Source organism: Pristiophorus japonicus, chromosome 14 (genome assembly GCF_044704955.1).
Source record: "Pristiophorus japonicus isolate sPriJap1 chromosome 14, sPriJap1.hap1, whole genome shotgun sequence".
Taxonomy (NCBI): domain Eukaryota; kingdom Metazoa; phylum Chordata; class Chondrichthyes; family Pristiophoridae; genus Pristiophorus; species Pristiophorus japonicus.
Window position 1 is genome coordinate 56,657,730 of NC_091990.1, and position 288,358 is coordinate 56,946,087.

General features: G+C 47.3%; 2 protein-coding genes across 10 annotated transcripts in view; both read right to left on the reverse strand.

Moving 5' to 3' along the window:
* Positions 1–26,774: 26,774 nt before the first annotated feature.
* sh3d21 (SH3 domain containing 21) lies at positions 26,775–157,891 on the reverse strand. The gene is made up of 17 exons (XM_070898718.1): positions 157,888–157,891; positions 153,331–153,491; positions 145,153–145,213; positions 98,389–98,504; positions 94,159–94,276; positions 83,563–83,606; positions 76,531–76,591; positions 75,100–75,194; positions 72,380–72,475; positions 68,755–68,800; positions 60,366–60,434; positions 52,470–52,590; positions 44,428–44,498; positions 39,490–39,605; positions 36,713–36,948; positions 35,978–36,041; positions 26,775–27,161 (listed from the first exon to the last, which is right to left on the reverse strand). Exons 1-17 carry the CDS (start codon positions 157,889–157,891, stop codon positions 27,120–27,122), a joined length of 1,521 nt encoding a protein of 506 aa, XP_070754819.1. The 3' UTR covers positions 26,775–27,119.
* A 25,125-nt stretch (positions 157,892–183,016) lies between these two features.
* The window catches only part of LOC139279915 (thyroid hormone receptor-associated protein 3-like), a 142,180-nt gene continuing 36,838 nt past the window's right edge, over positions 183,017–288,358 (reverse strand). For 3 of the 9 annotated variants that reach the window (XM_070899230.1, XM_070899231.1, XM_070899232.1), the window contains 11 exons: positions 250,393–250,464; positions 224,026–224,208; positions 205,143–206,120; positions 202,591–203,259; positions 200,689–200,861; positions 197,210–197,318; positions 195,488–195,572; positions 190,312–190,508; positions 189,012–189,216; positions 187,929–188,078; positions 183,017–185,937 (listed from right to left, as the gene is read on the reverse strand). In XM_070899230.1, coding sequence (XP_070755331.1) covers positions 185,695–185,937; positions 187,929–188,078; positions 189,012–189,216; positions 190,312–190,508; positions 195,488–195,572; positions 197,210–197,318; positions 200,689–200,861; positions 202,591–203,259; positions 205,143–206,120; positions 224,026–224,162 — 2,946 coding nt within the window. In that variant the 5' untranslated portion in view covers positions 224,163–224,208; positions 250,393–250,464 and the 3' untranslated portion in view covers positions 183,017–185,694. Of the gene's footprint in view, positions 185,938–187,928; positions 188,079–189,011; positions 189,217–190,311; positions 190,509–195,487; positions 195,573–197,209; positions 197,319–200,688; positions 200,862–202,590; positions 203,260–205,142; positions 206,121–218,850; positions 218,936–224,025; positions 224,209–250,392; positions 250,465–288,358 lie in introns of those variants that run through there. The other 6 variants (XM_070899234.1, XM_070899233.1, XM_070899238.1 and 3 more) reach the window with 6 other exon arrangements.

Genomic DNA, 288,358 nt, shown 5'->3' on the forward strand with positions numbered 1-288,358 from the left:
TTAAATTTTTTTTATTAGCCAGTTTCGCCCTCTCTTTCCCCCCTCCCCCCCCCAAAAAAAATGCCTTGCCCTTACTGAAGTCCAGTTCCAGCACTTCACTCTAGACCGTCACTGTTGGCAGATTTCTCACATGCAGGGACCAGCCCAGCGCCATTCTATCCTCACCCGATGTCTGCACTCACCAGCCCGAATCACTGGGTAGTGATCATTTCACTCTTTATTACAAGGTTGTGGGTTCACATTCCATTCCAGAAAATTGAGCACAAAATCCAGACTGACATTCCAGTGCATGCTGAGGGAGAGCTGCACTGTCCGAGGTGCCATCTTTTGGATGAGACATTAAACTGAGACCCTGTCTGCCCTCTCAGGTGAACATAAGCGATACTATCTCCGGTGACCTGGCCAATATTTATCCCTCAACCAACATCACTGACAACAGATTATCGGGTCATCTTAGGCAATCCCTCGGAATCGAGGAAGACTTGCTTCCACTCTTAACATGAGTTCTTAGGTGGCTGAACAGTCCAATATGAGAACCACAGTCTCTGTCACAGGTGGGACAGACAGTGGTTGAGGGAAAGGGTGGGTGGGGAATCTGGTTTTCCGCACGGTCCTTCCGCTGCCTGCGCTTGATTTCTGTACACTCTCGGCGATGAGACTCGAGGAGCTCAGCGCCCTCCCAGATGCACCTCCTCCACTTAGGGCGGTCTCTGGCCAGGGACTCCCAGGTGTCGGTGAGGATGTTGCACTTTATCAGGGGGGCTTTGAGGGTGTCCTTGTAACATTTTCTCTGCCCACCTTTGGCTTGTTTATCGTGAAGGAGTTCCGAGAAGATTATCATGTTGAGGTCATTATCACTTTCTGTTTGTGGGGCCTTGCTGCATGCAAATTCGCTACCGTGTTTCCGACACCACTATACTTCAAAAGTATTTCAGTCCTGAGGTCATGAAAGGCTCTGTATGAATCCACGTTCTTGGGCTTTTCTATCTTTCCAGCAGGAATCACTGAATAGCGATTGTCTCCCTTGTCTGTATCAAGGGTGCTGAGGCCAACCGTTGATAGTCCAACTGCTGTCCCCCATTCCCTGCCCTCTCCTGGGATAGGCTCAGTGCTGGGAATGACCCTGGGAGGTGTTGTGCTCTATGGTTCTCCCTGGTATCACTTTTCCCCACTCAGCATCAGAGGAAACCAAAACCTTGATATTTCTAATAATAGAATGGGCAGCTTTTTATTTCACTCTTTCTCGGGATGTGGGCATCGCTGGCAAGGCCGATCTGTCCCAAGTTGCCTGGAGAATATGGTGATACAACTGTGTGGCTAGCCAGGGCAGGTAAGAGCAAAGCTTACTGTTGTGGGACTGAAGTCACATAGAGGCCCAGCAGGTGAAAGGACATTAGTGAACCAGTTGGGTTAGTACGACTGGTTCAGTAATGACTGACAGATTCATGGTCACTCTTACTGCAATTGGCTTTTCATAGAATCGTAGAATCTTACAGCACAGAAGGAGGCCATTTGGCCCATCGTGCCTGTGTTGGCTCTTTGAAAGAGCTATCCAATTAGTCCCACTCCCACACTCATTTCCCATAGCCCTGCAAATTTTTCCAATTGAAGTATATATCCAGTTCCCTTTTTATTTCAAGATTTTTTTTAACTGAATTCAAATCCTTTAGTTGCCATGGTTGGATTCGAACTCACAATCTCTGGATTACTAGACCCATAACGTGACGATTACTCTACCTTTAGAAAGTTCTGATGTTGTGGAGATCAGTGACCCAAACAGCAGGTAAGTGACAGTCTACACCCTGAGTCAGGAGTGTTGCGATCACTCAGCATCACTGAAGTTGCCTTCTCACAATGATGTGCCTGATAGTGGGCCAACTGGGCCTCAATAACAACAGGCCATCTGGGCTGCTTTACCTCACAAACTCCCCCCAAAAACCTCCCACATCAACACCAAATCTCCATTGGCCCTCACCTTGGCCTGATTGGGAGCGTCTTCCCTCTGGGCCAGGTAGCTATGTCTACAGTACCCATCTCAGCACTTCAAGTTAATTCAAATAATGACAGGAATAGATCAGTCGGTCTATTGAGCCTTCTGTGGCCACCACCTAACCCCACCTCACTCCTGCCATAGCCACGCCATCTGCAGGACTAGCCTGAAACAAACAGAAACAAAGCCTCTGGACAATTTACAAACATACGAAAATGGCGGTCAGGAAAAGACCAACTGGTCCTTCGAGCCTGACCCACACTCATGATGCCTGGAGCATCGAGACTAGATGCTTTCTACCCCCTCCCCACAGCCATGTAATCTTTTGGTATCTCCAGAGATACAAGTGCCAGAATAGAGTCATACAGCACAGAAGGAAACCATTCAGCCCATCATGCCTCTACTGGCTCTTTAGAAGAGCTATAACAATTAGTCCCACTTTTCCCTGCTCTTTCCTCATCATCATAGGCGGTCCCTCGAACGAGGATGATTTGCTTCCACATGAGTTCACAGATGTTTAAATGAAGGACCCGGTGTTCCAGTCCTAAACTCCAATTGAGGGGGGTGGAAGATGCCTGTGCGTGGATTTTTTAACGTGGTGACCGTTGCACACCAGCCACCACACGGGCTTGACAGAGCTAGGCCTTTATCCAGTGGCAAGGGTTAACCAGGACGACTGGAGACCTGCTCTGCTGCACGGACCCCCTCCAAATGTTTCCTTTTCCAAATGCCCTGGAAAGTTACTATTGAATCTGCATCCAGTACCCTTTCAGGCAGTGCATTCCATATCGTAACAATATGCTGCAAGTTTCTTGTTCAATTTGTGATTCTCTCAGTAAGAATTCCCGAGGCTGAACTTTGATCAGCATTCCCCAGAAACTATGTTTGGGACAGGCCGACCTCAGAACCAGTGCTCACATTCCAGTGTGGTTGATCATAATCTCGCCACCTACCATTTAAAGAGCTGGTGTTACTTCATCGGAAGAGCCTCCTTGCAGGATCAGTTCCTGAAATACATCACTCCAAAGGCCCAGGTCCAACAGTGCCTCCATATTCCTGTGGTCTGGTTGAGGTTAAGCAGGAAGCGTTAACAGTGACAGTAAGAGTGTCTGTGGCAGGGAGTTTATGTACTGCATTGTGTAACGATGTATATCATACAGCTGCATTTACCGAGCTGCTAGCCTGGATTTTCCAATCAGCCATAAGCCCACGCAGTTTGTTATATATGAAAACTTGTATTTGCTCTGTACAGCCACAGAGGGCTCATTCCCCTAGAGTCCCAAGCGATCCCATAATCCCTTGGGAGCACAAGTATTTAAGGAGGCCTCACAGGTTGGAGAGGCACTCTGGAAACCTGCAATAAAAGACTAAGGTAACACTTTACTTTGAGCTCACAGTGTTCAGTCTGACTCTTTCTCCATACATAACAACTGGCGACGAGATACAGATAGCGAACCCAAAGATGCAGAGAACAGTGGGCATCTTGGAGAAATTCTCGGGGGGAGATGATTGGAAAACTTTTGTGGAGCGACTCAACCAATACTTCGTGGCCAATGAGCTAGATGGGGAAGAGAATGCTGCCAAACGAAGGGCGACCCTCCTCACCGTCTGTGGGGCACCAACTTATGGCCTCATGAAGAATCTGCTCACTCCAATGAAAGCCATGGAGAAATCATACGATAATTTGTGCACACTGGTCCAAGAGCATTTGAACCCGAAGGAAAGCGTTCTGATGGCGAGGTACCAGTTCTACACCTACAAAAGCGTTCTGAAGGCGAGTTATGTCGCCGAGCTAAGACCCCTTGCAGGACATTGCAAATTTGAAGGACATAGAAACATAGAAAATAGGTGCAGGAGTAGGCCATTCGGCCCTACGAGCCTGCACCACCATTCAATAAGATCGTGGCTGATCATTCACCTCAGTACCCCTTTCCTGATTTCTCTCCATATCCCTTGATCCCTTTCGTCGCAAGGGCCATATCTAACTCCCCCTTGAACTGGCATCAACAATTCTCTGCGGCAGGAAATTCCACAGGTTATCAACTCTCTGAGTGAAGAAGTTTCTCCTCATCTCAACCCTTATCCTGAGACTATGTCCCCCTGGTTCTGGACTTCCCCAACATCGGGAACATTCTTCCTGCAACTAGCCTGTCCAGTCCCGACAGAATTTTATATGTTTCTATGAGATCCTCTCTCATCCTTCTAAACTCCAGTGAATACAGGCCCAGTCGATCCAGTCTCTCCTCATATGTTAGTCCTGTCATGCCGGGAATCAGTCTGGTGAACCTTCGCTGCACTCCCTCAATAGCAAGAACGTCCTTCCTCAGATTAGCAGACCAAAACTGAACACAATATTCCAGGTGAGGCCTCACCAAGGCCCTGTACAACCTCCCTGCTACGACCTCCCTGCTCCTATACTCAAATCCCCTAGCTATGAAGGCCAACATACCATTTGCCTTCTTCACTGCCTGCTGAACCTGCATGCCAACTTTCAATGTCTGATGTATCATGACACCCAGGTCTCGTTGCACCTCCCCTTTTCCTAATCTGCCGCCATTCAGATAATATTCTGCCTTTGTGTTTTTACCACCAAAGTGGATAACCTCACATTATCCACATTATACCGCATCTGCCACGCATTTGCCCACTCACCTAACCTGTCCAAATCACCCTGCAGCCTTTTAGCATCCTCCTCACAGCTCACACTGCCACTCAACTTAGTGTCATCTGCAAACTTGGAGATATTACACTCACTTCCCTCATCCAAATCATTAATGTGTATTGTAAATAGCTGGGGTCCCAGCACTGAGCCCTGCAGTACCCCACTAGTCACTGTCTGCCATTCTGAAAAGGACCCGTTTATTCGACTCTCTGCTTCCTGTCTGCCAACTAGTTCTCTATCCACGTCAGTACATTACCCCCAATACCATGTGCTTTAATTTTGCACACCAATCTCTTGTGTGGGACCTTGTCAAAAGCCTTTTGAAAGTCCAAATACACCACATCCACTGGTTCTACCTTGTCCACTCTACCAATTACATGCTCAAAAAGTTCTAGAAGGTTTGTCAAGCAGCATTTCCCTTTCATAAATCCATGCTGACTTGGGCCGATCCCGTCACTGCTTTCCAAATGTGCTACTATTTCATCTTTAATAATTGATTCCAACATTTTTCCCACTACTGATGTCTGGCTAACCGGTCTATAATTACCCACTTTCTCTCTCCCTCCTTTCTTAAAAAGTGGTGTTACATTACCTATCCTCCAGTCCATAGGAACCGATCCAGAATTAATAGACTGTTGGAAAATGATCACCAATGCATCCACTATTTCTAGGGCTACTTCCTTAAGTACTCTGGGATGCAGACTAACAGGCCCTGGTGATTTATCGGCCTTCAATCCCATCAATTTCCCTAACACAATTTCCCGCCTAATAAGGATTTCCTTCAGTTCCTCCTTCTCACTAGACCCTCGGTCACTTAGTATTTCCGGAAGGTTATTTGTGTCGTCCTTTGTGAAGACAGAACCAAAGTATTTGTTTAACTGGTCCGCCATTTCTTTGTTCCCCCTTATAAATTCACCTGAATCCGACTGCAAGGGACCTACGTTTGTCTTCACAAATCTTTTTCTTTTCACATATCTGTAGAAGCTTTTGCAGTCAGTTTTTATGTTCCCAGCAAGCTTCCTCTCGTACTCTATTTCCCCCCTCCTAATTAAACCCTTTGTCCATCTCTGCTGTATTACAAAATTCTCCCAGTCCTCAGGTTTGCTGCTTTTTCTGGCCAATTTATCTTCCTTGGATTATCTTCCTTGGATTTAACACTATCCTTAATTTCCCTTGTTAGCCACAGTTGAGCCACCTTCCCCATTTTATTTTTACTCCAGCCAAGGATGTACAATTGTTGAAGTTCATCCATGTGATCTTTAAATGTTTGCCATTGCCTCTTCACCGTCAACCCTTTAATATCACTCGCCAGTCTATTCTAGCCAATTTACGTCTCATACCATCGAAGTTACCTTTCCTTAAGTTCAGGACCCTGAATTAATTGTGTCACTCTCCATCTTAATAAAGAATTTTACCATATTATGGTCACTCTTCCCCCAAGGGGCCTCGCACATCAAGATTGCTAATTAGTCCTTTCTCATTACACTTCACCCAGTCTAGGATGGCCAGCCCTCTAGTTGGTTCCTCGACATATTCGTCTAGAAAATCATCCCTAATACACTCCAGGAAATCCTCCTCCACCATATTGCTACCAGTTTGGTTAACCCAATCAATATGTAGATTAAAGTCGCCCATGATAACTGCTGTACCTTTTATTGCACGCATCCCTAATTTCTTGTTTGATGCTGTCCCCAACCTCACTACTACTGTTTGGTGGTCTGTACACAACTCCCACGAGCGTTTTCTGCCCTTTCGTATTCCGTAGCTCCACCCATACCGATTCCACATCATCCAGGCTAATGTCCTTTCTTACTATTGCATTAATTTCCTCTTTAACTAGTAATGCCACCCCACCTCCTTTTCCTTTCTGTCTATCCTTCCTAAATGTTGAATACCCCTGGACATTTGGAGCACATGCTCAGAGATTTTTTCGTACTTGGCATTGGCCACAAAACCATACTTCGCAAAATTTTGACTGTAGAGACCCCAACCTTGAGCAAGGCCATAGCGATAGCCCAGGCGTACATTGCCACCAGTGACAATACAAAGCAAATCTCTCAGCACACAAGTGCTGCTACAAGTAATGTGAACAAAGTGATGTTGTTTTCGAATCGTAGCGTACACGGCAGGTCACACATACCTGCAGCAGCACATCCGCAAATATCTCAGAGTCTACCATCAAGGGTGATGAATGCAAGGCCACTAACATCTTGTTGGCGCTCATCGTTTCCATTCATGCCGCTTCAAAAGGTACGTTTGCAAGGGCTGTGGAATAATGGGATACCTCCAACGAATGTACAGGCGAGCTGAGAACCCTGTTAAACCTGAAAACCACCATGTTGCAGAGGAGGACAGATCCTCAGAGGATCACGACAAACCAGAGCCTCCATCCGAGGAGGCAGAGGTACATGGGGTGCACACATTCACCACGAATTGTCCCCCGATAATGCTGAATGTTGAACTAACTGGACTCCCGGTGTCAATGGAGCTGGACACGGGCGCAAGCCAGTCCATCATGGGCAAAAAGACTTTCGAAAGATTGTGGTGCAACAAGACCTCAAATCCAGACTTAACTCCAGTTCGCACGAAACTAAGAACTTACACAAAAGAACTGATTCCTGTGATCGGCAGTGCTACCATAAAGGTCTCCTACGATAGAGCGGTGCACAAGCTACCACTCTAGGTGGTACTGGCCGATGGTCCCACGCTGCTCGGCAGGAGCTGGCTGGGAAAGATATGCTGGAACTGGGAAGACGTCCGAGCGCTATCGCCTGCTGATGACATTTCGTATGGCCAGGTCTTAAACAAATTTCCTTCGCTGTTCAAACCAGGCATCAGGAAATTCCAAGGAGCAAAAGTGCAGATCCACCTAATTCTGGGGGCATGACCCATCCTTGACAAGACGAGAGCAATACCGTACATGATGATAGAAAGGGTAGAGATGGAGCTAGACTGGCTGCAACGAGAGGGCATCATTTCACCGATTGAGTTCAATGAGTGGGCCAGTCCTTTCGTCCCAAGGGAGACAGCACCACCAGAATCTGTGGCGATTACAAAGTAACTATCAATCCTTTCTCCCTGCAGGACTAATACCCACTACCAAAGGCCGACGATCTCTTTGCAACGCTGGCGGGAGGAAAAACGTTCACGAAGCTGGATCTGACTTCAGTCTACATGATACAGGAACTGGAGGAATCATCGAAGGCCCTCACCTGCATCAACATGCACAAAGGTCTTTTTGTTTATAACAGATACCTGTTTGGAATCCGATCAGTGGTGACGATATTCCAGCAAACATGGAAAGCTTACTTATGTTGGTTCCCCACACTGTCTTCCAGGACGACATCTTGGTCACAGGTCAGAACACAGTCGAGCATCTGCAGAACTTGGAGGAGGCTCTTAGTCAACTCAAATTCGTGGAGCTCAGGTTAAAACGCTTGAAGTGCATTTTCCTGGTGCTTGAAGTGGAGTTCCTGGGAAGGAGGATTGCAGCGGACGGCATCAGGCCTACCAACCCGAAGACAGAGGAAATTGAGAATGCACCAAGGCCACAGAACATGACGGAGCTGCGGTTGTTTCTGGGACTCCTGAACTACTTTGGTAACTTTTTATCGGGTCTCAGCACACTGTTAGAACTACTGCATGTCTTACTACGAAAAGGGGACAAATGGGTTTGGGGCAAAAGCCAAGAAAATGCCTTTGTAAAAGCGAGAAAATTGTTATGCTCAAACAAATTGCTTGTGTTGTATGATCCATGTAAGCGTTTGATACTAGCATGTGATGCGTCATCATATATGGCGTCGGGTGTGTATTGCAACAAGCTAATGATTTTGGGAAACTGCAACCGGTTGCTTATGCATCCATGAGTCTGTCTAAGGCTGAGAGAGCCTACAGCATGATTGAGAAAGAAGCATTAGCATGTGTCTATGGGGTAAAGAAAATGCATCAATACCTGTTTGGGCTAAAATTCGAATTGGAAACTGACCATAAACCATTTATATACCTGATTTCTGAGAGTAAAGAGATAAATACCAACGTATCGGCCCGCATCCAGAGATGGGCGCATACAACTACGCCATCCGCCACAGACCAGGCACAGAAAACTGCAACGATGCTCTCAGTAGGCTGCCATTGCCCACCACAGGGGTGGAAATGGCGCAGCCCGCAGATCTAGGCATGGTTATGGAAGCATTTGAGAGTGAGCAATCACCCGTCACTGCCCGGCAGATCAAAACCTGGAAAAACCAGGACCCCTTATTATCTCTAGTCAAAAGCTGTGTGCTTCACGGGAGCTGGTCCAGTGTCCCAGTGGAAATGCAGGAAGAGATAAAGCGGCGCAAAGGTAAAATGTCTATACAAGCAGACTGTCTTCTGTGGGGCAATCGAGTAGTGGTCCCCAAGAAGGGCAGAGACACCTTCATCAGTGACCTCCACAATACCCACCCAGGCATCGTAATGATGAAAGCGAAAGCCAGATACCACGTGTGGTGGCCCGGTATCAATGCGGACTTAGAGTCCTGCGTTCACAGATGTAATACATGCTCGCAGTTAAGCAATGTACCCAGGGAGGCGCCGCTAAGTTTATGGTCTTGGCCCTCCAAACTGTGGTCTAGGGTACACGTCGACTATGCAGGCCCATTCTTGGGTAAAATGTTCCTTGTGGTTGTCGACGCGTATTCCAAGTGGATTGAATGTGAGATAATGTCAGCTAGCACGTCCGCTGCCACTACTGAAAGCCTGTGGGCCATGTTTGCCACTCACGGCTTACCCGATGTCCTGGTGAGTGACAATAGACCATGTTTTATCAGTGCTGAGTTCAAAGAATTCATGACCCGTAACGGGATCAAACATGTCACATCTGCCCCGTTTAAACCAGCGTTCAATGGTCAGGCAGAGAGAGCAGTGCAAACTATCAAGCAAGGCTTGAAGAGGATAACTGAAGGCTCACTGCAGACTCGCCCGAGTCCTGCTTAGCTACTGCACAAGACCCCATTCGCTCACTGGAATCCCACCTGCTGAACTGCTGAGGAAAAGAGCACTTAAGACAAGGCTCTCGTTAGTTCACCCTGATTTACATGAACAGGTAGAGAGCAGGCGGCTTCAACAAAGTGCACACCATGATAATGCAAATGTGTCACGTGAGCTTGAAATCAATGATCCTGTATTTGCATTGAATTATGGACAAGGTCCCAAGTGGCTTCCCAGCACCGTTGTGGCCAAAGAGGGGAGCAGGATGTTTCGGGTCAATCTTTCAAATGGACTCATTCACCGGAAACACTTGGACCAAATCAAACTCAGATTCAAGGGCTATCCTGAGCAATCCACCTTGGACCCTACCTTTTTTGATCCCCCAACATACACACCAGTGGCAACTGGCACCACGGTTGACCACGAAGCAGAACCCATCATCCACAGCAGCCCTGCAGGGCCCAACACACCAGGCAGCCCAGCAAGACCAGCTGCACAACAGCCCAGCGAGGGCCCAACAAATGATTCAACAACACCAGCTTTCACACCGAGACGATCAACCAGGGCAAGAAGGGCCCCCAGATCGACTCACATTGTAAATAGTTACACTACTGACTTTGAGGGGAGTGTTGTTATATATGTAAACTTTTATTTATTCTGTACAGCCACCAGAGGGCTCATCCCCTGGAATCCCAAGGAATCCCATAATCCCTTGGGAGCACAGGTATTTAAGATGGCTTCACAGGTTGGAGAGGTACTCTGGAGACCTGCAATAAAAGACTAAGGTCACACTTTACTTTGAGCTCAGTGTTCAGTGTGACTCTTTCTCCATTCATTACACAGATGTTGGCCAATGCATTTTCATTTCCACCCAACCGTGCTCGAATTACTGGGACCATCCTGCATTTAATATGGTGGTTGATATAGGCTGAACCTCCAGTGCAGTGCTGAGGGAGCGCTGCACTGTCAGAGGTGCCGTCTTTCGGGTGAGATATTAAACTGAGGCCTCGCCTACCCTCTCAGATGGATGTAAAAGATCCCACGGCACTATTTCGAAGAAGATTTCTCCTCGGTTTTCTGGATATTATTTATCCCTCAACCAACATCACTGATTGGCAATTCATTACTTTAAAGGCGTAAGTTCTAAATTATAATTTTAAAAATAGCACCAATCTTGGAGAAATTGATTCCTTTTTTAAAATGCCCATTCTTGGGGTGTGAGTGTCACTGGCAAGGCTGGCATATATTGTCCATCCCCTGTTGCCCCGAATAGGGGCGATAACGGAGTGGCTTTCTAGGCCACTTCAGAGTCAACCACGTTGGTGTAGGACTGGAGTCACGTATAGGTCAGACTGGGTAAGAACCGCAATTGATGGTTTTACCACAATCCAACAGTTTCATGCTCAGTTTTACTGATACCAGCTTTTCATTTCCAGATTTTTTTTAAACATGATTCAAATTTTCAATCTGGTACAGTGAGATTTGAACGTCAGCGCTCTGGGTTATTAGTCCAGTAACATAACCACTACATGCCCGAATCCACAACCCCGAGCTGGGGGTAGACCCTCAAACACCTCACGCAAGCGGCCGCTCTGCAGGAATGAGCCTCGGCAATGAGTGTTGGTAGGCTCTTCAACCGTGCGTCTGATTCTGTCCTGATCCAACGTCCACAGGCACGCACTGTCTCGCACGAGTGATTGGACAGCGATCCAGAGCGGGAACCAATGTTCCCCTTGATCTATTTTTGGGTGGGTAAGGGGCTGCACAGCCCATTCAAAATACACATTTTTCCCTATTTAAGAGCTGGTGAGCCAGCTGCACGGGAACTGTGGTGGGGTTAAGGGGAGATTTAATAGAGGTGTTCAAACCTTGATGGGTTTTGGTAGAATAAATGAAAAACTATTTCCCCTTTGGGTAGTCAACCCTCCAGGATTGCCCTGGAGTGTCCTGGAACTGAGGATTAATCTCCTGGACACTGCTGTGAGCAGCCCCGGAGAAAGATTGCGGGGCTGAAATTGTCCCTTCCCTTAAGGCCTGTCACTTTCCGACGGCCACACTGTGGAATGCAATGGCCGCCGACATTTCGTGTAATGGCTGCCATTATCAAACTTCCGCTCCTGCGGTATCCCGCCGGTGACCCACTGCCCCCTCCACCAACCCCCCCCCCACAGCTCCGCTGCTGCCGATCCGTGCTAAGTGCGTCATCAAAGTGCACACCGCCCGTGTTTTCCCCCCCCCAACGGCAAAATTTCGCCGAAAAAAAATCTTTCTCCCGCCGGGTGGTGCCAAAACCTGCTTTTTCCCGATGGTGCCGTGATCTTGGAGTCCTTCTGCACTGGCAGTGTGGCTCCCATTAAAGGGGAGGGCGCACTGCTGCTGCCGCCATGTTTTTCTTTGTTGGTCGACTGCCATGTCGAGCCGAAAGCTATGCCCCCCGGGTTCGGCCGGGCCGCTAACGGGTAGCCTCACATCCCCTCTTGGCTGCCAGGCCGCTGGCCCGGCCGAAACCCTCCCTGGTGGCCCAGTGGGCTGAAGTTTAAAAAGCGCGGAGGCTCTCCTCTTTAAGTGAAGAGGAGAGCCGTGGTGATGCGGTGCGGTGCCATGATGACGTCATCAGCGCTTCGCTGATGACTGGAAGTGGCAGACATGACACCCGCCCCCAACTTCCGCCCCTCTCGTGTGCTCACTGCCGAATATCCACCCCCATTATGAGCGACTTCCGGTCCCCTTGAAAAAAAAAGAGCGTAATTTCACTCAAGAGGCCACCTCTACCATTGCGGCGGTAAAACGAGGTGCGTGTGTGCACCCCATTTCTGGCAGGGGGACAATTTCGGCCCAATGTGTTTTCCTCATTTTCTTTGAACACTTCTGTTTATTACTTATAAAAATATTGGACTTTGGGAAAAAAGTCTGTTTGACGGGCGTGCCGAGCGACCAATCGCGAGAGTGTGGAGGCGGGGCAGTTGGAGGCAGGAGGTCACGTGATGAAACCTCGAGATTACATTTGGCTACCCAATTTCCAGTGGCAGGAGGGCCAGGAGAGCACATAGATTGAGGATCATTGGTAAAAGAACCAGAGGGAACGCAAAGAGAAATGTTTTTACACATCAACATAATTACGTGGGGAGATTAGGAGAGATTGGATAAATCCTTGAAAAGGAAAGGTTTGCAGAGCTATGGGGAAAGAGTGGGGGAGTGGGACTAATTGGATCGCTCTTTCAAAGTGCCGGCACGGGCACGATGGGCTGAATGACCTCCTTCCGTCCTGTGTGATTCTATGAATGAACACTCTGAGGTTGTGTGATTCAGTTACTCTCTCAAAGCTGAGCCATTACAGTGGGCCAGTACGTGTAAAAATCTGGCTATATTTAAGTAAACCCTACACACCAAGGGTGTAGGGCTTATCAATAGCATTAGCTTCTGCACAGTGACAGAGATAGAGCCAGGTAGGAGTCAGACATCAAACAAGAAAATTAATAGTAGGTACCAGGAAGTGAGAACTATCCACTGACAGACTTTCAACGTGAGTAGAGGGAAGCGGTTTGGGACGGGCCAGGTGTCATTCACACGGTTCACCACCTCAGCTTGTTTTGTTTCTGCCGTCGTGGTGACCTGCTCTTTGGGCCTGGGTGCTTTCACTTCTCAATAATAAAGAGATGTGGCATGATCCTGAGCCACAGGCAAACCTGGCCCAGCCCCGGCAACGGTGCGAGTGCCACGATCGGCTTCGGTGTCAGCAGCTTATGGAAGGAAGAAATAAATCAGTTCCCGTTCCTGATCGTTATCCAGCAGCCCCCGATGGATGGAGCCTCCCTGATAAAGTGCAACATCCCCACCGACTCCTGGGAGTCCCTGGCCAAAGACCGCCCGAGGTGGAGGAGATGCATCCGGGAGGGCGCTGAGCACCTCGAGTCGTGTTGCCGAGAGCATGCAGAAATCAAGCACAGGCAGCGGAAGGAGCGCGCGGCAAACCAGTCCCACCCACCCCTTCCTTCAACGACTGTCTGCCCCACCTGTGACAGGGACTGTGGTTCTCGTATTGGACTGTTCAGCCACCTAAGGACTTATCTTTAGAGTGGAAGCAAGTCTTCCTCGATTCCGAGGGACTGCCTATGCTGATGGTGGGATGGATGGTGATGCCCCCATGTTTGAACAGCCGGCCCACACCCACTGTCTAGGATCATGTATGACGAATGGTGACCTGAGTGAGATCCCCGAGCCGGAGTCGGGCAACTTTAGGAGAGTTGAAGAGAGGAAATTGAGGGGGCGTGGGGGGGTAAGGAAATGTTAGAAGGTTCTTAGTTTACTTGTGTTACATTCTGTGTTTCTGCTCAGATATTTACCTCATGCTCAAAGACCACCTCTGTTAGCACGCCCGTGGAGTGTACATCAAAATCCCTCAAATCTGATAACGTAGCAAGTCCAGGGTCCTTGAACACCTCGTACCCTTTAAAGGTTGATCAGGAACAAAGGAAATTCAAAATGAGCCTCTCAACACCAAATAAAGTTGCCAAACCAACCTGTACTTAAGGGCATAGAGGATGTCTACATAGTCGATCTAATAGGCATCAGACCAAGATCATTTGCTGCTAGACTGAAAGATCCTTTAGTCTTCATGGACCAGTGTATAAGAGAGCAAGCTGTTGATCAAATGGTTCTCAGGTGTCAGGTACTAGGTTGCACGGCTCAGTGGTTGCACCCCCTCCTCTGAGTCAGAAGGTTGTCCAGAGAGTTAGGCACAAAATCCAGACAAAGACTCCCAGGGCAGTACTGAGGGAATTCTGCACCCTCATTGGAGCTGCCTCTCCGATGAGAAGTTAAACCGAGCCTATCCTCTCGGGTGAACCTAAGAGCATAAGAAATAGGAGGAGGAGTAGGCCATTCGCCCTCTCGAGCCTGCTCCGCCATTCAGTAAGATCACGGCTGATCTTCAACCTCAACTCCACTTTCCTGCACTATCCCCATATCCCTTGATTCCCTTAATATCCAAGGGTGGAAGTAAAAGAGATCACAGCACCGTTCTGAAGAGGAGCAGAAGAGTTCATCTAATGCTCTAGCCAAACAACACCACCAAAAAGAACAATTAATTGTCCATTCATCACACGTGTTATTTGCGGCAGGTCGGGGCCATAAAAGGAGTGGCAAGCGGTGGCCATGGGCAGCGTGGCGGCGTACCACAGCAAGGTACAGCGCGAGCTGGTGCAGGAGGGCAACGGCAGCGAAGAGTGACGTCATCAAGGTCCAGGTCGGTGATTGGAGCGTGGGCAGATACAGCAGGAGCGGCGAGGTCGGGGCGAAGGAGCGGCGAGAGATTGTCGAGGGATGTGATCGGGGCCCAGGGGAGGCGTGAGTTCAGGGCCAGCGCCCAGGGCAGCACGGGCCAGCCCGCACTACGATATGTGCGCGCACTAGTCCCATGCAGCAGAGCTGGTCTCCAGTCGTCCTGGGTAATCCTTGTCACTGGACCAAGACCTAGCTCTGTCAAGCCCGTGTGGTGGCTGGTGTGCAATGGCCACCACACATTAAAAAAATCCACGCACAGGCATCTTGAGGATGTAGTTCCAGGTCCTTCTTTCGAAACACCTGTGAACTCATCCTTTTTTGGCGTGGAAGCAAGTCATCCTCGTTTCGAGGGACCGCCTATGATGACGATGATATTTGCTGTGAGCGAATTGACTGCTGCACTTGCCTACACAACGAGAATGACTACACAGCTTCCAGCGTTTTCCCTTCCCGTTTTAGATTTCCGGCATCCGCAGTATTTTGCTTTTTGTACTGTTGTACTGCACACGTGCGCAGACAGGAATTTTGGGATTCCCCAAAAGAGCACCTTACAGAGGGGGGTGCAGGTGTGAAAATAAAATCCCGGGGATCAGTGCTAGCACGTCAGGTCAGCCGAAACCTGCCCTTACTGGAACACCGACAAAATGCTGTGCTGGGTTCGAATACAGCTGGGACCGTTTGCCTTCAGTGATTCTTACTCAGTCCCAACTAGTTTGATCCCAATTTTTCAGCGTCAGCCAGAAATTCTGTACATGACATGTTTTTGAGACAACACAAGACAGAATATTTATTCTATTTATTGGGAGGAGGGAGGGAGGGAGCGTGGGGAATTTCTTGTTTGTGTAAAGCTATTTGATTTTTTTTTAAAAGCTGCGGTCAACTATTCTTGGAATGAAAAATTCCCAGCTTCCTCGTTCCTATAATTGGAAGCAGCCGAGTGGGAATCGGGTCTGCTCCCAGCCATATTCCGAGCATGTCGTTGCCCCTGACGACCCCGAGGTGGCTGCCCTCCAGCCTCGGTTCACGTCAGCAGCTCTGCCAGGATCCTCAGCGAAGAAACCTCTGAACCCCACATCCTATTTCACAGGGGCCCTGCTTCCTCCAGCTGTTTCAAACGTGGTTTTAAAATCCATCCACCACAATTACCTTCTTACAAGGGCTGTATATTGTGGCTTAGGCCTTTTTTTTTAAACTGTAGGAATTGCCAAAATGTTGCTGCTCAGGATTTTTTTAGTATTAGGGCTCTTCTCCCAACCAGTTTTCTCACAAGGGTAGAGATTTGCAGGTCTGTGGGGAAAGAGCAGGAGAATGGGAATAATTGGATCGATCTTTGAAAGAGGCGTGATGGGCTGAATGGACTCTTTCTGTCTGTTAAATTCTATAATTTATGAATCTATATTTAACAAAAATATATTTTACGACAGTGTTCATTATCATATACTAAATTGCTTGGGGTCCTCATTTTAAAGTAACAGGCCTGACAATGTTTGGGAGGCAAAAGGCTAATAATTTGTTTTTTATTATTTCAAATGCTTTGCACACGTCAGGACCTAGACATCATTCAATTAATTTTCAACAAATTAAAAGTTATGTCACATTCAGGGGAGATGTCCCATCTCCCTTGAGCTGCTTCTTGGTCATGTGATGCTCCAGCTCCCAGCCGCATCACCATGCTCTCAGTAGTGCCATCTCTTACATGCGCACCCTTTCAGCTCAGACCCCTGCTGGGGCCATGGAATTACCTCTTGTACATTAGAAAATCGTAAAGCTTTGATTTTTGTTACACATGGCGCAGAGAGGCAATATTTTTCCCAGGGTTCCTTTAAAAAGTAGTCATTTTTAGCTCTTCCTCCGTGGCTGATTAAAAACTGATGGTTGGGTGAAGTGCAGGAGAGCTGCTGACACTGGAGGAACCAGAGACCTTCCTGTTCTGACACCTCACCCAAGGGCCCATGCTTCAAGACAAAGGGGCTAAGCAATTAAACCAGCTGATAGAGTGTTGGGATAGAAGATTGGAACAGTCTGTGCAAGAAAGGAAGACTTGCATTTGTATAGCGCCTTTCTCAACCTCAGGCCATCCCATAGTGCTGGAATCACTCATAGATCTCAGAAATAACCCTGGTAGTTTGGATCTCTGACTAAGAGATGAAGTTTGACATGGAATAAACTCGCTTGGTGTCCTTCATTAATCTAGACATCCAGAAATCGGCACGGTCCCGGCCTGCAAGGCCATCAGCAGGCCAGGGCCATTAGATGAAGCAGCGTGTAGTGGCATGCCACTTCAAGGAGCAGCGTGTGCTGCTGCAGGAGGGCGACAGCTTATTTGCAGTGCAGGCAGGTACAGCAGGAGCTGCAAGGGTTCATAGAGGGATGCGATCGAGGCCCAGGAGAGGCGTACAGTCGGGGCCAGGGGCCCAGGGGCAGCACGGGCCAGCCCACACTGCGATATGTGTGCGCACTAGGTCCGTGCAGCAGAGCTGGTCTCCAGTCGTCCTGGTTAACCCTTGCCACTGGACCAAGATCTGGCTCTGTCAAGCCCGTGTGGTGGCTGGTGTGCAACGGCCACCACACGTTAAAAAAATCCACGCACAGGCATCTTCCACCCTTCAGGATGTAGTTCGGGATCTGGAATATCATTGAAACACCTGTGAACTCATCCATTTTAGGCGTGGAAGCAAGTCATCCTCGTTTCGAGGGACCGCCTATGATGATGATGACCTTTGAACTGTAGTCACTGCTCTAATGTAGGGAATGCGGCAGCCAATTTTCGCACAGCAAGCTCCCACAAACAGCAATGAGGTAATCACCAGATAATCAGTTTTAGTGCCACGTCCGACTCTGGGGGCTTGAGCGCGTATCCAGGACAGGGAAAATGGTGGCTGGGGAGGCACAAACCTTTTTATGGGCACCTGGCAACTAAAAGAACACACCTGTTGGGGCCTCTTCTGGCCCATTATAGTCCTCCTCCTGGGAGGAAAGTCACAACAGCTTCCCCGTTCAGGCCACACTTAAAATTGACGTTATCGGTCCTCGATCTGCAGATTTAAAGAAGGGCCCCGCCATCTTCAGGTGGGTGTTTTTGCCCCCAGCTCAATATAGACTGCTTGGCTATGGCATGCATCATAACTGAGCACAAGCCTGGCCTCGCCCAGCAATTGCAGCCAGGGCCATTGGACAGCAATCAGAAGCAGGAATCCCGCATCATTTTCCGCATCCGGAACCGAGGGTTGCTGAAGCCAATTGCAGCAGCCCAATTACTGCCACAACCAGGATCAACTACTCCAGCTAGACTAGGATCAAACCTGGGGCCTTCCTGGTCCTGACATGCGACCTCTTCCAACAGTGGGGCCTACCCAGAAACCAAGGAAAGTTGCCGTCACCCATCTCAATGAGAGTCCGGCAGGGGAATTAATCACTGATCAGTCTGCAATGAGTATCAATGTATCTATGGGCGGGGGGGGGGGGGGGGGGGGGGGGGGGGGGAAATTGCCCTTCATAAACAGGCCTGTTAGCGCCTCTGAAAGGCAGTAATGGGGCAGTAAGGCCTTTCCGACTGGGGCCAGCCTGTCCACAATTGCCCCTGCGCCGGGGGGGACGGAAAGGGGTTTCCGCCGTGCCCCGTGTTTCTGCCCCGCCCGTCGCTCCGATTCGTTGTTGGCCACATGCTGACCCCTTATCCGCCCCGCGGGGGAAATTGTCCTGTTGGAGCGGGGCTGGCGCCAGTCTCTGCCCCCGACAGGTTCGCCAGGCGGGAAGCTGCCAATGGCTGGGCGGTGCTGCTGCCCATAAAGGGGAGGGCGTTCCACTGCGGCCGCTCCACGTGGCCTCCACGGAGGCCTCGCTGCGTCTCTCCCCTTTAAATGAAAGGGAGGGACGTTGCGAGGCTTCAGCGTCCCATTCCCGACGCGACCCCTCCCCGATCCTGCCTCCAACAACGCCCCAAATTGCTGGGAGGCGGTGTCAGAGTTAAAGAGCCGAACTTTCCGACTCTTCCCTCCGACTCCCACCGGATATTAAATTTCCAGCCAATTCAAAGTTCCTTCCCCAATTTCTTGCTGAGGGCAATTTCAGCCCCACGGTCTCTAAATTGTCAGACTGCTTGTCCCACATTCAGTACTGGATGAGCAGAAACTTTCTCCAATTGAATATTGGGAAGACTGAAGCCATTGTTTTCGGTCCCCGCCACAAACTCCGTTCCCTAGCCACTGACTCCAGCCCTCTCCCCAACCTCTGTCTGAGGCTGAACCACACTGTTCTCATCCTTGGTGACGTATTTGACCCTGAAATGAGCTTTCGACCACATATCCGCAGCATAACTAAGACCGCTTATTTCCACCTCCGTAACATCGCCTGTGTCCGACCTTGCCTCAGCTCATCCGCTGCTGAAGCCCTCATCCGTGCCTTTGTTACCTGTAGACTTGATTACTCCAACTAACTCCTGGCCGGCCTCCCACATTCTACCTGTAAAGTCCTTACACAATACCACAAATCCACACGAGGCACATTCTATGCACAAGGCCACTCCATGACCTGAACCTTTATTCACAGGACCAAGAAGTGATGACCCTGCGTGGGACCTCCCTTTATATACCTGGATGACCAGGTGAGGAGTGTCTCCCACAAGTACACCTCCTGTGGTCACGGTGTGCATTTCTTACATATATACAGTATTGCAGTGTTGTTACATAAAGGTTACATACATGACACTACCCTACGTAAACTAGAGGTGATTCAAAACTGCCCATGTCCTAACTCGCACCAAATCCCGCTCACCTATCACTCCCTGTGCTCGCTGACCTACATTGACACTTGGTTAAGTAATGCCTCGATTTCAAAATTCTCATCCTTGTTTTCAAATCCCTCCATGACCTCGCCCCTCCCTATCTCTGTAATCTCCTCCAGCCCCACAAGCCCCGAGACGTCTGCGCTCCTCTAATTCTGCCCTCTTGAGCATTCCTGATTATAATCGCTCAACCATCGGTGGCCGTACCTTCTGCTGCCTGGGCCCCAAGCTCTGGAACTCCCTCCCTAAACCTCTCCAACTCTCGACCTCTCTTTCCTCCTTCAAGACGCTCCTTAAAACATACCTCTTTGACCAAGCTGCGCTTATTTCTACTTATGTGGCTCGGTGTCAAATTTTTTATCTCATAATACTCCTGCCACGCGCCTTGGGACGTTTCACTTCGTTAAAGGCACTATATAAATATAAGTTGTTGTTGTTTTGTGTATAATCTCAGTCTCTCTTCTGGTTTTCTTGCAAGAATGATTTATTGCAAGTTTTTTGTGTGTCCTTCTGAGCTCCCAATCTCGGCGGCAAATGCGATCCTCGCCAAAGTGCCACCGAGGACTGAGTTGGGCCCAGGGAGGGGGGAGCACTAAAAAAATTCAAATCTTCACAAAAAAGCCCACCGGAACACCTTCAGGGAATGCCATACAGGTAAAATGCTGAAAGAAAAACAATTAAAATATGTTCACTAATCTTTTTTGCAGGTCTTCATACTTACTGTCAGGGTTAGACCTGCTTCCACACAGCGGTCCTTCCCCTTGCTGCCGCCGACTCCCGCCAGCACCAAGTTGGCAGCTCGGCGGGCGGGAGGCCACTTATGTGACTTGGCTGCCAGTGGCCCTCAGCGGGCAGCTCCCAGCGGTCCTCTCCTCCCGCCGGCATCAGACCAAGAGAAGTCTGTCACCAAGGGGAGAGCGTCAGTCAGCGGCAGTGGGCGGTAAGGCCACCAATTTCAGGGCCTTAGACTTTTGCCTAAAATATCGCTGTGATTATCTACATGAACATTTTCACGGCCTTCTGTCGGAGAGAAAACATCGGAGGTAATGGGAGAGAGAGAGATTGGGGGGAGAGAGTGACTGGTGGGAGAGAGAGAGAGAGACTGGGGAGAGAGAGAGACTGGGGGGAGAGAGAGACTGGGGGGAGAGAGAGAGAGAGAGAGATTGGGGAGGAGAGAGGGAGAGAGACTGGGGGGGAGGGAGAGAGAGACTGGGGGGAGAGAGAGAGACTGGGGAGAGAGGGAGAGAGACTGGGGAGAGAGGGAGAGAGAGACTGGGGAGAGAGAGAGAGACTGGAGATAGAGGGAGAGAGAGACTGGGGAGAGAGAGAGAGACTGGAGAGAGAGGGAGAGAGAGACTGGGGAGAGAGAGAGAGAGACTGGGGAGAGAGAGAGAGAGAGACTGGGGAGAGAGAGAGAGACTGGGGAGAGAGAGAGACTGGAAATAGAGGGGAGAATGGTGGAGGTGGGGGGCGGAGAAACCCAGGGCGGGGGACAGGAGGGGCCACATTGCAGCGGAGGTGGGGAGGGGGCGAAGTGTGTTGGAGGGGCGGGCCTGGGGGCTCTGTGCCTCGGTGCGGGGCGTGTTCGGAGTGGGGTGGACGGGTTGACTGCGCAGATAGCGGTTGGTGGATATGGTGTGGTTGGCATCGCGGGAGCGTGGCTCCGGGGTGGCCGGGGCTGGGGCTTGACACCGGGGGTGTTCGGCATTTGCAAAGGATTCTGACGGGACGGGGCGGGTTGGGTGCGGGGGGAGTGTTTCCGGTGTTGGGTGGGGTCCGGAGCCGGGGGGGGGGGGGCACGGTCTTGGGATGGGGGGGTGGGCTGTTTGGGGCTGGAATTGGGAGAGACTTCTTCACTCGGGGAGTTGTTGGCCTGTGGGGTTCCCTGCCGCGGAGAGTTGTTGATGTCAGTTCATTGGATGTGTTTGGGAGGGAGTTGGGTGTGGTCCTTGCGGCTGGGGGGGTCGGGGGGTGTGGAGGAGGCGTGGGGGGGGGAGGTGCTGGGGTGGGTGATCAGCCATGATCTTGTTGAATGGCGGTGCAGGCTCGAAGGGCCGAATGGCCTACTCCTGCACCTATTTTCTATGTTTCTATGAGAGAGAGACTGGAGAGAGAGAGATACTGGGGGGAGAGAGAGAGAGAGACTTGGAGGAGAGAGAGAGAGATTGGGTGAGAGAGAGAGATTGGGGGAGAGAGAGAGAGAGACTGGGGGGAGAGAGAGAGATTGGGGTAGAGAGAGAGAGAGAGACTCGGGAGGGAGAATGAGAGACCGGGGAGGGAGAGTGAGAGAGACTGGGAAAGGAGAGTGAGACACTGGGGAGGGAGGGAGGGAGACTAGGGAGGGGGAAAGAAAGAGACGGGGGGAAAGAGAGAGGCCGGAGAGTGAGGGAGAGTCTGGGGAGGGCGAGAGAGCGATGAGGGAGAGAGAGAGAAAGAGAGAGAGAGACTGGGGAGGGAGAGAGAGAGAGATGGGGGAGAAAGAGGGGTTGGTGGAGAGAGAGAGAGGGAGACTGGGGAGGGTGAGGGGATCGGATGGAAGAGAGAGGGAAATCAGGGAAGACGGATCACATTCTTCCAACCCCACCCGCCTTACACCCACACCCGATTTCTCGGAAAGCTCGGTGCATGTATGACAAGGGACATCATTGGAGTGGATGAAATCTGGACGTCACAACACTGTTACTATTCACTTCATACCCAATAAACTTGTTAAGAATTCGTGACCCCACACAATGCCCCATCTATGGTGCGGTGGGAAGGGGGCAAGGTCAGGAACTTGGGCTGGGATGATGAAGGAACTTGGGCTAGGATAGGGCAGGAACTTGGGTGGGGGGGCGATGTCTTAACCTGTGAGAGTGAGCTCTCTCCTGTCTGGAGTCAGCAGTCATATTAGCTTGAATTACACTTTGTAAAGTCACTGATTACGTAGGCAGGGCGGTTCTAATTACACATTCCAGAGAAACTGCTGGGTGTGTCTTATCCTCCAAGGGGACAAATCAGCAATCAGGATCAACGGGGATCCAATCAGAGCATTTTTCTGTTGCAACTAAACGTGTCCTTTTCTTGCTCTGTCTCTGTCTTAGTGTCCCACTGTCTCTATTATTCTCTATCTCTCGTCCAATCTTTCTTTCTCTCTGTGTTTCTTTTCTTTGTCTCAAAATCTCTTTGATCCCTCTCTGTCTGCCATGGATACAGGTGTGTATATCTCTCACAGTTTCCCTGAGTATGTGTGTGTGTATCTCTCACTGTTTCACTCTCTCTATAGGAAATGTTAACCCCCCACGACAGGCGGGGGAGAGTCGGTGGGTGGTGAGTTGATTAAAACTTTAAATATCTCAAACCCGAACCCAATGCACCTTGGACACGGCCACTTCTGGTTTTAACGGAGGCGGGTTGCAGGGGTGGGGCGCGGAGGGGGGTGCGCGTGGGTGGTGTGGCGCGGCGACTAACCTGCTCTTGAGAGGCAGGTCTGTTATTTAAATATGCTAATAATGCTGCTACCACAAATTCTGCCTGATGTTTACAGATAAGGCCTCCAGCATCGGTTTTCTGGGGCTCGGGAAACCTGGCAGCTAAAAGGAAGGAAGCACGGCTGGATCCAGCAGGAGTGCACCACCCACCGGCCCCCAAACACACCTGCCTCCCTCCCCCTCCCGATCCAATCACCCCACCTGACCTCCACCGCCTCCCCCGAACCATGATAACCCTCCTGACCCATGACCTCCCCCGACCCACGCTCCTTAAACATACCTCTTTGGCCAAGCTTTTGGTCACCTGCGCTAATTTCTATTTCTGCGGTTCAGTGTCAAATTTTTATCTCATAATATTCCTGTGCAGTGCCTTAGGACCTTTCACTACGTTAAAGGCGCTATATAAATATAAGTTGTTGTTGTTGTATCCCTCTGTCTCTGTGTCTGTGTGTCTGTGTGTGTGTATCTTTCACTGTTTCCCTCTCTGTCTGTCTGTGGTATTTCTCACATAGAAACATAGAAAATAGGAGCAGTAGTAGGCCATTCGGCCCTTTGAGTCTGCACCGCCATTCAATATGATCATGGGCTGATCCTCTATCTCAACACCATATTCCCGTTTTTTCCCCATACCCCTTGATGCCTTTTGTGTCTAGAAATCTATCTCCCTCTTAAATATATTCAGTGACTTAGCAATTCTTAAATATATTCAGTGACACAGCCTTCTGTGGTAGAGAATTCCACAGGTTCACCACCCTCTGAGTGAAAACATTTCTCCTCAGCTCGGTCCTAAATTTCCTACCCTGTATCCTGAGACTGTGACCCCTTGTTCTAGACTTCCCAACCCGGGGGAAACATCCTCCCAGCATCCAGTCTGTCCAACCCCGTCAGAATTTTATACGTTTCAATGAGATCCCCTCTCATTCTTCTAAACTCTAGTGAATACAGGCCTAGTCGACCCAATCTCTCCTCATATGACAGTCCTGCCATCCCAGGAATCAGTCTGGTGAACCTTCGCTGCACTCCCTCTATGGCAAGTGTCATGTATTTCACCATCTTGCAATGACTATAAATAAGTATGTAACTGTAACTCATGCATACTGTACTTGTAGCCTTGTAATGCACACCCTGACCACAGGGAGTGAGCTCCTCACCTGGGTTTCCAGGTAGAAAAGGGGAGGTCCCACTCAGGATCAGCACTCTTTAGTCCGAGGAATAAAGTGAAGGTCACAGAGTGACCGTGTCTGATATATCCATGCCTCGTGTGAGTTTGTAACAAGATGCAGAGACACTACAGCAAATATATCCTTTCTTAGGTATGGAGACCAAAACTGCACATACCATTCCAGGTGCGGTCTCACCAAGACCCTGTATAACTATAGTAAGACATCCTTGCTCCTGTATTCAAATCCTCTTGCAAAGAAGGCCAACATACCATTTGCCTTCCTAACTGCTTGCTGCACTTGCATGTTTGCTTTCAATCACGCTTTGTGTAATGAGATTTCAAACGATCTATTAACTACCATCGTTGATAGTGAGCACAGCATTCATTAATTTGTACATGAAATAAAAGGAAAAATGAATCAAGTTAGTAGCCCACACAACATAACCATACACACAGAGCAGAAACCCAGCACTTCAGTTGCAGGATTAAATAAAGCTGGTGTACATTTAAAAGGACCTAAATCATCAACTGGTTGCTGGAAACCTGGCACTAGTCCGCACTCGACAAATGTCTGTCCCAAATGTAACAGGGTCTGTGGCTCTCGTGTCGGACTGTTCAGCCATCAAAGAACTCACTTTGGGAGTGGAAGCAAGTCTTCCTCGATTCCGAGGGACTGCCTATGATGAGTTTGAAGGATGGGCATGGTAGGTCGGTATGAGCTCTGCCTCCTGGAGCATCCCAACCATTGCCATGACAGTGGTTGGGAATGCTTGGAGTTGCTCCCGCACTAATAACAGAACGCAAGCGATTAAAACACTTACTGAAAGACGGAAGAAATTACACAGCCAGTTAGTGGCAGACCCAGACACTCACCTGATCCAGACTCTCACCCGATCCAGACTCTCACCCGACCCAGACACTCACCCGACCCAGACACTCACCCGACCCAGACACTCACCCGACCCAGACACTCACCCGATCCAGACACTCACCCGACCCAGACACTCACCCGACCCAGACTCTCACCCGATCCAGACACTCACCCGACCCAGACACTCACCCGACCCAGACACTCACCCGACCCAGACACTCACCCGACCCAGACACTCACCCGACCCAGACACTCACCCGACCCAGACTCTCACCCGACCCAGACACTCACCCGACCCAGACTCTCACCCGACCCAGACTCTCACCCGACCCAGACACTCACCCGACCCAGACACTCACCCGACCCAGACACTCACCCGACCCAGACACTCACCCGACCCAGACACTCACCCGACCCAGACACTCACCCGACCCAGACTCTCACCCGATCCAGACTCTCACCCGAACCAGACACTCACCCGAACCAGACTCTCACCCGACCCAGACTCTCACCCGACCCAGACTCTCACCCGACCCAGACTCTCACCCGACCCAGACACTCACCCGACCCAGACACTCACCCGACCCAGACACTCACCCGACCCAGACACTCACCCGAACCAGACTCTCACCCGACCCAGACTCTCACCCGACCCAGACACTCACCCGACCCAGACACTCACCCGACCCACACCCGACCCAGACACTCACCCGACCCAGACACTCACCCGACCGAGACACTCACCCGACCCAGACACTCACCCGACCCAGACACTCACCCGACCCAGACACTCACCCGATCCAGACACTCACCCGACCCAGACTCTCACCCGAACCAGACACTCACCCGAACCAGACACTCACCTGACCCAGACACTCACCCGACCCAGACACTCACCTGACCCAGACACTCACCTGACCCAGACACTCACCCGACCCAGACTCTCACCTGACCCAGACACTCACCCCCAGACACTCACCCGACCCAGTCAGAACCTCACCTGTTGCAGATTATCCCACCCACATTGGTCCACTCCTCAAACCAAGAGACCAAGTGGGCCACGGCCAGCTTGGAACATGTCGGTATTTTTCAACCAACTGTGAGTTGGCCCACCAATGTTCCCTTTAATCTTTCTTGGGTGTGGGGCCCCTTTAAGGGGCTGAGCGGCCCATTCGAAATCCCGCGTGCGTGAGGGTTCCCAATTGGAAAGCCGCTGAACCGGCTGCGTGGGAGTTGCAGAGCGCTGGGCGGCCACGCAGCTTAAAGGGAAACGTTAAGGCTCAGCTGTACCCACCCAGCACAGCTCACCACCTGCTTTTTCCAAGTTTAATTGTGTGGAGATGCCAAGGCACCTTCTCCAACCAGGCCTCAGTGCCCCAGGGCACCGACCCACGTTGCCCCGTGTGGTGGTCGATCCTGGCGGATGACTGGAATTCGAGGAATTTTGAGCGCTAACAGAGAGTGTTGTGATTGGCCGCCTGGGGGCCAAGGTGGTGTCTACCACCCTCACCGTGGATGGACCCCAGCTGCCCTCTTGGATTTACATCACAACAGTGACTACACTTCAAAAAGTACTTTATTGGCTGTAAAGCGCTGTGGGACGTCCCGAGGTTGTGAGAGGCGTTACAGAAATGCAAGTCTTTTCAAGTCCTTCTTGTTTCAAAGCTGAAGGATCCCTGGATCCGTGTCTCGACCTCTGACCCAGGATCCCCATGGATTCTTAGACCTCCACCGTCAACCTGTCCGACACACACTGAACAAAACCCCGTAACAACCCCGCCTCCTCAGCTTTCAGTTCTTCAAATTCCCAAACACTAAAACTGCTCGAGACCAAGACATTGTCTGTTTGAATTTTCTCTTCACAGAGGATGGGCCTCAGGCTGTGGCCAGGAGCTAGAGGGTAGGGGGAGAAGATTCAAGCCCACTGCTTTCATGGCGACGATACGAATTTTCTCAGTTTTTCAACCTCCGCCTGCAACAGAAATAATATATTGTCAAATTATATATTTTTAAAAACTTTTAATGTAATTTTTTTTGTTGGAATTTGCTGATCCCTGTTACTCACAGGCTCTGCTCCCCACAGTAGCCTATCAAAAGGCACCAGCCTTCAGTGAGTGACTCCTTCCCCATCCACATTCGCCCTCCCCCCCCATTAGTGACAATGAACTTCCTCTTTAACAGGCACCTCACACACTCCCACAAAGAGGCTGCTGATGGTCTTGTCCAGTCTGCAGCAGACTCTGCTCAGCAGTGCCACCAGCAGGCTCTCCAATGACACTGCAGGGGTTACCAGAACCAGATGGGGCGTTAATCTGTTTTAAATGAGTTAGCAGAGAACCAGCACCTCAACACTTTAACTGTTCAGGTCTGGCTCAGTTGATAGCACTAAATCTGAACATTTTGAGTTATTTTTTTACTCATTCTCAGGATGTGGACATCGCTGACAAGGCCAGAATTTATTGCCCAGTGGTTTGATAGAACGGAGTTTGCTTGGCCTCTTCAGAGGGCTGTTAAGCATCAGCCATGTTGGTGTGGGACTGGATTCACATATAGATTAGACCGGGTAAGGACGGGGAGTCCCTTCCCTAGAGGACATTAGTGAACCAGTTGGGTTTTTAACAAATATCTGACAGCTTCATGTACATGTCAGCTGTGGCTCAGTGGGCAGCACTGTCTCTGTGGGAGGGGCTAGGAGTGAGCAGGTGCTGCTGATTACTGCAGGAGTTGGAGTGAGTTTGTAAAAAGTTGGTGGTGGGTTTTTGGGTTTTATTTCAAATTTTAGGGCAATTTTGGCCCATAAACATCAGTCAGATGGCTGCTGAGGGGCCTGGAGTGCCGGGCCCCTCAGAGGACAATGCTCCCAGTGTGAATTTAACCAGGGGAGAGAATGTCTTGAGAAGGGAGAATAAAAGGCCCAAAGATTTGGGCCGGGACCCCAGGAGGTTTGGGAAAGAAAACACGGTGGTGGTTCACTGCCAGGATAAGGAGATACGAGCTTGGGATATCATTCAGGCGGTACATGAGGACTGCGGTGAGGGAAGTTGCTTTGCTTGCTGACCAAAGCCGAATGTTGGATTTGAAGTGAGGGTCAGTGGCCGAGAGGAGGTGGAAAGACCTTTACTGAGCCTGAACGTTGGTGAGAAGTACTTGGATGTATCTTTGCTGTATTCTGAAGAGGTGATGGTCTCATTCTTAAACCTGCCAGTTTATGTTGAGGACAATGTGCTGATAAAAAAGTTGGAGTCGTGGACATTAAACTTTGCTCTGTAATAAAGAGGAGATACTATCCTGGAATGCGGGTAGCCGATGGAACCTTTTATGTAAAAGTGCGGTTCCCAGAGGGGGTGAAGTCATTACCCTACAGCATGAACTTTGAGACAATGGAAGGAGTGCAGTACTTTCAGGTTCTGCATGATAACCAGGTGAAGGTTTGCTATTACTGTCTTGGACATGATTATTTAGTAAGAAGCTGTCCAGATCTGTACTGTTATAACTGTGGCAAGTCTGGACACATCGATCGCAACTGCAAGGCAGACAGCTGTGCGGTTTGTTGCAAAGGCCACACCCGCTGTGAGTGTGAGGCAGAAGGAAGCTCCTTGAGCGACGAGGAGATGGGAGAAGGAGCAGGAGGTGTGAGTGGAGTGGCCAGAAGAGCGGAGCAGGCGGAGGACACAGCCGCCAAACGGAATGAGGAAAGAGCGCAAGAAGAGGCCGAAAATTGAGGAGCAGAAAACAGGATGGAGATGGTGGAAAGCACACCAAGTATGGTGGAAAAGGACAAAGTCAGCAGAGGACATCAAGGATCAGGGTCAGAGTTGAACCATAATATGGCTCATCTTCAGGTGCCTGTGGGGGGATCAGAGGCGGGTGCGGGGTAAGTGTAAGTACTTCAAAGAGAGACGGGGAGTTGTACATCTTGGGGAGCAGGAGGGAGCAAGACAAGGAGAGGGTGCAAGAGGCAGGAGCCTTAAAGGGCCAGCAGACAAAGACGCCAAAAGGGAGCAAGGTGGGTGGAGGTGCGCCATTGTCCCAGAGAGAGAAGAAACAGGGAGCAAGGGTCAGCGGTGGAGGTGAGACCAAAGGGAGTGGCACTGGTGGAGAAACCATGTTAGCAGGAGGACTCGCTAAGGGAGATTCTGTATCTGACGGGAACAGGGACAGGCTCGAGAGTGAGGAGTCAGAGGGGGATGGAGACGTGGAAGTGGGGAGTGGGGGGGGGGCATCATGGGGAAAGGGAAAGGTTAGTGAGGGGCAGAAGAAAGGAGAAGGGCCTAAATTTAATGTGAGGAAGAGGCTGAAACTGTATGGGAAGTTCAAACAGGAGGTGAACAAGAGCCGGAGGCTGCAGGAGAAAGCAACAGCTGCCCAAAAGGTTGGGAAGGAGCATGAGAGGAGGGCAGGGCCAGAGATTAAATGATGATGGGGGGATTATCAGGCACACTTCTTTTATTAGGAGCAATGATTACATTGGTCTCAGTTAATGTGAACGGACTGAGGGGGGAGAAGAAATTGCAGCAGTTGTTGCAGTGTTTTAAAGGCACGGACCTGTTGTGTCTGCAAGAAACCTTTTGGGATGAGGATATCCTAGAAAGAGTTCGGAAGGTTTGGAAGGGAGAAGTGTTTGCAAGTTGTGCAAATAATGACCATAGAGCGGTGGCTATTTTAGTGAATTCGTCCATAAAAGGGGTTATGAGGAGAGGGCAGGGAAGTGGACCTGAGTCCATGATCAGATCAGCCAAGATCGTATTAAATGGCGGAGCAGGCTCGAAGGGCCGTATGGCCTACTCCTGCTCCTATTTCTTATGTTCGTAAGACAACGTTGCATTGGTGGACAAGGTCACTGAGGGGAGTTTTTACAGGTGAAGGTACAAATGGATGAATTGAATTGTGATCTCTTTAATATCTATGCGCCGAATGACCATTGCAAGCGGCGTGAGTTTTTTCGGTGGTTATTCACAGAAGTGGCAGAGGTGGAAAACCCTTGTATAGTGAGGGATTTTCATGTATTTTTAGCTCGGATGGACATTTCAGCCTCGATAACCTTTAAGGATGATAACTCCAGAGAGATGATTGTGAAAATGATGGCAAATTTAAATTTGAGAGACTTATGGAGGGATTGGAACCCCATAAAAAGGGAGTTCTCCAGAAGAGGGTGTGTGAGTGATGTTTTAAAACAGAGCCGAATAGATTTTGTGTTAATGTGGGAAGGGTTAAGTTCTGAGGTGATGGAGATTTATCATAAAAAAGTCTTTTTTAGTGACCACTCGACTTTGGTTCTTAAAATTAGGAACAGCAGAGTTAAGACCGATCCAGGGGTATGGATTTTAAACAATCAGTACCTGAAAGAAATTGCTTTTAAAGAAGGGATTTAAAATATAATAAAGAATGATCGGAAGGAAAAAAGAGTTTGGGTGAGACAATTTCAAATATGAGGTAAAAGTTTTTTCGGTACGTTATGGGAAAGAAAGAGCAACAGCTAACCGGCATCAAGAAGAGAATATAAACAGAAGGTTTACAGAGATCTGTAAAGCAGTTGACGGAGGGGATAAGGGAGCAGAGACTAAGGCCCCAAGTTTCCACACGCGCTGAAAAAGGCGCACCTCAGAGCTGGGCGCCTGTTTTTCGCGCCGAAAATGGCGCCGGAAAAAAAACGCGGTATTCTCGAGCTCCTTTGAGCTCGATGTCTGCTTGGTGTGGCGCACAGGGGGCGGAGCCTACCACTCGCGCCGATTTTGTAAGTAGGAGGGGCGGGTACAATTTAAATGAGGCTTTTTGGTGCCGGCAACCCTGCGCGTGCACGTTGGAGCGTTCGCGCACGCGCAGTCTGAAGTAAACATTGGCACGCGGGCATTTTTAAAAGTGCTGCAGAAAAAGTGAAGATTTGTTTCTTGGACCCCTGCAAAGGCTTGTATTTTAATTTTCTTGATATTTCTGTGTGTGAGGGAGTGCTTTTAGCAGCACTGCTGAATAAATCACCTGCTGAAATCAGTGAGTTCAGCTTTTCACTGCTAAACTTGCAGAACCGGTGCCTGCAAATTAAGGACTGTGTGTTTGGAGAAATAAAAGTGCCAATTCAACTTTGCAATGGATCAACGTCCACCAAGAACAAAGAATTTCCTGCATGAGGAAGCAAACCATTGCATAATATGTGGTGCACCCATTCTGCAAATTTAAATATAAAGATGTCGATGTGGCTGCCTCTCCCTGTCCAAATCCCTCAGTCAGTCCCCCTCACAGCTCGAAGGCTGCTGCTGCTCCCGGCCAGCCACTGACGCCGCTACAATCCCATGGCCGAATGGCCTCAAGTCTGTCCGGGTGCTGCATCTTCGCGGGGAATGAAGGCCTGCCTCAAGCACCGCAGCTCAGCTCGAAGGCTGCCTGCCCCTGCCGCCAAGACACTGACGCCACACCGCTGCCTGAAAGCACTTACACACAGGTAGGAACATGGTTTATTTAATCTTTTCTTTGCTTATAAATTTTTATTCAGGTTGGATTTATTTGTATAATATTTGTATAAGTATAACTAAGGATTGATTGTAGAATTTAATGACTTCCCTTCCCCCACCTCGTTCCCGACACCTAATTTGTAACCTGTGCCTGATTTTTTACAGTGTAGACAAGGTTTTTCAAGCGTACAAAAATCTTCACTTGCTCCATTCTAAGTTAGTTTGGAGTACGTTTTCACTGTGGAAACTTTCAAATCAGGCGTCAGTGGCCGGACACGCCCCCTTTTGGAAAAAAAATTCAGTTCCAAAGTGAAACTGTTCTACCTGACTAGAACTGCAGAAAACTAAATGTGGAGAATTCCGATTTCTAAGATACTCCGTTCTACACCAGTTGCTCCTAAAAATCAGGAGCAAATCATGTGGAAACTTGGGGCCAATGAGTGGGAATTAAAGGAAGAGTGGGAATTATTGCAAGCTGATAAATGCAAGGGGGCCATTCTCCATGCAAAGGCTAAAGATGCACTCGATATTTTCCAGAGCAATGGAAGTTGCAACAAAGGTTATCATTAATTGGAGAGTTGAAGGTTGGGAAAAGATCATTAATGAAATTGGGGAGATTATGGAGGCAGCTAGTAGCTTTTATCAAGAGTTATATACAAAAGAAGACATTTCCAAATTGGCGATGGAGAAGATTAGTGCTTTTATTGAAGAGGTTTAAAGGAGGACGAGAGAAGTATGAGTGACAAAGAAGTAGGATTAGCGGAAATAAAAGTAGCAATAAGTGGAATGAAGGGGTGGGGCGGGGGAGGGGGGCGGGGAGCCCAAGGTCCAATGGCTTAAGCGCAGAATTTTATAAAGAATTTTTAGAGATTTTATGTCCATTGGTCTTAGAGGTTTTTAAGGAGATTAACACTGAGGGAAGCCTGGCCCCATCTATGAAGAGCGGTATCATAAGCTTAGCATAAATGGTCTCAATCCGAGATGCAATAGAACTCATAGAAGAGAGTGGGAGGGAAGCTTATGTGCTAAAGATGGATCAAGAGAAAGCCTTTGATAGAGTCTCTCATGAGTTTTTATTGCTGGTTTTGGAAGCATTTGGTTTTGGGAAAAATGTCATTGAGTGGATAAAGATTTTTTATTCAAACACATTTAGCTTTGTTAAATGTAATGGTTGTTTATCCAAGTATTTTCCAATACAGAGATCAGTGAGACAGGGTTGTTCCCTGTCACCATTGTTGTACTCATTGGTAGCAGAACCATTAGGTTACATGATGCGAAAGGAACAAGGTATAGTCGGGATTGCAGTTCCCAGTTCTGGGCAGGTGTCGGTGATAAACCAATATACAGATGACATGACCTTAACGTTGAGAGATGGGGAGTCAGTGAAGAAAGCTGTGGGAGTAGTGGAGGAGTATTGTAGAGCTTCAGGAGCCAGAGTAAATTATAGTAAGTCCCAATGCCTGGGTGTGGGAAGGAGGTGGAGGGAGGGGTTGGAGGAAAGCCCTTTTAAGGGGATTCAGGGCTTACATTTCTTCACCATCTGGAGCGGGGTTCCCCGCGTGGCTACGCGTCCGTCGATTCTCTAGGAACGCCCGAAGTGAGTGCCTCGCCGTACCGCCTGAGAGTAACTCTCTAGGCCTCATCGTATGTCTCTGTTAGGCACGCTTTTGTCTTTAGATTGAGACCATTTATGCTAAGCTTATGATACCTCTCTTTATTGTCCTTTGTCTTTGGACCCGGGGCAGCGTGAATCAACGACAAAGGCTGGTAATTATATCCAGCATACACCTCTGGAAATCCCCAAGACCGCCAGCGTGTTTAGCTGCTGAGGAACTGCAATGTCCAAGATGCAGGCTAAGACATGTGTGTGTGAGGAGGCTTCCAAGTGTGGGTTCTGACCAAACCGGGAGAGGGGTTTAGTTAGAAGGGTTTCCATTATCTCGGCTTCAATTCTGGGAAGGGGATTGGTTCGGCGTAACCGACAGGGTGGGTATTTAGTCTAAGGTTTTAAATTAGTGTCCACAGTAACTGAGTCTTTAAGCTGTAAGCGAGGGGAGTAGGGGTTGTCGTTTTGTGAGTGTAATAAAAGGAATCGATCTTTTACCAACCTGAACTGTTTCGTTTTGTCTGAGTCAATTATAATCTATCCACAGTAACTCCTTGTGTCCGAACTTGGGGGTTGTGGGGCTTGTAGTTCGCGGTATAATTCGGAAGACCAACCGGGTGGCATCCGCTCACGGACGGGTTACACAGTAATCCCGCTGGGTACACTGCGCATCGGGCATAGGAGAAGACCTATCTGACCCTGGTGTCTCTGTGTGGGATTACCCTCTAATCGACGGGTTAGGCAGGAACTATTAGCAAAAGCTCCTGCCGTCTAAAGGGAAACAACCCGAACCGGGGAGTTTTAAAGCACGGGTCAACTCAAGTGAGAATCATAGAGACACGGGGCACACAAAACACCTGACAGTGCTGAGGAATTTTTAGAACAGCCCTTATTTTTGAACAGGTGGATCAACATTGAAGGAGAGGTATTATTTAATCAAGCTTTTATAAAAGCTGGTATATATGTGAAAGATGTATTATACGAGGTAATTCCAGGTTGGTTGCTAGAAGCGGTGGTAAGGGACATAGTTTGGGAGGAGGATCAGAAGCTAGAGGAAAAAGTAATTAAGATCATGTATGATAAGATTGTGAGGACAATGCCACAGGATTGGATGGAAGATATAAATACACAAATCTCCAAAGGAGGTATAATCCGTCCCGCTTTTCCAAGCTTTCTGCTGGAGAAAGGGGAAGAGTTGGTCCAAGTTGACAACTGTAATACTCGCGATTTCAATGGGGTATTTAGAGAATGGAGATTTAATACACCTGCTGATCAGGAGTTTTGGCAAAATATATACCTACAGCTGGATTTCAACAGGATTTGGAAGGGAGTGTAAGTGAACGTTAAATGTCCAGAGTGGATTGAACTGGATTTCAAATTGGCTCATAACCATGGGACTCAATTTTAAGATGGGGATTGCAGGAGAGTCTGCCCGAGTCTAGCGCAGCGGCAATTCATTTAACGTTCAGTTTGGCTAGATTTGTGATTGTGCAAAGAAGGAATGCTCTGTTTTTTAAGGGGAGAAGAATAAACCTAAAGGAGTATTTTAAATATAAACTAAAAGATCATTATAAAGCTTTGTGAATGTTTTATTCAGAAAATAATTTAAAGATAGTATTTTAGGATCAATTTGTAAAATACAATAGATTATTATATAATACAGGAGACAAATTAAACTTCAGGTTTTGATGTTAATATGTGTTGGAGGAATGGCTGTGCAGAGGGGCGGAATAGATTTGTATGATACAATGGAATGATCACGATGTTGTCAATGTTCTTCATGTTCAATAAATATTAATATATTTTTTTTTTAAGTGGGTAGCACTCTTGCCTCTGAGTCAGAAGGTTGTGAGTTCAAGTCCCAGTCCAGGGACTTGAGCACATAAATCTAGGCTGACAGTGCAGCACTCCCTCAGCACTGCACTTGACTGTCAGAGGTGCCGTCTTTTGGATGAGACGTTAAACCGAGGTCCCATCTGCCCTCTCAAGTGGACATAAAAGATCTCATGGCACTTTTTTGAAGAAGAGCAAGGGAGTTATCCCCGGTATCCTGTCCAATATTTATCTCTCAATCAACATAACAAAAAGCAGATTATCTGGTCATTATCACATTGCTGTTTGTGGGAGCTTGCTGTGCACAAAGTGGCTGCCACGTTTCCTACATTACAACAGTGACTACACTCCAAACGTATTTCATTGGAGATGTCCAGTGGTCATGAAAGGTGCTATATGAATCCAGAGTAATTATTTGCACTATTTTATTTGAGCGTCCTTCTGCGTCTGCATTCCTGGGACTCCGCTCCCGACACCTGCGCATGCACAGACCCCTCCATCCCAACACCAGACGTTGTGCCTGTATTGTGAGGAGCTGTGCTGCACGGAGCTGCTTCTAGCTTTTGGATTATCTTCAGGACTTTTGCTCCATATCCCTTAATCCCCTTACCGAACAAAAATTTATCAATTTCAATTTTGAAATTTTCAATTGACCCCCGGCCTCAACAACGTTTTGGGAATCACTGGTTCCAGATGTACACTACCCTTTGGGTGAAGAAGTGCTTCCTAACATCAGCCCTGATCGACCTAGCTCTAATTTTAAGGTTATTGCCCCTTGTTCTGGACTCCCCCCCCCCCACCCCCCAGAAGAAATAGTTTCTCTCGATCTACCCCAGCAAATCCTACTAATAATGACAAGCGTGTCCGGTCCCATGGAGAGACTGACACTTGCAAGGGGTTTACCTGCAGTATGTTCCGTTTGGTACGCTCCTCTGCAATCTCTCCCTTTAAATCGGCTACATCTGTCCTGTTAATAATGAAGAGAACATCACTCGATTAGCTGAAGTTAAGTGTGTCTCACCTTACACAGGAGCTGCAATAAACGTTCAACTTAAAACCACAGATGGTGCCTTCAGTCACATTATCTCATTCCTTTAATTGTGTGAATATTGTCTGTTTCCTACCCTCAAGGTGTTGCTGTGCTGGGCTCGGCCCCAGAGTCACAGGCATCCATCCAGTACTATCCCACACACCATTCTACAGGGGCCCATTGACCTTGGGTGGTATCAGAGCTGAACCCAACCCTGATGTTGTTCAACGCCCACAATCACCAGCAGGGAGCACCGGACAGCAATTGAGAGCAGGAACCCTGGCTGGTCCTTCCTCTCAGGAAACTGAGGCCAAACGCAGCTGTCGTAACTCGGATGAGAAAAGGCAACAGAGCAGGGACTGAGCCCGAGACAGCTGGTCGGTACAATTGAGGCACTGGGGCTCACTCTGCTCTCTGTTTTGTCATCAATTTTCCCTCATTTCCTTTGGCTACATGTCTCCATGCCCCGTCCTATCTCAGTTAGATGGTGCTGGTCTGTCCTGTCCCCAGTTACATGCTGCTGGTCTGTGCTGTCCCCAGTTCGATGATCTGTCCACTGTTAGATGAAATAAAGACTGGGAAAAGTTCCTGAATTGAACGTTACTTACATATGCAGATTCTTCAGCAGATCCAAGCCGAGCTGTAGACTCCGCACTTCCGCCCTCAGCGCTGCAATGGACGTGGCGTTGTCCTCGCTCTGCGCCTCTCTCTGCAGTTTGTTTAGTGAACCTGGTTTTACAGCAGTTGAGCGGTGCATTTGGTACGGTGGGGGCTCGGGCAGTTGGATGGTTGGAACAATGACCTTGGCCGACGCTGCCGGTGATGTTGGCATCTTGGCATCCTGCTATTGACAGTTTGAGTAAAAGAGAGAATCAAACCTGCTCCAGGCACCATGTACCCACACACAGAATTATAGCACAATTAAAGATTGCCTTGGAGACGGTGGAGAGATTTACTAGAATGGTACCAGGGATGAGCGACTTCCATTATGTGGAGAGAGGCTGGGATTGTTCTCCTTCGAGCAGAGAAGATTAAGGGAAGATTTATTAGAGATGCTCAATGTTGTGAGGGTTTGGATAGAGTGGATGGGGAGGAACTGTTTCCACTGGCAGGAGGGTTGGTAACAAGAGGATGTAGGTTTAAAATAATTGACTAAAGAAGCGGGGGTGGGGGGCAGGGAGTGAGGAATTGTTTTATGCAGCGAGTTGTTCTGATCTGGAATGTGCTGCCTAAAAGGGGGGTGGAAGCAGATTCAGTAATAATTTCCAAAAGGGAATTGGATATACTTAAAAAGTAAAGAATTGCGAGGCTGTGGGGAAAGAGCAGGGCGAGTGGACTAATTGGATAGCTCTGTCAGAGCTGGCACGGGTACAATGGGCCGAATGGCCTCCTTCTGTGCTGTAAGATGCTGTTAATTGCCTCGGGGACTGTAGCTGGTGCCACATACTGTTCGGTCACCCTGAGGGAAGTCCCTTGGGTAGCTGACCCCACGGCCTCTGCCAGCGCAGTTCTGTAGCAGCGAGGTTTGCTCCCAGGTGAAAGTTTGAATGCGTTTCTGCGTCTCTGTCGAGAGAGGATTTGCACGAATGCAGATGTCAGCCACAAACTCCCATTCCCCCTGTTATGTATGTAAACACTACCAAAGTGTGACACTTGACACCAGGGGGCGCACCCATGGGAGACCCAAGGGTCACCTGCACACCCTGGGCAAGCAGGTATAAAAGGCAGTCTACCATGCTGCCTCTACACTCTGGAGTTACAATAAAGAGACCAAGGCCACAACAGTTTGAGTTTAAGATGTGCAGTCTTGTGGAGTTATTCTAAACCTAACACCCCCATCCGGTGATGTGTCTCTGGGACACCAGCAAACTCCACCAGCTCCTCCAGACAGGAACATTTAAGGGGGGAAAAAAACACCTTCTAGGGAAGGAGAAAGTGAACAAATAAGCAAATTTAAAAACCTCCTTTTCCCTCAAGTTACTCAGAATCCTACCCAGCAGCCTCCCGCTCACCTTTGACCCTCAACAGACCTGCTGCTCTCAGTCTCTCTGAGCCTCCGTCCAAAGCCCATCAGCTGTGGGCTGTTGCTGAAGAGAGAAATAGGTGGATACATATTGGGATTGTAACTCTTCAAGGAGACGTGTCATGGTCTGAGGGAATTAAGTCATTTTTTGGGCGGGGGACGAGCCCTACAATACGATATATTGGGGGGAGAATTGCGGTCGGAGGCTTCCTGCGGGTGAACACTTCCGACCGGAAAGATTTTTACGAAAATACCTGGTGGTCCCGGAAGAACGTAGGATTGCGGTCGGAGGCCTAGTTTCACAGTCCAGCATACGGGAACATGTCTTCCAGGTATTTGTATCCTGGGATCACGTGGGCCTGGACCACCAATCACTATGTAGTATTCTCATTCATAGTAATGGAAACTCTGTTTATACAAGCTGCCATTACTATCAATGAGAATAACCCCAAAAAACAAGAAACACAACATAATAAATTTTTTTAAAAACAACTCACATATTTAAAATTAAATGAAATGAATGTAATTAAAAGTTTTAGAAAAAAAATTATTATTTTGAATTTTTTTAAATGTGTTTTAATAGGGTTAAAAATAAATTTACCTTACTGGACAGGGTTTTTAATATAAAAATTATTGATACAATTTTATTTTTCTATCTTTTAAAACTCATGCTGGTAAAAGTAAGGTATATGCCTGCTTTTATGAGGCGTAAGAGTTTGAAGGACATTCGCTGGGCAAGTGTTGGGCAAATAGCCCAAATCTCCGCCCGCGAAGCCCCTTCTCCCGGGATGCGTTGGAATTGTCAAAAGACATTTAGGCAGATCGCGAGTGCCGGATTTCGGTGCACGCGCTTTGCATGCCTAATCCCGGAACTAGCGGGGCCTCTATGGGCGCAGGCATACATCGCCGTACCCAGAGAAGCCGCAATTTCAGGGCCATTGTATTATATTGTTAATCGATCTATGCACATACACGCTACCAGTTCGCAAGCTTCACTTCCGGTTGTCACGGTATTTGGGTCACGCCTTTGCTGTCAACATTTAGCATTATTAGTCATAATGGAAATCCCTTATGTAGACGGAGGCTGGGCAGAGCTGTAGTTGTAGTCTATGACCACCAGCTCCACCGCATCTTATGCTACTTCATGCTCTTCATCGCGAGCAATGGCACGGGAGATCGACCAGCACTGGACGGAAACAGAAGGAGGACAACGTTCCTGGCGGGGGGCCTGATACTTGATGCTCCCTTTCAGACACTGTGCATTCCCAGTTGCTTTAAAAAATAAAAAAAAAATAGGTTTTGACATTTGGAGTCTTCCCTCTCCGCAAGCGCTCAGAACCAAGGGGCGAACAGGGGACTCACGGCGGGGGAAGCAGCAAACTGAATGGGTGGCCTGCGCCCTTGGGGTTTGGGCCTGTCTGTCGTCGGGTGTGTCAGCTTCTCAGCGGAGACAGCCAGCGTGTCAAAGGTCACCGAATCTGAGAGGGGGGGAAAACAAAAATCACGTCTTAGAAATATTTTTAAACCGCAGTTTTCTGCGGTTGGACAATTGGTTCTCATTCATCCCAGCTCCACGGTCAATTGGCCGTCACCTGATGGGAATTTTTGATCACCACCCCTTTAAGAAATACATGATTGCAATGGTCTTGTGATGTCAATGTCAGCTGCTGCATGAAGGACTGTTGTCTACTCAAACGCATGCTTCAGATATACTGACATTAACTGCAACTGCCGTCTATAGAAATGCATTCTTTGCACCTTAAAAAGTCTAGGCTGTCACTCCTCGGTGCCAGTACTGAAGGGAATGCTGCACTGTCGAAGGTGTGTTCTATCATATGAAGCGTAAGCCGAGGCCCCATTTGCGCTCTCAAGTGGATGTAAAAGATCCCATGCCCACTATTTCAAAGACGAGCAGGGGTGTTCTCCCCGGTGTCCTAGGAAATATTTATCCCCCAACCAATATCACAAAAACAGATTATCTGGTTATTATCACATTGCTGTTTGTGGGACCTTGCTTGTGCGCAAATTGGCTGCCGCGTTTCCTACGTTCTAACAGTGACTGCACTTCAATAATACTTCATTAGCTAGAAAGTGTTTTGGGCCGTCCTGTGGTTGTGAAAGTTTTTTTCTCCGTTCCGCTGATCATCAACAACATGTATTTATACAGCGCTTCACCGGAGTGTTATCAGACAGAATTTGAAGGTGGGTCACATAAGGAGATATTGGGACAGATAATCAAAAGCTTAGTCAGAGAGGTAGGTTTTAAGGAGTAATTTAAAGGAGGTGAGAGATAGAGAGGCGGCGAGATACAGGGAAGGAATTCCAGAGCTTAGGGCCCAGGCAGCTGAAGGCACGGCCGCCGATGGTGGGGCGAAGTTAATCAGGGATACGCAACAGGCCACAATGGGAGGAGCGCAGAGATCTCGGAAGGTTTTAGGGCTGGAGGAGCTTGCAGAGGTAGGGAGGGGTGAAAAATGTGTTCTAGAATTTAGGGCCTAGAAATTGGCCTCATTAGCGCCTCCAGTTATTGCCTCCAGGGGGGCGATAACACGGCGATAACCGGGTTGTGACCAATGGTGGCGATAACAACGATTCCCGCCATATTCGGCAGGAGGTTTGAAGCGGCGGCATGGCGTTGCGCCCCGATCTCCTTCGCCCGGATCTCATGACATCATCGGCGTGCGTAGCGCCCCGGACCCGAACTTGAGTTCCGTTCCCTGCAGCATCGCCGGGCGAAAACACCGACAGCTGCAGGAGATGTCCATCGGGAGGCCGGGCACTTCGGGGGTGGTGCTTAAAGGCGAGGTGGCCGTGGGTCTTTGCCCGTGATCCATCAGCCTGGTACTCTGCTTGATCGGGGCTGCCGTCAGGGTGGAGAAAGTAAATTGCTTTTCCTTTACAGATCCTTTAAGGGAGGGAAGGAGCCTTTCAACACAGCAGCACACTGCACGATCCACAACTACTGCCCCGCGGGCTGCCCAGTGCACTCCTGGAGGGAAGTAGAAGGCCTAGTTCAGCTTTCCATGTCCTCCCTGGAGCACAACCGCTGAATTTTTCAAAAGGTTTGAAAACTTTAGCGCCTGCTGCTAACTTTTCAAACTTTTAAAAGTTAACGCCCCAACCGACGCGCTCCCCAATTTCTCCCCCTCGGTTTTTAAATGTGTAACGTGTACAAACTACTATTAGCATTTATCACCACCCCTGCAACTGGGTCCAACTCAGCCCAGGTCAAGAGGCGGACATGTCTCGTCCGCTTGCTGACTGCCGGGGTCTGACAGCCAGTGGGCATCTAGTGGGCATTTTTTCACATAAAATGTTATATCTACATAAATCCTTTCTCTATTTTTGAAACTGGCATTGGGCTGTAGAATTCGCAAGGGGGTTAGAGTATGAGTTTTCCATAGAATGCGGATCTCAGAGCCTGAATGGATGTATTCTGCACAATTCTGGCTCCCTATCTGCCAATAGATTTCTACATGGGTGGTGAGTAAGAAAGAGAGAACTTTCATTTATATAGCACCTTTGACATCCACAGGATGTCCAAAAGTGCTTCACAACCGGTGAGGAACTTTGGAAGTGTCATCGCTGTTGTAATGTAGGAAACACAAGATGCACTGCAGCAACTCGCCAAGGCTTCTTCGACAGCACCTCTCAAACCCGTGACCTCTACCATCTAGAAGGACAAGGGCAGTAGGTGCATGGGACACCACTTATAAGTTCCCCTCCAAGTCACACACCATCCTGACTTGGAAATATATCGCCGTTCCTACATCGTCACTGGGTCAAAATACTAGAACTCCCTCCTAACAGCACTGTGGGAGCACCTTCACCACAGGGACTGCAACGGTTCAAGAAGGCGGCTCACTACCACCTTCTCAAGGGGCAGTTAGAGATGGGCAATAAATGCTGGCCTTGCCAGCGATGCCCACATCCCAGGAATGAATAAAAAAAACACAACAGCCAATTTGCGCACAGCAGGCTCACACAAATAGCAAACGAGATAAATGACCAGTTAGTCTGTTTTTGATGGTGTTGGTTGATGGAGGGTGTTGGCCACAAGTCCTCCCATGTTCTTCTTCGAATAGACAGGACCTCGGTTTAAGGTCTCAACCAAAAGGCTCCCTCAGTCCCACATTGAAGTGGCAGCCTAGATTTTATGCTCGCATCTCTGGAGTAAGCCATAAAGTGGCCACCTGTTGACTCAGTGAGAGTGTCACCACTGAGCCATATCTCGCTCGTGATGCTGATGCTCAACTTTCAGCGCTGCAGAGAAGCAATGTTAGACTGAGCCTGGAGCAGAGAAATGTCGAGTACCAATGCTGCTGTGCCACTACTGCTCTTGCTACCATCGAATAACCCTAAGCACCAAGCCAAGAGCACTGATTGCTGCAAACAACAGTCTATACCAATGTTCCTTCCAATGCTGTTTGGGTGCACGGTATCTTTGCCAGCGGTCTTGTGTGGGACCTCCCACCTGTTGCAGGGTCACACACCTCCGAGGGAGCATTGTTCCACACTTCACATTCCAACTTACAAGACAAAAGAAAAACTTGAATTACTATTGCGCCTTTCATAACCTCAGGATGTCCCAAAGCGCTTCACAGCCAATGAAATACCTTTGAAGTGTAGTCAATGTTGTATTGTAAGAAATGCAACTGTCAATTTGCGCCGAGCCAGGTCCCATAAACAGCAAAGTGATAATCTGTTTTAGTGATGTTATTTCATATTGGCCAGGACACCAGGGATAACTCCCCTGCTCCTCTTCGATACAGTACCATGGGATCTTTTATGTCCACCTGAGAGACGAGACGGGGCCTCAGTTTAACATCTCATCCGACAGACGGCACCTCCGACATTGCAGCGCTCCCTCAGTACTGCACTTGAAGTTTCAGCCTAGATTATGTGCGCAAATTTCATTGAGTGGGACTTGAACCTTCTGAATTAAAGGTAAGCGTGCTGCCCACTAAGCCATAGCTGATACCTCAAGCCTCAGAATAAATATTTGGCAACTCAAAAAGAAAATGTACAACTGAAAAACAGCTCTGAATAAATTGTCTATGACCAAGGCAACTGAATACGTTAAATACTATTTTTATCACATTGGATGTTGTTTGGGATCACATTCCACATTTAAATTAGTTTTTCTGTGAAATCTGAAACCCAACAGCCTCATGCATGACATGCGAAAAGAAGTAATTACAATGGGAGTGCAGTGGGACATGGATTGGCCTCCATAGGCAGCAGTCAAGGCCAGCAGTGTTAGTAGTGTGTAAAGGCAACTTGTCCAATGGACTGAAGTCAAACCACAATACAAATGGCCTCTTCATATTGCAGGTACCAGCTCCGCACTGGTGTCTGTATGCAAGGCAGCAGCACCTAGTGAGACTACATAACACAACACAGCAGGTCAGATACAGCACGGGTTAGATACAGAGTAAAGCTCCCTCTACACTGCCCCATCAAACACTCCCAGGGCTGTGATTGGAGCATTTTATTGGACAGTGTAGAGGAAGCTTTACTCTGTATCTAACCCGTGCTGTACCTGCCCTGGGAGTGTTTGATAGGACAGTGTAGAGGGAGCTTTACTCTGTATTTAAACCGTGCTGTACCTGCCCTGGAAGTATTTGATGGGGCAGTGTAGAGGGAGCTTTGCTCCATATCTAACCCGTGCTGTACCTGCCCTGGGAGTGTTTGATGGGACAGTGTAGAGCGAGCTTTACTCTGTATCTAACAAGTGCTGTACCTGCCCTGGGAGTGTTTGATGGAACAGTGTAGGGAGCTTTGCTCCGTATCTAACCCGTGCTGTACCTGCCCTGGGAGTGTTTGATGGGACAGTGTAGAGGGAGCTTTACTCTGTCTCTAACCCATGCTGTACCTGCTCTGGGAGTGTTAGCTGGGACAATGTGATCGAGTGTAGGAGTTTTACACTGCTCAATGCTGACATTGTATATAACGTGTCGTGTATATTTTATTGCTGACTACACTAATCTCTCAGCAATGAATGCACAAATGCACCAAACAGTATCAAAGAAACAGCTACTCAGTCTTACGGGGGCTTGATATTACGTACAAAGTGTCACTGTTCAGGGCTGAGTTAGACTCATCGTATGAAGACCTGCAAAGTGGTGAATGTATAAGTGCTGAACATGCAGGTAAATCAGACCCTGATTCTTAGGGGACTGATGCATACAATACACAAATGCTCCCCTCCCGCGCTCCCTCGGTTGGACACGGCTGTGCACCCTCTCCGTGCCATAGTTTCGGTTATTTGTAACAGCATAATGCCACTCTCACCCTTACCTGAGTCACTGGTCCTGTCTCCAGCCGGTTTGCTGTGTTCCTGCGGAGGGAGAGCCTGTTCTCCATTAATTCTGGAAAGGAAACATTTGTAATCATCGGCCCAGAAATTCCTCTGAGGGTCTTCCCGCGGGCAATTGCCTCCTCTCTGGAGATTTTGTACGCATTTACCTGGTGGTCTAGGAGGCGCCCTGATTTCCGATAGGGAGGCCTTCTCCTCCCGCGCTGCGAAGCGCGCTCCCATGCAGAGGGTCCCGACGCAGAAGATACAGTCATGTGTGACTGCTCAGCCAATCAGGTAAGTATTTCACAGGTTCCCGTTAATAGCACTGAGACTCGCGTATCTACCAGTTCTCAGTGCTATTAATGGGAACAAAAGCAATCACACAAAATAATAAAAAATAAAAAACAGACCACGCATATTTAAAATTAATTGAAATTAAAGTTATTATGTTTTATAAAGATAAAATATTTTCCTGATTTTTAAAAAAAGTTTTTTAATTATGGTTAAAAATAAACTTACCATAGTGGGGAGGGTTTTTAACAATAAACTATGTGTTTTACTTTTATTTTACAATTCTTTATGTGTTTTAAAACACTTGCGCCTGTAACAGTAAGCTATGCGCCAGCTTTTACAGGCGCAAGAATTTTGAGGACATTTGCTGGGCAAGATATAGATGAATAGCCCAATCTTGCCCGTACAAATGTCCTCGCTCCCGATCTGGCTACAATCTGTTAAGCTCCAGTTTGACAGATCGGAAAAGTCGGTTTTCAGCGCATGTGCATTGAGTGCTGAAAACCGGCTTTTCCGATGCCTTCCCGGGTCCGTATACACTTCGTACGGGCCCGGGACGTCGCAATTTCTGCCCCATGGTCTCTTCAACGTCTCACTGCCTGTACTTTAAAAAAAATAAGCAAAGCACAAGTATGCAAATCTGTTCCTTGTTTTTGACATCCCCCACTGTCTGACTTCCTCTCTCATGTCCTTACGTTGCTGTGACACTATGTGAGACCCCTGCTAGTATTAGAGCCCGACAGAGGGATCGTTAGCCGTTGGCTGCATGTCGGAGGGAGACCAATTTATCACCAGGTCTTACTGCAGGGTGGTCTTGACTTTATTGAGATGAGGAGGAATTTCTTCTCTTGGAGGGTTGTAAATCTATGGAATTCTTTGCCCCAGAGAGCTGTGGAGGTCGGGTCATTGAATATATTTAAGGGGGAAAAAGACAGATTTTTGAGTGATAAGGTTTATGGGGAGTGGGCAGGGAAGTGGAGCTGAGTCCTTGATCAGGACATCCATGATCTTATTGAATGGCGGAGCAGGCTCGAGGGGCCAAATGGCCTACTCCTGCTCCTATTTCTTATGTTCTTATGGTCTTATGTGTGTCCCCTGGTATCCGGCACCCTGCGACACCTTGGTCAAGACCCTTCCCCTCCACCATAATCGAATGCTTTACTGACACCTGTTGTGAACCTTGGCAACAGGGGTCAATGGAGCATTGGACCTTGGTGGGGGGACGAGACGAGGAATAGAGTCAAACTCGCACAAGGGCATGTTCCAGCAGGTGTCGTGGGATAGTAATCAAGAATGGGAAGTCTGGGAATTCTCTCAGTTAGCACGTCGCAATCAGGTAAAATACTTTGAGTAAATGGTTGCAGTTTACATTCAACCTGGGCCTCACAGTCTTGTAACAGACTTCTATAAGCCTATTTTATAAACTGATCCATATAACCACAGGGAATGACTTGTGACTTCATAATCAGCGGAGGAATGAGCCTGACACAATCTGGTGCTGGTTTAGCCAGGGTTGGAGAGGGTCAGGAACCTGTCAATGGTCACCGTATCTACTGTATGACTGGCCAAGAGGAGGCTCTTTAACCTAACCTGAAGCAGGGTAAAACCACCTGTGAAAAGATTTATTTATCCAACCTCTGTCTCAATTCTTTTTGTGATTATTTTTAATTGGTATCCTCTCATCACCATCTCACCAACCAGTGGAGACAATCAATTGCCAAGTGTCCTAACCCTTCATGACCTTGATGACCTCTATTAGTTCACCCCTCAGCTTTCTCAGCACCAGTGAAAAAGCTCTCCAGTCCTTTATAACTGCAATCACTCATCCCTGGTAACATACCAGTGAACCTACACTGCAAGTTTTCCACTGAGTTAAGAACATAAGGAATTGGAGCTGGAGTAGACCATTTGGCCCTTCGAGGCTGCTCCACCATTCAACAAGATCATGGCTGATCATACTCTTCCTGTAATAGGAGGCGCTAAACTACAATACTCCAAATGCAACCAAACTGAGGTTTTGTAGAAGTTCAATATTGCATCCTTGCTTTTATATTCAGTATTTTGTTTGTTTACCACCCTTAATGACCTATATGTTAACACATCAAAGTCCCTTTCACCCCTACTCCATTTCACAACTTGCCATTTAAGTTGTATTTCCTTTCCTTACTTTTATTTGAAAAAAGTACTTTTCACATTATTTTACATCGAACTGCATCTGCCACATATCTGCCCAACCTGCTAGCCCATCTACAAAAACAACAACAACTTGCATTTATATAGCGGCCTTAATGTAGTAAAACGTTCCAAGGCACTTCAAAGGAACGTTATTAGACAATATTTGACACTAAGCCACATAAGGCGATATTAGGACAGGTGACCAAAAGCTTGGTCAAAGAGGTAAGATTTAAGGAGCATCTTAAAGGAGGCGAGAGAGATAGAGTGGCAGTTAGGTTTAAGGAGGGAATTCCAGAGCTTGGGGCCTAGATAGATGAAGACATGGCCACCAACAGTGGGGCAAATTAAGTCAGAATGAGGCCAGAATTTGAGGGCTGAAGGTTTCTCCTAGGGTTGTAGGGCTGGAGAAGTTTACAGAGCTGGGGCCATAGAGGGATTTGAAAACAAGAATGAGAATTTTAACTTCGAGGCGTTGCTGGACCGGGAGCCAATGTAGGTCAGCAAGTGGTGGGTGAACAGGACTTGGTGCGAGTTAGGCCAAGGGCAGCAGAGTTTCGGATGAGCTCAGGTTAATGCAGGGTGACATTTTTTATAGTTTCTTCAGCACATCCCTGACCTTGCAGGTTTGGGATGCAGAAACCTGACTTTGGCTGCACACCCTTTACTTAGCGGGGTCTAGGTAGAGTTTAGTTTCAGCGACAGCTATCACAGTGAGGTAATCACGTGTTCTTGTCAGACAGGAATTTTTTAGGCAAAATGGGGCAGTGGAATTGCCCTTTGCGTCCATCAGACGAGGCAGAGTGCTGTCTCAGACGTTCCACCTCGTTGGCGGGGCGCTCCTGAGGCATCATCACAGCGCTAAGTCGAGTGCAGTGCTGAAGAGGTCAGTATTAAGCGGAATCCCTACGTGGCGCTGATGTGCCACAACATCCCGTGATGCCAGCCCGGTCGAGATGAGGGCTCCCATTGTTGGGACGACGGAAGAGTCGGCCAACAAAAGAAAAATGGCATCCCGGGGCGCACATGGCTCCCCCTTTAGGGGTGCCCCGGGCTGATGTCAGTCAGCCTCGCGTCTCGCAGGGCAACTTCCCCCCCATGGGGCGCAAAGGGGTCGGTGTGCACTCCGATGACGTAATCGCGGGTGTGCGTCTGCCTGGGACGAAAATCGCGGGGCATGGCACTAATATCAAATCGCCCCCAAATCTCGGGGGCAATTTCAGCCCAGGCGCAACTGCCTCCCACCCCCGGGCAAAAAGGCCATTGCGCCCCATTAGTGCCCCACAGCAGCACTAACACAACACAAAAAAGGGACAATTTCGGCCCCTTGGTCACTAAATATAACAAATCTATCAGGAATAAGTTACTAGGGAAGGTCATTGGGGCTAATACCATAAATGGGTTCAAGAGACAATTAGCTACATATCTTGAAAAGGAAGTTTCAGTGATACAGAGGGTTCTAGATAGAGTAGGTAGAGAGAAACTGTTCCCAGTGAAGGAAGGGTTGAGAACCAGAGGACACAGATGTAAGGTGATTGGCAGAAGAACCAAAGGCGACATGAGGATAAACTTTTTTACGCAGCGAGTGGTTAGGATCTGGAATGCACGGCCTGAAAGGGTGCTGGAGGCAGATTCAATCGCGGCTTTCAAAAGGGAGTTGGATAAGTACCTGAAGGAAAAAAATTTGCAGGCTACGGGGAAAGGGCAGGTGAGTGGGACGAGCTGAGGTGCTCTTCCAGAGAGCCGGCACGGACTCAACGGGCCTCCTTCTGTACTGTAACCATTCTATGATTCTACGTGGTGTTGAGTTTCTCAAACAAGTTTTTGACATTAAGATCTTTACCGAGTTCCCTTCCTCAGGTGGAACTCATTGACTAATCATCATCACCCAGTTCTCTAACCAGGGACAACACCTCATAGGCCGGACTATCAGTAACCAGTCTCACCACAAACCGTTGATCCTTCCACAGACACACCTCCGGGGCCAGACCAGTAGCAATGGGTCAGTTTACACCGAGATACGCATTTTCTGAAGACACTTCATTTTGATTGCACTTGGTTTGCAAGAAAGTGCGTACCATGTCGGCCGGACTGGGACTGACTAGGACCACCACAAACCACTTATCTTACCAACATTAGCAGCTGATGGCCCAGAGCAGAGTTTTGAGTGATCAGCTAGCTGAAGAGCAGCAATAAAGACAAAGATAAATAAATAAATGACTTAAAATTAGTTCCCTCTTATCCTTCTGCAGCAAGACTTGGACACCTAACATGTGTTTTACACTGAGAAATATTAAGAAGCATCACCCCTACTTTAGAACCTTTTTGGCTAGAAAATGAGACGCCTCTAGACTGCAATTTCCAGTAGTACATATTCAGAGACATGTTTGTGAAGCCACTGTATAGAAAATAGGAGCAGTAGTAGGCCATTCGGCCCTTCGAGTCTGCACCGCCATTCAATATGATCATGGCTGATCCTCCATCTCAACACCATATTCCTGCTTTTCCCCCATACCCCTTGTTACCTTTTGTGTCTAGAAATCTATCTATCTCCCTCTTAAATATATTCAGTGACTTGGCCTCCACAGCCTTCTGTGGTAGAGAATTCCACAGGTTCACCACCCTCTGAGTGAAAACATTTCTCCTCATCTCAGTCCTAAATTTCCTACCCCATATCTTGAGACTGTGACCCCTTGTTCTAGACTTCCCAGTCAGGGGAAACATCCTCCCCGCATCCAGTCTGTCCAACCCCTTCAGAATTTTATACGTTTCAATGAAATCCCCTCTCATTCTTCTAAACTCTAGTGAATGCAGGCCTAGTCGACCCAATCTCTCCTCATACGACATCCTTGCCATCAGTCTGGTGAACCTTCGCTGCATTCCTTCTATGGCGAGTTTATCCTTTGTTAGGTAAGGAGACCAAAACTGCACACAATACTCCTGGTGTCCCCTGGTCCTTGTACATTGGTACACGGAGCCATGTGTGGTTAAGGGTTAGAGCAATCTACAAAGGGTGGCAACAAGTGACCTACCAAACTAGAGGTCCTTCTTTTTTTTCATTCATTCATGGGATGCGGGCGTCTTATTGCCCGTCCCTAATTGCCCTTGAGAAGGTGATAGCTTTCTAGAACCACTGCAGTCCGTGTGGTGAAGGTGCTCCCACAGTGCTATTAGGGAGGGAGTTCCAGCATTTTGACCCAGCGACGATGAAGGAACGGCAATATATTTCCAAGTCAGGATGGTGTGTGACTTGGAGGGGACCTTGCAGGTGATGGTGTTCCCATGCGCCCGCTGCCCCTGTCCTTCTGGGTGATAGAGGTCCCGGGTTTGGGAGGTGCTGCCGAAGAACAGTTGCTGCAGTGCATCCTGCAGAAGGTACACACTGCAGCCACAGTGTGCTGGTGGCGGAGGGAGTGAATGTTGAAGGTGGTGAATGCTTGTTTGGAGTCATTGTCCTTGTCTGTCTATGATGGGTGACCTTTGCTGGTTAGCTGCCCCTCCTCTGCTGGTATGCCTTCTCATCTTCGAGGGGTGCTGTGGGTGTTGATGGAGGCTTGTCTGAAATGACCCCAGTTACCTGATGGATTCTTGACCAATGTCCTTAAGCCCTCTGGTCACTATGAGCCCTAGACTCTATTTCAGACTCAACACCATCAAATTGGATCTCAAGCACAAGGCAACAAGCCAGTGTGCCAACAGAATTATGAGATGTGAGGTCAATTGGAGATGGCAAATTCCTGACCAGGACCACACTGGCAAAGAGAGATGGGAGAGGGAGTGCTGGCCAAGTAAGCTGTGTAATGAGGAAAATAGCCACTGTTGATGAGAGGACTGAACCATGAAACCAAAGATAATGGGTGGGAAAAGTTTAAAAATCTATTATTAATGCCCCATCTCCAACCTCCCTTTCCTCTCCAAAGTCCTTGAACCTATTGTCACCTCCCAAATCTGTTCCCATCTTTCTCGCAACTCCATGTTTGAATCTCTCCAATCCTGTTTCCACACATCCTTTGTGACTGTAAACTATCCCTCCTCGTCCTACTTGTCCTGTCCACAGTCTTTGACAGGGTTGACCACTCTATCCTTCTCCAACGCCTCTCCACTGTCATCCAGCTGGGTGGGACTGCACTCGCCTGGTTCCATTCTTATCTATCTAATCGCAGCCAGAGAATCACCTGCAACAGCTTCTCTTCCCGCCCCCCGCATCGTTACCTCTGGTGATCCCCAAGGATCTATCCTTGGCCCCCTCCTATTTCTCATCTACATGTTGCCACTTGGCGACCTCATCTGAAAACACAGCCTCAGTTTCCATGTGTACGTTGACGACACCCAGCTCTACCTCACCACCACTTCTCTCGACCCCTCCATGGTCTCTCAATTGTTAGACTGCTTGTCTGACATCCAGTTCTGGATGAGCAGAAATTTTCTCCAAGACCGAAGCCATTTTTTTCTGTCCCTGCCACAAACTCTGTTCCCTAGCCACTGACTCCATCCCTCTCCCCAACTTCTGTCTGAGGCTGAACCAGACTGTTCGTAATCTTGGTGTCATATTTGACCCTGAAATTAGCTTTCGACCACATATCCACTGCATAACTAAGACAGAAGACCGCCTATTTCCACCTCCGTAACATCGCCCAACATCACCCTTGCCTCAGCTCATCCGCTGCTGAAGCCCTCATCCATGCCTTTGTTACCTCTAGACTTGACTATTCCAACGCACTCCTGGCTGGCCTCTCTGATTCTACCCTATGTAAACTAGAGGTCATCCAAAACTCGGTAGTCCATGTCCGAACTCGCACCAAGTCCCGCTCACCCATCACCCCTGTGCTCGCTGAGCTACATTGGCTTCCGGTTAAGCAACGCCTCGATTTCAAAATTCTCATCCTTATTTTCAAATGCCCCCCATTACCTCGACCCTCCCTATCTCTGTAACCCCCTCCAGCCCCACAACCCCCCAAAATGTCTGCGCTCCTCTAAACTTGCACTCTTGAGCACGCTGATTATAATCGCTCAACCATCGGTGTCCGTGCCTTCTGTTGCCTAGACCCCAAGCTCTGGAACTCCCTGTCTAAACCTCTCCGCCTCTCTACCTCTCTTTCCTCCTTCAAGACACTCCTTAAAACCTACCTCTTTGATCAAGCTTTTGGTCACCTGTGCTAATTTCTACTTATTCGGCTTGGTGTCAAATTTTTTTAATTCTCATAATACTCCAGTGAAGCGCCTTGGGACGTTTCACTATGTTAAAGGCGCTATATAAATGCAAGTTGTTGTTGTTGTCTAAAAAGCTGGCTGGGCTAATCCCAGATATAAAGGCTTATTTTGTCCGAGACCCCCGATTATGATGCCCTGTTGTACCACCTGTTAGAATGAGAATGGATGCTTCTGATATTTCCCAGGTTCTAACTAACAATGCCCAACTAGCCGTTACATTTTTTTTTTAAACTTTCTTCGAAATGCTTTATCCATGAGACAGAAGTGATGCTGAGTCAGCACGGCGCGAGGACACACATTACTGCAGGAGTTGGAGACGGTGCAGACAGCGCTACCCCGAGTGCACACACCACATGCTTTCACTTACTTAGTCGGCAGACTCACTAACACCGGCTTCACTTTTACAGGTGGGGGCATCTTTCTGGGAGGCATCGGGTTGGGTTTGGCTGCAGGTTCTGACCATTCGCTCCTGGATTCTTTCTTCTCATCTGCAAGAGAGACCGAGGCAGTGAGAGAGCCGGAAACAGAAAGGCACGGGCACAGAATGATGGGGGAGAGAGAACATCAAACGGGCAGATGCAGATGCAAAGTGAGATAGATAGATAGAGAGAGAGAGAGAGAGAGTGAGAACTAGTGGCAGACGAGAGTGACAGGAAGAGATTAAAACACACAATTGCAGAGATAAAGGAAGTAAGACTTAGACTTATATGACACTTTTCACGTCGTTCCAAAGCGCTTTGCGGCCAAAGAAATGCTTTTGAATTTTAGTCACTTTTATAAATATAGGAAACAGGCAGCCATTTGCTCATGGCAAGCTCCTGCACACAACAATGAAATATATTACCAGGTCATCTGCTTCTTTAGGTATTGGTGGGGGATAAATATTGGCCAGGACACTGGGAGAACTCCACTGCTCTTCTTCAAAATAGTGCCATGCGATTTTTTTTACGTCCTCCTGAGAGGGCAGACATGGTTTCGGGTTAACGTCTTACTTGCAAGACGGCACCTCCGGTAGTGCAGCACTCCACGGGGAGTGTCAGTTTAGATTATGTGCTCAGGACTCTGGAGTGGGACTTGAACCCACAACCTTCTGACTCCGAGGTGAGAGTGCTGCCCACTGAGTCGCAGCTGACACTGTAGATATAAAGGGACCTTCACAGAAATTGAAGGAGAAACTCGGAAATGAATGACGGTGATATTAGGGATGAACGCTGAACACGTTCACATGACACTCATCTGTCCTCAGTTGTAATGCACGCGGTAACAAGTTAATCTCAATGGATTAACACCGCCATTAAAATAGCACATGAAAGAATTTCCTAGGAATGTGTTAAGCATTTGTCCTCTGATGTAGTTACAGTTTTCTAGGAAAGAAAGATTCATGCAGAGCCCGAGAGAGGAAGAGGCTGAGAATGAGATGGGAGAGACAGCAAGTGAGAGAGACACTCAAATAGAGCGGGATGATGGTAGAAACCAACCAACAGAAAGAGGTCAAAGAGGCAGAGGCATGCTGAGTCCGAGAAAGGGAGAGACAGACAGTGAATCGTACAGAGCGAGGGTGAGGGGGAGGGTCAGAGGTTCCATCACATGACCTCCCGCCTCCACCAATTGGTCACCCAAAAGGTCCATCTTTGTGGTGCACTGCTGTCCCCTGCCAAACAAAGAGTGAATAGGCTCCTCGTTACCCCACTGGATGAATCTTTACTGTCAGTCAAACAGCCTCTTCCCCATTTCCAATACTTTTATAATAGATAGAAAGTGCTCCAGGAAAATGAAAAAACACGCAATCTTTCTAATGTCCCTGTGGGTTTCTGGGAGATTAATCTTCAATCCCTGGCGACTCCAGGGCAATCTTGGAGGATTGGAAACCTTGGTGAGGACACAAGACAGGCAGACCATGAGAGAGAGAGTGAGAGAGCAAAGGCGAAAGACATAAAGACCCTTCCGTGCAACAGTTAATTTTAAAACTCAGGTCGGCAGTGGATGAGAGAATGTTGGTATCACAGAGCGGGAGCAGTTACTGGCGCTGTCGATGGGGGTTAGTGGGGACTTTTGACACACATTACTGGTTCACATATACACTAACAGGATGCGTTTGCCGACACATCAAGCAGTGTTTCTCTGGTTTCAGGTATTTGTGCTGCTGGTTTGAGAATTTCTACTTCATTCCGTCGGCTTCTGTCGCAAGCTTATATCTGCTGGTCGGCCAAAGAGAATTAAATTTTAGAATAACCGCTACTAATGAAGTCTCAGCAGATGGAGCTACTGCTACCCTCTACCCTCTACCCTCTGCCCTCTGCCATATCCCCTCTGCCCTATTCCCTCTGCCCTCTGCTCTCTGCCCTATCCCCTCTGCCCTCTGCTCTCTGCCCGCTGCCCTCTGCCCGCTGCCCACTGCCCCCTGCTTGTTACCCTCAGCCATGTGTCATTCACACAATCCACTCACTAATCTTTTCATACATTGTTGAAACACACAGCAATGAGACTGTCATGTATTCAACCAGCATTGTAACCCATATATAATCTGACCTAAATTGTACACTGTGAGAACACTGACCACTAGGTGGTGAACTTGTGGGAGACACTCCTAACCTAGACCTTCAGATATAAAAGGGGAAGCTCCACCCACTTCCAGCACTTGAATGCTATGAAATAAAGGACAGGTCACAGACTGACCTTCTCTCAAGCATGGGCCTCGTGTGCATTTATACTGTGTAGTAAGGACGTATCAATGGCGACAAGAAACTGGGAATTAAACCACGCGAGCATGGCTACTAGCAGAACAGACGAGAGGTACTGTGTTAAGGAATGGTTGGGACAGAGATTCAACATTGTTAAAGCAACACACAGTTCTCCAGGCAGACAAGGGCAGTCGGGCATGCCCCAACATGTAGTCGAACCCAGAGGGGGAGTTCGACAGAGACAATGGCAAGCTGAACGGCGATTCACGCCATTGCAAGGGACAATGCGGCCAGTAATGGGGCCATCAACACCTGTTAATGGCGCACTCAAGGACAGTCACAGGGGCATTCAGGGATGATCGACTGGCAAGGGACCTTTTGTTTCAAACAGCAGCTCATGCTGGGGGCGTGGAGGCACACACTCAGCCGGAGTTTGCAGAGGTGAGCAAAATATCTGCAGAAATTGCACAAATGAACGCTGGGGGAATCGCTGGAAGCTGAAGTTCAGCGAGTTCATGTGGAGCACGTGTACAGTTCATACACCAGGACGCCACCAATAATGATGAAAGTGCTCCTCAATGGCATCCCAGTATCAATGGAGCTAGACACGGGGGCCAGCCAGTCCCTGATGGGTATCAAACAGTTCGAAAAGTTGTGGGCGTCCAAGGCCAGGAGGCCAAAATTATCGGCGATTGACGCACAGCTACGGACTTACACAAACGAGATCATTCCGGTGCTAGACAGCACCACGGTAGTCATGACCCACAAAGCTTCGGAGAACAGACTGCCACTCTGGATTGTCCCAGGGGATGTCCCGCACTACTGGGGAGGAGTTGGCTTGCTGTCATGAACTGGAAATGGAGCGATGTCAATGCAATTTCCTCTGTGGAGCGAGTATCATGCTCACAGATCCCTGGACAAATTTGACTCATTATTTCAACCCGGCATTGGCACTTTCATGGGGGCCAAGGTAGTGATTCACATAAACCCGGACGCCAGGCTAGTACACCACAAGGCCAGAGTGGTGCCATACGTGATGCGGGAAAAGATAGAAGGTGAATTGGACTGCCTGCTGAGGGAAGGCATCATCTCGCCAGTCGAATTCAGTGACTGGGTGAGCCCGATTGTGCCGGTGCTCAAGGCGGATGGGTCGGTCAGGATATGTGCCGATTACAAGGCCACCATCAATCGGGTGTCACTCCAAGACCAGTACCCACTACTGAGAGCGGAGGACCTCTTTGCGATGCTATCCAGTGGCAAACTTTTTTCAAAATGGACCTGACCTCAGCTTACATGACCCAAGAGCTGGCGAGTGAGTCAAAGAAGCTGACCACCATCAGGCACACAAGGGGTTATTTGAGTACAACAGATGTCCATTCGGGATTCGCTCGGCCGCCGCGATCTTCCAACGAAATATGGAAAGCCTCCTCAAGTCGATTCCAGGGACGGTGGTTTTTCAGGATGATATCCTCATTACGGGTTACGATACTGAAGAACACCTCCACAACCTGGAGGAGGTGCTATGCAGACTGGACCGGGTAGGGCTGCGACTGAAAAAGGCGAAGTGCGTCTTCCTAGCTCCAGGGGTAAAATTCCTGGGGATGAGGGTAGCAGCAGACGGGATCAGCCCTACTGTGTCCAAGACGGAAGCGATCCAGAGAGCACCCAGACCCCGTAACACGACGGAGCTGCGTTCATTCCTGGGGCTCCTGAACTATTTTGGTAACTTTCTTCCCAAATTGAGCATGCTGCTAGAGCCGCTACACGTGCTCCTACGCAAAGGTCGTGAATGGGTCTGGGGGGACAGCCAGGAAAGGGCTTTTAATAGAGCATGCAATTTGTTATGTTCCAACAATCTGTTAACGCTATATGACCCATGTAAGAAACTTGTGTTAACGTGCGATGCGTCATCCTATGGTGTCGGATGTGTGTTGCAGCATGTCAATGCCAAGGGTCAGTTACAGCCGGTAGCTTATGCCGCCAGAAGTCTGTCCCAGGCAGAAAGGGGCTACGGGATGGTAGAAAAGGAGGCGCTCGCATGTGTATATGCGGTAAAGAAAATGCACCTGTAACTGTTTGGCAGGAAATTTGAGCTGGAGACAGATCACAAACCCCTAACGTCCCTTTTGGCTGACAACAAGGCCATAAATGCAAATGCATCGGCCCGCATACAGAGGTGGGCACTCACGTTAGCCGCCTATGACTACACAATTCGGCACAGACCGGGCACCGAAAACTGCGCCGATGCACTCAGCAGGCTCCCACTAGCCACCACTGAGGGGACTACCGAGCATGCTGCTGAGATGGTCATGGCTGTTGAAGCTTTCGGAAGCGAAGGCTCACCCGTGACAGCCCGTCAGATTAAAGTCTGGACAAATAGAGACCCGCTATTGTCTCTAGTCAAGAAATGTGTCCTGAATGGGGACTGGGTAAGGATGAACTCTCGATTCAGGCCGATTGCCTACTGTGGGGAAACCGCGTAGTCATGCCCCAGATGGACAGAGAGGTGTTCATCAAAGAACTCCACAATGGGCACCCGGGCATTGTCACGATGAAGGCAATTGCCAGGTCACACATTTGGTGGCCAGGGATAGACACAGATCTGGAACTTTGTGTTCGCAGGTGCAACACGTGTGCCCAGCTGGGCAATGCGCCCAGGGAAGCCCCTCTTGGCCCCTGGCCATGGCATTCATGTGGACTACGCAGGTCCTTTCATGGGGAAAATATTTTTGGTTGTGGTAGACGCCTACTCCAAATGGATCAAGTGTGACATTTTAAATTCAAGCACATTCTCTGCCACGGTAGAAAGTCTACGGGCAATGTTCGCTGCCCACGATCTACCGGACATCTTGGTCAGCGACAATGGCCCGTGCTTCACAAGCACTGAATTCCAGGACTTCATGGCAGGCAATGGAATTAACCATGTTAGAACGGCACCATTCAAGCCGGCCTCAAACGGCCAGGCAGAACGAGCAGTGCAGATAATCAAACAGGGGATGCTCAGAATCCAAGGGGGTTCCCTACAATGCCGCTTATCACGCCTCCTGTTGGCCTACAGATCCCGACCACACTCGCTCACAGGGGTTCCACCCGCAGAGCTGCTAATGAAAAGGACGCTCAAAACCCGGTTATCCCTTATACACCCCACCATGAAAGAAATTGTCGAAAGCAGGCGCCAGTCACAGTATCACTACCATGACAGGAATGTGAGGGCGCGATGTATTGATGTAAATGACCCTGTTTTTGTCCTCAACTACGCTGCAGGGCCCAAATGGCTCGCAGGCACCGTGGTTGCCAAAGAGGGAAATAGGATTCTGGTAGTTAAACTTACCAATGGACAAATCTGCCGCAAACATGTGGATCAAACAAAAAGGAGTTTCAGCAACCCCATAGAAGAAGCAGGGGAAGAACACGATGTCGAGTTCACTCCACCACAGGTGACTGAACACAGGAACCAAAGGGAGGAGAGCAGTCTGGACAGGCCTGAGGCACCACAAACAGCAGACACTCAGGCCAGCGCCCAACAACCGGAGCCCCAACTCAGGCGCTCTACAAGAGAGCGTAAACCACCAGAGAGACTCAACCTGTGATCCCAATAAGACTTTGGAGGGGGGGAGGTGATGTCATGTATTCAGCCAGCATTGTAACCCATGTATAATCTGACCTAAGTTGTACACCGTGAGAACACTGAACACTAGGTGGGAGACACTCCTAACCTGGACCTTCAGGTATAAAAGGGGAAGCTCCGCCCACTTCCATCACTGTGTGCTATGAAATAAAGGACAGGTCACAGACTGACCTTCTCTCAAGCATGGGCCTCGTGTGCATTTATACTGTGTAGTAAGGACGTATCAGAGATCACAGCAGGAAGTGCTTGCGGCTTACACTCGGCGCTACGGTATAATAATTGTTTATAGAAATTTCACACGTTGAATTCATTGTTGCTTTTAATTGTGTTGCAACCATAATCAGGGGATGTAACTGTCAACAAGCAACTAAGTGTAATTGTAGGATCCAACACTCCGCTCTTAGCACTACTAATCCGCAGTGCACACTGTGCCCAGTGCAGTCAGTGCGGGCTCTGTGGGTACACACTGTGCCCAGTTCAGTCAGTGCGGGCTCTGTGGGTACACACTGTGCCCAGTGCAGTCAGTGCACACTCTGTGGGTACACACTATACCCAGTGCAGTCAGTGCACACTCTGTGGGTACACACTGTGCCCAGTGCAGTCAGTGCGCGCGCTCTGTGGGTACACACTGTGCCCAGTGCAGTCAGTGCACACTCTGTGTGTACACACTGTGCCCAGTGCAGTCAGTGCGCGCGCTCTGTGGGTACACACTGTGCCCAGTGCAGTCAATACGGGCTCTGTGGATACACACTGTGCCCAGTGCAGTCAGTACGGGCTCTGTCGGTACACATGTGCCCAGTGCAGTCAATGCACGCACTCTGTGGGTACACACTGTGCCCAGTACAGTGAAAACAAACTCGGCAACAAAAACTTACATTTCTATAGCATTCATGACAAGCAATGATTCACTCCCGTCTGGTACTTTACGGCCCGTGTGTGTCTCAGTGTCGGCTCCTGTACATGTACAGCACACAGCGGGTAAAAGGGAATGATTCACTCCCATCTGGGCTCGTGTAGGTCTCAGTACCAGTTCCTTTACACTGTAACTGGATGAGCTGTGACCTAACCATAGCACAGGAGCCTGTGTTGAAGAACAGGACTGGCAGTGTTGATCGCAAATGGGCCAGGATCCATCCATCCTTGATGGGCCCAGAAACTCTGTGAACAACAGCGCTCTCGCGCACAGCGCCGAGTGTCCCTGGAGGAAGGCTCACACCGTCCACATTTGACACAGGCCACTATTGAGTGTCAAACAATAAACATTAGCCGTGCAAATATTAGTGTACAAGCAGCTGATGGGGTAGGCCTTGACTTTGTGCGATAGTGTGAAACTGGTCAAAGTTATTGTGCAGCCCGCTTTACATCGCTACCTGTTTTTAGTTCCGTTGTCTTCAATGATTAACAGCGGCCGACTCGCTGTCACCTGGTTTACACTATCACACTCCGTCACCATCTGCCCCAGTGAGTGATTCCTTCGCCTGCTGTTTTAAAATAAACTGGTTGGGGCTTCCGTTAAAATAGCTGCCAGAGCAATCTATAGAAAGCAGACCTCGATAGATTTTTGTATATTAAGGGAATCAAGGGATTATGGGGACAGTGCAGGCAAGTAGAGTTGAGGTAGAAGATCAGCCGTGATCTCATTGAATGGCGGAGCAGGCTCGAGGGGCCGAATGGCCTACTCCCGCTCTTCATTCTTATGCTCTTGTGTAAAGCCACCAGCGCCCATGCGCTAATACTCACTCAGCAGCATTGCAAGACCTCCGCCTCTTATGCTCTGAGGCGAGTGCCGTTTATAAAGCGATCCGCGTGGAGATCTTCCAACTCACGACTTTCTTATAACCAGGTCTGCACTTTCAGAGCATCGAGTGACACTAACCAAACCTAGCGAGTGAGGTTCTTGGGCTGCCCGCTCTCCTCAGTCACATTTCAGGTGGGTGGGATTTTTTCCGCTTACCTTTGTGGTCGACTTTCCAAACGGACGACTCCGGGGTCTTTGCTGTTGCCATGGCCACGGGTTTAGAAGCTGGAATAAAATAGAAACTCAAAGAGACGTCCGACTTAACAAGAAACAGTCATTGTTCATGTGCAGATGAGAGAAAGTTGTGAAAGTGCATCCTAATCAGAAGCTGACTTGAACGAGGTACAAACTGCCCTCCACAGATGGTCTGTGACTGCCATAGCTACACATATCTTATGTTAAGTCGTATTCGTGTTCTCTGTGCTTTGGAGCTGGCAGATTGGAACTTTCCTAGCTTCGTAATGCTTCAAAAACATGTACAGAAGGGGAAAATACACATGATCCTTGGATCCCACAAGTTCCGGTTTCAGAACCAGGTTCTCTCCACACTGGTTCCACCTCTGCCCCTATGCGCACATACACACACTCAATGCAAACTCGGACGTAAGGTATTATTTGAAAAAAATCCCCGTGAGCATCTCATTGCAAAGTGCCTTGCACGCTTGCAAACTGCAGCCCAGCACAGTCTGGCTGGCAGCCCACAGATTCAGTCACATGTTGTGTGGTTAAATGCAGCTTCCTGAGCACAGTGAGAACAGGCCGCGTAACCAACAGGTTCCCTACGGAAACCCCGCGATGTAAAATAAAACGGCAGGCTCGTGTTCACACGCGCTGTACCCCCGTCCCTCAGGAACAACTCGAATCGCTTCACGCGCTTCACGTGCTAAGCTGAACCACTCCAATGTTTTGGGCGTCGGGGTCCCATGCTATCGTGCCCGAGGCCCACTCATCATCCAAAGCGTTCTGCGCCCCGTCCTACCCACCGACTATGCAGTCTTCGCATCGAGCTAACTGGGCATCCTGTCTCAACATGTCATTAGGGCCAAAGCCCCATCATGTGGGATCAGGAGAGGCCTATCCAAATTGTTTCCATTCTGCCCATTTTGCGCTGGTTTAAAAAACATCACGCAAGAAGCTGGTCCCACCCACAAAATGGCCACGCCCCAGATAACGCCCCAGTTAATCACCATGACGAGCTTCGCGAAGGGCGCTCATTTACAGGCCTTCCAGAAGGCTCTAAAAAATGAAGCTGGTTCTTTTGGGCATAAGGACACTAATAGGCACATTTTAACAAGCTTTCGAACATCATTTTTTTTCAATTTACTAAGCAACTAACTACCGTACCCCAATATAACTAGGAATTGGTTCTGTTTAGTTTCTTTAAAGTCATTTTCAGTTATTTAAAATCGGGTTACTCACAGATGTTGGAACTGCCACACTGATTAAAACGCTGATTTATTTGTGGTAAACCCATTTCCAGCTGTATCCATCAAACCGGTGCCCAGTTACCATTCTGACATAAATCAATGAACGTTGAAAGCAAATGGCATGTTGGCCTTCATAGCGAGGGGATTTGAGTACAGGGGCAGGGAGGTGTTGCTACAGTTGTACAGGGCCTTGGTGAGGCCACACCTGGAGTATTGTGTACAGTTTTGGTCTCCTAACCTGAGGAAGAACATTCTTGCTATTGAGGGAGTGCAGCGAAGGTTCACCAGACTGATTCCCGGGATGGCGGGACTAACCTATCAAGAAAGACTGGATCAACTGGGCTTGTATTCACTGGAGTTCAGAAGAATGAGAGGGGACCTCATAGAAACGTTTAAAATTCTGATGGGTTTAGACAGGTTGGATGCAGGAAGAATGTTCCCAATGTTGGGGAAGTCCAGAACCAGGGGTCACAGTCTAAGGATAAGGGGTAAGCCTTTAGGACCGAGATGAGGAGAAACTTCTTCACCCAGAGAGTGGTGAACCTGTGGAATTCTCTACCACAGAAAGTTGTTGAGGCCAATTCACTAAATATATTCAAAAAGGAGTTAGATGAAGTCCTTACTACTAGGGGGATCAAGGGGTATGGCGAGAAAGCAGGAATGGGGTACTGAAGTTGCATGTTCAGCCATGAACTCATTGAATGGCGGTGCAGGCTAGAGGGGCCGAATGGCCTACTCCTGCACCTATTTTCTATGTTTCTATGTTTCTATTGTTGTTTTAAATTGCTTGTTAAAACGTTGTCCCGATTGTGCTGGTTCATGGCAGATTTAGCATTCGATGATATTCAAATGAGTTTGAGCGGAAACTTGAGAAGATCTAGCACAACTTTGGGCACCGATTGCACCCAAAGCAGAAACTCTACCCATGGCGTTTTGAATTTGGTCTCCAACAGCCACATTCTGAATGAGGACGAGTCTCCCGATGGAGAAGACACACAGCACTGTAACAGCCCTTCACTGGCTGCAGGAGCCTGATATCCCGACCTCCCCCGACCCCACCGAACCCGCCCCCCCCCCCCGTCCTGCTGTCGCTCCCAGCATGCCATGTGCCACACATCAAAGTATCCCAAAAATATTGAAATGAGCTGGCCTACCATTCGCTTGGACCGTCAGCTCAGCTGCCACACAATTTGCTACAATCCCATTGACAATATCACAGCCAATTAAGTACTTTTTGAAGTCTAGTCACTGTTGCAGCGTAGGATATGCGGCAGCCAATTTGCGCACAGCAAGCTCCCACAAACAGCAACGTGATAATGCCCAGATAATCTGTTAATGTGATGTTTAGTGAGGGATAAATATTGGTCAGGGCAACGAGGAGAACTCCCTTGTCGTCTTTGAAATAGTGCCCTGGGATCTATAAATCCACCTGAGAGAGCAGACGGGGTCTTGGTTTAACCTCTCATCTGACAAACAGCACCTCCAACAGTGCAGCATTCGCTCAGTACTGTGCTTAAGTGTCAGCCGAGGTTACGTGCTCCAAGTCTGTGGCGTGGGGCTTGAACCCACAACCTTCTGACCCAGAGACAAGCGTGCTACCGCCTGGGCCAGGGCCGACGCCATTCCCTGTCTGAGACAAGGTGGCACAAGAGTGCCACCCTCACCCACAGACACAGCTCGGTGCTTTCTCTGCATGAAGTGAGGCTGGGGGATATCTACAGTGAAGTACACCCTCCGCCCAGTCTCACCAACTCCGAGAAGGGCATTGGTCAGGTCTGGAGTCCGATTGACCACACACACCAAATGTTGGTCCATTGGCCAGAGATAGCAGACAACAAAAAGAGAGGAAACCTTTCCCTCATGTGTTGAAACAAAATGGGGACTAGAGAAGAATTTTCAGTTTGATGAAGGATCTCCACCTGACAAGTTAAACTTTGCTCTTTTCAGATGCTGACAAACCTGGTGTGTGATTCTATCACTTCATAGAATCACAGAATGACACAGCACAGAAGGAGGCCATTCGGCCCATCGTGCCCGCGTCGGCTCTTTGAAAGAGCTGTCCAATCAGACCCACTCCCCTGCTCTTTCCCTGCAGCCCCGCAAATGTTTTCCCTTCAAGTATTTATCTAATTCTCATTTGACAGTTACCATTGAATCTGCTCCCACCGCCCTTTCAGGCAGTGCGTTCCAGATCACAGCAACTCACTGCGTAAAGAACTGTTTCCTCATGTCGCCTCTGGTTCTTTTGCCAATCACCTTAAATCTGTGCCCTCTGGTTAGCGACCCTTCCGCCACTGGAAACCGATTCTCCTTATTTACTCCAACAAAACCCCTCATGATTTTGAACACCTCTACCAAATCTCCTCTTAACCGTCTTAGCTCTAAGGAGAACAGCCCCAGTTTCTCCGAGTCTTCCCACATAACTGAAGTCCCTCATACCTTGTACTATTCTAGTAAATCGCTTCTGCACCCTCTCTAAGACCTTGACATCCCTACTAAAGTGTGGTACCCTGAATTGGAAATAATGGCCTGGATGTTAAGTAGGCGGGGTGGGGGCGAAGGTTTGGATGGGAAACGTCTGGGTTTCCCCGCGTGCTGTCGAGTTTTGACTCCACACTCTGCGTCTTTTGTCCTTGACGGGTTTCTCGCCCAGAAGTCAGCCTGTTTAACAGGCTTGGATCTATTTGGGCGGGGAGGGCACCCAGATAGGTTCCATCCTCGACCCCAGGGGTCTCTGTAAAACATGAAAAGCTGGTTAAATCAGAGGCTGCTCACCTCATTAACATATTAAAATTGCCTACCCACTTCCTGGCAGCGGGTTGGCTGCCCGCCCCTTGTCCCGCCTCCATTCCACCCTGTAAGTGGGCAGGTTGGGGTCGAGTTTCAGGTTGAACATGTTTTTACCATCTGACCTGACCCCAACCCAGGCGTTTTTGGGTGTTAAAATTTACCCTGATATTCCAGCTGAGGCCTAACTAGTGTTTTATAAAGTTTTAGTATCACTCCCTTGCTTTGGTACTCAATTCCTCTATTAATAAAACCAACAGCCTTCTCAAATTCTCCTGCCACTCTCAGATTTGTGTACAGACACCCCCAGGTCTCTCTGTTCCTGCACCCTCTTTAAAATGGTACCATTTTCTATCTGCATTGAAGGTCTTGCATCTGTCAGGCCCCTGTTGGAACTAGTTTCTCTCTTGGTCCTACATGTGGTTTGTGGGATGTGTGTTCCACTGTATGTCAGCACCCTTTGAGCAGTTTCAGAGTGACTGCTGTACAGGTTACCAGGGTGCCCTGCTCCTACTGTGGGGTGCTGATCTGACTGACATCATCCAGCGGGAGACAGGGAGGGGAAGTGGCTGAGTGCATGCGCCAACCTTTCCCAGCACAACACAGACAAGCAGTGGCCTGCGGGTAGAATTAGCGGAACGGAAAATGGGTCGGCAAGCGTAACAGTGAGAGATTCTATTCCACAGGCTGCCCAGTGGTACTGTGTCCGTAACCATGCGCACGACTCCTTGCCCCATGGGTTATGCCAGTCGGAGGCACACTGGCTGAGGGGAAGTGGATGGCAGCCAGTGGCTGTGAGGTAACGGCAGGAGGCAAATTGTAACAAGAAGCAACTGTGCACCAGGGGGTTGTCCATGTACATGCCTCTGGATTACAGAAAGGTGCCTGTGGGCGCTCGGTGTCGCCAATCAGAAGTCACAGGGTACAGGGGTCCAGACGCAGGGTATAGGGATTTAGATGCAGGGTACGGTGATGGAGACACAGAGTATGGGGATCTAGACGCAGGGTACGGGGGTCCAGATGTAGGGTACGGGGGTCCAGATGTAGGGTACGGTGGTACTTATGTAACTAGACTAATAATCCAGAAAACGTCAATTCAAATCTTACCGTGGCAGTTGTTGCAAAGACTTGGTTTGTATTCTCTTGAGTACAGGAGATGGGGGCGGGGCACGATCTGATCGAGGGGTTTAAAATGTTTAAAAGGGTTTGATAAGGTCGATATGGAGAAACTCATTCCCCTTGTGGGGGAGGAAGAACAAGGGAATGTAATCTTAACAGTAGAGCTGGGCCATTCAGGCACAAAATCAGGAGGCACTTTGTCACACAAAGGGTGGTAGACATTGGAATTCTCTCCCCCTAAAGGCTGTGGATGTTGGGAGTCATTCGGAGCTTTCAAGACAAAGATCGCTAGTTTTTTGTTCGTTAATGGTATCAATGGATGTGAAGGCAGGGAAATGGAGTTGAGGTACAGACCAGCCAGGATCTAATTGAATGGTGGAGCAGGCCCAGGGAGCTGAATGGCCGACACTTGTTCCTCTTGTTGTTATGTAACAGAGGCTTGATTTCATATCCATCACACTGCACTTTTAACCTAAAACAAAATGAATTTCAATCGGTGGGGCTGTTTAACAGATGTCTGGTGGGACTACAATCCGAATGGTCCCCCAATGTGACTGGGTGGGCCAGGCCATTATCTGAGCTGGTTTCCCAGGCCACTCATCCTACATGGACAGACATGATGATGGGCTCGGAAGCCCCCTGACCTGGGCAGGAGTGGGGGAAAGAAGCGTGTTGTATGAATTGGGAGGGTACAAGGAGGCAAAGTTCTCTGTGAAAGGGGAGGGAGTTAATTGTGATACAGTAGCTGCATAGGGGGAAGGATACCTCTGGGAACTGGGATGCTGGCCATGGGACATATCTTTTGAGTAACTGATGGTCTGGTTGGTCTGGTGGAAATCCAAATGCCACTTTACTTTTCTCCACCCTTGCTGCTGCTAAAACCTCATCCATGCCTTTGTTACCTCTAGACTTGACTATTCCAACGCACTCCTGACTGGCCTCCCACATTTCTACCCGATGTAAACTAGAGGTGATCCAAAACTCGGCTGCCCGTGTCCTAACTCGCACCAAGTTCCCCTCACCCATCACTCCTGTGCTCGCTGACCTACATTGGCTTCCGCTTAAGCAACGCTTCAATTTCAAAATTCTCATCTGCTCCAGCCCCACCGCCCCCACCCCCCCAAGATGAATGCACTCCTCTAATTCTGCCCTCTTGAGCAGCCCTGATTATAATTGCTCAACCATCGGTGGCCGTGCCTTCTGTTGCCTAGGCCCCAAGCTCTGGAACTCCCTGCCTAAACCTCTCCGCCTCTCTACTTCTCTTTGCTCCTTCAAGACGCTCCTTAAAACCTACCTCTTTGACCAAACTTTTGGTCATCTGCACTAATTTCTTCTTATGCGGCTCGGTGTCAATTTTTGATCACATAATACTCCTGTGAAGCACCTTGGGATGTTTCACTACGTTAAATGCACTATATAAATACAAGTTGTTATTATTGTATTAAAAATCTGTTCATTGTGGAGAATAACATTCTGAACATTAACCAGAATGTATTGTTTGTAAGGAACAAGTTATAAAATTTCCAAGAGCAGAATGTTCTCTTGGCCCCACGCCCCCCCCCCCCCGACCCCAGAAACACACCAACAGTTCTGTGCCGTTGACGGTTGTATTCCCTCTTCAGTCTTTCATGCAATTAATGGTTCTTCCCTCTCATACCGATCGACTGATAGCTTAAGTTGCAAACCTCCCGGTAACTGTCATAGGCTTATAATCAGGGCCATCTTCCATCGCCAACTTTTCAGAGGCTGTTTCAGATTTCATGAAGCTGTTGCCAGTTTTCTATATATTAATACCTGCCCTGGGAGTGTTTGGTGAGACAGTGTAGAGGGAGCTTTACTCTGTATCTAACCCGTGCTGTACCTGCCCTGGGAGTGTTTGGTGGGACAGTGTAGATGGAGCTTTGCTCTATATCTAACATGTGCTGTACCTGCCCTGGGAGTGTTTGATGGGACAGTGTAGAGGGAGCTTTACTCTGTATCTAACCCGTGCTGTACCTGCCCTGGGAGTGTTTGGTGGGACAGTGTAGATGGAGCTTTGCTCTATATCTAACACGTGCTGTACCTGCCCTGGGAGTGTTTGATGGGACAGTGTAGAGGGAGCTTTACTCTGTATCTAACACGTGCTGTACCTGCCCTGGGAGTGTTTGGTGGGACAGTGTAGATGGAGCTTTGCTCTGTATCTAATACGTGCTGTACCTGCCCTGGGAGTGTTTGATGAGACAGTGTAGAGGGAGCTTTACTCTGTATCTAATACGTGCTGTACCTGCCCTGGGAGTGTTTGATGGGACAGTGTAGAGGGAGCTTTACTCTGTATCTAACATGTGCTGTACCTGCCCTGGGAATGTTTGATGGGACAGTGTAAAGGGAGCTTTACTCTGTATCTAACCCGTGCTGTATCTGATCAGACAATGATTCTGTTGATTTTGTATACAAACGGGTGGAAAATATTGCAGTCCCTTCTCTGGCCCCTCTGGCAAATTAATGAACACTAAATTCCTCCAAAGTATTAAACTTGGGTTTTTCCTGGTTATTTAGCTCCAATGCAGTGTGTATAATGCGTCATGGTTTTCCTTGTTTTAATCAAAGAATCATAGAATGGTTACAGCACAGAAGGAGGCCATTTGGCCTGTCGAGCCCGTGCCGGCTCTCTGCAAGAACACCTCAGCCAGTCCCACTGCCCCGCCCTGTCCCCATAATCCTGTACATTTTTTTCCTTCAGGTACTTATCCAATTCCCTTTTGAAAGCCACGATTGAATCTGCCTCCAGCCCCTCTTTCACGCCATGCATTCCAGCTCCTAACCACTCATTGCGTAAAAAAGTTTATCCTCATGTCGCCTTTGGTTCTTCTGCCAATCACCTTAAATCTGTGCCCTCTGCTTCTCGACCCTTCGCCCAATGGGAACAGTTTCTTTCTATCTACTCTGTCCAGACTCTTGAACTCGTTCATTTCCCAGCTCTGAGGAAAATGAGGATGATACTGAGTGGACAGGTCAGGCTGGTTAAACCTTCGCACACCGAGTGCTTTGATTGGCGGTGTTTTGGTTGCGGTGGTTGAACGTGAACACAGCCCGTGCCTTCTTTCCCACGCCACTGACACAGGTCAGCATTGCTCACATTCGCCCTTTCAATGTGCTCCCGGGGCACTTAGTTCTGATGCATCTACCTTGCCTGAGTTTTAAAAGATGTTTGGTAATAAGATGGCTTTACTTACAGGTATCCACACCTGTTCGGACTCTTGGAGGAAGCTCCTCTTTCACCTGCAATATAAGGCAGAGATAGAACAAAGAATCTGAGGGATAGGAACATGGCATTAGGTTCTATCAAGCCCACTCCTCCCTCCCCCACAGACCTCTCAGGGACTCCACTCACACACTTAATCCCCTGTGGGAAGTATCTGGATCCATATCTTGCAAGAGTTATCTAGCCTCACATGTCCACCATTTGACCCCGGCTTGCTGCCCTCCAGAGAACACCTGGCCCCTCCCTCAACGCACACACAGTGCAAAATGTGTCAACAACCGAGTATTTTTGCTTGTTCTAGTTTCGGCTTGGCGGCTGTCCCTTTCAATCTACCCACCTCCCACTCAAATTAGATACGTGTGTTGCAGGCTTGGTTCGAACTGGTTTATCAAAGTTGTAGGCTTGAGGGAGGAGCTAAGCTACTCTGAACAAGTGCAGACTGCGAGAGTTGTTCAGTTAAATATAATAATTATTTTTGAATCCAAGGGTTAGTTTTGAAAATCCAAAGCAGCCACGGAAGCCAGTGCAAGTGCAAGTGCAAGTGGCTGGATCTGTGCATTAAGCTGAGTTTAGAGAAAATAACCAAACTAATTGAAATCTGCATGGGATAAGGTGAGGCAGACGAGCTAGCTCCTGTAAATCACTAACGATTACAAGAAAGGAAAGGACTATCTAAAATTAACCATAAAATAGCTTAGCATTTTATTTTCCACTCAAGGAGTTTGATAACTGTCTTTCTACTGTAACTATATAATTGTATTATACAGTCCCCACCGGTTATAGTGAGCAAATTTGTTTGAACGTGATTGGCCCACTGTACGCGATGGCCAGTATAACATGGTAGCGCTATTACAGTGTTCTACAATATAACAAGAATGTTGTATATCACAAGTAAACTCAGCAACTGCATGCAATCCATGGAATGCAAGAGTAAGGAAATCTTACTGCAATTGTACAGGGCCTTGGTGAGACCCCACCAGGAGTACTGTGCACAATTCTGTTCTCCTTATCTGAGGAAGGATATACTTGCCCCAGAGGCGGTGCAACAAAGGTTCACTTGATTTATTTCTTGGGATGAGAGGGCTGTGCTATGAGGAAAAATTGAGTAGATTGGGCCTATACTCTCTGGAGTTTAGCAGAATGAGAGGTGATCTCATTGAAACATATTGGATTCTGAGGGGGATTGACAAGGTTGATGCTGAGAGGTTGTTTCCCCGGGCTGGTGAGTCTTGAACTAGGGGACATAGTCTCAGCATAAGGGGTAGGCCATTTAGGACTGAGATGAGGAGAAACATCTTCACTCAGAAGGTTAGAATTCTCTACCCAAAAGGGTTGTGGATGCTGAAACATTGAGTATATTCAAGACTGAGATTGATAGATTTTTGGATTCTCGGAGAATCAAGGGATATGGAGATCGGACGGGAAAGTGGAGTTGAGGTTGAAGATCAGTCATGATCTTATTGAATAGTGGCACAGGCTCGAGGGGCCGTAGGGCGCACTCCTGCTCCTAATTCTTATGTTGTTGCATTCAGTAAACTTTAATGAGGTGCGAACTAGGCTCGACAAGGTGAGGGCTAGTCAAGGTGGATGCAGAGAGGATATTTCCACTCATCGGGGAAACTAAAACTAGGGGACAGTTTCAGAATAAGGGGCCGCCCATTTAAAACTGAGATGAGGAAGAAGTTCTTCTCTCAGAGGGTTGTAAATCTATTGAATTCTCTGCCCCAGGGAGCTGTGGAGGCTGGGTCATTGAATATATTTAAAGCGGAGATGGACAGATTTTTGAGTGATAAGGGAATAAAGGGTTATGGGGAGAGGGCAGGGAAGTGGAGCTGAGTCCATGATCAGATCAGCCATGATCTTATTGAATGGCGGAGCAGGCTCGAGGGGCCAAATGGCCTACTCCTGCTCCTATTTCTTATGTTCATGCATTCAGTAAACTTTAATGAGATGCGAACTGATGCATAAGCACAGCTGTTTCTTCCTGAAATAAATGGAGACCTTAAGATGCTATAACCGGCAGCTTCGAAATTGACGTTAATGCAAATGGATAACGTTTAAGCGATTGTCTGCTTTAAATCTGCACGCTTTAAGTGGTGGGGACCGTGTCACCACCCTAGTCATTGGCTCATTGTTTGCTTTTTAAATTTTCTTAATGCTTTAATTTTTAAATAAAGTGCGAGGTAATGCTGTCAGAGACGGGAGGTAGGCCAAATAGAGGCACAGGATACATTTCATAGGCTTAATAATAATTACCTGACCAGGGTTGTTTTTTGTTATTCTGGGCAGATTACTGATCGTTTGCTTGGATGTTACGGCTAGAATAGGCATTCTGAAAGGTCTGGGGCCTTGGGGCTTGCCCATGAGAGTGATCTAAGACTCGAGTGCCAACATAATCTGGTGGGCGAAGGGTAGAAGAGACCTAAAAATGTAACACCGCCATTACAGAAACTTGATATTTGATTATTTCAGTCTGTACCAATCCAGTTTAGTGTGACTAACTTTTAAATTCTCACTTCCAAGGGCAAGCCAGTCGGTTGTACAACGGCAACTTGGGACGGGCAATCAGCGCCAGCCTTGCCAGCGACACGCACAGCCTGAGAATGAATAAAGTAAAACTCCACACCCATCCCCAACCGTAGAAGCTGCCATATTGTTGCAAACACCCAACTGGTTCACTATTGTCCTTCAGTGAAAGAGAAATGACCATTCCTATCTGGTCTGGCCTATATGTGACTCCAGTCCATCCCTAGCCTGGCTAGAGATTCCCCTCCCCACCTCCCCCCCCCTCCCCCTCTCACCGCACTCCTTCACACACCCGAGGCAGGTCAATCTTCAATCCCACTTCGACAGGAAGACCGCCCCATACTCTCTGCAGCTCACCCGCCTCCTGAAAATGAGGCCTGAGGCCCTAAATCGGTGGGGCTTTTGGCCTCTCCATTCAGGTGCAGGGATTGTACTTCGTGCTTCCCCCACCATACCCAAAAATGGGCAGGTCTAAATACTGTGTGCCTCAGTATTCTATCCGCCAGGGATTCCATCCAGTAAGCCATCTGGAGAGCGCAGCCAGCCCCATGTTTGATCCAGTGTCAACTGTGGCTCAGTGGGTAGCACACTCGCCTCTGAGGCAGAAGGTTGTGGGTTCCCAAGACCCACTCCAGGGACTTGAGCACATAAATCTAGGCTGACACTCCAGTGCAGTGCAGAGGGAGTGCTGCACTGTCAGAGGTGCCGTCTTTCAGATGAGACGTTAAACCGAGGTCCCATCTGCTCTCACAAGTGGACGTAAACGATCCCATGGCACTATTTCAAAGAAGAGCAGAGGAGCTATCCCCGGTGTCCTGGCCTGTATTTATCCTTCAAACATAACAAAAACAGATTATCTGGTCATTATCACATTGCTGTTTGTGGGAGTTTGCTGTGCATAACTTGGCTGCCGCGTTTCCCACATTACAACAGTGACTACACTCCAAAAATACTTCATTGGTTGTAAAGCGGTTTGAGACATCCGGTGGTCGTGAAAGGCACTATATAAATGCAAGTCTTTCTTTCTTTGTCACGAGAATCCCATAATGAGCAGTCAGAAAGGCACTCACCTCTGCAGCTTCGAGGTAAGGGACCACATAGTTGTCTGGGAATAGGCCTTGGTATCCGCTCACATATCCTTCCCACCAGCCCTCGTCTTCTGTCTCCTGTTAACAAATACCAATCAGAAACTGCTCCTTAAATGTTCATGGGATGGGGACGGACAATTCAACAGTCGCCAAACCATTCACTGCAGTAGGCTCCCATGGTGAGCACGTATCTACCCGATACTGTGAACCAGTTCCCATCATTATGCTTGTAGCCTGAATTCAAAGTGTAAGATATTTTAATCTATACTATGAGGATAAGTTTATACCTCTGTTTATAGATAATTTAAAAATATAATTGTAAATTTAAAACCAACCTCTTTGACCAAGCTTCTAGTCCCCTGTCGCAATATCTCCTTCTTTGACTTGGTGTCAATTTGTATCTGATCAAACTTTCTTGAAGCTCCTTGAGATGTTTTACTGTATTAAAGGTGCTATATAAATGCAAACTGTTGTTGAATCAGGTTGGAATGTGAGACTGCAGTGAATTGTCACATCACCCCGACTGGACATCATCAAGCCCTGGGTGAAAGAATTGGACACCAGGTAGACTGACACTTGACCAGCAGCAATGCAGCTTTCAGTTCTCCTGCCTTTCAACATGGGACACCCTCCATCCCAAATATCCGGGCGATACAGGAGAGACCCTTCAAAACCATGGCGATATTTGGCCATGTCTTCATTGCCTCCAAGCTCAGTTGCTCCTCGCCCTTCTTTTCCGTTCTGTCCTTAACAAATTCAACTCGTCCAAAACTCTGCCACTCACGTCCTATCGCACTCTCACTGGAGAGATACCACCAATGATGTCTCCGCAAGATCCTACAAATCCCCTGGGAGGACAGACACACCAACATCAGCGTCCTCGACCAGGCCAACATCTCCAGCATTGAAGCACTGACCACACTTGATCAGCTCCGCTGGGCAGGCCACATTGTTCACATGCCCGACACGAGACTCCCAAAACAAGCGCTCTACTCGGAACTCCTTCACAGCAAACGAGCCAAAGGCGGGCAGAGGAAACGTTACAAGGACACCCTCAAAGCCTCCCTGATAAAGTGCGACATCCCCACTGACTCCTGGGAGTCCCTGGCCAAAGACCGCCCTAAGTGGAGGAAGTGCATCCGGGAGGGCGCTGAGCACCTCGAGTCTCATCGCTGAGCGCATGCAGAAATCAAACACAGGCAGCGGAAAGAGCGCGCAGCAAACCAGTCCCACGCACCCTTCCCTCAACGACTATCTGTCCCACTTGTGACAGAGTCTGTGGCTCTCGTATTGGACTGTTCAGCCAACTAAGAACTCATGCCAAGAGTGGAAGCAAGTCTTCCTCGATTCCGAGAGACTGCCTATGATAATATGACTATACCTCTATTATCCCTTTGCTTGCCAACTTTCTTTTCTTCCTTCTCCCCCATCGATTTCAAAACCCTTGTCTTCATCTACAAAGCTCTCTATGGCCTCGTCCCTCCCTACATCTGCAACCTCCTCCAAGCTCTCTGTTTTTGTATGCACTCCTTGGTTTTCTGGCCTTCTTCATAACCCTTCGCCCCTTTTCTTTACCCCACTTTTGACCATAAAGCCATCGTCCAATTTGCTCCCACACTCTGGAACTCCCTCCCTTTTCTATATAAACTTGAGGTCATCCAAAACTCGGCAGCCCGTGTCCTAACTCGCACCAAGTCCCGCTCACCCAACACCCCTGTGCTCGCCAACCTACATTTGCTTCCGGTTAAGCAACGTCTCAATTTCAAAATTCTCATCCTTGTTTACAAATCCTCCATCTCGCCCCTTCCTATCTCTGTAATCTCCTTCAGCCCCATAACCCTCCACCCCCCCCCCTCCCCGCCGAGATGTCTGCACTCCTCTAATTCTGCCCTCTTGAGCATCCCTGATTATAATCACTCAACCATTGGTGGCTGTGCCTTCAGCTGCTTGGGTCCCAAGCTCTGGAACTCTCTCCCTAAACCTCTCCGCCTCTCTGCCTCTCTTTCCTCCTTTAAGACGCTCCTTAAAACCTACCTCTTTGACCAAGCTTTTGGTCATCTGCCCTAATTTCTTCTTTTGTGGCTTGGTGTCAAATTTATTTGTTTTGTCTTAAAACACTCCTGTGAAGCGACCTGGGACGTTAACGGCGCTATATAAATACAAGTTGTTGTTGAAGCTACACTCCTTCAAAAACCTCCTCAAAGCCCACATCTTTGATTCTGCTTTTGGTCACCACCCCTAGCCACTGCTCGGTTTGCGATTACATTTTCATCTCCGCCAAGTGCATAGGGACATTTTATTTTTTATTCTCCGTTAGTGCGAGTTGTTGTTTCAAGCTTGCCGGGACCTGGCAAGTTCGTCCCTCAGCAAATTCAAGTGCAAGTGGTGGTTGGGGATGGTGCCAGACAGGCAACACGCTCACTCACCTACCTCTTCATTAGCCCTGACAATCTTCATTTGACAAGGGAATACCTCCCTCCATCCCCAACTTGAAACATGCTGCTTGCTGGGCTAGGAGAACCCCTCCTGCCAAAACCTGCCACCAGGTAAACCAGGGAAGGGCTTTGAGGAGAATCTTTAAATCCAATAAATTCTGATCGCGAGTATGCAGTGCTTGCCTTTTATTTCGGGATTGTATGTGATCTATTTTATCGAAGTTGATGTACAGATGTACAGACATAAACAGAAAGAACAATGATCACCTTATCTAAGACTAGGATAACATCTCCTTTGTGCAGATTGAGTTCATCCTCTGAACTTGCAACATAGTCAAACATCGCCTTATAGTATTCCGTTCCTGAAAAGAAAGATGACCCCATTAAAATATAGTAACCCATAAAATAATGTGTCTGGGTGGGAGACAGGCCACCCATGGGTGGGTGGGTGACAGGCCACCCATGGTGGCACTGAGCCAAAGGGACCAGGAGGGTCTCAGGTTATGGTCTGTACTGAGGTGGGTGACCTTGGCCAGGGAGGTAGCAGGGGCACTACCATTGGCCTCAGCGCAAAGGGTCGGGAGTGGAGGAAATCGGCCAAGCTTACCCATCTGATCATCAGCCACTGACCTTATTGGAAGGTGCGGATGTTGGGTGAGGGCAGGACTGGGCTCAGGAGTGTGGTTGCCCTCAATCAGATAGCCCTGCAATACTCAGTTGTCTGGGTTCAGCACCTGAAGGGTGGTCACATGGGTGAGGAACTAATTATATGTGACCTCCTCTTACAGCGCCACCCAGAGGCTCCAGTGTAGACGGGCAGTTTGTGGCGCAATGTTAGGAGGTAGAATGTATGACTGGAATGTTAGTTTGTTTGAACTCAGTAGCACTGACTTATCATGATCTCTCTCCAGCCTCTGATCCACACTATATATCCTCCCTCTCCCCAACTTGCCTTCAATCTCTTTATCCTCCCCTGCATAGACTTTGGAAGCAAAATTATATTGATCGGTCAGATTTTTCTGAGAGGTGATTTTTGGCACATCTGTTGTCCCACTTTTTACACAACACGAGTCACCGAGGAGCAGACATATACCTCTTTAAATCTGTGGGGCCCGCCGTCATTCAGACAACAAACCCTCCTCCCCCAGCCAGGCCCCTTTCCACTGCTTTGACCGACCTTTCTATACCCTCCTCACACTTCTGGTTAGCAAAGATCCAAAGCGATTCATTTAATGCTGACTTAATAAGGCGTCATCAGAGTGAAGGTTCCATTAGCTTGCCCTAGCAGTGAGAAGCCTTCAGTTTATCCTCAGTATTAAGAGCTAGATGTTACCCTGAGCATCCCCATGATCCCCAGGTGCCCAGGTGAGCAATCTCTAGGTCTCCCCTGGTCCTGGTCACCTGCCCCTGGACCTACCCTAGTGCAATTCTGAAGTCAACGCCACAGTGGCCCCTGGATGACTCTCCCTCACTCTGGAAGAAGGGGCTTGAGTTCCACTCACTCTCCGCACATTTCCACAACTAAGATCTGGGACTCTGTGTCTGGGAGATGGTAAACACAAAACCCAGTGTCCCACCATTCTATGTCACAATGCATTAGGGATTCAACATACTGCGCCCACCAATGTTCAAAGAGTGGCACTTAAAGCGGTGTGTGAGCATTGTCTGTGCACAAGATTGAACGCACTGGATACAAACCCATCTCTTGTCTAGTGGTTCCAATGTCTGCTTTGGGATGTGCTGATCTGAAAGTTGTGTCCTACAAAAAAAAAATAAACATTTTGACTTCAACAGCAAGCATTCTGACACTTTTCATAGAAAAGCACTTTTATTAATTACAGCTTTCCTGTGTCAGCCGTGGCTCAGTGGGTAGCACTCTTGTCTCTACTTTGGTTGGTTGTCGGTTCAAGTCCCACTCCAGAGACTTGAGCACAACAACCAGACTGACACTTCAATGCAGTACCGAGGGAGTGCTGCACTGTCAGAGGTGCAGTGTTTCAGATGAGACGTTAAACTGAGGCCCAGTCTATCCTCTCCGATAAATCTAAAAGATCCCATGGCACTATAACGAAGAGGAGCAGGGGAGTTCTCCTCGGTGTCCTGTTCAATATTTATCTCTCAATCAACATCTAAAACAGATTATCTGGTCATTGCTGTTTGTGGGAGCTTGCTGTGCATTACATTTCCTACATTACAACAGTGACTTCACTTCATTGGCCGCAAAGCGCTTTGGGATGTCCTGAGGCCGTAAAAGGCACTGTACAAATGCAAGTTATTTATTAGAGGACAAATTCAGTGCTCCCGTGCTCCAATGGGATTCTTGCCTGAAGGGAGTATGGGTCGGAGATAAAGTTACAACACTATGGAGACCATCCTCCAATGATGCTCCTCTCTAAGAGAGATGTGGGAGCATGGGATTGGTGAATTTGTTTCGATATAATATCACTGTATGTTTCCTGTTGCAAAATGACAGCCATCAATGCAGAACAGTGCACTGTACCTGTTGCCACGCGGTCAGTCTCGAGCATTCCTCGGTCAGGTATAGCAGGGGCTGGATGCAATGCGTTGCCTTTGACATCTGATGCAGAGAAAACCTTGGCTTTGTTGGGCTATGCGGCTATCTCGTTAACTGTCGGGTGTGGATATTGAGACTTCTCAATGACTCAGGTAAAATCCCTGGATCAATGGAAATATTCAGCCTGGTTTGCTTCATAATTTCATCATCATAGACAGTCCCTTGGAATCGAGGAAGACTTGCTTCCACTCTCAAAATGAGTTCTAAGGTGACTGAACAGTCCAATCCAAGAACCACAGTCCCTTTCACAGGTGGGCCAGACAGTCATTGAGGGAAGAGATGGGTGGGACTGGTTTGCCGCACGCTCTTTCCGCTGCCTGCGCTTGGTTTCTGCATGCTCTCGGCGATGAGACTCGAGGTGCTCGGCACCCTCCCGGATGCACTTCCTCTACTTAGGGTGGTCTTTGACCAGGGACTCTCAGGTGTCGGTGGGGATGTTGCATTTTATCACGGAGGCTTTGAGGGTGTCCTTGTAACGTTTCCTCTGCCCACCTTTGACTCATTTGCCGTGAAGAAGTTCCGAGTAGAACGCTTGCTTTGGGAGTCTCGTGTCAGGCATGCGAACAATGTGGCCTCTTATCAACAACGGTTTCATAATTTGGACCATAGTTGACACCCAAGCTATGGGTTCATTCCAGCACTCTCTCCATAGGCTGCTTCAATACAACAGGCTCACGCTTGGGGCTGCTTCTGTAAAGTCCTTACTCTACAGCATGAAATCACACGAGGCACATTCTGGGGACAAGGTCACTCTGTGACCTCAACTCTTTATTCCAGCACTCCACAAGTGATGACCCTGCGTGGGACCTCTCTTTATATACCTGGGAGATCAGGTAAGGAGTGTCTCCCACAAGTTCACCCCTTGTGGTCAAGGTGTGCGTCTAGATTGTGTGTATACAGTAATACAGTGGTGTTACATACATGACAACACCTTCCCCCCCCCCCCCCCCCAAAAGTCTTGTTGGGATCATAGGTTTAGTCTTTCAGGTGGTCTACGCTCCCTCGTGGAGCGCAGCAGTTGGGGCTCTGGTTGTTGGACACTGATGTGAATATCTGTCACCTGTGGTGATTCCGGCCTGTCCGGGCTGACCGCAGGGACTGTGCATTCTTCTGATTGCTCTTGTTGCTCATTCACTGGTGGTGTTGTGAGCTCCATCGCATGGTCTTCTTCAGGTTCCTCCGTGACCCTGCTGAACCTTTTTTTACTTGGTCCAGATGCTTACGGCATATCTGGCCATTGTTGAGTTTTACCACGATGACCCTATTCCCCTCTTTGTCAATTACAGTACCCTCAAGCCATTTGGGCCCCATGGCGTAATTGAGGATGAATACAGGATCATTTATTTCTATACATCACCCCCTCGAATTGCGGTCATGGTACTCGTTTTGTGACTTGCGCTTGCCCTCAAATATGTCGGTTAGGACTGGGTGAATGAGGGACAACCGAGTTTTGAGTGTCCGTTTCATTAGTAGCTCTGCGGGCGGGACTCCCGTGAGCGAGTGCGGTCGGGATCTATAGGCCAGCAGGAGGCGCGATAGGCGATTTGTAGGGAGGGTCCTTGAATCCTGAGCATACCTTGCTTAATGATTTGGACCACACGTTCCGCCTGGCCATTAGAGGCCGGCTTGAACGGCGCAGTCCTGACGTGGTTGATGCCATTGCCCAACATAAACTCCCAGAATTCGTAGCTTGTGAAGCATGGGCCATTGTCACTAACCAGGATGTCCGGCAAGCCATGGGTTGCAAAGATCGCACGTAGGCTTTCCACGGTGGTGGATGACGTGCATGAATTCAGGCTGATGCACTCAATCTATTTCGAGTACGCATCTACCACAATAAGGAACATCTTTCCCATGAACGGGCCCGCGTAGTCAACATGAATGCGTGACCATGGCCTGGTGGGCCAGGGCCACGGGCTGAGTGAGGCCTCCCTGGGGGCATTACCCAGCTGGGCACACGTCGTGCACCTGCGAACACAGTGTTCCATGTCTGAATCGATTCCAGGCCACCAAATGTGTGACCGGGCAATGGCCTTCATCAACACAATGTCTGGGTGCTCGCTGTGGAGTTCCCTGATGAATGCCTCCCTGCCCTTCTGGGGAATGACTACCCGGCTGCCCCATAGTAGACAGTCAGCTTGCATGGAGAGCTCATCCATCCGTCTGTGGAACGGTCTGACCTCCTCAGGGCATGCTCCGTGTGCGGGCGCCCAATCCCCAGTCATGACACATTTCTTAATCAGGGATAGGAGGGGATCTCTGTTTGTCCAGATTTTGATCTGGCGGGCTGTGATGGGGGAGCCTGCGCTGTCAAAGGCTTCGACAGCCATGACCATCTCAGCGCTTTGCTCCGCTGCCCCCTCAGTGGTGGCCAGTGGAAGCATGCTGAGCGCGTCAGCGCAATTTTCAGTGCCAGGCCGGTGCCGGATAGAGTAGTCATAAGCAGCCAGTGTGAGAGCCCATCGCTGTATGCGGGCTGATGCGTTGGCATTGATGGCCTTGCTGTCTGACAACAGGGATGTTAATGGCTTATGATCCGTCTCTAATTCGAACTTCCTACCAAAGACACCATTTTTTTTACACCATAGACACATGCGAGCGCTTCTTTCTCGACCATCTCATATCCCAGTTCTGCTTGAGAGAGCGACCTATGGCATAAGCCACAGGTTGTAGTTAACCCTCAGCATTGCTCTGCTGCAACACGCACCCAACCCCATAGGGCGATGCATCACATATCAGAACCAATTTTTTTACAGTGATCGTACAGGGTCAACAACTTGTTTGAACAAAGCAGGTTTCGCGCCCGATCAAAAGCCCGTTCCTGACAGTCCCCCCAAAACCAATCGCAACCCTTACGCAGGAGCACGTGTAGCAGCTCCAACAACATGCTCAAGTTCGGCAGAAAGTTCCCAAAATAGTTCAACAGTCCCAGAAATGAATGCAACTCTGATGTATTGCAGGGCCTGGGTGCTCATCGAATCGCCTCTGTTTTGGATTTGGTGGGCCAAATCCCATCTGTGGCAACCGGAGCCACACACAGAGAGACAACAAGAGGCGAGAGAGAGAGAGAGAGAGAGAGAGAGAGAGAGAGGCCCGGGCCTGGGTCACAGGGAGAGGCCGGGGACTGAGACACAGGCACAGGCCCAGGCCCAGGGGGCAGGCCATGGGCCGCAGGGGCAGGTAACTGGGCTGGGGCAAATAATGGAGGCAGATTGGGACAAATATTGGGGGGAGATTGGGGCAAATGTTGGGCACAGATTGGGGCAAGTGTTGGGGGGAGATTGGGGCAAATGTTGGGCACAGATTGGGGCAAATGTTGGGGGGAGGGGAATTAAGGGTTACGGGGAGTGGGCGGGTAAGTGGAGCTGAGTCCACGGCCAGATCAGCCATGATCTTATTGAATGGCGGAGCAGGCTCGAGGGGCTAGATGGCCTACTCCTGTTCCTAATTCTTATGTTCTTATGTTCTTATATAACCCTCCTGCCAAAAACTCAATCTCGTGAGGTAAAAACACACATTTAGACTTCTTGAGTCGCAGGCCTACTCGGTCCAGTCGGCGTAGCACCTCCTCCAGGTTGTGGAGGTGTTCCTCGGTGTCTCGACCCGTGATGAGGATGTTGTCCTGGAATACGATCGTTCCAGGAATGGATTTAAGCTGGCTTTCCACGTTTCTTTGAAAGATCACGGCCGCTGATCGAATGCCAAATGGGCACCTGTTATAAACGAACAGTCCCTTGTGCGTGGTGATGGTGGTCAGTAGTTTAGATTCGTCGGCCAGTTCCTGGGTCATGTAGGCTGAAGTGAGGTCCAACTTGGTGAAAAGGTCCTCAGCTCTCGGGAATGGGTATTTATCTTGTAGGGACACCTGATTGATGGTGGCCTTGTAGTCGCCACAGATCCTGACAGAGCCATCTGCTTTTAGAACGGGAACGATGGGGTTCGCCCAGTCGCTGAATTCAACAGGCGAGATGATGCCCTCTCTCAATAGCCGGTCCAATTCGCTCTCGATCTTTTCCCGCATCACATACGGCACTGCTCTGGCTTTGTGGTGCACTGGCCTGGCGTCCGGGGTGATGTGTATTACTACTTTGGTGCCTTTTAAAGTCCCGACGCCAGGTTGGAATAGTGAATCGAATTGTTGCAGGACTTGTGAGCATGAACTTCGCTCCACAGATGACATTGCGTGAACATCCCCCATTTCCAGTTCATCTCGGCTAACCAGCTCCTCCCCAACAGTGCGAGACCATTACCCGGGACAATCCAGAGCGGCAGCCGATTCACGAATCCGTTGTGTGTGACAGCCAACATTGCACTGCCTAGTACCGGAATGATTTCTTTAGTGTAAGTCCGTAATTGTGTCTCAATACGTTCTAATTTGGGTCTACTGGCTTTAAGTGGCCATAGCTTCTCAAATTGCTGAACGCCCATGAGTGACTGGCTGGCCCCAGTGTCCAGCTCCATGCGTACTAGGATGCCGTTTAATAAAACCCTCATCATCATTGGTGGCGTTTTGGTGTATGAACTGTGAATACTCGCCACATGGACCCGCTGAACCTCGGCGTCCATCGATTTGCCCCAAAAGTCATCCTGCCTCAAAGGACCCTCTTCTGGTCCCCCAGCCTCATATATCAATCTGGTTGCAGGCTTCCTGCACATTCGAGCTAAGTGGCCACTGAGATTGCAGTTTCAGTTGAAATCTGCAAGATCTGGCTGAGTATTTTCCCCCACATCTCCAGCATGAGTTAAAGTTTCCATTGTTGGGGATAAAGGGACTATGGCCATGCATTCCGCGCTGACTGACCCTTTGACTGCTCTTGAGTACCCTATTAGTGGGTGTCAATGGCTCCATCCCGAACCACATTGTTTGCTGTGATGGTGTGAATGTCCGTTCAGCCTGCCATTGTCTCTGTTGGAGTCTTACTCTGGGGTCTATTGCTGCCTGGGGAATGTCGGACTGCCCCTGCCTGCCTGCGGGGCTCTGAGTCGCATTGATGATGTTGACTCCCTGACCCATCGCCGCGTTGGAGGCAGAATTGCGCACGTATATTATTTGTTTCTTCCTCCCCCGCCATGAAAGTTTGAACTAACAACACCGCCGCCACCAAGGTCAAATCCTTGATCTTAATTCATTTGCAGAAAATTCCCGCATGACCGATGCCCTCGATAAAGAAGTCCCTTAGCATCTCCCCCCTGCAGGCATCTGTGAACTTACAGAGGCTGGCCAAACGCCGGAGGTCCGCTACAAAATCCGGTATGTTCTGTCCTTCTCGGGTGTAGAATCTGTGTCGGGCCATATGTATGCTACTCGCCAGTTTGAGGTGCTCTCCGATCAGTTTGGTGAGTTCTTCAAAGGTTTTGTCCGCTGGCTTTTCGGGTGCCAGTAAGTCCTTCATGAACGCGTAAATCTTTGGTCCGCAGCTGGTCAGAAGATGAGCCCTTCGCTTGTCGGCCGCTGCATCCCCAGCATTCTTTCGTAACGAAGCTTTGCTGAAGCCTCTCGACAAAATCGTCCCAGTCTTCCCCAACACTTGCTCTGCACTATCGGTGGCCATTTTCATGGGTCGTGAGTTCCCATTTCTCGTCACCAATGTAAAGTCCTTACTCTACAGCATGGAACCACACGAGGCACATTCTGGGGACACGGTCACTCTGTGACTTCAACTTTTTATTCCAGAACTCCACAAGTGATGACGCTGCGTGGGACCTCCCTTTATATACCTGGGAGATCAGGTAAGGAGTGTCTCCCACAAATTCACCCCTTGTGGTCAAGGTGTGCATCTAGGTTGTGTGTATACAGTAATACAGTGGTGTTACATTGTGGTTACATACTTGACAGCTTCAATGTGACTTGCAGCAGTCCAAGCACATCACAAGGACCATTTATCATTTTCTTGGCTCCTGATTGTTTTGTCGTAAGTAAATAATGACTTTAGCATCTCTAGAAAACTTCAGACCAGATTTGTCTGGTGGATATACCGCAGACCCATTGCGCAATTCTACCTCAGCATGACTGCTTTGGGGGTCCCTCTATCTGTCGTGACTTTGGGCGAGAGCAGACTGTGCATAGCTCCACAATCTGGCTGAATCCTAGCACCCAGATTATCATCACCTCTCATTGTCATGAAGACCACTTCTGGGTTTGTTGGATGCTTTACCTGGAGGACTGAGCTCGGTCCATCTCGATTCTTGGCACTGGGACCTAATGAGGAACAGATGAAGGTGAGAAATGACATGTCACTGGATGATGATCTTGCTGAATTCAATGCTCCTAGCAGAATTTGAATGAGTCCCAGTAATTGTTACACATGCCCGCCCATCCTAAGTCCGAGCAATAAAATGTCCTCATTGAACCCTAACATTCAGAATCCTGAATCAATACTATGCTTACGTTGTTTCATACCCTTCTTTTCATCTGGTCAGTGGTCCTCTGAGTTCTCTTCCTACTCAGCTTCAAACATATCATCCCACATTCTCTGCCTCCTCCCTGCCCTCTGAACACTGTTGAAATCGAACTTCATGGCATCATTGCATCAGTTTGCCTCAGTGGGTCATACTCTCACCCCAGTGTCAGCAACATGTCTACACCTTCATAGAAACATAGAAAATAGGTGCAGGAGTAGGCCATTCGGCCCTTCGAGCCTGCACCGCCATTCAATGAGTTCATGGCTGAACATGCAATTTCAGTACCCAATTCCGGCTTTCTCGCCATACCCCTTGATCCCCCTAGTAGTAAGGACTACATCTAACTCCTTTTTGAATATATTTAGTGAATTGGCCTCAACAACTTTCTGTGGTAGAGAATTCCACAGGTTCACCACTCTCTGGGTGAAGAAGTTTCTCCTCATCTCGGTCCTAAATGGCTTACCCCTTATCCTTAGACTGTGACCCCTGGTTCTGGACTTCCCCAACATTGGGAACATTCTTCCTGCATCTAACCTGTCTAAACCCATCAGAATTTTAAACGTTTCTATGAGACCCCCTCTCATTCTTCTGAACTCCAGTGAATACAAGCCCAGTTGATCCAGTCTTTCTTGATATGTCAGTCCCGCCATCCCGGAAATCAGTCTGGTGAATCTTCGCTGCACTCCCTCAATAGCAAGAATGTCCTTCCTCAATTTAGGAGACTAAAACTGTACACAATACTCCAGGTGTGGCCTCACCAAGGCCCTGTACAACTGTAGTAACACCTCCTTGCCCCTGTACTCAAATCCCCTCGCTATGAAGGCCAACATGCCATTTGCTTTCTTAACCGCCTGCTGTACCTGCATGCCAACCTTCAATGACTGATGTACCATGACACCCAGCTCTCGTTGCACCTCCACTTTTCCTAATCTGTCACCATTCAGATAATAGTCTGTCTCTCTGTTTTTACCACCAAAGTGGATAACCTCACATTATACTTCATCTGCCATACATTTGCCCACTCACCTAACCTATCCAAGTCACTCTGCAGTCTCATAGCATCCTCCTCACAGCTCACACTGCCACCCAACTTAGTGTCATCCGCAAATTTGGAGATACTACATTTAATCCCCTCGTCTAAATCATTAATGTACAATGTAAACAGCTGGGGCCCCAGCACAGAACCTTGCGGTATCCCACTAGTCACTGCCTGCCATTCTGAAAAGTACCCATTTACTCCTACTCTTTGCTTCCTGTCTGCCAACCAGTTCTCAATCCACGTCAGCACACTACCCCCAATTCCATGTGCTTTAACTTTGCACATTAATCTCTTGTGTGGGACCTTGTCGAAAGCCTTCTGAAAGTCCAAATACACCACATCAACTGGTTCTCCCTTGTCCACTTTACTGGAAACATCCTCAAAAAATTCCAGAAGATTTGTCAAGCATGATTTCCCTTTCACAAATCCATGCTGACTTGGACCTATCATGTCACCTCTTTCCAAATGCACTGCTATGACATCCTGAATAATAGATTCCATCGTTTTACCCACTGCCGATGTCAGGCTGACCGGTCTATAATACCCTGTTTTCTCTCTTCCTCCTTTTTTAAAAAGTGGGGTTACATTGGCTACCCTCCACTCCATAGGAACTGATCCAGAGTCTATGGAATGTTGGAAAATGACTGTCAATGCATCCGCTATTTCCAAAGCCACCTCCTTAAGTACTCTGGGATGCAGTCCATCAGGCCCTGGGGATTTATCGGCCTTCAATCCCATCAATTTTCCCAACACAATTTCCCAACTAATAAGGATTTCCCTCAGTTCCTCCTTCTTACTAGACCCTCTGACCCCTTTCATATCCGGAAAGTTGTTTGTGTCCTCCTCAGTGAACACAGAACCAAAGTACTCGTTCACTTGGTCTACCATTTCTTTGTTCCCGTTATGACTTCCCCTGATTCTGACTGCAGGGGACCTACATTTGTCTTTACTAACCTTTTTCTCTTTACATATCCATGGAAGCTTTTGCAGTCCGTTTTAATGTTTCCTGCAAGCTTCCTCTCGTACTCTATTTTCTCTGCCCTAATCAAACCCTTTGTCCTCCTCTGCTGAGTTCTAAATTTCTCCCAGTCCCCAGGTTCGCTGCTATTTCTGGCCAATTTGTATGCCACTTCCTTGGCTTTAATACTATCCCTGATTTCCCTTAATAGCCACGGTTGAGCCACCTTCCCTTTTTTATTTTTACGCCAGACAGGGATGTACAATTGTTGTAGTTCATCCATGCGGCCTCTAAATGTCTGCCATTGCCTATCCACTGTCAACCCCTTAAGTATCATTCGCCTATTTATCCTAGCCAATTCACGCCTCATACCTTCAAAGTTACCCTTCTTTAAGTTCTGGACCATGGTCTCAGAATTAACTGTTTCATTCTCCATCCTAATGTAGAATTCAACCATATTATGGTCACTCTTCCCCAAGGGGCCTCGCACAACGAGATTGCTAATTAATCCTCGTAATCGAGGCTGATCACCCAGTGCGCTACTACAGTGCTGGATATGAAGTCAAATCGGGTTTTGTGGGTGCCTGATGCTTTCCATGCAATGTTAACTGCTATAATTAACGTCAATCCTGGATATTACTTCAAATAAAGCCAGTGAATCATAGAAGTTTACAGCACGGAAAGAGGCCATTTCGGCCCATCATGTCCGCGCTATCCAGCCTAATCCCACTTTCCAGCTCTTGGTCCGTAGCCCTGCAGGTTACGTCACTTTTAGTGCACATCCAATTACTTTTTAAATGTGGTGAGGGTTTCTGCCTTTACCACCCTTTCAGGCAGTGAGTTCCAGACTACCAATACCCTTTGGGTGAAGAAATTTCCCCTCAAATCCCCTTTAAACCTCCCCCCAATTACTTTAAATCTATGCCCCCTGGTTGTTGACCCCTCTACCAAGGGAAATAGGTCCTTCCTATCCACTCTATCTCAGCCCCTCATAATTTTATACAACTCAATAACATCTCCTTAGCCTCCTCTGTTCCAAAGAAAACAAACCCAGGCTAAAATAGTGCCAGAGGATTTAAATGAATGAAATGCAAGTTTAAAGCTAATAGCAGGAAGAACCTCAGACCGATCTGGGGAAGAGTTGAACTTCCATCAGCCCAGTGCTGAACATCAGCCCTGCCTGAAATCCCAGGCTCGGAATCATTCCAATACTTCGGGTCAGGAACACTGAACACGATTATAGCTCCTTTACTGCCCCCTTGTCTGAGATCAGATCACGCCCCATAGACCAAGGTGTAAGGTTACTAATCTTCAGAAAAACGCAGACCATGAACTAAAAAATTGATTGATCCAAGCTTTTTGAATTAAGCTGGGCAATTAAGAACATTCTGCCGATGACATAAAACTGACTTCATACATAACAACAATGGAGGTGTTACGTGAGGCCCTGAACTTGATTGACCAGGGTGGGGAGAACAGACGCTGGAGATATCGAGTCTATAATAAGAGCAGACAACAAAGGACCCCCACAGAATGCAAATTTTTGGATAACAGCATTCAGCATAAGGAAATATCTTTTGCATTGTCGACTCCGTGTGCAAATTAGTAGCCATTCAAATTCATCACCAACCAGTTAAACAGATCGATAATCAAATTTCGTCCCACCGGGAAACTTATTCAAATCCTGGATATAAATATGCAGACACAGACACACCAGCAGGTTAAGCAGAAGCAGGACAGTTACACAGGGAGAAACAGCAAGGCAGGCACGTAAGGAAAGGAACAGAAGTTGCAGAGAACGGCCAGAAGAAGAACCAACAGTTCACAGAATCAACGACCATGAACCTACAATAGCTACAGCCAGGGCTGGTGATTGTGGCCCCGAGTTTTGTGCCGCAGCGAAAACGGCGCACCTCCGAGCTGGGCGCCAGTTTTTCGCGCCGAAAATTCTCAAGCTCCTTGGAGCTCGATGTCTGCTTGGCGCGGCGCACTCTTCGCAGCAGGGGGCGGAGCCTAACACTCGCGCCGATTTTCTAAGTAGCAGGGGGCGGGTACAATTTAAATTAGCCTTCGTGGTGCCGGCAACCCTGCGCGTGCGCGTTGGAGCGTGCGCGCACACGCAGTCTCACACAAACATTGGCATTCGGCCATTTTTAAAAATACTGCAGAAAAAGTGAAGATTTGTTTCTTGGACCCCTGCAAAGGCTTGTGATTTAATTTTTTTTGATATTTCTATGTGTGAGGGAGTGCTTTTAGCAGCACTGCTGAATAAATCACCTGCTGAAATCAGTGAGTTCAGCTTTTCACTGCTAAACTTGCAGAACCGGTGCTGCATTGGTGCATGCAAATTAAGGACTGTGTGTTTGGAGAAATAAGAGTGCCAATTCAACTTTGCAATAATACGTGGTGTTGACAATGCAGCACCCATTCTGCAAATTTAAATATAAAACTGTCGATGTGGCTGCCTCTCCCTGTCCAAATGGCCTCAGTCCCCCTCACAGCTCAAAGGCTGCTGCTGTATCTTCGGTGCCGGCCAGCCACTGACGCCGCTGATATTCTATGGCCGAATGGCCTCACGTCCGTCCGCTGCTGATTCTTTGGCTGCCAGTCAGCCACTGACGCCGCCCCTAAAGCGTGACCGAATGGCCTCAAGAACCTTAATGAGCTGCGTGTGTCCTGCGTTGATTCTTCGGCTGCCGGCCAGCCACTGACGCCGCTGATATCTCATGGCCGAATGGCCTCGGGTCCGTCCGGTACTGCTTCTTCACGGCCAGCCACGAAGAGAATGAAGGCCTGCCTCAAGCACTGCAGCTCAGCTCGAAGCTTGCTGCCGCTGCCGTCGAGACACTGACGCCACACCGCTGCCTGTCTCCAACATGAAAGGCCTGCCTGAAGCACTTTCACACAGGTAGGAACATGGTTTATTTAATCTTTTCTTTGCTTATAAATTTTTATTCAGGTTGGATTTATTTGTATAATATTTGTATAAGTATAACTAAGGATTGATTGTAGAATTTAATGACTTCCCTTCCCCCCCCCCACCTCCCCCCCCCACCTCGTTCCCTACGCCTAATTTGTAACCTACGCTTGATTTTCTAAAGTGTAGACAAGGTTTTTTTGAGCGTACAAAAATCTTCACTTACTCCATTCTAAGTTAGTTTGGAGTAAGTTTTCACTCACGAAACTTTGAAATCAGGTGTAAGTGGCCGGACACGCCCCCTTTTTAAAAAAAAATTCAGTTCCAAAGTGAAATTGTTCTAACTGACTAGAACTGGAGCAAACTAAATGTGGAGAATTCCGATTTCTAAGATACTCCGTTCTACACCAGTTGCTCCTAAAATTCAGGAGCAAATCATGTGGAAACTTGGAGACTGTATGTCTAAAGTCAAATTTCCCTCAGAAATCTAGTCCTGTAGTTTTAGTCGGTTTTTGTTGTATAATAAAACGGATACTGGGTTAAGCCTACATTTTGTGCCATGTGTTGTCCTTTCCCACTATAGGTTCTAAGAATCAGAGTAGAGTGAACAACAAACACCCTACAAAGGTGCAAATCTATGCCCGTTACATCCTGTATTTAAATGACCCATCGGAGGAACTTTCTCCCATGTTTAAATTACACGTGCGATAGTGACTCTTCTTTCCTGGGGGGGAGCGACAGGGAGTCCTCCCTCTCTCTATTTCACTCAGAATTTAAACCCGTGTTAGGGATCTTCATCTGCATTTTATTCAATCATATAAACAATGGAAAATTGGAACAAAACAACCAAATATATCAACTCCAACACACAACAAAGCACCTATCCCTCCCCCGGTCCTCTTTAACTTCCCGTGGTTACACATGCCACCCACCTCTGCAACCCCCTGGGGCCAATTCATCTGTTGCACATCTCCCCTGATAGTTAAAATTACCCCCACTCAGTCTTCATCACCCACAGCACAAGGTCTGTGCCGGGACAGTCACAGCTCCTGGACAAGGGTCTAACCACAGAAACAGGTGCGCTGTTACCTGAATATTGAAAAATTACATTTTCTTTGCTTCTGGTTGAGAATAACAGTTATTCTAGTTGACCCTGATTCCATTTGGGATACAGTCCCCAAATCACGTTGCCTAAGTGGGGTTCAGCTCTAGTTGGGTTCATGCGGAGAATTGTTCTGGTCACACACACCATTTTTCTGTTGATGCTTTTTTTTTTCTATTATTCATTCTCAGGATGTGAGCAAGGCCGGCATTTGCTGCCCATCCTGAATTGCCCTTGAGAAGGTGGTGATGGGTCACCTTCTTGAATCGTTGAAGTCCGTGTGGTGTTAGGGAAGGAGTTCCAGGATTTTGACGCAGCGACGAAGAAAGAACGGTGAAAATATGTCCAAGTCAGGATGATGTGTGACTCTTACTTTCATCTGATCAGAGTAAGTGGAACACGGACCACTGGGTGCACCTCCAGCTGGAGCAGGATCACCAGTATATTAGGGAAAAGTTACTCATATTCAGGGACTTTGGAGAGCCATAGAGGTACCCTCGGCCAGAGTCAGCTGAAATACTTCCGTTGCCTTTATTACAAGAGGATTTCAGTGTAAGAGTAAAGACGCCTTACTGCAATTATATAGGGCCCTGGTGAGACTACACCTGGAGTATTATGTTCAGTTTTGGTCTCCTTACCAAAGGAAGGATATATTTTCCATAGAGGGAGTGCAGTGAAGGTTCACCAGACTGATTCCTGTGATGGGGGGATTGTCCGATGAGGACAGATTGAGTAGACTACGCCGATATTCTCTAGAGTTTAGAAGAATGAGAGGTGATCGCATTGAAACATTCTTACAGGGATTGACAGGATAGATGCAGGGAAGATGTTTCCCCGGGTTGAATCAGGGGTCACAGTCTCAGAATAAGGGGTCGGCCATTTAGGACTGAGATGAGGAGAAACTTGTTCACTCAGAGGGGGGTGAATCTTTGAAATTCTTTACCCCAGAAGGCTGTGAAGGCTCAGTCATTGAGCATATTCAAGAGAGAGAGCAGTAGTTTTTTGAATCTTAAGGGAATGAAGGGATATGGGGATAGTGCAGTTAAGTGGAGTTGAGGTAGATCAGCTGTGATCTTATTGAATGGTGGAACTGGCTCGAGGGGCCGAATGGCCTACTCCTGCTCCTAATTCTTATGTTCTTATATTGCGCAGGAGTGTTAGTAGGTTTTTGTTATGTAATAAAACGGACACTGGGTTAAGCCTACATTTTGTGCCATGTGTTGTCCTTTCCCACTATAGGTTCTAAGAATCAGAGTAGAGTGAACAACAAACACCCTACAAAGATGCAAATCTATGCCCGTTACATCCTGCATTTAAATGACCCATCGGAGGAACTTTCTCCCATGTTTAAATTACACGTGCGATAGTGACTCCTCTTTCCTGGGAGGGAGCGGCAGGGAGTCCTCCCTCTCTCTATTTCACTCAGAATTTAAACCCGTGTTAGGGATCTTCATCTGCAATTTATTCAATCATATAAACAATGGAAAATTGAAACAAAACAACCAAATATATCAACTCCAACGCACAACGAAGCACCTATCCCTCCCCCGGTCCTCTTTAACTTCCCGTGGTTACACATGCCACCCACCTCTGCAACCCCCTGGGGCCAATTCACCTGTTGCACATCTCCCCTGATATTCATTCCCATTGAAGTCAATGGCAATGGAAATGGGGAGAGGCATACAGCAGGCAGTTAAAATTACCCCCACTCAGTCTTCATCACCCACAGCACAAGGTCTGTGCCGGGACAGTCACAGCTCCTGGACAAGGGTCTAACCACAGAAACAGGTGCGCTGATACCTGAATATTGAAAAATGATATTTTCTTTGCTTCTGGTTGAGAATAACAGTTATTCTAGTTGACCCTGATTCCATTTGGGATACAGTCCCCAAATCACGTTGCCTAAGTGGGGTTCAGCTCTAGTTGGGTTCATGCGGAGGATTGTTCTGGTCACACACACCATTTTTCTGTTGATGCTTTTTTTTTCTATTATTCATTCTCAGGATGTGAGCAAGGCCGGCATTTGCTGCCCATCCTGAATTGCCCTTGAGAAGGTGGTGATGGGTCACCTTCTTGAACCGCTGAAGTCCGTGTGGTGTTAGGGAAGGAGTTCCAGGATTTTGACCCAGCAACGAAGAAGGAACGGTGAAAAAATGTCCAAGTCAGGATGATGTGTGACTCTTACTTTCATCTGATCAGAGTAAGTGGAACACGGACCACTGGGTGCACCTCCAGCTGGAGCAGGATCACCAGTATATTAGGGAAAAGTTACTCATATTCAGGGACTTTGGAGAGCCAAAGAGGTACCCTCGGCCAGAGTTCAGCTGAAATATTTCCATTGCCTTTATTACAAGAGGATTTTAGTGTAAGAGTAAAGACGCCTTACTGCAATTATATAGGGCCCTGGTGAGACTACACCTGGAGTATTATGTTCAGTTTTGGTCTCCTTACCAAAGGAAGGATATATTTTCCATAGAGGGAGTGCAGCGAAGGTTCACCAGACTGATTCCTGTGATGGGGGGATTGTCCTATGAGGAGAGATTGAGCAGACTAGGCCGATATTCTCTAGAGTTTAGAAGAATGAGAGGTGATCTCATTGAAACATTCTTACAGGGCTTGACAGGATAGATGCAGGGAGGATGTTTCCCCGGGATGGGGAGTCTGGAATCAGGGGTCACAGTCTCAGAATAAGGGGTCGGCCATTTAGGACTGAGATGAGGAGAAACTTGTTCACTCAGAGGGGGGTGAATCTTTGAAATTATTTACCCCAGAAGGCTGTGGAGACTCAGTCATTGAGCATATTCAAGAGAGAGAGCAGTAGTTTTTTGAATCTTAAGGGAATGAAGGGATATGGGGATAGTGCAGGAAAGTGGATTTGAGGTAGATCAGCTGTGATCTTATTGAATGGCGGAACTGGCTCGAGGGGCCGAATGGCCTACTCTTGCTTCTAATTCTTATGTTCTTACATTGCGCAGGAGTGTTAGGAGTGGAAGTGTGTCTGCTCGTGCTATTCGAGGTTTTGATTGAGAATGTGGCAGGCACTGAAGCGATTAAAAGCCAAACAGTTTTGGGAACTGGATGCCAAGTGCTGCAAAGGACGATGGTCTGAGTTTGACACAATGACGGTTGTCCAACACTGTAGTGATATGTGCACCTTTATTATTGGAATAGTTTTCATTCAGGATGCCTACCAGGGGGCTTAGCTAAACAGACTTTGTGGTTGTAACAACTTCCACACCAAGTGGGGACGTTGATCACTTGAGGTGAGAAGTTTGACTGACAGCTTGGCGAACTAATTATTAGCACAGAAAGCTGAGAGAGCCGTCAGATGCTAAGCTTGTGCTTTTCTCTCTTGCTGGAAAAGGCAGCCCATAGGTGGTAATGTGCCCGTAATGGTGAGAGAGACTGAGCAGTCCCACTTTCTCTCCAGCCAGAGACTCTAGCTTGAGACATGAACAAAGATGTCCCATAATCATCATCATAGGCGGTCCCTCGAAATGAAGATAACTTCCACGCCAAAAAAGGATGAGTTCACAGGTGTTTCAATGAAGGACCTAATATTCCAGGTCCTGAACTATGTTCTGAAGGGTGGAAGATGCCTGTGCGTGGATTTTTTTAACGTGTGGTGGCCGTTGCACACCAGCCACCACACGGGCTTGACAGAGCTAGGTCTTGATCCAGTAGCAAGGATTAACCAAGACAACTGGAGACCTGCTCTGCTACACGGACCTAGTGCGCACACATATCGCAGTGTGGGCTGGCCCGTGTTGCCCCTGGCCCTCGCCTCTTCTGGGCCCCAAACTCACGCCTCTCTTAGACCCCGATCACATCCGTCTATATTCTCTCGCCGTTCCTATAATAGGAATAATTAGTAGCAGCTAGGTTAGTGATTGCTAGTTTGTGAAGTTAGTGTAGCCCATTAGGAGGGGTAGAGTGGTGCTTTTTATTGTTTTCCATGGTGCAGGAAGCAATATGAAACAGCTGCAATTTGCTAGAGGACTACTTTCATGTGCTTTAAATAAAATAAACCAGTTTGGTGAGTCAGAATTTGCCTCGCCTCACTGAAGTGTTTATCAGTCTGCCTTCCAAAGGTTAGAGGAAATGCATGTGCCAATCCAAACAAGATCATCGTTTCCAGTACACAGAACAAGGGGTCTTATTGTCACGGCTCCTGGCTCATACTATATCATATAGTAAGGGTCCACTGCAGACTGTAAGGAATGCAGGGTCCACTTATAGGCGTGACCGGTGATGCTGTATCCCAGGGAATCGCAACTGCACAACTGAAATCCCTAACACTTGTTCATTGAACATAATAAATCAAAAATCATACCTGGATCGGTAACTGGGCCCTGGCCCTTTCCTTCAGTGTTGTCTATTTCTATGACACAATTAGATGGGAAACCTCCAGTTTTTCCATTCTTTCTTCCCGTCCACCAACAACCTTCAATCTAAATGGCAAATAAAATTAAAAACAATGAGAGTAAGTTTTGCACAGTTTAGTGATTGAACAACTCTCAGTTTAATATTATGAGGGGTTTCGGCAGAGTATATTGGAAGAAACCGTTCCCGCTGGCTGCAGTGTAAGTAACCAGAGGGGACAGAATTACAGTAACTGTTATGTCTGTAATGCACTTCTGAATGACTCCAAGAGGCAATGTGTTGTACTCAAACTGTAGTGACCTTGGTCCTTTATTCGTAACTCCAGAGTGAGGCACAAGCATAGTGGGCAACCTTTTATACTGGGCCCTGCACACATATGCAGGTGACCCTCAGGTCTCCCACCGCACTGCCCTCTGGTGGACAGCCTCTTCCACAGGGGCAGGAAACTCTGGTCTCCACCAGTTGCACCCTCTAGTGGTGCCAGCATAGTATATACACAGTATAAACCTTATTGACGATTCATCAGGTAACAAGTCTCCATCTTATGCAACTATACAGTGACTACACAGAGAGTATATCTATAGTCTGCATATATAACAAGAATCAGGGGGAGATACGGTGAATTTTGCTTCACACAGCGAGTTGGTGTGATCTGGAATGCGCTGCCTGAAAGGGTGGTGGGAGCAGATTCAACAGTAACTCTCAAAAGGAATTGGATATATACTTGAAAAGGAGCTGTTGGCAGGGCGACACGGCACAGCCTCGATGGGCTGAATGGCTTCCTTCTGTGCTGTATCATTCTATGATCCTATGGGCCTCCCTTCAGGAGAATATTCAATGTTTTATTGATTTGTTCTCAGGATGCTGGGACACAGACTGGGTCACCATTCATTGCCCATCGCTAGTTGCCCTCAGAAGATGGTGGTGGGCCTTGTCCTTGAGCCACTGCAGTCCTGGTGATGAACGTGCTCCCACAGTGCTGTTAGGTCGCGATATTGACAGGGTGCAGAGACCCAACCCTCTTTCTCACCAGGGGAACAGCTTACTATCTGGTTCTGCCTCCTCTGAGGCCCTGTGGAGAATTGCGGCTGAGCCCAATGTATAACATTTTGTAACTTTACTAATAGGATACAATGTTTATTAAATAAAAATGCTTTCAAATTCTATTCATGCTAATATGCAGCAAACATCGCATGCACTGGGTTAATTAGTGAGTCTCACAGCACAGAGACTCAACCTTATATACACGTTTGACTTCAGAGATTAATGTTTTTAATATGATTCAAGTCTTTCCTTCATGGACTTTCTTGTCCCTCTCTGTTTTACCAGTAGGGCTATGGTTAGTCTTCGAATGGATTTTCTTCTCTTGTTACTCCTAACCTGCAAATAGGTCACCCTACATGTGATATATTCTTTATGACATCATTAACAAACACACTCTGCAAGAAGGCATGATCCTTTTATTATATTTACATCAGTAGTTGCATTACCGCAGTAGTCCACTAGGGGGAGATCTATTACACTACACATAAGAACATAAGAAATAGGAGCAGGAGAAGGCCATACGACCCATTGAGCCTGCTCCGCCATTCAATACGATCTTGGCTCATCTGGTCATGGACTCAGCTCCACTTCCCGCCCACTCCTCATAACCCCTTATTTCCTTATCGTTTAAGAAACTGTCTATTTCTGTCTTAAATTTATTCAATGTCCCAGCTTCCACAGCTCTCTGAGGCAGCGAATTTCACAGATTTACAACCCGCAGAGAGAAGAAATTTCTCCTCATCTCAGTTTTAAATGGGCGGCCTCTTATTCTAAGATCATGCCCTCTAGTTCTAGTCTCCCCCATCTGTGGAAACATTCTCTCTGCATCCACCTTGTCAAGCTCCCTCATAATCTTATACATTTCGATAAGATCTCCTCTCAATCTTCTAAATTTCAATGAGTAGAGGCCCAACCTACTCAACCTTTCCTCATAAGTCAACCCCCTCATCTCCAGAATCAACCTAGTGAACCTTCACTGAACTGCCTCCAAAGCAAGTATATCCTTTCGGAAATATGGAAACCAAAACTGCACGCAGTATTCCAGGTGTGACCTCACCAATATCCTGTACAGCTGTAACAAGATTTCCCTGCTTTTATACTCCATCCCCTTTGCAATAAAGGCCAAGATTCCTGATGACATGGTGTATCTGCATACTAACCTTTTGTGTTTCATGTACAAGTACCCCCAGGTCCTGCTGTACTGTGGCACTTTGCAATCTTTCTCCATTTAAATAATAACTTGCTCTTTGATTTTTTTTCTGCCAAAGTGCATGGCCTCACACTTTCCAACATTATACTCCATCTGCCAAATTTTTGCCCACTCACTTAGCCTGTCTATGTCCTTTTGCAGATTTTTTGCGTCCTCCTCACACATTGCTTTTCCTCCCATCTTTGTATTATCAGCAAACTTGGCTATGTTACACTTGGTCTCTTCTTCCAAGTCGTTAATATAGATTGTAAATAGTTGGGGTCACAGCACTGATCCCTGTGGCATCCCACTAGTTACTGATTGCCAACCCAAGAATGAACCATTTATCCCGATTCTCTTTTTTCTGTTAGTTAGCCAATCCTCTATCCATGCTAATATATTACCCCCAACCCTGTGAACTTTTATCTTGTGCAGTAATCTTTTATGTGGCACCTTGTCAAATGCCTTCTGGAAGTCCAAATATACCACATCCACTGGTTCCCCTTTATCCACCCTGTTCGTTACATCCTCAAAGAATTCCAGCAAATTTGTCAAACAATCCTCTTCTCCCTGGATCCTCATTGCACTGAAATCAGGATTATTTCTCCATCTCCCACTCAAACTAATTCTTTCCCAGGATCTCAAAACTATGGAACTTCACCAGCTCCCTCACTTATCCCTTCCTTTCTACATTCTACATTTTTCAGTACCCAAGTGAGATGTTACAGCATCATCTCTGGCTCAATGGTAGAATTCTAGCCCCTGGGTCAGAAGGTTGTGAGTCAAATCTAGGCTGACACTCCGGTGCAGTGCTGAGGGAATGCTGCACTGTCAGAGGTGCTGTCTTTCAGATGAGACGATAAACTGAGAGATAATCTGCTCTCTCAGGTGGATGTCAAAGATCCCAGGGCACTATTCGAAGAAGAGCAGGGGAGTTCTCCCCGTTGTCCTGGACAATATTTATCCCTCAACCAACATCTAAAATAGATTACAAAATCAAATAGTGCAGATGCTGAAAATCTGAAATAAAATCAGAAAATGCAGGAAATTGTTAAACTCACAAGTGTGACCCTGAGCTTCCAGTCACCTGTGACTTTAATTCTCTGCTCCACTCCCACTCTGACCTCTCTGTCCTCGGCTTCCAATGAAACTCAACGTAAACCTAAGGAACAGCACCTCATCTATCGATTAGGCACTTTACAGCCTTCTGGACACAACATTGAGTTCAACAATTTCAGATCGTAACCTCTGCCCCCATTTCTTTTCAGATGGCAGCTGTTGGTGATTCTGCCATTCCCATTTACACCCTATCTACATTCATCTTTTGTTTCTTTACTTGTCCCATTACCATCTCCTTTTGCCTTGTTACAATCATACCCTTTGTCATTTCATCTCTCCTGCCTTCCACCCTATCACAGACCTTCCCTTTTACTCTTTCCAACCCCCCACCCCCCACTTTCCCTGCTCCTGCACTTGCTTAAAACCTGTTGCATCTCTAACTTTTTCTAGTTCTGACGAAACGTCATCGACCTGAAACCTTAACTCTGATTTTCCCTCCACAGATGCTGCCTGACCTGTTTTTATTACCTAAAATAAACTATCTGGTCATTTATTTAATTGCTGTTTGTGGGAGCTTGCAAATTGGCTACTGCATTTTGTACTTTACAACCGTGACTACACTGCAAAATAACTTAATTGGCTGTAAAGCTCTTAGGGACATCCTGAGGTTATGAAAGGCGCTATAGAAATGCAAGTTTTTAAAAAAATTAATCACAACATGATTTATCTCATCTTCTATCCTTTGCCAACCTGGTAGTGCTTTGTATTATAGGCTATGGGCCTTCGATAAGTCTCTTAACGGAAACAACAGTACAGATAGACGCGCCGTGGACTGTGATGATGACGAACTTGTTCATTTAAAAACATTTATTTGAAATGAGATCTTACCTCATCGAGGATCTCAATGATGTCCCCTAAGTTGAGCTCCAGCTCTTCTGGTTTCATGGGGCTGTAAGAAATGATCGCCTCACACCATCTCTGCTTCTTCTTCTTCATCGCGTGCTCTGCAATTACACACCCCGCAGTCAGTCAAAAGAAAGACTTGCATTTCTAGAGCACCTTTTGATCACCGGACGTCCCAAAGCACTTTACAGCCAATGAAGTACTTTTGGAGTGTAGTCATTGTTGTAATGTAGGAAACGCAGCAGCCAATTTGCGCACAGCAAGCTCCCACAAACAACAATGTGATAATGACCAGATAATCTATTTTAGGTGCTGGTTGATGGATAAATATTGCCCAGGGCACCAGGGAAAACACTCCTGCTCTTTTTCGAAATAGTGCCATGGAATCTTTTACATGTTTAACGTCTCATCCAAAAGATGGCACCTCCGACAGTGCAGGACTCCCTCAGCACTGCACTGGACTATCAGTCTAGATCTTTTGTGCTCAAGTCCCATGGAGTGGGGTTATGAACCCACAACCTTCTGACTCCGAGGCAAGCGTGCTGCCCACTGAGCCACAGAACTGCCTGAGTTTGCAGGGATCAACACCCCACTTCAGTCAGCAGTCACTATTACACATCCCTCTCACAGTCGCAGCTCTGCGATTCTCCTGCTAATTATGTCCTTGCTGGGGCACACTCCCACAGCTACCACTCGCCCTTCAGTCTATTGCCAAAGAAGTAATTCTAATGTGTGAGCTGGGATCCTGACTGTTCCCAGGCTATTCTGCATAGGAAGCCGTCACAGCCGAGCCCAAACCTCGGCAGCCACCTGCATGCATCTTCCCACTGAGGTCGTGACCCAGACCATGAGCCCTAGGTGCCTCTGCCCCATTCTAACATCCTTTCTGCTGTCCCGGAAATCAACTAACCCAACACAAAGCAGGGACTGAACCTGGCACTTTCCTGCTCCATTTGGTTCAGTACCTCATTGGGCAATGTGTTTTGGAATTGGAATTACTCTCTCCAAGGGCCTCACTGGCAGAGGACACAGCTGACTGCAGTGATTGTTCAGAGGGTTCATTCAAAGTTTGGTTGTAACCAAGTCTCTAGTGTGAGGAATGACCATTTGGTGTTGGTTGGCGGCTATGTGGCTCGGTATTAACTGTATTTGTTTTGTCTTATAACACTGCTGTTAAAGGCGCTATATAAATAACAGTTGTTGTTGTTGTTTGGTGTCTGTCTGTATCAGTGGTGTCTGTCTGTATCAGTTGGTGTCTGTCTGTATCAGTGGTGTCTGTCTGTATCAGTCGGTGTCTGTCTGTATCAGTGGTGTCTGTCTGTATCAGTCGGTGTCTGTCTGTTTCAGTGGTGTGGGTGAATGAGATTAGAACTATTTGCCCACATGCAGGGTAAACGCTGACACGAACTGTTTCTTTATTGTAATTTCTATGTGTCTCTCTCCCTGCCTTTCTGTGTATCAGTCAATGTTTGTCTATATTGGTTGAAGTCAATCTCCATGCTTATCTGCATCTGTATCAGGTCTAATGCTCTGTTAATATAGGTCAGAATCACGACCCTTGACATTTTAAGAGGCATCTGGTAAAATATCTGTTTGAAAGCCGAAGTACAGATGGTGTCTGATGAGGCTGGCATCTATAAATGTTGATCAAATTACTGAGGTCACAAGGTGTGCAGAAAGGACATCCTTTCAGACCTAAATATTGCTGTTATTCGTCGCCTGTGCATTACACGGATAGTCATCCTTCAATAACCCACCCTGCAGGGACCAGGCCACAATCGCTGGCCACACAATCCCTGCTGCACTGCGGTCGCAAGGCATGGAGTCCTGCCCCACACAAAAACAATGACCCCCTGGGGAGGGACCCCGTGGTGACCATGGTCTCTCAAATCGAACCAAAGCAAGGAACCAGCGCCGCGGGGGAGGGGGGGGAGGTCAGGGGGGGAGGGGGGGGAGGGGGGGTGGTGGGGGGGAGGGATCTCAATGCTTCATTCAGGTCAAGTACGACAAGCAGAGATACGGCAAGAAGCTAAACACCAGGCAAGTAGATAGGCTGTGCCTGTACAGAGCAGCATCAAGTTAAACCATCGGTCAAAACATCTTGCACTAAACCAGGCCTTCACCTACCACAGATACAAACAGATCCCAGACTGTCGGTCAGGATACATCGGTCTGAACTACCAGCAATAAGCAAGACATTAGCCAACCTGTACAGAGAGCACGGAATATGAGAGCAAGCTATTCAGTTTATCTACATCAGCTAATCAAAGACAGACAGCCACACAACGGGCCATTATACTCCCATCGATGCTGGGACACCTCACTGGAACACCTCACTGGGAGACCTCACTGGCTCACATCGACAGTGGAACACTTCACTGGACAGTCCCATTGACAATGGGACCCCTCCCCTAACAGTCCTATCGACAATGGGACCCCTCCCCTAACAGTGCCATCGACAATGGGAAACCTCACTGGACAGCCCCATCAACAATGGGACCCTTCTCCTAACAGTCTCATCGACAATGGGACCCCTCTCCTAACAATCCCATCGACAATGGGACCCCTCCCCTAACAGTCTCATCGACAGTGGGACCCCTCTCCTAACAATCCCATCAACAATGGGACCCCTCCCCTAACAGTCCCATCGACAGTGGAACACCTCACTGGGACACCTCACTGGGAAACCTCACTGGGACACCTCACTGGGACACCTCACCGGGACACCTCACCGGGACACCTCACTGGGAAACCTCACTGGGAAACCTCACTGGGATGTCCCATTGACATTGGGACTCTTCCCCTAACAGTCCCATCGACAGTGGGAAACCTCACTGGGACACCTCATTGGACAATCCCATCGCTAGTGATACACTTCACTGGAACAATCTCAATGGAACGACACCAACCCCAGACGCTCAACCATGGCCCCATTACTGAGGTGTCTGTCACTGTGATCTCCCTTTAAGGCTGAATTTCCCCATATTTCCCCACACTTCTTCCATACTGCAACAGAAAATCCTGAAAAAGCTTCTGTAATTAAATATTGATGTAACCAGAACCTAAAATTACTGCTCTGCCACAATCGGAAACCTAGAATCATGCCTACTAAAAAAATATATAGAATTTTAAAAAGCCCGAGAGGTAACAGATACTGAGCAGGACATTCTGTAGATTTGTAACAATCGATGACAATGAGAGACACAGAACTCACCCTCCACCCCCCACAATAAAAGACATAAACTAAACTGTCCTTGCATTTCTGGGTCCCGACTGCTTGTGGCCAGCTTTATATTTCCTGGCTGGTCAATTGGCCATTTGACTCCCTGCGGCTCTATCCCCCGTCCTCCCCGTGCCCCCACCACCATGCGAATTCAAAGCACATTCCCGACACATGCTTGCCGCTGTACCAGTGGTGGGCGACAGTCTGGTTCCCAACCTCCTCCTGAAGCAGCAACACATTCCAACTGTTCCTCCGATCAGACGTGAGCGAGAAAGCTGCCCCGCAGGTGGTGTCCACGGCGATAGAATAAGTGAAATAACTTGAGAATGATGAAGCTGCCTTTGAAGCTGTCATTTCCTGAGGAGGGTCAGATCTGAGCTGTTGTTTATTTCTCCACCGGCGTGACCCGTTGGTCTGGTGTTTCCATTATCACATCAAGACGAGTCTCGCTTCACTATATCGTTATATCACTGCGATATTAAGCCACTTCCTGAAACCACTGCTGTAAAGTCTTTAGTCTACAGCATGAAACCACACGAGGCACATTCCAGGGCCAAGGCCACTCTGTGACCTTAGCTCTTTATTACAGCACTCCAGAAGTGATGACCCTGCGTGGGACCTCCCTTTATATACCTGTGTGATCAGGTAAGGAGTGTCTCCCACAAGTTCACCCCCTGTGGTCAAGGTGTGCATCGAAGTTGAGAGTATACAGTAAGACAGTGGTGTTACATTGTAGTTACAAACATGACAACTGCCATTATAATCTCACTGCCTGTTGTATGGAATTACATTGAATGAGCAGAACAGAAACTAGCCATTTGGCCCAACTGGTCAGTGCTGCTATTTATGCTGAGGTTTTGAGTATATTCAAGGCTGTGATAGATAGATTTTTGGACTCGTGGGGAATCAATGGATATGGAGATGGTTCAGGAAAATGGAGTTGAGGTCTATGATCAGCCATGATCTTATTGAATGGCGGAGCAGGCTGGAGGGGCTGTATGGCCTACTCCTGCTCCTGTTTCTTATGTTCTTATATTAAACATTCACTCCCTCCACCACCAGCGTACCGTGGCTGCAGTGTGCACCATCTACAAGATACACTGCGGCAACTCGCCAAGGCTTCTTCGGCAGCACCTCCCAAACCCGCAACCTCTACCACCTAGAAGGACAAGGGTAGCAGGCACATGGGAACACCACTACCTCCATGTTCTCCTCCAAGTCACACACCATCCTGACTTGGAAATATATTGCTGTTCCTTCATCGTCACTGGCTCAAAATCCCAGAACTCCCTCCCTAACAGCACTGTGGCAGCAGCTTCACCATACGGACTGCAGCAGTTCAAGAAGGCAGCTCACCACCATCTTCTCAAGGGCAATTAGAGACGGGCAATAAATGCCGGCCTTGCCAGCATCACCCACATCCCAGGAACTAATTTTTTAAAAGTCCAGTTCACCCCTCACCCTTGTGCTCACTGACCTACATTGGCTCCCAGTCCAGCAACAGCTCAATTTTAAAATTCTCATCCTTGTTTTCAAATCCCGCCATGGCCTCAATCCTTCATATCTCGTAATCTCGCCCAGGCCTACGACTCTCCAAGATCTCTGCACTCTTCCAATTCTGGCCTCTTGCACATTTCCAATTTTAACTCCTCCACCATTGGTGGCCGTGCCTTGTTGCCTGGACGCTAAGCTCTGGATTTGCCCCCTAAACCTCGCCGCCCCTCTAACTCTCTCTCCTCCTTTAAGATGCTCCTTCAAACCTACCTCTTTGACCAAACTTTTGATCACCCATCCTAATATCTCCTTAAAAAAAAAGAGGGAAACAGATTCCAAGCCATGGGGGTGAAGATTGGGAGAGATGATCAAGACTTGGTTGTAAAAATGGGTTTTGAGAAGAAGGAGAGAGAATCATAGAATCATAGAAAATTATGACACAGAAGGAGGCCATTCAGCCTATCCATGCTGGTCGAAAAAGAGCTACCCACCTTAATCCCACCTTCCAGCACTAGGTCCGTAGCCCTGTAGGTCATGGCTCTTTAAGTGCACATCCAAGTACTTTTTAAACATGATGAGGGTTCCAGACCCCCACCACCCTCTGGGTGAAGAAATGTTTTCCCTCTAATCCTTCTACCAACTATTTTAACTCTCTGCCCCGTGGTTGTTGACCCCTCTGCTAAGGAAAATAGGTCCTTCCTATCCACTCTATCTTGGCCCCTCATAAACTTATACACTTCAATAACATCTCTCCTCAGCCTCGTCTGTTCCAAGGAAAACAACCCCAGCCTATCCAATCTGTCCTCATAGCTAAAATTTTCCAGCCCAGGCAACATCTGGCAACAGAAGGGGAAAGATTCAGGAAGGGACTTGCTGGGATGAGACCAGGATGGCTGAAGACTGTCAGCAATGATCAGAGGAAGGGAGGAGGTGGGGTGCCCAAACGACCAGAGTCAGAGGAAGGAAGGGCGCGGGGAAAGGATAACATATCATGAGATATATGGCTAAAGGATATTGAAGAGATAAGGTGGGGCAAGGTGTGGATAATGTAACAATAATCCCGAGCATCCAACCTGATCACAGATGTTCTAATGCTGGTTAATCACTCCTCAAACAGCACGATTGACGTGTAAGGATTACAGATAGCGCAGAATGACTGAATACAGCTGGAGAATGCGTGGTGAAGGCTGCCTAAACATCATGAGACAAGTAACACTGTCAGTGCAAATGGAAACATTACAGGATGTGCTTGTGAATTTGTTGGGCTCAATGTTTCCTTTCACTCAATGGCAGGGGAAATTCACACCACTTCCTGCCCTTGTGTCAGCTTGAAGATGAAGACAAACAGATAATATTGCAGATGCTGGTCCATGGAACGATGGACTGAGATGTTTAAAGGAAGGGAACTCAGATTTATTCAAAGTGAAGCAATTCTGGTCAGCCCTGACCAGTAATGTACTGTGTGGTGTATGTAACATACAAATCACTGACTCCACACGGTCTGGTGTTGATCTAACTGCTGTGACCTTAGCCCTTTATTGAACAGCTCCAGAGTGGCCTCCATGTGTGGTGGGCAGCCTTTTATACTGCCTCATGCAGGTACTTTCAGGTCTCCCACCACAGCGCCCTCTGTGGTGCACCATTGTACTTATCATCCATTTATTGTACCAGAGCAATACATAACATACTGGACTTCCACTCTCACAGCCCAATGAACGATAAGATCCGTGTGCTACTTGAACACTGCGGAGTCCAACATTGTATTTATCATACATTTATTGTACCAGAGCAATACACAACATCTCACTCCCTCCCCGGTTCAAAAAGCCGTTGCTTGAATTCCCTAAATCGAAAATTACATTAGCCCATGGATCCGTCCCTTTTTCTTGAACCTCATGGTATCAACTCTTCCCGTGATTCATGTCCATGATTTCAAGCACAGTGACCATTCAGCATTGAAATATTAACTCTTATCATGTTTCGTAATTCATATCCATTGTTTTAAACACAGTAACCATTCAGCATTGAAATATAATCTCTTATCATGATTCGCAGTTCATATCCATTATCCTACATTCACAAGGCACATTTAGACTCACTCTTGCCTTACAAAAGTCTTTACGTGGGGACCGCCAATGGTGTAAGGCCCTTTAAAGACTCCCGGGAGCATTTCCCTTTTAAGACGCCATCTTGTGGCTTCCCACGAGGCGCCGCCATCTTAGGTGTGCTGCTGGCCTTTGTCTGCAGGGCTCCGTTGCCACAAGGCTCACCGCCATCTTGAGCTCGCTGGCAAAAAAAGGAGAGGGGACAAGGAAGTAGGAAAGAGGAAAAAGAGAGAGAAGAAAAAAACGGCCCACCTTACAGAAGTCGATCTGGACTCGATCAGCCACAGTCCCGGTGAGTCGCTCCGTGCCTGCTGCCGCATCCGCCGCTCTGGCTCGCGTTCCCCCGAGTCGTGCCCGCCGCCACCGCAGCCTCCGCTCCCGCCATTGTCGTCACACTTGTCGCCTCTCCTGCGGCCGCCGTGGCCGCCACCATCGCAGCTGCTGCAGCCGTCCGCTTGTTCCGCTGCGTGTGCCCCCCTGATCCGCCGGCCATCGATGGGCCTCCCGCTTCTTGCCCGCAGCGCCCCCCTGGCCCGCACCTCAGCAATAGGCCCGCACCTCAGCAATACTTGTTCTTCCAGGGTGGAGGCTGCAGGATTGCTTGGGGTCAGGAGTTCTGGGCTGCTGTCGCCTGTGTGTGGATTTAGGCTGCAGCTCCAGCTCGCTTGGCGCTGCTGTTTGGGGACCCGGGGAGCAGCAGTCTGTGGAGGAGTGAAGTCTTCCCAGCTCCCACGGACTTTTCCCATCCATCTTCTGCCGAGGAGCATTGGCCCATCGCCTACAATGACCCGTGCGTCTCGCCCCCGTGAGATACCTGCACATCCGCTCTGCCGAGAACAGGAATCAGTTCCTTGGTGTAGGTACGCAGCTTTGCGGTGACCGGGACCAGCTCGAGTCGTGCTGACGGGTTACCCCACAGTTTATCGAAAGTTCTCTGACTCATCCACGACGGACTTGATCCCGTATCCACTTCCATACTCACTGGGACTCCATCAATTTTTACTTCCATTATCACTGGGGGCGAATCGTCGGTGCACGTATACAGTCCCAACACCTCATCTTCTTTTGCCTCCTCCTCCCTGAACAGTGGATCATCTCCCATCTCCTCAGCCATGTGGTGAGTCTTATTTATTTTACAAAATGCTGAAGGTGGCCTTTAACGTGGCAGGTATTGCACGTGTACTCCGCAAACCTGCACCGGTGAGCCCCATGGCTTCCTCCACAACGCCAGCATGGTGCTGCTTGATTGGCCCCCCTCAGCGGACTCTGAGTTCCAGGACCCCGAGGTCCGTGCTCTCTGCCCCAGGCAAAGCCACGTTCTGCAGTTTTGTCCATGGTGACCGCTATCCTGTGGACCGTGCCTGCCGGGTTCGAGACTGTGTGGATTATTTGCTTAGTGCTGCAAGTCGAGGTCATATATGCACGGCTGATGCTGATGGCCTTTGTCAGGGTGACTGTGGGTTCCATGGCTAGCAGCTTGTGAAGGAGGCCCTCGTGGCCAATCCCCATAACGAAAACGTCCCGCTACACCTCGTCAAGGTGTGCCCCAAAATCACACGGCGCCGCGAGTCTCCTGAGGTCCGCAGCATATTTGGTGACATCCTGGCCCTCAGGTCTGCAGTGATGGTAAAATTTGTATCTGGCCGTGAGGATGCTCTCCTTTGGTTTCAACTGGTCACGGATGAGTTCAGTCAGCTCCTCGTTTGACTTGTCCCTGGCGCTCCCAGGTGCCAGCAAATCCCTGAAAAGACAGTAAACCTCATCGCCACAACTGGAGAGCAATATCGCCTTACGCTTCTCTCTCATTGCGTCCGTGCTCCCCGTCAGGTCGTTTGCTGTGAAGTAGTACTCGAGCCTTTCTGTAAAGGCCTCCCAATCATTGCCCGCGGTAAAATTCTTTAGCGAGCCCAGAGTAGCCATGGTTGCATGGAGTTCGTCCACTTCCTCGTCGCCAATGTGGTGTTTGTAGCACACAAATCACTGACTCCATACGGTCTGGTGTAAGTCTAACTGCTGTGACCTTAGTCCTTTATTGAACAGCTCCAGAGTGGCCTCCAGGTATGGTGGGCAGCCTTTTATACTGCCTCCTCCAGGTCTCCCACCACAACGCCCTCTGTGGTGCACCATTGTACTTATCATACTTTCATTGTACCAGAGCAATACACAACATACTGGACTTCCACTCTCACAGACCAATGAACGACAAGATCCGTGTGCTACTTGAACACTGCGGAGTCCAACATAGGCAGTGCACTCAGAATCCCCCCGCAAACCACATCTGATCACACCTGCTGTAAACCAATTAGTACAACTGGAGTGTAAGGATATTCAATAGGGCACAGTGAGTATGTACAACTGGGGAGTCAGCAAATGTGAAACACGATAGAGAGACTAAGGCACAGAAAGGGCGAATGTACTGACCAGGCTTTGCAAAATGGAGTTCACAGTATGAGGGGCCACTTTGTTTGTGGGATGAAAAATGAAGCGATCAGAAGAAAATTGTTGACAACCCCTAACTTGACTTTGGATTTAGCTTGTCAGACAGCTATGTCGATGGATATGGCCGAACAATAGAACCGAGAACTTTGCGCCATTTTCTGTCATCAGACAACCGAGGTGAATCGCCTGCCGGCTAAAAGTAAAAGGCCTCAGCAACTGGCCAAGGTAACAGTGAATTGAAGTCATACTATCGGTGCCTGGGACAAAACATTGCTCAAAGCTGTCCATATGTGACGGCAGAGTATTTCTGCTGCTAGAAAACCGGGCATCTTGAGAAGGCATGCCGACTGACGAGTAAATAGGCTTTCAATGCAAGAAGTAGAAATCACCAGATGCTACATAACATTGAAGAGAAGCAACAGGATGAGGAGGTTCTGGAAATACACGTCATCAGGAGCATGAGGGTATCTAACAGTGACTCACAAAGTATCGTAATCCAAGTAGATGTTGAGGGAACCATGGAAATAGACACTGCATCCATGAGCGTAGTACCAGGATCAGCATATCTCGACAAGTTGCGTGATTTTCGACTAGAGAAATCGAAGATAGAGCTGCGAGGTTACTCAGGAGAGCAAATCCCTGTTGAAGGAAGTATCACCATACCAGTGAAATACAAGAATCAGTTTCAGAGCTTGCCTCTCACAGTAATGGCAGGAGACAAGCCTGCCTTGATAGGTAGAAGTTGGTTGGGATCACCGAAGCTGATTGGAATAAGATATTTCGTGTGGAAATGAAATTTACATTGAAAGATGACGTCATCAAGCAGCATCCGAAGATATTCCGCAAAACAGGCAGTCCGATCCAAAACTTCAAGGCAAGTGTCAGAGTGCAGAAGGGCACAAGACCAGTTTTCTGCAAGCCACATACCGTACCATACGCACTCAAGGAGAACATTGAGCAAGAACCCAAAAGACTACAAACTGAGAACATTATCTCTAAGGTACATCTAAGTAATTGGGCTACACCCATTGTTGTTGTACCTAAATCAGATGGTAAGGTAAGGTTGTGTGATGATAATAAAGTAACCGTAAACCAGGTACTAGAGGGTAATCTACTCAATACATTGCCAAATGTCGAAGATTTTTTCACAACACTGACAGGTGGCCAGATTTTCTCAAAGCTAGATTTAAGAAATGCCGACTTACAACTTGAGCTAGATGAGGAGTCCATGTAATGCTTAACTATAAATACTCATCTAGGCCTATATCAATTTAATAGGCTGCCATTTGGAATGTTTTTTGACCCTGCCATATTCCAAGGGGTGATAACATAAGAACATAAGAAATAGGAACAGGAGTAGGCCATACAGCCCCTTGAGCCTGCTCCGCCATTCAATAAGATCATGGACTCAGCTCCACTTCCCTGCCCACTCCCCATAACCCCTTATCCCCTTATCGTTTAAGAAACTGTCTATTTCTGTCTTAAATTTATTCAATGTCCCAGCTTCCACAGCTCTCCGTGGCAGCAAATTCCACAGATTTACAACCCTCTGAGAGAAGAAATTTCTCCTCATTTCTGTTTTAAATGGGTGGCCCCTTATTCTAAGATCATGCCCTCTAGTTCTAGTCTTCCCCATCAGTGGAAACATCCTCTTTGCATCCACCTTGTCAAGCTCCCTCATAATCTTAAACGTTTCGATAAGATCACCTCTCATTCTTCTAAATTCCAATGAGTAGAGGCCCAACCTCCTCAACCTTTCCTCATAAGTCAATCCCCTCATCTCCGGAATCAACCCAGTGAACCTTCTCTGAACTGCCTCCAAAGCAAGTATATCCTTTCGTAAATATGGAAACCAAAACTGCCGCAGTATTCCAGGTGTGGCTTCACCAATACCTTGTATAGCTGTAGCAAGATATCCCTGCTTTTATACTCCATCCCCTTTGCAATAAAGGCCAAGGTTCCATTGGCCTTCCTGATCACTTGCTGTACCTGCATACTATCCTTTTGTGTTTCATGCACAAGTACCCCCAGGTCCCACTGTACTGCAGCACTTTGCAATCTTTCTCCATTTAAATAATAACTTGCTCTTTGATTTTTTTCTGCCAAAGTGCATGGCCTCACACTTTCCAACATTATACTCCATCTGCCAAATTTTTGCCCACTCACTTAGCCTGTCTATGTCCTTTTGCAGATTTTTTGTGTCCTCCTCACACATTGCTTTTCCTCCCATCTTTGTATTATCAGCAAACTTGGCTATGTTACACTTGGTCTCTTCTTCCAAGTCGTTAATATAGATTGTAAATAGTTGGGGTCCCAGCACTGATCCCTGTGGCATCCCACTAGTTACTGATTGCCAACCCAAGAATTAACCATTTATCCCGATTCTCTTTTTTCTGTTAGTTAGCCAATCCTCTATCCATGCTAATATATTACCCCCAACCCCATGAACTTTTATCTTGTGCAGTAACCTTTTATGTGGCACCTTGTCAAATGCCTTCTGGAAGTCCAAATACACCACATCCACTGGTTCCCCTTTATCCACCCTGTTCATTACATCCTCAAAGAATTCCAGCAAATTTGTCAAACGTGACTTCCCCTTCATAAATCCATGCTGACTCTGCCTGAACCATTTTTTATGATGATGAACCAGTATGGATTTATGATGAACCAGATTTTGCAAGGCATTGAAGGTATAGTATGTTATTTAGATGATATATGCATTTCAGCACCAAACAGGCAAATCCATAATAACGTGTTTAATGAAGTGCTCAAATGGCTAGAAAAGTGCAGAGTATGAGTGACTGCTCACAAGTGTGAGTTTTTTCAAAACTCAATGGAGTACTTAGGGCACAGAATAGACAAGGATGGTTTACATCCCACCAAGGGAAAGCTGGATTGAATCAGAAATGCACCCCCTCCCAAGAATGTCACTGAATTTTGATCATTTTGGGGTCTTTTGAACTATTATGGAAGTTCCTACCAAATTTGGCTACTGTATTACATCCACTGAATGAGTTGTTGAAAAAACAGGTCCATTGGAAGTGGTCAGAAGAATGTGACACAGTATTCAAAGAGTGTAAAAGCCAATTGGTAGAGAGTACCATGTTAGTTCACTATGATGTATATAAGGAAGTCAAACTAGCACGTGACGCCACTCTGAATGAAGTTGGGGCAGTGATCTCTCATGTACTAGATAGTGGGGAGGAGAGACCAATTGCTTTTGCTTCACGCACTCTCAATGCCAATGAGCGGAATTATGCGCAGATCAAAAGGGAAGCTTTGGCAATGATTTTTGGGGTCAAGAAGTTCCACAAATACTTGTTTGGTTGTAAGTTTACCATCGTTACTGACCATAAGCACCTAATTGCAATCTTCCATCCAAAATCCCCAGTTCCTTAACTGCAGCCTGAATGCAGAGATGGGCTTTGATTTTGTCAGCATATACGTATGACATTGACATTGAGTACAGATGATCAGCTGATCATATTAATGCTGATGCTATGTCTAGGTTGCCATCTCCATAACAAGTTACGCTCAATAGGGAAGAAGTGTTTTATTTTTCATACATTGATGAACTGCCAGTCACAGCTGAAGAGATTGGTCGAGCAACCAAACGTGACCCATTTATGTCAAAGGTTTATAGTTACATAGCAAAAGAATGGCCAAACCAGGTATCAGAGAAAGATATTCACCCATACTTCATTCGTAGGAATGAATTGTCCGTGGCTAAAGATTGTATCATGTGGGGTGCAAGAGTGGTTATCCCAAATAAGTTCAGGTCCAAATTGTTAGGAAATCTTCATGACCAGCACTTGGAAATGTGCTTGACCAAGAGTTTTGCACAGGTTTAGATAGATATAGAGTCGTCTTCTTCTAAGGCTGTCCCCTAGAATTGAGGATAACTTGCTTCCACACAAAAATGAGTTCTCAGGTGACTGATGAGACCAATGTGGGACCTACAGTCTCTGTCACAGGTGGGGCAGACAGTGTTTGGAAGGATGGGTGGGTGGGGTGCTTGATTTTTCATACGTTCCTTCCGCTGTTTGTACTTGGCTTCTGTGTGCTCCTAGCGAAGAGACTCAAAGTGTTCAGTGCCTTCTCGAATGCTTCTCCTCCACTTTGAGTGGTCTTGGGCCAGGGATTCCCAAGATATAGAGTACATCATTAGTTTGTGTACAACATGTCAATCAGTAAGCAAGAAACCACCATCAGAAACCATAGAAATGGCCTCCCATGGTGTGGCAAAGTTTATATGTAGATTTTGCTGAGCTAAAAGGACAGCAATTGTTCATAGTGATAGTCATTTGAAGTGGGTAGGTGTGTTTCTGATGCATAAAATAACATGTAAATCACTAGACAATTTGCAAAGACTGTTTTCTTCATATGACCTCCCAGAAGAAATTGTGTCTGATAATAGACCGCAATTTTGTTCAGAAGAATGTGCACAGTTCATGAGCAGAAACAGTGTGAAAGATACCAAAGTTCCACCATTGCACCCTGCTTCAAATGGTGCAGCAGAGCACTCAGTACAAATTGTAAAGCATGCCCTCATCAAGCAAATGTTGGATCCAAATCCAAGAAATGGCAGTTGTTGTTGGACCAAAGACTGGCAAATTTTCTGAGTACTTATCATAATACTCCTCATACAACTACTGGTAGAACACCAGCAGAGTTCTTCTCAAATGACAGCCACGAACCTGGTTCTCGTTGTTAAAGCCAAACTTGGCACAGTCAGTAGAAGAGAAACAATCAAGATAGAAAGAGAGTCATGCTAGAGGTATAGTAAGAGAGAGAAGTGTGAAACTGAATCAGAAGGTGAGAGTGAAGAACCATCACCATAAATGGTTAACGTGGCTACCAGGAAGAGTAGTGAAGATATGTGCCCTCGCACATATTTGGTCAAGATATTTGATCATCGACAGGTTAGGTTTATTCACATAGATGATACTTTACCTACAGATGTGGAAGGAGTTGAAAGTTGGAATGATTCGATTATTGCTGGTGAGTCAGATAGTCTTGTTACAAGTAAAGTACCAGTAGCAAATCCTACATCAGATGTACTAGAAACAAGTCCAAGAGAAAGTCAGAACTTAAGTCTCAGTCTGAGTCAGGCAGACAAACAGTCTGAAGTTGTAAAGAGTTCAAATGTAGATCAAGGGCTGCCCTTGGAGAAAACTCTGCTCAGGCTCAACCTAGACTGATTCCAAGTTCTACAACGTTTGGAAAGTTATTTTCAAGAAAGAAGGTTATTGTGTTCCTAACACAGATGAGACTGCACACAGGGAGGTTAAAGTAACAGTGACCTCAGTCTTTATTAAGACACTCCAGAGTGAGGAACAGGCCTTAGGGGCCGGCTTATATACAGTGCTCCCAAGGGATGCTGGGATCCCTTGGGACTTCAGGGGATGCACTCCCTGGTGGCGGAACATGGGAATGCATGCTTTACAGATACACAACAAAGGTATCCTCTTCAAAACAGAAAACAAGTAGATAAGTTTGATTTGTTAATATGGAAAAATAAGTTCATATCTTTACTTGTAACAAGACTATCTGACTCACCAGCAATAATCGAATCATGCAAGTTATGTATATCGATTAATTTGTTGTGACTACTTCTTCATTGAGGAAGGAGAAGTGTAATAGAGCACCACCTAGTGGACTACTGATGTATTAATAATAAAAGGTCATGTGGCAAAGTCACATGATGACAATTTCTGTTAAGGAGCTATCTTGTAGGGTGAGTGCTTGAGTAGCCGTGTAAAGATATCACAATAGGGTGGAAGGTAGAAGAGATTAAGAGACAAAAGGGATGATGGTGCGAGGCAAATGGATATGGTAATGGGACAAGTTAAGAAGCAAAAGATGAATCGAGATAGGATGTAAATGGAAATGGCAGAATCATCAACAGCTAACGTGGGAAAGATAAGAAAAAACAGAAAAAAAATTACAGTTTGAAATTGTTGAACTTGATGTTGAGTCCAGAAGGCTGTAAAGTGCCTAAATGAAAGAAGAGGTGCTGTTCCTTGAGCTTACGTTGAGCTTCATTGGAACAGTTTAGGAGGCTGAGGGTGGAAATATCAGAGTGGGAGTGGAGTGGAGATTTAAAGTAACCGAAAGCTCGGGGTCATGATTACAGACTGAACGTAGGTGTTCTGCAAAACGATCACCCAATCTGCGTTGGTCTCCTCAATATCGAGGAGACAAGATTGTCAGCAATGAATACAGTATACTAAATTGAAAGAAGTACAAGTAAATCACTGTTTCGCCTGGAAGGAGTGTTTGGGGCCCTGGACAGTGGGAAGTGAGGAGGTAAAAGGGCAGGTGTTGCATCTTCTGCGCTTGCACGGAAAGGTGCCGTGGGAAGGGGAGGGGATGCTGAGGGTGACTGCGGAATGGACCAGGGTGTCACGGAGGGAGCGGTCCCTTCGGAATGCTGATGGGGAGGGGAGGGGAAGATATGATTGGTGTGGGATCACGCTGGAGGTGGAGGAAATGGCGGAGGATGATCTGTTGAACGTGGAGGCTGGTGGGGTGAAAGGTGAGGACAAGGGGAACCCTATTGTGGTTCTGGGAGGGAGGGGAGGGGCGAGAACAGAAATGTGGGAATTAGAACGGACACAGTCGAGGACCATGTCAATCACAATAGAAGGTAATCCTCGGTTGAGAAAAAAGGAAGACATATCGGAAACATTGGTGTGAAAGGTGGCGTCGTCAGAACAGATGTGATGGAGACAGAGAAACTGGGCTAATGGAATGGAGTCCTTACAGGAAGTAGTTTAGGAGGAAGTGTAGTCCAGGTAGCTGTGGGAGTCAGTGAGCTTATAGTGAATGATGGTCAGTAGCCTATCCCCAGAAATGGAGAGAGAGGAGTCGAGGAAGGGAAGGAAAGAGTCGGAGATGGACCATGTGAAGGTGAGGGAAGGGTGGAAATTGGATGCAAAGTGAATGAAGCTTTCTTAGTTTTTAGTAATGTTGGTTAAGGGATAAATATTGGCCAGGACACCGGGGATAACACCCGTGCTCTTCTTCGAAATAGAGCCATGGGATCTTTTACGTCCACCTGAGACGGGGCCTCGGTCTAAGGTTCCATCCACAAGACGGCACCTCCGACAGTGTAGCACTCCCTCAGCATTGCATTGATGTCTAGATTATGTGCTCAAGTCTGGAGTGCAGCATTGTATTTTGTGGTTAAGTCTCTGGAGCAGGACCCACGAGCTTTTGACTCATGAGACGAGAGTGCTACCAACTGAACCACGGCAGACACTGTGTGCAGTATTATGTACGGCCTGGCCTATCAACGCTCATGCAATTTGGAATGAAACTCATTCCTTTCTGTTTTAAAATGGACCCTATTTTAATACATCTTGATCCTAAAAACAAAGGGGGTTGTGATTGGTCTCACTCTTTCTGTTTGCGGCGAGCTTGTCAAAGACAGAGTAAATATCTCCGGGGCCCTGGGCATCAGCACTGTCGGGACCCCTCCGCACCTCCCCCACATTAAAACACGTTACCAGGGATCCCATATTTGCACTGAGCCTCTGGCAGGGTCCCAGCGTGTTTAATTATGAGGACAGGTTGCATAACTTGTCCTGTATTCCCCTGAGTTTGAAGATTGAGGGGTGATCTGATCGAGGTGTTTAATGTTAGAAAAATTCAATAGTTTAGATTCAGAGAAACTATTTCCTCTGATGGTGGAATCCAGAACAAGGGGACATGATCATAAAATTAGAGACAGGCCGCTCAGGGGTGAAACCAGGAAGGACTTCCTCACACAAAGGCTAGTAGAAATCTGGAACTCTCACCCCAAAAGACTGTGGCTGCTGGGATACAATTGAAGCTTTCAAGACTGAGATCGACAGATTTTTGTTGGGTAAGGGTATCGAGGCATATGGAGCTAAAGCAGGAAAATAGAGTTGAGGTGATTGAATGACGGAGCAGGCTCGAGGGGCTGAATGGCCTACTCCTGTTCCTGCCTACAATGCTGCCTATTTTTGTGTCATCGACAAATTTGGATTTATGACTTTCTATGTCATCATCTAAGTCGTTAATAACTACTGTGAATAGTTGAGGCCCCAACACAGATCCCTGCGGGACACCACTACCCATTAGAGTACCTGCCCATTATCCCTTCTACCTGTCCCCTGCCGCTCAGCCAATTTCCTGGGCAGGTCAATAGTTACACTTGGAGTGCTGCGTGCAGTTCTGGTTGCCATATTATAAAAAAAATTTAGAGGCACTAGAGAGGGTGCAGAGAAGATTTACAAGGATGATACCAGAAATGTGAGGGTATACATATCAGGAAAGGATGAACAGGCTGGGTCTCTTCTCTTGAAAAAAGAGGGCTGAGGGGTGACCTAATAGAGGTCTTTAAAATTCTGAAAGGTTTTGATAGAGTGGACACAGAGAGAATGTTTCCACTTGTGGGGAAGAGCATAACTAGAGGCCATCAACATCAGATAGTCACCAAGAAATCCAATAGGAAATTCAGAAGAAACTTCTTTACCCAGAGAGTGGTGAGAATAGGGACCTCGCTACCTCAGGGAGTGGTTGAAGCAAATAGTATAGATGCATTTAAGGGGAGAAGGGAATAGAGGGTTATGCTGATAGAGTTAGATGAGGAAAGACAGGAGGAGGCTCAAGTGGAGCATAAACACCAGCATGGACTGGTTGGGCTGAATGGCCGGTTTCTGTGTCGTATGTGGTGGACAACTGGTTTAGCCATTCACCGCCAGGTCTGGCTGGATCAAATAAAGCATTATCGGGTCCTACTCTTGTCTGCAAAAACTGCTCACTATTCCAGGATCATTCTCGAATGCAAAGATAACCCCCGACTGATATTCTCTACTGCTAACTGTCTTTTTAAACACCTCTCTCCTGTCTCCACCATGTGCAAGGAGATCATGGACTTCAAAGATTGAGACCATCCGATCAGCTGCCTCTGCCACATCCCTTCCTGTCTCTAGCCCACTGGGCCAAACTTCCTCTGAGGCTCTGCCCAGACCTAGCACTAAACTCGCATCTTTCTCCAATTTCTCTCTGATCTCCCCTCTTGACCTCCCCATGCTCATCTTGTCCATGAGACCCGCTTCCTGCTCCCTTGACCCTACTCCCACTAAACTGCTCACCACCCAACTTCCTTTTCTGAATCCCATGTTAGCTGACATTGTTAATGGTTTTCTCTCCTCAGGTACGGTCCACTTCTCCTTCAAATCTGCCTTCATCACCCCTCTCCTCAAAAAAACAACCCTTGACCCCCACTGTGCTTGCAAGCTACTGCCCCATCTCCAACTTCCCTTTCCTCTCCAAAGTCCTTGAATGTGTCGTCGCCTCCCAAATCCGTGCCCATCTTTCCCGCAATTCCATTTTTGAATCCCTCCAATCCGGTTTCTGCGCCTGCCACAGTACTGGAATGGCTCTCATCAAAGTCACAAATGACATCCTTTGTGACTGTGACAAAGGCAAACTATCCCTCCTCGTCCTTCTCGACCTGTCTGCAGCCTTTGACACGGTTGACTACTCCATCCTCCTCCAATGCTTAAAACTGTAAATGGTGATGGTGAGACCACACCTGGAGTACTGCGAACAGTTTTGGTCTCCTTATTTATGGAGGGATATACTTGTATTGGAGGAAGTTCAGAGAAGGTTCACTCGGTTGATTACTGAGATGAAGGGGTTGTCTTATGAAGAAAAGTTGAGCAGGTTGGGCCGATACTCATTGGAGTTTTGAAGAATGAGAGGTGATCGTATTGAAATGTATAAGATCCTGAGGGGGCTGGACATGGTAGATGCAGAGAGAATGGTTCCCCTCGTGGGGGAATCTAGAACTAGGGGGCATAGTTTCAGAATAAGGGGTCGCACATTTAAAACGGAGATGAGGAGGAAGTTCTTCTTTTAGAGGGTCGTGAATCTGTGGAATTCTGTGCCCCAGAGAGCTGTGGAGGCTGGGTCATTGAATATATTTAAGGTGGAGATAGACAGATTTTTGAACTACAGGGGAGTCAAGGGTTATGGGGAGCGGGCAGGAAAGTGGAGTTGAGGCCAAGATCAGATCAGCCATGATCTTATTGAATGATGGAGCAGGCTCGAGGGGCCGAATGGCCTGCTCCTGCTCATATTTCTTATGTTCTTACATTCTTATGTTCTTTTGTAATGCCTCTTCAACATCGTCCAGCTGGGTGGGACTGCACTCGCCTGGTTCCATTCTTATCTATCTAATTGTAGCCAGAGAATCTCCTGCAACGGCTTCTCTTCCCACTCCCGCATCGTTACCTCTGGTGACCCCAAGGATCTATCCTTGGCCCCTTCCCATTTCTCATCTACATGTTGCCCCTTGGCAACATCATCCGAAAACATGGCATCAGTTTCCACATGTACGCTGATGACACCCAGCTCTACCTCACTAACATGTCTCTCGACCCCTCCACAGTCTCTAAATTGTCAGTCTTCTTGTCTGACATCCAGTACTGGATGAGCAGAAATTTTCTCCAATTAAATATTGGGAAGATCGAAGCCATTTTTATAGGTCCCCGCCACAAACTCCATTCCCTAGCCACTGACTCCATTCCTCTCCCCAACTTCTGTCTGAGGTTGTTCGCAACCTTGGTGTCTCATTTGACCCCGAAATAAGCTTTCGAACACATATCCGCAGCATAACTAAAATTGCCTATTTCCATCTCCGTAACATTGCCCATCTCTGCCCCTGCCTCAGCTCATCTGCTGCTGAAACCCTCATCTATGCCTTTGTTACCTCTAGACTTGACTACTTCAATGCACTCTTGGCTGACCTCTCACATTCTATCCTTGAGGTCATCCGAAACTCAGCAGCCTATGTCCTAACTTGCACCCAGTCTCGCTCACCCATCACCCCTGTGCTCGCTGGCCTACATTGGCTCTTGGCTAAGCAACACCTCGATTTCAAAATTCTCATTCTTGTTTACAAATCCCTCCATGGCCTCACCCCTCCCTTTCTCTGTAATCTCCTCCAGCCCCACAACCCCCCGAGATGTCTGCACTCCTCTAATTCTGGCCTCTTGAGCCTCCCTGATTATAATTGCTTAACCCTTGATGGCCGTGCCTTCAGCTGCCAGGATCCTAAGCTCTGGAATTCCCTCCTAAACCTCTCCGTCTCTCTACCTCTTTTTCCTTCTTCAAGATGCTCTTTAAAATCTACCTCTTTGACCAAGCTTTTGGTCATCTGCCGTAATTTCTTCTAAGGTGGCTCAGCGTCAAAAACTTTTTTTTGGCTTATATCACTCCTGTGAAGTGTCCTGGGACATTTTCCTACGTTAATGGCACAATATAAATACGTTGTTGTTTTATATCGCATGTAATCCACGGAATCCTATGTTATCATGTGTAATGTTCCTATATTTAGGAACGGGCCTGTGCGTTGATTCACACCTGGTACTTGTACCATATTCCTGATCTGTGTTGTATTATTTTTACACAGCAATGTAGCGTGAGTGCGCAAAGGATTCATACATGAACGTCACTGATCGAAGGGTCGGCCCTCAAATCTCAGTCCTACCAGGGTAGCACAGCGGAATGCAGCAGGACCTGAATTTCACGTTCAACACAAAGCTCCAACTCTGGCAATTAAAAAGACGCCTTTTAAAGTGTGCGAGAATGTTTCAAGAGAAACAGAGATAAGGAAAGGATTTCTGTGTAACTTGACTCATTCGTCAACAAGGAAATTCCCGCAGGCTCCCCATCATAGTATTCAACTTCCTCTGGAGTGACCTCAAGATTTTTGTCTCCATTAATTCACCCACACAGGCTGCTTCATATTGAAAGCAGAAAGCTCAATGAGGTCTTGTCAGGAATAGAAAGATCTTACATTTATAGAGTACCTTTTACGTCCTCAAGATGTTTCAAAGCTAATGAAGTACTTTTTGAAGTGTAGTCACTATAGGAAGGAAATGTGGCAGCCAATTTGTGCACAGCAAGTTCCCACAAACAGCATCATCAGAGGCAGTCCCACGAGTTCACAAATGTTTCGATGAAGGACCCGATGTTCCAGTCCTGAGCTCCAGTTGAGGGGGTGGAAGATGCCTGTGCGTGGATTTTTTTAACGTGTGGTGTCCGTTGCACACCAGCCACCACATGGGCTTGACAGAGCTCGGCCTTTATCGAGTGGCAAGTGTTAACTAGGACGACTGGAGACCTGCTCTGCTGCACAGATCTAGTGCGTGCAGTGTGGGCTGGCCCGTGCTGCCCCACAAACAACAATGTGATAATGACAAGATCAGCTGTTTTAGTGATGCTGGTTGAAGGATAAATCTTGGCCGCAACACCAGTAGAACTCCCTTACTCTTCTTCAAATAATGCCATGGGATCTTTTGTAGCCACTTGTGAGAGCAGACAGGGCCTCGGTTTAGGATCTCATCTAAAAGATGGCACCTCCGACATTGCAGTACTGCCTCAGTACTGCACTGAAGAGTCAGCCTAGATTTTGTGTTCAGGGCTCTGGAGTGGGACTTGAACCCATGACCTGGACCTCAGAAGCATGACTGCTACCAACTGAGCCATGGCTGACAGAGTTACCTCGCTCAGAAACGCAATTGTTTCCCAATCAGTGAGCTGTGCCCTCTTTGAACCAGTCCCTGCTCCCACCCCTCGTAGCTCAGTGGATTCATGCACTGCCCCATGCGTTGTTGCACCATGCACACCAAGCAGGCCCCAAGTTCAATCCTGGGTCTGTGTTGAGATTGTTTTTCCTTGCTGGGCAGTCCTACAATTAGCCTCAGTAACTAGGGATACGGTAGCATAGTGGTTATGTTTCAGGACTAGTAATAAAGAGTCCTGGACTAATAATCTAACGACATGAATTTAAATCCCACCAAGACAGCTGGGGGAATTTAATTTCAGTTAATTAAATAAATCTGGAATTAAAAGGCTAGTACAGGTATCAGTAATGGTGACCATTACTCCATCCTCCTCCAATGCTTAAAACTGTAAACGGTGATGGTGAGACCACACCTGGAGTACTGCGAACAGTTTTGGTCTCCTTATTTATGGAGGGATATACTTGTATTGGAGGAAGTTCAGAGAAGGTTCACTCGGTTGATTACTGAGATGAAGGGGTTGTAAAAACCCTTCTGGTTCACTAATGTCCGTTTGGGAAGGCAATCTGCCATCCTTACCTGGTCAGGCCTATATATGACTCCAGACCCACAGCAATGTATGTTAACTGGGTTTTACCTGCCAGCGGAGGGCGCGACTGTCAGAGTCCTAATGGTCACTGGCAGACACATGCAAACCGTGTATATAATGTTGGCAGCCAAGTTGAATGCTCACTTTGAGAATAAATGAACTGGAGTAAGATCATGCCTGAACTAGCTCACTGTACTTAGTTTCGTGGAGCTATTCGATACCTAACAATTGGCGACGAGTCAAAAATACTTTCACGCAACATGTCTGTTGGAATTTTGGAGTGATTCGTGTAAGGGGAAGACTGGGAGGATTTCACTGATCGCCTCGACTAGTACTTCGTAGTCAACGGATTGGAAGGAACCGATAACGCAATTAAGCGCAGGGCAGTTCTCCTCACCGTTTGTGGGTCAACAATTTCCGGCCTTATCAAGAATCTCCTCTCACCGACTCGACCAACAGATAAGACTTATGATGAATTGTGTACGCTGGTTCGGAACCACTTTAAACTGAAGGAAAGCATCATCATGGCGAGGTATCGTTTCTATACGCACAATCGTTCCGTGGGCCAGGACGTGGCGGAATTTGTCGCCAACCTGAGACGTCTCGCTCGGCCGAGCAACTTCGGAGCTGCGTTGGAGGAAATGCTGCGGGACTTTTTCGTGCTTGGCATTGGCCACGAGGTCATCCTTCGAAAGCTGCTGGCTGCTGAATCTCTCGACCTGAGCAGGGCCATCACGATCGCCCAGGTATGCATGTCCACGGACAAAAACTCGAAACAGATATCTTCCCAGCATCGAAACTCACCAGCAAGTACTGTGCATAAAATAATATCATCGGCAGGCAGAGCTGCACATGGCAGGGCCTACTCATCCGCATTCATACGACCTGTAACTGCTCAAAGTCTGCCATCGGGGGTGAATCTAATCTCGCCTTGTTGGTGTTCCGGGGGCTATCATCGGGCTCATCAATGCCGATTCAAGCAATACATGTGCAAAGGCTGTGCAACAATGGGTCACCTTCAGCAAATGTGTCCGCAACCGAGCAAGCATGCTACGACACACCACGTGGCTGAGGATGATCGATCCAGCGTGGATCAAGCCGCATAGGCATCTCAACCCGAAGAAGTGTATGGGGTACATTCTTTTACCAAAAGTCCTCCAATAATGCTGGAAGTTAAATTAAATGGGGTTCCAGTATCCATGGAATTGGACATGGGTGCGAGTCAGTCAATAATGAGCCGGAGGGCTTTCGAAAAGCTGTGGGACACTGAGGCAAAAAGATCCAAACTGAGCCCAATCAATGCGAAGCTGCATACCTATACCAAAGAGCTCATACCAGTCATTGGCAGCGCAGCAATAAAGGTATCATATGATGGAGCTGTGCATGATTTATCGTTGTGGATCGTTCCAGGCAATGGCCCAACGCTGTTCGGCAGGAGTTGGCTTGAGAAAATTAAATGGAACTGGAACGATATTAAAGCCTTATCATCAGTGGATGAAACTTCATGTGCTCAAGTGCTGAGCAAGATTTCCTCGTTGTTCGAACCAGGCATCGGCAACTTCACGGGAGCCAAGGTGCAGATCCACCTAGGCCCGGATGCAAGACCCGTCTATCACAAGGCTCAGGCGGTTCCGTACATGATGAGGGAGAAGGTCGAGATGGAACTGGACAGACTTCAACGGGAAGTCGTTCACCAAATTGGACCTGACCTCCGCTTACATGACACAGGAGCTGGTCGAATCATGAAAAACACTGACGTGGCTCAACAGGCACAAAGGGCTGTTTATATACCACTGATACCCTGTCAGAATTCACCCGGCGGCAACCATATTTCAGAGAAACACGGAGAGTTTGCTGAAGTCCGTCCCGAGAACTGTCATGTTCCAAGATGACATCCTGATCACCGGTCGCGACGCCACCGAACACCTGCACAATCTGGAAGAGGTTACATGTTGTCTGGACAGAGTGGGACTTAGGCTAAAATGCTCCTTGTGCGTTTTCATGGCACCAGAAGTCAAATTCCTGGGGAGAAAGATTGCAGCAGACGGCGTCAGGCCTACGGACTCGAAGACAGAGGCCATCAAGAATGCACCCAGACCCCAGAGTGTGACAGAGCTGCGTTCGTTCCTGGATCTTCTCAACTATTTTGGTAACTTTCTACCTAGTTTGAGCACATTGCTAGAGCCCTTGCACATGTTGCTGAGAAAGGGTAATGACTGGGTTTGGGGCAAATCTCAAGACAGAACCTTTGAGAAGGCCAGGAACCTGCTATGTGCCAATAAATTACTGATACACTATGACCCATGTAAACAGTTAGTGCTGGGCTGCGACGCCTCATCATATGGGGTAGGTTGTGTGCTATGGCAAGCCAATGCATCAGGCAAACTCCAACCAGTTGCATACGCATCCAGAAGTCTGTCTAAGGCTGAAAGAGCCTATAGTATGATAGAGAAAGAGGCTTTAGCATGCGTATATGGAGTTAGGGAAATGCACCAATACCTGTTTGCTTCAGTTTGAGCTTGAAACAGACCACAAACCACACATTTTATTGTTTTCTGAGAGCAAAGGTACAAACACCAATGTGTTTCTGTGTGTGTGTCTGTGTGTGTGTGTGTGTTTGTATGTGTGTGTGTGTGTGCGTGTGCGTGTGTGTGTTTCTGTGTGTGTGTGTGTGTTTCTGTATGTGTGTGAATGTGTGCCTGCGTCTGTGTCTCTGTGTGTGTGTGTATGTGTGTTTCTGTGCGTGTGTGTGTGTGTTTCTGTGTGTGTGTGTGTGTGTGTTTCTGTGTGTGTGTTTCTGTGTGTGTGCTTCTCTGTGTGTGTGTGTGTGCGTGTGTGTGTGTGTTTCTGTGTGTGTGCGTGTGTGTGTGTGTGTTTCTGTGTGTGTGTTTCTGTATGTGTGTGCGTCTGTGTGTGTGTGTTTCTGTATGTGTGTGTGTCTGTGTGTATGTCTGTGTGTCTGTGTGTGTGTGTTTCTGTGTGTGTGCGTGTGTGCTTCTGTGTTTCTGTGTGTGTGTGTGTGTCTCTGTGTTTCTGTATGTGTTTCTGTGTGCGTGTGTGTGTTTGTGTTTCTGTGTGTGTTTCTGTGTTTCTGTGTGCGTGTGTATGTTTGTGTTTCTGTGTGTGTGTGTGTGTGCTTCTGTGTTTCTGTGTGTGTGTGCTTCTGTGTTTCTGTGTGTGTTTCTGTGTTTCTGTGTGTGTTTGTGTTTCTGTGTGTGTTTCTGTGTTTCTGTGTGCGTGTGTGTGTTTGTGTTTCTGTGTGTGTTTCTGTGTGCGTGTGTGTGTTTGTGTTTCTGTGTGTGTGTGTGTGCTTCTGTGTTTCTGTGTGTGTGTGTGTGTTTGTGTTTCTGTGTGTGTTTCTGTGTGCGTGTGTGTGTTTGTGTTTCTGTGTGTGTTTCTGTGTTTCTGTGTGCGTGTGTGTGTTTGTGTTTCTGTGTGTGTTTCTGTGTTTCTGTGTGCGTGTGTGTGTTTGTGTTTCTGTGTGTGTGTGTGTGCTTCTGTGTTTCTGTGTGTGTGTGTGTTTGTGTTTCTGTGTGTGTGTGTGTTTGTGTTTCTGTGTGCGTGTGTGTGTTTGTGTTTGTGTGTGTGTATGTGTTTCTGTGTATGTGTGTCTGTGTGTGTGCGTGTGTGTTTATGCGGCGGCCCGGCCCAGAAATCAATGCGGTCCCAGCCTGCAAGACCATCAGCAGGCCGGGGCCATTGGAGAGAGCAGCATGCAGCGGCATACCACTGCAGGGAGCAGCGTGTGCTGCTGCAGGAGGGCGACGGCTACGCAGCCAGGTCGCTGATTGCAGTGCAGGCAGCCACAGTAGGAGGGGCGAAGGAGCGGCAAAAGTCCGAAGAGGGAAGGGCCCAGGAGAGGCGAGAGTTCGGGGCCCAGAAGAGGCAAGGGCCCAGGGGCAGCACGGGCCAGTCCAGACTGCGATATGTGTGCGCGTTCGGTCTGTACAGCAGAGCTGGTCTCCAGTCATCCTGGTTAATCCTTGCCACTGGACCAAGACCTAGCTCTGTCAAGCCCGTGTGATGGCTGGTGTGCAACGGCCACCCCATGTTAAAAAATCCCTTCACGATGTAGTTCATGACCTGGAATATTAGGTAATTCATTGAAATACCTGTGAACTCATCCCATTTTGGCATGGAAGCAAGTCATCCTCACTTCGTGGTGCATACAGGTACCAACGATATAGGTAAAAAACAGGATGAGGTCCTACAAGCTGAATTTAGGGAGCTAGGAGTTAAATTAAAAAGCAGGACCTCAAAGGTAGTAATCTCAGGATTGCTACCAGTGCCACATGCTAGTCAGAGTAGGAATCGCAGGATAGCTAAGATGAATACGTGGCTTGAGGAGTGGTGCAGCAGGGAGGGATTCAAATTCCTGGAATATTGGAACCAGTTCTGGAGAGGTGGGACCAGTACAAACCGGACGGTCTGCACCTGGGCAGGACCAGAACCAATGTCCTAGGGGGAGTGTTTGCTAGTGCTGTTGAGCAGGGGTTAAACTACTATGGCAGGGGGATGGGAACCTATGCAGGGAGACAGAGGGAAGTAAAATGGGGGTAGAAGCAAAAGATAGAAAGAAGAAAAGTAAAAGTGGAGGGCAGAGAAGCCCAAGGCAAAAATCAAAAAGGGCCACATTACAGCAAATTCTAAAGGGACAAAGTGTGTTAAAAAGACAAGCCTGAAGGCTCTGAGCCTCAATGCGAGGAGGATTCGGAATAAGGCGGACAAATTAACTGCGCAGATAGCAGTTAACGGATATGATGTGATTGGCATCACGGAGACATGGCTCCAGGGTGACCAAGGCTGGGAACTCAACATCCAGGGGTATTCAACATTCAGGAAGGATAGTCAGAAAGGAAAAGGAGGTGGGGTAGCGTTGCTGGTTAAAGAGGAAATTAACACAATAGTAAGAAAGGACATTTGCTTGGATTATGTGGAATCTGTATGGGTAGAGCTGTGGAATACCAAAGAGCAGAAAACGATAGTGGGAGTTGTGTACAGACCATCAAACAATAGTAGTGAGGTTGGGGACAGCATCAAACAAGAAACTAGGGATGTGTGAAATAAAGGTACAACAGTTATCAAGGACAACTTTAATCTACATATTGATTGGGCTAACCAAACTGGTAGCAATATGGTGGAGGAGGATTTCCTGGAGTGTATTAGGGATGATTTTCTAGACGAATATGTCGAGGAACCAACTGGAGGGCTGGCCATCCTAGACTGGGTGAAGTGTAATGAGAAAGGACTAATTAGCAATCTTGATGTGCAAGGCCCCTTGGGGAAGAGTGACCATAATATGATACAATTCTTTACTGAGATGGAGACTGACACAGTTAATTCAGAAACTAGGGTCCTGAACTTAAGGAAAGATAACTTCGATGGTATGAGACGTGAATTGGCTAGAATAGACTGGCGAATGATACTTAAAGGGTTGACGGTGGATAGGCAATGGCAGACATTTAAATATCACATGGATGAACTTCAACAATTGTACATCCCTGACTGTAGTAAAAATAAAATCGGGAAGGTGGCTCAACTGTGGCTAACAAGAGAAATTAAGGATAGTGTTAAATCCAAAGAAGAGGCATATAAATTGGCCAGAAAAAGCAACAAACCTGAGGACTGGGAGAAATTTAAATCCAGCAAAGGAGGACAAAATGTTTACATAGAAACATAGAAAATAGATGCAGGAGTAGGCCATTCGGCCCTTCTAGCCTGCACCGTCATTCAATGAGTTCATGGCTGAACATTCAACTTCAGTACCCCATTCCTGCTTTCTCGCCATACCCCTTGATCCCCCTAGTAGTAAGGACCTCATCTAACTCCTTTTTGAATATATTTAGTAGGGGGAAAATAGAGTATGAGAGGAAGCTTGCTGGGAACATAAAAACTGACTGCAAAAGCTTCTATAGATATGTGAAGAGAAAGAGATTAGTGAAGACAAATGTAGGTCCCTTGCAGTCAGAATCAGGTGAATTTATAATGGGGAATAGAGAAATGGCAGACCAATTGAACAAATACTTTGGTTCTGTCTTCATGAAGGAAGACACGAATAACCTTCTGGAAATACTAGGGGACCGAGGGTCTAGCGAGAAGGAACAACCGAAGGAAATCCTTATTTGTCAGCAAATTGTGTTAGGGAAATTGATGGGATTGAAGGCCAATAAATCCCCAGGGCCTGATAGTCTGCATCCCAGAGTACTTAAGGAAGTGGCCCTAGAAATAGTGGATGCATTGGTGATCCTTTTCCAACAGTCTATAGAGTCTGGATCAGTTCCTATGGACTGGAGGGTAGCTAATGTAACACCATTTTTTAAAAAAGGAGGGAGAGAGAAAACGGGGAATTATAGACCGGTTAGCCTGATATCAGTAGTGGGGAAAATGGTGGAGTCAATTATTAAAGATGAAATAGCAGTGCATTTGGAAAGCAGTGACAGGATCGGTCCAAGTCAGCATGGATTTATGAAAGGAAAATCATGCTTAACAAATCTTCTAGAATTTTTTTGAGGATATAACTAGTAGAGTGGACAAGGGAGAAAAGCTTTTGACAAGGTCCCACAAAAGAGATTGGTGTGCAAAATTAAAGCACATGATATTGGGGGTAATGTATTGACGTGGATAAAGAACTGGTTGGCAGACAGGAAGCAGAGCGTCGGGATAAACAGGTCCTTTTCAGGCAGGCAGTGACTAGTGGGCTCAGTGCTGGGACCCCAACTATTTACAATATACATTAATGATTTAGATGAAGGAATTGAGTGTAATTTCTCCAAGTTTGCAGATGACACTAAGCTGGGTGGCGGTGTGAGCTGTGAGTAGAATGCTAAGAGGCTGCAGGATGACTTGGACAGATTAGGTAAGTGGGCAAATGTATGGCAGATGCAGTATAAAGTGAATAAATGTGAGGTTATCCACTTTTGTGGCAAAAACATGAAGGCAGAATATTATCTGAATGGTGACAGATTAGGAAAAGGGGAAGTGCAACGAGACCTGGGTGTCATGGTACATCAGTAATTGAAAGTTGGAATGCAGGTACAGCAGGCGGTGAAGAAGGCAAATGGCATGTTGGCCTTCATAGCTAGGGGATTTGAGTATAGGAGCAGGGAGGTCTTACTGCAGTTGTACAGGACGTTGGTGAGACCTCACCTGGAATATTGTGTTCAGTTTTGGTCTCCTAATCTGACGAAGGACGTTCTTGCTATTGAGGGAGTGCAGCGAAGGTTCACCAGACTGATTCCCGGGATGACAGGACTGACATATGAGGAGAAACTGCATCGACTAGGCCTGTATTCACTGGAGTTTAGAAGAATGAGAGGGGATCTCATAGAAACATATAAAATTCTGGACAGGTTAGATGCAGGAAGAATGTTCCCGATGTTGGGGAAGTCCAGAACCAGGGGACACAGTCTAAGGATAAGGGGTAAGCCATTTAGGTCCGAGATGAGAAGAAACTTCTTCACTCAGAGAGTTGTGAACCTGTGGCAGAAAGTTGTTGATGGCTGTTCATTAGATATATTCAGGAGGGAGTTAGATATGGCCCTTGTGGCTAAAGGGATCAAGGGGTATGGAGAGAAAGCTGGAAAGGGATATTGAGGTGAATGATCAGTCATGATCTTATTGAATGGTGGTGCAGGCTCGAAGGGCCAAATGGCCTACTCCTGCACCTATTTTCTAAGTTTCTATGTTTCTATGTTTCGAGGAACTGCCTATGATGAAACATCAATGCCTCATCCCGCATCCAAAGATGGGCACTGATGTTATCCGCTTATGATTATGTCGTACGCCACAGACCAGGCACTGAAAACTGTGCTGATGCTATTAGCCGGCTACCATTGCCCACAACCAGGGTGGAAATGCCGCAGCCCGCAGACTTGCTGTTGGTCATGGGTGCCTTCGAGAGCGAGGGGTGTCCCATCACGGCTAGCCAAATTAGGGCCTGGACCAGACAGGATCCTGTACTGTCAAGCATAAAAAGGTGTCTCCTAAATGGAAATTCGTCTGCCATTCCCAGGAAAATGCAGGATGAAATTAAGCCTTATAGCTGCCGCAAAGATGAATTGTCTATTCAGTCTGATTGTCTGTTATGGGATAATCGTTTTGTTATGCCAAAAAAAGGCAGGGAAACTTTTGCGCGAGATTTACACAGTACCCACCCAGGCATTGTCATGATGAAGGTCATTGCCAGGTCTCACGTTTGGTGGCCCGACATTGGCTCAGACTTGGAGTCATGCGTGCATCAGTGCAACACTTGCATGCAACTGAGTAACGCACCTGTGGAGGCTCCGCTGAGTCTGTGGTCATGGCCATCCAAACCGTGATCAAGGATCCACATAGACTTTGCCGGCCCCTTTCTCGGTAAAATGTTTTTAGTGGTAGTGGACGCTTACTCCAAATGGATTGAATGCGTAATCATGTGATCCAGCACGTCCACAGCCACTATTGAAAGCCTCTAAGCCATGTTCACCACCCATGGCCTGCCCGACATCCTTGTCAGCGACAACGGACCGTGTTTCACCAGTTCGGAGTTCCACGAGTTTATGACCCGTAATGGCATCAAGCATGTCAGGTCTGCCCCTTTCAAACCTGCGTCTAATGGTCAAACGGAGCGGGCTGTCCAAACCATTAAGCAGAGCCTAAAACGCGTGACTCACGGCTCCCTACTGACCCGCTTGTCCCACATTCTGCTCAGTTACTGGATAAGACCCCACTCGGGGTCCCTCCTCCCGAGCTGTTAATGAAGAGAGGCCTCAAAACCAGGCTCTCCCTTGTACACTCTCAATGATCATGTCGAAACCAGAAGGCAACGGCAGCAGTGGTACCATGATCGCGCGGCTGTATCACATGACATTGCTGTTCATGACCCTGTGTTTGTCCTGAATTATGGTCATGGTCCAAAGTGGGTTGCTGGCACGGTTTTGGTCAAGGAGGGGAACAGGGTGTTTGTAGTCAAATTGTTAAATGGCCAAACATGCAAGAGGCACATCGACCAAACCAAACTGCGATTCACAGACAACCCAGAACAAATTGAAGATGACATCATCATCGACCAACAAACACACATCCAACCATCAGTTGACCCTTGTGTCATTCTCAAAGACGAACCTACCATCCCCGACAGTCCTGTCAGACCGACTGCTCCGCAATGCAGCAATGGTCCTACTAACTCACCCAAGCTTGGGTTCGAACTAAGATGATCAACCAGGGAGCTGAAGGCCCCGGACCGTCTCAACTTGTAAATACAACCTGTACCAAGGACTTTGGGGGGAATGATGTTATGTATGTTAACTGGGTTTTACCTGTCACCGAAGGGCGCGACTGTCGGAGTCCTAATGGTCACTGGCAGACACGTGCAAGCAGTGTATATAATGTTGGCAGCCATGTTGAATCCTCACTTTGAGAATAAATTAACTGGAGTAAGGTCATGCCTGAACTAGCTCACCGTACTTAGCCTCGTGGAGTTATTCGATACTTAACAACGTGGTTGACTCTTAACTACCCTCTAAAATGGTCGTCCCATTGTACCAAACCATTACGACAAAGTCACTGTGTGAGTATCGATTAAAGAAGGCGGCTCACCATCACCATCTCGAGGGCAATTAGGGATGGGCAATAAATGCCAGCCTAGCCACCGAAGCCCACATCCCATGAACGAATAAATAAAAATAAAAAAAGAGTGGGGAAAATAAATTACCTCTGCTTCCATACCTGATCTGTAGTCAATAGGACCTGTGAATGTGTCAGGTGAATACAAGGTCAGGCTCTGCTGTAATAGCCTCAGGTTTTTAAATGAAAAAGTGCGACTTAGGTTCCTGGTGCCTGTCAGACTGAAACCCAGCAAGAAACAACTGGAGGGCAAAACGTTTAACATCCACAGTCACCCTGAGACAACTGGCCCAGCTTCCTGGTTTACCTCAGGCGCCATGACATTTTTACATTTATACGCTGTGGGGATATTAGGTGACTCTGACAAGGCCACATTTATTGCCCATCCCCTCATCTCCCTGGGCAGGTGGAGGTGTAGCGATTGTTTTTACAACTGAGTAGTTTGTCTCACTAGGAGGCAATATACAGAAATCACTAAATCACTAAAAGCAAGTGAAGAGGTACAAAAAATAATTAAGAAGGCAAATGGAATGTTGGCCTTTATTCCAAGAGGGCTAGGATACAAAGGGGGTAAGTTATATTATAGTCACATAAAGCTCTGGTCAAACCCCAGTTTAGAGTACTGGATTCAGTTCTGTGCACCACATCTCAAGAAGGAAATATTGGCCTTGGACAGGGTGCAGTGCAGATTCACCAGAATGATACCGGGGCTAAAAGAGTTAAATTATGAGGACAATTTGCATAGACTAAGCGTGCATTCCTTTGAATGTAGTAGATTGCGGGGTGATCTAATTGAGCTGTTTAAGATGATTGAAGGATTTTGTTATATATGCAGACTATAGATATACTCTATGTAGTCACTAGATAGTTGCATAAGGTGGAGACTTGTTTACCTGATGTACTATCAATAAGGTTTACACTGTGTATATACCACTAGAGAGTGCAACTGGTGGATACTGGGGTTTCCTGCCCTGGTGGCAGGGGCTGTATAAAAGGGCAGCCACCATGCGGCTGCCTCACTCTGGAATTACGAATAAAGGACCAAGGTCACTACAGTTTGAGTACAACACATTGCCTCGTGGAGTCATTCACAGGTACATCACAGATTTGATAGGGTAGATCGAGAGGAACTATTTCCTCTGGTGGGGAAGCCCAGAACAAGGGGGCGTAACCTTAAATTTAGAGCTAGGCCGTTCAGGGGTGATGTCAGGAAGTACTTCTTCACACAAAGGGCAGTGGAAATCTGGAACTCTCTCTCCCTCAATAGGTTGTGGGGCAATTGAAAAGTTCAAACTGAGATCAATAGATTTTTGTCAGGCATGGGCATTGAGGGGTACAGAACCAAGGTGGGTAAATGGAGTTAAGATGCAGATCAGCCATGATCTAATTGAATGGAATAACAGGCTCGAGGGGCTGAATGACCTGCTCCTGTTCCTATGTTAAGAGTCACCTGGTGTAGGCCCAGACCAGTTGAGAGTGGCAGGTCTCCTTCCCTCAAGGACAATTAGTGAACCAGTTGGAGTTTGTACGTTGAGCAATCGAGCCACTTTCATGGTCAATTGTCCAGTTCACGTTATGGGAGACGGGAGTCTGTGCGGCAGTTCCTTGTGTTTACAATGTTAATCGAGAGTCTAGTCTCGCCTGCAGAATCGTACACCCCGTTCATTTACAGTCCATGATTCTGCTGCCAGGATAAGGGAGCTGAATTTTGCAGCATAAATACAGGAGGGGGTGAACAGGCATCAATGTCCTGGAATCCAAATGGAACAATTGTTTTTTGATTACGCCTCTGAAGCGTCTTAGGATGTTTAAGGTGCTATATAAATGCACATTGCTGTTGTAAACAAGAAAAGAAAGACTGACTTGTATTTATATAGCGCCTTTCACAACCATCGGTCATCTCAAAGCACTTTACAGCAAATGAAGTACTTTTTGGAGTGTAATCACTATGGTGATGTAGGTAATGTGGCAGCCAATTTGTGCACAGCAAGCTCCCACAAACAGCAATGTGATAATGACCAGATAATCTGTTTGATTGAGGGATAAATATTGTCCAGGACACCGGGGATAACTCCCCTGCTCTTCTTCGAAATAGTGCCGAGGGATCGTTTACATCCACCTGACAGGGCAGACAGGGCCTCAGTTTAACATCTCATCCAAAAGACGGCACCTCCGACAGTGCAGCACTCCCTCAGCACTGCACTGGAGTGTCAGCCTAGATTTCTGTGCTCAAGTTCCTGCAGTGGGACTTGAACCCACAACTATCTGACTCAGAGTGAAGTGTACTACCCACTGAGCCACGGCTGACACAGCATAAACACTGGCATGGACCTGTTGGCTGAATGGCCTAAAGACTCAACGTACCTCGAGGTAATCCAGTAAACAAGTGGTAATACAAAAGAGCCTGTAAGGGATCAGACTGATTGGGATACTTTAAACCCCTTATTATGCAGCCGAGCATTGGCCTCGGTGATCCAGCCGGAGGGAAACCAGACCAAGATATATGTGCAGATTCAGCACCCTCCTTTCTTGCTCCAGTTGTCTCCTGATCTGGGAAAATGCCAACAAAGCAGGTACTGCTGCTAATTTCACCACACCCAACAGCAGATATCATGCACGCAATCTGCTGGCATAATAGGAACTGGTGATGGGTATTAATCATTTGGATTAAACTTTAGACCAAAATCCTCTCTGCCTGTTCAGGTTGACGTTAAAGATCCCACAGCATTGTTTGAAGAAGAGCGAAGTGCTTTCTGCTTTCTTGTCCAACATCCCTCCCTTAATCAGTACTAGCAAGAAACAGATAAACTGGTTCTTCATTGCACAAAATGGCTGCAGCATTTGCTCATGGAACGTGAATCACTTCACTTCAAAGTAGTTAATTGCATGTGAAATGCTTTAAGATGTTCCTGAGACAGTAATGTGTCCTCTCTCAGAATGAGTGGTCGCCCATTTAAAACGGAAATGAGGAGGAATTTCTTCTCTCTGAGGGTCATGAATCTTTGGAATTCTCTGCCCCAGAGAGCTGTGGAGGCTGGGTCATTGAATATATTTAAGGTGGAGATAGACAGATTTTTGAGAGATAAGGGAGTCAAGGGTTATGGGGAGCGGGCAGGGAGGTGAAGATGAGGCCAAGATCGGATCAACCATGATCTTATTGAATGGCGGAGCAGACTCGAGGGGCCAAGTGGTCTACTCCTGCTCCTATTTCTTAAGTTCTTATGCTCTCATTTGTTTATATTCATTCTAGTGATGTGGACATCGCTGGCAAGGCCAGCATTTATTGCCCATCCCTAGTTGCCCTGAGAAGGTGGTGGTGGGCTTTCTTGAATGATTGCACTAGTTTGATACAACTAAGTGGCTGGAGTTAAGAGCCAATCAGGTTGGTGTGAGACTAGAGGTCAGACCAGGTAAGGATGACAGGTTTCCTTCCCTTGTGGACAGTAGTGAACCAGTTAGACTTTTACGGCAACCTGACAGCTTCATGATCACTTTTACTGATTTTCTAAAACTGAATTCAAATGATCAAACTGCTATGGTGGGATTTAAACTCCCTCTCTCTCGATTACTAGTCCAGTCACATGACCACTACACCACCGTAGCCTGTTACCGTACTTCCTAGCATGCATTATGGGAGGCACAACCCACACTGATGCACTATGGGAGGCTCCTCTGCGGTTAGCATCAAGTTTTATTTTTGGATGTGGTAGAGGGACCTCTACCTCTACACTTGCAACCATTTGCTGCTGATTCTAATCGCCAAAAGTGTTCCAATTCCCAATGTCAGTTCTATTCGCCGTAATGGTAAGCGTTCCAATTCCCATACTGAAGTGCACTTTGATCTGCACTAAAATGTACAAAAAGTTAATAGTAATTAAAATAGAACTTGTAATTTAACCTGACTCGGTGCAGACAGCACAGGGCAGGAGAATGATACTGGGGCTAAAAAGTTTAAATTGTGTGGACAGGTTGCATAGACTTGGCTTGTATTCCAGTGAATATAGAAGATTAAGGGTATGTACTCCAATTGGCAGGATGTGACTGGTGGTATCACCTAGGGATTTCACTATATGTCAGCTGCTGTGGCTCAGTGGGCAGCACTCTTGCCTCTGAGTCAGAAGGTTGTGGGTTCAAGTCCCACTCCAGCAATCTTTAGCACAAAAATTCTAAGCTGACACTCCAGTGGAGTACTGCACTGTTGGAGGTGCTGTCTTTCAGATGAGATATTAAACCCAGGCCCTGTCTGCTCTCTCAGGTGGATGTAAAAGATCCCATGGCACTATTTCGAAGAAGAGCAGGGGAGTTATCCCTGGTGTCCTGGCCAATATTTATCCTTCAATCAAAAAAACAGATTATCTGGTCATTATCACATTGCTGTTTGTGGGAGCTTGCTGTGTGCAAAATGGCTGCTGAGTTTCTTACATTACAACAGTGACTACACTCCAAAAGTACTTTATTGGCTGTAAGATGGCCGGTAGTCATGAAAGGCGCTATATAAATCCAAGTCTTTCTTTCTTTATATTTAGAAATGACTTAGAGCCATATATCTCAGTTTGCTGGTAACACTAAGTTAGGCGGCACAGTAAATAGTGTAGATGGGAGCAGAAAGATTGCAAAGGGGCATTGATAAATTAAGTGAGTGGGCAAAACTGAGGCAGATGGCGTTTAGTGTGGGGAAAATGTGAGGGCATCCACCTTGGAACTGTCATGTATCCTACATGGTTACGGCTTGTACTATTATAAGGTATGCCACCAGAGGGCAGTGCAGTGGGAGACTTGTAGGTTACCTGTACAGGTGTGCCAGGCCTAGTATAAAAGGCAGGCCACTAGGTGTGATCCTCACTCTGGAGTTACAAATAAAGTACTAAGGTCACTACAGTTCAAGTACAACACATTGCCTCATGGAATCATTATCAGAGCATCTAAAGACATAACAATTGGTGACGAGATTAACAAAAATGGCTAACTTTGGTTCATTGCAGCAGTTTGCCGATGTTGCTGATTAGGACACATTTGTGGAGAGGCTTGACCATTTCTTCACAGCAAACGACCTGGCAGGTGACAGTCCGGCCACACTGGCTGATAAGCGCAGAGCTATCCTGCTAACCAGTTGTAGGCCTAACATCTATGACCTCATCAGGGATTTGCTGGCACCAGCGAAGACAACAACCAAGACATACGAGGAGCTCATAATGCTGATCCAAGAACAACTCAAGCCCAAAGAGAGCATCCTCACAGCCAGACACACTGACAGCCCGAAGGCCAGGAAATCGCGAAATATGCTGCAGACCTCAGGAGGCTGGCGGCACCGTGTGATTTCAGCGATCACCTCACCGAAGCGCTACGGAATTTGTCATCGGAATCGGCCACGAGGGCCTTCTTCATAAGCTACTATCTGCGGTTACCACAGTCACACTGCAGAAGGCCATCTCCGTGAGCCAAGCATTCATGACCTCGACCTGCAGCTCTAGGCAGATGACTCACCCTCAGGACTTAAACCCGGCAAGTACCGTACACAGAATGACGCCTTTTAGAGGCTGGACTATATATCATGAATCTCCTCAGGGGAGAAAGAACAGGCTTCCGAGTCCCTTAACTCAGAGTCCGCCAAGGGGGGCTAATCGAGTAACACCTTGCTGGCATTGCGGAGGGAATCACAGGGCTCACCAGTGCCATTTTAAAGACTATGTGTGTAAAGGCTGCAGCACAAAGGGCCACCTCCAGTGAATGTGTAAGAGAAATATGACTCACTGTGTTGATGAAGAGTCTGCAGATGGCCATGAATCCAGCACGGATTATGAAGCGATAGTCAGAGAGGCAGCTCAGCCCCATGATGAGGTATATAGCATGTTTACCTGCATCACAGAATGTTCCCCATTGAGGATGGAAGTCGAGATAAATGGCGTTCCAGTCTTCATGGAAGTGGACACGGGGGCGAGCCAGTCAGTAATGAATCAAGAAGCCTTTGAGAGGCTATCGGACAATTAAGCTGAACGACCCAAGTTGGTCCCGGTTCAGGCAAAGCTGCGCACCTACACCGATGAACTTATCCCAGTCATTGGTAGTGCGGATGTAAAGGTACTCCATGATGGTGTGGTGCACAAATTACCCCTGTGGATTGTTGCAGGTGATGGATCAACGCTACATGGAAGAAGGTGGAGAAGATCCATTGGAGCTGGGAAGATTTCATCCCTCCAGCTATCGACGTCCTCCGTGCTCAGAGGCAAATCAAGCCCTCACCTGAGGTTGGATCCGGCACCAGAGAGCAGACCAGCACGGCACCTGAGGCACCGACCGTTCAGCACGACTGCATGGAGATGATCCAGCTGAGACGACCCGAACACACCTTCCAGTCTCCAGTGGCAGGACTCCAGAGGAAGAAAATCGGATCCAAAGGCGACTTCCCAGCCTCGGTGGCAAAACCCGGATAGAAGAGGATCACAGCAGTCGACATCATGGATGGAAGAAAGATGGCACCTAAACCACAAGGTGAGGCGCTGAAGAAAAAGATGGCATCGGACAAACCACGAGGTGCAGCGCTGATGGAACAACACATGGTACCAAGCGAAGAAGAGGATTGGGGTAAAGATAGCAAGGCTCTCTTAAAAGAGGCCTGCAACCCACCACACTTAAAGGGACAGTTCCACACCCTCAATCAATGTAACAGCAACTGTGAGTTAGGTGTAAAATGTGTAATTGATGATCAGAGTTGCGTACATGCAATAAACAAAGAAAAGTCGCGCGGTTGTGATCGGAGCCACAGGTTATTTACGATGAGTAATGAGACGTTGTGCGATGTAGGATTTCAACTGCATTCAGTCAATGCAGCTGGCAAACATGAATCGGGAGCACACAGGTCCAGCGAGCTACCCAAGGCTGTAGCCTGCGTCCCTGGGACCAGAGTGAAGCACCACCGAGTGTGGCCACAAGCAGCTAATATATACAAGCTGCAGAGCAAGCGATTTCAGGAGGGCAATGGCACTGATATCGATACCCTGCCCCTGATCGGCTCCACCTCTCAGGCACCCGATAGCAGCAACCGCCACGAGCCTGAAAGAGCAAACTGCGCTAAGGCACAGCCCCAGACCCTATCGCCACCAAGGCCATACCCAGGAACGAAGGGTCACCCGCAACGGTTCTCCCAAATGGGACCGGGACCAGCCAGGATCCCAAACCAAATAACGCCCAGGCAAGCGAGTCAGCAGTTCCCTGTGCACTGCTGGAAGACTGTTCTTCAGGGAGCAGCAGTGACCCAGACGCAAGGAGAGGACATGGAGGTCACAGGATCTAGGAGCAACGGCAAAAGCCCCGAGAGCAGGCAACTTGAGCCAACCGGGTTCCCACTGCCAGCACTGGGCACCACGCCGCCACCAGACTACCTGGACACCATCCAGCAATTCTGGCACTAGTTTGTCCTCATGCACCGGTGCTGACCCCAGCTCTGACTCCAAGTATATGCCAAGTATGTACCTCACCATTCTAATGTACTTGCCTTACAATGGCACCATGAATGTAATACTGGAAATGCAATTTTTTGGGGGACTTGAATGTATATGAATGTAACGAGCCACCGGCACAATCTGTATGTGGGGGGGGAGGGAGGAGAGAATGGCGTGGTCATGGATGCACAAACAGAAACCACCAGCATTCTACTGCCAACGAAACACCACCCACTCACCCAAGATGGAAACGACCCTCCAAGGGTCAACCAGATAGAGCTAAGCCCAGAGCACAGTCAATGCAGAGGCGATTTGCACTAAGGGGGAGAGTGATGTCATGTATCCTACATGGCTACTGTTTGTACTATCACAAGGTGTGCCACCAGAGGGCACTGCAGTGGGAGACTTGTAGGTTACCTGTACAGGTGTGCCAGGCCTAGTATAAAAGGCAGGCCACCAGGTGTGATCCTCACTCTGGAGTTATCAATAAAGGACTAAGGTCATACAGTTCAAGTACAACACATTACCACATGGAGTCATTATCAGAGCATCTAAAGACATAACAGGAACGAAGCTAGGTCAGAGTATTTTCTAAATGGTGAGAAGCTAGGAACTGTGGATGAATGCAGAGATTTAGGGGTCCTAGTACATAAATCACTAAAAGCTAGTGGACAGGTACAGAAGATAATTACAAAGGCTGGTGAAATGTTGGCCTTTATCTCAAGCGGGCTGGGATACAAAGGGTTGGAAGTTACAGCTGTTCAAAGCTCTGGTTAGACCCCATCTTGCACACTGTATTTAGTTCTGGGCATTGCACCTCAACCACAACAACAACAACAGCGCCTTTAATGTGATAAAACGACCAAGGCGCCTCACAGGGATGCTATTAAAAAAATTGACAGCAAGCCATATAGGGAGATGTTGGGGCAGATGACCAAAAGCTTGGTTGAAGGTTTTAAGGAGCACCTCAAAGGAGGAAAGAGAAGGCAGAGAGGTTTAGCGACTGAGTTCCAGAGTTTAGGACCTAGACAGGTAAAGGCGTCCATTGCCAATGGAGGAGCATTTCAAAAGGCCAGAATAGGCGGAGCACAGAGCTCTAGGGGCTTTATAGGGCTGGGGGAGATTACAGAGATAAGGAGGGGCGAGGCCATGAAGGGATTTGTAAACGTGGATGAGAATTTTAAATTCGAGGCATTGCCTAACTGGGTGCCAATGTAGGTCAGCGAGCACAGGGGTGATGGGTGAGTTAGCACTCGGGCAGCAGAGTTTTGGATGACCCCAAGTTTATGGAGGGTGGAACGTGGGAAGTCAGTCAGAGATACACTTGAATTGTCAAGTCAGGAAGGTTGGCCTTGGAGGAGGTGCAGTGCAGACTCACCAGAATGATATCTGGGCTGAAAGGATTAAATTATGAGGACACGTTGCCGAGACAGGATTTATATTCCAGTGAGTTTAGAAGATTAAGGGGTGATCTAATTGAGGTGTTATAAAGATTAAAGGATTTGACAGGGTAGATAGAGAATAACTATTTCCTCTAGTGGGAGAGATCATAATCTTAAAATCAGAGCTCGGCCATTCAGGGTGATGTCAGGAAGCACTTCTTCACACATAGGCTACTGGAAATCTGGAACTCTCTTCCTGAAAAACCTGTTGAGGTTAGGTCAATTGAAAATTTCAAAACTAAGATTAGTAGATAGAAACATAGAAATGTACAGCGCAGAAAGAGGCACCTAATTCCAGGGGTGCGACCCATCCAGCACAAGGCAAGAGCAGTACTGTACATGATGAGAGAAAGGGTAGAGATCGAGCTAGACTGGCTGCAAAGAGAGGGCATAATTTCACCGATCGAGTTCAACAAGTGGGCCAGTCCTATCGTCCCAGTCCTCAAGGAAGACGGCACCGTCAGAATCTGTGGCAATTACAAAGTAACTATCAATTGTTTCTCCCTGCAGGACCAATACCCACTACCAAAGGCCGATGACCTCTTTGCAATGCTGGTGGGAGGAAAGACATTCGCAAAGCTGGATCTGACTTCAGCCTACATGACGCAGGAACTGGAGGAATCATCGAAGGCCCTCACCTGCATCAACACGCACAATGGTCTTTTTGTTTATAACAGATGCCCATTTGGAATCTGATCAGCAGCGGCGATATTCCAGCGAAACATGGAAAGGTGACTGAAGTTGATCCCCCACACCGTGGTCTTCCAGGATGACATCTTGGTCACAGGTCGGAACACAGTTGAGCACCTGCAGAACCTGGAGAAGGTTCTTAGACTACACAACCGCATGGGGCTCAGGTTAAAATGCTTGAAGTGTGTTTTCCTGGTGCCTGAAGTGGAGTTCTTGGGAAGGAGGATTGCGGCAGACAGCATCAGGCCATCAACGCGAAGACAGAGGCAATCGAGAACGCCCCAAGGCCACAGAACGTGACGGAGCTGCGGTTGTTTCTGGGACTCCCAAACTACTTTGGTAACTTCTTACCGGGTCTCGGCACACTGTTAGAACCACTGCATGTCTTACTACGAAAGGGGGACGAATGGGTTTGGGGCAAAAGCCAAGAAAATGCCTTTGTAAAAGCGAAAAAATTGTTATGCTCAAACAAATTGCTTGTGTTGTATGATCCATGTAAGTGTTTGGTACTAGCATATGATGCGTCGTCGTATGGAGTCGGTTGTGTATTGCAACAAGCTAATGATTTCGGGAAACTGCAATCGGTTGCTTATGCATCCACGAGTCTGTCTAAGGCTGAGAGAGCCTACAGCATGATTGAGAAAGAAGCGTTAGCGTGTGTCTATGGGGTAAAGAAAATGCATCAATATGTATTTGGGCAAAAATTCAAAATGGAAACTGACCATAAGCCACTTATAGCCCTGTTTTCCGAGAGTAAAGGGATGAATACCAACGCATCGGCCCGCATCCAGAGATGGGCGCTCACGTTGCCCGCATACAACTACGCCATCCGCCACAGGCCAGGCAAAGGAAACTGCGCCTATGCTCTCACTAGGCTGCCATTGCCCACCACGGGGGTGGAAATGGCGCAACCCGCATATCTAGCCATGGTTATGGAAGCATTTGAGAGTGAGCAATCATCGTCACTGCCCAGCAGGACCTCTTATTATCTCTAGTCAAAAGCTGTGTGCTTCACGGGAGCTGGTCCAGTGTCCCAGTGGAAATGCAGGAAGAGATAAAGCCGTTCCAGTAGCGCAAAGATGAAATGTCTATACAAGCAGACTGCCTTCTGTGGGGCAATCGAGTAGTTGTCCCCAAGAAGGGCAGAGACACCTTCATCAATGACCTCCACAGTACCCACCCAGGCATCGTGTGGTGGCCCAGTGTCGATGCGGACTTAAAGTCCTGCGTTCACAAATGTAATACATGCTCACAGTTAAGCAATGTACCCAGGGAGGCACCGCTACGTTTATGGTCTTGGCCCTCTAAACCGTGGTCTAGGGTACACGTCGACTATGCAGGCCCATTATTGGGTAAAATGTTCGTTGTGGTTGTAGACGCGTATTCCAAGTGGATTGATTGTGACATAATGTCGGCTAGCACGTCCGCTGCCACTACTGAAAGCCTGTGGGCCTTGTTTGCCACACACGGCTTACCCAATGTCCTGGTGAGCGACAACGGGCCAAGTTTTACCAGTGCTGAGTTCAAAGAATTCATGACCCGTAACGGGATCGAACATGTCATATCTGCCCCGTTTAAACCAGCGTCCAATAGTCAGGCAGAGAGAGCAGTGCAAACCATCAAGCAAGGCTTGAAGAGGGTAACTGAAGGCTCACTGCAGACTCGCCTATCCCAAGTCCTGCTTAGCTACCGCATGAGACCTCACTCACTCACTGGGATCCCACCTGCTGAACTGCTGATGAAAAGAGCACTTAAGACAAGGCTCTCGTTAGTTCACCCTGATCTACATGAACAGGTAGAGAGCAGGCGGCTTCAACAAAGTGCATACCATGATAGCACAAATGTGTCACGCGAGATTGAAATCAATGATCCTGTATTTGTATTAAATTATGGACAAGGTTCCAAGTGGCTTCCCGGCACCGTCGTGGCCAGAGGGGAGCAGGGTGTTTCAGGTCAAACTTTCAAAAGGACTCATTCACCGGAAACACTTGGACCAAATCAAACTCAGATTCAAGGGCTATCCTGAGCAACCCATCTTGGATCCTACCTTTTTTGATCCCCCAACATACACACCAGTGGCAACCGGCATCATGGTTTAGATTTAGATTACCACGAAGCAGAACCCATCACCCGCAGCAGCCCAGCAGGGCCCAACACACCAGGCAGCCCAGCAAGGCCAGCTGCACAGCAGCCCAGCGAGGGCCCAACAAATGATTCCACAAAACCAACTTTTACACTGAGACAATCAACCAGGGCAAGAAGGGCCCCAGATCGACTCACATTGTAAATAGTTACACTACTGACTTTGAGGGAGGTGGGTGTAGGGGGGAATGTTGTTATATATGTAAACTTGTATTTACTCTGTACAGCCACCAGAGGGCTCATCCCCCGAAGTGCTTAAGGGATCCCATAATCCCTTGGGAGCACAGGTATTTAAGGAGGCTTCACAGGTTGGAGAGGCGCTCTGGAGACCTGTAATAAAAGACAACGGTCACACTTTACTTTGAGCTCACAGTGTTCAGCCTGACTCTTTCTCCATACATAACACTCCCTGCTCTTATATTCTATACCTCGGCCAATAAAGGCAAGCATTCTGTATGCCTTCTTAACCTTATCCACCTGACCTGCTACTTTCAGAGATTTGTGGACAAGCACTCCAAGGTCCCCTTGTTCATCTACACTATTAAGTGGCCTACCGCTTAATGTGTGTACCCTTTCCTTATTAGCCCTCCCAAAGTGCATCACCTCATACTTCTCTGAATTAAATTCCATTTGCCACTGCTCTGCCCACCTGATCAGTAGATTGATATCCTCCTGCAGCCCATGACTTTCCTCTTCATTATCAACCACACAGTCAATGTTAGTGTCGTCTGCAAACTTCTTAATCATACTCCCTATATTCAAATCTAAATTATTGATATATACCACAAAAAGCAAGGGACCCAGTACTGAGCCCTGCAGAACCCCACTGGAAACATCCTTCCAGTCACAAAAACATCCATCAATCATTACCCTTTGCTTCCTACCTCCAAGACAATTTTGGATCCAACTTGCCACTTTGCCCTGTATCCCTTGGGCTTTAACCTTCATAACTAGTCTACCATGTGGGACCTTATCAAAAGCCTTGCTAAAGTCCATATATACTGCATCATACACACTATCCTCTTGGTTGCCTCCTCAAAAAATTCAATCAGGTTAGTCAAACACGATCTTCCCTTAACAAATCCATGCCGACTGTCCCTAATTAATCCTTGTCTTTCCAATGTAGATTTATCCTGTCTTTCAGGATTTTTTCCAATAATAATTTTCCCACCACTGAGGTTAGGCTGACAGGCCTGTAATTACTCAGCCTATCCCTTTCTCCCTTCTTAAATAAGGGTACCTCATTAGCAGTCCTCCAATCCTCCGGCACCATGCCCAAATCCAAAGAGGACGGGAAAATGATGGTCAAGGCCTCTGCTATTTCCTCTTTTACTTCGCTCAACAGCCTGGGATGCATTTCATCCGGGCCTGGGGACTTATCTACTTTCAAAGTTGCTAAACCCCTTAATACTTCCTCTCTTACTATATTTATTTCATCCAGATCTTTGTTAGGCAAGGGTATTAAGGGATATGGAACCAAGGTGGGTAGATGTGGCTAAGGTACAGTTCAGCCATGATCTAATTGAATAGCGGAATGGCTCGAGGGGCTGAATGGCCTCCTCCTGTTCCGATGTTCCTTCCTATAACAGTTTACCAGTCTGCTACAACTTTTGACTCACATCTTTCTCTGGACTTAAAGGTTTTGTTTTGGAACAGAAGTGCCAGTTTTTTTGTGAGCCGACTGAAACTTTCTAAAATGTAAAGTGGGCACAAAGGGTCCGTCTTTTTGTAATAGAAATGTATTCTTTCTGCTGAGCACTGTGCCTCACAATGTGGAGACTTTATCCATTAATATTTTCAATTAACTTTTATCATCAACAGCAGAAGCCTAGATCTTGCTGCTCTACCCTGCTCCGACCCACACATTTTTGTCCAGTATTGTACTTGGCAACAGCTGACGACACCTAGTAGAAGTCTTTGAACGAAGCAACACAGATATGCCCTAGCCCCCATAATCTAAACATCCTCAGTCACTGGCTAATGGTCGACAGATGTTTCATATAGATTGGCAGTTGATTGTAAATCCTTGGCTTCTCCCCTTACACCAGGTTATCAAGTTCAAAAAAAAAACAATATAAAATGACTGGTTTTCCTTCTCTTTCTTTATATGTAAATATTTAAGATTGTTTTACATCAAAGACTGAGGGGGCGTTTATAAACCTACCCACTAGGCAGGTTGGCTGTTAAAATGGTTCTGATTTCCTCCCCAGTAAGATCCCGCCAACTGTGCAACTGGGCAGGCATCAGGGACACCACCCCCCAACCCCTCACCCACCCCTCCCCACCCATTCCAAAGTGCATCACCTCACACTTCTCTGAATTAAATTCCATTTGCCACTGCTCTTCCCACCCGACCAGTAGATTGATATCCTCCTGCAGTCCATGGCTTTCCTTAGAGATGCATGTCAGGTTCCAATGATGTCATCAGGACCTGACTGCAATTTGAACTGAAGCCTGAGCGGGGAAGCTCACTGTGTCTTCTCAAGGACAGAAAAGGCTGAAAAAAAGGAGTAAGTCTTTTGTCTTTCCTTTGTCGGGCCAGGTGGAGCCAGATCTTTCAGGACGGGTGAATGAAAGTGACCCAAACAACCTTCCTCATCCATAATTATGATTGTAGGGAAGTCGAAAGGCCTGCTCTGGGTTCTGGGAGCTATAATCAGGTTGCTTGGCTCTATGACATCAGCCCCACAGGTGTGGCGATGCTATTTGCACGCACGTTGTGATAGGGGCTGGGCCACATGGTGGCTTCTGGGAGATGTGGCGTGGTGGCTCTGCTCAGGACATCAGGCCTCGGCTGGGCGGGATAGGCTGTGAAGGATCAGGGGAGCATTCCACTTACCTGATGGGAATAGGGCGGGAAAGTGGAGTTGAGGTCGAAGATCAGCCACGAGCTCATTGAATGGCGGAGCAGGCTTGAGGGGCCGTGTGGTCCCTCCTCCTGCTCCTATTTCTTATGCTCTAATAAATGCTGGAGTTTTTTTGCTCCCTCCACTAGACACTGAATAGAAGACACCACTTACTTCTGCGAACAGAACGAGGCTGTATACGGTTTCCACAGTCGGAGGTGGGAGATGGCACTTCCTGTAAAACACAAACATTGGTTTGTACTGAACTCTCACCACTTCAGACACTAAGTAGTTTAGTTGGATGTTTGTAAATGCAACCGTTTCTACAGAAACTTCCATCAGTAATTAGGCTGGAATTGAACACTATTTATATTATGAGGGTGGAGTAGAATCTTCCGTGAACAACAACACCGTGTATTTATATAGCGCCTTTAACATAGTAAAACGTCGCAAGGCGTTTCACAGCAGTGTTTTAAGACAAAACAAATAAATTTGACACCGAGCCACATAAGAAGAAATTAGTGCAGGTGATCAAAAGCTTGGTCAAAGAGGTAGGTTTTAAGGAGCGCCTTGAAGGAGGAAAGAGAGGTAGAGAGAAGAGGAAAGGTTTAGGGGGGGGTTCCAGAGCTTGGGGCCTAGGCAACAGAAGGCACAGCCACTAATGGTTGAGCGATTATAATCAGGGATGCTCAGGAGGGCAGAATTAGAGGAATGCAGCCATCTCGGTGGTGGGGTTGTGGGGCTGGAGGAGGATACAGAGATAGGGAGGGGCGAGGCCATGGAGGGATTTGTAAACAAGGATGAGAATTTTGAAATTGAGGCATTGCTTAACCGAGAGCCAACCGGCTTGCCCCACCAGTGCAATCGGGCAGTGTAATGGACCGCAATTGTTCCTTTTTACTTCTTTCCATTATAAAGTATTCCTGGATATATTTAAGCGCGGTGACCTGGAGCAGTTTTATTAACGGATGCACCTGCTGCCAACGAGCCGGAGACGTTCTGCGGTCCATCGAGGAAGCAGGCTGCTAAAAGACAGCTGGGGAAGGGAGCGGGCTGCAGCTCAGAATGCAGTTTACCAACAAAAAGAAGCATTTTAGTAAGGGTATCCGGTCCTCTGTCTGATTTAAAATCTCGGCAAATGACTTAAAAAAAACACTATACTGAACCATTTAATAGTTTCATTGGTGTACACTAGTCAGCTCTTCAGTAAATTAAATATTTTTTGAGATGAAAAATTGTCTGTGTGCCTAAGAAACTGAGCACAATTGAAGAGCCTCCCGAACCAGCACAATGGGCGCAATGTTGTAATTTTAACCCAGGGGGCGTGTCCAGTTTTGTGGGCGGGGCCTGCTCCGGGCGAATTGTGTCTTGAACCGGTGTAAAAGACGGCAGAAAACGCGAACTCAAGTGGTTTTGAGCGTAACTCACTTACGCATTAAATTCCACCATCCTTTGCACTGGTTCGGCCACTTGCGCCCACAATGCGTTGATATTCCTGGCATAAAAGAATGCAAACTCTACCCCTTGGTGTTTGTGAGGCCAACTGACATCATTGCACATGAAACATGGTGTCCCGTGCGACAGCCAGCACGCATTCAGTGCCTGCGGTAGCTGCCACTCTTTTATCGGAAGGACGTTAAGGCAAAGACCGCCTCAGCGAGCGTCCCTGATGGTCCAGTCTGCACTTGGGTTACCAACTTGGGCTGGGCGTATTCCTGGAGGTTTCCTCACATGAATTCCCACCTCCAACCATCCCACCCGCTCAAGCAGCCCTTTTCCCCCCCATCTCCAATATTTTTATATGTTCTACTCCTGCTCCTATTTCTTATGTCCTTACGTTGGGCTCAATTTTCCACAGTATTTGCACCGTTTTTTTTGGAGTAGGCTGTTTTTCCTGGCCTAACTTAAAAATCCCCAGTTTCCCCAATCAATTTGCACCAGCATAACTCAGTTAGTTACATTTTTTTTTCTCAAAAGCCACCACCAGCCACCTATGCCAATTCTGGCCATTTAGGCAACTTTGGCCAGCTAATAGTTACTCCATTTCTACTTAGACCAGTTTATGTGGCCCCTCGAGAAAACCCTTGCGGAGAGTTAAAGAAATCGTCGCAGGTAAGTAAATCGTCACAGGTAAGTAAATCGTCGCAGGTAAGTAAATCGTCGCAGGTAAGGAAATCGGCGCAGGTAAGGAAATCATCACAGGTAAGTAAATCGTCACAGGTAAGGAAATCGGCGCAGGTAAGTAAATCGTCACAGGTAAGGAAATCGGCGCAGGTAAGTAAATCGTCACAGGTAAGGAAATCGGCACAGGTAAGTAAATCGTCACAGGTAAGGAAATCGGCGCAGGTAAGTAAATCGTCACAGGTAAGGAAATCGGCGCAGGTAAGGAAATCATCACAGGTAAGTAAATCGTCACAGGTAAGGAAATCGTCGCAGGTAAGGAAATCGGCGCAGGTAAGGAAATCGGCGCAGGTAAGTAAATCATCACAGGTAAGGAAATCGGCGCAGGTAAGGAAATCGGCGCAGGTAAGTAAATCGTCACAGGTAAGGAAATCGGCGCAGGTAAGGAAATCGGCGCAGGTAAGTGCAGCAGATGCCCAGACAGCAGCAGCAGGAAAGGTAAGAGAGAGGGGGAGAGAGAGGTGGGGTGAGGGAGAGGGGGTGGGGGCAAGCCTTTCGGGTGTAGTTAGGCGTGGGGACCGGGAGGGAGGAGACCACTCGGCCAGGGCTAGGGGTGGGAGAGTGCACCGGCAAGCCCTACGGCCAGACACAGAGAGAGAGAGAGAGAGAGAGATCAGAGAATCGAACCGGTGGGGACTGGACCAGCAAGCTCTTCCGGCAGGGTTGGAGGTAAGTTGCTATTATGTGTTTTTCAATTCTTTTAGTGTGTTGGGAGCTGGCTGTATGCTTCACTTTGCAGCCTCAGCTCGCATTGTGTCCCTGGTTACCATGGCAGCCCGATCATTTTGGCGCAAATCAAGGCTCCACCCCCAAAACTAAAGGTCGGGTTAGGCCATGCCAAAATGAAGAAATCCAACGGGGAAACTTAACATATATTTTTTTTGCGTACTTGGGCCCCAAAAAAATCGGGCGTAACTCTTCAAGTACATGAAAAAAATGCTTTGGGGAAAATTGAGCCCATTGTACCTAACAAATGGAAGTGTGTAAAGAAAATGAAATGAAAACACATTTTTTTTTTAATGGCGCTCTGATTTTTCTCCCAAGTCGCTCGCAATGGAGGTTAATCTTTCATTCCTTGAGACTCTGGGACAATCCTGGAGGGTTGGCAACCCTAGTCTGTACGTGCATGGCCTGCTGTGATATTGAGGCCTGCAGAGCCCGATTAAATCCCTGGTCTGTGGTAACCTGAGTTAGGGCAGTGTTTGGACACTACAATCGGCCTGAGCTCGCACTCCTGGTCAATGTGCACGGGTGGGTGTTGGGGTCAGGACAGGGTCACGCCCAGCTGTGACGCAGCCCAACATTGACTGGTCTACTCACGCACAGGGGTAGGAATTCGACGGCGGCAGGATTTGGGTGTGAAGGTGGTGATGTGGTCACAACTTGCGGCCTAACCAGAAGGCCCGTAAATTGGGCCTCGGGCCCCATCTAAATATTATGGGTGATCTGGCCCACCTCCACAGGCAGTGCGACCTTAAGCCAGATCGAATTTCAGGCTGCCTGCCTCGCCAGGGGAACGGGAGCCGATCGCGGCTGACAGTGGCCCTCGGGAGGAGCTGTGGAGCCAACAGCGATAAGATAGGAACTCTTCAACTTCATTGAGGTGTCTCAGAGGGGACCTTATAGAGGGATAACAGATACATAACAGGACAGAGAAAGTAAACACAAAACAATGGGCCAGGTTTCGCTGGAGTGGAACATCTGGTCCTTGGATTTTTTTTCCTCATCCTTTAGCTCAAGATATTTTTGCACTGTAACATTGCTGGATGTGTCAATTATAACAGGGCATCTGAGACCTCAGTGAGCAGACCAGGGATTGAATCCTGGTGTGAATGGCTCCTGTACAACACTAACTAGTGCTTTTTCCCACAAGGCCATCAGGGAGCTGAATAATCTCTTTCATCTGTTGGTTAGTGGTTGACTCACATTACAGGAAGTGTCAACATCACCAGAACCTGAGCACAGGCTGCACTCCTGAAAGTTTATTCCCACTCACTGCAGAGAAACACAGCAGGGCTGTTTCAATAGTTGATCAACCTTCATCCCCACTCTTCCTCCCAAGTGTCAGATGTGGTCAGCACTCTTGCCTCTGAGTCAGAAGGTTGTGGGTTCAAGTCCCACTCCAGGGCCTTGAGCACATAAATTTGGGCTGGCAGCCAGTGCAGTACTGGGGGAGCGTTGCACTGTTGGAGGTGCTGTCTTTTGGATGAGACGCTGAAACTCTCTCAGGGGGATGTAAAAGATCGCATGGCATTATTTTGAAGAAAAGCAGGGGAATTATCCCCGGTGCCCTGGCCAATATTTATTCCTGAACTAACATCACTAAAAACCGATTATCTAACCACTATCACATTGCTCTTTGTGAGAGCTGGCTGTGGCTGTGGGAACAGTTGGCTGCTGCATTTCCTACATTATACTTCAAAAGTAAAGCACTTTGCTGAGGTTGTGAAAGGTGGTATATAAATGCAAGTCTTTCTTTTGTTCCCCATATTTAAGATTCTTGACCTTAGAAGTAAAAGGGGAACTCCAGGCATGAAGCTGTGGCTGGCTCGGGCAGCAGCTGAAATATGTTGTGAGTCTTTGTCCAGTGCTCTGACACACAAGTCAGACAATGTGAGAATCAGAAAAGGCCACTCCTAGGAACATAGGAATGGCTAATCGAGAAAAGACCAAGGTCCATCTAGTTCGCCTTCCACCATCCTGGTAGTCACATGATCATGCAGTTGTTGACCAATCACAGCGATCAATCTCTATCAATGAGTCTACAACAGACCCAGACCCGAGGTGAGGAAAACCCTATTGGTGGAGAGCTTTAGGAACCATAGGTCCAAAGTCACCTGTCCCTCCCAAGCACGCTACACTCATCACATGTCATGTCTCAAATTATTCATATCCTGTATCCAAAATTTTATTTTCTCATCCAAACAACCATTATAAATATCCCCAAAGAACAGGATTCACTATCATAGGCCAGGACGCAACAATCCTCTTTTTGTTTTTCCCACATCCGTAAAGTAGAGCTTGGTCTCCAGTCATCTTGGTTAACCCTTGCCACTGGACCAAGGCCTAGCTCTGTCGAGCCCGTGTGGTGGCTGGGGTGCAACGGCCACCACACGTTAAAAGAATTCACGAACAGGCATCTTCCACCCTTCAGGATGTAGTTCAGGACCTAGAATGTCAGGTCCCTCATGGAAACACCTGTGAACTCATCCCTTTTTGGTATGGAAGCAAATCATCCTCGATACGAGGGACTGCCTAATGCTACTATACTAAAGTCTTTTCTATAAGTGTTAGCAGGCTTGTCATTGATATTACCCCTTACTCTGCTGAAATGCGTCCCATTTGATAGGTTTCACCTCCATCCTTATGATGAGTTACTTTCAAAGGGCTGTTCTGTGGGACCTGGAAGACAGCCATTGTGGGGCCGTGGATGGAGATGGCAATGAACATATCTGATGCAGTCAGTTCAAGCATTGTCCTTTCATTACTGTGAAGCAGGTTTGAAATCACTCCCTCCTTCTGGTGAGACATTAAACTGGGTTACCATCAGCCCGCTCAGCTGGAGGTTAAAGACCTCATGTCAAACACCCCCACAGAAACAGGTTAATGGGTCATTCATCTCATTGCTGTTTGCGGCATCTTGTTGTCAGATGCTTACAGAATAGTCATCGCTGAACTTCAAAGGAATTCGCTGTCTGAAACACACCAAGGCTCTAAATAAATACAAGTCCTTTCTTTCTATCCCATGGACTTTTTAATTATGTCCAAGAGCCTCCTGCAGGGTGTGCGTCCTCCAGTCCAACCCACAAAACATTATTTTCTGCTGGCCCTCTTTGCGGCTCGGTGAGTCTTATTAATGCCAAAGATTCAGTCGCTTCCCTTTGCCATTCAGTTCTGTGCTGCTGACGTTAACCCACCTGCACACAGATTGGTTCAATGGCCGGGTTAGCAGATAAACTCAGTGAGCAATCACAAGAGCTGGAAGAGAATGAATGGTTTCCCCTGCTCTTACAGGCATTGTATACCATAGCTAATCTTCTGTTAGGTGATTCCTTGGCCCTGCCTGAATTGATTTTACTGAACTGATGTTCCTCCAACATTACCAGGGAACCAATTTGGGATTCTGCATCCTACAAAGCCATGCCATTGGAGCCCCACATTTCAGGGTGCCTTGCTCCATGGGTCAGTAGATGACCATGGGTTGTGGCACTGATCCTTACCTGACTAGCAAAGTCTCAGATCTGACCCCTGACATCAACAGGAGAGGTGGCTGGGGCGATATAATGGGCCTTGATATTGTAATGCATGCACCTCACAGGTCTGTAGAGCTATTGCATTGTGACTGGCTTAGCCAGTCACGTGATGTTACATAAGAACATAAGAAATAGCACAGGAGTAGGTCATACGGCCCCTCGAGCCTGCTCCGCCATTCAATAAGATCATGGCTGATCTGATCATGGACTCAGCTCCACTTCCCTGCCCGCTCCCCATAACCCCTTATCCCCTTATCGTTTAAGAAACTGTCTATTTCTGTCTTAAATTTATTCAATGTCCCAAGCTTCCACAGGCAGCGAATTCCACAGATTTACAACCATCTGAGAGAAGAAACTTCTCCTCATCTCAGTTTTAAATGGCCGACCCCTTATTCTAAGATCATACCTTCTAGTTTTAGTCTCCCCCATCAGTGGAAACATCCTCTCTGCATCCACCTTGTCAAACCCCTTCATAATCTTATAAGATCACCTCTCATTCTTCTGAATTCCAATGAGTAGAGGCCCAACCTACTCAACCTTTCCTCATAAGTCAACCCCCTCATCTCCGGAATCAACCTAGTAAACCTTCTCTGAACTGCCTCCAAAGCAAGTATATCCTTTCGTAAATATGGAAACCAAAACTGCATGCAGTACTCCAGGTGTGGCCTCTCCAATACCTTATATAGCTGTAGCAAGACTTCCCTACTTTTATATTCCATCCTCTTTGCAATAAAGGCCAAGATTCCATTGGCCTTCCTGATCACTTGCTGTACCTGCATACTATCCTTTTGTGTTTCATGCACAAGTACCTCCAGGTCCTGTTGTACTGCAGCACTTTGCAATCTTTCTCCATTTAAATAATAACTTGCTCTTTGATTTTTTTCTGCCAAAGTGCATGACCTCACACTTTCCAACATTATACTCCATCTGCCAAATTTTTGCCCACTCACTTAGCCTGTCTATGTCCTTTTGTGATTTTTTGTATCCTCCTCACACATTGCTTTTCCTCCCATCTTTGTATTGTCAGCAAACTTGGCTACGTTACACTCAGTCTCTTCTTCCAAGTCGTTAATATAGATTGTAAATAGTTGTAAATGTTCACAAGACTCAATAAAACCTCAGCCAGTTGGGTTGAGGTATGCAGTTGTGAACCTAGTGGATGAACTGGTTATGTGTAGTGTGATTGTTAAACCTTTGTTAATAAACCAACTAGTTCTTAATAGCAATGTGTTGCTATGAATTCTTAAGTAAAGAACCCATGAAACAAATACATTACATATGTGTTTGGGGATGGATAATTGGTCCTGGTTCCCACTGTGGATTGATATCCGGTGACTCCTGCCAGAGGTATGTATATATGTATCTGTGTGTGTGTGTGTGTGTGTGTGTATATGTGTGTGTGTGTGTGTGTGTGTGTGTGTGTAATTCAGGAAAGGACTTTGCCTGTGACAGCCACAGTTAAATAGCTTGCTAGCACCATCTATCTGTGGTCGCACATGACAAACGGCCATGTGGGTGAAGGACTGACTGTGGAATGGTGCCTCAGAAACAGTAAGCACCTCCTCAGTCATGGAGGAAATAGGAATAAGGTAATTCAAGAAGGTAATTCAAGAAGGAAAAGAGAATTCCAGTGGCACTTCCAATTAGAGGGTCCCAGGCCTAATTAATGGAATCTTTAATTAGAATCTTCCTTTCAGAGATGGGATGAGCTTGTTTTACAAGGAACTTTCTCCCAGTTGACTTTCTTTAACTTGGGTAGTCAGTAACCAATTAGGTTATTGCATTCTACATTATGCCTATTTCATTGACCAATTCAAAGCCTGATCATCTAATCAGAGAGGTAGGTTTTGGTTACCCTGCATCACATTCTGGCCACCACCAGACTTCTCTTCCATTTACCCACATGGACTTCACATACCTCGACAAATACTCTCGGGAAACATCCCCTTCTCCCGTCTATCTCTCCTTCCCACCAGCCTTGCTCTCCCGTGCGCTTTGAATTCTTTATGATATCGCCAATCTGGAATGGCAGCTGATTTTCCACCTGGGTCTCATAGCAGGTCACGGCGATAAATTCCACTAAGGACAACAAAAGAGAAGAACAAGGGCGGTGAGGAGAGGAACAAGAACTGAAAGCTGGTGAAGGAGCGTTCACAAATAGAGCGGTAAAGACCGGCTGGTGCATTGAGTGCTGTCCTGGCATAATGTTTGCGCAGCGTGACTCCCATATCACCCCCACCCCACCTCCCTCCCCACCTCCTCACCCACCAGCCAAACAATCTCCCGGGAGAGGCAAAAAAATAAACAGAGAAAAAACCTTAGGCTAATTTAGGAAAAACATTCACAGAATCATACAGCACAGAAGGAAGCCATTTGGCCCATTGTGCCTGTGCCGGCTCTTTGAAAGAGCTATCCAATTAGTCCCACTCGCCTACCTTTTCCCTACAACCCTGTCAATATTTCCTTTTTAAGTAATTATCCAACTCACTTTTGAAAGTTACCATTGAATCTGCCTCCACCATCCTCTCAGGCTGTGCGTTCCAGATCATAACTTGCTGCGTAGAATCTCTCCAAATCTCCCCATGTAGTTATGCTGGCCACTCCCAGTAACCCATCCAGCCTTTTTGAATGTTTCCAGCAAATCCACACTCATAAGAGCAGGCCATTCAGCCCCTCGAACCTGGCCCACCATTCAACTAACTTCATGTCCGGTCTGTATCTTAACTCCATCTACCCGCTTTGGTTTCATAACCTTTAATATCTTTACCCAACAGAGGTCTATCAATCGTAATTTAGACATTTTAAACTGACCCGTTCTCTTTTTGGGGAAGTTCCAGATTCTCACTACCCTTTGTGTGAAGAAGTGCTTCCTGACATCACCCCTGAACGGCTTAGTTCTAATTTTAAGATTGTACCACTTTGTTCTGGTCTCTCCCACCAGGCAACATAGTTTCACTCTATCTATCCTATCAAATCCTTTAATCTTTTTAAACACCTCAATTAAATCACTGATTAATCTTCTACATTCAAGGGAATACAAGTCTAGTCTATGCAACCTGTCCTCATAATTTAACCCATTTAGCAAGGTATTATTCTGGTGATTCGGCACTGCACCCCCTCAAGTCTTCGCTCCTGAGGTACGTTGCCCAGAACTGAATACAGGGCACAGGATGGGGTCTAACCAGAGTTCTGTGCAGCTGCAACATAACTTCCAACCCTTTGTATTCCAGCCCTCAGGATAAAGGCCAACATTCCATTAGCCTTGTTAATTATGGTTTTACTTGTGCACTATTTCTGCACCCTTAACTCTCTCTGCTTACATAAGAACATAAGAAATAGGAGCAGGAATAGGCCACCTGACCCCTCGAGCCTGCTCCGCCATTCAGTAAGATCATGGCTGATCTGATCATGGACTCAGCTCCACTTCCCTGCCCGCTCCCCATAACCCTTTATTCCCTTATCACTCAAAAATCTATCTATCTCCGCCTTAAATATATTCAATGACCCAGCCTCCACAGCTCTCTGGGGCAGAGAATTCCATAGATTTACAACCTTCCAAGAGAAGAAATTCTTCCTCATCTTAGTTTTAAATGGGCAGCCCCTTATTCTGAGACTATGTCCCCTAGTTTTAGTTTCCCCTATGAGTGGAAATATCCTCTCTGCATCCACCTTGTCGAGCCCCCTCATTATCTTATATGTTTCGATAAGATCACCTCTCATTCTTCTGAACTCCAATGAGTATAGTTCCAACCTACTTAACCTATCTTCATATGTCAACCCCTCATCTCCAGAATCAACCTAGTGAACAGCCTCCAATGCAAGTATATCCCTCCTTAAATTATCATCATCATAGGCAGTCCCTCGGTTTCGAGGAAGACTTGCTTCCACTCTTAACATGGCTGTACAGTCCAATACGAGAACCACAGTCTCTGTCGCAGGTGGGGCAGATAGTCGTTGAGGGAAAAGGTGGGTGGGACTGGTTTGCCGCATGCTCCTTCCGCTATCTGCGCTTGATTTCTGCATGCTCTCGGCGATGAGACTCGAGGTGCTCAGCGCCCTCCCGGATGCGCTTCCTCCACTTAGGGCGGTCTTTGGCCAGGGACTCCCAGGTGTCAGTGGGGATGTTGCACTTTATCACCAAAACTGTACACAGTACTCCAGGTGTGGCCTCACCAATACCCTGTACAGTTGTAGCAGGACTTCTCTGCTTTTATACTCTATCCCCCTTGCAATAAAGGCTAACATTCCATTTGCCTTCCTGAGTACTTGCTGTACCTGCATACTCACTTTTTGTGTTTCATGCACAAGGACCCGCCAGGTCCCTCTGTACTCCAACACTTTGCAATTTTTCTCCATTTCAATTGTAATTTGCTTTTCTATTTTTTCTGCCGAAGTGGATAACTTCACATTTTCTCACATTATACTCCATCTGCTAGAATTTTGTCCACTCACTTAGCCTCTCTATATCCCTCTGCAGATGTTTTGTGTCCTCACAGTTTGATTTCCCACCCATCTTTGTATCATCAGCAAACTTGGCTACATTACACTCGGTCCCTTCATCCAAGTCATTAATATAGATTGTAAATAGTTGAGGACCTAGCACCGAACTACTTACCCACAGTTCCCAGCTTCTCGCCATTTAGAAAATACTCCGATTGATCTTTCTTGGGTCCAAAGTGGATGAGCTCACACTTTCCCCACTCATTTAATTTGTCACTGTCCCTTTGCAACTTTCTGCTCCCAACTACACTATTTACTGTGCCACCTAACTTAGTGTCACCAGCAAACTGAGATATACGGCTTTCTCTTCCTTCATCCAAATCATTGATAAATACAGTGAAAAGCTGAGGCTCCAGTACAGATCCTTGGGGAACACTAGTCACGTCCTGCAGATTTGAATACACGCTGTGTCGCTGTAGCTCAGTTGGTAGCACTATTGCCTCTGAGTCCGAAGGAATTGAGCATAAAATCTAGGCAGACACTCCAGTGCAGTACTGAAGGAGTGCTGCAGTGTCAGATGGTCTTGCCTTTCAGATGAGATGTTAAACTGAAGCCCTGTCTGCCCTCTCAGATGGATGTAAAATATCCCATGGCACTATTTCGAAGAGGAGCAGGGAAGGTCCCCATTATCTTGCCCAATATTTATCCCTCAAAAAACGTCACTAAAACAGATCATCTAGTCATTATCACATTGCTATTTGTGGTACAAATTGGCTACCGTGTTTCCTTCATTACAACAGTGACTACACTTCAAAAGCACTTCATTGGCTGTAAAGTCCTGAGGTTCTGAAAGACGCTGTATAAATGCTTTCTTATGCATTATTCCTACTCTCTGTCTCCTACCCCCTAACCAATTTCCTATCCAAGCCAGTAGGGTGCCTCCAATTCCAAGTGCTCTCATTTTTGTCAACAGATTCTTATGTGGAACCTTAATGAAAGCCTTCTGGAAGTCCATGTAAATAACATCCATAGACACTCTCTTATCTTATCTATCGCCTCAAAAAATTATACTCAGTTAGTTAGACATGGTTTACCCTTTACAATTCCACGCTAGATCTCTCTGATCAGCTCATGTTTGTCCAAAGACTCAATAGCCCTGTCCCTAATAACAGCTTCTAATAACTGACTGCAAGGAGCCCAAAACTTGTCCCAAAGGTTGACAACTCTCTGCAAATAGAAGTACCATCTAACATAACTTATTCTCTTCTTCCGTACCTCAGACTCATGTTCTCCGGTGCTCCCCAACCAATCCAGCTCAAATAATCTATCCACATAAAGAAAGAAAGACAAAGAAAGACTTGCATTTATATAGCGCCTTTCACAGCCACCGGACGTCGGATTGAGTCTAATCCTTGCATTATTTTAAAGTCCGCACTCAAATCTCCACAAAGTCTCTGCATTTTTTTTAAAGAGTATAAACCCTCAGCTCTCTAAGCCTGGTAATGGGGTGCCTTTAAATTACAATCAATCCAGTGACCAAACTGCACTAATAAAGCTGCAACTCAACAAAAATTGCTGTTAGAATTTTCGATTATCCAACACAAAGAAAGTCTACTGGTATAAATAAACTGTCTGCAGCCCCACGGGAGAGCGACGAGTATATATTAATAACAGGACAGCAATACACTGCAGAAATTCCTTGACTGCAACACCCCTCAGGATAGTCCCAATGTTTCTGAGATCCTCTGAACCTTCCCTCGGGCAGACTGAACGTCCCTGTGGGGATAGGCTGGACCCTCCCCTGCATCAGCCAGATTACCCCCCCAAGACAGTCGGAATGCCCCCTTCCCCTGGAGCAGCCCGCTTGCTCGTTGACTCTTGCAACTCATCCAGGACAGGCCGAACATCGCGCTCTGACCGTCTGCACCTTCCTTAGCCCTTCCCCAGTGTTCGCTGCACACTGTGCTCTGTGCTGTCCTGTTGCTCACAATCTAATTCCCATTTCGCAGTGCCAGTTAAACTGAACGCCTCTTACCCATGCTCGTTGCTCTGTGATGCCCCTTCACCGCACTGGCTGAGGAACGATTTCAAAAAGCCATGCTTAAAAATGCGCAAATCCACAACGAGACGCACATTTAGTTACAAAAGGTGTCTGTAGATTTTTAAAAAACAAAGTAAGTGTGACGCAGGATGTGCCTGGAGGAGGGCAGGCAATTACACGAACAGGTGGGACAGGTTTGGAGAAACAATCTTCGGCTAAAGAAGAATGCATTTCAGGTGGAACAGTGATTTCAAACAGCTGAGAGCTGAGAGAGAGAAAATCCACCTCCATGGCACGAACCTGGTATTGCAGTACTTCCAGGAACGGTGCAGTGGCTCTAGGCCTTTTGGCTAAGAGCATTGGCGCAGAGTGATCCTTGACTGGTGCAGGGTGACCTCTGGCGTTTGACAAAGAATTGTAACGATTGGAACGATTGGACACGAATTTTTTAAAAAAAATAAAAAAATAAAAAAAAAATAAAGAGTCAATTGAAAGAAAGAACTTGCATTTATATAGCGCCTTTCACGACCTCAGGACGTGCCAAAGTGCTTTACAGCCCATGAAGTGTAGTCATTGCTGTAACATAAGTGACAAGGCAGCCAATTTCTTGCACAGCAGGATCCCACAAACAACATAGAAATAATGACCAATTATTTTAGTGATATTGATTGAGGGATAAATATTGGCCATGGCACACGGGAGAAATCCCCTGCTTTTCCTCAAAATAGTGCCATAGGATCTTCTACATCCATCTGAGAGGGCAGACCGGGCCTCGGTTTAACGTCTCATCAAAATGACAGCACCTCCGACAGTACAGCACTCCCTCAGCACTGCACTGGAATGTCAGCCAAGAATTTGTGCTCAAGTCTCGAGAGGGAGAACTGAACTCACAGCTTTGTGACTCAGCTTCGAGAGTGCTAACCACTGAGCCACAGCTGACTCAGTTATCTCACACATTGCCTCATCCAGTCCTTCACAAATGTAGGAGATTCACCGTGTCTGGTGCGAATAGTTTGGGCTTGGGTTTTTGTCTCGTGAAGTTCCAAGGTGGGTTTTCTGCTGGCACATAGAAAAATAGAAAATAGGTGGAGGAGTGGCCATTCGGCCCTTCGAGCCTGCACCACCATTCAATATGATCAATACTTCAGTACCCCTTTCCTGCTTTCTCTCCATACCCCTTGATCCCTTTAGCCGTAAGGGCCATATCTAACTCCCTTTTGAATATATCTAACGAACTGGCCTCAACAACTTTCTGCAGTAGAGAATTCCACAGGTTAACAACTCTCTGAGTGAAGAAGTTTCTCCTCATCTCAGTCCTAAATGGTCTACCCCTTATCCTTAGACTGTGACCCCTGGTTCTGGACTTCCCCAACATCGGGAACATTCTTCCTGCATCTAACCTGTCCAATCCCATCAGTGAGGGATGTGTTGGAGAATAGAACATTTTCCCAGCACTGGCTCACGAGTGCTGATTTCCCAAGTCTGGGAGAACTGGTGAGTGAGCAGGCCCTGGGAGTTGGTGCACCATCACATGGCAAAAGTTGGACGGGACAGGTTGGGTTTTGGGGCTAGGAATTGGCATGGGAAACATGCACTGGTTGGCTGCCGATAGGATAAGCAGGCATTCCAGCTGCTCTTAAAGGCCTTTAAAAGAGAGTGGGAATAGAGGCTTGGGAGTGCGAGTGTATGCTCAAGAGTCAAGAGGGTGGACTCAGGAATGAGAAAAGAGTTTCAAGATTGGGAGCATAGGCAGGATTGAAGGGATAAGCACAAGAGTGAGGAGGAGGGAATCAGGAATATGGATAGGCTTGGGATTGAGACAACAGGCCAAGGAATAGTGAGAGGATAGTTTTTATAGTGAGAGGATTGGCTTAGGACTGGAACGATGGATTCAAGAATGAAAGAATGGACTAAGATGTGAGGACAACAGATTGAGGAGTGAGAAGAAAGATTAAAAAGTGAGTAACTAGACTTGGATGTGCGAAGATGGGCTTAGCAGAGAGAGAATGGGCTCATCGGTGGAAAAGTGTACTTGAGTGAAAGGATAAGCTTGGAATAAAGGAATGCACTCGGAAATGAGAGCATGGGCTCGGGCGTGAGAGGATTGGCTTGGAATGAGAGGATGGACTTGGGAGGACATGGGGAGGATGTGGCAAGAAGCTCTGAATTAGGTTCAGTTCTGAATCATCATTCTTGGAGCATACTGGGACTAGATGAGCCATTCTCGCTTGTGGAAATGTATTTTTATCTGAGCTGTATAACACTGTATTTTTGTGCCCTTTTTGATATAAAACAAAATGGAGTCCTGGTCCTTCCAGAAATTTCTGCAACAGACAGTCGGTTTGCATAAACAACTAAACCTGGATGAAATGGCTGATAACTAATCAATGGCCACCAGACAGCTAGGCGACAAGTCCTGCTGAGATAAGTACCACCCATGGTGCTCTCCTATTGTCCATACAACAACAGTTCCACTCCGCCCCACCCTTTTCGAGATACTCAAACCACCAACCATTATCTCTTGTACAGACCTCATCCATTTCATGCAAAAAGATAACTGACCAGGAAACTGGACAATCCTGACACAATGCAATGCCCGTAATAGCTCATTACCACACTCTCATCGAGTAATGGCTGACTGGCTAACTAATAACCCTGACAAAAGGAAATATTTGGAAACCATGTCAGGACAAGGATGGAGTAATTAACTCTTTATCTGTATTCACTGACTGCAAGACAGAGCCAATACACAGGAAGAGGCCATAACTTGGGTTTTTACTGCATAAATATCTCGTGAAATTGTACCATTTCGAAGGTGTTCACTTAGCCGTTGACTGAGTGTGACTTTTCCCTTGCTAGCAAGTAAAAATAAAGGAACATCAGCCGGGCTGAAGGTGTCTGAGTCGTATATTTTGAGTCGAGATTTCGACATGCTCCTTTGCCGATCTAAACACCACTGTCCTTGTGCTTTACAACTTGTTGGCAGGGATATTAACAAGTTGAATATACCGTTCATTGCACAGTGATTTTAGATTAGCTAGGCCTCAAATTGAGATGCCGACCAGCTGAGGATTGGGTCTACCAAGGATGAGACTGTGTTGGGGGTATCAAGGTGAGTCTTACCCAAGGAACCTCTGGTATGTGACTGCTATTTCTATCCTGTTTGCCTTCTGTTATGATAATGCTTGTCAAGGAACATAGGTGGAAGACAGAAGTCCGTCTACAGAGGGGAAACCAGAGGGGTCCTATAAGAACATAAGAATATAAGAAATAGGAGCAGGAGTAGGCCATACGGCCCCTCAAGCCTGCTCCACCATTTAATACGATCATGGCTAATCTGATCATGGACTCAGCTCCACTTCCCCGCCCGCTCCCCATAACCTCTTATCCCCTTATCGTTTAAGAAACTGTTTATTTCTGTCTTAAATTTATTCAATGTCCCAGCTTCCACAACTCTCTGAGGCAGCGAATTCCACAGATTTATAACCCTCTGAGAGAAAAAATTTCTCCTCATCTCAGTTTTAAATGGGCGGCCCCTTATTCTAAGATTATGCCCCGTGTTCTAGTCTCCCCTATCAGTGGAAACATCCTCTCTGCATCCACCTTGTCAAGCCCCCTCATAATCCTATACATTTCGATAAGATCACCTCTCATTCTTCTGAATTCCAATGAGTAGAGGCCTAACCTACTCAACCTTTCCTCATAAGTCAACTCCCTCATCCCCGGAATCAATCTAGTGAACCTTCTCTGAACTGCCTCCTTTCGTAAATATGGAAACCAAAACTGCACGCAGTATTCCAGGTGTGGCCTCACCAATACCCTGTATAACTGCAGCAAGACTTCCCTGCTTTTATACTCCATCCCCTTTGCAATAAAGGCCAAGATACCATTGGCCTTCTTGATCACTTGCTGTACCTGCATACTATCCTTTTGTGTTTCATTCTCAAGTACCCCCAGGTCCCGCTGTACTGCAGCACTTTGCAATCTTTCTCCATTTAAATAATAACTTGCTCTTTGATTTTTTTCTGCCAAAGTGCATGACCTCACACTTTCTAACATTATACTCCATCTGCCAAATTTTTGCCCACTCACTTAGCCTGTCTATGTCCTTTTGTAGATTTTTTGTGTCCTCCTCAGACCTTGCTTTTCCTCCCATTTTTGTATCATCAGCAAACTTGGCTACGTTACACTCAGTCCCTTCTTCCAAGTCGTTAATATAGATTGTAAATAGTTGGGGTCCCAGCACTGATCCCTGCGGCACCCCACTAGTAACTGATTGCCAACCCAAGAATGGACCATTTATCCCGCTTCTCTGTTTTCTGTTAGTTAGCCAATCCTCTATCCATGCTAATATATTACCCCCAACCCCGTGAACTTTTATCTTGTGCAGTAATGTTTTATGTGGTACCTTGTCAAATGCCTTCTGGAAGTCCAAATACACCACATCCACTGGCTCCCCTTTATCCACCCTGTTCGTTACATCCTCAAAGAATTCCAGCAAATTTATCAAACATGACTTCCCCTTCATAAATCCATGCTGACTCTGCCTTTCCGAATTTTGCTTTTCCAAATGTCCTGCTACTGTCTCTTTAATAATGGACTCCAACATTTTCCCAACCACTGGTCTATAGTTTCCTGCTTTTTGTCTGCCTCCTTTTTTAAATAGGGGCGTTACATTTGCAGTTTTCCAATCTGTTGGGACCTCCCCAGAATCCAGGGAATTTTGGTAAATTACAACCAAAGTTGTTATGTATGCATGCTTGTATTGTTATATGATGTCTGTAACACTGAATGCACCTTTACACTGTACACACCTTACCTGTACACCAGAGGGTGCTGCTGCTGGAGACCTAAGGGTTACCTGCACACTGCAGGTAACCCAGTATAAAAGGGAGCTCACAGCTTGGTGTCCTCACTCGAGGAGCTGCAAATAAAGGACTACAGTCTACACAGTTTAAGTACCATATCCTGCCTCGTGGAGTCATTACCAAACTTGCCTACATACATAATACACTATCCCTGCCGCTACTTCTTTTAAGACCCTAGGATGCAAGCCATCAGGTCCAGGGGATTTATCTGCCTTTAGTCCCATTATCTTACTGAGTACCACCTCCTTAGTGATTGTGATTGTGTTAAGTTCCTCCCCCCCACAATAGCCCCTTGACTATCCACTGTTGGAATATTGTTAGTGTCCTCTACCATAAAGATTGATACAAAATATTTGTTCAGAGTTTCTGCCATCTCCATGTTCCCCATTACTAATTCCCCGGTCTCGTCCTCTAAGGGACCAACATTTACTTTAGCCACTCTTTTCCTTTTTATATACCTAAAGAAACCCTTGCTATCTGTTTTTATATTTCCCGCTAGTTTACTTTCATAGTCTATCTTCCCTTTCTTAATCATTTTTTTAGTCATTCTTTGCTGGCTTTTACAAGCTTCCCAATCTTCTGTCCTCCCACTAGTTTTGGCCACTTTGTATGCCCGTGTTTTTAATTGGATACCGTCCTTTATTTCTTTAGTTAGCCACGGATGGCTATCTTTTCTCTTACACCCTTTCCTCCTCACTGGAATATATTTTTCTTGAGAGTTGTGAAATAATTAGAAGCGACAAACAGGATGTTGTGCCTGGGTTGTTTTGAGAGCAACAAGTCAGATTACACAGAGCGTGTGCTTTCCGATACAATGCAGTTGTAGAGTGTGGGGGCAGCATGACGATGTGTGCCTGCATCGTCTTGGAGAGCACACGCTCTTTGCTCAAAGTTTCCATGGAATGTTCCCAGCTGGTGCATAGGAAGGAACATAGGATCAGGAGTAGGCCAGTTAACACCTCAAACCTGTCCCATCAATCACGTAGATCATGGCTATTCTGTACCTTAATTCCTCTTACCGCATTGGCTCCGTAACACTTAATACCCTTGCCTAACAAAAATCTATCAAGCTCAGTTTTTAAGTCTGCGCTGTCAATACCTGTCGTACATGAGGAGTGAGATTCCCGTTTAGAAAGCGCTGGATTGCAAACCCATTTAACGGCACGAAATGTTTGATTTTATTAATGCATTAAATTATCAATCCAGAGAGCTCGCAAGTCAAATCCACTCAAAAGATGTCTCTCAGTTGCCCTGTCAATAGTATCCTGGTGCATTTGGTGGACTTGATCTCCTGACCTTTATTGATGGAGAGTTTGTGGCTAAGGGACAGGTCACCTTCTCTAAGTTCACCAGGAGATGTTCTCTCAAGGCATTTGCCTGAGAACGGAAACTTAAAGTATCTGAAACAGGTATTGAATCCAACTGTCGAGAGCTGGAGTGAAACTGTGAGACCTTCTTCAATCCTATTGGTGGTGTGGGGGGGGGGGGGCACTGGGCCCTATGTAGCTCTTTGATGGGTCGAAATACACTCATGCACATCTTTTTTGGCCTCACCCCTCCCCATCTCTGTAATCTCCTCCAGCCCCACAACCTCCCGAGATGTCTGCACTCCTCTAATTCTGCCCTCCTGAGCATCCCTGATTGTAATTGCTCAATCATTGGTGGCCATGCCTTCTGTTGCCTAGGCCCCAAGCTCTGGAACTCTTTGCCTAAACCACTCTGTCTCTCTACCTCTTTTTCCTCTTTCAAGACGCTCCTTAAAACCTACCTCTTTGACCAAGCTTTTGGTCACCTGCCCTAATTTCTACTTGTGCTGCTCAGTGTCGATTTTTTAAATCTCATAATACTCCTGTGAAGTGCCTTGGGATGTTTCACTATGTTAAAGACGCTACATAAATACAAGTTGTTGTTGTTGTTGTTGACTGTTATCCTTTAGAGCTGGGGGTGGTTATATAAAATAATTCATATGACAAATAGAGTGGAGTCTGTATTCACAGGTTTTGGTGTCAGGTGCAGCATGATTCCAATATCTCACATGGAAATATTAGCTACAGTTGTGAGGTTTGCCATATGGCTACAATGTGACTGCTGTTGTCCGGCTTCTCCAATCAGAATTTCAGAAAAACCAATGATGGAAGTACTCAAATAAAGAGATATGATCAAAAATTCCTAAAACAAACACGTTTAAAAAAAAACAATTCCTTACAAAGTTTAGCAGCTTTGAAAGTAGATAAGTCCCCAGGCCCGGATGAAATGTATTCCAGGTTGTTGAGCGAAGTAAAAGAGGAAATAGCAGAGGCCTTGACCATCATTTTTCAGTCCTCTTTGGATTTGGGCATGGAGCCAGAGGACTCCACTTATGCTGTGCGTCGAGAGGAAATCATCCCTCAATCTATCTTAAAATGAAAGCCATAAAAGCATGCCATAAAACACCAACAACCCTATGGCCTCTATAAGTAAGAGCATCATAGAAATATGGGCATTTTCTGATGTGGTCTCACACCTGTTGGGCTGGGTTTAAACTGTTCAGATTTAACGTACAGGCCTTTTATCACAGAGCAAAAAGGACTGCTAATGTGGTACCCTTGTTTAAGAAGGGAGAAAGGGATAGACAGAGTAATTACAGGCCTGTCAGCCTAACCTCAGTGGTGGGAAAATTATTGGAAAAAATCTTGAAAGACAGGATAAATCTACACTTGAAAAGGCAAGGATTAATTCGGGACAGTCAGCACGGATTTGTTAAGGGAAGATCATGTTTGACTAACCTGATTGAGTTTTTTGAGGAGGTAACTAGGAGGGTCGATGAGAGTAGTGCATACGATGTCGTGTATGTGGACTTTAGCAAAGCTTTTGATAAGGTCCCACATAGTAGACTGGTCATGAAGGTTAAAGCCCATGGGATCCAGGGCAAAGTGGCAAGTTGGATCCAAAATTGGCTTTGAGGTAGGAAGCAAAGGGTAATGGTTGATGGATGTTTTAGTGACTGGAAGGATGTTTCCAGTGGGGTTCCGTAGGGCTCAGTACTGGGTCCCTTGCTTTTTGTGGTATACATAAATGATCTAGATTTGAATATAGGGAGTATGATTAAGAAGTTTGCAGATGACCCTAAAATTGGCTGTGTGGTTGATATTGAAGAGGAAAGTTAAGGACTGTAGGAGGATATCAATCTACTGGTGAGGTGGGCAGAACAGTGGCAAATGGAATTTAATTCGGAGAGGTGTGAGGTAATGCACTTGGGAAAGGCTAATAAGGAAAGGGTACACACATTAAGCGGTAGGCCACTTAAAAGTGTAGATGAACAAAGGGACCTTGGAGTGCTTGTCCACAAATCCCTGAAAGTAGCAGGCCAGGTGGATAAGGTGGTTAAGAAGGCATAGGAATGCTTGCCTTTATTGGCTGAGGCATAGGGAAGTTATGCTAATACTCTGGTTAGGCCACAGCTAGAATACTGTGTGCAGTTCTGGTCACTGTATTATAGGCTGGGTTTGTTCTCTTTGGAATAGAGGAGGCTGAGAGGAGACCTCATTGAGGTGTACAACATTTTGAGGGGCCTGGATATAGTGGATAGCAAGGGCCTATTTCCCTTGGTGGAGGGGTCAATTATGAGGGGCATATTTTTAAGGTAGTTGGTGGAAGGTTCAGAGTGGATTTGAGGGGAGGCTTCTTCATGCAGAGGTTGTGGAGGTCTGGAACTCACTGCCTGGAAGGGTGGTGGATGCATCCCAACCTCTGTATCAAACTACAGTATGCAGACAACGCCTGCATCTATGTACATTCAGAGACTGAACTCCAAGTCATCGTCAACATCTTCACCGAGGCATACGAAAGCATGGTCCTTACACTAAAGATCCGTAAAACAAAGGTCCTGCTCCAACCTGACCCCGCCAAACAGCACTACACCCCCCCAGTCATCAAGATCCAGGGCGTGGCCCTGGAAAATGTGGACCACTTTCCACACCTCGGGAGCCTATTATCAGCAAGGGCAGACATCGACGACATCACCTTTGGCTGCCTGAGGATGTGAGTGTTCGAAGACCAAGCCCTCAAATCTGACACTAAGCTTATGGTCTACAGGGCTGTAGTGATACCCGCCCTTCTGTATGGCTCAGAGACATCGATCATATAGAGTAGACACCTCAAATCGCTGGAGAAATACCACCAAGTGCAAGGTCCTGCAAATCCCCTGGGAGGATAGATGCACCAACGTCAATATTCTCGATCAGGCTAACATCCCCATCATCGAAGCACTGACCACATTCAACCAGCTCTGTTGGGTAGGCCACATTGTCCGCATGCCCGACACAAGACTCCCAAAGCAAGCATTTTACACGGCAAGTGAGCCCCACGTAAGCAGAGGAAACGTTTCAAGGACACCCTCAAAGCCTCCTTGAGAAAGTGCAACATCCCCACCGACACCTGGGAGTGCCTGGCCAAAGACTGCCCTAAGTGGAGGAAGAGCATCCGGGAGGGCGCTGAGCACCTCGAGTCTCGTCACCGAGAGCATGCAGAAACCAAGCGTAGGCAACGGAAGGAGCTTCTGGCAAAGCAGACTCCTCATCCAACGACTCTCTGTCCCACCTGTGACAGGGACTGTAATTCCCATATTGGACTGTTCAGTCACCTGAGAATTCACTTTTGGAGTGGAAGCAAGTCTTCCTTGATTTCGAGGGACTGCCTATGATGATGGTGGATGCAGAAACCCTCACCACATTTAAAAGGTGCTTGGATGGGCACTTTAAGTGTCGTAACTGTAAAGTCCTTATTCTACAGTATGAAACCACACGAGGCACATTCTGGGGACAAGGTCACTCTGTGACCTTAACACTTTATTCACAGGACTCCAAAGACGATGACCCTGCGTGGGACCTCCCTTTTTATATCTGAGTGATCAGGTAAGGAGTGTCTCCCACAAGTTCACCCCTTGTGGTCAAGGTGTGCATCGAGGTTGAGTGTATACAGTAATACAGTGGTGTTACATTTTGCGGTTACATATATGACATCACCTCCCCCCCCCAAAGTGTTATTGGGATCATAGGTTTAGTCTTTCAAGTGGTCTACGCTCTCTCGTGGAGTGCCGCAGTTGGGGCTCTGGTTGTTGGACACTGACGTGAGTGTCTGTCACCTGTGGTGATTCTGGCCTATCCAGGCTGACCTCAGGGACTGTGCATTCTTCTGATCGCTCTTGTTGCTCGTTCACTGGCGGTGTTGTGAGCTCCATCTCATGGTCTTCTTCAGGTTCCTCCGTGAAGATGTTTAACCTTTTTTTTACTTGTCCAGATGCTTACGGCATATCTGACCATTGTTGAGTTTTACCACGATGACCCTATTCCCCTCTTTGTCAATTACAGTGCCCTCAAGCCAGTTGGGTCCCATGGCGTGATTAAGGACGAATACAGGATCATTTATTTCTATACATCTCCCCCTCGAATTACGGTCATGGTACTCGTTTTGGGACTTGCGCTTGCCCTCAACTATGTCGGTCAGGACTGGGTGAATGAGGGACAACCGAGCTTTCAGTGTCCGTTTCATTAGTAGCTCTGCGGGCGGGACTCCCGTGAGCAAGTGCAGTCGGGATCTAAACGCCAGCAGGAGATGCGAGAGGTGGCATTTTGGGGAGGGTCCTTGAATCCTGAGCATACCTTGCTTAATGATTTGGACTGCACGTTCCGCTTGGCCATTGGAGACCGGCTTGAACGGCGCAGTCCTGAAGTGGTTGATGCCATTACCCGACATAAACTCTCGGAATTCGTAGCTTGTGAAACATGGGCCATTATCACTAACCAGGATGTCCGGCAAGCCATGGGTTGCAAAGATCGCACGTAGGCTTTCCACGGTGGTGGATGACGTGCATGAATTCAGAATGATGCACGCGATCCATTTCGAGTACGCATCTACCACAATAAGGAACATCTTACCATGAACGGACCCGCGTAGTCAAAATGAATGCGTGACCATGGCCTGGTGGGCCAGGGCCACGGGCTGAGCGGGGCCTCCCTGGGGGCATTACCCAGCTGGGCACACGTTGTGCACCTGCGAACACAGTGTTCCAGGTCTGAATCAATTCCAGGCCACCAAACGTGTGACCGGGCAATGGCTTTCATCAGCACAATGCCTGGGTGCTCGCTGTGGAGTTCCCTGATGAATGCCTCCCTGCCCTTCTGGGGCATAACTACCCGGCTGCCCCATAGTAGGCAGTCGGCTTGGATGGAGAGCTCATCCATCCGGTCTGACCTCCTCAGGGCATGCTCCATGTGCGGGCGCCCAATCCCCAGTTAGGACACATTTCTTAATCAGGGATAGGAGGTGATCTCTGTTTGTCCAGATTTTGATCTGGCGGGCTGTGATGGGGGAGCCTGCACTGTCAAAGGCATCGACAGCCATGACCATCTCGGCGTTTTGCTCCGCTGCCCCCTCAGTGGTGGCCAGTGGAAGCCTGCTGAGCGCATCAGCGCAATTTTCAGTGCTGGGCCGGTGCCGGATGGAGTAGTCATAAGCAGCCAGCGTGAGAGCCCATTGCTGTATGCGAGCTGATGCGTTGGCATTTATGGCCTTGCTGTCTGACAACAGGGATGTTAATGGCTTGTGGTCCGTCTCTAATTCAAACTTCCTACCAAAGAGGTACTGATGCATTTTTTTTACACCATAGCGCTTCCTTCTCGACCATCCCATATCCCCGTTCTGCTTGAGAGAGCGACCTGGAGGCATAAACCACAGGTTGTAGTTGACCCTCAGTATTGCCCTGCTGCAACACACACCCAACCCCATAGGACGATGCATCACATGTCAAAACCAAGTTTTTACAGGGGTCATACAGGGTCAACAACTTGTTTGAACAAAGTAGGTTTCGCGCCCGATCAAAAGCCCGTTCCTGATAGTCCTCCCAAAACCAATCGCAACCTTTACGCAGGAGCATGTGTAGCAGCTCCAACAATGTGTTCAAGTTCAGCAGAAAGTTCCAGAAATAGTTCAACAGTCTCAGGAATGAACGCAACTCCGATGAGTTGCAGGGCCTGGGTGCTCGTCGAATCGCCTCTGTTTTGGATTCGGTGGGCCGAATCCCATCTGCAGCAACCCTCCTGCCCAGAAACTCAACCTCAGGAGCTAAGAACACACATTTAAACTTCTTGAGTCGTAGGCCTACCCGGTCCAGTTGGCGTAGCACCTCCTCCAGGTTGTGGAGGTGTTCCTCGGTGTCTCGACCCGTGATGACGATGTCATCCTGGAATACGATCGTTCCAGGAATAGATTTAAGCAGGCTTTCCATGTTTCGTTGAAAAATCATGGCCGCTGATCGAGTGCCAAATGGGCACCTGTTATAAACGAACAGTCCCTTGTGCGTGGTGATGGTGGTCAGTAGTTTAGATTCGTTGGCCAGTTCCTGGGTCATATAGGCTGAAGTGAGGTCCAACTTGGTGAACAGCTTGCCGCTTGCCAGCGTGGCGAAGAGGTCCTCCGCTCTCGGGAGGGGGTATTGGTCTTGTAGGGACACCCAATTGATGGTGGCCTTGTAGTCGCCACGGATCCTGACAGAACCATCCGCTTTTAGGACGGGAACGATGGGGTTCGCCCAGTCACTGAATTCAACAGGCGAGATGATGCCCTCTCTCAACAGCCGGTCCAATTCGCTCTCGATCTTTTCCCGCATCACATACGGCACCGCTCTGGCTTTGTGGTGCACTGGCCTGGTGTCCGGGGTGATGTGTATCACTACTTTAGTGCCTTTGAAAGTCCCGATGCCAGGTTGGAATAGTGAATCGAGTTGTTGTAGGACTTGTGAGCACGAACTTCGCTCCACAGATGACATTGCGTGAACATCCCCCCATTTCCAGTTCATCTCGGCTAACCAGCTCCTCACCAACAGTGCGGGACCATTGCCCAGGACAATCCAGAGGGGAGCCGATTCACTAACCCATTGTGTGTGACAGCCAACATTGCACTGCCTAGCACCGGAATGATTTCTTTAGTGTAAGTCCGTAATTGTGTCTCAATACGTGCTAATTTGGGTCTACTGGTTTTCAGTGGCCATAGCTTCTCAAATTGCTGAACGCCCATGAGTGACTGGCTGGCCCCAGTGTCCAGCTCCATGCATACTGGGATACCGTTTAATAAAACCCTCATCATCATTGGTGGCGTTTTGGTGTATGAGCTGTGAATATTCGTTACATGGACCCGCTGAACCTCGGCGTCCCTCAAAGAACCCTCTTCTGGTCCATCCACCTCATATATTAGTCTGGTTGCAGACTTCCTGCACATTCGAGCTAAGTGGCCACTGAGATTGTAGTTCCTGCAGACAAACTGTTGAAATCTGCAAGATCTAGCTGAGTTTCCCCCACACCTCCAGCATGAGTTAAAGTTTCCATTGTTGGGAACAAAGGGACTATGGCCAGGCATTCCGCGCTGACTGCCCCTTTGACTCCTATTAGTGGGTGTCAATGGCTCCATCCCGGGACGCATTGTCCACTGTAATGGCGTGAATGTCCGTTCAGCCTGCTATTGTCTCTGTTGAAGTCCTACTCTGGGGTCCAATGCTGCCTGGGGAGTGTCGGACTGCCCCTGCCTCTCTGCGGGGCTCCGAGTCGCATTGATGATGTTGACTCCATGATATATCGGCACGTTAGAGGCAGAATTGCGCACGTATATTATTTTCGTCTCTTCCTCCCCTGCAATGAAAGTTTGAACTATCAACACCGCCGCTTCCAAGTTCAAATCCTTGGTCTCAATTTGCGGAAAATTCCCACATGACCGATGCCCCCGATAAAGAAGTCCCTTAGCATCTCCCCCCTGCATGCGTCTGTGAATTTACAGAGGCTGGCCAAATGCCAGAGGTCCGCTATGAAATCCAGTATACTCTGTCCTTCATGACGTCGGTGGGTGCAGAATCTGTGTTGGGCCATATGCATGCTATTCGTTGGTTTGAGATGCTCCCCGATCAATTTGCTGAGTTCTTCAAAGGTTTTGTCCGCCGGCTTTTCGGGTGTTAGTAAGTCCTTCATGAGCACGTAAGTCTTTGGTCCGCAGCTGGTCAAAAGATGAGCCCTTCGCTTGTCGGCCGCTGCATCCCCCAGCCATTCTTTCATAACGAAGCTTTGCTGAAGCCTCTTGACAAAATCGTCCCAGTCTTCCCCAACACAGTACTGATCCTCTGTACTACCGGTGGCCATTCTCGTGGGTCGTGAATTCCTGTTTCTTGTCGCCAATGTAAAGTCCTTACTCTACAGCATGAAACCACACGAGGCACATTCTGGGGACAAGGTCACTCTGTAACCTTAACTCTTTATTCACAGGACTCCAAAGACGATGACCCTGCGTGCGACCTCCCTTTTTATACCTGTGTGATCAGGTAAGGAGTGTCTCCCACAAGTTCATCCCTTGTGGTCAAGGTGTGCATCTAGGTTGAATGTATACAGTAATACAATGGTGTTACATTGTGGTTACATACATGACAGTAACCTGAAGGGTTACGGACCTAGAGCTGGTAAGCAGGATTAGACTGGATAACCTCTTGTTGGCTGGCGCAGATACAATAGTAAGTACTGCAGTGAATCGAATATGGCCAGGGTGATCTCCTGGACTAGTTTCGATCTCCAGGATGGGTCGGAGAGGAATTTTCCCAGATTTTTTTGCCCAATTGGCGTGGGTTTTTATCTGGTTTTTGCCTCTCCCAGGAGATCACATGGTTCCGGTTGGGGTGGAGTGTAGAATGTTTCGGTCCAAGGGATGTTATAGTTGTGTGGGGCGGACTGGTTGGTCTGGGTGCGCTTTACCTTTCCGCCTTTGTTCACTGTTCATAGGTTTATATGTAACCTTCAGGATTGCTGACCGAGGACCGTGCGGCTCCTTGTCAGCCGGCGTGAACATGATGGGCCAAAATGGCCTCCTTCTGCGCTGTAAATTTCTATGTTTCTAGGTTTCTAAACCACTATCTATAACCCCTATGCTATGTAGTTGCAGAATCAATGCACACACCTGCTATCACAAAGATCAATAAAGGTGGGGAAGCCATTCAGCCCATCTACCTCACAGTTCCACAGTCCACCATCACAGCATCTAACTGCCCTTGAATTACTTCAAAGATTTTTGCCTCCACAGTCCTAGCCAAAAGATCATTCCAGGGAATTTTGTGAAGAAAATCCATTCCGACATCAGCCTTAAATCTGTCTTTTATTAGTTTGTACTTGTGTCCTCTTGTTCTGTAATCATGGCTTAACATGATGCTATGCTGTGGATGAAACCTGTCTATTCCACTTAGTATCTTAAGGGGGCGAAATTGCCACGCGCCCTGCTTAGGGCTCACAATTTGAAGTAAATGAAAATTTACTGCCCGCGAAATGGGCAGCTAAATGTCCCAGAATTGGAGTCCTTGAAACAAAAACATCTGCGGGGCAATATCGGAGGTGTAATTCGCCAGTGCGGGGTGGTAACGGGGCCATTGAGGGGCAGAAGCGCAGTGTGACAGTCAACGCAACGCGGACGTGCCACGTCGCACTGACGGGTTGCAGTGTCACTCTCCCTTCTTTTAAAGGGGAGGGTCACTGCGAACTCTGCAGCCGCTTTCCAGGCACCCAGTGGGCCACCAGGGAGGGTCTCGGCCAGGCCAGCGGCCACCACTGTCATGCAAAAAGTTGGCCAACAAAAACAAGGCCCTCCCCTTTAAGAGCGGATGGGGCGCCCCAAGCCACCACAGCTTTGTGACCCGCAAAGCTGTCGATGGTATGGTCCCGCTCCAACCTTGTTCCCGCGGGGCAATTTCCCCCACGGGGTGTAAGGAGGTCGGTGCAGGATGATAAGGGATCGGCGCATACAGCAATGACATCTCCGCTGTGTGTTCCGCCGCTCAGGGCGGAAATTATGGGGCACGGCACAAAGCTGTTTTCGTGCGGCCATCCCAGGGGCAATTCCGGATGGATCGCTTCTGGTGTCTGCCTCCGGGCGACAAACTCCTTATCGCCCCATTAGCGCCTCCCGCAGGCACTATCGGGCCTTTCGCAAAGAGGCAATTTCTGCCCCTATGTATCTTATAAGGATTCCTGTCACAAATTAGGCCATTTATACTTGTTCTATTTTGAATATAAAGAAAAATCTGCTCTCAGTGTTGAGAAGACAAGTTGTTTGTGCCTCAATGGGTCCATCCTGAATTAACATAATTTATTAACTTTCTCTGGAATGTGATGAATTGCCTTCAGCAGGGTGAAATTGTATCTTCTGTCACAGCTAAGAAAGAATTTACATTTACATGATCATAGAGAGGGTGCAGAAGAGATTTACTAGAATGGTACCAGGGATGAGGGACTTTGTTATGCGGGAGGATTGGAGAAACTGGGGTTCTTCGCCTGACAGCAGAGACGGTTAAGAGAAGATTTGATAAAGGTGTTCAAAATCATGAATGGCTTTGATAGGGTAAATAAAGATAAACTGTTCCCATTGGCGGAAGGGTCAGTAACCAGAGGACACAGATTTAAGATGATTGGCAAAACAACTAGAGCCAACATGAGGGAACATTATTTTACGCAGCGAGTTGTTACGATTTGGAATGCACTGCCTGCAGGGCTGGTGGAAGCAGGTTCAATAATAACTTTCAAAGGGGAATTGGATAAATGCTCGAAGGAAAAAACGTTACAGGACTATGGGGAAAGAGCAGGAGCGTGGGATTAATTGGATAGCTCGACCAAGGAGACATCACAGGCACAATGACCTCCTTCGGGGCTGTATCATACTATGATACTATATCGCATCTTTCATTACTTCAGGTCATCCCAATACACTTCATAGCCAATGAAATGCAGTCATTGTTATAACATAGCGAATCGCAGCAGTCAATTTGCACGACTCTCATCCATGCCTTTGTTACCTCTAGACTTGACTATTCCAACGCACTCTTGGCTGGCCTCCCACATTCTACCCTACGTAAACTTGAAATTATCCAAAACTCGGCTGCCCGTGTCTTAACTTGCACCAAATCCCATTCACCCATCACCCCTGTGCTCGCTGACCTACATTGGCTCCCGGTTAAGCAATGCCTCGATTTCAAAATTCTCATTCTTGTTTTGAAATCCCTCCATGGCCTCGCCCCTCCCTATCTCTGTAATCTCCTCCAGCCCCACAACCCCCCCCCCCGAGATGTCTGCGCTCCTCAAATTCTGCCCTCTTGAGCAGCCCTGATTATAACTGCCCAACAATCGGTGGCCGTGCCTTCAGCTGCCTGGGACTAAGCTCTGGAACTCCCTCCCTAGACCTCTTCGCCTCGCTACCTCGTTTTCCTCCTTTAAGACGCTCCTTAAAACCTACTTCTTTGACCAAACTTTTGGTCATCTGCCGTAATTTCTCCTTATGTGGCTCAGTGTCATATTTATTTATTTTTTATTTTGACCCGTGAAACGCCTTGGGACGTTTTACTACGTTAAAGGCACTATATAATTACAAGTTGTTGTTGTTGTATAGCAAGATCGGGCCGATGACATCACCTGAGGAGTGGAGACAGAGCAGTGACATCACCTGAGGGGCGGATACAGGGTGGTGACATCACCTGAGGGGCGGATACAGGGCGGTGACATCACCTGAGGGGCGGATACGGGGCAGTGACATCACCTGAGGGGCGGATACGGGACAGTGACATCACCTGAGGAGTGGAGACAGAGCGGTGACATCACCTGAGGGGTGGATACGGGTCAGTGACATCACCTGAGGGGCGAAAGTTGGGGGCGGTGACTTCACCTGAGGGGCGGATACAGGGCGGTGACATCACCTGAGGGGTGGATATAGAGCGGTGACATCACCTGAGGGGCGGATACAGGGCGGTTACATCACCTGAGGGGCGGATACAGGGCGGTGACATCACCCGAGGAGTGGATACAGAGCGGTGACATCTCCTGAGGGGTGGATACGGGGCAGTGACATCACCCGAGGAGTGGATACAGAGCGGTGACATCACCTGAGGGGCGGATACGGGCAGTGACATCACCCGAGGAGTGGATACAGAGCGGTGACATCACCTGAGGGGCGGATACAGGGCGGTAACATCACCTAAGGGGCGGAAGTTGGGGGCGGTGACATCACCTGAGGGGCGGATACAGGGTGGTGACATCACCTGAGGGGCAGAAGTTGGGGGCGGTGACATCACCTGAGGGGCGGATACAGGGTGGTGACATCACCTGAGGGGCAGAAGTTGGGGGCGGTGCGAAGTGACCACCGCAATGACATCATCACTGCATCGCATCACCACGGCTTTCCCCTTCATTTAAAAGGGAGGGCATCTGGGGCCACCCACTGGGCCACCAGGGAGGGTTTCGGCCGGGCCAGCGGTCCAAGAGGGGGTGCCAGGCTATTTGTTGGCAACCCGGACGAACCCAGAGGCATAATTGTCGGGCTGAGATGGCAGTCGGCCGACAAAAAAAAAACGGTGGCAGTGGCAGTGCGTCCTCCCCTTTAAGGGAAGGCGCACCACCATTGCAGAAGGCCACAGCCCCACTGGACCACCGGGAAAAAACAGGTTATAGCACCGCCGGGCAGGCCGAAAGTTTTCAGAGCGGAATTTTGCCATCGGGGCGGTAGATCGGCGGTGTGCACCATGATGACCTTTCACCCCACCAGCCTCCACGCTCAACGGATCATCCTCCGCCATTTCCGCCACCTCCAGCGTGATCCCACCACCAATCACATCTTCCCCTCCCCTCCCCTCTCAGCATTCCGAAGGGATCGTTCCCTCCGCGACACCCTGGTCTTCTCCTCAACCACCCCCAGCACCCCCTCCACTTCCCACGGCACCTTCGCGTGCAAGCGCAGGAAATGCAACACCTGCCCTTTTACCTCCTCACTTCCCACTATCCAGGCCCCAAACACTCCTTCCAGGTGAAACAGTGATTCACTTGCACTTCTTTCAATTTAGTATACTGTATTCGCTGCTCACGATGTGGTCTCCTCTACATTGGGGAAACCAAACGTAGATTGGGTGATCACTTTGCAGAGCACCTCTGTTCAGTCCGTAAGTGTGACCCTGTCACTTTAATTCCCCGCTCCACTCCCACTCTGATTTCTTCATCCTCGGCCTCCCACATTGTTCCAATGAAGCTCAATGCAAGTTCAAGGAACAGCACCTTATCTTTCATTTAGACACTTTACAGTCTTCTGGACTCAACATCGAGTTCAGCAATTTCAGACCATAACCTCTGCTCATATTTTTTGTTCCCTTTCTCCCTTTTTTTAGACAAAGCTTTTTGCACTAGAAAATGCCCTGATTGGCTCTCCATGATCACATGCCCTGATTGCTGATTAGTCCCCTTGGAGGATAAGCCACACCCAGAAGTTTCTCTGGAATGTATAATTGGAACCGCCCAAGTTCTGAATGACCTGGAAAGTGTAATTCGAGCCATTCTGACTTCAGACCCCAGAGAGGATAGAGCTCCCCAACCCCAGCCCAAGTTCATCCCGCCCCCCCCAACCCAAGTTCCTGACTACACCCAGCCGAGTTCATGCCACCCCCAGCCTATGTTCCTGACCTCACCCCACCATAGATGTGTGTTGGTCACAATTGTTAACAGGTTTATTGGATATGAAGTGAATAGTGAGTGTCGTCACATCCGGATTTCATCCACTCCAATGATGTCCCTTGTCATACATGCAGTCTCTCTTTCTCTCTCTCCTCCCATCTCTCTGTCCACCCCACCCCCGTCTCTCTCCCCCCTCCATCTCTCTCACTTCCCCCCTCTCCCATCCCTCTCTCTCCCTGTCTCTTCTATCCCGTGTCGCTCTCTCTCTCCCATCTCTCTCTCCCCGTCTCTCTCTTCCCCCCTCTCCCATCTCTCTCCCCAGTCTCTCTCTACCCCGTGTCGCTCTCTCTCTCTCTCCCATCTCTCTCTCTCCTCGTCTCTCTCTTCCCCCTCTTCCATCTCTCTCTCTCCTGTCTCTCTCTACCCCATGTCGCTCTCACTCTCCCCCGTCTCTCCCTCTCTCTTCCCCGTCTATCTCTCCCCCTCCATCTCTCTCTCTCCTCCCCCCTGGCCCGTCTCTCCACCCCCCCTCCAGCTCTCCCTCCCTTCCTCTCCCATCTCTCTCTACCCCGTTTCTCTCTCTCCGCCATCTTTCTCTCTCTCCCCGTCTCTCTCTCTCCCCCGTCTCTCACTCACCCCCGTCTCTCCCTCTCTCCCCCCTCCGTCTCTCTCTCTCCACCCCCACGCACCCCGCCCTGTCTCTCCCCCCTCCATCTCTCTCTCTCTCCCATCTCTCTCTCTCCCGTCTTTCTCTCTCCCCCATCTCTCTCTCCCCTCTCCCATCTGTCTCTCTCTCCCCCATCTCTCTCTCTCTCCCCCTCCATCTCTCTCCCCCCCCCCGTCTCTCTCTCTCCCCGCCTCTCTCTGCCACCCCCCCCCCCGGTCTCTCTCTCTCTCCCCCCCTCCCATCTTTCTCTCTCCCCCTCTCCCGTCTCTCTCCCCCATCTCTCTCTCTCCCTCGTCTCTCTCTCCCCCTCCATCTCTCTCCCCCCATCTCTCTCTCACCCTGTTTCTCCCCCGTCTATCTCTCCCCCTGTCTCTCTCTCCCACACGACCGCCACCCCCCCCCACCCGTCTCTCTCTCCTCCCTCCATCTCTCTCTCCCCATCCCGTTCTCTCTCTCCCCCTCCGTCTCGCTCTCTCTCCTGTCTCTCTCTCTCCTTCTCAGCTCTCTCCTATTTCTTTATTCCCCCCACCATCTCTCTCTCTCTCTCCCCCCATCTCTCTGTCTCACTCCCCCTGCCTCTCCCGCCCCTCCTTTCCGTCTCTCTCTCCCCCCCCATTTCTCTCACCTGTCTCTCTCACCCCGTCTCTTTCTCTCCCCCCGCCTCTCTCTCCCCTCTTCCCGTCTCTCTCTCCTCCATTACTCTCTCCACCATCTCTCTCCTCCCCATCTCTCTCTCCCCGCCTTTCTCTCCGCCCCCCCCCCGTCTCTCTCCCCACCTTTCTCTCTCCCCATCTCTCTCTCTATCCCCCCCTTGTCTCTCTTCCCCGCGCACCCCCCCCCCACCCCGCCTCACTCTCCCACTCCCACTATCTCCGATGTTTTCTCTCCCACAGAAAGCCGCAAAAATGTTCCAAATAACCCAAAAGCTGAAGCAAATCCAGCTCCAGCTCCAGCAGCAGTGGACAGCTCCATGCAGCTTGTGGTTTGTCTCCCATTTCCGGCCTCTGGCTTCCTTGTACTCCATACTGCGCATGTGCAAACCGTGCTCAAAAAGGAGGCGGAGTCCAATGCGCGCATGCGCAGGACACATAAAAAAACTAGTACAAATAGTTTCTTTTTTTTACAAACCACCTCCTTTTTATTTATTTCTATTTCCCATGGCAGCTGGTAATTATTCTGTCATTCAGACCCTATTTGGACTCATGTTTTGTTTCATAACTTGTGCCATTACCATCTCAATTTGGCCCATCATCCCTTTGTCTCTCAAATCTCTCCTGCCTCACACCTTGTCACAGACCTTCCCTTTTGTTCTTTCCTCCCTTCCCCCTTGCACTGCCCATTCACTTCTTTAAGCATCGGTTACATCTCGAACTTTTTCCAGTCTGACGTCGACCTGAATCGTTGACTCTGTTCCTCTCCACAGATGCTGCCTGACCCACTGAGATTTGCAGCATTTTCTGTTTTTATTTCAGATTCCAGCAGTATTTTGTTTTGTAAGAATGTTCCTGGTTGATTACAAGCAGTGCAACATCGTCCATTGGTGGTAGAGCTTTGTCACTTGGCATTGCTCTCTGGAACTCCTTCCTTAAACCCCTCTGCTTCTCCTTTCCATCTTTACAGAACCTTCTCAAAAGCCATCTTTGTGACCAAGCTTTAAGATACCCCTTCTTCCCTCTGCCTCCAATGCATTTCTTCCCTGTGAAATGTCTTGGGACTTTATTCCTTTCCATTAAAGGTGTGATATAAATGTTAGTTGGAGCTTCTCCAAGCTGGGGATAGAATTACACATAATTGGAGTGCTCTGTGTTCAATGAAGGCAGGTCGAGTGCAGTCTGGATTTCCTCGTTCAACAACATTTGAACTACTGCTTGCAAAATGGTATTTATATTCTCAGTATAAAGATCATTAGTAGGAACTAGCTGTGCCATTAGGAAGTGGTTTGTTCAGTTTGCAAAGATCGAGTAACCAATTAACTAAGAAGCTTTGACAAACGGCTCCATTCTCTCCACAAGTGCATCACCAAATCTCTGTTGCTGGTCATTTCAATTCCCCATCCCACTCCCATGTTGACCTTCAACACTGTTCCATTAAGGCTGAACACTGCTTGCGGAACAGCACCTTATCGTTCTATTGGATACAAGCAGGATACACTGGCTTCAAGATTGAATGTAATGACCTCAGACAGTAAGTACAGCTGCCATTTTCATTGTGGCAGGAAGTACTGGTGATGGACATCCTGCATTTTCAGGGTGGGGAGGCACAATGGAATGGGTTAGTGCTCAGGTCGGGGGGCCCTGCTGGCAGGGTAATCTGCACTTCTTCTCAGATTCCTGAGCTGCTGGAGCCAGGCCATTTGGGGTATTTTTGGCCTTCCACTTTCATCACCTTATCCCCCAGCTCCTGATCTATTCACACATTCTCCATGTCTCGTAAATGTACTTAATTTCGCTATTGTGCCTTCCTTCAGAAAACAACAGTGTATGAGAAATTTGAGGCATGGCATGTGGTAAGTGTAGTGTGCTTGGGAGGAAAAAGGTGACTTTGGACCCCCAAAGCTCTCCACGACTGGGGATTTCCTCACATCCGGATCTGTTGTAGACTAACTGATGGTGACTGATCGCTAGGATCAATCAACAACTCCATTATCGTTGTACCATGTGACTACCAGGATGGTAGCAGGTGAACTAGATGTACCTTGATCTTTTTTCATCTAGTAATTCATTATGGTCTCATGTGAATATTATTTCTGCTTCCTAACCATCATCTATTCCCCACTCGAGTACTTTACAGGCCCTTCATTTCCTCTGAATGTGAGTTTTCCTCTCCCTTTAAAAACATTTTTTCATTTGCAGTATCTTCCAGTTCTGACAACAGGTTCGCAACTGAAACATTATTTCAGACCATAACCTCTGCCCATATTTGGCTTTCTTACCTTTTTAAAAAAAAACAATCTTACATAATTTTTTTGTCATTCATGGCAGCTGGTAATTCATCATCATCGGCAGTCCCTCGAAACGAGGATGACTTGCTTCCATGCAGAAAAGGGATGAGTTCACAGGTGTTTCAATGATATTCCAGCTCCCGAACTACATCTTGAAGGGTGGAAGATGCCTGTGCATAGATTTTTTTTAAACGTGTGGTGACCATTGCACACCAGCCACCATACAGGGTTGACAGAGCTAGGCCTTGGTCAACTGGCAAGGGTTAACCACACATATCACAGCGCAGGCTGCCCCATCAGCAGGCGGGGGCCATTCGAGGGAGCGTGCAGCGGCATGCCATTGCAGGGAGCAGCGGGTGCTGCTGCAGGAGGGCGACGGCTGACTGCAGTGCGGGTAGGTACAGCAGGAGCGGCGAGATCGGGGCATAGGAGCGGCAAGAGTTCATAGAGGGATGTGAGCGGGGCCCAGGAGAGGCGACAGATTTAGTATCAGTGTTGCAAACCCGAGCAAAACTATTGCATGGTTGGTAACTTTTAAAATTCTGCATTCTTTCACTTAGTAACATGCATCTTATTCATTATGACTAAGTACACTTCCAGTATCCAATGCTTGATACAAGTTTAGCATAACTTTAGTGCTTTCCAATTCTGTGCCTCTAGAAATAAACCCTAGCAGCTTTTGGTTTACTTTTTTTTTTAAATGGCCTTGTTAACATGTGTCACTCCTTTTAGTGATTTATGTAGGGAAAGGGATCTCACAGCTGGTAATTATTCCGCCATTCACACCCTCTAGACTCATTTTCTAACTTCTGCCATTACCATCTCTTCAGCCCATCATCCCTTTTGTTCCTCTAATCTCTTCCACCCTATCACAGACCTTCCTTTATGTTCTTTCTTCCCCTTCCAGTGCTCCTTAAGAATCTGTTCATTTCAAACATTCGCCCGTCCTAATGCAGCATCATCGACCTGCAAATGTAACTGCTGCCTGACCTGCTGAGATTTCCAGCATCAGCAGTATTTTGCTTTTGAAACAGTATCTCCTGTTGTCACCAGATGTTGCCTGACCTTCTGAGTGTTTCCAGCATCTTGTTTCATTTTCAGATATCCAACACATCCTGTATCCTTAAAAAAAAAGTGGTTGATCTGTGCATGCAAGGTGTTTTTGACTGACTAGCTAGATTTAGCCACCTATTTACTGACTTCAGTTGGATTTATACATGAAGTTCTACTTTAGCAATTGGCTATGAATAATTGCAATTGGTGCCCTAGCAACTTTAGGATAGGGAGGGATTTTTCTGTGCTTTAGAATCCATAGATCAATGGATTTCCACTGGAGGGGTTTGAATGGGGCAGAGAAAGTGTTGAGCTGGTAGCTAAAAGAAGCTGGATTCACAGTGCAGCAACAATTTAATACACATTTGAACAAGATCAAAAGCCATTCTTAAAGGTAATTAAACCAGTGTCAGCATTCTGATGGTGTGCATGTTGTACTTTTAGTGTGAGATGACTTTTACCAAGCCGGTTAATCATCTTGTGTGTCATGGACAAAACCATTTTTGAATGCGTTATTCTGAAATTTATAAAATATAAATTGCTTGTTCAACAAAGTCTGCATTTTAAATGCAAGTCCATTTTTTTTTTACCCCTCCAGCTAAGTTTCCAATATCTTTCTTCACCCCCTGAAGCACTTTGAGACCTCCTTCTGCCCGAGGGGCAGCAGAGATGTTTGTTATTAAGTCCTCACTTGGGTTTACAGTCAATGTTCAATCAGAGCACTGAATGGAATTCCTAGCTCCTGTCCCACCCATTCCGACCGTGTCCTGTTCTCCTCTTCCCCACCCCCCGCCCCCACAATTCAGTTTTGGGCCTATCTACATTCTTTTTCTGGTGGGAGACTCCACCCTACCTCGGCAATCTTGTCCAGCCCTTCCTCCCCGAGCCATTCAGTATGTTGGCTGAGCTTTCAGCCACCACATCCTTGAACCCACTCTTCCTATACCTCATCTTGCCACCCTATACCACGTCAAACCTCCCTCGTACACAGTGCCTCCAGACCCCTCCTCCAACTCCACCACTCTCCCCATCTTCCTTTCATTTGAATGCCACTACATAAATGAGAATTGCTGGAGACAGAGACCACCTAATAATGCACACACACGACTGGTGACGCTGGCACAGAAATTTAATTAAAATTCAACACAATGCTTCGAACCTCAGCAAGACTACAGTTTGAGGGAGGGGGGGGAAACTGAGTTGATATCAGAATGTCATTTTAGACTAGAGAGGAAACCATGGTAACAAAACAGAACACAAATAATTGGAGAGATACAAATCTGGTTAAATTCTGGACAACAAGAGTGACTTTTAACAATTCTTTTAGTGATAAGGCAGTTCAGCAAAATTTTACAAAAATAGTTCAACAGTCGTACTCCTCCCTCTTCGTGTTCCCCTCCCCTCAAAACTATTTACTTCTATGTATAAAAAAATTCAATATAGTTATTGCAGTCGAGAGCACGTGTCACTTTTTTTTTACAATTTTTTTTTAATACATACATAAAAAGATACAAAATAAAGAGATCAAGCAAGATGCATTAGAGAGGAATAGGGGAGGCCAGGCACGGAGTAGAGGTGAGATTATCTGATTGTCAATATAAAATGTATCTAAATGTTTATCCAATATCTGTTCATTAACATTAATCCCAAGATCTAAATCAACAAGTGACTTAACATTTGAAGTCAGATTATGTAAAGAATTCTCCCAATAAAAAACTCAAAGGAATTTACAATCCTGTTTTAGTGTGTGTTGCTCCCTCTTTCCCAGTTTGCAATGGTGTCATTGCAGCATCTCTAAACATTCTGGAGAGTAGTTCACATTGGGGGGGGGGGGGGGGGGGGGTGGAGGGCAAGTGAGGACAGTGAAGAAGCAATGCAACTTTAATGTTATCTTGTATATTCAGACTCTTGCACTTTGTAGGGCTGAGATTTAATGGGGCCAATTGAGGGAGCAGTGTCACACTATGTAAAGCAGGGTATTTGCCCAAGGTGGATGGGTAACTGAATTGCAAAGCTCTGAACTGAAAGGTCAGTTACTGCTGGAGCCATTGCATGCACAATAAGGAAACTCTCCATTTTGGCTCAAGAGGAAATGATTGAACAGTAGTTCCTGTTGCAAGCGTTCCCATCATTCAAGACTGCACAATTCTGTTTACACTAGCTCTCTAAAGAGCAAACAAGGATAACTCATACATGAACAGTAAAGATCAGCTTTTGCTTCACTGAATCTCTTCTTTGAGACTTTTTATTTTATCTTTAAGGGCAATTTGAGGCCAGTTGAATTCCCCAATAATTTGAACCTCATTTCCTATTCCTTGTCCAGCCTCACTCATCCCATTCCAATTGAGTTTGCCAACAGTGGTCTGTGGGAGGGGACAAACAGTGGAGCCAGAGACAGATTTTAAAAGTTGGTTCAAATAATGTACAGAGCCACATTAAAACTGACTGCATTTAGTTTATTTTTCCAATTGGTATTCCCCCGCCCCCATTTTCTTCCCTCCAGTAGCTTGCTCAAGGCCAACCTGTTCCCACGCAACACTCAAACACCCACCCTTTCCACAACACAGGTCATCGTACTGTGGTCAAGCGCGGGTCATCGCACTGTGCTCAAGAACAAGAACGTTGATTGATTCTCCTCTCCTTAACCCAGTGACATAAATTACCAAATGTAGGCCACGGTGAGATCAGCTAACTCAGCATTGACCAGGAACCGGATCATTGGATAAAGCCATTGAGCCATCACTGTCTTTGAACTTTTGCAATAAAATTAAATGTTTTAATCCAGTCCTTAGCTCTCGAGTGGGGATGAGATGGGGACGGGTGGGTTTAAAGGTGATCCTTGTGGCTGGCCAAGATTGTTAATTCGGACAGTTCTCTACCTGAACAATCAGGATAGAGTCATGGGTGGTCACATCTTTCCCGCTACTCTACAAAAACAGCGAATGCGCAGGGCTGGGGCTAAGGGGGGGGGGGTTGGAGATGAGTCGCCAGTCTCTTTTTTTAAGAAAAAAAACTAAAAACAAAAATATAGAAACCACTGCTGCCATCAATCACATCTGTGAGAAAGCATAAGCCAAGCGTCACAACCAAATATGGAGATGTGCAGATCCCAAAAGGAACTAGGGAAAAGAAATTATGAAGGATCCTTGAAACATGTTCCGCTCGAAAGCTGGCTTCAAAAGTGAAAGCGTTTTAAAACCCATGTTGTTAAAATAAGCATGCGGCAATATCTGGGGCTCAAGAAAATGGCGGTTTGGGGAGAAGATCCTTCGAGAATGCAGGGTGCGACTTGTGGTGGGAGACATCTAGCGGTACAATTGTTTTTCCCTGTCAGTTTCACATTTTTGCAGCAGTTTCCTATTCCAGACTGAGCCCAGGAGGCTCCGGGAGGGCCATAATATCCGCTGTACACAAGTCGCACCATCATGCGTGTTTATAGTTTCTTTAGTTCTCTAAATACACCGGGGGGGGGGGGGGGGGGGTGAGGGGGAAATTACACCCCAGGGCGACCTGTAGCGCTTTGATGTCAACTAGCGGGGTATCTTACAACACAGGTACGACGCCTGCACGGCACTTTATATAGTAAGTTGCATTAAAGACAGGTGTTTTTGGTCCTTTCAATCCCAAAGGGTCCTTTACCCTTACCCCCACCACAACGAATAACCTACTACATTGTAAACCCTAGAGAGATCTGGACGAAGAAATCTCTTGCGGCCTGATCCTAGTGACCAGCTTCTATGCTCGAGTCGATGCAGTGATGCCAGAGGCAGGCCTCAGTCCCGTTCGCCGCTACTGTTCCATCCCGCCCAACTTCTTCTCTTCCTGGGTCGCGACGCTGCTGACTTGCCCATCCTCCTCCTCTTCCTCCTCCTCCTCCACCCCTTCCTGTCCACTGCCTTGATATTTATCATGCGTCCACTTGGGGCTGGTGTTGGACTTTTTGTACAGGAAGCGGCCCCTCCCGCGCTGGAAGTTGCCACGGCCCCTCTTGTTTGCCCAGTAGTTGTCCCCGTCTCCCTCACGGTCATCATGCTGCACAGAAACACACAGGGTGGGGGTGAGGAAAAAAAAAAGAGAGAAATTATATTAAATGTACATTAATAGTACAGTCAGGCATCTATTTTGATCTGCTAAGGTCAATATATAAAGGTATACCACCTTTTAAGGTTCAACGGTATTGGCGTGGGGATGCAGTCTTGGGTCTGTGTCACCTCCTCTCCAGCGTCAGCCCACTGGTAAATTTAGCAGAGTTATGACCCCCCCCCCATTAAAACACAGTCTAGGGCCAATAACAGCTCAAGAGGAGATAGGGGTTGGCTGTGGCTCAGTGGGTAGCACTCTTGCCTCGGAGTCAGAAGGTTGTGGGTTCAAGTCCCACTCCAGAGACTGAAGTACAAAATCTAGGCTGCCACTTCAGTCCGTTACTGAGGGAGTGCTGCATTGTCGGAGGTGCCGTCTTTCGGATCAGACATTAAACCTCTCAGATAGACTTAAAAACTCCCATGGCACTATCTGAACAGTTGGTGCATTCTCGCCGGTGTCCTGGCCAATATTTATCCCTCAACCAACATCACTAAAACAGATTATCTGTTCATTATAACATTGCTGTTTGTGGGAGCTTGCTGTGCGCAGATTGGCTGCCGCGTTTCCCAATTTACAGCAGTGACTACACTTTACAAAAGTACTTAATGTCTCTATGATTTGGAGCAACACTGAGGCCATAAAAGCATAAATGCAAGTTCTTTCTTTATTTCAGCAAAATACATTCTAAAAGGAGACACAAACAGAGGGAATCACAGCTGCCAACAACTGGCATCCGAGAAGAGAGGTTAAAGCAGAGATCGATGGGTTGTTACTGTAACCCAAGTCTGTATTTGCACTTGTAGTACTGAATGAAAACGGCTGGAACAATTCAACTGCTCTCCCAAAATAAAGGCTTAGTTTACACAGGCAGCACATTTCTTTTGGTCGGTGTCCACATCTACCAGCTCTCAACAAAAACAAATCACTGCTCCTTCGGCTCCAGATCACAGGGCAGGGTCTCTTGTGTAACCTCAGAGTATGATGCAGCAACAATCGAGGCGAAATGGAGATCCATTACTCTCAGCAGCAGGATAATCCACTTCCATCTCTCTCTCTCTCGCTCTCTCTCTCTCTCTCTCTTTCTCCTCCCCCTAACAGGACAAATTCATCTCTCAATCCTAATTATTCCACTTATTTCCTCCCTCCCCGTAGAACAGAGCCAAGGCGCTTGGGGCAGAGATCAATAATTATTCAAACCCCATTAACCAATTTCAGCTTCCACGCTACAAAATATTCCATTTATCTGGGCACCTCCTCTAAAGCCGATGGGAAGGTGAGGCAGAAGCTGTTTTTAGATCTTGGGGCACAGGTACAAGGAGGAAGAAAACCTCAAATCTCTCTATCCCCCCCCCAATGGTCCAGTCTGGTACTACAGCCACCAATTCATGGGAATAGGAGGCCACTCAGCCCCTCAAGCCTGTTCCAACATTTAACTACATCATGACTGATCTGTATCTCAACTCTTATTTTCTCCCCGTGGTTCTATATCCTTTAATACGCTTGCCTAACAAAAATCCACCGATTTCACTTTTAAAATTTTCTATTGAACCCCAGCATCAACAACGTTTTGGGAGAGTTCCAGATTTCCTCTCCCCTTTGTGTGAAGAAATGCTTCCTGATTCATCCCCTGAATGGCCTGGCTCTAAGTTTGTGCTTCCTTTGTTTTGGAGGCATAGCCTTAAGATGAGAGCTCGACCGACTGGTTGGAGGTGATGTCAGGAAGCACTCTCAACACAAAGACCAGGAACATGCCTGCCCTGTATGGCCTGACTACTCGCTGGACCAACTTGCTGAGCTATTGGGCAGCACTGGACACACACCTAGACCTGCCTTGATTACAAACGGCTGTTAGAAGCTGAGTGATGTTTCTCCCTCCCCTCGGCATAGATTAAACAAGCGACTGACCCAGCCCGGAGCCCTGGATGCTTGTGGACACGTACCAGGTAGTACTTTTTGCTTTTTGGCGTGTACTCGGGATCCCAGTCCTCTTCGCGGGGTCGCTTTTGGAAAGTTGGGTTACCGGGGTTACTGCTATTGCTGGGACCAGGAAACGCTCCCCTGCCATATCCTCTTCCTCTTATTCTGAACTGCTGCATTAGCATAAAAAGGAAGGTGTGATTGGGACAGGTATTCAACGAGTTACATTTTCAGACCTTGATGCAAAGTAGCAGTGATGGAGAATGGAATGTCCACTTACTCAGCATGCCGAGGTGACAAGGCTCTCCAGGCTCTCCGTGCTAACTTGGCAACGCACCTCTACCCACCCTCGCTTCCAGCAAGACATTTCCACACTCTACACTCTCAATCGTGGACATTGTTTATTAAACAGATGGGAACATCAAGCTTTAAAGCCCAGGCTTGGCCTTCCACCGAGAGAGAGAGAGAATCAAAGGCTCAAGTCGGGAAGTCCAGAATTAAACATCCCTCTCCCTAAGGCTGCTCAGTGTCACCTCCAAGCCTTGGAGACCTGTGTATTTCTATGAGATCTTTGTATAAAATCTGGAGCAAAAGTCATACAGGCCAAAGGTTTAAAACTGGGATGAGGGGTGATCGGCAGGAAATGTTGGATGGAAGCAGCTTAATCTTGTTGTGTAGACCATTGTTCTCAGGAAATCAAAATAAAACCCTGTAGCTAAGGGCCCACACTGATTTGCCAATGCCCAAAAGCAATGGTCACCATTCAAGAACAAGGCGTTTCCATCCAGAATCGTTTGCAGACTCCAACTCTACCCTGCTGCACTCTAGAACAGAAGAGACCATAACTCCATCTCTGGAAAAGACAGGAGCCAAATTATAGATACGGATACAGTCAGCAACTTCCAAAATACTTCTGTGCTGTTATTGGTAACTCTCAGCTAGATCATCGACACCAGAGAAAAAGCATCAAAAATCTGGACGCCGATGGCTGGAGTTACAAATAGCATGCAAGCCCCCTCCCCTCCCCATCCAAAAAACACCAGGGAACACAAAAAGTTAGAGAGGCTGATAGCAGAAAGCACCAAGAGTTTTCAGGTTCTGCTTACAAAAATTCCACGTGCTCTGCCTCGTGTTGGTGGGCCCGGTGGGCCTGTGAACTCTCTCGTTCCAAGGCGAGCCTTGTTAAAGCCAGGCGTGGCCTCCTCACGGCCTGCCCCCTCTTCGCGTTCATCTTTGCCCTCGTGTGATGGAGAGGATGAGGAAGATGAGGAGGATGACGAGCTGGACCTTGCCCTGACCTTCTTGCGTTTTCTGTTCAAAGAAAATCATACAAAAATAAAAAGTTATTTTAGAACACTTACACTCTCGTGCGTCGCTGGGTCCCTCGAGTAGCAACGTGTTGGTTTGAGAGGGACTGGTACCAACTCAGACGCTGGCCTCAACCACATTCAAAATCACCCATCCTCAATGATCAAGCATCAGTTGGGGTGTTGCCCAGGTGCCAAGTGCTTTCTCCTGCCCACACACCTTTCTGGGTACAAGGCGGGGATGGAGAGGCAAGTGATGGCCTTTCTTAGCTACTGCACCGACAGTAACAAGATCAAAGTACAAACCAGCTCTGCCGAATGAAGTGAGCACGGAATCAGAAGACAAGTTTGGGGGGTGAGAGGGGGCTGTAGTACAACAATGTAAGAAAAAAAAGACAAAAAATTATCAAGCCCAGTGTAGCAGGGATTCAGAAACCTGCACATCCCATGGTTGGTTGGCGAGATCGGCTGGCCATTCGTTAATTTGAAATGAGCCGCCATTTTGTAGAGATGTAGCATTGTACGCCAGCCAGGTACGCCAGATAGTTTATACCTCTCACACTCCCTTAAACACAACTTCCATTGGCCGAGAACTGGCAGCTTCCATTGTCGCCACTGGAATAATCTTCATGCTGTGGATCCATGTCCATTATGAACTAGGTAAGGAGTGTAACCAGCCCCAGTATTAGGAACAACATTGGAACTCATTATCTGAACGTTAGCATTGGTTCACTTCCACCAGAACTGCACGCCACAGGGTTTGACAGTGCTGATCAAACCACAATCCCACTCATTCACTACCCACAATGCCATTTGCTACCATCAGTCTTGGCTGTGAGCGGGCAGCAGCCTCGCTGCTTTTGGGGTGATGACATCACTAATTGTATGGAGTTTTACATGGAGAATGAAAACTGCCAAATGAGACCACGTGTACATGTCCATCAAGGGTTACATAAGGGAGGAAAACAAAATGGCGACAGCATAAGGTAGTATCCTGCCAGAGTACACAGCCACTATCCCCCACAAGGAAAGGCCCATTGTGTCATTGGGAGGAGGCAGCGAACAGCAGCGGATGATCCAGAGGGAAACGGAACAGTACCTTTGCTTTTTCGACTCCTTGTAAGCTTTGGGAATTTTCCCGGATTTTTCCTTTGAGCGTTCGCGTGAATGGCTTGAATCTCTTGAATCTTTGGAACTATCTTTTTTATGATCGCCCTCCTTGCTTTTATATTTCCTACGCTGCTCAATATCTAGGCGAAGGTCATCTGGTTCATCCCTTAATTTTCCTTCTCCCTGCTGGAAAGCATTCGATATAAAAAAAAAGAAACACAGTTAACACAGACTGCAGCTGACCAGCAGCAAAAGAACCCAAAATCGTGTCAGAAGGTGGCAATGTGAATTTGTATTTCCATGCCTTTTTAAAAAATAATAGATTTTGTACAATCTAGCTTCCAGCTCTCTCTCTGCTGCTGGGGTATACCTGGTATGTACACACACAAGATCATTGGAATTGAAACAAGACTTGGAGTGCTGCAAAAGGACATGGCCTGCACTTCATTCTAAGTGATTTCTTTAAATTCCGAACCTGACCGAACATGTGCTATTTTAACCCTGGTCAACCTCTCTGGAATTATATGGATCACATGCACAGGCAGTCCACCACGAATATAATGCTTTACCTCAAAGTACGAGGGGCTGTAATCAATATCGCTATTTAAACACCACAATCATCCTTCGTCCCCTTCCCTCTGACCTTTTATGTTTGTCAGAACAATTCCAGAGGAAAAAGCCGTAGTCAATGACGGCAGGGATGCTCACACACCCATCAAGAGGAAGGAATTCAGGAGACAGTGTTACTCAGCCAATGACTGAGCTCCGTGAACAAGTCCACACCCACCCTCTTCCCAGTGGTTGGACCCACACCATCCCTGCCCCACTCAATTGGGAATCGATCCACTTCATTTTTGGTTGCTCCAACCAAGTCATCCTTTCCCCTACCAGGTGATGTGAAGGGGATGCTCCTTCGCTTGCCATTTCCTCAGCTTATTACCCCCTCCCTGATTTCTATTTGTTCCACACGAGGAATTCCCATCATTCCCATCAACATGGGTTCCAATGGCCAGTTGGAACAGATTGAAATATGACATCACTGCAGAAGCTCTCCCTTCAATGTGCTCACTATCCACAATGCCCATCAGATGCCAGTGAAAGAGGATTGAGGGGAGACTGATACACAATTTAAAAAATAAGGACGTGAATCAGAGAAGCATCTTGTGAAAAATGAGGGTAGTAAACAGGGTGGTGTATTTGGGAGAGGGAAGGAGATGATCATAGATAAAGAATCAGGACCTGAAGACTGATAACTTCTTCAGACAGCTACTGATTGTTGGAACAGACCACTGCCCAGTGCAATAAAAACGGACTGAAGCATTCAAATTGCAGTTGGATCAGGTTCCGCTTCAGCAGAGAGTGAAGGGATATAGTTTGGGGGTTAAACTAAAATAACTTGGTCAGGTCAGGATGTGGGTAGGCTGAATGGCCTCTACTCGATGCGATATTCTATCCTTACTCCAAGTGTGATACCTACACCCCAGGAAAGGCTGGATTGGTCACCATGGCGGCTGTGCAGGATGAATGCTAGCCCCAGAAATGGAGCAGATAGCATGGGGCGGGATGTTTGCCTCGTTCCTGCATCTTGTGTGAAGTCAGTGGTACGAGTCACCGAAAGTTAACATGAAGGTACAGCAAGCAATTAGGAAAAAAAATGATATTTTAGCCTTTATTGCAATGGGGTTGAAGTACAAAGGTCAGGAAATCTTGCTGCACTTATATAGGGCTTTGGTGAGACCACTCCTGGAATACGGTGTATAGTTTTGGTGTCCATATCTAAGGAAGGATATACTTGCCTTCGAGGGAGTGCAACGAAGGTGCACCAGATTGATTTTCTGGGATGAAAGAGCTGTCCTATGAGGAGAGATTGAGCAGAATGGACCTATACTCTCGAGTTTAGAAGAATGAGAGGTGATCTCATTGAAACCTATAAAATTCTTAGAGGGCTTGACAGTGTAGATGCGGATTGGCTGTTTCCCTTGGCTGGAGTGTCTAGAACGCGGGGTCATAGTCTAAGGATAAGGGCTCAGCCATTTAGGACTGAGATGTGGAGAAATTTCTTCACTCAGAGGGTTGCGAATCTTTGAAATTCTCTACTCCAGAGGGCTATGGAGGCTAAGTTGTTGAGTATATTCAAGACTGAGATCGATAGATTTTTGGGCACTAAGGGAATTGAGGGATACGGGGATAGGGTGGCAAAGTGCAGTTGATGTAGAAGCTCAGCCATGATCTATCGAATGGCGGAGCAGGCTCCAGGGGCCGTATGGCCTCCTCCTAGTTTTTATACCACTGGAGTGAAGCTTCCCATGTAACCACAGCGGGCAACACCGGACCATGCCGGCCTTGGGCAGAGGGAGCTCGGCCACTTGGCATGGTAGTTACACCCCATTCCCCCTAGTGTGGGATGTTGCGCCGCAGTGCAGCAGACAGCAGACAACACACACCACAGGCACTGCCCTATCAGGCTGCGATTGTCTTCTTGCTTACAATCAGCCCCTAGGGTCAAACCAGAAACACGGTCAGTCTCACCTGTCGAGAACAGGTCAGTCATTCTTTCTCTCTCTAAATTTGCAATTGCAGTTCTGTGCAATTGGAAAATGACACACTGACTGCAGCAGTGCACTGCAAATGGACACTAGCCAGCTCCTGGCAAAGTGATGGAGCCAGCGGAGAGGTCAGATGTTTAAAACACAGGGCCCCGACCTTCCCACAAAGAACCTCATTGTGAAAGAGTTATAGGTTATACACACCCTGACAATATTCTGACACAATTAACGAACACAATTCGATGCATCTGCCAGAAGAGCTTCTAAGCAGAAAGAATCGAGTGCAACACATCTGGAAAGGATAGGAGCTCAGCACATCTGGAAAATGAATCCTGGGACAAACAACTTGACAATTTGCAGGTTCCGCCAAGTTCTGTATTTCAGGCTGTATGTAGTCACACTTAAAATATGAGTTTAATGTTCTGTGAAGTCAATATTTCCCCCTTCTTCTCCCTCAGGTGCTGACTCGTACTGGGGTAATTCCACAGGTGCCAGCAGCTCTCTGGTACCTCACTAAATGGGCATTCTTTTGTGTATCTCGATTGCAGGCTACTCGATGATAGCTTGCGACGCTCTCTTAGTGCCAAAACTGGAATGCACAGCCATTAAAGGGAACATTCCAAATTATTATGGATTGGTCTAGAATTGGAGCATGTGGAACAGGGCAGGAACAGCAGCAACTGTACAAGCAAATAGGAAAGGGAGGAAGGGAGGGGAGCAGGAGAGGGGGAGCAGGAGAGAGGGAGAGAGGGAGCAGGAGAGAGGGAGGGAGCAGGAGAGAGGGAGGGAGCAGGAGAGAGGGAGGGAGCAGGAGAGAGGGAGGGAGCAGGAGAGGGGGGGGGAGGGGGGTAACAGGAGAGGGAGAGAGGGGGGGTAGCAGGAGAGAGGGAGCATGGGAGGGAGGGAGCATGGGAGGGAGGGAGGGAGCATGGGAGGGAGGGAGGGAGCATGGGAGGGAGGGAGGATGGGAGGGAGGGAGGGAGCATGGGAGGGAGGGAGGGAGCATGGGAGGGAGGGAGGGAGCATGGGAGGGAGGGAGGGAGCATGGGAGGGAGGGAGGGAGCATGGGAGGGAGGGAGGGAGCATGAGAGGGAGGGAGGGAGGGAGGGATCAGGAGTAAATAGGAGAAAGGAACAGGAGCAAATAGGAGGGAAGGAGGAGTGAATAGGAGAAGGAACAGGAGTAAACAGAATGTGCGCTGTGCAGAGCCATTCCACTGAATACTTGAATTCAAGGCATCTCAAGTCGAAGTCGCAACCATTTCTGGGCACAGTGTCAGCCTATGGCAATAATATGCACCCTCAATACCAGAATTGCCAAGCATTATTGCCACTTCGAGGGCAGGACATACTCTACAGTTCAATACCACTATTATCGGGTGAGTTAAGCCTACCACACCTGTGGAATAAAATTTCTACCAACTGTCACTCTCGGTTGAATGCAGGTGTACTTTATAAATGTGCTTTTAAGTTCACCTTGTGGGACAGACACGAGCTTGATCCCCACAAACAGTAGAGATAGCGTCCAACTGATAGAACTATCCAATGAGGTGCTAAAGGACCCAAGTTAAATGAATTAGTCAGCCTTTGACTTAAAATATGTGCTTATGCAGTACAAATGTTTGCCATTAGAGGTCGCCAGCACATTTAATACCATATTACTGACCACGGATGGGGGAAAAAGGGGATGATTTCCTCAATGCATAATTAATTCCCTAACCTTTATCTAAACACATTTATGATTTTATTACACAAAGCACTCCAAGCAAACCTTCCCCTCATATTTACAAAGCATGGTGAGGGGAACAAGGCAGTTCCTAATCAATCCTCAACTCATTTGCTCTGACTCACTCAATCTACCACTGATTGCCTCGAGATTGGCCTGGGAGTCAGAATGGACACCTAGCTCCAACTGTAGGCCCTAGATGAGGCACTAAATGCCTCATGGAATCTAGTTCAACACATACAAATAAATGGCATAAAAATACATTCTGCCTAAATCCTTGCAAAGTTATTCAACAAAATATATAAACAGGCTGTTGCTCGGTAACCGTTGCCATTGGAAACACCCAACATCCAAGAGGCCTAAGCTCATTCCCAATATTAAGACATTCCCTGATCAGAAATACCCAAATATCCCAACACTACACAAGAGATGACGACAAGACAGGTTTCTTAAAATGCCAACTACATTTGAAAGAGTTAAAATTTTCTTCAGAAAAAAAATCCAAAATACTTACAGCTCAGTCAGAAAAGAAGTGTTCCTGCATCAGTCACTCGCCTTTTTTTTTATATTTTTGCATTTTTCTAAAGAGTTTTTTTTTCCAAAAATGTCTCCCAGTGTCTCAATCTCACCTCAGCAGGCTCTGACAGCATCTGCCATACTTTTAAGCACGTCACAGAGGTGAAGATTAATTTAATAAATTAAACACTTTTTGCAGCTCAGTTTTTTTAGAACAATTGTTTTGGGGGGCCTTAAAAGAAAAACACAAACTTATGATAGGAGAAACTCCAAACAAAAATAAAAAAGTTATTTGTCATTGTACAGACATTACCCAATAGCCATGCATTAAAAACACAAACACAGCATTGGTAAATCTACGATTAAACACCAAGTTACCTTGTAGGTGCTCTCCTTCTGGCTCTTTATTTCCTCACGGAGATGCATACGTTTCTTTAGTGCACTGGGTGAAATATCAATCCGCCTTTAAAATGGAAACCAGCATCAGAGCGAAGAACGTTAAGGCAGCAGAGTCATTAAAGATCTGGTCGTTAACTTTTGAGGGGGATTGGATTAAATTTTGTGCTCAACGAGATGAGAAGTGTTTGCAGAGTAGAACACTTTGCTATTTCAGGTGTCAGCATTGAGGTCTCCCAGATCAGGTACAGCACAGCCAGATGCAGAGTAAAGCTCGGTTTAAATAACGTGCCCGAGTCCCAATCTCTGACGAGCTCTTGTGTGGCGTTTACCATTTCCGCACACGTATTCTCTCAGCATTTGAACAACATCGTCAAATTAGTCCCGATTTATACAGAGTTAGGGACAGCTTTGTGCTGGAGGCCCATGTCCATTCGGAAGTGGATACAGATTGCCCAAACCATTTCACATTCAACCCCTGGAAGCAATCAGAGAAACCTCCATCTTATTCTGGGTTGGATTCAAATTCAGTTTCAGGAGTGACAGAACAAACTCATTGTGCCACTCTGTGCCACTCACTTCCGCTCCTATTTTTAAAATTAGCCAAAAAAAATTACACTTGTTCAGGCAAAATAGTAAGTGGAGAAGCTGTGCTTTACATATTACCCAGAACTATTCCCCTCAACTCTCCCTTTTCAACCTTTCATGCCACACCTCCAACTGTGGGTAGGGTAGGGTAGGGTAGGGTGGAAACTTGTTCCTAGGTCTGTCAATGCTTCTCTATAACTGGACACTTGGAAACACGAAGGCCCTCCTCAACCCTTCTTGGTGCCACCCTCAGGCAGCCAAGCCTGGGAACTGTGTGCGCTGGAAAATGGTGGATGCTGCACCTTTGATGACCGTGGGCATTTTAAAGTGCTTCACAGCCAATAAAGTACTTTTGAAGTGGTTGTAATGTAAGGAAACATGACAGCCAATTTGTGCAAAGCAAGGTCCCACAAACAGATGAGATAATTCACCAGATCTTTTATTGGTTAAGGAACAAATGTTGACACAGGAGAAACCCCCTTGTTCTTTTTCCAAAAAGTGCCATGGAATTCTTCTACACTCACCCAAGAGGGGAAAAGGGGCCTTGGTTTCACATCTCATCAGAAAGATGGCACCTCTGACAGTGCAGCACTTCCTCATTATTGCACTGGAGTGTCAGCCTAGATTTCATCCTGGACTTGGGGGGGGGGGGGGAGGGGGGTTCTGGAGTAGGATGTAAACCCGCAATCTTCTGACTCAGAGATGAGAGTGCTACCACTGAGACAAGGCTGACACCACAGTGCCAGCAGGTAATTCCAATACAAGAGCTGAATGAAAGCAGGCCTGGGGAGGGGTGCAGTGTGGGTATAGAAGAGAATTGACATTGGCTCTACTTCTGACTGTCCTTCAATGCCTGGTCACAGAACAGCACTGGCAGGAACCAGGAACACATCACTGCCTTGCTGCAGAAAGCCAACATGTGCTGCAGTGAGGAGGAAAAAAAGTATACAAAAATGTCACAATCCAAGGACTATACAGCAGATTGTCGAGTGCAGGATAGTCCAGTGGTCAATAATTGAATATTAGGATTTGAACCTACGAGCCTCTCAATAGGGAGTCTCGGTATTACATTGCCGAAGCTTACTAACCCGTTTGACAAAAAGGAAAACCAGGTACCTATGAATCTCTGGGCTCTTCTGCCTGGGCACCTCCTGCTCAGATGTTCTCCTTTGGTACATTGTAAAGCGTTCGTTTAACGTGACTCCTGCTGACTTGAAGTAATGCTCTGTTGGTGCCAGAGAAGAAATATAGCCCAGTTAAGAGACTTGCGCAAGAGTGAGAGGGATCCCCATCTTATACAGAAAATAGATTCTACGGTAGTTAATAATGATACACTCAGAATACCACCCAGAGGAGAAGCTAGTCATTGACTGCAAGTCTCTCAGTGCACACCAACACCTGGTCGCACACCCACTCTGTGAAAGGCCTGCTCTGGTACCATTTTCGTGACCACCACATGTTTTGTTCTACTGTTGCCGTTTCTAGGGTGCTCAAACATAGCATCAACAAGAGGCACTGATTCATCCCTGCAACCTCATGACAGAGATCGGGGAGGTGGAGTGAGGAAAGTCATTGTCAAGCTGCTCCTACACACCTCCTTTTGTAGGTGGCCTGAATGATACACTGACTGAGATTTCTTGAGCAGACATCGCATTCACCCCTTGTGCACGTGGGGAAAGACAACACAACTACTTCAAAACAAATTGTTTTACATTTACATTAAAAGATTACAGCAAACATACAAATTATTAAACAATGCTGGTTAGATGTATATAGCAACTGGCCATCTGGCCCTCCATGGTACACGCAGGGTTGGCGTTGAAAGGAAGGGATCATCACCTCTTTCGCTGCTCCATCTTTTCTCACGACTTAATCCTCCTCTCTTTTTTTCAGTTTCCTCTGGTTTTGATTTTTTTTTTAAATAAAAGAATTAAACTGCATTGTGCATTCGATCTCTTCTCGTTTCTTTTCCCCATGCTTATTCTTTCAATCACTTTGATGGGCCCAAACCCCCATCAGCCTTCATCTACTTTTCCTTACGACGACCTGGACATGACAGAGCCTGGCCGGATGTGGGAGCGCTGGACTACCGAGCAGAGCAGACCAGACCACGGTGATACCATTCAACAGAAGAATTGCCAGCTCGTATTTCAGTAAAAGCCACTTCTACCCATTGGCCACAGGTGGAACAGTCCATTCAGAACAAGGGGAACTATGCATGGGATATTCTCGAAGGTCAATATTCAGGATTACTCAACCTACAAACATTTTAATGAGTGATCCATCTTCAGTGAGAACGTCCATCAAACTCACCCATGCAAATTAGGCTGTGAAGTTCCTTTAAATATTTAACTCTTTGGTAGTTATCATCATTACTAACAATTAAGCTGTACTGATTACAGCAGTAAAGTGCCGTGACTTCGGTCGGCAGCCAATCATCTTTGTTACCCGCACCATTTTATCTCAGATTCCACGTAAACCCACAACCAGTCGTCAGGGAATGTCCTGCAAAGCTCCGAAGTGTGTTAACTTCCAGATACAAATCACTAGCTGGTAAAAGCTTATGCCACACATCACTTCATCACCATTCAGTGACATCTATACACAAACAGCAGGAAAACAATTAGAGGCATTTTAACCGATGTGGTCAGATTTCTGTACACTGCCAATATCCTTTGGGGGCAAAACAACTCCCCCAAAAATATAGCAGTTGCTAGAAATCTGAAACAAACAAAACACTCAGCGAGCCAGGCAGCCTCTGTAACGGAAGGCAGCTGCTGAGGTTTCAGGCATAGAACTGTTGTGTTGAAGGGCTGTGCCTGCAACGCCAACATTTACCTTTCTTTGCAGATGTGGTCTGACATGCTGAATGTTTACATAATTTTCTTCCCTTGTGGGCATTTGGCAGCACACTGACTGCATGTTATTGAACAATAAAACGAGAGAACGATGAACACGTTAAGCCTGGATCAGAGATTATACATAATGGGGAAATGATACAGGGATCCACAACGATTCTAGGCAATGGGAATGAGTTTGTTTCATTGGCACTGAATACGAAAGGGTTTAATCCATTGGGATTCTGTACAATGGGAGCGAAGGTGAAGGCTTTGGTCCATTGGGATTCTGTACAATGGGAGCGAATGGGAAAAAGTTTGATCCATTATTTGAAAACAGCGGAAGCAAACATAAAGAGGGTTTGCTCCATCTGGATGTTTGTTTGGACAGGAATTCAACTCCTATTCATCCAGGAATACTTTTCTGGAGTTCTATTCTGTTCACTTTGATAGACAGTCAGACTAACCCACTAACCTTTATCTCAATCTCACTAATCTTTACACGTATTTCTCATACATGACATGCATGGACAGGAATGACCATATCCCACTGGCTAGTCGATGGTTGAAGATGGTGAATTGGATGCACTGAGTCCCTGGGTGGGTCCGCGAACGGCAGCGTTATCTGCGGTGGGGAGCTCCACAATACCAAGAATGTTAAACTTGCATCGAAACTTGGTTAGACCACACTTACAAGTACTGTGCATAGTTGTGGTCTCCATATATTAAAAAGGATATAGAAACACTGGTGAAGGTGCAAAAAAGATTCACAAGCATAATACTACAACTGAGGTTATATTTATCAGGAAGGATTGAACAGGCTGGGACTTTTTTCTTTGAAGAGAAGGCGGAGGGGAAACCTTATAGAGGTCTTTAAAATTATGACGGTTTTGATTGGGTAAACGTAAAGATGTTTCCACTTCCACCAATTTAGGGGCCATAAATATAAGATAGTCACTAATAAATCTAATAGGGAATTAAGGAGAAACTGCTCTACCCAAGAATTTGGAACTCGCTCCCACAAGGAGTAGTTAGCATAGATGCATTTAAGGGGAAGCTAGATAAACACTCAAGGGAGAAAGGGAGAGGTCATGCTACTTAAGAAATAGAAGCAGGACTTGACCATACAGCCCCTTGAGCCTGCCCCGCCATTCAATAAGATCATGGCTGATAGAATTAGATGGAGCAAAGTGAAAGGAGGCTCGTGTGGTGCATAAATAACGGCATTCCTGTTTGTGATGTAAATTCTATAATATACATATCAGATTTACACTAGTCTTTTTTGCAATTAGTACCACCGACTGTGTCCCCAGGGCACTCAATATTAGGAAAGATAAGCATACAAACAACCATTAATATCAGAGTCATGCATCACATTCATGAATGCCAGTGTGTAAACCGAGGAACTCGGGAAGCTGTATAAGCTGTTTGTGACCAGTAAGGTTATAAACAGGTCATTTATTGGCACTGTTTTGATGATGTCTCAAAGCAAATGATGACAATGATTCCATCTGAATCCTTTAGTGGGACCAATACACAACTAGAGTCCAAGAAAAAAATAATGAACCGGTTTCTTTCACCGGCATAGGTGAGCTCTGGTTGTAATTGGTGGTTGCTATGGATACAGTGATACCCAAACCAAAATCATAGATTAAAAAACCAGGACCACACACGCTTCACTAAAAAGGAGTAAGATGGAGCAACTTTGAAAAATATATATATATAAAAAAAAACAAGTGGTCATTGTTACAATCTTACCTTTCACATGGTGAACCAGAGTCACAATGTGCTGAGCAAATAACTCTGAAGGACTACGTCGAGACTGGGCCATCTGAATATGCTGGAAGATGGAACGGAACTCCTGATCTTTTTTAGGTTTGTGAACAAGGTCACGACAGAGTCGCCGCTCATGGGTCAGGACGTTGGCAGAGCTGGAAGGACAACACCAAGATCTCTTCATTAAAGAAGGGCACACCAAGGCAACACAAAGCAATGTTCTTCCTGTCTATCAATGAACTACAGACTTCAGTATTGCTAGTGCCTCACTTGTCACGGCATCCCCAGTTCTTTGTTGAATTCTGTTCACCATTGTGCACCAACAACTCAAAGACAAGCCAACTGGTTCTCAAAAGTTGAGGTGAGTGCAGGTGCAGATTTATTTAAAAATATGTATCTTCCAGTTTTCAGTCAATTGTGGAAAGGGGAGAAACAATGTTAAATAGGTGTCCAGTGAACTTTGCTGGAAAGTGCACGTGTGTAGATGCGCTTCGATGCAATACCCCCAGTCCCAAACAGCCAGCTGATGCTCACCAGCTAGGATCACGCATGAAGTGCGGCAATTAGACAAGATACTGTAGGGCATACTGTCGGTCACCAAACTCAAATAGAAAAGGGCAGCCAAAAATTGCAGAGAACAAGTGATGGATATATGAATACATGTTAAGGAGCCATGGATATAAACTGAATCCTACCAATGTGTTAGATAGATGGTGAGGATCCATGTGTTATGACCAATATTCTACCAGTGTATTAGATAGATGATGAGGATCCATGAGGTATGGCCAATATTCTACTAGTGTATTAGATGGCGAGGACCCAGAAGATATGACCAATAATCTCCAAGTGCATTATATAGATGGTGAGGACCGATGGAGTACAAGCAATATTCTACAGTGTGTTAGATAGATGGTGAGGACCCATGGGGTATAACCAATATTTACATTTGAAGATGTAAACAACATAAATCTCAACTGCAAATTACCCAGAGCTGAGATTACAAAGTGGTTTCAGGATCACAGACTATATTCCCACAATGTGTCGGTATTCGATGACATCTCCCAATAAAAATCTATTTCCCGGAGGCTGCAGGCTGCCACAGATTGGGGTTGCACCATGCTGTAATAGAATGTGGCAGGTTGCGTTTGCAATGGTAATTCCCCTAAGGGAAGTTTATCATCTCTGCCAAGACATCATGCGGGAGTTGCAAAGTGAAGGCTTCACAACTGGCCAAGTGGAGGAGTGTCCAATAAAACGAGTTGACAGGTTAAGGCATTACCAGATAGATTGCCTCCATAGCGTCACTGCAATGGCTCGACAGTTCAATTGGATCTGTATCTGACAGAGGTGCAAAGGGGGTTGGGAAAGGATGGGGGGGGGGGGGGGCTAGAAGTAGGGTTAAAGAGAAAAAAACAAACCATCACTAGGCTCAAAGCTCTGCCTCAGAATGGAAAGTCCAGCTAAAGACAGTGCAGTCTGTGGGCTATGTCAGACAGGTAAAGCCACAGTTTCCATTATTCACTCAAGCTACTGATCTCAGCTACCCTGCAGCAAAGAGAAATTTGATATGGAAGGAAACCCCAGGAGGGGTGAGAGGACAACATGCTGTAAAAGAGCAAAAGGGACATCTACTGGAAGTTGCCAACAAATGGCCTCAGCCCTACCTGAACACAGAATGCCATCTACATGTTTAATTCACTTCACTTTTTTTGTTTGGAAGGGGGGGGGGGGGAAAGATAGATAGAGAGAGAGAGAGAGAGAGAGAGAGAGAGAGAGGGCAAAAGAGAGAAAGTTACAGATTTTATTTTGAGCAATCAGCCACTGTACAACAACACAACCTAACCCATGACAAAACAAACACGAAGCACTCTATCCAATTCTTACCCAAGAACGTCATCGCCAAACTGTAAGGAATCCATTTTCAGGGTCACCTCTGTGGGACGATGAACTGGTTTGAGCACTGGGGGGCTCTCCTCTTGAGCAGTCACACCTTCCTGCTCTTTGGCATCGGTGCTCTTCCTGGGAGGGGGGCTCTCTGCACGGCCCGCCTTATACTTGGACGCTTTCACAGGTGACACCTCTCGGTATCTGCTTCCGTCAACTTTCTTTGCTGGAAACCGCTCCTCTTTTTTAAATCTCTCGGGCATTAATTCTTCCTCCTCCTCCACATCCTCCACCTCCCTAAACTTCTCCTTGGAGATGGTGATGTGCTTAAAGAAATTAACCTCTTCCCGCTTGCGTGGCCTATCATTGTCATCGTCATCTTCCTCCTCCTCATCCTCCTCATCATACCTCTCCTGAGTTTTACTTGCGATTAATTTGCTCCTGTACTTGGAATCCTCCTCGTATCCATATTCCTTTTGGTTCTTGGCCGGGTAGTCCTTGTCGTGCTCATCCACCTCCTCTTCATCGTAACCAAATTTGTGACGCATCTCTGCCTTCGAGATTTTTTCAAACTCCTCGGCAACTCCTCCTTTGAATCGTTTTGGGGATTGGCTGCAACGGCTGCCTTTCTCTGGGATGTTTTTCACGTGGAACTCCGTTTTCACCACACTGCAAGCAGAAAGCCTATCGTAAGCATTGGCCTGGTCTCTCCCTTTCTCTTTTTCTAAATCTGCTCGTTTTCTCTTCCATTCACCCTATCCTGCATTAACACTTTAGCTTTCTGCTCCTCTGCAAACCTGTGATTCAACAAAAAAACACACAAAAAAGAAAGGAAATGCACGACATTACACAATTGGGGGGGTCTGTGTGTTTAAACGAACGAGATTGTACAGCAAGGATCCGTCCAAGGCTAAGACTCAAATGGGGAGTCCAATCATGTAGTTTCTATCGAGAAACTTGGATGAAAGTCCATGTTACAAAAGACCAAGGTTGAAAAGAGCAAGGAAGATGTGGCGGCAATTAGGTCGCAGAAAGCTTGTGTTCTACGATTGGAAGAAGAAAAGACTGAGGGATGTAAGGAGTTCTACAGTCTGGAGGTCTTGGGCTAGGTTACAGATCTGGATATGATGAGTCTTAATTTCAGTCAGGCTGTCCATGTTCAACACTCAGGATTCCAACACTGGATCCAATGTGGCGCTGCAGTGAAAAATGTTCTGTCCCAAATTCTACGAGTTGGAGAACAATACAGGATTTGCGAAGCAAGAGCAGCATTGCGCCCTTTTCCTTGTGTGCTTATTGGAATTCCACAATCCAATAACTAGGACAAGGGATCTCTCCATATACCACTCCCAGCCATTTAACGCAGCTGAAAAACTCCTTTATACAAGTTTCCACAGAAGGAAACCGGGGAGAAAAGCTGAGGGGTAAAATCCTCTATCAAACACTGCATATTTTGCAATGGAGCAAAAACTTTTGAGACAGTTCCCAACACGGAGGAAATTGTAACCAAACATGTCACAAGGAATGGACACCAATTGGTTATTAGATAACTGAAAGAGCATTCCAGCATCAGTCTCATCAAAAATGCTGGTCCACACAATTACATTTGCTTTTAAAAAGGGTCGTTATGGGGTTTAAAAATCATGGCGTCCATGGAGCCTTCAATCCCACGGCGAGGGATTAATTTGAGTCCAGACAGCAAGCCTGCGTGTAAGGGGCCCCGTGTAATAATTTAGATTTTCATGCCCTGTTCTTCGTCCACCTGATGTTTGGGGCTTAAGGGGCAAACACACAGCCTACTGGCCAAGTCGCTGCGGGTGATAACTGCAATAGCTGCCCAACACTGCCTCTGCTGGGAAAAAACGCTAAAGCCTTTAAGGATGGCCTACCCACTCAACCCAGATCAGACGGGGAGTGGGGTTTGAGCTTATATCAGCTGATGCACGAAGAGTGTGCAGTCACATCAGTACCAGATTATTATTTTTTTTTTAAATGGAGGCTACGTTTTATTGAAGCCCATAAACGGAGTTCGATTCTGGAGCGTTCCTTTACCTAAACAATTACCCATCCACATGCTTTAAATTCAGTGCATTGTGTTCACGGAAGAGAAAGAGAACGAGCAAGAGCCAAACGTTTGACACCCCCTTGCCAAGCCAGCTGGGCCATGAAGTGTGAAGACAAATGAACCCAGATTAAATTGGAAGAGAGCCTTTTTCAGGACAGACACTTGACCGATTACACCTGTTTAAAGCCAGAACTGTTAGCAAATCATCCCACCTTGACCCACAGTTATATCGAGCTGATGGGCAGCCACACACTACTCAATAATTGGTTAACTAGCTGGTCGGACTGTGCCTGTGTGTGGGAGAATGCATCACACTCGTTATTTGTAGACGCTGCCCATGACAGTCTCGAAGCCTCACCACTGGAATATCCAGCATATCCGCTGCTCCATTCCGGAATTTGACCAACTTCTGAAGCGAAGGCTTTCACACAAGGCCGGCTACTTCCAGGTACAAAAGAACGAGGAAAGAAAATAATTCAATACTGACCTTTTCGGAACATACCTCTTTAGATATGAAGAGATAGTCGGGACAGGCAGCTCTGCAAACAAGCCCGATATTCCGGGCCGCGTTTCCTCTTTCTGGGCATTGCCCTGTGCCAGACCTGCCAACGGTGGGCTGTGGTTGGCTGAGCCTTGACGCGGCACGCTGCGAATGGTAGAGCTGAGCGGCGGGGGGCTGTGAGAGGCGTTGGGCCTGGTTGGGCTGCGGCCCTGGGGGCTCATCTGCGAGGGGCTCCCGTGTGGCGAAGTGTGGCGGGCTGCTCCCGCCAGCGAGGGGCTCTGTTGGCTCGGGCTGGAATGCAACGCCGGACTGGTCTTCAGCACCACGGTAGAACGCGGGGCCGGGCTGGGGTGCTTGGGGCTGGTGTCGTAGGCGGTCAGGCCTTTCCACGAATCGCTGCGTTTGGGGGCCAGGCCGGTGGAGACCTCCGAGCCGCCGTTGCCAGCCTGCCCGTCCTCGGGCGACCGCTTCTGCTGGTCTTCCGTCTCCTGGGCGGGCGGCTGAGAGGCGGCTGCCTCTTTCTGGGACGACTTGTTCTTCTTGCTCCGCCGCTTTGGGGAGGCCGAGCGGCTGCGGTGAGGAGAGGAGCGAGATCTGGAGGACGACGACCGTCCCGATCGGCTGGACGACGACTTGTCGGTGTACCTGGAACGGCTCCTGGACCTCGGCGATGCCGACCTCCGCTTGGGCGAGCGGGAGCGGGAGCGGCCCCGCCGCGGGCTGTAGGTCGAGCGGTAGTTGTGCCAGTTAGGCCGGTAATTGCCGTAATTGTTGTAATTGCCGTAGTTGCCGTAACCCCCGCGGTTATTCCAGTTGCCCCTCGGATAATAGCCTCGCCCTCGGCGCTGGATGAAGGGCCGCCTGTAGCCCCGATGCCCTCGAAACTCCCGAGGCTGGTACTCCCGTGGGTAGTTCCGTTCCCGGTTATGAGTCGGAGAATAGGACCTGGAGCGAGACCTGGGGCTGAAAAACACAAACAGAAATAAAAATCACACTAAGATGGGTTAAAGCGTCATATCAATGAAATATGGATTGTTGTTTTTATTGGTGCTGGACACAAGTTCCATCACGGCCTTCCATTTATCACTTAACATGTGGATGTTGTAATAACTGATGTGTCAGCTGTGGCTCAGTGGGTAGCACCCTCGCCTCCGAGTCAGAAGGTTGGGGGTTCAAGTCCCACTCCAGGGGCTCGAGCACATAAATCTGGGCTGACACTCCCAGTGAGGGAGTGCTGCACTGTCGGAGGTGCCATCTTTCGGATGAGACGTTAAACCGAGGCCCCGTCTGTTCTCTCAGGTGGATGTAAAAGATCCCAGGGCCTGGAATCCTGGTCAATATTTATCCCCCAATCAACATAACAAAAACAGATTATCTGATTATCACATTGCTGTGTGCAATTTGACTGCCGCATTACCACATTACAACAGTAACACTCCAAAAGTACTTCATTGACTGTAAAGTGCTTTGAGACCTCCACTGGTCGTGAAAGGCGATATATAAATACATAGCACCTAAGGCATTTAACAGATGCAAAATTTGACACCGAATCACGGGAGGAGACATTAGGACAGAGGACCAAACAGTCGGTCAGAGGTAGATTTTAAGGAGTGACTTAGAGGAGAGACGTGGAGATGTTTAGGGACGGAATTTCAGAGTTTGGGGTCTAGATATCTGAAGGCATGGTCGGCAACGGAAAGGTGATTAAAATCAGGGATGCTCAAATGGAGGAACGTAGAGATCTCGGAGGGTTCCAGAGCTGGAGGAGGCTAGAAAGATACTTTGTGATTTTTGCTCTCCCCTCCCTCTCAGCAACATTCGATCGCCTAAGAGGGTTGGAGACTAGCCCTGTAAAATAACCGTTCCTCAATATATTGTGACGCAAAGGTCAGCGGGGAAGTTCTTCCGGTGGCCTGGCCAACTTTTCTCCCTCAAACAAAACAGTTTATCTCTCATCATTTATCTCCTGCTGCTTGTAGAATCCTGCTGTGCACAGACAGCTGCTGCATTTGCCTATGCAACGGTCGCCAATTGATGCCCGCACACATGCCTGTTCCAGCGGGAGTCACTGGGCAGTGAGCAGTTATTCTGGTTGCTTTCTCACTCCCAAGCCCAGGGGCACGGAGAGGAATTGTAGAGGCTCGGGGCGAGGTCAGGGAACTCAGCACAGACTGGGCGCTGAACCGGTAAGGCTCAGTGCCAGGCTTTACAGTGTGCGATTGCCAAAAGAGGGACGTGGCAGTTACACCAGCACAATTGTCACTAACTGGCTACAACAACTCAGTGCTGGAGACAGAACCTTGAACTGCCCCGCCACCAACTAGCTGGGTGATGTATTGTGCCCAATAATTCAACATTACTGGGCAATTTTACAGTGCCATGGAGCCTTACGAGAATGGGTTATCCAGTAATCAAACACAAACCTGACACGTTTGCACTCAATAGCAAAACAAAATGTCTAAATGAGTTCTGACGAAGGGTCATCGACCTGAAACGTAAACTGTTTTTAACATAAGAACATAAGAATTAGGAACAGGAGTAGGCCATCTAGCCCCTCGAGCCTGCTCTGCCATTCAATAAGATCATGGCTGATCTGGTCGTGGACTCAGCTCCACTTACCCGCCCACTCCCCATAACCCTTAATTCCCTTATTGCTTAAAAATCTATCTATCTTTGACTTGAAAACATTCAATGAGCTAGCCTCAACTGCTTCCTTGGGCAGAGAATTCCACAGATTCACAACCCTCTGGGAGAAGAAATTCTTTCTCAACTCAGTTTTAAATTGGCTCCTCCGTATTTTGAGGCTGTGCCCCCTAGTTCTAGTCTCCCCAACCAGTGGAAACAACCTCTCTGCCTCTATCTTGTCTATCCCTTTCATGATTTTAAATGTTTCTATAAGATCACCCCTCATCCTTCTGAACTCCAACGAGTAAAGACCCAGTCTACTCAATCTATTATCATAAGGTAACCCCCTCATTTCTGGAATCAGCCTAGTGAATCGTCTCTGTACCCCTTCCAAAGCTAGTATATCCTTCCTTAAGTAAGGTGACCAAAACTGCACGCATTACTCCAGGTGCGGCCTTACCAATACCTTATATAGTTGCAGCAACACCTCCCTGCTTTTGTACTCCATCCCTCTCGCAATGAAGGCCAACATTCCATTTGCCTTCCTGATTACCTGCTGCACCTGCAAATTAACCTTTTGGGATTCATGCACAAGGACCCCCAGGTCCCTCTGCACCGCAGCATGTTGTAATTTCTCCCCATTCAAATAATATTCCCTTTTACTGTTTTTTTTCCCCAAGGTGGATGACCTCACACTTTCTGACATTGTATTCCATCTGCCAAACCTTAGCCCATTCGCTAAACCTATCCAAATCTCCTTGCAGTCTCCGAGTCCTCTACACAACCCACTTTCCCACTAATCTTAGTGTCATCTGCAAATTTTGTTGCACTACACTCTGTCCCCTCTTCTAGGTCATCTATGTATATTGTAAACAGTTGTGGTCCCAGCACTGATCCCTGTGGCACACCACTAACCACTGATTTCCAACCGGAAAAGGACCCATTTATCCCGACTCTCTGCTTTCTGTTCGCCAGCCAATTCTCGATCCATGCTAATACATTTCCTCTGACTCCGCGTACCTTTATCTTCTGCAGTAACCTTTTGTGTGGCACCTTATCGAATGCCTTTTGGAAATCTAAATACACCACATCCATCGGTACACCTTTATCCACCATGCTCGTTATATCCTCAAAGAATTCTAGTAAGTTAGTTAAACATGATTTCCCTTTCATGAATCCATGCTGCGTCTGCTTGATTGCACTATTCCTATCCAGATGTCCCGCTATTTCTTCCTTAATGATAGTTTCAAGCATTTTCCCCACTACAGATGTTAAACTAACCAGCCTATAGTTACCTGCCTTTTGCCTGCCCCCTTTTTTAAAACAGAGGTGTTACATTAGCTGCTCTCCAATCCGCTGGTACCTCCCCAGAGTCCAGAGAATTTTGGTAGATTATAACAAATGCATCTGCTATAACTTCCGCCATCTCTTTTAATACTCTGGGATGCATTTCATCAGGACCAGGGGATTTGTCTACCTTCAGTCCCATTAGCCTATCCAGCACTACCCCCCTAGTGATAGTGATTGTCTCAAGGTCCTCCCTTCCCACATTCCTGTGGCCTGCAAATTTTGGCATGGTTTTTGTGTCTTCTATTGTGAAGACGGAAGCAAAATAATTGTTTAAGGTCTCAGTCATTTCCACATTTCCCATTAATAAATCCCCCTTTTCATCTTCTAAGGGACCAACATTTACTTTAGTCACTCTTTTCCGTTTTATATATCTGTAAAAGCTTTTACTATCTGTTTTTATGTTTTGCGCAAGTTTACCTTCATAATCTATCTTCCCTTTCTTTATTGCTTTTTTAGTCATTCTTTGCTGTTGCTTAAAATTTTCCCAATCCTCTAGTTTCCTACTAACCTTGGCCACCTTATATGCATTGGTCTTTGATTTGATACTTTCCTTTATTTCCTTGGTTATCCACGGCTGGTTAGCCCTTCTCTTGCCGCCCTTCTTTTTCACTGGAATATAATTTTGTTGCGCACTATGAAAGAGCTCCTTAAAAGTCCTCCACTGTTCCTCAATTGTGCCACCGTTTAGTCCTTGTTTCCAGTCTACTTTAGCCAACTCTGCCCTCATCCCACTGTAGTCCCCTTTGTTTAAGCATAGTATGCTCGTTTCTGACACAACTTCCTCATCCTCAATCTGTATTACAAATTCAACCATATTGTGATCACTCATTCCGAGAGGATCTTTTACGAGGAAATCGTTTATTTTTCCTGTCTCATTACACAGGACCAGATCTAAGTTGGCTTGCTCCCTTGTAGGTTCTGTTACATACTGTTCTAAGAAACAATCCCGTATGCATTCTATGAATTCCTCCTCCAGGCTATCCCGTGCGATTTGATTTGACCAATCGATATGTTGGTTAAAATCCCCCGTGACTACTGCCGTTCCTTTTTCACATGCCTCCATTATTCCCTTGATTATTGCCCGCCCCACCGTGACGTTATTATTTGGGGGCCTATAAACTACGCCCACCAGTGACTTTTTCCCCTTACTATCTCCAATCTCCACCCACAATGATTCAACATTTTGTTCATTAGAGCCAATATCATCCCTCACAACTGCCCTATCATCTTTTATTAACAGAGCTACCCCACCTCCTTTCCCTTCTTGCCCATCTTTCTGAATCGTCAGATACCCCTGTATGTTTAATTCCCAGTCTTGGCCACCCTGCAACCATGTTTCTGTAATGGCCACCAAATCATACCCATTTGTAACGGTTTGTGCCGTCAACTCATTTACTTTATTTCGAATGCTGCGTGCATTTAGGTAGAGTGTTTTCATCCTAGTTTTTAAACCATGATTTTTAGTTTTGACCCCTTCTGCAGCCCTTTTATATTCAGTGGCCCTTTTTGTTTCTTGCCTTTGGTTTCTCTGCTCTCCACTTTTACTCATCTCTTTTCTTTCTTTTGTTTTTGTCTCCTTTTTGTTTCCCTCTGTCTCCCTGTATTTGTTCCCATCCCCCTGCCATATTAGTTTAACTCCTCCCCAACAGCACTAGCAAACACTCCCCCTAGGACATTGGTTCTGGTCCTGCCCAAGTGCGGACCGTCCAGTTTGTACTGGTCCCACCTCCCCCAGAACCTGTTCCAATGCCCCACGAATTTGAATCCCTCCCTGCTGCACCACTGCTCAAGCCACGTATTCATCTGTGCTATCCTGCAATTCCTACTCTGACTAGCACGTGGCACTGGTAGCAATCCCGAGATTACTACTTTTGAGGTTCTACTTTTTAATTTAGCTCCTAGCTCCTTAAATTCGTCTCGTAGGACCTCATCCCTTTTTTTACCTATGTCATTGGTACCAATGTGCACCACGACAACTGGCTGTTCTCCCTCCCTTTTTAGAATGTCCTGCACTTGCTCGGAGACATCCTTGACCCTTGTACCAGGGAGGCAACATACCATCCTGGAGTCTCGGTTGCGGCCGCAGAAACGCCTATCTATTCCCCTTATGATTGAATCCCCTATCACTATTGCTCTCCCACTCTTTTTCATGCCCTCCTGTACATCAGAGCCAGCCACGGTGCCATGAACTTGGCTACTGCTGCTCTCCCCTGAGTCATCTCCCTCAACAGCACTCAAAGCAGTGTATCTGTTTTGCAGGGGGGATGACCAGATGGGACCCCTGCACTACCTTCTTTGTACTACTCTTCCTGTTGGTCTTCCATTCCCTAGCTGGCTGTGGATCCTTCTCATGCGGTAAGACCAACTCACTACACGTGCCACTTATGTCATTCTCAGCATCATGGATGCTCCAGAGTGAATCCACCCTCAGCTCTAAATCCGCAATGCGGTCCATCAGGAGATGGAGGAGGATACACTTCTTACACACGTAGTCGTCAGGGACACCGGAAGTGTCCCCGAGTTCCCACATGGTACAGAAGGAGCATAACACGTGATCAAGCTCTCCTGCCATGACTTATCCCTTGGATACCCCTAAATTGGTAACAGCGATGTTACAGTTTACTTACTGATATAAAAAAAGAAAAAGAAAAGCTACTCACCAATCACCAGCCAATCACTTACCCCCTTGGCTGTGACGTCAACTTTTGATTCCTTTCTACTTCTTTTTTGCCTTCTCTCCCCGCTGTAGCTGTACAAGCACGCCTTTATAGGCCGCTCCGACGCTGCTCCCGCCTCTCACCAACTGCCGCTGCCTGAGGAACACCCGCTGGGCCTTTATAGGCCGCTCCGATGCTGCTCCCGCCTCTCACCAACTGCCGCTGCCTGAGGAACACCCGCTGGGCCTTTATAGGCCGCTCCGATGCTGCTCCCGCCAACTGCAGCTGCCTGTGGAACACCCGCTGGGCCTTTAAAGGCCGCTCCGACGCTGCTCCCGCCTCTCTCCACAGATGCTGCCTGACCTGCTGAGTATTTCCAGCATTTTCTGTTTATATTTTAGATTCCAGCAGTATTTTGCTTTTGTGTTGTAGCACTATTATTCCATTTGCTTTTAGGTGTTGGCTCTGGCTCAGTGGGTAGCACTCTCACCTCTGAGTCAGAAGGTTGTGGGTTCAAGTTCCACTCGAGAGACTTGAGCACATAATCTAAGCTGATACTTCAGGGCAGTACCGAGCGAGTGCTGCACTGTCGGAGGTGCCGCCTTTCGGATGAAACGTTAAACCGAGTGTCCTCACTAATTGGGTGTTACAAGATCCGACGGCACGATTTCGAAGAGGTGATGGGGGAGTTCTCCCCGGTGTCCTGGCCAATATTCATCTCTCAGCCAACAGAATATCTGGTCAGTACCACCTTGTTGTGTGCAAACGTGGCTGCCCATTTCCTATGTTACATCAAGGCCGAGACTTCAAAAAGCACTTCATTGGCTGTAAAGCATTTTGGGACGTCCTCAAGTCATGAAAGCACGGCATAAATGCAAGTTCTTTCTTGCTGACCTCGGAATCCCTGTACAAATTCAGGGAACATCCACACACGGAACCTCTGCGGGTGAGGACAACTTTAATACAGATTATTGACACCCCGCACCCGCACCCCCCCCCACCCCACCCCCGAAACCACTCCCCAACCACCAACAACTTGTATTTATATAGCGCCTTTAACAGTGAAACGTCCCAAGGCACTTTACAGGATTATTAAGTGATTAAAAATTTGACACTGAGCCAGGGTGGGGGTTGGAGGAGATGAGAGAGATAGGGAGGGGCCATGGAGGGATTGAAAATAAGGATGAGAATTTTGAAATCGAGGAAAACAAGTGTCTCGTGGCTGGCTTGTGCGCCATTGGTTCTGCAGTTGGGTACATCAAACCCCTCGGGAATAAATACCAGCAACAGCCTGAGAACTGTGCTGAGCAGGCAGCAAAGGCGGCTGAGGTGAGGGTGGGAATGGCCAACTAGCAAACTCCCATCAGTAACTTCAACTTCATCATTTCTTATTAAATCCCTTTAAAACTGAAGTTTTGATGAATAAATAAGGAGAAACTATTTCCACTGGTAATCAGAGAGGTTTAAGATAATTGGCAAAAGAACTAAGGGAGAGGAGAATTTTTTAATAAACGCAGCAAGTTGTTGCGATCTGGAATGCACTGCCCGAAAGGGTGAAGGAAGCAGATTGAATAGTAACTTTGGAATTGGATAAATACTTGAAAAGGAAAAATTTGCAAGGCTACAAGGACAGAGCAGGGGAGTGGGATTAATTGGACAGCGCTTTCACAGAGCCAGCACAGGCATGATGGGCCAAATGGCCTGCTGTATGATCCTAACCATCAATGAGGAGACCAGCTTAGTGCTAGTCAATTTGCTAAAGCTTTGAATTCAGGTTAAACACGAGAGCATATTCGAGATGTTGCAGTTTAATGGATTTTTGAAAGAAGTACAATTCTGAAATAAAAAACAAAAGTGCTGGAAATACACAGACCAGCCTGCATGGAGAAAAGACAGCTTGTACGTATGCTGCATCAGAATTTACAACTACCTGCCTTGTACTGCTAGCATTTTCTGCTGCTGTTTACAGGTTTTCAGACAAGATTAGTGAGATGCTGAGTGAGAATAGATGGAGGCAGAACTGGTGTACCCCACAGAGGCATTGTGACCATGAAATGGCGCCATTAGCATTATCTCTGCGACTGCTAGCCACAGTCATGTGAAATTCCGCTGCCCACTATTTTAGGAGGTGTTTAAAATAAATGCATTAACAGCTAAATGCCCCTGCAATCTTGGCATCCTACTCAGGAGTGAGCAGGGAGAGAGCAAGCGAGTTGACTTCAGCCTGTGAGGGAACAGGCAGAAAGAAAGCGAGGTAGCTTGGTCCTGTGAGGGAGCAGATAGAGAGAGAGCAAGCGAGGAGGCCGGAGCCTGCGAAGGAGAGTGAGGGAGGAGAGGCTGACAGAGAGAGATGAGAAAGACACCCAAAATGAAGCAGGAGTGATCATAAGAACATAATAGGAACAGGAGTAGGCCATATGGCCCCTCGAGCCTGCTCCGCCATTCAATACGATCCTGGCTGATCTGATCATGGACTCAGCTCCACTTCCCCACCTGCTCCCCATAACCCTTTATTCCCTTATCATTCAAGAAACTGTCTATTTCTGTCTTAAATTTATTCAATGCTCCAGCTGCCACAGCTCTGAGGCAGCAAATTCCACAGATTTACAACCCTTTAAGAAATTCCTCCTCATCTCTGTTTTAAATGGGTGGCCTCTTATTCTAGGCCCTCTAGTTCGAGTCTCCCCCATCAGTGGAAAAATCCTCTCTGCATCCACCTTGTCAAGCCCCCTCATAATCTTATAAAGGCCAAGATTCCATTGGTCTTCCTGATCCCTTGTTGTACCTGCATACTATCCTTTTGTGTTTCATGCGCAAGTACCCACAGGTCCCGCTGTACTGCAGCACTTGGCAATCTTTCTCCATTTAAATGATAACTTGCTCTTTGATTTTTTCTGCCAAAGTGCATGACCTCACACTTTCCAACATTATACTCCATCTTTTGCCCACTCACTTAGCCTATGTCCTTTTGCAGATTTTTTGTGTTCTCCTCACACATTGCTTTTCCTCCTATCTTTGTATCGTCAGCAAACTTGGCTACGTTACACTCAGTCCCTTCTTCCAAGTCATTAATATAGAATGCAAATAGTTGGGGTCCCAGCACCGATCACTGCGGCATCCTACTAGTTACTGGTTGCCAACCAGAGAATGAACCATTTATCCCAACTCTGTTTTCTGTTAGTTAGCCAATCCTCTATCCATGCTAATATATTATCTCGAACTCCATGAACTTTTAGCTTGTGCAGTAACCTTTTATGTGGCACCTTGTCAAATGCCTTCTGAAAGTCCAAATACACCACATCCACTGGTTCCCCTTTATCCACCCTGTTCGTTACATCCTCAAAGAATTCCAGCAAATTTGTCAAACGTGACTTCCCCTTCATAAATCCATGTTGACTCTGCCTGACCGAACTTTGCTTATCCAAATGTCCTGCTACTGCTTCTTTAATAATGGACTGTAACATTTTCCCAACCACAGATGTTAGGCTAACTGGTCTATAGTTTCCTGCTTTTTGTCTGCCTCCTTTTTTAAATAGGGGCGTTACATTTGCAGTTTTCCAATCTGCTGGGAACTCCCCAGGATCCAGGGAATTTTGGTAAATTACAACCAATGCATCCACAATCCCTGCTGCTACTTCTCTTAAGACCCTAGGATGCAAGCCATCAGGTCCAGGGAATTTATCTGCCTTTAGTCCCATTATCTTACTGAGTACCACCTCCTTAGTGATAATGATTGTGTTAAGTTCCTCCCTCCCTATAGCCCCTTGACTATCCACTGTTGGGTTACTGCAGGGAGGATGCGCTCTGCCTGGGCCTGGGATGCAGTGGCAGGTGCAGGACCTTTCCCTCCATTACCTGATCCTGTGCTGTACATTCCTTGCAAATACAGAGTGAAGCCCCCACTGCCATCATTAGATATATCACAAAGTGCTGATTTTTTTTTAAATTGCCGATAAAGTAGATTTCACAACAAGGAAGCACAGTTAATGGTTTTGGTGACTGAATCAAATCTGTGATTACGTCGCATTCATGGCTCTGGAATCTGGCCTGTGGGAGTTCTGGAATATGACTGGTCGATAGAATAATAGGCCACAGGCTCTGCGATGACAGGTATAACATTCATTTGAGAAAGTCATCAGAGACTTTTAGTCCCCACACCGGATTTCTCTGAAGGTTCTCCCAAGTGTTAAATGATACAGAAGCCAACAGGCAGTAACGCAACATTCAGCTGGGGGCCTGGTTTGACATTTTGGCAGCAATGCACTCTCTCACCAGCAGGGCCCAGTGTTGAGCTGAATTCTGCACTGGGTGTTTTTTTTTAAAAAGCGCCACAAAAACATGCTTTAAATTAAGTGAGGCCCGATAGAGGATAGTAGAATGCAGAAATCACTGGTCCCCAGAAATGTGTTCTTCAGACAGCGCACTTCATTCAGAAAAGGGGAATCGACCCAGCAGGGTTCCTGCCTCATGCAGGAGATTCAGCTTTTATACTACACAAGCTGCTCCCAACTGCAAATAACAGGTATTATTCGGGAAGGGAATACAATAACGCCTAAAACATCCCAATCCCAAGACGCTTCACAGAAGTGTTGAATACTGACTATTCTAATTAAAAGCACAGATAAATGAGACTGGGGCTTAAAGGATTAAAAATGAGAGAATATTGCATGAACTGGAGTTGGATTACCGTGCGTTTAGAAAAGTGAGGGGTGATCTAATCGGGCGGTTTAAAATGATAAAGGGATTCGATAGGGTCTACACTGGGAAACTATTTCCTCTGGTGGGGAATGTAGAACAATCTTATCAGAGCCAGGCCATTCAGGGGTGAAATCAGGGAGAACTTTTTCACATACCAGTAGTGGAAATGTGAAACTCTCTCCCCCAAAAGACTGTGGATGCTAGGAGTCAATAGGCACTTTCAAGACAGAGACCGATAAGATTTTTGTTAGGCAAGGGTATCGAGGGATATGGAGCAAAGGCAGCTAAATGGGGTTAATGGAAGGATCGGTCATGATCTAATTCAATGGGGGAGCAGGCCCGAGGGGCAGAATGTCCTATTCCTGGAACGATGTTCCTATGGATCTACACTTCTCTATAGTCACGCCTGAAGCCCTCACGCTTAGACAGCCGAGTTCTCCAGTTACACTGCACTGGGCAGCACAGGCCGGGATGCACAGATTAAGAGCAGTAGGAGCTGACAGTAGCTGGTACAGCTAAGCCACATATCCCCCCACCCACCCCACCATTAATAAATCCCTCATGTAGATGTTCGGCGAGAAGATTAGGCTCAGCTCAGAGCTCCTGTACCCAAATGACTCGCTGGCATTCAGTGAAAGTTCAGGTGAAGAATACTGCAGAGTGACCGAGATCCCAAGGGACAATTCCACACTAACAGACAACACCTTCAGGAAAGTAAGAAATTAACAGGTTTTATTTGGGGGGGGGGGGGGGGGGGAGAAAACCAATGAAAAACAAAATGCAAACCAGTACAGCTGACAGCCCGAGGTTACAATCAGTTTAAAAACCCCCTTGAGTAACAGGCTGAAGTTATACAGCAGCTGATGCACATATTGGCTTGGGCTTTGGGACTGTTGCCAAACAGTTCTCTCCCCGCCACACCCCCCTTGCCCAACTCTAAGCACTGCGCTGACTCCCAGAGTTCTGGTGTGCTTCCACTGTGTTGCCTATCTGACCCGTGCTACTGTGACTAAGCAGAAATTGCCCACCTCAAGAGTGGGAGGCAAACTTGGCGATAGATACGGATCGAGAACTGCCTAAGCTCACTCTTTTGAGGCTGGCTCAAGGCTGCAATGGTGGCAGCCATTCTTCAGCAGCAGCAGAGGAAAGTTTCCAAGCCTCATTTTATACATTTCTGACACAATGCGCCAGCCATTAGGTATCCTGTAATAGTAGGCAGTGGAAGGGAGAAGGGCATACCTGGGGTGTAATTTATTTCCCTATTTTCCCCAGTTCCAACAATAATTTGTATTTATAAAGCGCATTTAACATGGTGAAACCTCCCAAGGCACTTCACAGAAGCATTAACATAATTTGACACTGAGCCTCAAAGGCAATATTAGGACAGGTGATCAAAAGCTTGGTCAAAGAGGAAGGTTTAAGGAGCATCTTAAAGAAAAAAAAGAGAGGTAGAGAGGCATAGAAGTTTAGGGAGGGAGTTCCAGAGCTTGGGGCCTAGGCACAGAAGGCACAGCCATCAATGGAGGAGCGATTATAAATCGGGGATGCTCAAAGGGCCAGAATTGGAGGCGCGCAGATATCTCCGGGGCGGGTTGTAGGGCTGGAGGAAATTACAGATCATAGGAGTGTCAAGGCCGTAGAGGGATTTTAAAACAAGGATGATAACTTTAAAATCAAGACGTTGCTTAACTGGGAGCCAGTGTAGGTCAGCAAGCACAGGGGTGATGGGCGAGCGGGATTAGGTGCGAGTTAGGACACGGACAGCAGTTGCATGGGTCAGATCAGCAGCACAGCGGGACCACACTAGACCTCGGATCTGGTATGATCCCGTAACGTCACAGAACACCTAGCGATTCAACCTGACCATTAAGTGCGGCAGCATAGCTACAGGCAAAACATTCAGCACGCAAATAGTTAACAATGAACATCTCTCTCTTGCGCAGCCCGTTAAATATGAACACGATACAAAACGTGTGCCGAGCTTGCAATCTTCCAAAGCTCAAAACATTTATTGACATTTTAAAACAACAAAGCCTTGCTCAAGCAATTCAGTGTGTTTTGCCGGTCTGATTGTAAGTCACTCAAATAAGAGAGAAGCTAGCGAACTGCCGGTTCTTATTTCACAATGCGCTTTTCAGTGCTATCCTGCATCAGGTTACCAGTAGTTTAAATACAAAAAAACATTGCAGTTTAAACGCTCGCACAACGCACACAGCACAGGAGCTGCGCTAGCAGCTGGACTAGCTGTTCTGCAAGCCTGTCCCCAGGGTAGCAGAAAAAAAATCTCTTCAGCTAAATAAATTACATTTTAAGAACCACACAAAAAAAAACAGATTGAAAACTTAAAGACCCGCAGTGCTTACCCGGCAAAGCTTTTCATCGAGAGGAATGTGTGCCCCGGTGATCAGCCACATTGCGAGGAATGACTCTGCTACAGCCTGCCTGCTAAACCCATTTTAACAGTATCAAGTGAACAGCTCACCTCAGCTCTAACTCTCACAGGAAGAGGCCGGCTGTTCGGGACGCCAGCCAGCCACGGATTGAATTTTTTTTTTTAAGTTTTTATTTCTGGCACCAGTTCTGCCAACAAGAGTCACAGAGTGGATCAACCCCCACGTATTTTCATTTAGTGAGCAAAAGAACTGGTTTTACTTAGCTCGCTGTGCACCGAGCCTCATGCGGTCCACCCAGCGTTTAGTAGCTGGCAAGTGGCTTAGTCTGGGAGCTCCTTGCGACCAATGCTCCCCTTAATTTTTTTTTTTTTTTTTTGGAGTGTATGGCCCCTTTAACGGGGCTGAGTGGCCCATTCAAAGTTTCACACATACACGAAATATCACATTTAAAAAGCTGGTACTGGGCTGCAAAGCTTAGAGGGAACAGTGCTTGCGACTTTGATGTTTTCTGCAGTTGGGTAGCTTGCTTGTGTTGGGTCCAGGCACCTCGATGCAGGGGCTTGGGGCCATTAGAGTGGCCCTAGTTACACTGCTGGCTCCATTCAGTTTTGTTAAAGCAGTGCACTCCATGTGCAGGCACAGAACCACGGACCCTCAAAGCCATGTATATGTATGAAAAAACACCGCTGATGGCTCAGTCAGTGAATGCACTACCTGGCATGGTATTGGCCCATGCAGTAGTCTGAGTTGGCTGATCTTAACCTGGATGCTATTAGGGCAAGCGAGATTACCATCCAAAATCATTGTGGTCTCCCGGAGGAGCCTGTCTTTGGTGCTCTGAGGGGAATTTCACAAGTTTTCCCCCTCTAAATTGTATTATAGCTTTTGGGGGGGGTGGGGGCGGGTTGCCTCTACCAGGAGACTACGTGGCTGTTGAGGGCCACAGATGGAGATTGTGGTGTGCAGAAGCTGCATGGTGACAATACAGGACAGGCTCGATGGACCAACTAGACTTTTACTTGTCTATCCAGCGGCCCTGTTGGAAAGGGCATGTGTGGGCATTGTGGAGAAGGTGGGGATGCGGTGCAACACCCCCTCACAGACGGACCATCCTGTCTCATACTTGAGGTGTGATCATTAGTGCGAGGTACCGGGTGACAGGTCATGGAATTATCCCCCAGCTTCAAGCAGCACCTTTGGGAAAGAAATGGTGGGGGGGGCGGGGAGGCAATGGACAGATGACTTTGGCTTTTCACCTCAGTTTGGAGGCATCTCAGATTGAAGGGGAAAGTCTCGTCTGTTGGCTTGAAAGGTCTCATGTGAATGAGTTTTGCCATTTATAGTGGGCATGTGGTGCATGAATGTATATTTGTGGGATGCGCTGATTTGTACTGCAAAAATGGCCACCATGCTCCACCCTTTGTCTATGATTAGTCCCCTTGGAAGATAAGCCACACCCTGAAGTTTCACAGGAATGTGTAACTGGAACCGCCCAACCCAAGGTCTCACTGACTTTGCAAATTGTAACTCCATCCACTTTGACTTCCTGAAGCGACAGAGCTCCCCAGAAGACAGCAAGGGCCGGCCAAAGTGCCTTACCCCAGTCCAAGTGCATGCCTCCCCCAGCCAAAGTGTCTTACCCCGCCACCCCACCATAGATGGGGCAGGTACTGTGTACAGATTGTTAACAGGTTTATTGGGTATGAAGTGAATAGTGAATAGTGACAGTGTCGCGATTTCTGGCTATCATCCACTCCAACGATGTCCCTTGTAGGGGGATGGAACAACGTGATCCGACTTCGCCAAGTCCCTCCACCCCCCCCCCCCCCCTTGCTCTCGGCCCCATACCCACCCAAGGGGGTGGGGAAAGAGGGCCCAGACCGGGTGAAAAGAGTTGGAGCCGCAGGTCCTGCTTCTCGGCACCAAGTGGAGGGAATGATTCTGGCTTGGGGGGGACCTTCGAGGCTGTGCCGCCATTCAATATCATGCAACTTCAGTACTCCACTCCCGTCTCCTCTCCATACCGCTGATCACTTTAGCCATAAGGGCCACATCTAACTCCCTCTTGAATATATCCAACGAACTGGACTCAACAACTTTCTGTGGTAGAGAATTCCACAGGTTCACCACTCTCTGGATGAAAAAGTTTCTCCTCATCTCGGTCCTATATACCCTTATCCTTAGACTATGTCCCCTAGTTCTGGACTTCCCCAACTTCGGGAACATTCTTCCTGCATCTAACCTGTCCGGTCCTGTCATAATTTTATATGTTTTCATGAGACCCCCTCTCATTCTTCCAAATTCCAGTGAGTATAAGCCTAGTCGATCCAGTCTTTCTTCATATGTCAGTTCTGTCATCCCGGGAATTAGTCTGGTGAACCTTCGCTGCACTCCCTCAATAGCAAGCATGTCCTTCCTCAGATTAGGAGACCAAAACTGCACACAATACTCAAGGTGTGGTCTCACCAAGGCACTGTACAACTGCGGTAAGACCTCCCTGCTCCGAGACTCAAATCCTCTCGCTATGAAGGCCAGCATGCCATTTGCTTTCTTTACTGCCTGCTGTACTTCAGTAACTGATGTACCATGACACCCAGGTCTCGTTGCACCTCCCCTTTCACTAATCTGGCACCATTCAGATAATAATCTGTCTTCCTGTTTTTGCCACCAAAATGAATAACCTCACATTTATCCACATTACACTGCATCTGCCATGCTTTTGCCCACTCACCTAACCTGTCCAAGTCACCCTGCAGCCTCTTAGCATCCTCCTCACAGCTCGTACTGCCACCCAGCTTAGTGTCATCTGCAAACTTGGAGATATTACACTCAATTCCTTGATATTTGTGGCAGAGTTCTGAACGATCTGGTGTCTATGGAGGGTGAAGGATGGGGAGGCAGGCCAGGGGAGCATTTGAGTATTGAGTCTGGAGGAGATAAGCACATAAGGAATTCAGTGTCAGAAGAGGCAGTTTTGGCAGAGGTGGGAATAAGCAGTCTTGATGATGGAGAGGATACGATGTCTGAAATACCGCTCAAGGTCAAGAAGCATGCCAAGGTTACAGTGGTATAAACCTGTTTAAAATAAATGCATTAACACCTCCTAAAATAACGGGTAGCGGAATTTCAAGTGATTGGACTAGTAATTCAGGTGCCTGCTTTAATAATCAAGAGAACGTGAGTTCAAATTCCTCCGTGACCATTTTAGAAAATTGAGTCTATTTTGAAATTCTGAAAATAAAACAGTAAGTGACCATGAAGTTGACGGATTGTCGTAAAAACTCAATTGGTTCACTAAGATCCTTTAGGGAAGAAAACCTGCCATCCAATCTTTTCCCCAAGGTGCACAATCCCGCACCAATTGGGAGGTTCTGCACAGGCCGCTTACCAACTGCTGTCACTGGTAAAGATACCGCTCATGCAAATTTAAAGGGACCACGCACCAAAATGTTTTTTTTTTTAAAACAGGGAACATTGCTGTCTTCCTGACCTGGTCCTACCTATGTGTAACTCCAGTCTCACAACAACGTGGTTGGTTCTTAAATGCGCTTTGAAGTAGCCTAGCAATTATATCAAGTCGCTAGCTGTCACCACCTCGGGGATACTAGGGATGGGCGATAAATACCAGCCTCACCAGTGATGACCGTATCCCAAAAATTGGAGAAAATGTTGCCTGCAATAGTGTACTAACTTGCATTAAATCAGCACTCTGAGGACAACTAGTGTAGGAAATGGAAAATCCCAGAGTGGTGGAGTAGGGAATATACTTTTGAGATTGCCTTCAAGGAACATTGCTGGGGCGTCTTTATTTTAACCTGAGAGATTCCTGGGTATATGATGCGGATACACGAGGAAAAGGCAGGAATTGTTTACTCTCTTAACATGCGTCTCTGGGCCCACAGCACGTCGTGGGTCTCAACTCCCTGCGATGGTGTTGCATCATGCCTTGCCAGAGTGCTAGGGTCATCGTCCACGAGCTTCCCCACCACTGAGTTTCCAAGCTTAGCCACTGCGCCTTGGGGAACACAATCATAGGCGATAGGCCCTTCTGCGGAGCACTGGGGGATAGTTCGCCCACCTGCCGGCCCTCTGGTCAATGCATAGCGAGTGCGCGGGGCGGGGGGGGTAGAGAGCTGAAGCCCATCTGGACTCCTGCTGCTCAGTTTGGATTTTGAGTCTGTGTACTGTACACCTTGCACGGTTTCAAATCGATCAACTAAGCATGCTTTAGGGGCCAAATACAGTACGATGCTGGGCTTAATTCAGAGTCTGTTCCTCTGTAACAGCGCCAGTGCAAAATTGAACAGTTAAGATATGTTCAGTTGCTCCTTTAAATTTAATTGGCAAAGTTGAATCTCTGTACAATGACCTCCCCTCAAGCCCAGTCAACTCCCCACCGCCACCACAAACAAAAATTATACATTTTTTCCAGCTTAGCGGAAAGAAGAATTTGCATTTTCTTCACGACCTCTGGACCTCAAAGCTCTTAAAGCCAAATAAGTACTTTTGCAGTGCAGTCAATGTTGTAACGTAGCAATGTTGTAATGTAAGGGCAGCCAATATGTGCACAGTAAGCTCCCACAAGCAGCAATGACATTAATGACCAGATAATCTGTTAGGTGAGGGACACCGGGGAAAACTTTGCTTTGAATAGTGCCATGGGATCTTTAAGTCAACCCGAGACAGGCCTCGGTTTAATGTCTCATCTGAAAGACAGCACCTCCGACAGTACTGCATTGGAGAGTCAGCCTAGATTCTGTGCTCAAGTCTCTAGAATGGGACTTGAACCCACGACTTTCTGGGTCAGAGGTGAGTGCACTACCAACTGAGTGCGACCAAGGCTGACACTGTATGCAGGACAGTGTCCCCACTTTAAACTACTGAGAAATGCACTTAGAGAGATAGAGTGCACACATTCTCTTCATAGGTAACAACCCCTTTGTGTAGAGAACTAGACTAGTGCAGATTGGCAAGGGCCTTTAGGGACCCTCAGTGTAGACAAGGGCACTGTTGGATTTTAACCAGCTAAAACTGTGCACTTTACCAGCGGAGCACAGGGAAGCTGCCTGCTCCCTATCCAAGATCACCCAATAGCATTCATCTCTCAAAACTAGGACGCAATGATCTGAGGAAATTCTCTCTCACCTGTACTTCCGTTTTCTGGAGTGAGACCGTGAGCGAGATCGTGATCGGGATCTTGTAAAGGACCGGGATCGGGATCGAGAGCGGGATCTCGAGTGGGACGATTGCGACCTGGACTTTGAACCTGTAGCTTTCGACATCTCTCAAACGTGAATGTGGCTGCAAAGTGATTTTCTCCCTTCGAACCTGTCAAAAAGGTGAGGGATAGTGTTAACATGAGCATGCCAGAGAAAACAGCGCTTCACACAGCACAAAGGGAGAGATCGAAACAGTATGCAAGAGACAAAAATAGAGAGAGAAATAGACGGAGGGAGAGAAAGAAAGCAGCACGCAAACACATACACACCTATTATTAGCCAGTGCACCTGAAGTAAATGGCGGTCACGCAACACAAGATGACATTAAGTTTTACATTATTTCCCTCTCCAAACTCAATTTCTTCACCCCCAATCCACTGACAGTTTCCTGGCCAATAGACACGGCTCTGCCACTGGGAGGTGCACATCAAGCATCAATCCTGTGCTCAGATTTTTTTGTTTTAAGTTTAATTTATATCATTGGAATTTACAGAAAAAAAAGCAGGAAACATTTGCAAGTCTATGGGAAAGTGTAGGGGGAAATGGGACTAATTGGAAAGCTCTTTCAAAGAGCCGGCACAGGCACGATTGGCCTCCTTCTGTGCTGTATGATTCTATGAAACTATTTTTCTGTCTCAATGTACAACGCGTACCCTAAAAGACATTGCCTTTTAACTAATGGCATGTTTAAAAACACCCGTGGGTTTTTTTGGGCTCCGACACATGGTGAACAGAAATCCCCTGCGCTCATTCCAAAGACTGCACAATCGGCAGCCGATAAACTTCCACAGCTAAAAATACCTGCAGCCCAAAATCTGGACTCAAAAACTGATCCCGTTCCTGCTATAAACAAAAGCTCTCCGAGACATGCTTCCTCTCCATCGCCGGGCGAGAATTCTATTTCTAGTCACCTAACCGTGTGAGAATAGCAAACAGAACCCTCCCCCACCCAGTGACCTTCTTGGGAGGGAAGAAGTGAGCGCGGTTTATTGCAATCATCAGGAAAGTTCACGATGAGAAACAATTGGCCCCCCCCCCCCACCCCAAGGTCTGTATCCTCGCTGACCCCACCTGGCAGCTCATTCCAGACTGTCATCACTGTCTGTGGAGAACGTCTGCCTGGGATCTGCTGTCAATTTATTTTCACCCATTTATATTGACGGTCCCTTTGTCCTGCTTTGCTTTAAAGTTCTCAGGCTTATTTTAAGGTTTTAGGCGAGCTAAATCCTTATAATGAATGTCATAGGTTTGAGACAGGGTGCTGACAGTGCTGCACACTCACTTTTTGGAGCTATTTAATGCACACAGCATCCAAGACACATGCCTAACCTCTTCCTTCTTCTTAGGCAGTCCCCCAGTGTTGAGGATGACTTGCTTCCACACTAAAATGACTGCTAAGACCAATGCGGGATTTACAGTCTCTGTCACAGGTGGGGCAGATGGTGGTTGGAGGGACGGGTGGGTGGGGTGCTTGGTTTGTCATATGCTCCTTCCGCCACTTGTCTTAACCAGAGTCCTGCCAATAAAGCATCCTACAGGGGCTGGGAAATCCCCCATTACATTCAGGGCCATTTCCTGTAGGGCCCTGGGGGTGGGGGATTCTCATTTCATTTAGAGTTTTCTGTGCGTCCTTGAGTGCAGCGGCCAGCATGGGACAATGTGGCGGGCTCCTTGAACAAACAAAGGGACGTTACAAAAAAATACTGCTTGTCTACCAATCATCTAAACTACAAGCACAGATATTGGGGCTACTGAAATGGTTACCATTTAATAATCAGGCTAAAAATAAATGCTGGTAAAATAGACAAAGAGAGAGAAGGGTTGGAAAGAGAGAGGGGCTGGAGAAAGTGTGTGTGTGAGACTGGCCAAAGAAAGGAGAGAGGGAGGAAGGGGCCAGAGAGTGAGAGAGGCTGAAGAAAGTGTGAGGGGGGGCGGGGGGGGGGGGTCTGGAGAAAAAGAGGAAGAATCCAGAGAAAGTTATAGGGAGGGAGGAAACAAAGAAAGAGAAAGAGACAGAGAGCCCAGAGAAAGAAAGTGAAAGTGAGAGTGCACGCCAGAGAAAGAGGCGCGCCGGAGAAAAGAGAGAACGTGCGAGAGATCAAGCGCAGCTGAAGAAACAAGAGAGTGAAAGGGCTGAGCAAAGGGTGTGGGGAGGGAGCAGAGAAAGAAATGGCTTGGACTTGGAGAGTTGGGCGGGTAGAAAGAGTGGTGAGAGAGTACGAGAGAACGAATAGACCGGGAAGGAGGGGGAACTGGGGACCAAAGAGAGGCCGAAGAAAAAGCGAGTGCGAGCGAGCGCACACGCTGGAGGAAAAAGGAGAGCGAGAGAGGCTGGAGGAGAGAGAGAGTGTAGAGTGCCAGCGAGAGAGAGAAGAGGGCAGGTGTGCCGGAAAAAAGAGGGGCCGGAGAGAGAGGGACAGAGTGTGTGCCAGAGCACGCGCGAGCGTGAGAGAGAGAGCGCGAGAGAGAGAGCGCGAGAGAGAGAGCGCGAGAGAGAGAGCGCGAGAGAGAGAGCGCGAGAGAGAGAGCGCGAGAGAGAGAGCGCGAGAGAGAGAGCGCGAGAGAGAGAGCGCGAGAGAGAGAGCGCGAGAGAGAGAGCGCGAGAGAGAGAGCGCGAGAGAGAGAGCGCGAGAGAGAGAGCGTGAGAGAGAGCGTGAGAGAGAGAAAAATGGCTTGGGATAATTGTTCAGGGCACAATTTCAAAATATGCAGGTGACACAAAACTTGGAAGCATAGTGAACAGTGAGGAGGATATGGAGAGACTTCAGAAGGACAGACAGGCTGGTGGAATGGGCAAACATTCGGTCGGTGAAATTTAACGCAGCAAAGTGCGAAGTGATACATTTTGGTAGGAAGAATGAGGCGGCGATATAAACTAAAGCGTACAATCCTAAAGAAGGTGCATGAACAGAGAGGCCTTGTGGCCAGTTGATTGTGGCGGGGCAGGTTGAGAAAGCGGTTAAAAAAGCATATGGGACCCTAGCCTTCATAAAGATAGGCAGAGTGTAGAAAAGTAAGGACGTTAGTGAGTGAACCTTTATAAAACACTGGTCCAACTTCAACTTGAGTAGTGTGTCCAAATGCTGGGCACTGCACTTTAGGGAGAATGTGAAGGCCTTAGAGAGGGTACAGAGAAGATTTACAAGAATGGTTCCAGAGATGATGGACTTATCCAATTCCCTTTTGAAAACCACGATTGAGTCTGCCTCAGCCACCCTTTCAGGCCGTGAATTCTAAGTCCTAACCACTCGCTGCGTAAAAATGCCTTTGGTTCTTCTGCCAATCACCTTAAATCTGTCCACTCTGGTTCTCGTCCCTTCCGCCAATGGGAACAGTTTCTCTATCTACTCTGTCTAAACCCATGATTTTGAACACCTCTAATAAATCTCCTCTCAAACTGCTCCAAGGGGAAAACCACCAACTTCTCCAGTCTATACATGTAACTGAAGTGCCTCATCCCTGAACGAATCTCAAAACCTTTTTTGCACCCTCTCCAAGGCCTTCACATCCTTCCTAAGTACGGTGCCCAGAGTTGAGGCTGAACCAGTGTTTTATAAAGGTTCATCATAACTTCCTTGCTTTTGTACTCTATGCCTCTATTTATGAAGCCCAGTATCACGTATGCTTTTATAACCACTTTCTCAACCTGCCCTGCCACGTTCAACAATTTGTATTCATATACCCCAGGTCTCTGTTCCTACACCCCCTTTAGAATTGTACCCGTTAGTTTATGATGCCCCTCCTCGTTCTCCCTACCAAAATGCATGACTTTGCACTTTTCTGCGTTAAATTTCATCTGCCACATATCCGGCCATTCCACCAGCCTTTCTATGTCTTCTTGAAGTCTATCATAACCTCTTCACTGTTCACTATACTTCCAAGTTTCATCTGCAAATTTTGAAATTGTGCCCTGTACACCCAAGTCTGTGTCATTAATATATATCAAGGAAAGCAATGGTCCTAGTACCGACCTCTGGGGAACACCACTGTATACCTTCCTCCAGTCCGAAAAACAACCGTTCACCACTACTGTTTCCTGTCACTGAGCCAATTTCCTATCCATGCTGTCACCGTCCCTTTTATTCCATGGGCTTCAACTTTTCTGGCAAACATATTGGGCCCAAGTTTCCACACGATAAAAAACGGGCGCCCCTCCGAGCTGGGCGCCCGTTTTTTGCACCGAAAAAAAAACGTGCGATTCTGGAGCGCCCTGCAGCTCCATGTCTGCTTGGCGCAGCGTCCAGGGGGCGGAGCCTACCACTCGCGCCGATTTTGTAAGTGGGAGGGGGCGGGTACCATTTAAATTAGTTTTTTTCCTGCTGGCAATCCTGCGCGTGCGCTTTGGAGCGTTCGCGCATGCGCAGTGTGAAGGAAACATTGGCACTCGGCCATTTTTGTAGTTCTTTGTAGCTGTTTAATTTTTTAATAAAAGCACATTGCCCTTCCATGATCAGCACTGAGGCTTCTTGCAGCAGTGAGAAGGCTGCAGGAAGCCTCAGAAGTTGAGGCAGCCGTTTCCCGACGGCCTCCCCCCCTGCCGTCGGGAATGGCTGCTCAACTCCTGAGGCTACCTGCAGCCTTCTCAGTGTCTCCTTCCCCCCGCCCGCCGTCTGGAACGGCTTCCTCCCCCCCCCGCTGCGTTGGGTCGGTCCCGCACTCCCTCCCTCCCTCCCGCCGTCTGGAACGACTTCCTCCCCTCCCCCGCTGCGTGCGTTCGGTCCGTCAGGCCCGCACTCCCTCCCTCCCTCCCCCCGCCCGCCGTCTGGAACGGCTTCCTCCCCCCCCCGCTGCGGTCGGTCAGTCCCGCAATCCCTCCCTCCCTCCCCGCCGTCGGGAATGGCTTCCTCCCCCCCCCCCCTGCCGTCAGGAACGAACGGCTGCCTCAACTTGAGGCTTCCTGCAGCATTCTCCCTGGCTGAAGCACTTTCACACAGGTAGGAAAATGGTTTATTTATCTTTTCTTTGCTTATAAATTTTTATTCAGGTTGGATTTATTTGTATAATATTTGTATAAGTATAAAGAAAGATTTATTATAGAATTTAATGACTTGCCTTCCCCCCCCCCACCTCGTTCTGAATGCCTAATTTGTCACCTGCGCCTGATTTTTGAATGTGTAGACAAGGTTTTTTCAGTTCTACAAAAATCTTCACTTGCTCCATTCTAAGTTAGTTTGGAGTACGTTTTCACTGTGGAAACTTTGAAATCAGGCGTCAGTGGCCGGACACGCCCCCTTTTGAAGAAAAAATTCTGTTCCAAAGTGAAACTGTTCTAACTGACTAAAACTGCAGAAAGAAAAATGTGGAGAATTGCGATTTCTAAGATAGTCTGTTCTCCACCAGTTGCTCCTAAAAATCAGGCGCAAATCATGTGGAAACTTGGGCCCATTATGTGGCACTTTATCAAACGCGTTTTGGAAGTTCATGTCCACCACGTCAACCTCATTTCCCTCATCTACCCTCGCTGATCCATTATCCAAAAAATCAAGTTAGTTAAACACGATTTGCCTTAATAAATCTGTGTTGGCTTTCCTTAATTAATCCACATTTGTTCAAGTGACTGTTCATTTTGTCCCTGATTATCGTTTCTAAAAGCTTCCGCACTACTGAGGTTAAACTGACTGGCCTGTAGTCTCTAGGTTTATCCTGGCACCCTTTTTTGACTAAGGTGTAGCATTTGTAATTCTCCAATCCTTTGGCACTGTCCCAGTATCGAAGGAGTATTGGAAAATTATGGCCAGCACCCAAGCGATTTCGTCCTCAACTTCCCTCAGCGTCCTCGGAAATATCTGGTCCTGATGACTTATCAACTTTAAGTACAGCCAGCCTTTCTAGTACCTCCTCTATCAATTTTTATCTCATCCAGTATCACCTCCACCTTCTCTTTCATTATGACTTTGGCAACATCTTCTTCCACAGATGCAAAGTACTCATTTAATACCTCAGCCGTGCCCTTTATCTCCATGTCTCGGTCTTTTTAGTTCCACCCGTCTTAATACCCCTTTCCTATTTATATGCCTATAGAAGATTTTTGAATCTCATCTGAAAGATGGCATACCTCCGACAATGCAACACTCCCTCAGTACTGCAGTAGAGTGTCAGCCGGGGTTATGTGCTCAAGTCCTAAAGTGCGGCTTGAATCCATGACCTGCTGACTCAGATGCCAGTGTGCTACCACAGAGGCAAGGCTCGCTTGTTGAAACCCTACAGCAGTGTGTTATAAATAAAATGCATTAATTCCAGCTAACACCTGGTAAATATCTCCAGGGCAAAGACAGTAAACACACAGTGAAAGACATATTTATCTCTTAGCTGTGAGACACCCTCCATTTGCAGCAGATTTCAACCTCCTTGCCCCACTCCTCTGATTTGTCTTTACACTTTTCAGGGATGAGCATTGATAATCAGGCAAACAGGAATGGGGGGGCATACTGAGCAGGACAGAGAGAAGTCATCGGTCAAAAAAGTAGTTAAAATTAGACAATAAATCTGTTCCCGCCATCAGGCTGATGAATATCAGTTCTGCTGTTGCTTCAGCTGTCACTAGCCAACTGGCGTCTCAGCCACTTTTTCCAGCCTGTTCCACGACTATCAGCGCAAGTATAATGGAAAGATTATTTCACAAGGCAAAACGTGAAAAGTTCATCTCTACGCTTTCAATAGTTTAGATTTTTTTTTATGTAGAAGTCAAATACACTGGTTTGGTAAGTGAGATTGGTTTGTGGATCAGACTTCACTGCAACACAGCCGGTTCTCCGCGATAACACGAGTGAATCCTGACTGCGGAGGAACGCGAGCACAATTCTGTCTGTGCTAGCTGCTTATCGACTAGGAGCGAATTTACCAGTGACAACATGCCCCAGCAGTGTGTGATCCATCACAACAGGATCTAAAGGTCAGGCAGATGATGGAATTATCTCCACATTTGTTGATCATTAATAAAAGACAGACTGTACTGCCAAACGCAGCATGAGAGAGAGAGAGAGAGAGAGAGAGGGGGAGAGAGGGAGAGAGAGAGGGAGAGAAAGAGGGAGAGAGAGAGTCTCAATAAAATAAGGAACTTACATTTATATAGCGCCCTTCGTATCCTCAGGACATCCCAGATTTTTACAGCCGTTGAACTACTTTTGAAGTGCAGTCTCTGCTGTTTTGCTGGCAAACACAACAGCCAATTTATGCACAGCAAAGCCCCACAAACAAACAGCAATGAGACAAATGACCAGATAATGTGTTTTTGATGGTGTTGGCTGGGAGAGGAATGCTGGCCAGGACACCAGGAGAACTCACGTGCTCTTTGTTGAACAGTGCCGTGGGATCTTTCACATCTACCTGAGCAGGTAGATGGTGCTCCGGTTTAATATTAGCACGTGACAACACCGTACTGGACTGAAATGTTGCCTTAGATTATGTGCTGGGTACTTTCTTTTGGGTCTTGGTTTCAAAATGACCCTCATTTTTTATTGTATGGCCAGCCCCTGCCCGAGAGGATGGTCCAGCAACTTTGCCCCCAGGCCCCAAGTGTCAGCTGTGGCTCAGTGGGTAGCACACTCACCTGAGTCAGAAGATTGTGGGTTCAAGTCCCACTCCAGAACTTGAGCATATAAAAACAAATCGAGGCAGACACTCCAGTGCAGTACTGAGGGAGCACTGCACTGTCGGAGGTGCCGTCTTTCGAATGAGACGTTAAACTGAGGCCCCGTCTGCTCTCTCAAATGGATGTAAAAGATTTCATGGCACTATTTTCAAGGGGGGGGGCAGGGGAGTTATCCGGTGTTCTGGCCAATATTTATCTCTCAATCAACACAACAAAAACAGATTATCTGGTCATTATCACATTGCTGTTTGTGGGACTTGCTTGTACACAAATTGGCTGCTGCGTTTCCTACATTACAGCAGTGACTACACTCCGAAAGTACTTCATTGGCTGTAAAGCGCTTTGAGACGTCAGGTTGTTGTGAAAGGCGCTATATAAATCCAAGTCTGTCTTTCTTTCAAATTAAGGTTCATTTTGTCCTTGATAATTGTTTCCAATAACCCCGCCCCGCCTCCGATGTTAGGCTGACGGGCCTATAGTTTCCTGGTTTATCCCTTTCCCCTTTCTTGAACAATGGTATAACATTAACAACACTCCAGTCTATATTAAGGTAATTAAATCAGAAGGAACTTTTTACACACAACGAATAATCTGCTAATTTCCCCCCATCTTAAAAAGGCTGGGATGATTGGAGCTTTCAAGACGGAGACAGATTTTTTGATAGGTAAGGGTATCGAGGGATATATGAAGCTATGCAGGTAAATGGAGTTGAGGTGCAGATCAGCCATGATCTAATTGAATAGTGCTCATGGGGTGAATGATTTTCTTCAAATTTCTAAAACAGGAAGCGATTAAATGTCGGCAAGTTCGAATTTCAGAAATCTCTAAACATGGGGGGTTGGGGGGAACATTCCAACGTGCCACAATCAACTCCCCAATTACAAGAAATCAAAACCTGGGATTCTGGTAGAGCATAGCACTGGATAGAATCCTGGTGCAGACCATAATTGCCATAATGAACTCTCATTCCCCAAACACAGCCAAGACAGCAGTGTAGTTGATTAATTTAATTGCCTTATTACAACTTATCCCGCTCCCGAGCCTTCAGCTCCTGCCAAGGAGTCTGGGATTGATTAATCAGTCTAAAGCACACACTTCCCATGATTATTCCCAGTATTCCAAGTTCCTGACCCAAGTAAAATCGCTCCTTTGGCAGGCTGGCCCATGTTTACCCCAAGATGTCAGATTTGACTGTAATGCAATAACAATCCCTCTCCACAGCCAACAATCAAACAACCACTGTCTGACTGCTGAGCTTCAAAGCGTTAGCGTGTGCATGTACCTCTTTCTTCAGATGCAAGGGAGGCCAGTGAGCAGCGCCTATGGCAGGCTGCACAGAGGGGTTCTGTACAGTAGATAGGGGTACAGCTACACACTGCAGCTGGTCTTACTCCTGACCCCTTGGTACTTTCTGCAGCAACTCGCGGTGGAATCTTAGCAGGTTTTTTCACTGCAGGCATCTGAATGTGACGCAACCTTCACTGAAAATACATTTGCTTGCGTTTGACGTGAGCCGGTATTTATAACTGACACGATAATTTACTGAGAAACCAAGGCCCCTAGTGGAGGACATCAAGATTGAAATGAAGCGAGAGATAAATCAAGCCATATAAATTAGGTAACTCACAGCTCGAGTTTACGAAGCCTGTCCATCAAGAGTGCCCAAGTGGTGCAGCTTCTTGGGTTGCACAGGAGGTACATATAAAATTTATATTACTTGCATACATTTCACTAAAAATTGTAATTCTTTTAGCCCATTGCTAAATTGGTCACAGTAAAATGAATGCTGATAAAGAGATCTGATTCAGGATTTATCTGCCAATGGGGCTGGGACCGCAGGCTCAGTCCGCAGGATGAAGTGACATGCAAGGGAGGGAGGAAGCTCCATAGTTTTGAAAAAAATAAGTTTCAGGAACAGGAACAAGTCGCAATTTCAACAAAGTGAGGAAGTTGCAAGAAATGAGCAGTGACGGTTGATGTTGTCATGTTGAGAATTTTTGGACAGAGCCAAGAACGTTCCAGGAGGCGCATTGAAGACCCCATTTTGATATCTGGGCAAACTCTTGCTGTAACCAATGTGTTACTTGCTGAGGTGGAAACGATTACAAAATGTTTTCCACACTTCACATTAACCATTTTGCAATAGGCACGACGGTTGATTTAATGACATCACTGTGTACTTCTCATTGGGAAACGAGGACCACAATATAGATTCCCACCCACCCAAAGAGGTAGGAGGGGCAGAAGCCACAACTTGTTTTATAGATGTCACTTCCTTTGACAGTACTGAAATATTAATGCAGTAGTTAAAATGGTAGGGTGATTTGTTTGGCATTCTAGGCACTGACTGCTGCCCCTGGCCTTGTGTTCCTGCATGCGTGAGGATTCCTACATTATATGTGGATGGGGCGAATGTGCCAGATACTGATACAGGGAGAATAAATCAGCAGTATTTAGAACTGCTGCCCAATTCGAAAACGAGTGCCATGTATTTCCGGAGTCACTGAGAATCCGCTATTCAAAAACACAACATGGGGAACGACAGAGCCCCTTGGGCACATTGCCAAGCCGAGCAACAATTGTATGGTTTCTGCAGTTAGTGCAACTAACCTCTGGCCCGATATTAAAACAGACAGCCCAGAAGGTACCAGGGTTCCAGCCCTGGCCTGCGATGAGCATGCAGGACAGAAACCGGACACTGCAGTTGGCCCAAGTATTTGGGAGGGGGAGGAGAATAAAAAGCAAGGTTCCTGCTCCTGAGCACAATCCAGCAAGCCTTGCAGGGCAGAAGGGGGTGCTGGCTCAGGACTGAACTGAGTTTAGCCATGAGGAGGAAATATATGGCAACACAGCGTCTAGTCTCAAATATGAAGAACTCCCACTTAGTTGAGGTGCTAGCCCCATAGAAACATACCCAGAATTGACACATTCAGAGGAGAGAGGAGGAAACTGGAGTTAAGAATAATAAGAACTGAAGATTTTCATGAGAAGCGCCTGGAAAACAGTTTGGAGTGAACGGACCACCACCGCAACCCATACTGGGGACAGTGAGTGTTCTGACCACCTCAACTACTGGGAACACAGTAAACTGTGTCCTAAATCCAAGCACAGACAGAGTCAACCTTGTGTATAATGAATGCCTAGTTGTTAAATGTTTTTCCAATGGGAGGTGAACTTATTTCTGACCATCAGCAGGACACTGTATATTGTTCCTCCTGACATAACATTAACTGAATCTTACACCATCACAAACGGACACCGCCACAAAATGGCACTGTGGTCTGATTCCCAGTGCCTTGCGTTGCACAGGTAAAGCAAAAGTTTGTGTGCATGGGATCGCTGGAACTGATCGATTCACGTCAGAGGGAACGAACTCTAAACTGCCGTGGCGAATACTAGCACAGCATTGACTGAGTGCAGTATGTCACGTTTACTGCAGTCGGGGCTGAGTTCCAGCACTACAGGCTCATCTTTGAATGATGGTTGTCCTGGATTGCTTGGCAGTGGCGCTCAGACAGGCGACATGTAGGTGGGGATTAGGAGTGGTATTATCTGGGACACAGACATCTGTACAGGAGGCAATTGAAGTCAGATAATCAATTCAATTCAGGTAGATTCGCTGTGGTTCAGTGGCAACACTCTGGCCTGAGTCAGAAGGCTGTGGGTTCAAATCCCACTCCAGAGACTTGAGCACATAATCTAGGCTGACATTCGAGTGCAGTACTGAGGGAGTGCTGCCCTGTCGGAGGTGCCATCTTTCAAATGAGACGTTTTCTCAGGTGGAGATAAAAGATCATGGCACTATTTCGAAGAGCAGGAGAGTTCTGTCCTGTGTCCCAAGTTGTGGCAGGATTGAAATATGCCAGTTATTTTCTCCCGGCCATGAGTAACTCTATATTAACACAACAATCTCAGAACAGGTTATAAAGACATTAATCTTCTATTCTTGGATGAGGTGTGAAAGCCCAGTCTCTCGGAGATGTCGATCATCCCAGGAGGACCGGGAATTCAAACTGCCTGCAGCTGTTCCCCAGCCAGATGGCACACAGAAGGCAGCAGAATCGCTCCTGAATTTTTATAGCTTTAAATGTCCCAGGTTAAATTTTGAGCTCGTCAAGCTCCCAACATCAAAATCGCAGCCCCCCCCCCCTGCAACGCAAGCGAGCGCACCAGATTATACCATCAGCCCCCCCACCCAACAGAAACAATGGATCCCATCATTTGATGGGTACACAGAGAAAGCCAATTGGCCTCTTAAAGAGGAAACGCTTGGGTTTGGCAGCTCACTCCAGTCAGTGGGGTTGGTAATGTTATGCGAAGCGCCAGTGAAACCTAGCATTGAGGCCTACTTAACACCCCATATGTAGAACACTCCCCAAGTGTGGTGGTGAAGCACAGAGCCAGTTGGCCGTTGCATGTCAACTAAGCCCAAGGCTCATTAAGGCCTCAACTTCAAGTAAATATGGGACCTGCCCCATACTGGATAGTGCCCCAGATGTTCAGCAATGACTCACAACCTGCACTTTAGGTGAAGTAACAATTTTACTTCACCACCGTGTGTCCCTCCCGTAATCAACCACCGTTTCTCGCTGCACCTCCATCTGCTTTTCCTCCAAATGCCAATCTTTCAAAGGGATAGTTGTAGCCTAACCCCCTCAAAAAATGGTGAGCTCGCGACCCCAGCACAAGATGTGCTTAGCCACGTGAGTGCCGTGAGAATATTTAAAAGAGCTGAGCTTCGATTGCTGTGCCAGAGCAGTTGAGTGGGGCAGGATTAGAGGAGTGGACTGTATGAGAACTCAAGTCAGCCCCTACAGTATGAGGCCCACAGATTTAGTGATGAGTAATAAACCAGAATTGGTCAGCAATCTAACAGGAAGGGAACAGCTAGTTAACAGTGACCATAACATGATAAAACAAATATTGAATTCTGAGAGGGAGAAGGGTGAGTCACAAACCAAGGTTTTCAATTTAGGTAAGGCTGACTTTGAATGAATGAGGCAGAAATTGACCATAGTAACCTGGACAGAATACAAATGAATAACGGGAGGTGTTCAAAGTAGCATTTAATTCAATACAAAACCTACATACCTCTAAAGGGCAAGAGCACTACATGTGTAATTAAAGAGACATTGTTAACAGAAGAATTGAGCGATAGTATAAAACTAGAGGAACAGGCTTATACAAAGTGGTTATTTGCACCAACATTTTTGTGCCCTTCTGCGCCCCTTTTGCACAAGCGCACCCGATCGCCTTCTACGCATGTGCACCGTCACTGAGGCTGCAGTAGACCCACAGCTGCGCTGCAGTGCAGCACAGGCCACACTGTGTTCAGCTCCGTGGGACAAGGCCAGTCACTGGATCCGTGCCGGTTGGGAGAATTGGAGGGGGGAGGGGGAGGGGGGAAGAGAGAGAGAGAGAGCGAGAGAGAGAGAGCGAGAGAGCGAGAGAGCGAGAGAGCGAGAGAGCGAGAGAGCGAGAGAGCGAGAGAGCGAGAGAGCGAGAGAGCGAGAGAGCGAGAGAGCGAGAGAGCGAGAGAGCGAGAGAGCGAGAGGGAAGAGGGAGAGGGAAGAGGGAGAAATCGGGAAAGCGAGGGAAATCGGAGAGCTTCAAAACTGAGGTAGAAAGATTAACAGATAACGGCAAGGTTATTAACAGATATGAAGCAAAGATAAGATGCAGATCAGTCATTATCTAATTGAATGATGAACAGGCTCGAGTGGTTAAATGGCCTACTCCCATCAAACACTTCCAGGGCAAGTACAGTAGGGGCTAGATACAGAGTAAAGGTCCCTCTACACTGTGCTTTCAAAAACTGCTAGGGTAGGTACAGTGTAGATTGGATAGAGTAAAGCTCCCTCTACACTGCCCCACCACAGATACCACCTCCCAAAAAGATTTTGAATAGAGAAGTAGTTTACGAAAAACCAAATCTATTCAATTGAGTTTTCTGTCAACAGCTCAAATTCCTGAATCGCATTTCTTATCTGAGCATCAGTCTCCTCTTTCATTCCAAACACAGGATTTCCCCCAAAGCAACTAACTCCCAACAAAGCACAAGACTTTAATTCTGCTCCCTTATCTGGCGAGGCTCTCCTAACACCTCCCTCACATTCTGTGGTGTATGTAGCACACAAATCACTGACTCCACACGGTCTGATGCAAGTCTAACTGCTGTGACCTTCGTCCTTTATTGTTCAGCTCCAGAGTGCCTCCCAGGTGTGGTGGTCACCCTTATATAGTCCTTGTTAGATACTACCAGGGTTTCCCACCGCAGCAGCCTTGATGGTATGGCATAGTACTTACATTACATTTAAGGTACTGGGACGATACACACATCATTACATATCACCTTCCCCCCCGCCCTCCCACTTGGACGCAGGACAACGATACACACATTATTACATAACATCACACTTGTCCAACGGAAGGCAGGTGGGCATAGACAGTGCGTTAGTATGGTACATATTATCTGGTACATTAACTGGTTATTGACTGGTAGCGGAACCTTGATTGCCTTGTTAACCGTTATCATTAATTGTACTTCATCCATTATTTTACACAAATACAGTGGCCACTCAGCATAAAAAAAGTAATTCTTATTATAAATTCACTATCTCACATTAACATAGCTCATTTTAGACTCGCTCTGCCAAACAGAAGTCCTTTGTGGGGACCACCTCTTTGTAAGGCCCTTTTAAGACTCCCGGGTGCATTTCCTCTTTAAGGCGCCATCTTTGATGCAGGAGGATTCCACGAGGCTTCTCCTTGGGCGCCGCCATCTTTGATGCTCTGCAGCTCCGACACGATGCCGCTGCCATCTTCTTCTCCGCCGCTCCGAATGCCCTCCTCTGCCACCTGACTTGCTGCGCCTCCTGCGGCTGTCGTGGCCTCTCCAGCGGCCGCACTTGCCGCGTCCCCCGCGGCCTCCCCTGCGGCTACTGCCGCCCGACGCTACCAGCTCCTCGGCGGGGCCTCTTCCTCTGCGGGGCCCTTCCGAACTGCCGGCCCCTGGACCCCTCAGCACCCCGCCCGCTCACTCCCCCCCCACTAGGTCCCTCTGTGTAGGGCTGCTTGCCTGTGGGGGCTGGGGCTGCGGCTGCAGGGTCTCTGAGAGAGGTCCGGGCCTGGGGCTTGCCTGTGGGTGGATTGAGGCTGCAGCTCCAGCTCGGTCGGCGCTGCTCTCTGGGGACCCGGGGCATGGCAGCACCCTGGGGAGCAGCAGCCTGTGGAGGAATGACGTCTTCCCAACTCCCACGGACCTTCCCCATCCACCTCCGGCCGAGGAGTGTCGGCCCATCGCTTGCAACGATGCACAAAGGTAAAGTGTGCATCTCGTCCCCGTGGGATACCTGCACCATCGCTCTGCGGAGAACACGTATTAGCTCACTGGTGTAGGTACGCAGCTTTGCCGTGACCGGGACCAGCTTGGGTCGTGCAGCTGGGTTAATCCACAGTTTATCAAAAGTTCTCCAACTCATCAACGACGGACCTGAGCCCGTGTCCACTTCCATACTCACTGGGACTCCTTTGATTTTTACTTCACTTATCACTGGGGGCGAATCGTCGGTGCACGTATACAGTCCAAGCACCTCATCTTCTACCTGCTCCTCGCTGAACAGTGGATCATCCCCCATCTCCTCAGCCACACGGTGAGTCCGATTTCTTTTACACATACGCTGACGGTGGCCTTTAACGTGGCAGGTATTGCACGTGTACTCCGCAAACCTGCACAAGTGAGCCCCATGGCTTCCTCCACAGCGCCAGCATGGTGCTGCTTGATTGGCCCCCCTCGGCGGACTCTGAGCTCCAGGATCCCGAGGTCCTTGCTCTCTGCCCCGGGCAGAGCCACGTTCTGCAGTTTTGGCCGTGGTGGGCGCTATCCTGTGGACCGTGCCTGCCGGGTTCGAGACTGTGTGGATCATTTGCTTGGTGCTGCAAGTCGAGATCATATATGCCCGGCTGATGGCAATGGCCTTTGTCAGAGTGACTGTGGGTTCCGTGGCCAGCAGCTTGTGAAGGAGGCCCTCGTGGCCAATCCCCATAACGAAAACGTCCCGCAAAGCCTAGTCAAGGTGTGCCCCAAAATCACACGGCGCCGCGAGTCTCCTGAGGTCCGCAGCATATTTGGTGACATCCTGGCCCTCAGATCTGCAGTGATGGTAAAATTTGTATCTGGCCGTGAGGATGCTCTCCTTCGGTTTCAACTGGTCACAAATGAGTTCAGTCAGCTCCTCGTATGACTTGTCCCTGGTGCTCCCGGGTGCCAGCAAATTCCTGACGAGACAGTAAACCTCATCTCCACAACTGGAGAGCAATATCGCCATACGCTTATCTCTCATTGCGTATGTGTCCTCCGTCAGGTCATTTGCTGCAAAGTAGTACTCGAGTCTTTCCGTAAAGGCCTCCCAATCATTGCCCACGGTAAAATCCTTTAGCGAGCCCAGAGTAGCCATGGTTGCGTGGAGTTCGTCCGCTTCCTCGTTGCCAATGTGGTGTATGTAGCACACAAATCACTGACTCCACACGGTCTGGTGTAAGTCTAACTGCTGTGACCTTCGTCCTTTATTGTTCAGCTCGAGTGCCTCCCAGGTGTGGTGGTCACCCTTGTTACAGGTACTACCAAGGTTTCCCACCGCAACGCCCTCTGTGGTGTGGCATAGTACTTACATTACATTTAAGGTACTGGGACAATACACACATCATTACATAACACATTCCAAGACAGGATACAAGGAAAAGCTCAAGTCTGACACAAGAAATAGGAACAGGAGTAGGCCATACGGCCCCTCGGGCCTGCTCCGCCATTTAATTAGATCATGGTTGATCTGATCATGGACTCAGTTCCACTTCCCTGCCCGCTCCCCATAACCCCTTATTCCCTTATCGCTCAAAAATCTATCGCCGCCTTAAATATATTCAATGTCCCAGCCTCCACAGCTCTCTGGGGCAGAGAATTCCATAGATTTACAACCCTGAGAGAAGAAATTTCTCCTCATCTCAGTTTTAAATGGGCGGCCCCTCATTCTGAGACTATGCTCCTAGTTTTAGTTTCCCCTATGAGTAGAAATATCCCCTCTGCATCCACCTTGTCGAGCCCCCTCATTATCTTATATGTTTCGATAGATCACCTCTCATTCTTCTGAACTCCAATGAGTAGAGGCCCAACCTACTCAACCTTTCCTCATAAGTCAACCCCATCATCTCCGGAAACAACCTAGTGAACCTTCTCTGAACAGCCTCCAATGCAAGTATATCCTTTCGTAAATATGGAAACCAAAACTGCATGCAGTAATCCAGGTGTGGCCTCACCAATACCCTGTACAATTGTAGCAAGACTTCTCTGCTTTTATACTCTATCATCCTTTCCAATATTCCATTTGCCTTCCTGATTAATTGGTGTACCGGCATACTCACTTTTGTGTTTCATGCACATGGATCCCAGGTCCCTCTGTTGTGAAACACTTTGTAATTTTTCTCCATTTAAATTATAATTTGCTTTTCCATTTTTTCTGCCAAAGGGATAATCTCACATTTTCCTACATTATACTCCATCTGCCAAATTTTTGCCCACTCACTTAGCCTGTTTATATCCCTTTACAGATTTTGTGTCTCCTCGGTCCAAAAGTTAATAACGTGGCACTTAAAGACCCAGCTAAGAGAGCCCTATACAGCCAGCACCTCACAGCCAATCTGGCGTGCCTTGATGACCCTGAGATGCTCAATGCCCACAGCGCTTGGTCTGCCCTCCAGGCCTCCATAACCAGTGCCTGTGAAGAGACACTTGATTATTCAACCGGAGAACACCAGGACTGGTTTGATGAAAACGATCAGGAGATCCAAGAACTAATAGATCTTTAGTGCAGATCATTTCTCAGCCTCAAGCAACAACCAACTCGGGAGCTACAAAGCGACATTACAGACGGCTCACGGCTGAGGTCCAACAAAAAACCCGGGACCTAAAGAACAGGTGGTGGATGGAGAAAGCGTAGGTAATACAACAACAAGCCGACAGCCAAAATGCGAGGATTCTTCACTGCAGTCAAGGCCACCTACAGTCCAAACTCCCAAGGCCCCACCCCACTCGTGGCCAAGAACGGAGAAACACTCAAGGACACAGAGGCTGTCAGGGCCTGCTGGAAGGAGCACTTTGAATATCTGCTCAATTGAGACTCTGCCTTTGACTTGAGTGTTCTCAACTCCATTCCACAGCATGGAACCCCCTCAGTGAAACCCCAACGCTGCACGAGGTATGCAAAGCCATAAAACAGCTCAAGAATAACAAGGCTACGGGTGCGGATGGAATTCCTGCTGAGGCGCCAAAATATGGCGGGGAGGCGCTGTTGGCACAGATACATGACCTCATCTCTCTCATGTGGAGGCAGGAGAGCATGCCGGGGATCTCAGAGATGCAGTGATCGTGTCCATTTTTAAAAAGGGGAACAAATCCAACTGTGGCAACTATAGGGGAAATCTCCCTGCTATCAGCTACTGGAAAGTTTGTCGCTAGAGTTCTCCTCAACCGTCTTCTCCCTGTGGCCGAGGAGCTCCTCCCGGAGTCACAGTGCGGATTTCGTCCCCTACGGGGAACAACGGACATGATCTTTGCAGAATGACAACTGCAGTAAAAATGCAGGGAGCAGTGCCAGCCCTTATACATGGCCTTTTTCGATCTTACAAAGGCCTTTGACACTGTCGACCGTGAGGGCTTATGGTGTGTCCTCCTCCGTTTTGGATGCCCCAAAAGTTTGTCAACAGCTTTCGCCTGCTCCAAGACGACATGCAGGCCGGGATCCTTACCAGCGGATCCATTACAGACCCATTCCACTTCCGGACCGGGGTCAAACAGGGCTGAGTCACCGCTCCAACTCTCCTCAATCTTCCACACTGCCATGCTCCACCTCATTGTCAACAAGCTCCCCGCTGGAGTGAAACTAAACTACAGAACTAGTGGGAAGCTGTTTAACCTAAACCACCTCCAGGCCATGTCCAAGATCACCCCAACCTCTGTCGTTGAACTGCAGTACGTAGACGACGCCTGTGTCTACGCACATTCTGAGGCTGAACTCCAGGATATAGTCAATATATTCACCGAGGCATATGACATTCATGGTCCTTACGCTTAACATCCGCAAGACAAAGGTCCTCCACCAGCCTGTCCTCGCCGCACAGCATTGCCCCCCAGTCATCAAGATCCACGGCGCGGCCCTGGACAACGTGGACCACTTCTCATACCTCGGGAGCCTCGTCAACAAAGGCAGACATTGATGCGGAGATTCAACATCTGCGCCAGTGCAGCTTTCGACCGCCTGAGGAAAAGTGTGTTCGAAGACCAGGCCCTCAAAGTTACCACCAAGCTCATGGTCTACAGGGCTACAGTAATACCCGCCCTCCTGTATGGATCTGAGGCATGGGTGACGTACAGAAGACACGTCAAGTCGCTGGAGATATACCACCAACGATGTCGCCGCAAGATCCTGCAAATCCCCTGAACAGAAGCACCAACATCAGTGTCCTCACCCAGGCTAACATCCCCAGCATTGAAGTACTAACCACACTCGATCAGCTTCGCTGGGCAGGCCACTTAGTTCACATGCCAGACACGAGACTCCCTAACCAATTGCTTTACACGGAGCTCCTTCATGGCAAACGAGCCAAAGGTGGGCAGCGGAAACATTACAAGGACACCCTCAAAGCCTCCCTGGTGAAGTGCGACATCACCAGGGAGTCCCTGGCTGAAGACCGCACTAAGTGGAGAAAGTGCATCCGGGAGGGCGTTAAGCTCTTCGAATCACAACACTGCGAGCATGGAAGAGGTCAGGCGCAGGCAGCGGAAGGAGCGTGTGGTAAATCAGTGCCACCCCCCACCTCTTCCCCCCCGAAGAATATCTGTCCCACCTGTGACAGGGTCTGTGGCTCTCATGTTGTACTGTTCAGCCACCAAAGAACTCACTTTATGAGTGGAAACACGTCTTCCTCGATTCCAAGGGACTGCCGATGATGATGATCCCTTTGTAGATTTTTTGTGTCCTGCTCACAATTTGCTTTCCCACCCATCTTTATCAGCAGCAAACTTGGCTACATTACACTCAGTCCCTTCATCCAAGTCATTAATATAGATTGTAAATAGTCGAGGCCCCAGCTCGGATCCCTTCGGCACCGCACTAGTCACTGTTTGCCAACCGGAAAATGACCCATTTATCCCGACTCACTATTTTCTGTTTGTTAGCCAATCCTCTATCCATGCTAATATATTACCCCCAACCCCGCAAAATTTTATTTTGTGCAGGAACCTTTCATGTGGCACCTTATCGAATGCCTTCTGGAAATCCAAATACACCACATCCACTGGTTCCCCCTTATCCACCCTGCTCTTTACATCCTCAAAGAACTCCAGCAAATGTGTCAAACATGATTTCCCTTTCATAAAACCATGCTGACTCGGCTTGATTGAATTATTCTTTTCCAAATGTCCTGCTACTACTTCCTTCATAATGGATTCCAGTATTTTCCCAACGACAGATGTTAGGCTAACTGGTCTATGGTTTCCTGCTTTCTGTCTGCCTCCTTTTTTTTTTTAAAATAGGGGTGTTACATTTGTGGTTTTCCAATCCGCTGGGACTTCCCTAGAATCCAGGGAATTTTCATTGATTACAACCAATGTATCCACTAGCTCTGCAGCCACTTCTTTTAGGACCCTACGATACAAGCCATCAGGTCCACAGGACTTGTCTGCCTTTAGTCCCATTATTTTATCAAATACTACTTCTTTAGTGATTGTATTAAGTTCCTCCCTCCCTATAGCCCCTTGATTATCCCTTATTGGGATGTTTTTAGTGTCTTCTACTGTGAAGACGAATACAAAATATTTGTTCAAAGTTTCTGCCATTTCCCTGTTCCCCATTATTAATTTCCCAGTCTTATTCTCTAGGGGACCAACATTTACTTTAGCCACTCTTTTCCTTTTTATGTACCTGTAGCAACTCTTACTCTGACGGATGACCCCTCTTTCCCCTCCAGGTCCAGCTCCCTTGCTTCGGTCGGTTTAGACAACACTTGTTATGGTCAGTGCTCCCTGAACTTTACTTTCATTGGGCCCAAGGTTCCGCCCTTTGTAAAAACGACACACCTCCATAAAGGTGTACCGACTTTCTGGAATAAAAAGGGCGCTGAAAATTTACCTGCTAATTCTCCGAGCTCCTCAGGATGTCTTCAGGCCCTGCGTAGCGCAACACAAGGGGTGTGGGACGGAGCCAGGTCCCGGCGCTGAAAACAGTGCCGGGACCTCTGCACATGCGCGCTAGTGTATGCACGCATGTGCAGTAACTCTTCGCAGCCCGATGCTCTGCAGTTCAGCCTCCTGTGCAGCCCCCCCCCCCGCGTTGAGCCTCCTACGGTCGGGTTTTTGGGTTCAGCCTGTACTGAATATGGTTTACTTCTCTGGCAATGTGTTTTGTGTATATGATGCTGTTTAGCATTGTTGTGTGCTTAAGACTGGTTGCCTGGGCAGAAGCGAACGGCTTTATAACTTTGAATCTTGATTTTTGAAAAGTTTGGGGCAAATGTATTATTTAATGGATTTTGGTCTAGCCAATTGTCAAAGTGAATATGTATTACTTGTAGCCAGAACCAAAATATTTGGCACAATTTATCCATTTATTATTTCATGCACACTGTAATGGTAAACTGTCAATCTCAGGAAAACTTATGTAGAATTATGGAATGCAGGCAAGAATTTTGAATGAAAGTCTAGCTGTAACAAATCTACAGGGCCTCGTGTTCAGCCCCCCGCGTTCAGTCTCCATTCACTAATCCTTGGTTCAAATGTCTATTTAAAATGTTTTAAATCATTTACATTGGAAGGTACCAATGACCAGAGAGGCAAAACCATACTTTTACATGGAAGCTGGGACTGCAAATTGGGAAGAGGCAAGAGAAGAGAGGGGCTAGAGGGATGAGCGATTCATTCCGAATTAAAGTCGTCCCCACACCCTGGTAATCTGGACAATGCTGCCCTTGCTTATGGGTGGCCCATAACTGCCCCTTCACCAGCAGAGATGTACACTCCAGGGCAACTGTGCTGCAGATATCAGTCAGACACCAGTCTGCTTGTTGCACTCTCTCAATACTTTTATTCACACAGTGCCAGATCTGTCGATGGTGTTAACCACACCAGTAATGGCGGGTACAGAAGTTTCTCGCACTGCTGCGTGCAAAGATCTGATAGATCAGTCTGAGATAGTTTCAAAAGCAGTTTTACTGCTCAAATGTACCCATAATTTAGCATAACCTGGTACTACAACTGTAACCTTATTCAGAGAGGCCACACACAGATGACAACTAAGGGAGACTGCTGGGCCAGTCTAAAGTCTGGCTTGGTTACAGTGAGGGGGGCCCATGTTACAAGTCGGGCTGGCTACCAACACCCTTTACTTGCACTCACTACAAAGGCAGCTGCCATGAGCAGGTCTGTGCCTCCTATAAATAATAATATTTATATAGCGCCTTTAACGGGAGTAAAATGTCCGAAGGCGCTTCACAACAGTGTTACAAGACAATACAAATAAATTTGACACCGAGCCACAAAAGAAGAAATTAAGGCAGATGACCAAAATCTGTTTTTAAAGAGATAAGATTTTAAGGAGTGTCTTAAAGGAGGAAAGAGAGGTAGAGAGACAGAGAGGTTTAGGGAGGGAGTTCCAGAGTTTACGACCCAAACAGCTGATGATTGAGCAGTTATAATAAGAGATGTTCAAGAGGCCAGAATTTGAGGAGCGCAGACATTTTGTGGGGTTGTGAGGCTGAAAAAGATGAGATATATAGTGAGGGATAAGGCCATGGGGTGATTTGTAAACAAGGATGAGAATTTTGAAATTGAAGCACTGTTTAACTGGGAGCCAATGTAGGTCAGAAAGCAGTGGTGATGGGTGATCGTGACTTGGTGCGAGTTAGTACACGGGCTGCTGAATTTTTTATGACCTCAAGTTTACATAGTGTAGAATGTGGGAGGCTGGCCAGGAATGAGTCGGAGTAGTCTTTTTTCTATAAAACAAAAACCTTAACCTCAAGTGTATAGTGCATGGGATCCAGTGTGTATCAGGGTTAACGATCTAACCTTCTATCCCTGTGTTATACCAGATACACATGATGGCCACTGTATACTACTGATCTATCGGATAGGTGGAAAACCACCACCCGAAAGACTGTACCTTTCAGGCGAAGATACAAAATATTACTAGAAAGAAATATGCCTAGAAACAAGTTAAATCGGCAGATAACAATCCTTAATTCACATCAACAGTTTTCGGAGAGCAAAATAAAGACTATTGCTGCTTTTAATGCAAGGGCTGATGGGAGTTGTGTCTCTCCACAGTTGAACTAGCCATCAACAACTTGTATTCCTCACAGCCCGAGACGCACACAGATGTCAATCAAATCAGCTTCCAACACACGATGGAGCACTTTGACCCCATTAATCAGCATTGACATCCAGTGTCTGCATTACTCAGGCAACAGTGAAGCAGATGCAATGCAATTCTTGCGTCTATCCCCTCATCTGATTTCAGATCAAACAATCGGGCCTTTCTCTCGGACAGCCTGACCTCATTCTCAGCTGTTGGCGTCGCAAGCAAAGTCAGATTCCATTTTTAACCTTAGTTAGTTTAAAAACCCCTATGGTAAGCCTCAAAGATGATACCATGCAATACAGAACCTTTCATGTGAAAAGGTATAATATAATAGGGAGGTATACAGTGGTGTTCCCCAGGGTTCAGTACGAGGACCACTGTTGTCTTTGATATACATTAATGACTTGGACTTGGGGTTACAGGGCACAATTTTGAAATTTTCAGATGACACGAAACTTGGAATACAGTAAACAATGACGAAGATCAGAATAGGTTTCAAGACAGACAGGCTAGTACAATGGGCAGACACTTGGTAGATGACATTCAACACAAAAGTGTCAGGTACTCCATTTTGGTAGGAAAAATGAGACACCATACATACTAATTGGTATGTTAAAGAAGTGTTAACTCTGTTTCTCTCTTCACAGATGCTGCCTGACCTGTTGAGTATTTCTAGCATTTTCTGTTTTTATTTCAGATTTCCAGCATCTGCAGTATTTTGCTTTCATATTAAATGGTACAATTTTAAAGGGGGCTTGGGGGAGGGGGTGGCGGGTGCTGTGCGCACAAATCTTTGAAGGTGGCAGGACAGGTTAACAAAGCAGCCAATAAAGCAGATGGGATCCTGGGCTTTATAACTGAAGGCATAGCGTACAAAAGCCAGGTAGTTATGCTAAACCTATATAAAACAGAAGTTGGCTCCAGCTGGAGTATTGTGTCCCATTCTCGGCACACTTTAGGAAGGACATAAAGGCTTTGGAGAGGGTACAGAAGAGATTTACTAGCATGGATGAGGGGTTACAGTTACGTGGATAGACTAGAGAAACTGGAGTTATTTTCCTTGGAGCAGAGAATGCCAAGAGGAGATTTGATAGAGGTGTTTAAAATCATGAAGGGTTTTGATAGATTCAATAAAAAGAAAAAGAAACTGGTTTCCAATCGCGATAATGAGGGGGCACAAATTTAAAGTGAGTGGCAAAAAGAACCAGAGGCAACATAAGGAAAAACTTTATGCAAGGAGTGGTTAGGATTTGGAATGTACTGCCTGATAGGGTGGTGGATACAGATTCAATCGTAGCCTTGAAAAGGGAATTGGATAAATACCTGAAGGAGAAATAATTGCAGGGATCTGAGGAAAGACCGGGGGAATGGGACTAACTGGTTCACTCTTTGAAAGATGCAGCAGACGCGATGGGCTGAATGGCCTCCTTCTGTGCTATATTATTCTCTAATTCTATAATATAGCAATGCTATTGTCAGTAACAGGACATTTCTCAGTTCCATCACAGCAAGGCACAATCGGTGGTCACCCATCCCCAGAGCTCAGCCAGCTTTTAGAACTGTGCCAAATGGATCATATGACAAGGTACCCTTCAACCAGATCCTCCCTGGAATTAGAGTGCAAGAGTCAGTGTTAGGTCGCAAGAACCCAAGACTACACCGAGTGTACAGCACAGAAACAGGACATTCAGCCCAACTGGGCTATGCCGATGTTTATACTCCACATAAGCCTCCTCCTACCCTTCTTCACATCGCCCTATCAAGATATCCTTGCTTCCTTTCTACATCATGTTTAACTAGCATCTCCTTAAATGCATCTATGCTTATACTTATGACCCCTAATTTTGGTCTGCCCAAGTGAAAACATCTCTACGTCTACCCTATCAAATCCCTTCATTACCTTAAAGACCTCTATCAGGTCACCCCTCAGCCTTCTAGAGAAAAAAAAAAGAGTCCCAGCCTTTCCTGATAAATCCTCTTAGTTCTGGCATCATCTTTGTGAATAATTTTTGTACCTTCTCCAATGCTTCTATATCCTTTTTATAATGTGGCGACCAGAATTGTGCATAGTACAGGTACAGTGCACCGAATCTGGAACCCTTGGGGCAGAGGCCGTTCCGGATTTTGCGTTTTTCCGGTCTTTGGAATGTCTTTCTGATGCCACGAATCCAGAAACACCCAAGTCCAGGTTCAGGTATTTCCAGATTTCAGAACGTCAGAAGAGGGGGGGGGGGGGGGGTGCTCGCAGAGGAGCTGTTCGGGTCACCGGCCTCGTCAATGAGGTCGGGCGGGCCCTGTCGCCGAGGAGCTGATCAGGCGGGCCCCGCGGTAGAGGAGCTGATCGGGCTGCCCCGTCGCGGAGGTGGTGTTTGAGCGGGCCGGCAAGGAGGCCACGAAGGGCAGCGGTGGTAAGATGAAGCCCGAGGTCGGGCGGCGGTGAGGTGAGGCCTGAGATTCGGACAGCGGCGTGGCGAGGGGCGGTGAGGAGAGGCCTGAGGTCGGGCAGTGGTGAGGCGAGGCCCAGCCCGAGGTTGGGCAGAGGTGGGACCTCGAGGTCAGCGGGTCTGGATTCCGGAACGTTTTATGGATTCTGGACAACCCTGCCACCAATAGGTCCAGAGTCCGGATTTCAGATTTTGGACACTGCATCTGTACTCCAAAGTGTGGTCTAACCAAAGCTCGATACAAATTTAACATAACTTCGCTGCTTTTCAGTTCTATCTCCCTCTAGAAATGAAACCCAGTGCTTTCTTTGCTTTTTTTATGGCCTTATTAACCCGGGTCGCTACTTTGTGATTTGTGTAGCTATACCCCTAGAAGGTGCTACTCTCAAACCCTACATGGCAGAGGGCCAGCAGTGTAGCAGCAGTGAGAGAGATCCGCTTTGCTGAGAGAAAGAGTGCTCCTACAACGAGGGGTAGACCTGTCATTAGCTTCTTTCAAGTAACCTTTCCTGATACAAGGCCAGCACTTCATGGCTGTACTATACCTTACAAAGGTGTGAATCAACCGTATCTAGGTGGTACTGTCCTTTGGAATTGGTCTGAATCAAATACCCACACTGCAGAGAAACCATCACTCCAGCTCCATGCCATCCCACACTTGGAACAAATAGCTGGAACGTTGCAAAACTGGCTAGTAAGCAGAAGATGGATCACTTGTTTGTTTGCTGTCTTGCTAGCAATGGTCTCTACCCTTCTCAGAGTTGGGGGAGGAGGGAGAGAGAGTGAAAGAAAGAGAGAAAGACAGATTTGTGTGCCACTTTATGTTCTCATCAATAAGGATGTCATCTTACCTCTCAATTCTGGCAGTAATCAGGGACAAGGGTTATCCTTACAGGAAATTCTCCGTAACTCAGTCTGAGAAGCTGAACAGAAAGAAAGGAAGGCACAGTCTTACACACGGTCACAGCTGGGAGCATGTACACATTTCCTCTCATCCTCACATTTCCAAAGTCATAAAAAATTTGATCGCCATCCTTAATGTGATTCTATTCCCTCCCTATAGATATATTTGACTTTTCAGATACCGGGGAGTTGTCACCACACCGTGGGATAAGTAACAATCTGTTGCCAGTACGATTATGGGTAAGTTTTGTTGTGAAGGACCGAGACATATCCTCCGCAGTTATAATGAGGTCACTTACGGAATGTGCGGATTCAAATGAAAAATATATTGTAACTGGGGTGTGACTCTGGTACATTACTTGGGCATAATGCACTTCTGCATCATAACCGTTAGAGTTCCAATAGCCCTGTGGATAAAGAACTGTGCTAACACTTCCTATGTTAGAGGGAGAGCTATAAACGTCCTGTGCACAATACACTCTAATGAGCATACAAGAGGCAGCTATAATGTTCCTGCAAATAATGGTGTGTTAACAAGACCATTAATGCAAAGAAATGTCACAACACACAGAGCTGATATCACCAAGGGGCAGGATATAGATGAAGATGTGGAGGGGTCCAAGAATGGGTCTTGGGGGACTCCAGGTGACAGTAAAGGAGTCAGAAGACATGCCATTACTCGAGATGCTCCAACTACAGTCACAGAAGTAGGAGTAGAACCAAGCAAGGGCAGTCTTATGGAGCTGGTCAGCGGAGTAGAAGCACAGGAAGAGGATGGTGCGTTTGACTGTGCCGAAGGCGGTGGATAATGTCATTGTGACTTGGAATAAAGGTAGATCAGCTATGATCTCATTGAATAGCGGAGCAGACTCGAAGGGCCGAATGGCCTACACCTGCTGCTATTTCTTATGTTCTTATACAAGAGAATTTATATAACCGTGTTATTGCAATAGAACGCTCCTCTAGAATAGAGCTACAATGTCCCTGTATATACCAGTTATTACAGAACATTCGCTTAGAATACAGAACTATAATACGCTGCATTACATCTCTAACGTTGCTGCATATGCTGATAGAATCCTCACACACATTTAGAAATCTGTCGAAGTCCACTGATCCTCTAAATTTAGAGACTATCAAAGCCCCAATGTGATTCAGTCCTCAAATATTTCAGTGAGCAGCTGAAAATGAGCGACGAAGATTGCAGTTTTTACAGTATGCCTGGGCATGGCGTGAAACGCTGGCGACATTATTTAGGGTAGCGCATCTCAATTACACAACAATTCAACCCATCAGAGAAACTTCAACCCATACCAGGGTATCAGGACCTGGACAATAAAGCGGAAAGCCATTAAACCCATGTAGAAAATCATACTAATCGTATTTGGGACCGTACAGTCAATGGGCTTATTTACTGTATTAGTACCAATAATATTTGAAAAATTAGTTAAAGCAATATGCGTCTTGCATGACACTCTTAAATGGATCAACAATGCTCGGTGGCAGTGAGTGAAGCAAATCAGACATTGAGTGGTAGAAAGGTCAATATTGAGCCGGATTAGTGAGATAATCCTGCCGCTTTATAAATCATTGGTGCACCCGTACGTAAAATACTGTGTACAGTTCTGATCGCCACAGTACAAAAAGGATATTGCAGCTATTGAAAAGGTACAGAATAATGCAACCAGAATAATTGCAGGGATGAAGGGATTGGATTATGAGGGGCAATTATATAAACTGAGCATGTTCTCACTGGGAGAGAAGGTTGAGAGGTGATGGCTGCTGTTTTTAGGATTCTAAAGGGACGATCATAGAATGATACAGCACAGAAGGCCTTCAGCCCATCGTGCCTGTGCCAGATCTTTGAAAGAGTTATCCAGTTAGTCCCCACTCCCCAGACCTTTCACAATAGCCCTGCAATTTTTTCCTCAAGTATTTATCCAATTTCCTTTTAAAAGTTATTATTGAATCTGTTTCCACCATCTTTCAGGCAGTGCATTCCAGATCGCAACTAGCTGCATTTAAAAAAAATCTCATTTACCTTGAACAAAAGAACCAATTATCTTAAATCTGTGCCCTCTGGTTTTTGATACTTCTACCACTGGAAACAGTTTCTCCTTATTTACTCTATTAAAACGCTTCAACATTTTGAACACCTCTATTAAATCTCCCCTTAACCTTCTCTGCTCTAAGACTAGATAATGTAGACCATGAGAAGCTGTTCAGCATGTCCAAAACAGCAGAACCAGAAGACATGGCCTAAACTTGAAGGGGGGGGGGGGTAAATTCAAAACTAATCTGCAGAAACAATATTTCAGCAAGTGTGGGGTCAATCTATGGAACAGGCTCCCTAGGGAGATGGTGGAAGCAGTTAGTATTGATTCTCAGAAAATAACATTTTGGGATATAGTTATAGGGGCAATTTGAGTCACGACATGTGGTAAGTGTAGCATGCTCGGGAGGTAAAAGAGGACTTTGGACACATGATTTCCAAAGCTCTCCACCACTGGCGTTTTGCTTGCGTCATGTCTGGGTCTGCTACAGACCAATTTATAGAGATTGATTGCTATGACAACAACTTTTAACGTAGTGAAATGTCCCAAAGTGGAGTGTTAAGACAAAAAATTTGACACCGATCCACATAAGGAGAAATTAGGGCAGGTGACAAAAAGCTTAAGAGGTAGGTTTTAAGGCGTGTCTTGAAGGAGGAAAGAGAGGTAGAGAGGCGGAGGGGTTTAGGGAGGGAATTCCAGAGTTTGAGGCCTCGGCAACAGAAGGCACAGCCACCGATGGTTGAGCGATTATAATCAGGGATGCTCAAGAGGGAAGAATTTGAGGAGCGCAGACATCTCGGAGGGTTGTGGGGCTGGAGAAGATTACAGGGATAGGGAGGGCTGAGGCCATGGAGGGATTGAAAACAAGGATGAGAATTTTGAAACTGAGGCGTTGCTTAACCGGGAGCCAATGTAGGGGCGATAGGTGAGTGGAACTTGGTGCGAGTTCATCATCATAGGCAGTCCCTCGGAATCGAGGAAGACTTGCTTCCACTCCCAAAGTGAGTTCTTTGTTGGCTGAACAATCCAATACGAGAGCCACAGACCCTGTCACAGGTGGGACAGACATTCGTCGAGGGAAGGGGTGGGTGGGTGTGAGTTAGGACACGGGCAGCAGAGTTTTCGATCACCTTTAGTTTATGTAGGGTAGAATGTGAGCCAGCCAGGAGTGCGTTGGAATAGTCAAGTCTAGAGGTAACAAAGGGCATGGATGAGGACTCCAGCAGCGGATGTGCTGAGGCAAGGGCAGAGACGGGCGATGTTACGGAGGTGGAAACAGGCGGTCTTAGTTATGCTATGGATATGTGGTCGACAACTCATTTCAGGGTCAAATAGGACACCAAATAGTCTGGTTCAGCCTCAGACAGAAGTTGGGGAGAGGGATGGAGTCAGTGGCTAGGGAACGGAGTTTGTGGCAGGGACCGAAAACAATGGCTTCGGTCTTCCCAATATTCAATCGGAGAAAGTTTCTGCTCACAAGCAGTCTGACAATGAGAGACCACGGAGGGGACAAGAGAAGTGGTCAACAACTCCGTTATCGTGTTATCATGTGACCTCGATGAAACATGGACTTTCTTTATCTGGTGATTCCTAGGTTATGTTCAGATTTCTGCCATAGTCACCAGAGACAGATCTGCAAGAGAAGTACCACCCTGGTGTTACACGCTATAGACACACTCCATGTTTGGAAGTCAAGACCTCAAATAGTACCCACTGGGTGTGTTTCACAGTTGAAGTGGACACAAAACCTTCCTCTTCCACTCCCTAAAGATGTCACCAATGGTGCATCAGGGAAGGAGCAAGTGTATTTATACCTTCAATTTTGTGGAATGGCAACTGTAACTCACTCAGCAAGTTCTCAGTCCTGCTTGTGGAGACGTTCTTTCCAATGTTAAGTACCGTACGCAGTTGTGAGTTACATGCTAGAATCTGATTGCGGCTTCAGATGGTTTCGATATCCCAGCTATCTGTTATTCTATATATACCACCCAAACCCCACGATTAGATTCCAGCCTGTAACACACTTCCAGGTATCTGTTATTCTATCTATTAACCACCTGAACCAGTCAGATTCTAGCCAGTAACTCACTGTTCCATATGGTACTCAACACAGGAAAGAACATCTCCACACGCAAGACGGAGAATGTGCCGACTGAGTTATGGTCGCCATTCCACAAAGTTGACAATACAGATTCAATCTCATTAATCCCCATGCTGTTGTGATGAGGCAACAAGTAAAAATGATCACAAACAGCTTACAAGGAGAGAAGAATTGGTTGGGAAATAGAGAGGTAAATGGAATATTTAGGAATGTAAATCTTTAGTCCCGAGAATAGTGAGCCGGTGCAAATGCTGATCATCCGCGAATGGTGTTCAGTGTCAGGGTAATTGTAAAATAGTGGTCGAGTCCAGGGCGTTCACTACAGGGCTCTGTGTAGATATGCAAAAGGTATTTACAAATCACTCTGCGGGATCTAATTTCTGCAATGTCCTAATCATTAAAAGGAAACGACTTGCATACTGCTTTGCTTATGAATGTGTAGACTGAGATAACCCAAATTTGGAAAAGAACAGGAGGCAATCTGGGAAGTAACTCATCAGCTCACCACTGAATCGCCTTAAATCATGGAAGCAGAGTTCCATTTTTATTTATTTTCCCTCATCTCCTGAAGACAATGACTTTTCATTTGGGATGGAAAGGGAGTCATCCAACAGGTAACAGATACCATGAATAATGGTCACTTATGTGCAACTGATTTTGATCACATCAGGTTGCTAACTAAAACCACGCTTGTGTTTCTTTTCCCTTATGCACAACACTTCATTCTCCTTCACTGCAATCTCATTGACATGGACATCGCCTCTGTCACCGTCAGGGAATGTTCTGACTTTGGGAGGGGCAGGATACTGGCCCACAAGTGACTCTTATGGATTACTCGATCTTTTTGAACCAAAGCACCTGGTCTCTACGCAGCACCTTTCCCAGTACGACAGGAGTCAGGAAAATGCCTGGTAGAGCTGCGGCTCAAGTGATCGGGTATAATAGTAAGAGACAAGTTCAGGGACACAATACACAGACATGCCGCATGTCGACAGGGAGTCTCCAGACATTACTGTCGGTCTTCTAAAGCAAGGCCAACTCCATCGCAGGCTTCGGCGCACCCTGTTGTGGCCACACACAGGACGAGTAGATTAGAGTGGGTATGATGAACGTAGCACACTGAACGTGTACCTTTTGAGCCTCATCGCAGCAACAACCCCATAAATAATTCAATCTGTGACAACTAAGTGTTAACTTTAAGAAACATTCACAGATTTTAAAACGTCCTGCATAGTGACAAAGGATACCCCCGTCCACTCTTCGTTCAAGAGGTCTTTCAGTTTTAAAAAAATCCTCAGTCCTGTTCCACGCTCACACATTAAACCATGAGAAACTCTTCAAAACGCGTGATTTTGGCACTCACGCAATCAAGCTTATCACTCGCCTTTTTAAAAAAAAATGAGCCAAGATCTGTGTCGCAGCATATTCCGAGCACATCAACTCCCTTTCCCAACCCGCTACTGCTCAATCTCCTCAGGCAGCTGCAGCCGTTCCTATGAAATGTTCCCCACTTCTCTCCTCTCGGCTAAGCCAGTTTATTTGAGACCAATGGGATTACTGGGCCTGGCAATAACAGACACTGAGAGCACCTCAGTTTTTGATTATTTTGATGCCATGGAAACCGCACGGATGAAACTTGGCTGCAAGAGGACATTTCAGGCCATGAAGCGCGAACCAAATAGGATCAGCTGTCCCATATACTTACACCTGTCCATCAAAAGTCAGGTCCCACTGAGTGTGGCGCAGAGAGCAAGCAAGCAGGATAGGCTTTGCATGCATGCATCACCCTTCAATCCCAGTGAAATTAAAATATAGAATTTTTACAATATAGTCCATTAAAAAAAGAATTTGCATTTGTAAAGCGCTTTTCACGATCTCAGGACCTCCCAAAGTTTTCTAGAGAAACCCCACAGCCAAATTGCACACAGCAAAGCCCCATAAACAGCAATGTGATAATTACCAGATAACATGTTTTTTCAGTGATGTTAGTTGAGGGATAGATATTAGCCAGGAATGAGATGTTGCCAGAGGCAGCCCGGCCGGATGGAGATCCATCTGGGTGAGGGGGGAGTCCCCTTCTGCCAGAGGAGGCATAGGCTGCCACTGGTACTGGCGGGACCAGATGTCATTACTACTTCTGGCTGTGAACAGTCGAGGAGCACAGTTGCCTTTTGCTCGCAATCTGCGACCAGTTTGAACTGGCCTCGGGAGCAAAAGCGAGGCCATGCTCTTTGGCAACTGGATCAACTGATCCTGTATTCCCTTCACCGTTAAACCAGATTACCTGAAGGTGTTGGGAATATGGTTCGGAGCGGACGGGGCGTGCGCCAAAAACTGGGAAGAGCGTATCGCCAAAGTGAAGCAAAAACTGGGATGGTGGAAGCAGCGCTTCCTCTCCATAGCAGGAAAGAACCTGGTCATCAGGAGTGAGGTGCTCTCGGGGTTGCTACACGTGGTACAGGTCTGGCCCATCTCTCTCTCCTGTGCCGCGGCAGTTACCCGGGCCGTCTTCCACTTTGTCTGGAGGTCCAAAATGGAACATGTACGCAGAGACACAATGTACAAATCTCTGCACAATCCTTATGGCCACCTTTGTGTGCGGCTGCATCAAGCTGTGCACAGACCCCCGGTACGCAAACACCAAGTGTCACTACGTGCTGAGGTTCTACCTGTCCTCTTTGCTGCGAAGAATGGGCCTGGCCATGCTGCCGCGAAACGCCCCCACCAGCTGGACCATGCCTGCCCACCTGTCCTTCGTGGAAAAGTTTTTCACAAAAAACCCCTTTGACCACAAGGCCATAAAACGATGGTCAGCATGTAACGCCCTGGATGCCCTACGAAAGGAAGAGAGGGTGGACCCTGTCGGGTGGTTCCCTGAGCAGACTGTCGAACTCGTTTGGCAGAACGTCTCATCACCAGAGCTGTCACACAAGCACCAAGACGTAGCTTGGTTGGCGGTGAGGAGGGCCTTACCTGTCAGAGCGTTCATGCACAGCCGACATCTCAGCAGCACGGCATGGTGCCCCCGAGTCGGCTGTGGGGCGGACAAGACTGTCACCCATCTCCTTCAGGATTGCGCCTTCGCAAGGCAGGTTTGGAAAGAGATGCGGTGGTTGCTGTCGAGGTTCATCCCGAGCAGCTCCGTAACACAGGACTTTGTGCTCTACTGGCTGTTCCCAGGGACACACACCGAGACAGACATCACCTGCTGCTCGAGGGCCATCAACTCGGTCTTTGGTCTTCCAGAGCAAGGAGATGTCCACGTCTGCGTGTTGCAGACTGGCGCAATCCAAGATCCAGGATTACGTGCTGAGGGACGCACTTAAAATTGGTGCAGTCGCCGCAAAGGCACGGTGGGGAAGGGCCACAGTTTAAAACCCTTCTGCCACGGTAAACCCGGGGGCAGGAATCAGTACAAAACTCCCCTCGGGCTGTACTTGTAACTTTGTTTTTGTGTACATGGAGCACCATGATCTGTAAACACCTATGTAGTGCCATGTACAATGCAAGGTCTGTTTCGTGATGCACGTTGGAAAGGAAAAATGTAAATGTACCATCACCCATTCCGTGTACTGTATAGTGACACATGAAATGTAATTTGTTGAATGTACTACAATGTATCCCGTATTGTCCCGAATTGTACTTGAACTGAAAAGCAAGGAAATGTATCGAACGGAACTGCCGTCAGCACCCAAATGTAGTGTATGGGATTGCCGACCGCAGCTAAATGTACTGAACTGCTTTTGAATGTACTATACAAATTTTTATATGAATAAAGTATATTTTGAAATTTAAAAAAAACAGCTGCCTCTTGGGCCTGCTCTATTATTGCACGGCCGATCTGACATCAGGGCAGGTGAGCAGCCAGAAAATTCAAAGCTGCCAACAGGGAATGTGTACAAGTGCTGCTAATTCAGGTGGTAAAGTAGGGAGCACTGCTCGTTACATCTTGCAACAGCACACACTAGCTGCCACAGTCCGCCACAATACCCCATCAGCAGAAACCTAAATGCAATACACTGCGATGCGAATATATTCCATGGAATTGCACACACTGGAGTATAATCACAAGCAGTAATATCCCTCTTAGAAATCTTCACTTGCTCAGTTTAAAAGCTCCTCTCATCTCAACACGTTGCAGATTATGCGTTATCCTGTACATAAACCACACACTGCGCTTTCCTGTACATAAACCATGACAGCTTGCATTTATACAGCACCTTTAATGTAGGTAAACATTTCAAGATGCTTTACAGAGGCATGATCAGAAATAAGTTGCCGAGCCAAAGGAGGAGATATTAGGTTAGGAGAGATAGCCAAAAGCCTAGTCAAGAGGTGGGTTTTAACAGAGATGGGGAAATGGAGAGGTAGAGGGGCTGTGGCAAGAAATTCTAGAATATGAGCCAAGGCAACTGAAGCCCTCGGCATTAATAATGTGCAAAGTGTTGGGGCATATGCATATGGTCAAAGCCTGCGGAACAGTGTTCAGGGGAAAGTTGCAGCCTGGAGGAGATTACAGACATAAGTGAAAAGGATTTAAACACCAGGAAGATCATTTTTAATTGGAGCAGTGGGGAGATTGGGAGCCAATGTAGGTCAGCAAGAGTGGAGTGATGGATGAGTGGAACTTGGTGAAGGATAGAATACAAGCATCAGAGTTTGGAATGAGCGGACATTTAAGCAATGTGTTGAGGATAAGAGATTGAGATGCTAGCCAGGAGGCTTGGGGTAACAAAGGCATAGATGAGGGTTTCAGCATTACTCAAACTGCATAATCCCTGGATGTATTCCGTTTCCGTGTATATAAACTCTGATTTTAGTTAGAATACAACTGTTTTAGAAATGGCTAGAAAGTTATCTTGGAGGCTGTTCAACCATACTACACTGCAAAATGGTAACCAGCACCCAGCTGTGTTCGAAATGCAGGCAAGTTCTTTGATCTGTACATTAGTCACGATACAGAAGCTTAATTCTAGGTGCTAATTCAATTATTGGTCCCTTGAAGGAGCATGGGTATTTGATAAGAGACATTCCAACAGTTAAAAGCATCAACAGTCACGGAGTAAAACAGGTGATCTGTTAACTTACACATTAACATGGGATGAAACGATCTCCTAAGTTGGGTGGCAGTGTGAGCTGCGAGGAGGATGCTATGAGGCTGCAGAGTGACTTGGATAAGTTAGGTGAGTGGGAAAATGCATGGCAGATGAAGTATAATGTGGATAAATGTGAGGTTATCCACTATGGTGGTAAAAACAGAGACAGACTATTATTTGAATGGTGACAGATTAGGAAACGGGGAGGTGCAATGAGACCTGGGTGTCATGGTACATCAGTCATTGAAGGTTGGCATGCAGGTACAGCAGGCGGTTAAGAAAGCATATGGCATGTTGGCCTTCATAGCGAGGGGATTTGAGTACAGGGGCAGGGAGGTGTTACGACAGTTGTACAGGGCCTTGGTGAGGCCACACCTGGAGTATTGTGTACAGTTTTGGTCTCCTAACTTGAGGAAGGACATTCTTGCTATTGAGGGAGTGCAGCGAAGGTTCACCAGACTGATTCCCGGAATGGCAGGACTGACATATCAAGAAAGACTGGATCAACTGGACTTGTATTCACTGGAGTTTAGAAGAATGAGAGGGGATCTCATAGAAACGTTTAAAATTCTGATGGGTTTAGACAGGTTAGATGCAGGAAGAATGTTCCCAATGTTGGGGAAGTCCATAACCAGTGGTCACAGTCTAAGGATAAGGGGTAAGCCATTTAGGACCGAGATGAGGAGAAACTTCTTCACCCAGAGAGTGGTGAACCTGTGGAATTCTCTATCACAGGAAGTTGTTGAGGCCAATTCACTAAATATATTCAAAAAGGAGTTAGATGTAATCCTTACTACTAAGGGGATCAAGGGGTATGGCGAGAAAGCAGGAATGGGAATGGGAAGCAGAAAGCACGAAGTTGCATGTTCAGCCATGAACTCATTGAATGGCGGTGCAGGCTCGAATGGCCTACTCCTGCAACTATTTTCTATGTTTCTATCATTGTGGCTTTGAATTTAATTTATTAATAGCACTTTATTTGGGGCAACGTGTGGTCTGAAGTCCTTCAGATTATCGGACTATATACCAGATACATTATGGAACATAATTTAACTTCAAACAGATTTCATCTGTATTGTCCTTTAGTATCTGATGATGTGTAGTTATTTTATTTGTAATTAAATCCAACCATGAAATTTAGCCCGAAACTAACAGTCTGCCATTTTTACAATCTTTCAAGAATAGGCAGAACAGTGGGTATCTCATGTGACCTCCGGTGCATTGCATAATAACTAAAGGGACAATTGTTGAAGAAAAGACTGACTTGTATTTACATAGCACATTTCACAACCTCAGGATGTTTCAAAGCACTTTACATCCAATAAAGTACTTCTGAACTGTTGTCACGGTTGTAATGTAGGAAACACGGCATTCAATTTGCTCACAGCAAGGTCCCACAAACAGTAATAAGGGAATGGCCAGATAATCTGTTTGTGGCTTTGGTTGAGGGATAAATATTGGCCAGGACACTGGTGAGAACACCCCAGCTCTTCTTCAAATAGTGCCATGGGATCTTTTGTATCCACTTGAGGGGGCAGACAGGATATCAATTTAATGTCTTATCCAAAAGATGGTACCTCTGACAGTGCAGCACTCCCTCAGCACTGCACTGGAGTGTCAGCCTAGATTACGAGCTCAGGTCTCTGGAGTGGGACTTGAAGCCACAACTTTCTGACTCAGGATACAAGAATACTGACTGAGCGACAGCTGACATCTCTACTAACATTGTTAGTCCTGTGGCATGTGTAGGAGGAGCAAACTTTTATTCATAATAGACTTGGTCTCTTTATGGCAACTGCCTTTTGCGGTTATATTTATCTCTCAATCAACATCACAGAAACAGATTATCTGGTCATTCACATTGCTGTTTGTGGGAACTTGCTGTACGCAAATTGGCTGCCGCGTTTTCTACTTCATCATAGGCAGTCCCTCAAAATCGAGGAAGACTTGCTTCCACTCTAAAAATGAGTTCTCAGGTGGCTGTACAGTCCAATGTGGGAATTACATTCTCTGTCACAGGTAGGGCAGACAATGGTTGAAGGAAAGAGTGGGCAGGGAGCCTGGTTTGCCGCACGTTCCTTCCGCTGTCTGTGTTTGATTTCTGCATGCTTTCGGCGACGAGACTCGAGGTGCTCAGCACTCTCCCAGATGCTCTGCCTCCACTTTGGGTGGTCTTGGGCCAGGGATTCTCAGGTGTCGGTGGGGATGTTGCACTTTATCAAGGAGGTTTTAAGGGTGTCCTTGAAACATTTGCTCTGCCCACCTGAGACTCGCTTGCCGTGTAGGAGTTCAGAGTAGAGCGCTTGCTTTGGGAGCCTCGTGTCGGGCACGCGAACAATGTGGTGTGGCCCGCCCAACAGAGCTGGTCGAGCACAGTCAGTGCTTCGATGCTGGAAATGTTGGCTTGAGCAAGAACACTGACTGTGAGCCTATCCTCCCAGTGGATTTGCAGGACCTTGTGGAGGCAGCGCTGGTGGTACGCCTTGGTGAAGGTGTTGATGATGGCTTGGAGTTCAGCTTCGGAGTGTGCACAGGCGCAAGCGTCGTCTGCGTACTGCAGTTTGATGACATAGGATGGGACGACCTTGGATCTAGCCTGATGGCGGCAAAGGTTGAACAGGTTCTATAGTTTACTTCCACTCCAGCAGGGAGCTCGTTGAGTGAGATGTAGCATTGCAGCTATGAAAATTGAGAAGAGGGTTGGCACAATGACGCAGCCCTGCTTGACCCCGGTCCGGACGTTGATTGGGTCTATGGTGGATCCGTTGGTCAGGATCATGGCTTGCATGGCAGCGTGCAGCAGGCGGAGGATGGTGACAAACTTTTGATGACACTCCATAGTCCCTCATGGTTGAGAGTGTCAAAGGCCTTTGTGAGGTCAAAGGCGGCCATGTACAAGGGTTGCTGCTGTTCCCTGAAATTCACTTGTAGTTGTCATGTGCTACTCTTTAGTGGACGGAACCCACATTGAGACTCGGAGAGGCTCTTCTGCCACGAGAAGACGATTGAGGAGGATTCTTGCGATGACTTTCCCAGTGGCCGACAGCAGGGAGATTCCTTTGTAGTTACCGCAGTCGGACTTGTCCCCTTTTTTGAAGATGGTCATGATTACAGCACCTCAGATCTCCTGGCATACTCTCCTCCTTCCAGATAAAAGAGATGAGGTCATGCATTCGGGCCAATAGTGCTTCCCCGCCAGTTCGTGAGGCAGGAGTGCGAGCAGCAGGGAGTCCGGGAACGTCGGAGGCCTACAAAAGGCCCAGCAGTTCTTGAGGCGGGAGTGCGAGCAGCGGGGAGGCCGGGGACATTGGAGGCCTACAAAAGCTGCAGCAGTGAGGCAAAAAGAAGTAAAAAGAAATCGAAAGGTGACATCACAGCCAAGGGGATTAAGTGATTGGCAAGTAGTTTTTCTTTTTCTATAGCAGTAAGTAACATTCAGCATTGTTGTTGCCAAATTAAGTTAATCTAGGGATTAAGTCATGGCAGGAGAGCTCGGACACGTGTTATGCTCCTCCTGTACTATGTGGGAAGTCAGGGACGCTTCCGTGACTACGGTCCCTGACGACTACGTGCGCGGGAAGTGTATCCGCGTCCAGCTCCTGACGGACTGCATTGCGGCACTGGAGTTGCAGGTGGATTCACTCTGGAGTATGCACGATGCTGAGAATGACGTGAATAGCACGTTTAGCGAGTTGGTCTCACCGCAGGTAAAGCCAGATAGTAAATGGGTGACCAACAAGAAGAGCAGTGGAAGGAAGGTAGTGCAGGGGTCCCCTGCGGTCATTCCTCTGCAAAACAGATACACCACTTTGGGGAATCACTCATCAGGGGAGGGCAGCAGCAGCCAAGTTCATGGTACCATGGGTGGCTCTGCTGCACAGGAGGGCAGGAAAAAGAGTGGGAGAGCTATAGTAACAGGGGATTCAATTGTAAGGGGAATAGATAGGCGTTTCTGCGGCCGCAATCGAGACTCCAAGATGGTATGTTGCCTCCCTGGTGCAAGGATCAAGGAAGTCTCGGAGCGAGTGCAGGACATTCTGAAAAGGGAGGGTGAACAGCCAGTTGTCGTGGTGCACATAGGTACCAACGATATAGGTAAAAATCGGGGATGAGGTCCTACGAGACGAAGTTAGGGAGCTAGGAGCTAAATTAAAACGTAGGACCTCAAAAGTAGTAATCTCAGGATTGCTACCAGTGCCACGTGCTAGTCAGAGTAGGAATCGCAGGATAGCTCAGATGAATATGTGGCTTGAGGAGTGGTGCGGAAGGGAGGGATCCAAATTCCTGGGACATTGGAATCGGTCTGGGGCAGGTGGGACCAGTTCAAACCGGATGGTCTGCACCTGGGCAGGACCGGAACCAATGTCCTGGGGAGGGTGTTTGCTAGTGCTGTTGGGAAGGAGTTAAACTAACATGGCAGGGGGATGGGAACCTATGCAGGGAGACAGAGGGAAATAAAATGGAGGCAGAAGCAAAAGATAGAAAGGAGAATAGTAAAAGTGGAGGGCAGAGAAACCCAAGGCAAAAAACAAAAAGGGCCACATTACAGCAAAATTCTAAAGCGGCAAAGTGTGTTAAAAAGACAAGCCTGAAGGCTCTGTGCCTCAATGTGAGGAGTATTCGGAATAAGGTGGACGAATTAACTGCGCAGACAGCAGTTAACGGATATGATGTAATTGGCATCATGGAGACATGGCTCCAGGGTGACCAAGGTTGGGAACTCAACATCCAGAGGTATTCAACATTTAGGAAGGATAGGCAGAGAGGAAAAGGAGGTGGGGTGGCGTTGCTGGTTAAAGAGGAAATCAATGCAATATTAAGGAGGGACATTAGCCTGGATGATGTGGAATCGATATGGGTGGAGCTGCGGAACATCAAAGGGCAGAAAACGCTAGTGGGAGTTGTGTACAGACCATCAAACAGTAGTAGTGAGGTTGGGGACAGCATCAAACAAGAAATAAGGGATGCGTGCAATAAAGGTACAGCAGTTATCATGGGCGACTTTAATCTACATATTGATTGGACTAACCAAACTGATAGTAATGCGGTGGAGGAGGATTTCCTGGAGTGTATTAGGGATAGTTTCCTCGACCAATATGTCGAGGAACCAAGTAGAGAGCTGGCCATCCTAGACTGGGTGATGTGTAATAGAAACATAGAAAATAGGTGCAGGAGCAGGCCATTCAGCCCTTCTAGCCTGCACCGCCATTCAACGAGTTCATGGCTGAACATGAAACTTCAGTACCCACTTCCTGCTTTCACGCCATACCCCTTGATCCCCCGAGTACTAAGGACTTCATCTAACTCCCTTTTGAATATATTTAGTGAATTGGCCTCAACTACTTCCTGTGGTAGAGAATTCCACAGGTTCACCACTCTCTGGGTGAAGAAGTTTCTCCTTATCTCGGTCCTAAATGGCTTACCCCTTATCCTTAGACTGTGACCCCTGGTTCTGGAATTCCCCAACATTGGGAACATTCTTCCTGCATCCAACCTGTCCAAACCCGTTAGAATTTTAAACGTTTCTATGAGGTCCCCTCTCACTCTTCTGAACTCCAGTGAATACAAGCCCAGTTGATTCAGTCTTTCTTAATATGTCAGTCCCGCCATCCCGGGAATCAGTCTGGTGAACCTTCGCTGCACTCCCTCAATAGCAAGAATGTCCTTCCTCAAGTTAGGAGACCAAAACTGTACACAATACTCCAGGTGTGGCCTCACCAAGGCCCTGTACAACTGTAGCAACACCTCCCTGCCCCTGTACTCAAATCCCCTCGCTATGAAGGCCAACATGCCATTTGCTTTCTTAACCGCCTGCTGTACCTGCATGCCAACCTTCAATGACTGATGTACAATGACACCCAGGTCTCGTTGCACCTTCCCTTTTCAATCTTGTTGTGTGAGGCCCCTTGGGGAAGAGTGACCATAATATGGTAGAATTCTTTATTAAGATGGAGAGTGACACAGTTAATTTGGAAACTAGGGTCCTGAACTTAAGGAAAGGTAATTTCGACGGTATGAGGCATGAATTGGCTAGAATAGACTGGCAAAGGATACTTAAAGGGTTGACGGTGGATAAGCAATGGCAAACATTTAAAGATCACATGGATGAACTTCAGCAATTGGAGTAAAAATAAAACGGGGAAAGTGGCTCAACCGTGGCTAACAAGGGAAATTAAGGATAGTGTTAAAATCAAGAAAGAGGCATATAAATTGGCTAGAAAAAGGAACAAACCTGAGGACTGGGAGAAATTTAGAATTCAACAGAGGAGGACTAAGGGTTTAATTAAGAGGGGGGAAAATAGGGTACGAGAGGAAACTTGCAGGGAACATAAAAACTGACTGCAAAAGCTTCTACAGATATGTGAAGAGAAAAAGATTAATGAACACAAATGTAGGTCCCTTGCAGTCGGATTCAGTTGAATTTATAATGGGGAACAAAGAAATGGCAGACCAATTGAACAACTACTTCGGTTCTGGCTTCACGAAGGAAGACACAAATAACCTTCCGGGGACAGTGGGTCTAGTGAGAAGGAGGAATGAAGGATATCCTTATTGTTCGGGAAATTGATGGGATTGAAGGCTGATAAATCCCTGGGGCCTGATAAGTCTGCATCCCAGAGTACTTAAGGAAGTGGCCCGAGAAATAGTGGCTGCATTGGTGATCATTTTCCAATAGTCCATCGACTCTGCATCAGTTCCTATGGACTGGAGGGTAGCTAATGTAACACCACTTTTTTTTTTAAAAAGGAGGGAGAGAAAACGGGTAATTATAGACCGGTTAGCCTGACATCAGTAGTGGGGAAATGTTGGAATCAATTATTAAGAATGAAATAGCAGTGCATTTGGAAAGCAGTGACAGAATCGATCCAAGTCAGCATGGATTTATGAAAGGGAAATCATGCTTGACGAATCTTCTAGAATTTTTTGAGGATGTAACTAGCAGAGTGGACAAGGGAGAACCAGTGGATGTGGTGTATTTGGACTTTCAAAAGGCTCTTGACAAGGTCTCGCACAAGAGATTGGTGTGCAAAGTCAAAGCGCATGGTATTGGGGGTAATGTACTGACATGGATAGAGAACTGGTTGGCAGACAAGAAGCAGAGAGTCGGGATAAACGGGTCCTTTTCAGAATGGCAGGCAGTGACTAGGAGTGCCGCAGGGCTCACTGCTGGGACCCCAGCTCTTTACAATATACATTAACAATTTGGATGAAGGAATTGAGTGTAATATCTCCAAGTTTGCAGATGACACTAAACTGGGTGGCAGTGTGAGCTATGAGGGGGACGCTAAGAGGCTGCAGGGTGACTTGGACAGGTTAGGTGAGTGGACAAAAGCATGGCAGATGCAGTGTAATGTGGATAAATGTGAGGTTATCTATTTTGGGGGCAAAAACACAAGGCAGAACATTATTTGAATGGCGGCAGATTATGAAAAGGGGAGGTGCAACGAGACCTGGGTGTCATGGTTCAGCAGTCATTGGCATGCAGGTACAACAGGCGGTGAAGAAGGCAAATGGTATGTTGGCCTTCATAGCTAGGGGATTTGAGTATAGGAGCAGGGAGGTCTTCCTGCAGTTGTACAGGGCCTTAATGAGGCCTCACCTGGAATATTGTGCTCAATTTTGGTCTCCTAATCGGAGGAAGGACGTTCTTGCTATTGAGGGAGTGCAGCGAAGGGTCACCAGACTAATTCCAGGCTGGACTGTCATGAGGAGAGACTGGATCAACTGGGCCTTTATTCACTGGAGTTTAGAAGGATGAGAGGGGATCTCATAGAAACGTATAAGATTCTGACGGGACTGGATAGGTTAGATGTGGGAAGAATGTTCCCGATGTTGGGGAGGTCCAGACCAGGGGACATATTAGGATAAGGGGTAGGCCATTTAGGACTGAGACGAGGAGAAACTTCTTCACTGAGTTGTTAACTTGTGGAATTCCCTGCCGCAGAGTTGTTGATGCCAGTTCATTGGATATATTCAAGAGGGAGTTAGATATGGCCCTTACGGCTAAGGGGATCAAGGGGTATGGAGAGAAAGCAGGAAAGGGGTACTGAGGAATGATCAGCCATGATCTTATTGAATGGCGGTGCAGGCTCGAAGGGCCGAATGGCCTACTCCTGCACCTAGTTTCTATACTTTAGTGCCTCGACAGGGTTTCCATGTGCTCCCGATGCTTTGTTCTTGAGCCTCGTGCAGGGCTGGGGTTTTGCTGAGATGGTGGCGGGTAGCATGCTGCGGGATGGAGTACAGGACACTCGCATCAAAGGCAGAATCTCGGTTAAGGAGATCTTCAAAGTGCTCCTTCCAGCAGGCACTGACTGCCTCGGTGTCCTTAATGAGTGCTTCTCTGTTCTTGGCCAGCAGTGGTGTGGGGTCTTGGGCCGTAGGTGGTCTTGACTGTGCTGAAGAATCCTTGCACGTCATGGTTGTTGGCCAGCTGCTGGATCTCCTGTGCTTTCTCCACCCAGCATCTGTTCTTTAGGCCGCGGGTTTTTTGTCGGATATCGGCCTTCAGCCAGCCACCTATAGAGCTGGTTTGCTGCTCCCGAATTGGGTTGCTGCTTTAAGTTCAGAAATGCCTTGAGCTTGCAGCTTATTAGCTCCTGGATCGCCTGGTCGTTTTCGTCAAACCAGTCTTGGTGTTTCCTGGTCGAGTGATCGAGCGTCTCTTCGCAGGCACTGGCCATGGAGGCCTTGAGGGCAGACCAGGCTTCGTGGACACTCTGCATCTCGGGGTCATAGAGGGTTGCCAGGTTGGCAGTGAGGCACTGGCTGCATAGGGATCTCTTAGCTGGGTCTTTTGAATGCCCCAGCGTTGATTTTCCTGCGACATTGTTTCTGTTGCCGTCACTGTTTTGGGGCTATACTGGTGTTAATGACAGAGCAGATTAGACGGTGGTCCATCCAGCAGTCGTCGGTCCATCCAGCAGTCGTCAGCTCCTGTCATGGCATGGGTGATGAGCACGTCCTTGCGGTCCCTCGCTCGAACGATGACGTAGTCAAGCAGATGCCAGTGTTTGGAGCGAGGGAGTTGCTATGATGCCTTGTACTTGTCCCTCTGACGGACCAAGGTGGTGGTGATGACAAGGTCAGGTTCTAGGCATTTTGTCAGGAGCAGGGTACCGCTGGAGTTGGTTTTCCCTACCCCCTCTCGGCCGATCACGCCTCTCCAGAGGGCTGGTCCTTACCGACTCTGGCATTGAAGTCGCCAAGGAGGATCAGCTTGTCGTCCGTAGTGACTCAGAACAGGGATTGTTCAAGGCTGGAATAGAATTCCTCTTTGGTTGCATCAAGCTCTGATGACTCTGATGCAGTAGTTCCGGGCTTGGGTGAGCCGGAGAGTCATGAGACATTCGTTTATTCCGCAGGGGGAGTCTCAGATGGCCCACTAGCTCATTCTTGATGGAGAAGCCAACTCCATGGAGGCGCCATTCATCTTCTGGTTCGCCTTTCCAGAAGAAGGTGTAACCACCACCTTGTTCTTTGAGCTGGCCTTCCCCTGCCTGCCGGGTCTCACTTAGGGCAGCGATGTCAACATTGAAGCACCTGAGTTCCCGAGCAACGATAGTGCGACGTTCCGGTCTGTCGCTGTTGGGGTTGTCCATGAAGGTCCTGAACTTCATTTTGAAGGGCGGAAGATTTTTTTTAACGTGGGGTGGCTGTTGCACACCGGCTACCACACGGGCTTAGCAGAGCATGGTCTTGGTCCAGTGACAAGGGGGTCTGAGACAACTGGAGACCAGGCTCTACTGTATGGGCCTAGTTGCCTACGGTGGGATATGAGCCGTAAGCTCGGCACTGAGCAGCGCTTTCAGGGGAGGTGATGGGAGATCTGAGGTGTGATGAGAAACGCTGGGGCCCTGCTCCATTTTAGCTTCTCGAAGGGTTGAGAGAGAAGTCAGAGTGATCGCCGCCATTCCCTTTGGCCAGCCCAGAGCCAGCCTCGGCAGCGACCTCATAGCTGCTCTAGGCTCATGCTGCCTCCGTTGTCAGAGACACGCTTCCTACATTACAACCCCGGCTGATCTATTTATTTTCTCCCAATTTGGGGGTATTGAGGTCAACTTTGGCCCTCTCGGAGATTAGCTAACACAGTTCAGACGGGGATTGAAGCTAGGACCTTCTGGTTTGTGGGGCGCAGAATAATTTTCCAAAAGTACTTCATTGGCTGTAAAGAGCTTTGAGATGTCCGGTGGTCATGAAAGGCACTATATAAATCCAAGTCTTTTTTTCTTTAACATGTTACAATTGTTGGGAGGAAGCTGAAATAAATACACTAAACCACACAAACCCCTCAACATGCCCCATGCTGCTGACCAAGCACTATCCTGCACATGCACCTTGCAAACCCTTTGGTGTGTCCCATCATCACATAATAAACCAGAAGACCACCACAGAATGTGGAACCTACCACATGGAGTGGTTGAGGTGAATAGCATAGATGTATTTAAGGAGAAGCTAGATGTGTACATTAGTGAGAAAGGAATGGAAAGAGATGCTGAGAGGGTTAGATGAAGTAGGATGGGAGGAGGCTCGTGTGGAGCAGTTGGGCCGAACAGCCTGTATCTGTGCTGTAAATACTGTCATTTTCTGAATTATCCTGTATGCAGTTCATCCAGGGTGGGGGCATTCACTGATTGCAGTAAATACATGAACAGTGAAACAAAAAACTCGGGCAAAGCACCAATCCTGGTCAGACCAGACTCCAATAGTACCAGACAAGTGATAATCCGTCACTGTGGAGCAGTTACAGTTCAAAAGGGGAATTCTCTAAAATTTATAAACAAAACTCCATTAACAGACAGAATGGCAACAGCTCGAATAACCATTAATGTAGTCGATTTAGTAGTGTCTCTATTGGCTCTTGACTCTCTCATCTCTCTCTCACACACTGCTTTGCCAATCAATTATTCTGCACCCCACAAACCAGAAGGTTCCAGCTTCTAATCCCTGCCTGGACGGTGTTAGCTAATCTCAGAGAGGGTCACAGTTGACCTCACTACCCCCAAGTTAGGGAGAAAATAAATAGATTAGCCAGGGTTCCGACACTTGATCACCTCACCCCCCGGCTAGGAAATGCATGGGTATGGAGGGCAGCCAAGGATAGGATGTGGTCAGCTTTGAAGCCCCCCCACCCCCCAAACAGCCCGGAAACATTCCCCGACAAAGCTCATTAAATGAAGAATGGCCTATTGGATGAAGCACCTCTCTATTGTCACACGGGTCAGTAGGGGGAAACACTGGGAACATTTTACAAATAAATAATGCATCAATCGCTGAACGTTCGAGTTCCCTGTGCTTCCGACTCAGTGACTCACTGTCAAAACTATCAATTTTAAACTTTTGAGAAATTTCTTTAAGAAAAAGAGCACGCTTGGTATGTAGTGACCATGGCACCGGGCAGTAGCAGATGGGCAATAAATTCCCCACAAATTGTATGAGTATATTCGTTGTCCACCGTCAAAAAAGCTGATAACCTCATCCCACCCACTAATTAAAGACTACCCCATGGATGATGCCACATGCTGCAACTAGGTGGGAAACTAGACGAACGGAGTGCACTGACTGACCAGTCTTTCCTTCACTTACCCAACAGCACAAACAGAACTCATTAATGTTTATTTACCAAAAGTCACACCAAAAGAAACAATGGTTTTTTTCCTGTAAATGAGAACAGATACCTGGACGATTCCACACGTGTCCCCACTCCGAGCTGTGACTGCACCTTCTGCTTTCTTGTTGCTGAATTCAGAAACAATGAGCGTAACTACTGAGCCATTGCACACTGAATTCCAAGGCAACTAAAATTAAAAAGCTGATGGTGAGCAAGGGAGATAACACCTGTCAGTCCGACAGGTGGCCCCTCCCTCTCTCCACCTCCAGTCCAACAGGTGGCCCCTCCCTCTCTCCACCTCCAGTCCGACAGGTGGCCCCTCCCTCCCTCCACCTCCAGTCCGACAGGTGGCCCCTCCCTCTCCACCTCCAGTCCGACAGGTGGCCCCTCCCTCCCTCCACCCCCAGTCCGACAGGTGGCCCCTCCCTCCCTCCACCCCCAGTCCGACAGGTGGCCCCTCCCTCCCTCCACCCCCAGTCCGACAGGTGGCCCCTCCCTCCCTCCACCTCCAGTCCGACAGGTGGCCCCTCCCTCTCTCCACCTCCAGTCCGACAGGTGGCCCCTCCCTCCCTCCACCCCCAGTCCGACAGGTGGCCCCTCCCTCCCTCCACCCCCAGTCCGACAGGTGGCCCCGCCCTCTCTCCACCTCCAGTCCGACAGGTGGCCCCTCCCTCTCTCCACCTCCAGTCCGACAGGTGGCCCCTCCCTCCCTCTACCCCCAGTCCGACAGGTGGCCCTCCTTCACAAGTAGTTTCCAATCCCCACTGCCCCCTCCCCATCTCAAATTTAGTCTCCTCTCCATTCTATCAATACTATTATGTTCATTGCTCCTCTGAATTTTCCTCCAATTCCTTCTCGGCACACTGCCCTTCCTCATCCCCTTCTCTGCATCCACATGGTATTGAAATCATTGCACAGCACAGACACAGGACATTCGGCCCAACTAGTCCATCTGGCAGTGTTTATACTTCACACAAGCCTCCTCTCTCCCCATTTCATCTAACCCCAACAATAATTATTCCATTCTCGCTCACATTTTATCGAGCTTTCCCTTAAATGCATCTATTCTAGTCGCCTCAAGTACTCATGTGGCAACAAGTTCCACATGCTAACCACACTCTGGGTAAAGAATTCCTTATTGGATTTATTAATGACTACCTTATATTTATGGCCTCTTGTTTTGGGCTAATTTGTTTCCCTATTTTTTTTTAATTCTTTTGCACCCTATTTATATTCCCTTTTGTCATCCATGTGTTTTCTATCTATTTAGTGAATTAATTTTTTAAAGTTTCAATTTTGCCCTCAACTCTTTATTCATCCATAGCATCTCATTATTGGTTAGTTTGTTCTAGTTTTTTTTTTAAAAAGACAGACGCTGACACATTCTCGAGGTCTCAAATATATGGAACCTCCATTGCTCCTTCAGGTTTTCCATCCTTTACATAATCCAGATTTTTAAACCCAACCATGACTTCTTGATTTACTTGGGTCTTTTTACCACTTGATGTCCTGCATGATAGGTCTCAGCCTTTCACCCAAGTTTCTCCAGGTAAATGTATAAACAAGAGCATATAGTATTCACCAGGTTTTGTTCAGGATATTACCTGGGGACTTCTCCCCTGTCCAGTCTGGTCTCCCCATCGCCTGAATCTCCTGCAGTCAGGGCAAGGCTGCCATGCCTCCTTCTCCAGAGCTCCACCAACACCCAATTACAGCCAGCGAGTACCCCAAGAGATTCTGCCTTTGATTTTCCAGCTTACCAAGAGGGTGTGGGGCGAGGGCAAGGAAGCCACAAACATGCACCTACCTATTGCTGCCCCTCCCCAGTGACAGATCAGGTGCTCAGCAAAGCAGGAAATAAACCAAGCCACCACTGCACTGCTGAGCTAAACATTCCTCACTCTTGGGCTGGAAATATGGTGCTATTTTGAGTCACTCCGTGCCCAATAAACAGATTTTTTTTTTACTGATTCCCTGATAGTGATCAATGAGTTAAAACACTTAGGCTCTCGGTTACATTACCACTCGTCCCTGTTGAACTCTCTGGGAGAGGTGATAATACTACCAACACAACTGGGGCACAGCAGGAGCCATCCCTGAAGTGCTTAGCCTTGCAGAATGTTACCTGTAGCCTTGCAGCTCGACCTTTCAGAAAGACTATAATTGCTCTCAGGAATCTGGGCATGCAGATCCAACGGCAGGATCAGGAGAAACTTTTAAATGTTTCTTTGCCCCTCAAAGACTTGCCCTATCGCTACGATTAGTCACAAGAAAATGGGACCCACCATGCATGTGAGAATGTGTAGCATTGGCCGAGTGCCTGTTTCCTGAACCTTCTCTACGGCCCATCGTGTATCGTAACCTCCACTGAGGAAAATTCTAAAATCAATTCATTTAGGGATGGGGGAATAGAAAGAAGAGAATCTTTTATATTGTCCCCAGTCAGTGGCACTGAACCACAGGCAGAAGAGGCCACTAGTACCTCAGTGTAGAAAATCTGCAATGGATAGAAACAGGTGGAGAGGAGCTAGAGTTCACGTGAGTGAGACAGCATTTGGGGGGGGAAGGAAAGAGACACAGCACAAGAAGAGTGTGGCGGGCAGGCAAGAGAGTGCGGTTGGGCAGAGAGAGGGGCAATACAAGGAGAGTACGAGAGGGGTGGAGAGAGGGTGCAGTGTTGGGCATGAGAGACAGCATGTGACAGGTTAGAGAGAGCAAGAGACAGCACAATACGTTTTGTGTAACACGAGAATGCATGAATGAGACAATGCAAGATTGTGTGCAAGAGACAGCGAGGCAGAGCTTGCAAGAGCACACAAGAATAGAACAGTGAGATATGGTGCTGCAATAAGGGTATTGGTGAATCCACACCTAGAGTACTGTGTACAGTTTTGGTCTCCGTATTTAAGGAAGAATATACTTGCATTGGAGGCTGTTCAGAGAAGGTTCACTAGGTTGATTCTGGAGATGAGGGTTGATGTATGAAGATAGGTGGAGTAGATTGGGCCTATGGAGTTCAGAAGAATGAGGGGTGATCTTATCGAAACATACAAGATAACATGGGGGCTCGACAAGGTGGATGCAGAGGGGATATTTCCACTCCTTGGGGAAACTAAAATTAGGGGACATAGTCTCACAATAAGGGGCTGCCCATTTAAAACTGAGATGAGGAGGATTCTCTCAGGATTGTAAATCTATGGAATTTTCTGCCCCAGAAAGCTGTGGAGGCTGGGTCATTGAATATATTTAAGGCGGAGATAGACAGATTTTTGAGCGATAACGTTATGGGGAGCGGGGACTGAAGTGGAGCTGAGTCCATGATCAGATCAGCCATGATCTTATTAAATGGCGGAGCTGGCTCTAGGGGGCCAAATGGCCTACTCATGTTCTTTCTTATGTTCTTAATGAGAGAGAACAACATAACGGAGAAAGTGCAAAAGAATTAATGAGGCACGGTGTGCGAGAGTATAACAGTGCAAGACAGAGCACACGAACATGCGAGAGCTACTGAAGGACAGAATGTGATAGAGAGGAGAGAGCACGAAAGAAAAGAGGGGAGAGAGCAAGAGAATGGAGAAAGGAGGGGAGAGAGATGGGAGTGAAAGAAAGGGAGGGAGTGAGTGAAAAGGAGGAAAGGACAGGAAAAAAGAGAGGGAGGGATTAGCCAATTGAAAAAAAACAGAAAATACTGAATTTTTTTTTTAAAATAGAAAACTTGCATCCCACTATATTAGATGATAAATAAACCAGACCTTTTATTTTCTACCAACTATTAACGAACTAAAAATCTATATAAATCTAGTCTGCACAATCTACTGAACAAAAAAAACCTCACCTTCCCAGCTGTACAAGCAACGACAAACCACACATTGCTCCCTTCATTTCCCGAAGTGCACGGCTGACTGTCGAGGCTCCGTGCTGGCAGGGAACACTTGGATCAGTCAGATAGGGTCACTTTCAACACTAGCGTGAAGCAGGGAGTTCCCTTAACCACATGTGCCGATTCAGCCTTAAATCTTTCGATCACGGAGGACAGAGATTTCTAATGCATCCGAATATTTATAGCTCCTCTTCGTTAAGTCTGGCATAAGAGAGGGGGAGAGCAGAGGCTAGACGCTCCACACAGGAGGGAGAGAATATTAAACGGACAAAGGAGTGGTTTATATGTACACGAGGTATTAAAAGAGAAAACACTCCATTCCTCAGCATTTGCATCCTTCCTTTTGAGCACAACATTGACCAAACACGTTTTGCTCTGCCATTGTTTTGAGGGGAAAGCGGCTTGCTCAAGAGTCCACACAGGAGCCAGCCAGGCCGAGGCTGTTCATTCACTTAATATGATCTGATTTAAGCCCTGAAGCAACTCAATATTCATAAAAACTGCAGCATTCCCAATTCAAAACATCTGTTGTTGCCCAAGCTTCCAGGTAACAGTTTGTACATCTTGCAGCAATCCACACAACTCCAGACACAGCGAATCAATTATGATGGCGCACACAGGAAAAAGCCACAATACCCAGCTGTTAACGGGACAGCTTTCTCGCTCAGATTTTCCAGAGATTCCGACTCCTGAGCTTCTTTGGAAGTGACTGAACACTCATCCAGTTTGTCCTTTAACTCCTTGTGATTAAGCCATTTCCCACCCACCTCCCTCTGACCTGTCCAATTGACTAGCCCCAGTCACGTCTTTCACCTCCTGAAATCGCTGACCCTCACTTGGGTGAGCTCCGACAGTGCACTACCATTTCACCTGAAGAGGTCTTTCTTCCCACGTGAGCATGGACGGTAAGTATTCATTCACAATTCGATAACAGGAGGCAACATGCCAAAACCTCGCCATGTCCTCACCCTAGAGCCTAGACGCCTGAAGGCACGGCCGCCAATGGTGAGTGACTGGCTAGTGTCCGAGAGAGGCAACACTGGTTGATTGCTTTCTCTTCCCTAACTAGAGGTAACATCTAAGAAACTGAAGCACATCATGACATTCTAAAAAGAGGACGCTATAATGTAGGTACAGCCCAATCTGATGACCTAATCAAACTGGCCCTTACTTTTGCTTGCTCTTTGTGTCACAGAATTCCATTCCAGCATGAGTCAACAACAACCTGCCCTTAAGTAGCACCTTTACCATAGAAAAACAACCCAAGGCACTTCACAGGAGTGTAATTAGACACAAATAGTTGCCATGTCAAAGGAGGAAACATTAGGAAAGGTGACTAAAAGCTTAGTCAAAGAGGTAGGTGTTAAAGAAAAACTTCCATTTCTATAGCACCTTTACCTCACGACATCCCAAAGCGCTTTGCAGCCAATGAAGTGTAATCACTGTTGTAATGTAGGAAGGGGAGAGGGGGGTTAGATAGCAGAGGGGCTTATGGAGGAAATTCCAGAGCATAGAGCCTGAATGCAAGGCCATCAAATGGTTGAGTGATTGGCTAGTGTCAGAGAGAGGAAACGTTGGCTGATTTCTTTCCCTTCCCTAACTCGGGTCCAACCCAAGACCTCTCTCATCTGTATGACTTATCGGGGAGACTTTTTCCAAAATGTTACTTTACTGCAATGATGTGAACCAGTGGGAGTAGCATTAGAACTAGGAATTAAAGAATTGATATAGTGCCTTTCACAACACAACCAGTTTCACATCCGGTGAATTACTTCTGAAGTGTAGTCACTCGTTATGGTGGCTGAAGTGCAACGGTCACCACACGTTAAAAAAAAATCCACGCACAGGCATCTTCCACCCCCTCAATTGGATTTCAGGACTGGAACATCGGGTCTTTCATTGAAAAATCTGCGAACTCTTGTGGAAGCAAGTCATCCTCGTATGAGGGACTGCCTATGACTATGAGGAGACAAATGCAGTAGCTAAGCTGCACACAGTGAGGCCCCACAAAAAGCAATGAGATAAATGGCCAGGCAATCTGTTCTTGGTGCTGGTGGTTGAGGAAGGACTGTTGGCCAGGATACCAGAAGTTCCTGCTCCTCTTCAATGCCCATGCTATTTTTTTTTAATATAGCCATCACAACCAACAAACAGGCTGTTGGTTTAACATCTTATCTGAGAGACAGCACCTCAAACAAACAACGCAACACACTCAATTACTGCACTGAAGCCCGAGCTAGATTATGGACCCCAAGACCCGGAGTGGGACTTGAAACCCTAATCAGATTCAAGAGGCGAGAGTGGCACCACGAGCCCAGCCAACACTACTTGGACTGTGTAGTTTGCGTGACCAGATCAGATGCTACAAATCCCCCACCCATTTCCTGGTGTCACAGAAGCAAGCCTTGATCCCAAATAAAACATTAACTTGTCTTTGTACAGGGGCCAATCGACCAGTCGTGTACTTCCAGCATCCCCTGTTTTCATTTTAGCTCCACCATCAAGTCCGGTCAGAAACGGGGAAGGAGGGAGGTATGGGAGCTGTAGAAACCCCTCGACAGTGAAGCAGAGCGGCAGCAAAGCATACATTTGGCTTAAACAAGATTTATTAATAACGAAGAGGAACCATGTGAATGAATAGGAGAGAAAGAGAGGGAGAGACACCAAGATACTCGTGTGTGCCGGGGGAGGAGGCCATACGCAGAGGGAGAGAGAACTTAATAAATAATGGGGTTTGATCCCACACCTACATGGGAGAGGGTTACCGCTCACGTGCGCAGGAATAGGCTACTTGTGTACGAGTGGAGTAGGGCCAGCTCACAGGTGGGAGCGAGACCTCCAACGGAGGGCAGCCATTTGTGCTTACAAGAGAGAGGAGGCGGTGATGGTAGGGGGGGGCGCAATACAAGAGGGGTCATATGAACACAACATCCTTTGGGTTTTTTTTAATAAAAAGAAAAAAAACAGCACTTTTCATCCCACGACACAAAATGAGGTAAAAGGAGCCCAAAGTTAGGGCAGTGCGTGCAGTGCAAGAAAATCCCACTATGAACTCTGCAGACCACAGCACTGATAATTCACATAGATTTTCTATGTCATAGAATTCCACAACTGTCATCAGCACTGTAAGTGGCAGCATGATACACAAACATGTGTCTTCAGTTAGTTCACAGTGCTGACCCTTCAGACATCTTCCCATGGCGACACGCTTAATACGATAAGCAGGGGGATGGTGGGGAGCATTGGATATGAGAGAGAAACAGCTCTCCGTTTCACCTCACCCGCAGCTCTTATATTGAACACGCTGCAAAGTTCTTTACCACTGTATTCTGAATGATGTTTACATCTCAATGGCTGGAAACTCAATCACAAGATACAGAGAGCCACCATTCCCAAAGTCCCCAACAATCCCCCACCGCCCTGACTCAGTGTGTTGATAGGGAGCTGGTCATTGATACACACATTCTAAAACTGGTCCAAGTCATGAGCAGGAAAGATAATATACCAAGAGGAGAACTAGAGACGAAATCAAAAGTTGTCCCAATTACTTGGCATCCCCAGCCTTCACTTTAAACAGCAAGTAGAACATTGGCTGAGTTTAAGGTAAAGGTCTTTGTACTCTGCTCTCAGGAGGAGCTCCCTATCCGATAAACCTCATGGCAAATTATGAACTTTTTCGAATTTCCAGCTTCATTTCGCACAAGATCCTCACAGCCAGAAACCAAAAAACCCAATGCTACAATGAAGATGTGGGAGGGGTGATGCAAAAGGAACGATGGGTCCACTCCCATCAGTGAGGGTGTCACCAATGAAGCCACAAGCCAAATGGCTCACAGAATGACTGGCTGCTGTCAGCAAGGAGTGAGGAATGCAAGATCTATTTTGTTAAAATGCGAACAAATTTCCTTCTCACCTCCCAATTCCCCCCCCCCCCCCGCCCCCAGAGCGGCAGATAAACTTTACTCATTATCAACGAGATACATCCCAACATGCTTCACAAAATGGACAGCAGACCCAGAGAGTTGGGGAAAAGACAGGTGGTGAGGTGGCAAGGGTAGTTTTTAAAGGGGACATCTGAAGCTGGGAAACAGAGAGGGTTGGAAAGAGAACTGTTTAGAGTAGGAGGGCAACATATGGTACAAGTGGGATTGTAAGAATGAAAAGGCAGAAAGCAGCTGCCAGGGTGGGATTTGTATATCAAGCATTTGCGGGGGAGCGGGGGTACAGATTGAAAACCAGTAGACTTCAGTGGGAAAAAGGGTGACGGGATCAGTATAGGGTGTGGGCGTGGACGAGTGGGGTGGAGACCACTCTTCAGTCAAGAAATAATCACGGATATGAGGGTGGGAGTGGGGTAGAGATGGTGGGCGATATTTCCGAGGTCAAGACATGCGGCGTTGGTGATAAGACTAGATGCGGGATCTTGAAATTCCACTCAAGGTCCAACAGGACAATGGATTATGGGTCACATCCCTGATATTTCCCTTTCAAGTAGAGATGCCAACATGTCTGTATTTGTTTTAATGCTTTTACTCAGCAAGCAGCTTTTTCTTTACTGCCAATCCCAGTTTATGATCTGATTAAAAATACAATTAAAGCAATTCCTGTAATTAAATCACTGACCATTTTTTCCAGGTCATATAATTGCACCATTTACAGGTTACACCACATGTTGAAATCTAAATACTTCTGCAACATCAACAAGACTTATCCCACAGCGGCGAGACGCTGGGAATTACAGAAAATGTTCCCTTTCAGAAGAGAAGTTAATTAAGTTGGCAAATTAATACAGAAAGTTTGATGAAATTCCAGTGAAATTTAAAGTTAGAGACTAGTGTTATGATGCTTAAACATAGCACAACATGTAAAACATAAGGATTTCTTTACTAGATCGTTATTTTAACTGCTCAATATGCACAACGTCCATACAATGTAGTTTCCCATAACCTGAGGCTTCAGACAAAAGCCACCAGATATGCCAGCGCTTCCCTCCCACCGAGTCCCATTTGCTCAGTTGGTTACTGTACTGCCTGCTGTGGTACTGAGCTATGCAGACTAGTTCCCAGGAGAGAGAATAATCAGTCAGATTTCAGCTTCACTAACTAGTGAACCCTGATGGACATGTGATCAGGCTTGACTGAGATGACTCCATGACTGAATAACCTGCTGCCAGTCACCTTCCAGGTTCACAATGAGATTGGTTCGGATAAAGGCGGCCTTTCGCAGCCAATCACTCCGGGGGGACGGGGAGGGGGAGGAGGGAAGGAGCGCTCATGGCATTGACCGCATTTATCGCCCATCTGTAGTGGACCCCAGAAGGTGGTGGTGGGACTGCTTCTTGAACCACTGCCGTCAGTATGGTGATGGTTCTCCCGCAATGGTGTTCGGTAGGAATTGCAGCAGGAATAAGTATCTTTAGGACACTTTGTGTAGGATTTTGACAACCAATGAGGAAACTCTGCTTCCTGCACCCAGGAAAATTTCCTGAGGGAACAACCCTATCAAGGGAATGTTGTGAATTGGGTCTTCACTGTGAACGGAGAGCCTCTCTGTGGCCTCCAGAAGACAGCAGGAGTGCTGGAAAATGAGCCCCAGAATGTGTTTAAAATATAAAAAAACACAAACACACAGTAAGTTATTGTTTCCTAGTTAATGTGACTCTTAAGAGTTCTCTTGGCACAGGCACAGAACCGCCTCCCCCCTCCCCTGGGATCTGCAACTTCAACATGACTGGAAAACGGCAGCAAGAGCTAAAGAGGGCTTAGCAGATTCCAAGAGGGGCAGACGCACTTGCAAAGCTGACAAATGTTTCGTGTGCAGCTCGCACCTCCACAGACTCTGGTAGGGGCTCCTCCATTGGGAGCTGGGGGGGGGAGGGAGGAAAGGGAGGGGGATTTATTTTTTAATCCTGTTTGTTAGAGCAAATAAATAGGCGGCCATTTTAATAAAGCAAGTTTATTTTACCAAAGATATTACATAAGAACATAAGAAATAACAGTAGACCATACGGCCCCTCGAGCCTGCTCCGCCATTCAATAAAATCATGGCTGATCTGATCAGCTCCACATCCCCACCCGTTCCCCGTAACCCCTTAGAAACATAGAAAATAGGTGCAGGAGTAGGCCATTCGGCCCTTCGAGCCTGCACCGCCATTCAATGAGTTCATGGCTGAACATGCAACTTCAGTACCCCATTCCTGCTTTCTCACCATACCCCTTGATCCCCCTAGTAGTAAGGACTACATCTAACTCCTTTTTGAATATATTTAGTGAATTGGCCTCAACAACTTTCTGTGGTAGAGAATTCCACAGGTTCACCACTCTCTGGGTGAAGAAGTTTCTCTTCATCTCGGTCCTAAATGGTTTACCCCTTATCCTTAGACTGTGACCACTGGTTCTGGATTTCCCCAACATTGGGAACATTCTTCCTGCATCTAACCTGTCTAAACCCATCAGAATTTTAAACGTTTCTATGAGATCCCCTCTCATTCTTCTGAACTCCAGTGAATACAAGCCCAGTTGATCCAGTCTTTCTTGATATGTCAGTCCCGCCATTCCGGGAATCAGTCTGGTGAACCTTCGCTGCACTCCCTCAAGAGCAAGAATGTCCTTTCTCAGATTAGGAGACCAGAACTGAACACAATACTCCAGGTGTGGCCTCACCAAGGCCCTGTACAACTGTAGCAACACCTCCCTGCCCCTGTACTCAAATCCCCTCGCTATGAAGGCCAACATGCCATATGCTTTCTTAACCGCCTGCTGTACCTGCATGCCAACCTTCAATGACTGATGTATCATGACACCCAGGTCTCGTTGCACCTCCCCTTTTCCTAATCTGTCACCATTCAAATAATAGTCTGTCTCTGTTTTTACCACCAAAGTGGATAACCACACATTTATCCACATTATACTTCATCTGCCATGCATTTGCCCATTCACCTAACCTATCCAAGTAACTCTGCAGCCTCATAGCATCCGCCTCGCAGCTCACACTGCCACCCAACTTAGTGTCATCCACAAATTTGCAGATACTACATTTAATCCCCTCGTCTAAATCATTAATGTACAATGTAAACAGCTGGGGCCCCAGCACAGAACCCCACTAGTCACTGCCTGCCATTCTGAAAAGTACCCATTTACTCCTACTCTTTGCTTCCTGTCTGCCAACCAGTTCTCAATCCACGTCAGCACACTAGCCCCAATCCCATGTGCTTTAACTTTGCACATTAATCTCTTGTGTGGGACCTTGTCGAAAGCCTTCTGCAAGTCCAAATACACCACATCAACTGGTTTTCCCTTGTCCACTCTACTGGAAACATCCTCAAAAAATTCCAGAAGATTTGTCAAGCATGATTTCCCTTATCCCCTTGACATTTAAGGAACAGTCTATTTCTGTCTTAAATTAATTCAATGTCGCAGCTACCACAGCTCTCTGAGGCAGCGAATTCCACAGATTTACAACCCTGAGAAGAAATTTCTCATCTCATCTCATTTTTAAATGGGCGGCCCCTTATTCCAAGATCATGCCCTCTAGTTCTAGTCTCCCCCATCAGTGGAAACATCCTCTCTGCGTCCACCTTGTCAAGCCCCCTCATAATCTTGTACATTTCGATAAGATCACCTCTCATTCTTCTGAATTCCAATGAGTAGAGGCCCATCCTACTCAACCTTTCCTCTTAAGTCAACCCCCTCATCCCCGGAATCAACCTAGTGAACCTTCTCTGAACTGCCTCCAAAGCAAGTATATCCTTTCGTAAATATGGAAACCAAAATTGCACGCAATATTCCAGGTGTGTCCTCACCCACACCTTATATAGCTGTAGCAAGACTTTCCTGCTTTTATACTCCATCCCCTTTGCAGTAAAAGCGAAGGTACCATTGGCCTTCCTGATCACTTGCTGTACCTGCATACTAGCCTTTTGTGTTTCATGAACAAGTACCCCCAGGTCCCACTGTACTGCAGCACTTTGCAATCCTTCCCCACAAATAATAACTTTGATTTTTTTCTGCCAAAGTGCATGACCTCACACTTTCCAACATTATACTCCATCTGCCAAATTTTTACCCACTTACTTAGCCTGTCTATGTCCTTTTGAAGATTGTTTGTGTCCTCCTCACACATTGCTTTTCCTCCCATCTTTGTATCGACAGCAAACTTGGCTATGTTACACTCAGTCCCTTGTTCCAAGTCGTTAATATAGATTGTAAATATTCCCAGTGTCTTGTAATTAATGAGGCATGCTCAGTGCCTCACTGGCAGGCTAACAGTTCCACAGTGCACTAGGGTCCCGCAGCTGGGAATCGGCCCACAGACCCTCGATTCACATTGCCAACCCAGAGCTCTCACAGCTGAGAAACACCAGGAGCAGTTGTTTTCTCAGTTCAGTTTCAGTATTTCTGCCCAACACCAGCATGGGGAGATGCTCAGTGCCACTGACACTACCCAGTAAGAGAAGAACTTGCACTTATATAGCGGCTTTCACAACCTGAACATGCCCCCAAAACCCTTTATAGCCAATGAAGTGTAGTCACTGCTGCAATGTAGCAGCCTATTTGCACACAGCAAGATCCCACAAACAGCAATGAGATAACTGATGAGATAATTTGTTTTAGTGATGTTGATTGAGGGATAAATATTGGCCAGGACATCTGGTGAACTCCCCAGCTCTTCTTCAAAATAATACCATGCGATCTTTTATAAAGACGTCACCTCCTACTGTGCTTACACTTACCTTCCCGCTGAGTCAACCGCACAACAAGGACGGGCCATTTTGGGTCCAAGGGCGGGTGGGCATTTAATATTGATGGTCAGCGCCTTTCAATATGTATTAAAAAAAACACCAAAACGGCTCAGTGACCCCGCCCACCTTCACCGAGTCACCAAGTAACAAACTATCAAAGATCACCTAGATACCATACAAACACAAACTCCATGTTTGGAAAAATATACACACATGATGCAGGATAGTTACCAAATACACTGCACTATACAGTCTCAAGGCACAGACAGATGTGAGTAAAGGACAAGTCTGCACTGGGTCCTAAAGCCTGAAGCTTTCTACAGAACCAGCAAACTCACCCATGCATATCACCAGGCACAGATCAAGGTGTTCATAGAATTTTACAGCAAAAGAAATATACTATTCAGCCCATCAAACTGTGAACAGCCCTCTGAAAGAGCTTTCCACTTCGTCCCAATCCTCCTCCCCATAACATTTTAAATGTTTTCTCTTCTAAATTTTTGTCCGCTTTTTAAAAAAAAATTATTCTGGCCTGTTTCCACCAGTACTTCTGGTACGGCATTCCATGTCCCAACATCCACAGCATAGAAAACAAATCCCCAAACTGCTTCTATCGGTCTTTTAATGAATCTTGGCTCGCCTACTCCCGACCGTGCAAATAGATTCTCAATTTACCTCATTGAAATCTCTTAATTATGAGCCTCCCCGAGCTCCTTTTAACCTTATTTGCACTACATTTTCTAGTCTCTCCTCCTAACTACAGCCTCTCATCAATCATCCTAATGACTCTCTGCAGCCTTGGCGGCCTCCCTAAAATGAGGCACGCAAATCTGGACACAATATTCTAACTCTGGCATAACCAATCATTTGTTTGGGTTAGCATTATGCCTTTGCTTTGTACTCCATGTCTTCGCTTTGTACTCCATGTCTTCATTTATAAATCCTTGAACATGATTTTTAAAAAATATAAACAGCTTTATCAACTTGTCTTCCCACTTTTAAAGATTTCTGTATTTGTACACAAGTGTCCCAAGCTCCTCTGCTTTTAAAACATTTTACCATTTACTGTATGTTAGCCCCTTATTCTTTGCACTTGGACCAAGACCTAGCTCTGTCAAGCCTGTGTGTGGTGACTAGTGTGCAACGGTCACCACACGTTAAAAAAATCCACGCACAGGCATCTTCCACCCTTCAACGTGTAGTTCGGGATCTGGAATATTAGGTCCTTCATTGAAACATCTGTGAACGCATCCCTTTTTGGCGTGGAAGCAAGTCATCCTCGATATGAGGGACCGTCCATCATGATGCACTGATAATGTATCACCTCACGGTCCTCATTAAATTTAATGCTACATCCAATGGAATGTTGGCCTTTATCAGAGGCTGGAAAACAAAGGGGAGGAAGTTATGCTTCAGTTGTATAGAGCATTGGTCAGACCCTATCAGGAGCACTGCACTCAGGAAGGATATATTGGGCTTGGAGAGAGGTGCAGCGCAGATTCATCACACTGATACCACGGCTAAAAGTGTTCAATTATAAAGGACAGGTTGCATAAACCTGGCCTGTATTCACCTGAGTTTAGAAGGCAGAGGGTGATCCCTTTCTCCACTAAACTAGTGACCACCCAACTTCCTTTTCTGGCTCCCATGATAGCTGACATTGTTAACAGTTCTCTCCTTTCCTTCAATCTGCTGTTATCATCCCTCTCCTCAAAAAAACAACTCTTGACCCCACTGTGCTTGCAAGCTACCGCCCCATCTCCAACCTCCCTTTCGTCTCTAAAGTCCATGAACGTGTCGTCACTTCTCAAATCCGTGCCCATCTTTCCCAGATCTCCATATTTGAATCCATTCTGCCTGCCACAATACCGAAACAACTCGCATCAAAGTCACAAATTACATCCTTTGTGATTGTGACAAAGATAAACTATATTTCCTTGTACTTCTCAACCTCTTTGCAGCCTTTGATAGGTACTTGCTCTGAACTCTCACTGTCTCCTCCTTGAATGTTTTCCAATGCTGACACTGATTTAACCTTCAAGTAGCTGCTTTCCAGTCCACTTTGGCTAAATCACATCTCAGCTTAGTAAAATTAGCTTTTCCCTAATTGAGAACTTTTATTCCCGGTCTACCTTTGTTCTTTTCCATAACTTCAATTATTGCCCTCGTGTTTTTGCACCTCAGAAATTTGCCTACATATTTGCTCTTCTATTTCCATCTGACTGTTTGGGGGTCGATAGTATACTCCCAGCAGTGTGATTCCCCTTTTTCTTCAGTTCAACCCATACGGCCTGTTTCCAATATTCACTCTTATGCACCCGTTTCCTGGTCTTACTGGACCCAGGTGGGCAGCAGCCGACGGCAGCAATTAGAAAAACGAACCTCAGCACTGTAACCGCCAACAATCATTTGCCTGCTTACTCGTGTTTCTGGTTTTGAGTCACACCTTTTTAGATCAAACCAGTCTGGCAGCAGGAAACCAAATAATCTTTCTCTCATTTGCTCAGGTCTGTGGCAATTGCGGTATAGTGATTGCCCTCCCCAACAATGTCCCTCAGCCCAAAAAGGCAGAGTATTAAGTGCCACCACACCAATGTGTTACTTCCATTCTCTCCATCCTCTATCTGGGCATCAGATCTGTGCTCCAGTGAAGAGGTTCAGCATGCGATGACCAAGATCCATGTCGCTGTAAAGGCCCATTAAGCGCACTAGGCCCAATTTGCTGCAGTCAGCATCACCAATGGCTCAATATACAAACCGTGGTACAGTTTCCCTGCAACAGCAAACGTGCGAGTGAGAGAGAAAGCACTTCACATTCATGAGGGCGGAACTTACCCATGCTCAGACAGTGGGACTGTTCTAGAACTGTCCACTATAGGCAGTTTTACACTGACTAAGGCAGATGGGTAAACTGCCTCTGTTGGTAAAAAGTAAACCCCTCACATCCTGTAGAGGCAGTAGGAGGGAGATATGATTAACACAACACAAGAGTGTGGCTCAGTTACAGGAGCGCTCTCATCAGACACAGAGAATCAAGGGCTTGGAATCTTCAGCTTCTAGTCAATCATTGGGTAACCACCTAAGTTAGGTTAGGTGAACCAAATGGCTAACCCTTCCCGTCAGCCTGGGGAAATGCCCAGCATCACCGGCACTAGCCAGCAAGGCAGCTGCAGTTCCACCCCAAGAATACCGTCCCTGCCAAGTGAGAAGAGAGTAAACATGACAATTTAGAAAAACTGTCTGAGACAGGGGAGTAGAGAAGTATAGTCACTGATATACCTAGGACTGAACGTAACCCTGACAACTTGCCCTTCAGACATGCCAGACTGTTACCGCGATTACGCACCAGTTGTTGTAATTGCCTGTATTACCAAGCTCCCTACAATCTTAACACTGGCCCTGCGCCAGATTTCAGCTTGCCGCTTAACACCTCCACCCAAACTGAAACCTCGGTTACTACATAATGCAATGGGTAACTGTCCAGTGTGCAGTAACTCGTGTGTCCATACGCACATTTCTCAGTCTTTAGTCTATTGGCATTCATAGCCGATACTGACCGTAATCCAACACCAGTGGCACACTCTGATTGCAGGTATTGCCTGTGCTGGACAACACACACACACAAAATGGATGACTCAAACAGGAGTAAAAGCAATGAAAAACGGAAGCATTTACTATTTAGAATATGCAATCAGCCCTCCGCTACTGCCACAACCAATGTCTCCTCTAGCTCGTCTTCATTTAGCACACAAAGCCACTGAGAGTTCACTTCGTACAGCTTACCACCACTGTGCTCAGCTGCGAGATGCTGCCTACCACTGTGCTATCTCATTAGTCTGCAACTCTCTGATGACTCAAACGCAGGGAGTAACTGAGCCACATGGACCAGAAAGGTCCCAAGTTCTATCCCAAGACTTCTCAGCTGGGCAGGCAGTCGGACCACCATAATGGACCTTGGTAGGGACTAGAATATTAGAATTGCCACTCATGAGAACGGAAGTGCACGTGTGGGGGCAGATGAGGACTGGATCTGTCTCAGTGTTGGAATAGTCGGCCAACACTCAAACCACGTGCCAGAGGGCGACTGCAATCGTACCCCAGCAAAGAGTCAACTCCTTCAGGAGCGGACAAGGTGAAACCTGGCAGGGAGAAAGGCACTCCCAATTTCCTGGAAGCACAAATCTCCACTTCAAACAGAGGCCAGCGGCTCCCAGCTGAAGTGGTTTGAACAAATGTCAAAATGTTGGCTACCAAAATTGTATGTAAATTGCCAACAAATGTTTGTAAGCAGACAAGAATTGTGTGCTTATTTCCAGAAGCATGGAGCAGCAGTCTCATTAGGGCAATTATTTCTTTTATTTCAGGCAGTAACATTTGTTTTGGGCCTGACAGCACATGCCTTATGTTAATGCCAAGCCCTGTGTGAAGTGTT

Excerpts from the sequence above, each read along its gene's own strand:
- sh3d21 (XM_070898718.1), bottom strand. Across the intron at positions 145,214-153,330 it reads TCCCGAGAGTATTTGTCGAG|GAAGTGCCATCTCCCACCTC; the intron begins GTATGTGAAGTC and ends TGTGTTTTACAG. Across the intron at positions 36,042-36,712 it reads CTGCTGAAGAATCTGCATAT|GACAGATGTAGCCGATTTAA; the intron begins GTAAGTAACGTT and ends CATTATTAACAG.